Source organism: Lynx canadensis, chromosome B4 (assembly GCF_007474595.2).
Source record: "Lynx canadensis isolate LIC74 chromosome B4, mLynCan4.pri.v2, whole genome shotgun sequence".
Classification (NCBI taxonomy): domain Eukaryota; kingdom Metazoa; phylum Chordata; class Mammalia; order Carnivora; family Felidae; genus Lynx; species Lynx canadensis.
The window spans coordinates 46,952,674-47,241,031 of NC_044309.1; the positions used below are offsets into that span (position 1 = coordinate 46,952,674).

The 288,358-nt window shown below is 43.1% G+C and overlaps 2 protein-coding genes across 2 annotated transcripts; both read right to left on the bottom strand.

Annotated features, from left to right (window-relative positions):
* Positions 1–4,650: 4,650 nt before the first annotated feature.
* Positions 4,651–53,031, bottom strand: GRIN2B (glutamate ionotropic receptor NMDA type subunit 2B). The gene is made up of 8 exons (XM_032593771.1): positions 52,841–53,031; positions 43,628–43,756; positions 32,305–32,456; positions 25,842–25,897; positions 20,869–21,029; positions 18,823–19,010; positions 15,621–15,859; positions 4,651–13,269 (listed from the first exon to the last, which is right to left on the bottom strand). The coding sequence occupies exons 1-8, from the start codon at positions 53,029–53,031 to the stop codon at positions 11,410–11,412; spliced, it is 2,976 nt and encodes a 991-aa protein (XP_032449662.1). The 3' UTR covers positions 4,651–11,409.
* A 1,694-nt stretch (positions 53,032–54,725) lies between these two features.
* LOC115518414 (glutamate receptor ionotropic, NMDA 2B) lies at positions 54,726–193,136 on the bottom strand. The gene is made up of 8 exons (XM_032593772.1): positions 192,544–193,136; positions 120,230–120,344; positions 62,574–62,776; positions 61,617–61,788; positions 61,245–61,398; positions 57,753–57,878; positions 54,991–55,220; positions 54,726–54,785 (listed from the first exon to the last, which is right to left on the bottom strand). Exons 1-8 carry the CDS (start codon positions 193,128–193,130, stop codon positions 54,726–54,728), a joined length of 1,647 nt encoding a protein of 548 aa, XP_032449663.1. The 5' UTR covers positions 193,131–193,136.
* Between the last annotated feature and the right edge of the window lie 95,222 nt (positions 193,137–288,358).

Consider the following 288,358-nt stretch of genomic DNA (forward strand, 5'->3'; position numbering starts at 1 on the left):
TGAGGTTTCAGGTAGGCATGCTTTATTTATTTTTTTAAACGTCCCCTTTGGAAATAGAGAACAACCTTATGTAAGAGAAAAGGCAGCTCAACACATTTCACATTCCTGTGGCCACGTTCCCTGAAGCTCAACTCCTGTCAGATCTCAGAGACTGCGAGTCTCTTAATACGAGGACAGACAGAATCACAGCCTGGTGGCTTAGATTCTGTGGGGAAGGGTGGTGTGACGGGGTCGCTTCCTCTCTACTCAGGTGAGGATCAGGGCCTCTCTGGGTGCTGTAGTCTGAGGGACACACCTAAGCACTGGCTCAGGCCTGACTGCCTGTGGACATTCAGGATCTCATGGATGTGGTTGGATCCAGGTTCCGCACTCACCACTGGTGGGCACAGTTACAGCTGAAGGCAGGTATGATGTGGTTCTTGCTTTCCTGGCAGTGCCCTGGGCAGCTGTTACCTTTCCTGGTATTTTTGACATTGGAGCAAACAACTTCCAGTCCACACATGAGCATGAAGGTGGTCCCCAGAAGGGGCTTTTAAAATTTTTCTTAAAAATTTATTTCCTTTTCTGCTGCATCTCGGGTTACAAGTGAAAATGGGGAACGGCAGGTGTAACTCTGTCCTCAGTCCAATACCCTGGAAATAAGCTCCAAGTTTGCGTCAGCTTTCACTCCCGGGGACTAAAGGAACAGACATCTGGAAGGTCATCAGCTTTCAGTCTTGCCCTTTTCTGAAGCTAGCATCAAAACCAGTAATCAAGGGAGACCCAAGAGACTTGGGTGCAGGCTCCTGGCTTCGTGACATGAAGGGAAACTCCACTGTAGACTTCCTATCCTTTTCCTTCCTCCTACCCTCCCTTAATGTCTCAGATATTTACAGGGAAAAAAATTGACACGAATACCTCTTGGGTAAAATTGCCTCCTGGATATATTATGATGTCCTGGATTTGTTTTCATTCCATTGGTCTAACAACAATTTATGAATGTCCATTATGAGGATGGCGTCTTCCTACCGTTCTACCTATTATCAGACAATTTGTTTCACTGGGGTGTGTGTGTGTGTGTGTGTGTGTGTAAATTTTTTACATGAGAAATGAAATACACACACACACACACACACACACACACACAGAGGGGGATTTTGCTCTAAAATGTTAACTACCCCATTTCCAGGAGCAGGACTATCTAGACCTAACAGGACTTTCAAGAAGAAAAATTCTCCCTCGAGACTTACATTTTAATTTTCATCAGGGTGCCTCCCAAGTTGCCACACTTTGCCCCATCTTGCCAACCACAATGCCTCTACCTCCCTCCTGTCTCAATGAAGAATGGACTTTGTTCACTTTTTTGAAGAAGAGACTTGTCAGAGCCTGTAACTTATTTGAGTCCAGTTCTCTATAGTATGCTTTAAATTAGCACACAATGGCAGAAGATGCCTCCCAAAGGAGATTAATTCCTGACCAATGACATAATGAGATTTACAGACGAAGCTGGCCAGGGGAAGGAAACATTATAAGTGAAAGAAAGGACAGTACCAGCTCCAAGAGGTTCTTTTGGGGAACAAACACAGGCTCGCACAGACTACAAGGAATAAGACAGACTGCTTAGTGGCATACCACAGAGGCAGTGGGGACGTGAATAGGGCTCTGGGAATAAAGGAACAAGAGAGTCATATGGTTAGAGGTGATGTTGTCTTCCTCTAATGCAATGAATCCCTTCACATTTAGAGAGAAAGGATTGCGTTAGAATTCTAAGTCAGCTCATTCAAATTCTAGCCTGCTTTCACTTGCAGTACACAGATCAGAAACAAAGTGCTCAATTATTTCAACACTCAACTTCCCTTTGAGGGAAGTAGTCCTATAGACAAAGCCTCAGATATGGTAAGAAGACAAAGAGTACAGAAAAGAGAGATCACCAAGACAGGTCATGAGCAGCACAGTTTCCCTAAGTCCTACTGGACCTACTTAGGGTCCTACTGGACCACACTTAGGGTCCATAAAACCGTGTGATTACTGAGCCTGAATTGTGACAAGATCCTTCTGGTATGCAAGTTTCAAAAAAAAAAAAATGGCTACAGATTGCATGAAACCCACATCAATGCCAGCATAGGTCAGGTTGTTAGAGACTCAGTCCAGGAGTGAAGTATCTGGAGACAAGCCCCACTCAAAGCATCTGAAAGCCCCTGATACCTAACATGTGATCAATATCCTCCATAATCTCTCCCTCTGCCACTTATTTCGTTGGTATACATGTAGTATTCCAAGTACTACTAACCATAAAACAGCCACAGAGTAACTTCACAGAGCAAGGCAGAGCCTCAAAAAATCCAAATTCACATTTGAAATAATAGTTAACATGAACATGTATACATTCAGCATATTGCTGTAATTGTAGGTAGGCGCAGAAATACAGAAATGTGGAGGGACTGATCCTTAGGTTTTACTGCAGATTCAAGTATCCTGTGGGCAAAATAAAGTGACTTCTTTTCAATTATAATTTATAATACCAAATATTTACAAGTACTTTCCATTTGGAAGATACACTGGTAGGTGCTATAGGAGATAAAAAGATGAATAAATGCATGCCCCCTGACCACCACAGGGGAGTTTATAATCTAGCAGGAGAGATGAGATGTATAATTAAGTAACCATAAAATAAGATGGTCTGCAACAGATATCACTAGAGAGATACAATTAAAGTGCTATGGACATTCACAAAAGGCATATTTGTAACTTTTTTGGATGAAGGAAGGTAGACATGTGGTACATTTGTTCTGTTCTTTAAAGATCTGTATATAGAGAGATGGATATTATGCAAGAAGGGAGTGAGATGGGAGAGAGGGAGGAGAGAATTTGGGGCAAAGGAAGCAGTTCAAGAAAAAACACGTGGGGGAAAAAGTCAGTATCGGAAAGGTAAGACAAAATGTGTGATTCAGCTTATCTGCTGTACAGGCACACACACTGGCAAATTACAAGAAGCTATTCTTCCTGCTGGATCGTGGCAAGTACAGCCCATTGGAATTTTTTTTTTTTCACTTGGAGAATGGCATGATTTAATAGGAAGTGAATACTGAGAAGAGGAGATTCAAATATAAAAACTTAGAAAATGCTGAAAGATATTGAAATCATCCCGACTAGATGGAAGGACCTGAATGAAATGGGGAGATTGGGAAATCCTTGGGGGCAAGAATTTACAGGCTTTCCAGATGATTAGCTGTGTAAGATGAGGGAAACGGAGGAGGCAAAGTGTCTGGAAAGCTTTAGTTTGGTGACAGAAGGAACAGTGGAACCATTAACCAGAAGGGGGAATCTGGTGATTAAGTTCGTTTGCAGGGATTGCCTTGGATATTTGACTCACCAAGAAATCGTCCAGGAGGTGAACGGAAATATCTGCATTAAGAGGAAATGAAAAGGAAAGTATAGGTGAGAAGATTTGGAATTCATCCCCGGAGAGTCGTCAAAGTGGTGAAAGAAAGAAACATCGCTACAGAAGCATGGCGATAAAGAGGGCGAGAGGGTCAAGCTCAGAACACCATGGCAAGTCAACGCTGAGGGCATAGGAGGAAGGGCAGGAACCAGCAAGAGAACATAGAGAGAGGACCAGAGGGCTAGGATTAAAGCCAGCACATGCTGCTTCCCAATGGTAAATTTAGGTTAGCGGTGGGGGGACAGGGTCATTGGATTCTGTAACAAGAAGTTCACTGGAATGTTGCCAGAGCAGTTTCGGTAGAGTGGCAGAGTGTAGCCCACTTTTAAAGCTTAAGCCATGAGCATTATTAGGTGAGGAAGTGAAGAAAGACAGGCTACATTTTTGGGATGTTTGGAAAGTGAAAAGATAAAACAGAGGACAGGAATCCAAGAGTTTAAATAGATGGAGAGATTTGCTTTTAGAGATGGTGGTAGGCACGTGTGGAAGAGATGAAAAGCCCATAAGGGAGGTACTGCTGGCTGGAGCGGACCTCAGGACGGGTCAGAGGGTAGGCATCGGAGCACCGGGGTGAGGAGCACTGGGCTGAGAGGGAGGAGGGAAAAGACAAACGAAAGACAGCAGAAATTTAGAAATGGAGAGGACTGGTCATGTGAGGACTCAAGAAATCAGGTGTCTTTTCTCAGCAATGCAGTAGGAAAGACCGCGTGTTGGGAGACAGGACTTAAGGGTGAAAGGAAAAATGGAAACCAAGTTTCACAACCACTTGGCAGATGGGACATGGAGTCAACACTGGAGAAATAAAAAAAAGATGTTCAAGCGGGGTAGGGTTCAGGGGACACCAAACGGATGGCATCTGTGGCCTCGGCACAGGTGGAAGACCCTCCGTTCTCGCAGGGGGAATGGATGACGGGGGTGGGGGATGCAGAGTTGGAAAAGCAACTGGGTGTGACAAGGCAAGAGGCAGAAGCCAGTGCTGCGGAGAGCATGGGGCGATACCAAAGAGGTGAGGAACTTCAGCCAGGGCGGTTGATGGAGCAGAACAGCACAGGGAGCGTGAAGGGAAGTAGGTAAGATACAGAAACTGCAAGGTTGTGGTCAGAGAGAGAATTCAGAGCTTCAGACCAGGAGGTGGAATGATTCAAGAAAAAAAAGAAAGAAAGAAAGAAAGAAAGAAAGAAAGAAAGAAAGAAAGAAAGAAAGAAAAAAAAAAAGATCCAGGCCTGGCTGTGAGAGGAAAAACTGAATCTCTGCGGTGTTTTTTTTTTTTTTAAATCACATAATGGAGAATATCTTTGACTCACACCCTGACACCAGAAAAAATTAAAACTTGCATGTATAAATATACTGATTTATGCATATCTATTTATACAAACATAATACATACATTTAAATATTTGATACTTTTGCATTCATATATTATATGCGAGTATAATATATTCCATTTGGAAATCTTTTATATTCGTCACAGTACCAGCCCAGGGGCATCGTTTGTACTGCTCAATAGATACTGGTTTAATTGAAATTAACATATTTAATTAGAGCTTTTATTTTTGTCTCCTGCATAGTACTGGAATCTGCGTCACCCCCTACATCATAACGCTATTAAAATAATTAAAAATAAAGAGAGTTCAGGTTTGAAGTGTGGAAACCAAACCAAATCTTGAAAATAACCGTTTTAAATTGGGCTTCGCGTTGCGCTTTTACCCTTAATCCTTGCGCTGAGTTTCCATTTGTTTCCATTGCCAGAACACGGATTCTACACACCAGAGTCCCAAGGCTATGGGGGATTCTACTCATCCACTCTGCTTGCCACCTTCAGTTCTCATCAGGAGTCCTCACCCCTATAATCACACCAGCAATTATGTTTTAAAGCACAGAACAGTGCCAGAAACTCCCTGTGATGAGCTGTGAGATGGATGCAAATGGACATCCTGGCAGAGAAATAGGGATGGTTTCTAACTTTTCCCACTTATTCCCAGTACTGCTGTCCTAACCCATCATTCTTTGGACAAAATTCTTTTTCCTTGCTTCAATATTGCAAATTAGAGTCTTCAGACTTCACTAATGTCTCCAAGGCATGGAAATAGCATTGGCTTCCATTTTTTTTTTCCAGGGGATAATTTTTTGTCATGTGAATAGATAGGTGTAGATACTTTAAGTGATAGAATCCACAGGGCTCTGGTGTGGTTGAGTCAATGCGGTTGGCATGGGATAGAGGTGGGATGCATTCAGATATCCTGTGATGTTATATACTCTATTGGAACCCCAAACTAGCATGGAATCCTAGGTCTAGACTGGCATTAGACATGTTCAGACTGATGAATCTACATCTTAGTGATGTCCCAAATATCTGATACGTCTAGGAAAGAACTGCCCACTGGTTAAGTAGCACTTGGTAGTATGGTGGCTCCTTAACAGTTAGTGTGCGTAGATATCACTGGGCACCCCCTGTGGCAGTGAGGACACACAGAACATAGACCAAGTGCCACATTGGAAGAGTAATTGAACCGGGACAGAGGACAGATAAGTGCAGTACTTTTGTCATCTTAACACTGATTCGATTTGATCGTTCTAGCTGCCTACTCAGTCACCTATACAGGAGGAGAAGCGCCAGCCTTCCATTTTCTATAGGAAGACTCACAGTTCTTCATCTGCCCAACAAGATAATGAATTTAAGATTCACAAACTACACGCTCATGTGACCACTTATTAAAAATAATTCCTAGCTAGGAGTCCTGTTCTTACAACACATGAGACTTAAATAAAAGTAGGTAGAAGATGAGATGGTTTAAATGTCTTTATATTCTGGAACCTGTATTTTGACTCCCTTCTCTGTTACTCTCTGTGTTCTTTGCTCTCTCCCCCTTCTCTTGCATCTTACTATCTTCTCCTGTATTATCGTCCCAGGAAAAGAGATGAGACTCCTAATGTAAACTAGGTGTTTAAATGTATAAATCCCTAATATGGCTTAATATGTCACCCTTCCTGGGACTGTTTTCATTTAAATGACAGACGAGCAGCTCAGTGCTAGAAGAGTACGTCTGTGTAGGAAGCCAGTAGTTGAAAGTGGGGTGGGCAATGAAAAGGAACGGTCCTCTCAGGACCTCTGAAGCCACACCATGGATCATATACCATTTGTAAGGCCAGGCCCATTCCATTAGAACTGTCCACTTTTAGTTGTTCATCATCCACAATCAGTTCCTTAGACAGAACGAAGAGTCCCTGACACTCAGGTGAAGAAAGCAAACGCTCTACCGAAGTGTCTGGCGGTCTACTGAGCACACATTTCTTATATGGCTTTGGGCTCAGAAAGCACAGAAGTTATGGCCACAATGGCTGGAAATGCCCAATGCATTCACCAATGATGCAGCTGCATCATGTATGCACACACGGGAATCACTCCTAACACACCAGACAGACACACACAGGGCGTCAAGCAACGACAGGGCTTTCTTAAAGAGAAGGGGATTAAAAGAATACAGTGAGTTCTGGAATAGCTTTTTCCAAAGGCCGTTGCCCAAACCATCTGGTTATTCTGTCCCTAAATCTGGAACTAACTAAACACCAAACAAACAAACAAACAAACAAAAAAAAACAGAAACAAAGAAACCCTAGCTCTTAAGTGAGATGTGCAGGTGACCAGCACGCTGCAGTTTTGGTAATAGTTTCTTCACCTCCCATGCGGAGAATTCCCCCCTTGGGCAACTCCCGATGGCCACGGAAGACTGGGCGGGTGATATTCACCTAATTGTATAGAAGACTCCTATTTTATCACATTACACATGCGTTTGGGCACTACTGACACCACCAACACTTAATGGAATCACTTGGGATTCTTTTTCCCCCAATCACAACATGGCTGTGGCCAGGACGGGGGAATCCACATCAAGGAGGTCTCCCACGTTCTGGCTGAGGATACACAGTGACATACTTTGAAATTACGAGATCCACTGCACATGCATCACTCTGAAGGGTGTGCGCATTCTTGACTCGGGCAAATTCAAGGGGCACGTTAACTGAGGTTGGTGGCAATGCTAAGATTTAAGCATTGCCACTGAGAGGATACAGGATCAGAGCCACCAACCCGCTTTCCGGTGGAAGGGAATGACAGAGGACACCAAAGATAGAAAGCATGGATTCCGAGGAAAATTGGAACAATTGGTGCTCTCGAGGGTGTCTGTGGAATCTCAGTTTTGGGCAGATTGGGTCTTTGTCCAGGCCCAGTGTGGAATGGATGGGGCTTACTGCTGAATTCATCCTCATGCAATTTTACTGGCTTGTTATTTTGGAATGAAGTAATATCTAGAACTCGACACTGCTTGGCCTTCCTTTCTTTAAGCTTTCTTGAGCAGGCCACGAATACTTTATTTGGTCCCAATTCAAGCATCCAGCTGAAGAGAAGTGACCAAGGGGCCCAACGAAAAGGTTTAGAAAAATGAAACGATCCAGCTGACAGCTTTCAATGATGGGAGGATAGGACCAAATATGATGTAACGTCTTGCGTAAACGGATTTGGACATTTCATCCCGTGGTAGATAGAGAGAGGCTGCCACCCTTCACAAAACAAATAATCCAGTGAAAGAAACTCTGTTTGTCTGGTTAATAACCCAAGGTCAGGTTACAAATCCCTGGCTCAAGGCAAATAGCACCTTCCTGAGGGCAGAAACGAGGACAGGACAAAATAAAATCACTATCGGCACCGTCCCTCACATACCCACCCTTCTACGTCTAAAGCCAACTTCTGCAATCTTTCTATGGGCAGATCTGGTCATCTTTTTTTTTTTTTTTTTTTTTTTTTTGGAGCAGATCTGGTCATCTTTTCTAGAAAAGCATGCATATTTGTAAGACATGTATCCAGTGCTGCCTCCCTGTCACCAGATATCACATGCTTCAAAAAGTAGACTTTGTGGGAATTTTCTGGGTGTGCTTGCAGTGCTGATACCTAAGGAGTGAGGGAGGGCGTAGGGAGGTTGCCAGCACTCAGGTACTAGGAAGAAAAGAATTGGCTTTGATATGGTTGTTAAACATCACAAGGGGGCTTCTGGGAGATTTCTCAGGACTGAGCTTCCTGAAACCTCTCGGCCACATCAGGATTGAGGGTCAATTTGACCTCAATTCTGATTTAAGCCCTTTTTTGGAATCTTTCCTACCCTAGGTGCCGACAGGGCAAATGTGGTGTCACCAGCTTGACTCTGCATGGAATGCTGGTCATCCGCGGTCTACCTAGGAGACAGGAGCAGGACCTGGGTTCTGCTTAGGGCCAGGCCGGACCCAGTGCCAAGCCCAGGCTGATGGGCACGGACACTTCTCACAGACCAAGAAGATTGGTGAGGTGGGGAGGCGTGGGCACAGATTACTTTTCCCTGGCATTTTCACCACAGTGGCCTCCATTCACATACACTTTTCCCCAGATGCCCTGAAGCAAAAGCCATACAAAACAATTCCCCCAATGGAAAATGAAAACCCATAACAAAACACTTTTCCCCTCTTCATTCCCATCCCCACCCCACTCCCTCCAGCCCGACACCCTGAATACTCACAAGAGAACACTTTATCTATACAAAATTAATTAGAAAACAAAATATTTACATATGAAATAAACACCATCTTGATTTCCGTCACCAGTGGAGACCGACAGAGCCCCCTTTGTTCTAGATTGCTGTTCGCTAGGTTAGTTGGTTTGGTTTTTTATTTGAAAGGGGTGAGGTAAGAGGAAGAGTGAGGGGAGGATCCCCTGACCTCAGACAGAGTCAGGGTGAAGCGATGTTTATATGGCCCTTCTCCTTCTTCCTCCTGGAGACGCCTCACGCCCTCTGTCCTCTCTCTCAAAGTCTTTCCTTGAATCTAAGGTAAAGCACTCCGTGCTCCTCTCTCCAAATCTGTGAGAGGTTCAGCCCCTTGCCCCCAGGTTCGTTTTAGAAAGAAAACATAGCTTTACAAGGCCTTCAGTTGGCTTTAAAATGAAAGATACTGAGGTAAAAATCCAGGAGGAGGACAGGGGACAGCAGTCAAGGGCAGGGAAGGAGGAAGGGTGGTGAATCAGGGCAAAACAGGAAGGCAAAGAGCAGCCCTGGAGGGTGTGACTTGAAGAGGCATGGCAGCTTCCTTCCAGAGGAGGATGAGCACCTTTCTGGTTTATGTGTCCTGTGTGCAACATGGAGATCCTGCAGTCAAGCTTCCAAACAGACCCGGGGCTCTTTGGCTGCCAGCCTGGGTAAGGGGAGGAAGGCAGGACAGTGGCACGGACCCACAGGACACTCCCTCCCTAAGTTTCAGGACCGGCAGTGACGAATATTCATTTCCCTTCTCAAGTTTCCAAGTGAAGGGGGGCATTGCATCTGCCAGTACCCTCATCCCTGGAGTTTTAAATATATATGTGTATATATATATATATATATATATATATATACACACACACATATATATATTTACATATATATTTTTATTCTTGAATGGTACACCTGGGAGGGAAAGAAGGTTCTGTAGGAAGGTGGAAGGGCTTCTACTGAGAGTGTTCACATTGGGCTCAATGCCACATTCTCAGGGAGCCAGACCCAGTGGGGCAGTGGGGGAGTCCTTCCCCTCCTACCCTCTCCACTTCCAAATCTCTTCCCTTCCCTCCACGTTTCCTGAGCTGTACTCACAGAGCAAGCTCATGCCATTTGACTGTCTGTTCCAGATCAGTTGTGATCAGTTCTGGTGGAGCAAGCTCTCCTAGCTCCAGGTGAAGTAAGAAGGGATCAAAGCATTGAAAACATCCCCCTCTCTCACTTACCCGACCATAAACAACTCCCCTATACTTCAAAGCTTTACGTAGCTCCTCCCCAAACCTTGGCCAGCGTCTAAAAAGCTCAAGAAAGCTTTATAGAATCTTTTGCTCTCGAGTGTGGGCAAAAGAGCCGTGGCTGCTTCCCGTTCCCTTCAGCCTTCCTGGAAAGTTCTCGTTCAAAACTGGTTGAACCGCAGAGGAGTGACTTTTGCACCTTGCTCTCGTAGGATCGTTCGTCACCTTTTTGTCTAGACCGCATCATCGTCCATGTCAAGAACTTCCATTCTCCTTACTCAGGAAGGGTGGAGGGGAGAGACAGCTAACCTTCAGGTAGCATCGGACCATCTCTGTTTGTATATAAGCCAAAAGAGGCACACTGCTTCGAGATGTTGGAAGAAACAGCTTTAGGAGTCCAGGTTGCCCTCTCTACATTTCTAGGCCCCTGACCGCGTGCCCGTGTAGACTACATGCACGTACAAGTGTACATGGCCATACATGCACATGTCGTCCATCTTCTCTTGCCTCTAGTGCACCACGGAACATGGCTATGACGTGCTTTCCGTCACCTACCAAAAGACCCTTGGTTCCAGTTCACCACCATGGAGTCTCGTGCAATTGAAACATTCTTTTGGCTTATATATAAACACACATGGCCTCCTGCCCTCTGCTTGGCACGTGGTCCCTACACGGATGCCACCTAAGTGACAAGAATTTAGCAAAAGCCTCTTTGCATTCACGGGCAGTATGGCAAATGGTCTCATTTGGGTGCTTTTGCCTTCTCACCTAAACATCTAGATCAGTTTGGGAAGAGCTATCCTGCGCTCACGTGGCCTCCTTGTATCTCTCTCCCTGCTGCACTCCAAGTTGGGTGGCAAACAGTCCTTCCGTGCTCCGAGGAAGCCTGCACGCAGCCACCTCCTTTCTCCACTCTGCCCTCCCGTGCTGAGCGAGCCCACCGGATTCCCTCCCGGGAACGGGAACGACTGACAGATGGAGAGGGAGGAGAGCACTGGAAAGGCGGGGGAGGGCTGGGGCTGGTCACCAGGGTTGCCCTCTTAGAAGGAATCAGAACTCCAGGATTCCGTCAATAAATGAAAACAACAAGAAAGGAGCAAATGGGAACCAAGTTCACCCCCGTCACCCTCCGTGACATGCGCACCACACGCCCACGGCCCCACCCTCCCGTACCCACCTTAAAACCTCTCTCTTCCCTCACTCAGACATCAGACTCAATACTAGAAAGTTTCTCATAAACATGCCCATTGCTGGAGCCATTGAAAGCCCTGGGGTTTTTGTTGTTAGGCACACAGGGGTTGGACTGGTTCCCTATACAGATGTCTTTCTGGAAACGGCCTGGCACAGCCCCGTGAAGGGCCGAGACCACCGGCTTGTTGGTGACAAGGGCCCGGAAGTCTGGCCTGGCTTTCGGCGCCCCCGCCACCGTGGGCTGCCTGAAGAAGTAGGATTTGCTGCCATGGAGCAAGCACTGGTCGTCCCCAAAAGTGGGGATGAAAGGGTTTTGCGTGACCCGGTCAGGGTAGAGCGACTTGCTGAGCATGTAGCCGCCGCCGGGGTTGTTGTGGTGGTGGTGTCCAGCAGTGGGCACTGAGGACTTGTTGTTGGCAAAGGTGCTCTCGCCAGCTGGCATCTCAAACATGTGGGCGTAGGGACTCCCGTCCAGGAAGCGGCCCTTGTCTTTCAGGCTCACGCTGCGCGGGGCCAAGGCGGCTTCTTCCTTCTGCAGGTCCACGAAGGTGTCGTAGGAGTGCTGCCGACGCAGCTTGTTCCGGGTCTTCTTCTGGGCCTTGGAGTTGGTCGGGCTCTGGGGGTACTTGGTGGTGGAGGCATTGGACGTCACCGCCACAGGGGCAGCCGGCTGGTCCAGCTCCTGCAGGGAGTTGTCCTCGCTGATGTCATACAGGTTGCCTGCCTTCTTGCAAGCCTCGCAGCGGATGCACGCCTGCCTGCCCGAGTTCTGCCCGGCCACCGACGCGGAGTAGTTGTGCAGCTTCGACGGGCAGCTGCGGCAGAAGTTGCCGCCGCCCGAGCGGTCCTCCCAGTCCACGTTGGCCAGGTTCTTCTCCCAGGGGGCCGGGACCCCGCTGACCACGCCGTGTTTGTCGCCCGCCCCGTGTTTGAGGTGAGACCTGTTGGTACAGGGCCCTCCTCCGCTGACCGAGTCGCGCTTAAAGTCATCGCCCTGCTCCTTGTAGATATCCGTCAGGTCCACGTGCTCCCAGTGCGGGGAGTTCTCCTTGGTGCGGAACTGGTCCAGGTAGAAGTCCCGTAGCCCTTCCTTGTCCCTGAAGTAGCGCTTGTGGTCCGGGGAGCGGGGTGGCCGGCGGCGGTAGGCCAGCTCGATCTCGTCAAATTCCCGGCGGGACTTGGCCGACGCCGGCCGCTTCTTCAGGCTGTCCTTGTATTGCTGCTTGCGCCGCTTGGCGGCATTGCCCTCGATGTTTCCGTAGGTGACCGTGTGGGTGGAGATGTCAGACACGTCGGAGCGGATCAAGTCATCGTGGCCACTGTAGCGGTCGCTCTTGAAGGAGAATTTGCCGTACAGGTCGCTCAGCTGGCTGTGCTTGGAGGAGGGGAGGCCAATGTCCAGGGGCTTCTTGCTGATGGACCTCGGCTGCGTGGTGAAAGGCGGGTTGTCACAGTCGTAGAGCCCATCGATGGAGCTGGCACTGCCGATGCTGTGGGGGCGGTGGTGGTGGTGATAGTGATCCTGGTACACGTTGCTGTCCTTCAGCTGCAGGTTGCCAAAAGTTCTCTCCACCTCGCTGATGTAGTCGCTGAAGAGGTTCTCCTCGCACGGCGGGTTGTTGTAGGATTTGCAGTCAGAGTGTGTGAAGCTGCGGCGGTGCTCGGAGATGTCGTAGACCGATGACTCACGCCGGATGAAGTCCAGGGCGCTCTGGGGGGAGCCGTTCACACCAGACAGGTTGGCCATGTTCTTGGCCGTGCGGAGCAGGCGCAGGATGTTGGAGTGCGTGTTGTTCATGGTTGCGGTGGGGGAGTTCATCACGGACTGGCGCTCCTCGATAGCCACCCCATGGATGCAGCTGTAGATACCCTGCAGCAAGGAGAGGATGACACGCGTCAGGTCTCCAGTGAGGCTAGAAATGCCCACGTGGAGGACGCTCTCCCCTCCGCCGCTACTAACTGCCTCGCTGCATTGAGAAAAGTCAGGCATGAAACGTGGCACGGTCTTAAAACTCATAGAATGCTGTGGCCAGAAGCTTGCCTGATTTATCACCTTGCATTTGCACAAGATGAGCCAAGCTCAGTGGTCTGGCTCTCTGAGAGGGGACACGGTCACTCCAAGTGACTTGAGTAAATAGATTGGAATCGTAAGACATGACATTCTATGCCTTGACTCCACCATCGCCTTGCATTGACTTTCCTCCCCGTGCCTACGTTTTCCCATCTTAAAAATGAGGTCATGATATCAGCTGATCGCAAAAATGATTGTCAGCTTCCTGGAAATCGATAGCAATACTCCCCAGGTGCTGGGGCTGTTCTGCCCAGGCTGGCCACCCTTGACTGGTGGTATAGCACAGGGGAGCTCAGAGCTCATAACAGCCACTTTTTTTCCAGTGGCTTTTAGGATTTTGGTCACCAAATAACAGCTGAGCAGTTCTCTTCTTGAGCCAAGCATGAACCAAATTCACAGAGAGAGTTAGGGAGCCCTGGGGTCAAAGAAGGATTTTTCTCCTGCTGTGTCCTACACCGTGGGAGGGCAGAATTGGGACAGACAGCAAGTACTAAGTAGGGACAAATAATTCCCTTGTTGAATCCTCTCACTTATTCTCTCTTTAGCTCCTAGTTTCCTTCTTACACTTTGTCACTCACTTAATCTTATCATACATAATTAATACTGTAACAAATTAGTATTGATTGAGAACGCCCTGTGTACAGCTCCTCGTTCCAGGCCTTGAAGAACACCACCCAGCCCAGGTAATGGGTTGGGTTCAAGTCCCAAGTCAGGGAAACCTGCTAATGTCTCGCTCCCTGCCTTGGAAGATGGACACGTTTGAAACCTTTTTCCCTGGCGAGGGAAGTATGTGAAGAGGAGGTGGTCTGAATTGGGTCTTGAAAACAAAGGGGATTAATTTGGGAAGGGCAGTTGCCCCAACAGATGGGGATGAGAGCAAAGAAGATTAGAATAGAGAATCACAGCTAAGTGGGGGAGAAGAAGGGGTTAGAGGAAGTGAGCCTCACCATCCCAGAGGGCCATATCAAGACCTAAGATCTTCGAAGTAAGGTTACTGTCCTTACTTTCCTTCTTTCTAACCCTCCTTGGTTAGGGCCAAGAGAAAGCGCTAAGCAGTTTCTTCTGCGGGGGCCTTGATTATGCTTCCGGGTCGTGAGTGGGATTCCTGTTACAGGCCACCAGCTCCCCCGTTCCTTCTGCCATCACCCTATGTTGGACCTCAGAAAGGGCTGTACGGTGCAATAATGTGATTCAGGGACCACGCATCCCCCCTCTCCTGCGTGCAGGTTCCTGAATGGCCTGAATCAGCTCACAGCCAGAGAGGAAATTGTTCTGTAGCACTAAAACACTACAGGAAAATGATGAGAAGATAGGACGACTTAATGAGAAATCCATTTTCTTACATAACTCCATTAGAGCCCAAGTTAGTTATATCTGAAATCCAGCCCTCTATTGTATAAAGGACATCTGAGGTCACTTCTCACGAATGAGTCCCAAAACTTTACCGACAAGAATTAAAAGAAGCCTGCCTTCCCCCCACCCCCCTTCGCTGTGATCCTCTGTTCGTATTTAAAACTGAGTTCTGAATCCTCACTTTGGACCAGAAACGGAGAAGAGACCTAAATAAAGAATGACTTAAGAGTTGTACTCTTGTTTCAGTGAAGAAAGTTTCTGGAATGTACATTCCTTATGGGTCAGTACTTATTTCTGAAGGTTCCGTTAAGCTCTTTAACTCTGCATAACTCACACGTGGTTAAAACAGAGTGGAACCGTGGAACTACCAATAATTTATCTCTGTATGTCAGAACAAGAGAGCCACATTATATTTCACTATTTGAAGAGACATGTGATTTTTTTTTTAAAGAAAGATTAAATGATTAATACAGCCTATACACAATTAACTAACGGTGACGGAAAGCATTTGGTAGGAGGCCAAAATTTTCATTTTGACAGATCTGCCAGTTCTTCGTGAGAACCAAATGCCCAGACCCCACACACGAAGCTGCTGCTTCTTGAAGCAAAACCAGCACCCCCTGTTTAGAGCCACCTGAAATCCCGTCACCCGACCCGCGGGGGAAAGGTGCAAGATGCGGTTTCTTGCTGCAGCTGCACGGGGCTGGAATTAGTGCCCTCCTGGGTCTCTGTGCTTTGCACGGCCCTAGACTAAGCTGTCCCCCGCAAGCTCCCGACACCTCAGTCGAGCCACTCACTCTGCTGATGGAGAAGACCATGCCAGGCTTGCCGGAACAGACGCCCATAAAGCAATGCCGGAACTGCCAATAGAAAAGGTGTTCGCAGATGAAGGTGATGAGGCTGAGAGCCATGGCTGCCCCCAGCATGTAGAAGACTCCCGCCATGTTGTCGATGTCCAGCTGGCTGCTCATGACTTCGTTCTTTTCATTGTGGCAGATGCCAGTGAGCCAGAGAGCCTCCAGCTCCTCCATCTCCCCTGGAGACGGGCCGGCAAGGGGAGCGGGGAACAGGGGGCCGAGAGCAGGCAGAGGGGACAAGGAGGGTATTGGGGAAGAGAGAGAAGGACACGAGAGAGAAAGAGACAAGGAGACGGAAAGAAAGAAAAATCAATAGAGAAAATCACGGTAATTTGATGAATACCGCCATGTATCAATTCATCAACGTATTCAATAAGTATTCGGCGACAACTTAATGTGCGTACTGCAGTGACACAAAGGTATGGGGCATTGCCTCCGCTCTCTACGATCTGTCAGTCCAAACTGTATACAGATAATCAATACGACCGGCAATGTGCAGGTAACGCGAGAGTTCAAATTCAGGGGAGTAATTTTGTGCATGGCGTGACCGGTCAGTTCTCCTGAGGAAGGTAGGACTTGGAGGTGGGCATAGAAAATGGGTGCGTTTTAATTTATATTGCCTGAAAAGGCACTCGAGGCAGCAGAAATAGCATGATCAAGGGGAGAGAGGTGGGAGTACACAAGCCTTGTTTGGGAAAGACACGCAGAACAGCTCAAACAGAGAAAAGGGGGGCACAGGAAGCTGAACAAAAAAAGGTTCATGCAAGGTGCTCAGGGCCTGAGTATCAGACTAGGTGCTTTGTACCTTCATTTGCAGACAGTAAGAAATCACATAATCAAATAAGAGATTCAGAAAATTGGCTCTTAAAATATGTGCAAATCAGGGGCACCTGGGTGGCTCAGTCAACTGAGTGTCCGCCTTCGGCTCAGGTCACGATCTCAAGATTCCTGAGTTCGAGCTCCGCATCGGGCTCACTGCTGTCAGCGCAGAGCCTGCTTCGGATCCTCAGTCCCCTTTTCTCTCTGCCCCTCCCCCACTCTCAAAAAAATGTTTTTTTAAATGTGCAAATCAGATTGGGCTGGGGAAGGAGGGATGGAGAGAGAGAAGCAGAGATTGACTGATCCCCCACTGACCCTCGCACTATCTGATCTCTTGTTGCAGAGGGAAATATTAAGAGTAAAGGGGAGTGAACTTGAATCAAATGAAACCACCAAATTTAGAACTGCCTCCTTGTAACACCGTTTAGAGAAGCTCTGCTTGATTTAATTCATGCCAGAGACAAATAACCTTTATCCACTCCCCTGGATACTAGAAATTAGGAAGGTACAAACCTTAGACAAAAGGAAAATGAAAAAATTCACGTGCCCTTGAATGCATCTAATTCTAGGCAAACAAAATTCTGAAAATCTCATGAAGAAAGCTACCTGTTATAATAATTTCAGTTTGGTTAAAAATTTGAACTTTGAGTAAACTGACTGGAGCTTTGGTAACTTCTGCAAACAATCTCTACGCTGCCCTTCCTCATAGACAGAGGCTCTGTTATTGCCTTTAAGTGACAGCTACATGAAAATTATAGAAGCCCTTATACCAACATGGCTTATATGCTTCAGCTATAAGCCTTGAGTCTTTCCAGTGTTAATCAAATCACTTTAAAACATTTTTTGAATGTTTATTTATTTTTGAGAGAGAGAGAGAGACAGAGAGCAAACAGGGGAGGGACAGAGAGAGAGAGAGAAAGACAGAATCAGAAGCAGGCTCTAGGCTCTGAGCTGTCCACACAGAGCCCGATGCTGGGGCTCAAACTCAGGAACTGTGAGATCATGGCCTAAGCCGAAGTCGGACACTTAAGCGACTGCGCCACCCAGGCGCCCCAAATCAAATCACATTTTACTCATTTCTTTGATCAAACTATGATTTTCCTAACTAGTGGAACAACGGACTTCACCTGGAGTCTGAAAATCCAGCTGTGTTCCTCTGCCTCGAATCTCATCCCTAACAGCAAAGGTTCTGCAGACATAATTTAGACAACCTCCTGGCTGATGGCCTGTGGGGCCAAGCAGAGTCAGGCTGCCCTCCCATAACTGGATTAGCTTCTGGGAGACTAACAGGAAGAGTAGGCACTTTAAAAAACAAAGTGAAGAGGAATGCCGAAGGCTGGAGTGTAATGAAATTGGAGATCTTCTCAAAGCAAGATGGCTGCCTCAGTCTCCTGTCAGAATGACACTGGGGAGTGCCTTACGAGTTTCTGCCTCAGAGGACCCTGTCCCTGCTTCCTATCTCTTCCAGCTTAAAGAGCAGGATGGGAGAGAGGGAAGAATGAATAGATGGCCACAAGTGTACTGGCCTTTCTCTGGACACACAAAAAGCAGAAGCCTTTCCGAAGCTCTCTCTACTGCTCCGGCCACATGTGAAAAGACTGTCTGGAACATCTAATACTAGCCCCTCTTACTTGACCCCTGAAGGTCTAATCATACCCTGCAATCCTGAAATGTACCTCCTTGATCAACTACATTAATCCTCCCAAATTTCACCCAGTTATGGGTTGAACTGTGCACCCACCCCGTGACCACCGCCAAATTCCTATGTTGATGTCCTAATCCCCAGTACCTTGAAATGTGACTTTATTTGGAAATGAGGTAGTTGCAGATGTAATTAGACAAGAGGATATCATGCTGGAGTAGGGTAGGCCCCTATCCATTACACTTGGCATCTTTAAAAATGGGGGGAAATCAGGCATCTACATAGGGAAAATGGCGTGTGATCATGAGGGCGGAGATGGGGCGATGTGTCTACAAGTGAAGGAACGCTAAAGGCTGCCAGAAAACCACCATGAGCCAGGGGAGGGGCATGGAAGAGATTCTCCCTTGAGGCCTTCCAAAGGAATCAATGCTGACACTTTATCTTGGATTTCTGGCCTCCAGAACTGTGAGACAAATTTCTATTCTTTAAGTCACTCAGCGAGGGTACTTTGTTATGGCAGCTGTAGGAAACTAATACCTACCTCCCCAAAACTTCACAGTATACCGTGAGATAACTGTCTGGAAGTGCAAGGGTTACAGGAATAGAGAAGAAAGAAAGGTTGGTGTTTTGGACTAGCCGTGAGAAGAGCCCAAATAAGCATTTCCCCTTTCTTTGACTCACCATCTCCAAATAGCTGCAGGATAGCAAGGTCCACCTGGCGCTTCCACCCAGAATCTTTTTGGATGGCAATGCCATAACCCGTGGAAGCAAAGACCTTCCCACTGCCAATGGTCACCAGCTTGCAGCCTTCATCTCTGCCTGCCATGTAGTTCAGCACTGCTGCGTCATAGATGAAGGCATCCAGTTTCCTGTGCAAAGAAGAAGCAAACAAACAATCCAATGGAGGAATTTTAGCCCAAAACTACCTATGGGGCCATTAATATGAAGCAATAGGGTTCCAGCCAACTATGGGGAGGACTGGTTCAAAGTAAGGCTTGAGTTGGAACTCGGCCAGAATCTAAAGCCTAAATCGCAGGCTGTTCTTTATGTGATTTCAGGTTGAAAGGAGGAGTTCTTTCCCTCCCACTGGGAATGATGAGAATGTAAGTCGGGCCTGAAGCCAACTCATAAGCTGTGTCTGAAAGGAGAAGGAGTAAAAAGGAATCAATAAAAATAATAACAGAAATAATGAAAAGTAACCATCACAATGATAACAACAAATAGCACGGGTTAGATTTATATAACATTTTTCATTTCTCAGTTCATTACAATCCAGAGTGGGGATAAGTGTAGGTGTATGTGTTTCGATAGATGTGCAGGGCTATTTTTGTGGTCAGAAAGGTTTCAATATTCTGTTTTGCAGCACAAGGAGAGAAAGGAGTAGTCGGGGTTGTAGCGGCACAGGCTTACGTTAAGAGCGAATGTGCGCAACGACGGGAAAACCCAACGTATAGAAGAATTCAGGTCTCTCAAGTTCCCAACATAGAAGAATCTCATATTATATATTGTGCTTCCCAAGGGAGGAATATGTAGGGAAGGGAGTAAGACCACGGGTAAAGGCAGGAAGGCATGGACCGATATTTCAAACCAATCTTTAGACACATCGAAGGTAGAGAAAGAAATTCAAATACAGCCATATAGGTAGGTACTAGAGAGGTCTGCAAGAAAGAAAAGCATGCATCATCTCCTTCAATTGTACAAGGTGAGTTAGCTTTATCCCTCCTTAAGAAAAAATAAGCCCTTTCCGGTATGATAAGATAACAAAAATTTTTAAAAGGCCCACGAGGACCCTATAGAAAAGTGACACACCAAAAAACCAAAACTCTGATATGACGGACAGCTGTGGTTGTACCAGGGGCCAGGCTACCTACCGAAGTGGTCCTACACCCAAGCTCAAATCTCATCTCCTGTAATCTGCTGTGATGTCGTGGTGATAAGACAGAGTCTAACAGTATTTAAGGAAACATGCATCTGAGTAGCTCTTCCAAAACTGGAGCCACCGGGAGGTCCAGGTGCTGCTAGTTATCATACAACACAGGAAATCAGCTACAAGACCCCTTGACCCCAAAGCCCCAACATCTATAATGCTCAATTGTCTATCTATCTTATCCCACAGCCGTGGCTTTCAGAGGCCAAACGAGTAAAGGGACCAATGTGGCTGGGATTATGCAAGCCAAGGTGTTTCCAGTTCATGAGCTCCTCTTAACAAACAAATAACTTTCTAGTGTATAAAGCTGGATCAAAGAACACTAATAAAAGCGGGAACTGGAGATCAGTTAACACATTCTCACTGTTTGTGGTCTAAAAACCTTCACCCTTTTCTTCCTTTATTCCTCCCTTGTCCAAAAGACACCAGAATCATCATGTTCACCTTTTAGTCAACAGGTCTTCATGTCACATGTAATACATGAACCTTAGCCTTGACGCTTCTCTTTTACTTTTACAGCTATTTTATTTATTCCTGGTTCACGGTTACATTAATGCAAGTAGAACATAATTTGTAAAAAAAAAAAAAAAAAAAAGTATACATAGAAGTACGTAATAGCATAGGAGTCTTTGTGCACTGGCCTGAATTATATTGTCAAATTCAACTTGGAAATCCACAGAAAGCAAATGCAGTCTTGTTTGCTTTAAGTTTGGCACCCAAGCATGATATAGCTGATTCAGTGTACATTTAATAAATGTGAGAAACATATCAAAGACTCTGAGCTTGGAAGCAGTTCTTACCCTGTTTTCAGGGAGAGCAATGCATCATCTACACCCCTCTGGTTGAACTTTCCCATGTAGGCATGCATTTCTGCATAGTTATTGCGAATATTCCTCTCTGTGCTGCCGTTGGGCACAGTCCCAAAGCGAAAAGGGGGTGAGAAGTCATTGGGTCTCTGGAACTGGAGAGAGAGAAAGAAAGAGAGAGAAAGAGAGAGAGACAGACAGAGAAAGAAAGAAAATGCTTCAGAAAACGTGAAGAGATATTAAGTTAGCATTTAGTGGATTTATAATGGAAGGGACCCAACTACAGTTCACCAAATACAATAGCCCTCACTTAGGAACAGCAGTTCCTAACTGAAAGAGGAGTTCAATTCAATGCAATTTAATACATATTGTTGAGAGCTTTCTATTTGCCCAATCCTGAATTTAATCTATAACCTTTGCATGTTCCATTTGTGCATACTGTACAATATCAGTGATGATGGGGATGTGCTGTTAGCTTAACTGCACGGGCTTAGTCACCTTTACACCTGAAAATTATGTAAAATATGGTTACAGGTCTCTTAATTTAGGGGTCTGAATACATTGTCATTGCACCATTTAAGGCTATAGAACTTTAGTGGGATGAACTACATTGTACTCCTGAAAACAATTTGTCGGATATCAAATATATTTTGCTAAGAAATTTTCTTGACCTTCCTTGATGCATTAAAAGCCTATATTTATTCTACATGAGTTGTTGAACAAATTGTAAAATCAAGTACAGTTTTCATTATGTTCCTTCCCTTGCTTAAGAACTAAGAGTAGATCTCCAGTGCCTATCATAACAAAGTGAAATTTCTTAGCTTAGATGTGTGGCATCAGCTTATTTCTGGTACTGCCCTGCAATTAATAAGACTGTATGTTGCTTCCTGAACAAATTATTCATTTGTATCTTCATGGCCTCATATAGTCTGTCCCCTCAGCATGAACTCACTTTTCTCTTGAGGCCATTTCATGTCCTTCATCTCAAAATGTAACTCAAAGCAATTTCTTCAGGACACCTTCTGTGAATTCTTTCCTCCATCACGTCTACTCCAAAGTATTTGATGTTCTGGGTTTCTATCATGCTACAAATGCAATTACTCTCTGAATGAACTGGTTAAGTTCTGAGAGCTACTCTTTGATATAGTCATTAGAAGTTTAAAGTCTTAATTGAGACAGATACGGATTGAAGATTAGTTCTGCCACTTAACGACTGTGTGATCTTGGGCAAGTGACATGAACTCTATGCATCATTTCCTCATTTGTAAGAAGGAGACAATGATGTCTCGTTTTCAAGGCTCTCGTGTGGATTAGATGATATAATGTATAAGACGTGACTGGCACAGCACCCTTGCACGCAGTAAGTGCTCAATAAAGATTATATTATTTTAAACTCATGTCTATATTCTGCATTCCCCAGTAAACTTCACACTCTCCAACCTCCCCATTCTAATAGTACAGCAGTGATCAGCTAGAACGTGGCCAGAGTAGCTCCCGTAGCTTGGCACAGGAAAGACGATATAGATATTTCAAGTCCTCTTGGTTTCAATACTATGGGGATATATTTACTTCAGAGATATATTTGGAATACTCAGGAGTACTCTGAACCTCTGGACTTGTGTGGGCTTAAAGACATTCTCCTTTCTCTTTCCCTTGACCTGAAAAGCTCAAGAGCTTCTCTGAATATAGGGATTTCATAAACCGCAAAATGTCACAGCACCAGGAACCACAAATACCGTCTTCAGTGTGCAGAGTTGGCCATAGTTAAGAGCAGAGTCATGCAGTGGGGTTAGGCAATCTGTATGCATCAAAAGACCACTTCTTCTTGACTCAAGAGGCTTCCCGTCTGACTTGTCACAGTGCTTTTCTCCATTAAGAGTTTTTGTTTCATTGGTTTTGAAAGGGTTGTGATTTTTAAGTGAATAAAAGAGTCCTAGAATTTTAGAGTTGTATAAAGCCACTCCAGGTTAACCAGTCCACACCCTTCATTTCACAGATGAAGACCAAGGCAAAGAGGACAAGTAATCTGCTCACTGACACACAGTGGTAGTGAAGGTCAACACTATCAGGAATCAATTGGCTTAATTAATAGTACTCTTCTTTGTCCCCAGCGGAGAGTAAGTTTAAGGGGACAGAGATATGTTTTTTTAAAGTTTATTTTTATTTATTAATTTTTGATAGAGATAGCGAGTGTAAGTGGGGGAGGGGCAGACAGAGAGGGAGACAGAATACCCAGCGGGCTCCGTGCTGTCATCGCAGAGCCTGATGCAGGGCTCAAACTCACGAACTGTGAGATCATGACCTGAGCTGAAATCGGGAGTTGGATACTTAACCGACTGGACCACCCAGATGCCCCAACAGGGATATGTTTTATGGAAGAGACAGAATGCTATGCATATCACAGTCAATGACAATACTTCATTTGTTTGGAAACAGGTAGCCCCCAAATCAAATGCAGAATACATTCTATAGCAGGCAGCAATGTATAAACAAACTCCTTTTGATCAGCGACTCCCCACTTTGCTAGAACGATGACAACTGAGCCTCACAGTGACCAAGATATCCGAGGGCCCAGCATATTTTCTGAAACATCAGTGAAAGTTGAAATCATGTCAGGTACAATTCTGGTGTAGGTCATTATATGTGTGGTCTTTTTTTTTTTTTTTTTTTTTGAAAATTAGCAATCCATGTAAGGTATACGCAATAATTTTGATTCACCAGATAGAATCTGATGTCCAGGGTGCCTCACTTCCTGATGAAGCCAGATTATGGAAAGTTTCTGCACTACTCCTTTGTAACTTTAAATTTTTAAATTATCTTCAGATTTCCAGATGTTGTTTATAACCATGTCCTTGAACAAAAACTAAAGAAAGGATCAAGGACCTAACATAGCCAAGATGACTGCAAAAGAAGAAAAAAGGTTGAAGGACTTATAATACCTGACTTTAAGACTTGTTACAAAGTGATAGAGATTGTGGCAGTGTGATAATAGCACGGAGAAAATAAGGAGATCATCTGAACAGAATAGAGTGCCCACCAACAGACTAACACATATATGGTCACAAAGGCAATTAAGCAGAGATAGGAGTGTCTTCAACAAATGGTACAGGAGCAATTAGATATCCATATGCAAAAAAAAAAAAAAAAAAGAACTTCATCCCACACCTCATGAGATATATAGAAATTAACACAAAGTGAATCACATGCCTAAATATAAATTATAATATTTCCAGGAGAAAATACAGGACACAGTCTTTGTAACCTTGAGTTAGACAAAGATTGATTTCTAGAGATATGACACCAAAGCACAATCCACCAATAAAGGAAAAAAAAAATCAGGCTTCATCAAAATTAAGTACTCTTGGAAAGAAAGTTAAGATCATGAAGAGAGAAGCCACCAAGGGAGAGAAAATATTTGAAAATAGAGTCATTAAAAATCTAAAGGGAATAAATGATAACAGAGCCAGATTCTTAAACAGTGAAAGGTGAAAGCATCTTCCGTAAGAAAACAACCAGAGAAACCAGCCAGCACTGAAAGTATGGAAAGGCACAGTCCTTGGAATGCACTGGTCTTAGAGGCAGATAATTTGTATTGGCTTCTAGTTCCTTCTCTGACCAGCTGTGTGAACATGGGCAAGTTATTTAAATTCACAGAGCCCCATTTTTCTGGAAGTATTATTTTTAGTAATAATATATAGGAAACCACTTAACACAGTATCTGGCACATGGTGGATTCTCAAAATTATTGACTGCTTCTCTGAGGATGAAGTTCTAACATCTAAAATTGTCTTGTGTTAGCCAATGTTCCCTAAGATGGAAAACTCTTGTTCTCCCATTTGTTCCTTAAACTAGGCCAGTTCTGGGGACCAAGAGGGTGAGCGCACTGCCCCAGAATTAGCCAAAGCAGAGGCAGAAGTGAGCCTGCCTTTTCCTTTGAAAATTCTTGTCCCAGCTTGAGAGGTTTAAATAAAACTCGAATTAAAAAAAATATATCCATCATTGGACATTGAACTTGGCTAAAATTCATGGCCATAGAGAACTGCATGTTCAGTGAGGCCTGTGGGGAAGACGGAAAGAATAATCTCCCAAATACTTTGACACTTCCACTAAATGCCCTGTAACAAAATTTACCCCAAGCTGTGAGGCATTATATGGCACTTGTTTAACCTGAATAGCAATCAATGCTCTCTGGGGTTTGGGGAAGGAGTATCATTTTGTACTGCCAGGAACCACGAGTCTTAAAATCCACAGAACAGGGGGGGATCCCAAGAAACAATTAAAAAGGATTTAAAACCCCCCCAATACACCAAGGAGATCAACACTGGATTAAAGAGCTCTGTCTGACTTTTAAGTAGGGAATTGTACACAGTATTCCTTATTGGTCACCTTTGGCCATCACAGGGTTTCCTTGAATTTGGAATCTTTTTCCCGAGTTACCCAGATTGGGATTATAGAAACAGATTTCCCCATATCACAAGTGAGGAAACTGAAGGCCTAAAGAGACCAAGTAAGTTGTTCCAGACCACATGGCGAAGCTGGAGGACAAGCTGAGGCTTGACCTCTGGGAGCTGAGCCTTCCCACTGCCGGCTCGTATGCTGGCTGACTAGTCCCTACTACTGCTTACTGGGAATGAAGCTCCACACGGCAAGTGGGGCCACCTGTGAGGGTGTCCTTCCCTTTCTGGCACATCAAATGCTGACTTGCCTTCACCCTCTGGATTCAACACGTGGCTTCCAGCAATTACTGTAAGCACACATTTGTACAAGGGCAAAACAATGCCGAATGTTAAGAGAACTGTAATCTCACTTGATCCTCCTGGACAGCTGTGGGGAATCAGAAATCAACCCTCTTAGCTGTTTAGACCATCATCTCAGCCCCTGTCTTAAGAACCTCAAAGTGAATTAGTCTTGGCAAGCCGTGCCAGGAGAGAGGTGCTAGAAGGTTGGAGTAAAGGTCCCTGCCTCACCCGAAGATGATTGGACTGGAGGGTCGTGGGGCTGAATGGAGAGCCTCTCATACAGCCTGTTGCAGAGAAGGGTAAGGGAAGTGTGGATCTGATCCATTTCGTCTTATTTATTAAATAAATATATAAACTTATTTTCCTATGTATAAGGCATTACTAATTCATTCGTAGCGGTTACTCATATCCAACACCTGTGTAATAACTCACATTATCTCCTTTAACTATAATAATTAAAATGCATCAATTCATTTGGTAAATATTTGCCAAGCATCTCTTAGTGTAGAGGGCTGTATTAAGAACTAAGGGTACGGAGAAGAAGAAAAAAATCAGGCTCTGTTTTCAAAAGATTTACATATTAGACAGTCAGAGAGGTAAACATTCATTCGATTTTCTATTCATTTTCTTTTTCATTCATTCCTTTATTCTTTCATTCATACAGCTATTCAGCAAGGATCTATGGGCATCTGCCTTGTGTAGATGTTATTCTCGGTGCTGGGGATACAGTATTACAGAAGAATAAGATCCTGCTTTGAAAGAGTTCACATTATAAAGAAGGGAGGCAAATAATAAGTGACCCCTGCCTGTTAAAGGTGGTGGACTGAGAGCCACCAATTCTTCCACTCCTTCCACCAAGGGGTGAGGTCTATGTTCTCTCCCTTTGATTCTGGCCTGTGCTTGGTGACTTGCTTGGCCAATAAAATGTGCGGAAGTAAGTACACATTTACTTCTGTGCCTTTTTCTTTTTTAATGTTTGTTTAGTTTTGAGAGAGAGAGAGAGAGAGAGGCAGAACACAAGTGGGGGAGGGCCAGAAAGAGAGGGAGACACAGAATCTGAAGCAGGCTCTGAGCTGTCTGCACAGAGCCCGCTCTGGGGCTGAGATCCACAAGCTCTGAGATCATGACCTGAACTGAAGTCAGACACTTAACCGACTGGGCCATGTAGGTGCCCCTGCATTCTGGGACTTCTGAGGCTAGGTTATAACAATCTTTCCAGCTTCCACCTGGACCTCTTGGAACCTCGCTTCAGGGGAAGCAGTCCACTCTGTAAAAAGTCCAACAACCCTGGGGCCACCACGCTGGAGCCATCACAGTCCTGTCTACAGTCCCAGCCTAGCCCAGGCTTCCAAATGTTCCAGTAAGAGTACCAGGTATTAGAGTAAAGCCATCTTGGACCCTTCAGCTGAGCCCAGCTACCAGAAGACTACCACATGACCTCAGCTGATGCCACATGAAGCAGAAGAATCGCCCAGTGAAGCCCTGAGCAAATATATGACCCCGAAATTAGTCAAATACCCTGAATGGTTCTTGTTTCAAGCCACTAAGTGTTAGGGTGGTCTACTGCGCAGCAATAGACAGCTGGAACGTGGACGGTTTCAAATAGTGACAATGAAGGGCTACGAAGAAGCCAGAAACAGCTATTAGACAAGAAAAAGAGTGACTAGTAGAAGAACAAGTTCAGATCAGCTGTCCTGCAAAGGCCTCTCCGAGAAGGTGGCATCTGAATGGAAACCCGCGTGACAAGAAGGATCCAGGCCTGCAAAGACCTGGGGAACGCAGACTGGGCCCAGGGAACAGCAGACACAAAGGCCTGACCAGGGGACAAGCCTGGCGTGGTGAAGGGACAGTGAGCAACATGATGGGTGCTAGGAGTAATGTGCCTATGCAGCGGTGGGAGCACAGAGCACGGGGCATCGTCCTCAACAGCCTTACAGAAGCTGCAGCATGGGGGTCAAGACCAGAAGGAAGCGTTTTCCAGTTGGACAAGAGGAGCAAAGGGGCTTCTAGGTAGCGACAATGGGGGGGTGCAGTGACATCTGATGGGGAGAGAGTTTGGGCATGACTAGAGATCATGAGCTGCTTGTCACTGTCTGAGCCTCGCAGATGTGGCCGTGATAACTGGAGGCTGACATGGCTGAAGACGGAGACAGAGCCGGGATCACAAAGGGACTGGAATGCCGCGCAAGGTAGTTCAGAGTGCATGCTCTAAGGGAGAAGAAACAGCAGAGCCTCTGGAGCCAAACTGTCTGAATTCAAATCCCCGCTCTGCTGCTTGATAGCTGTGTGACCTGGAGCACCTCACTTAACTTCTCTGTGCCCCGGTTTCCACTTTTGTGCAGTGGGGCTAATAACAGTACCTACCTCATAAGGCTTCTTAGTATTCAGCCAATTAATCTCGGCAAAATATTAGCACTGTGCCTGGCACATGATAAATATACCATATTAGCTATTATTGCTGTCATTATTATTACTGTCAGCATCATCATTATCAGAGGCAACTGAGGGTCAAGAGTGGGTTGTTGTGTTAAAAAGAGCCCAGAGGTGTCAGTACGAAGGACAGGTTGGAGGACTAACTAAGATAGAGAGGAGCTGAGCAGGACTTGAGCTCCCATGATGATCTGAAACCAGGCGGTGGGGGTGGGGGGGTGGTAAAGAGGAACGGAAACATCATCAGCTACCTCCCTCCCTTCTGAGAATATGAAAGATGGCATGTGCACAGCTAGCTAAAATACAAGACCGCCCAGGCATGTACCAGGCATGTTCTCTTCAAAAGAGAAAGACCGGAATCAGCCTGGAAGGCTTCTTGGAGGAGGCTGGGTGTAAGCTGGCGGGGTGAATGGGCTGGGTTTGGAAGGATAGAGATGGGAAGCTAACGTCGGTTTACACCGGAAGACCCCCTCTGCTTTAAGAGTCCTCCTCCAACACTGCTTAGTTTCCATGGTGAGTGAGGAAATACGTCTGCAGAGAAGTCTTTGCTGCCATGACGCCAGGAGAAAGAGCAGGTTCTGAAAACAAAAGAAAAACCCTCCTAAATACTGACTGGGTCCAGGCTTCTGTGCTGACCACCAGACAAAGCCCAATGAGGTTAATTAGAGTTAGATCCTGTGAATGAGGGCACACAAATGACAGCAGCTCTACTAACATGAAGAGGGTGGGGAGGAAATGCCTTCCTGGGCACTTGGCTGCCTGAAAATGGCTCTTCTCATTCAGTGGGAGTCTGACCAGCATGTGCAGATTGGGACCGGCCAGCACCATGACCTTGCAGAGATGCATACTGTACGTTCTGCTTGCAGGGTCCATCCACACGGACGCGGAATCTGGGGGCTTTTGTCCTCAGAGCTTAACAATCCTCCACATAAATATTCATCCCATTATGCCTGCTTTTACATTTGAATCACAAAAAGAATCAATGCCCAAATGCCACTCAGCCTTCCAAGGCACCCGAGGGAAAAGGTGGGAAGGCTTCAGACACAAGGGTGGCTTTTATGAGGATGTGGCAGAGCATCAGAATCTAAAGGGACCGCTTTTTTTTTTTTTTTTTACCTACCCAGGACCCTCCCGTTATCATTATTATTACCATGCATACCCTGCTTCACCACTAGTTTTGTTATCGACATTTATTTATTTATTTATTTATTTATTTATTTATTTTAATGTTTATTTTTGAGAGACAGAGACAGAGTGCAAGCAGGGGAGGGGCAGAGAGAGAGAAGGAGACAGAATCCGAAGCACGTTCCAGGCTCTGAGCTGTCAGCACAGAGCCTGAGGCAGGGCTCGAACCCCTGAACCATGAGATCATGACCTGAGCCAAAGTCAGATGCTCAACCGACTGAGCCACCCAGGCGCCCCCGACTTGTATTATTTTAATGAAATGTGTTATTCTTTCATGCATGCATTTTAAATTGTGGTAAAGTGTAACTGACGTAAAACGTAGCATTAATTATTTTTTTCATTTTAAATATTTTTAGGTGTACCGTACTGTGGCATGAAGTATATTCACACTGTTGTGCAGCCATCCCCACCATCCCTCTCCAGGACTTTTTATCTTCCCCAGCTGAAACTACGTACCTGTGAAACACTACATCCCCATTAGTTCTATGCATTTTGACCATACACAGAATCTTGTAACCCCAGGCACAATCAGGACATAGAACAATCCCATCACCTGCTGAAACACCCCCCACCTTTAACCTCTGGAGACCACTGATCTGTTCTCTATCCCCGTTAAGTTTTCTTTTCCAGAATGTCATTGAAATGGAATCATACAGCACGTAACCTTCTGAGATGGGTTTTTGCACTTCTAATAATGCCCTTGCGATGCATCCAGGAGGATCTGTAGGTCATTCCTTTTTATTGCTGAGTAGAATTGCATTGTACGGGTGTATCGGCTTGTTTATCCATTTATCCATGTAAGGACATTTAGGTTACTTTCGGTTTGGGGTAGTTACAAATAGAGCAGCTGTAACATTCATGTGCAGGTTTCTGCGTGAGCATAAATTTTCATTTCTCTAAGGTAAACACCCAGGAGTGGGAGTGCTGGTTCACATCTCCACCCCCTGCCCAAAGGGCAACTCCTTTTGCATCTCATTTTTCTTTTGATCTTCCCAATTTCCCCATGAGCTATAAAGGAAGTACCGCAACTGTTCCTGTCTTTTTGTTGTCTGCTACTGAATTCTCCCCTCATAATATCCTACAGCCTGACCAGAAGGAAGCAGGGGTGTGTGTGTGTGTGTGTGTGTGTGTGTGTGTCTGACTTCAGACTCTGAGCAATGTTTGAAGCCAGGAGGAGGTGGTTGGAGAAATCAGCCTCCCCCCCCTCCCCCACTATGGTCCCTGTTTGCCCAAAGGGGTAAGACAGGCAGATGGTAATCTATACATTAGGCTTTCTGAAGGCACAGTCTTCCTCACTGTTCCATGGCCCATAAATGCTTAGGACACGCAGGACAACGAGGCTGTCTCTGCTTACACTGAAGGACAATTTAATGGTAAAACAGTAAGTGTTACCTGTGGGTTATGGGCTCTAGAGACTGAAGCTCAAATCTGAGCTCCATCATTTATTAACTGAGTGACTTAATACACAAGCCAATTGGCTTTGAAACTGAATGGCAACAATGTTCTAAAAGGAGAAGTCAGGCCTAACATTCCATTACAAATCCTCCCCTTCAAAACCTGGGGCCCAGGATCGCCACTCGGGACCCTCCCCATGGAACCACCCGGCTGTGGATATAGTCACAGATTAGAGTATAAGATTCTTCATGAATTATAACCTTCATGAAAGCTATAATCTGGGACGGAGGCGGAAGAAATAAATAATTATTATACGTTTCATTATAAATTATTCATTGGAGAGAATATTGTTCAAATTCACTCAGCAGAGGAGACTGAACTGCAATAACAATAACATCACAGAATGTACTTAGAAGACACAGGTATATAATAAAAGGGCCGAAATTAATTCAGTTCTCTTCCTGGGCCCCTGGAGAGCCGGATACCATTCTGTTACTGCCAGAAAGTGAGTTAGCACATACTAAACACTCAATATCTTAGTCATTTCTATTCTTTTTTCTCTTATTAATATCAGCGCTGTGGTTGTCCATCGTGGCAAACACACAAAGTCTGCATATGAAGGAATGTGCACTTGGATAGGAGAAGCCTGGCAAGTACGGCTTCACAATTCCGCATGCTATGCTGCTGGAGAAGCAGCCCTTTGCCTCTCTGGGCTCAGCATGGAACTGGGACTCCTCCGACGGACTCTGGAGGGGAGGAGGTGGTGGAGGGAACAGCATGCCCTCCGCTGTCACCACCCTCCTGCTGTGCCCCCAGAAAGAGCGTATAGGAAATACAATGTGCCAGTTCTTCAGATTCCTGGAATTCGGTTAATTATTAGTTTTCCTCCTAGCAAAACAGTCATCTCTTTTGCAGTTTACAAAATTTAGATATATGAACCTTAATAAATATTTCCTAAAATAGTTCATAAAATCAGGTAATGGCTTTAGAGTTTATGTAAGCTCTCTGAGGTTTGGCCCTGAGCTAGGAGAGCTGAGCAGATGATACAGAAGCTACTACTCCTGTATTAGCTTTGCCAAGTCATACCTGTGCCCCGAAGTCTTACATGTTTGGCCAAGTCTTATGTCTGGCCATAGAGTATCATCATCGGCACACATTCAATGGCTGTAATCCATGCATTAAGTCACTAAGCTCTGATATGAAATAAAGCAACAGATACAGTCCCTCCATGACTGTTCAGCTGGAAATTAAAATGGGAAGCAGCTAATGCTTCCATGGTAACGTACCACACAACTGACATAGAGTAACTCAATCTTTCCATCGACCCTACAAGCTGGAATGGTCATCCCCACTCAGCGGACAAGAAAACTGATGAACAGTGTGGTAAGTCATTTGAATAAGGCTACACAGCCAGAAACCAGTGGAACAAGGGTTCAAACCCAGGGTCCTCACATGACCATAAAAGATACCACAGAGTTCTATCCACACCAAACAGATGCTTGGCAAACACATGTCGGGTAGAAGAATCCAATGACTAGAGGACTGTGCCAAGTTCCAAACGGGACGTAAGGCAGGCGAGGGCTCTGCAAGTTCAGAGGGAGCAAGGATCATCATGAGGGGGTGGGGTGGGGCGCTAACGAGAGGAGGCAGAGACGGAGCTCTTATAGGTTGGCCAACTTACATCGGTGGAGGTGTGGGGAGGGCCCTCGAGGCAAGAGGAGGGACTCAAGTACTGTGACGTCACTGAAGTGGGAAAGAACGTACATGGGAACGTGGAGCAGTGAGTTGGCGCACAGACGGAGGCCGTGCAGCAGCACCCGCTGCACGGTCAAGCTGCAGAAGGATGCCACAGCACTTATGTAGCACTATTCAGCTACAGCAATGTGGCTAGAAAAGCAGAGAGGCTGGAGCAGAGACATTCACTGCAAAATGACTAAGGGTCTGGACTATTTTCAGGGGGAACATCATGGGAGGAATATATGAGAGAGATCTAGAACATAAGCCCTGACAGGATCCAAGTCAGCCTGGATATTCAGGAGGACAAAGGAAGGAAAAAGCGGTGGAGTCCACATCATCCCACCCCCTCATCTGCCACCACGCTCCTTCGCCCATCCTTCAGCAGCCATGCTGGCCTCTGAGCCATTCCTAGAATATACCAGTCATGCCCTAGCACGCTTGTCTCTCTGCTCAGAAAGCCCCGGCTAGCCATCACTCCCTTACTCGGTGGTCTTCTCACCGAGGCCTTCTCTGACCACTCGACTTAAAATTGCAACTCATCTGCCAACACCATCTCCCTCCTCTGCCTGATGTTAGCAGTTAACGCCTAATATTGTACACAAGTGCTGTTTCAATTCATTTTCCTTTTCCTCCTTTTAGAATGCAAGTGACATGAGGGAGAAGATTCTGTCTATGCTGATCACTGCTGTATCACTAGCGCCTAGAACAGGACCTGGAATTTAAGAGGCTCTTGGTGCGAATGAATGAATGAATGAATCAATCAATAGCACACTCCTTACTGGTGAGTGCGTTATCATGCAACACAAAGAACACAAAGTTGCACGGCAGTGTTTCTTAGATCCAGTGCTACTGTGGCACAGCTAGTGAATAAGGAGTTAATTTGTCCTCATGCTAGCTGAGGACATCTTTTCTGGCACCTTCTCCATCTTCCCTTCAAAAAAATATGTCAGATCTGAGATCCCACAAGAGCTTGTCAAATTTAGGACTTGACAATGCATATGAGTATTTCTTTGGCACCAAAAATGTGACAGAATTGGAGATTATTATGGTAACATGCAGATGAAGTGAAACAGAGGTGTAAGGACAATGGCATTTGATTTTTATCCCGAAGTCATCCCATGTGTGACAGGTGGCCTTGGTCATGCTCCCTCAACCTACCCTTAGGTGAGACTTACAACGAGGTGTTACTGCCATGCACCCCCTTTCTCATACCGACCGGGGAGAGTGCATGGACTGTTGCAGATATATTATAAAAGCTGTGGGTGCTAGCAAAGAGAAGTGGCCTTTAAAGATTTCAAGTAAAGGGTACAGATGGATTCACCATGGAAACTGGGATTCTGGAACTTCAGGAGCAGCCCTAGCAGCTCATACACAGTTTGGGGGAGAAAACCGAAGGTTACTATCGGGACTTTCACATGCCAGATTCCCCAGTGAATTTAGGGGGTGCTCCAGTTGCTAGCATGCTAAGCTGAGGTTCCTAACACGAAGCTGGGGCAGGGGTAGGGCAGGGGTAGGGCTGCCAATGGACTATGCCAGGCAGGGCCGAGGGCAAGTAAGGATCCAGGGAGAGGCACGTCAGGGGGGACAGACACACCTCTGCCTTCCTGGCAATCAATCAGATCCATCAGTTCCAAACCGAGAAATGGAAATGCCAGCATGTGCACACACGGTCACATTGTGACCCATTTACAGCACAGCAGAACTTACGGCTTTGGTCAATAAAGTCAGCCTTATGCGGGGGGCACTCCAGTTTATAGAATGTCAGTGCTGGGAGGGGGCCTTAGTGAGCCCACAGTGCCTACTGCCTCCCTTTCTGGGGTTCACAGTGGACCCTCTCAGGGGAGGGTTCTGATGAGTCCTTTGGTAAAGAAACTTATTAAACCTGACACAGAACTTTCCCAAACATATTCTGCCATGGATTTTTAAAAAGAATACCCATTATGTTTCCCAGAACATTAGTGGGCTGTGAAACACAGTTTGAGAAATGCCCACTGAGAGACTTCTTCCCTGTTCGCAGCCAGAAACAGAGGCCTGGACAGTTTTATTAACTCTCCAAGACCAAATAGCCATTCCCTGCTCCTGTCCCCTCCTTTCCTTCCTTCCTCCTGTTACCACACACGTACTGAGCGCCCAGTCGGCATCTGCAATGCGGCCAGAGCCACACCATGCTTTGACATGTAATAGTTCAATGTGCCTACGACATCCTTAATGGGCCTCCAATTACAATGGTAACACAATTATTCTAAGGTGATGGCTACAAAAGTAAAAGATCAACAGCCATAGGGCAGAGGAATGGAATTTAATTTTGCCAGCTGACTGAGGGCAAGCCAAAAAAGCCCTTTTACTTTCAACCATTGCGTTGAAAATCATTCTGAACTATGTTAATTCGCGTTCCTTTCTCGGGTTACCCTCCATTCAGACATATTCAGTAAGTATCTGCTTTGTGTCCTGGTACTGGGATGTGGATGCTTATGCAGGGATTTAGACACAGAAGATCACAGATGGTTTAAGAGGTGACATTTAACATATATTTACTCCAGGAAAATCTCAGAAACTATTTTTACCTTTTTTAAAAAAAAATTTAATGTTTCTTTTTGAGACAGAGAGACAGAACGTGTGTGGGGAAGGGGCAGAGAGAGAGGGAGACACAGAATCTGAAGCAGGCTCCAGGCTGCGAGCGGTCAGCACAAAGCCCAACGTGGGGCTCAAACTTGCGAACTGCAAGATCATGACCTGAGTTGAAGTTGGACGCTTAACCAACTGAGCCACCCAGGCGCCCCATCAGAAACTATTTTTACTTTTAATAATTCCTTTACATGAGCCTGTTTGGTTATCATTTCTCTCTTTGCCCCTATGAAAGTGGAAAATGGCATGGTGGCCATATTTCAGGGTTGGCCACTTCTTGTTAAAGAAGTCATGGGGAAGCAGAAATGTCCAGTGGAAAGCTGGATGATTGTGAAGGCAAGGTCTCACCACTGAGACAACCGTGTAGACATGGCACATGGACCCACTGAGGGGCCACTGTACTCCTCTCCCACGGGACATGGAGAGCAATCGGGGCTTCAAAGAAGACAAGTCCTGAAATCACTTTATAATTTAAGAGCCGACAAACCACAATAGCAGTGCGGTTGGAGACCCCCATTTATTCACCATTCTTCTTCAATACTGCCTGCTCAATTTGGATGACTTGGGAGTAGAAACCACAAGATGAGCAAACCCTGTCTGCTACTATAAATGTCAAATATTTCTTATCTACATTACCTACCCCCAACCCATTAGTTTACGAAACTACCTTCCACTGTTTCTCAAATCCAAATGGCTAATAAAGAAAGAAACGCACTGGCTAATCCTGTGAACACTATACGAATTATGTAACTATCTGAGGCATACATTCATTCATTGACTAAATGATTATTCAATCTGTTCTTCAACAAATATTTGAGCACCTATATTTGCAAGGCTCTATATAGCTACTGTGGATGTACCAGTGAACAGAGACAAAACATCTTGTCCTTAGAGAGATTACAGTATAGTAGGGAGAGACGAACATTATAAATATGTTAAATACCATTAGTATGTCACATCATGTAACATATAATTTCTATTAAGGAAAAAAAAAAGATAGAAAACCAGAGAGATAAATAAACTTATTTTAGAGCGTCTTCCAGATGTTAGATCAGATGCTTTGGTGGCCTGCCTACAGGATATCCCGGGCTCAGACTGCCTTTAAGGGACACGGTGTCACTGTTTCCTGGGAACTTTTGCCTCCAACAATATACAGTTGATAAGTGCCTTCCTCTTTGAATGTAACCCCACCATCTTGGTCTGATGTGAACTTTCAGAGGGACAATTTCAAGTTTTCATCAGATATACTTTTCTACTTAAAATGAAACCCAAGGTGTATTTCATTCCAGGATGGGAGAGGATACTTTTTGTAGAAGAAACGAATGGGCTAAAGGGACAGGATTACTGGCAGGACAGCTCGCCTATGAATTGCAACACATTATCCAGGAAAATAATACAGATGAGTCCATTTCACACTTATATTAGTAAAATCATGTCCGAGTGGATATCATTAGAGGGAATGTGTGCACTCCCGGGGATACTGTCTCACCCACATGGAAGCTAAAAGTTTCATTACTGAGTTTCACAACGATTCATTTAAGATACCAGGGAACTGGGTCCCTTGAATGGTTCCAAGTACATGTGTCACATTCCCTTGGTCAATGCTTTACAGAGAAGATAGCCTACTTTAAAATTATTCTATAGGGGTGCCTGGGTGGCTCAGTTGGTTAAGCGGCCGACTTCGGCTCAGGTCATGATCTCGCGGTCCGGGAGTTTGAGCCCCGCGTCGGGCTCTGTGCTGACAGCTCAGAGCCTGGAGCCTGTTTCAGATTCTGTGTCTCCCTCTCGCTGACCCTCCCCCATTCATGCTTTGTCTCTCTCTGTCTCAAAAAAAATAAATAAACGTAAAAAAAAATTATTCTATAAATTCCAAATCAGGAGTCAATTAACAGAATGGGAAAAAATCTTAGCCAATGCCGAAGTAAGCTGTCAAGAAAGTTTTTCTTTATCAAACAAGAGGCCCCTGTGACTGGGCAGGTGGGATTCTTGGTAAAAGGGTAGGCATGGTCAGCTTGAGTTGAGAGTGGGAGATAACTTACTGTTCACACAGGGGAGGGTCTCATTTTCCTTAAGAAGTTCAATGATGGGATGGAAAACTTGCTCTTTAAATCTGCTATGACACTAAATTGGACTGGATGGCTGGCCATTTGGGACAGAGAATTAAATAGCAAAACAATAAGTGTGGCATGATGAAAGAGGATATTAAAAGGATGAAGTTCAATTAGGAAGCATACAAAGTAAGTCTCACAGGATGTAAAACCATAGTGCCCTCCAGTGAGAAGGGACAGGAACCGGCTTTGTCAAAAGCATGGTCAAAAAGATTGTGACGCCCTAGCGGACCACAGGCTGCACGGGTTGACAACACAGTGCTGCTATTTAAATAGGGAGCCTATAAAGGGAAGTATGGTAGGTGGGAAGGAGAATATCAGGACCACGGTGTATCACTAGGAGGGCATTATGGTCCCGGTGTGCTCTTTTCTAGAACTCACAATGGAAATTTGAGGAGGTTCAGAAAGTGATGGAAGGCAATGGGAGCAAGTTTTAAGATAAAAAGTTAGGGGTGCCTGGGTGGCTCAGTCGGTTAAGCATCCGACTTCGGCTCACGTCGTGATCTCGCGGTTCGTGAGTTCAAGCCCCGTGTCGGGCTCTGTGCTGATAGCACGGAGCCTGGAGCCTGTTTCAGATTCTGTGTCTCCCTCTCTCGCTCTGACCCTCCCCCGTTGATGCTCTGTCTCTCTCTGTCTCAAAAATAAATAAACGTTAAAAAAATTTTAAAGAAACATAAAAAGTTAAAAGATTGGGTTTATTTAACCTTGAAATGAGCACCCAAGGACATTGCACTGTACTTACTACCTTCTGTTTTAAGCATTGTTTGAGTGTCTGCCTCCCTCACTGGACTATGAGACCAGGGCTATCTCGGCAGGTCCCTAATACTTCATAGGTAGGGTCTCCATGACATTTGGGCCATACTTCTACTAAAATCACATGTGCCATTTATCAGAAATTCTAATTTAACTGGGTGTCCTGAATTTGTATTTGCTAAATCTGGCAATCCTGCTCTTAGGGTAATTGGTAGCCATCCAATAAATACTTGTTAATTTTTATCAGGTACTAGGTATTATGTGAAGTGCAGAGAATAGAATAACTTACATTAAGAAAAAACACACAGATGATACAACACAGGACTCAGTCAACCCAAAGAACAGTGGAAAGGGGCGGGATTTTGGTAAGAGGCAGAATCCAGGTTGAACAAGGAGCTGATCAAGGGTAGGAGGGGTTTCTGGAGAGACCCTTTGAGATGAAGAAGCCCAACTTATTGTAGAACAAGCCTCCAGGCTTTAGCCATGAGCAGCATGGCAGCTGCGAGGACTCCTGAGACAGACTGTGTGGTTAGGCTCTGAGCTCAGGGCTTGGGCAAAAAAGGTTAGCAAGAGCATGCCTGCATAGAGCTGTTTGGATATTTACCCTGTTCCAGTAAGGGGTTTATGGCAGATATATAGGGTCTATCTGTTGAATAAATAAAGATTAGATCGTGAGACTGGAAAGCAATGAAACTGATTAGAGCGCACTTACATTATAGTTGCATTGTACACATATGCAGGATAAGGTGCACTAAGGTAGTATGTGTTAAGTGGGAATTGGCTGGCAGGGACCCTCAATAGTTTGGGGGATGGGAAGAGATGGGAAGAGCTGGGAACTGAGAGGAGGAGCTGTAGGGACTGAAACCGTTGGGTCTCAGGCTCTCCCAAACTCACATCTAACCCGACCTTCTGGGAATTTTCCAAATGGCAAGGGGTCACTGGCGAGCATCAGTATTTCCTTCATTAGTGGACAAATTATGATAGCATAGCAACCATTTATGACAGTAAGAACATAATTTCCACCACTAAATTAGTCAAAATGGATAATAATGATAAATTAGGAATATTATAAAATTCCCCGGTTTCATCAATAATTTGCAGTGAAGCTAACTAAGGTTCTTCTCCAAGTCTCCAAGACAGCTGAACTGGGAACAGTTAGGTTTACTTTTTCTGAGCATCTGAAAGGAAAGACAATTCTTTGGCAATACAGACCATGCAAGTAGGGAAGGTTTTGAGAGAAACCCAGTTTTATAATCTGTCCACTCCCATAAGAAATTGTTTGGGGTAGGGCCCAGTAGTCAAATGAAATCGTATTTGTTTTTTTTTTTTTAATTTTTTTTTAACGTTTATTTATTTTTGAGACAGGGAGAGACAGAGCATGAACGGGGGGGGGGGGTCAGAGAGAGAGGGAGACACAGAATCTGAAACAGGCTCCAGGCTCTGAGCGGTCAGCCCAGAGCCCGACGCGGGGCTCGAACTCACGGACCGCGAGATCGTGACCTGAGCCGAAGTCGGACGCTCAACCAACTGAGCCACCCAAGCGCCCCAAATGAAATCGTATTTGAAGTAACTGTTTTCTATCACAGCGATAGGTGACAGACGTAGATTTGGAAACAGTCACTGAATTCTTACTCTGCACCTTGGAGTGCGCTAAGTGCTTTCTCTCAAAAGACCCAGAAGGATGGCTGAAAAAAGGACGATTGGGCACCTCTTGCCTATGACAGACACCCTTCTTCCAGGCAGCCTTGGCTCCAGAGCTATTTTCTGGGACTCTGAGCAGTGAGGAGTGACCCCTCCATTCTCCCTTGCACACCTTTACAGCCCTGACGTATGACTTGCCCCCCGTCAACACCCCCACCCTGAATCTCACTGAAATATGCAAGTGCAGGGAGCCGGGAGGGTGGCGGCGGGACCACAGAGTGGGTTCTGGAGTGGATTAGCAGCAGTTTGTGTCTTTCAACGCATATGTTAATCATCTACTGGAAACAGCATGGACTTTGTGAGATGGGTTTAGGCACAAAACAGGGGTCTGCCATAGGAATCGAGCCCTACCATTGATTGAGGGATTAGTAGACACCATTCTGAGCACTTTAGAGGTATTTTAAGTCTTTGATAGTACAAAAGCTATAACGTAGGCAACACTCTCATCCTCATTTTATGATTAGGAAACTGAGACACTAGAGGGGTTTGGGAGCCCAGCCATATCGCCTACTTTGCAGTGGCTGAGTCTCAGTTTCCTCTTCTGTAAAACAGAGGTAGCATCCGCCTAAAAGGTTTGGCAGGGTAAGCAAATGAGATAGAATGTAAAGCGCCCAGCCCAGCAAACGCTGCCCATGGTCACTTAAGACTGGCCCATCCTCTGAGGCTGTAGCTACACACGTAGCTTTACGTAGCGATTGATATGGACAAGGGCCACAGTTGCTAACATCGCGAAAGAACACATAATCCAAAGATCAATTTATTTTTGGCTTTGGAAATGCAACTGTTAATAGGTCGGCTCCAACCTATGAACAGGTTGTCCTCAACAGTTCATTTATAAATCAGCCGTTCAGAAACAGAAATACATTTCCCCAGAGAAACAATATTGTAAATGGGTAGCTCATTAAAGGCAATTTAATCCATAAGAGAGTGGAATTTTAGTGTTAATCTTATTAGCTTATGTTCTGGGAACATTCATTCACGTAACACGCTTCCAAGACGCAGCAGGCATTGTCCCAGGAGCTGAACAGTGTGTCTGTTGCCTTAAGGATGTTACAGGGCAGTGCAGGAAACAGCCATCTGATCACTGATTCTAGGGGAGGGTAACAAGGAAGGCTTCCGGCTATTGTAGGAGAAAGGGGTAGGCTATCTGGGGATGTGCAGGGGCAGGAGATGGGTGATGAAGTGTAGAGAAAAGGAGAGGAGACTTCCCTCACTTGAATTCAGGGCTCACCCTTGTACTTCACTTTGAATATTCAGATCCTACTTTCTGGGCCCGGTGCTCTCCTAAGCTCTCCTCCAGGGCATCCACACCTGGCACTCCCTATTTTCCTACATGATCCGTGTCCACAAAATTAAACCTACTGCCTTTTTTTCCAGTCCAAATAGACCATGTCTAGCTGCTAAGAGGGAGACAGTCTAAAAAAAGAAAAAAAAAAAGTGATTAAATCATCACTCAACATCCCGAAGATATTTGCATTTTAAGAAGCTGATTGTGTAAAACTTTTTGTTTTCTATATAAATGTTTAAACTACAAATATAAGCACATGAAACCATTCCATTAGAAGGTAGTGGTCGCTCAGACCGATTGGCCCAGCTCATGCACTGCCTTACGAACTACTTTCTTTCAGGGGTTTTTGACAAGTGAACCACACATCCTTAGCTGTTGTGAGGATGTCATGGTTGTTTTGTTTTGTTTTTGAGAGAGAGAGAGTAGAGGATAGGGGCAGGGGTGGGGGGGGAGAGAGAGAGAGAGAGAGAGAGAGAGAGAGAGAGAGAATCTTAAGCAGGCTCCATGCTCAGTGCTGAGCCTGACCTGACACGGGGCTTGATCCCACAACCCTGGGATCATGACCTGAGCCGAAATCAAGAGTCCGATGCCCCAGCGACCGAGCCACCCAGGTGCCCCCAGATGTCATGTTATTTTCATGTGCACACGGCTGCTCTCATAGAGTCCTGTAGTGCCAAAGAAGGGGGTGGTAGTGGCAGAATGGCTGCGTGTCTGGGTCACCTGTAACCTGGGGGGGACTTGTCCTGGAACATGGGTGTACAGAATGATGTGTGATTTCATGACACCTCAAATCAAAAAACTGAAGTCGCGTTATGAAGACTATTCCAGGGAGCTAGAAAGCCGCCCGGCTTCGCAGCACCAAACTCCTAGCCCCAGCCCAGGTCAGTGAAACCACAGCCGCCGAGCAGAATGCCCCCCTCTGCTGTGTGCTGTGTGTGGCTCTACCATCCCTAGCAGAGGGGACCAGAGTGACGATCACCTACTTGTGTTAAAAGCCTCTTTTCCACGACTTGGGGTGGAGAGGAGGGATTGCAATTCCAACTCAAGAGGAGATTCCGAAGTGTGGAATATTAGAGGCAGCTATTAGAGAAGTTCTCACAACCGTCATTAGTGGGGAATAAAGTATCTCTTTCTCTGCATATGGTGGCTCCTGAATGAACGAATGGCTGAACGGCACAGGCCTTTTCCAAATAAATTAATCTCGCAACGTGAGACCTCAGTGTTCACTGACTTCTTCCTCTGGGTGTGTGGATCGTTTTTTTTTTTTGTTTTTTTTTTTTTTGTGTACTCTGCATGGTGGACTTGCCCCTGACCGCAGGCATTCTGAGTATTGGTACTTTGAGGGCCACACCTGACCCCATGCTTACAGATGCCCACCATGTCCCGTACCATGTATTTATGGCTGTCAGACCGCAGGGGTATTTAAGGAAATCAGGCTGCTTGGTCTACACTGTTTGGGCTCCAAGTCATCCCGAATCTTGTCAGACCTAGTGGTGACCCTCTGCGTGGGGGCCTGAGTTGCACGGGGGTAACAGGTGCTCTGGGAGCCGGTGCTGACTTTGACTCTGCCCCATCTCCACGGGAAGCCTTCTCAGCCTTCTCCTGTCAGCAGCAGAGGATTAGAACAGACTCCTCTGGGCAGCAGCCTCTTGTCATTAGCAACCTGGAATCACTGCTGTGCTGAAGGCTGCATTGTTCTTCCACGTTTGAATATCAATTTGCATAATGAAGCAGGTGAGAGCGCCTCTTGCCCGTTCAGGCAGCCCTGATTGGCAGAGAGAAAGGGATTTGTACATAATTGGCCGCAATTAATTTGACGCCCTTTTATAAGGAGAAAAGGAAAAAGCAGAAAATTGCTCAGTGCTCCAAGTCAAAGCGGCATCTGCACCCTCTGCGGTGTGCGCGTGTGTCTGCAGCGATGGGTGGGTGTGTCATGTACAGGCATGTGAGTGGGAACCTTGTGCGCTCAGCTGCAATTTTTTTTTTTTTTTTTTTTCTGGGAGCAAGAAAAGGCTCATTCCCCGGAGGTTCCTGTGCCCGGGAGGTCCACGGCTGCAGTGTCCTTCATAACGCAATGCTGTTAGCCATCTTGTTCAATTTGTGTTTGAGGCCACTAGGAGACATCATTAGACATCCTAGCATTCTTTCTTTAGTACCACAATGACACCCAGCTCAACATCTCTTTTGTACTCAGTCCAAAAAAGGCTGAGTCCCAGCTGTCTCGGGGTCTGTTGGCAATCAGTTCTTGCAAGAAACTGAACTGGCTTGTACTTAACTCAGAACACGCTGTAGTGCTAGTGATAAGCTAGGAGATGTGTGAGCAAGTGTTAGGGAATTAAGCATTTGGCAGTTTTAATATCAAGGTGGTTTGTAGAACTTAAGCTACTCATGGTCTACCCCAAGGCCACAGATGCCTCAGAAACAGTCAATAAGTGTTCTTGCCTTACTTCCGTCCTAAGATGAAGACAGAGGGATGCAGCAGGGCACATTTCCCTCCTCTCCAATTCTTTCCTCTCTGCCTTCCTTTCCGCTGAAGGGAAGGTTCCTGAGAGTGAGATCTTTTCCTTTCTGGCTGGCTTGGGTAAGTCCATTGGTTTCTTCCTAAAAGAGAGAAACTCCGCATCCAAGAACATTCTATGTCCATTTGATTCGTTCATCTAGTCAACCCTCAATAAGTAAGTGGCTTTTAAATGTGTAAGAAATGAGTTCAGAAACAAAGGCAACAGAGCCTGTGCTGAACAATCTCTTAGATTCGAGTGAACAGAGTCCCTTCTATGTTCCTGTGCACTTACAGCTGGATCGAGAGTGGTCTAGCCACCCTCTGTGGTCCAATCACCCTCTCGAGAATCCGAGAGGTCAGGGCAGAAAGGGCCCCCATGACCGGGGGTTTGACGGTCTTCTGCCGCCTCAGGCCAACACCTCTAGAGGCACACGCAGGCACACGGGGCTCGGTCAGTGCAGTTAAATGGGACCGCTGCAGGTTTATGGGGTCAGTTCTTCCTAGATCAAATCCCGATGCCCTCACTTCCTAGTTGTAGGATGTCAGTGAATTTGCTTAACTGTTACATGATTCTCCTCATCTGTAAAATAATGTTAATAATATCTAGCTTAAAGGGTGGGTATGATGATTAAAAATATAAACAAATGTGAAGAGTCTCACAACAGACACATTCAATAAATGTTCAATAGGTGTTGAGAAACTCATGCAGATTTGGCCCCAGGAATCTCAGTGACTATCAGCTAGCCAAGATAAAGGTCAAAGTGAAGCCCACTGCTATAGATTTTGTATTCTAGCTGTTCTAGAAGAAGGGGATAAAGGCAGGGGAGCTAGGAAAGGTCCTGGGAGGCAGGAAAGCATTCACTTGATGGGCACTGTGCTGATCTAGCACTGATGGTCTCTATGCGTGGCCAGAGTTCAAAGCAGACTCTTCTCCTTGTCAGGCAAGTTCATGGGTTCCTCAGAGAGTCTTTCAGAGTGAGAACATTGGTCAGCAACTCCCTGATTGCAGCTGGCTGCTTACATCAGTCCCTCCGGCTTCTCCATCAGATGACACCCCTCCTGTGTATTTCTGTTTCGATTGCCTCATCCTAAGCAGGAAGCCCTTTGAGCAGGGTATCTTTAAAAACACCCCCCTCCGCTCCTGGCCCAGACTGACTCCCTCCTGCTCATGTGGCCTAATCTAGACTTGAGGAACAAAGGCCTACCTCATCACTGGTGGGGATCTGGACCACCCACCAGGCGAGTGGCTCAAGCCAAGACCCGTCATCCTCGATCTTCTCAGCTACAGGTCAAATGCCACTCTTTCTCCATTTGAAATGCAGGGGGTGAATGCCAAGCTCTCCAAATGATCCCTTCAAAACCCCTTTAGTGGGTATGAGGGGAGTGGGAGGATAGGAGGGGATGCCACGGGCCTCTAATAACTTCCCCCAAAGTAATGTGCTCTCATGACCCGTCTTACAGTTGTGGTTTCCTGGCCGCCTGCTGGCAGGTCCTGTGAGGTGGGAGCTTTTGCACCTGTACGTTACTTCTACCTGGATGGACAGGGTCCTATTCATTTGAAAAGGTTCCCCAAGTGACTTTGATATTCGTGCTCTGCTCCACCCCGCCCCTTCCCAGGCAGCTACTTCTCCTGTGTCCCCACAACAGAAAGAGCTACTCAAACAGACTAGCCATATAATGTTTCAAGTGAGGACCTGAAGCTCTCATCTTCCTCCTCCTGACTGCCTCCTGCGCGCACCGTGACGGAGCTTCTCACCTGCTTGTTTCCTTCTCTCCGTTCGGGCAGCTCTCAGGATCACACTGGCCTGGAGACAATGCCCCTGATAGTCTGAATCAAAGCCCTCCAGACAGGACTGCATAAAATACCAGAGCAAATACAGAGCATGAGTGGTCTCTTAATGGCTCTGTGTGAGCCATGCTGGAGAAGAAAACCCAATATCGAATTATGAATGAAATGGTTGGGCTTCCCCAGCCTCTGGCGGTCTCAGATCCCTACTGGCCCCAGCACATGCCCAGCTCTGCCGAAAGCTTCCAAAAATATAACAGGTGTTACACAGTCCACTGGGACCCTTGTCTACTCTTGCCATCATGATGGCAAGGAAGGGCACTGGAAGGGCAAAAAAGGCTGAAGCATCCACAGAGCCCAGAGCTCGCCCAGGCTACAATGTTCACTGTGGACACAACTGGAACCTGCCTAAAGCCTAATTCATTTTAGGCCTGATGCCTTTGGCCACATATAAATTGTGATGGCTGCACTAATTTGTCTCAAAGGACTTGCACTTAGTTTCCCAGCAAGAAACAGTACTTCTTAATAAATTCTCAACCCACAAGCCGAGATTTAGTGAGCGTATAAAAGTTTAGGCCCCTTATACTAAAACACTTATTTCTACTTTCTGTTTTCGATGAGAGAGAAAAGGATGTTGAGGAACTCTCTTATTTTTCTTTGGAGGAAATAAATTTCAAAATGAAGAAACTGCCTTCAGTAGTCGGCTAACCAGAACAGCTCTTCTCCTAGGACCAGAGACCTGGCTGTAAGTAGATTCCATCACCCCTGGGGGTCCCCAGAGCCACTTGCCCTTCCCAGCCTCGGAGAGATGGCCTGACAGAGAGAGAGAGACCTGAGATGGAAGTCACACAGATAAATTCAGTGATCTGACCAGTTCGAAGAAGTAATCGGCTCCTCCCACTCTTAGAGCACCCAAAGCTTAGGTACGGCCTGCCATGCTATAGGTTTTGATTTTTGTTAACTGAAATCATGTGTTGTTTATTGCAAACTGCAAATTTATTTGGGGCCCAGTTCAATTCAACAGAGGTGGGGAAACTGTGAATTCATGCTCATGTTAGCTTGTATAGTTGCATTTTTAAAAATGTTATGGCTCCAGGAAGGCTCTGTTCCTCTAATATCTTACATAGGGACATATTTCTAAGAAGAGTTATACAGAGTCCAAGATTGGTTCTGATGCTTTTCTTTGGCCCTTCTTCCTTCCTTTCTTTTCTTTCTTTCCTTCCTTCTTCCTTCCTTCCTTCCTTTCTTCCTTCCTTCCTACCTTCCCTCCTTCCTTTGTTTCTTTCCTTCCTCCTTCCTTCTTGCCTTCATTTCATTTTGTTTTATTTTTACTCATTTCACAGAAAGACGGCTCCCCTTATCAACAGAATGAGACAAACTTTCTTCTTTTGCCAGGTAAGAAAGACAACCTTTCTCAGATCTACACTGTAAAACTTATGGTCTATGTACATGGGAAATATATGTTCCTTATGTAGCTTTGTGTTAAGCTAGCTACCCAGTTATCTTGTTAACCATATGTATTCTTTTTTTTTTTAAATATAACTTATCATCAAGTTGGCTAACATATAGTGTATACAGTGTGCTCTTGGTTTTGGGGGTAGATTCCCATGATTCATCGCTTACATACAACACCCAGTGCTCATCTCAACAAGTGTCCATATGTACTTTTGGAAGATAGATATACAGTTGACCCTTGAACAACATGGTTTTGAACTGCCCAGGTCCATTTATATGAGGATTTTCTTCTATAAATACAATCTAGTAGTGTAAGTGTATTTTCTCTTCCTTATGATTTCCTTAATAGCATTTTATTTTCTCTACCTTTTAAAAAATATTTATTTATTTTGAGAGACAGAGAGAGAGCGAGCAAGCAGGGGAGAGGCAGAGAAAGCAGGAGAAAGAGAATCCAAGAAGGCACCACACTGTTAGTGGGAAGCCCGATGTGGGGCTCGAACCCATGAACCGTGAGATCATAACCTGAGTTGAAACCAAGAGTCAGATGCTTAACTGACTGAGCCACCCAGGCACCCCTTCTTTCTTCTTACCTTTATTGTAAGAAGGCAGTATGTAATACATATAAACATACAAAATATATGTTAATTGGCTATTTATGTAAGCATAAGGCTTCCAGTCAGCATTAGGCCACTAGCAGTTAAGTTTTGGGAGAGTCAAAACTTATACTCAGATTTTTGACTGTGCAAGGGATTGGTGTTCCTACCCCCACGTTGTTCAAGTGTCAACTGTATATATATGTGTGTGTGTGTGTGTGTGTGTGTGTGTGTGTGTGTATGTGTGTGTGTATATATGTATACACACATGAACACACACACACACACCCACACACATATATGAGTGTGCATTCCTGTGTAGCAAAGAATCTAACAAGGAAGATCCGCTCATCTACATGAAGAGAGAGGACACCTGTTTACCTTTGTTAAGAAAAATGTCACCTGTGCCTTTTGATCAAATCAAGTCCCTTCTAGTTCTGTGATTTGAACAACGCAACACAATCCAGAACATGAGAGGGGTGCATTAATCATATTTTTCCCTAGAAAGGAGTTATGGAAATGATACATCATACAAAAACAGGTTCTCAATCCCCTTTGATAATGTTACTATAAAGAGGTCTAGTAGAAGGTTGTGTGGGAAGTGTGCACACACAAATGACACACACAATATACTGTGAGGAGCTGACCGAAATCAGGCTGAAGGACAGAGCGAACGGGAGCACACAATGACACTTAGGTTTTTTACTGTCTCCCTAAATAAAATCCACCAGCACGGAGAAGACTTCCGTCACATGTAAAACATGTCTCTGCAAATCTTCAGTGTGATGTTGATCAATTCTTTGAAGCAAAAGAGCTGAAATGGATCCTGCTGTAAGAAATACCCACGCTGGAAGGATGGGGCCGGGTGCTGACAGAGGAGACAGAGACGAGTAAGAGAAACTCCGAAGTTTAACGTCTGCAAGGAGCTCAGAGCGCAGGTGGTAAGAGAGTCACAGAGGCCCTGTAGGAGTTTCCTGTGGCTGCCTTTACGAATTACCATTAAAACAACACACAGTTATTTTCACACAGCTCTGGAGGCCAGAGGTCCAAAATCAAAGTGCCAGCGCTGTGCTTCCTCCAGAGGCTCTAGGGGAGAATCTATTCCTTGCCTCTTCCAGCTTCCAGGTGGTTCTTGTGGTTGTAACACTCCAGTCTCTGCTTCTGCCTTCTCCTGATATTCTCTTCTGTGTCAAATCTCTACCTTTCTCTCTTGCCCAAGAACACTTGTCATTGGATTTAGCACCAACCTGGATAATCCAGGATGATCTTATCTTGAGATCCTTAACTTAATTACATCTGCAAAGATGTTTTTTTCCAAATACAGTTATTACTCACAGACTCCAGGGCTTAGGATGTGGATGTATCTTTTAGGAGGTGGCCCATTCAACCCACTATAAGCCCCAACAGTATAGCAGAGGTCAGAAGTAAGGAATCCTGTGTGGGAAGCCATGGAATGTCAGGAAGCAGGTGGCCAAGGGGACAGGGGGCCAAGGTGAAGCCTGATTCTGTGGAGAGGCACACAGAAAGTAGAGAAAGGAGACTCTGGGTTCCCCTTTGGAGCCCAGCAGTCAACACCAGGCCATGTGCACCCTGGAACTAGGGTGACCACTGCAAAGTCCCACTGGATGCCTTGGTCAAGTCAAAACTGGACTCAGGAATTAGGGTTTGAGTAAAAAATGGACTCAGGAATTAGCAAGAGGCAGAAGTAGTCCCATTCTCAAATAAAATTAGAGAGGTGGTGATAGCTGATGCTGATCAACAGAACTGGGGCTGGGCAAGCCCCAAGCTTTGTTCTGGATCTATCTTGACGAAGGCCACCCTGGAAAGAATGAGGGATATTGGGGTGACAGCCCACATACAATGTCATATTGGTTCTGGTAATGGAGCGACAAAGGGGCAGGTGCCCCTTCCCCTATGCACGCATGCCGTGTGCCCTGTATTCGCCCAGGGTCTGAGGAGTTTTCTTTTCTTATCACATCCTCCAGAATTACTCTTGACCAGCTGTTACAAGAGGACCAGTTGCTTGACAGCTCCACAGGACTCCCACGCAAGAAATCACACCCTATTTTGCTCAGCTACCTGAAGGTCCGGCACAGGCCCTCGTTTCTAGCTCCCTGGCTAGTTAGTCATGCCTGCCACTTCCCCAAGTAAACTATTTTTGGCTCAGTGTTCCGTGATCTGACCAAGAGGGTCAGGCCCAAGGTGTGACAGTTCCAGCTTGAGGTCAGCTGTCTCTCACTGGCTTTCGGTCTAAAATTAATAGGACAAGGAAGACGCCTCTGCACAGTGGACAGCACAGCCCATTTTCCTCATGTGCTCAAATACCATCCAAACATTACATGTCCATGTATTGTGGTGTAAATATGCTTATTGCTAGGCTGGTTTTCTTCCAGAATGCATATCGAACCTGTTTGCATGTGGATTTAAAAATCCTACACTGTCTGTATTCCAAAAGGATATGAGATGACTTCAAGATCCTATGAGGCTTCACAGAAACTCAGAATAATCATTATCTAGAAAAGCCATAGGCCCTCCCCCAGTGGTTAGAAGGCTGTCCTGATTATACCTTCCATGTTGCAAGCAAAGGAGGTTGTCCTTGTTAACTAGACAAGCACCTTTTGGACATTTTACAGTTAATAAAAAATTCCCAGGGTTCCTGGAAGAAAAAAACCGCGAAAAACAACGTGGGTGCACATCACATTGGTGGTGAGAATGCGTGAAGCAGGACGTAGCCAAACACGCTTGGAAACCCCATGGTCGGACGGCGGTTTCCAGCGACCTTCAAAGTCTCTGCCTCCTTGCGGGCTTTCTTCACCCCATGACTCCGTAACTGTCCCTTCTCTCTCCTGCTGCCACCCCTCTCCCCTCCTCCAGCAGGGGCTGAAAGTTCAGGGTCACACTGGGCTCAAGCTAAAGTCAATTTGTGGGCCATTAACCTGCACAAGTACTGGAAATCACCATTATTCTCGATTTAAAGTAATGCCTCGGAAAGCCTCCTTAAATAAAGTGCAAACGTTAAGATACTGTCTAATTACTGTGGATCAGTTCATCAGATAGCTGCTTTTTGGCAGAGGAAAAGGATCTAACATGTTATGCTTTGACAAGGTAGATGGGAGGATAGGAAGGAGGAGGATTAACGGAAACAAAGCACTGGTATCTAAACAGGATGGAACACTGTTTAAGGGCCCTAGGCAGCGAAGAACATCAAAAGGGAAATTACTTAACCTTTCCCACTTCAGTTTCCTCATCCACAAATGAAAACATTAACAGTGTCATTACATGAGATAATCTATGTAACGTAACTGGCATTCTGCCTGGTTTGTGAGAGCTGAAAACAACGTTCGCAGAGATATTATTGTTGAAGTTATGTTAATAATAGCGATGACTGTTATTACCATTATCCGTAACAGAAGTAGTAACAGTAGTCCTGGGGGTGGCGGTGTATGGTGACCTGAGGGTTTAGTGGACCTGATACAGAAAGTCATTAAGTTAGAGAACAGAAAATGAAATGAAAAAGCGGGGGCAGGGTGTCAATACCAATCCTTAGCTACGTCATAACTTGGTCTGGGATGAGCTACGAGGGAGAAATCCTGGCAAAGTGATTTTAGAGCCAAACACCCAGGGACTCAAACCTTGGCTCTGTCACTTGCGAATGTGGGACTTTAGGGAAGTCAGTAAACTTCCCAGAGTCTCGGTGTCATATTTGTAAAGTGAGAATGATCATACCTACGTGAAGAATACACATATAAGATATAGGTAACGTGCATAATGGGCCCGGTAAATATGTCCCTTCCTTCACCTGGTGGTCAGGCTCTTTCCCCTCCTTTCTGTGGCTGGCGGGCTGCAAAATGAGAAATCCATCTGGATAGGTGAGAAACAGTAGAAGAAGTAGCATGGTGGGCTCTTTGTTAAGAGGAGAAAGATGTCACCAGCTTCCTTACATTTTCCTCCCACTGGGGGAGCCGAGGGAATGTACAGTAGGGCTGCTAAATGTTAGAACTTGCACCCATATTTAGTTACAGCATGTAGTGGGATAATTCTGAATTCACTGATGTAATGTGCTAGTGCACAGTGGAAGCCATCCAGTGAAAAGGAGCCCCAAAATAGGTTTTCATGGAAACTTAACTCTGAAGACTCTGATTTTGTGCCTTACCATAAATGAGATCTGGGAACGTTTCTCCGCCAAAAAATTGAAGATAATTTCCTAAAGATATATAAATTTAATGGCTATAAATGTCATCTCCTCATCACCGCAAGATATTCACCATTTGATTTGAGTTGTATGGAAGATATGCCATCCGTGACAGTGAAAACAAGTTTAAGAAATCTCTTCCATTTCAAGTGTTACTTTCCTTGATGAAAATTTAACTGCACTGAAAGAAGAATCTTCAAAATCACCTCATTTCTATTCTCGCTGCTGTCTTGACAACTTCATTCTTTACATTCTCTTTTTCTAAATTCACAGAATACACTTGCTGTCATGCAAAGTCAGGCCCAAGACTTTGTTTTCCAAAGGTGTTGGGAAGGAAAACTAATACCAATTTGGGGATTATAAGCGCACTTTCAGAAAACACTCTTTCTGATTTGTATTAGCATTCCTGACACTGATATGCGTTATATGTCATTAGTTACTTAAATGTTTCCTATAATTATGTAAATTATGTCACAATTTCTGGCAGGATGCTTACACACTACTATTTTGTCATTTGCAAAGTTCTGAAATGTATCTGATAACCATTTTCACGTATTTTCAAATTACACAGTTGTGAAAGGGTTCTTGCTCTCTTGTTGTTTTACCTTTGCTGATAATACTTAGTCCGGTGTTCCGCGCGAGAGCCTCTTACATAAATATATCCCATCTCCCCCTCTCCTCACGGACTTTTTTAAAATAAGGATAACCAAGTTATTGCCGCTGCCCTTATGGAAGTCATGGTCAAATGGGGGAGATACAGTTAGGTAGAGGCCTATAGATTATTACATGATAATGTGGAAGACAGGTGTTATTAATAAAGGTATGGATGACTGCCACGTCAGTGGAGAGTATGACTCACCAGCCAGATGACCCAAGGAAAGCTCTACAAATGAAGTGACCTCTAATCTGGGTCTGGAAATTTCAGTAGGAGGTTAGTGAGTGAAGTCAAGAGAAGAACATCCCAGGAAGACGCACACCCAGAGGCACGGCTGGCAAAGATAAGAAGTCTAGGAGGCCTAGCGGGTAGGCCACAAGACACTAAGCACTGGCTGACGAGACTGAAGAGCTGGAATACACTGGAATCATATGTAAAGGCCCTGAGAATAACAGTCCGTATTCTATAAGCAAGGGAGCCACTGACGTTCTTTAACCAAAGAACTGATGGGATCCCACTTTTCAGAACATAACCAACGTGGTGTGGAGGACAGACAGGTGCACAACCTCTTTGGTTTAAGCAGCCTAGAACGAGATGTTCTTTCAAAACCACGGAAGGGAAAACCGTCTCCTTGCACCTTAATTAGGCTTAATTCACATAGAAAATCGTATGGTTGCTGCCAGGTGGCTCGTGAATGTATGGGAAAGATAAAGACAGTGCCCTAAGCAATTCTCAGAGATACTTGAAGAAAACCAAATGACAAATACATGGTGGATCCCTCACTTAGTAGCCCAGAGCTCCAAGAGGGACTGTGGTCCACGTACCTCTGCCATACTACTGACTGCATGGCAATATGGTCCCACCATATTCCGTGTGGGGACATGATCGACCAAGCCTCCGCGGAGCCTGATGAGAAGACACGGTCGGCCACACCCCTGGCAAATCCACATGTGAGGACACGGTCCACCATGCTGCTGCCACATCCGTGTTTTAGGACGGGCACAGTCCACCTCATCTATGCTACATTCAAGCGAGGAGCCCTGAGGAACTAGCTGTTCTTAGCCCTACTGCTGCCCCTGTCACAGAAACAGGCACGAAAATTAGTGTAACAGGGGGTGAAGGGAGGTATGTAATTCAACTCTTCTGAGTCAGGATCATAATGATGAAAGATGTGGACGAAGGACCAAAGAGAAATGTTTAAAATGAACTAAGTAATAAATTCATGAATATATGAATACATGAATAATAAATCATGCGTTAGAAGAGCGAAGTCAATAAAAACTTAAAAACAAGGAAGAAGAACTACAAAAGAGGTATTATTTTTTAAAATGAAGAAAATAAAGGGGGTGCCTGGGTGGCTCAGTCGGTTAAGCATCCGACTTTGGCTCAGGTCATGATCTTGCGGCTGGTGAGTTCAAGCCCCGTATCGGGCTCTGTGCTGACCAAGCTCAGAGCCCGGAGCCTGCTTCGGAATCTGTGACTCCCTCTCTCTTTGCCCCTCCCCTGCTCATGCTCTGTCTCCTCTGTCTCTCAAAAAATAAATTAATGTTAAATTTTTTTTTAAATGAAGAAAACAAAGGGAGACAAGTCAGAGAAAGAGCTAATATGAAAAGGTAAACACAGGGAATGAGCCTCATATGTACATATATATATATTTTTTTTTTTTCATTCCCTTTCTCACATGCTTTTGAGTGTTCTTGGTGAGCAGAGGTGAGTAGATGGAGAAATCAGAGCCTATGCCCTTCCTTTTAACTCTTCTCAAACCATTTGCCAAGTGTTTAAAATTTTATTTTGGGGAAACCTGCCCTATGTTAGAAATCACTGACTCTCTGACCTATCTGTTCCAAACACAGATCTGTCTATATCTTGTAGTTTCATCCTGGGGAAAGGGGTGGGAAATCACATTCTCTAAATCTTTTTTTTTTTTTTAAGTTTATCCTATTTATTTTGAGAGAGAAAGGGGGGAGGCAGAGAGAGAGGAAGAGAGAGAATCCCAAGCAGGCTCCGCAGGGTCAGTGCAGAGCCTGACACGGGGCCCGATCTCCCGAACTGTGAGGTCACGACCTGAGCTGAGATCAAGAGTCACACGCTCGACCGACTGAGCCACCTGGGTGCCCTTCACATTTTCTAACTCTTGAGGAAACACAGGGTGGGAAATCTGTTGTGGGTGAGTCTCCGGAATGATGCACAGGCATCCCCGAGTCTTACTGGAAGTTCCGTGGAGGTAGCTCCTATCCCTAGTCTTGGACCCTCCCAGCTATCATGGCCTCAGGGGACAGATGGCCCACAGAAACCGTGAAGCTTCAGGCAGACCTGGAGAGTACCGTGTATAGGACAGGTTTGGCACATCCTCCTCCAGGGAAGATGCAAACCAGCAGAGACTCTCGTTCCTTTCTCGACTGCACAGCCTGGCAGGGGGCCTGCCATGGGTATGGGGGCCACCTATTCACCGGCACCACACGGGGCAATCGTCGAGTTCAACAGCAGTTCCTTCTCTTCAGGAACAATGTGTACCACCCTCCTGCTTAGCCCTGGGAACACACGGGTGTGCAGATGAACAAACGGAGAGCCCACTGGGCGGAAAATGAAGGCCACAATGGGCCAGCGCCCTCAGTGTGGGTGCCGGGGGCGACCCTCTAATAACACACCGAACAGGCAGCCCTGTGCTGACGGGCCACCCAAGCACATCCGGCAGGAGGTACCATATACTCAGAAAGCCGCGACCACACCAAGCTGCTTATTTGCAGCCCAGGGTGTGCTTTTGCCAACCTTTCACAAATCAGAAGGCGAATGTGAAGTACTATTATTTCAGTAGGGACCCTGGTTTTTGCTCCCCTATCCCCACGTAAGGAAACACAAGAAAGAACTGCCCCGATTCCAAAGGTGGAGAAAATTAACAGGTACGTGAGAACTTTCGAGTATGGCTCAGAATAGGACTGAGGGCAAGATGGGCAGTTTCAAAGGGTTCTCTTACCTTTTTGTCACTCAGGCCAGAAACCTGGTCCACATACTCCTCTTGGATCATGAAGGCAGCTAAGTTGGCAGTGTAGCTGGCCAGGAAGATGACGGCAAAGAAGGCCCACACCGACACCATGATCTTGGAGGTGGTCCCCTTTGGGTTCTGCACGGGGACGGAGTTGTTAAACACCAGACCCCAGAGTAACCAAATAGCTTTGCCGATGGTAAAAGATGGGCCGCCTGGCTCTGTCATGATGAAAAGACAAGGGCAGAACGTCAAGACAGAATCACTGATTCTATATACACCCACAAATACACAGAGCTGGTCAGTTCCTGCTCAGAGCAGGAAATACCCCAACTAAGATACAGACACTTTTAAGTGACAGCTTGTGCCTCTCTTCTCCCGGGACCCTCAGGAAGGCAGAAGAGGGTTCTTTAGAAGAAAATCCAGGGGTCTGGGGTGTGCGTGAGATCCTCCTCCAACTAATGTTCGTGATTCAGCCCGGGCACCGGCTTCCTGCCCCCATGTATATGAGACCCTCAAGATCACATCAAAACTGAATAATAACAAAGGCAACTACCCCACTACTGTCACACTTGTGCCCTTATTACCGTTGTTCCTCAAATTAATATTTGTACCAGCCAAGAAAGGATTTCCACTTTAAAAAAAAGGTCCACAAGAACTGTGTGGACTCTTCTACCACTGTCATGGACCTTCTAGAATTTTATTCACACTGATGCTAGATGACTTTGAATGTCCTTTATTCTAATTCTTCTTTCACTTCTAGCGCTTCGCAGTAAATGTTTCAAAGATAACCTTGACCCCAGTCCAATGCCAATACATCCCAGTTGTTTCCTATCATGGTAGCTTCTGTGTAAGAGAGTATCAGGAAGCCCAGGGAGGAAGTCACAGACACCTGGCTTTTGCCACACTATCTGAGGGCAGAAAAGTAGACTGTCTTTGACCTCTTCCCCCCCAACCTTTACGCACACCATGCCAGGGCTTCTGCCCATAGATTTATTGTGGCCTCCCTGCTTTCAGGGCTTGGCGATGGCAAAATCTCGCCATGATGTAGCCCCTCCACTGCAGAAATGAACATCTGCCTGCACAGTTTCACAACACATTAGCACACGTCTTATGATGCTATCTGTGATCCTGATAGCATCTGCTCTGACAACTAAATCAGTGACTACACATGTCAAGCCCAGTGTCTAACTGTGCACACACATCTGTGCATGTGGACCTTATTTCATGGAGCAGATGTGTAACTAAAAAGTTGTTCATAAATCAAAGTGTTGTACATTGTAAAATGCCCCAAGGAGACTTGATATTTAAAGTGATCCCGTGTTGAGTTCCTTCGCGAAGACAAGCGTCCTTTGGTAAAATAAGTAATCATAAGCCCTTGCTTTGAATTTTGTGGCTGGATTTTTCGCCTCTTTGATTTCTTCAAGGTGAAGGGACAGCATCCACTAACCTCAGTTCTGGGCACTGTCAACATATGTACGTCCTTGTGTGTTTCTCAGAGGTTTCACTTGTTACTAATGCCCCTCGGGATGGGGAGTAGGTTCTGGTTCTGGAAGACCCTTGGGCACAGGCACAAGGTCCCCTGACTGGACCCTATTGTGGAGACATTCAGACCTCCACTCCAGAATGCATGAGCCAAATAAGAGGGTAGGTCTGCACCCAGAAATACCTCAGGGCAGGAGTGGTTTACCGCCTGGACTGTGAAGTCAACAGACTGCCGCCTAGCACCCCAACCCCAAAGGTTCTTATTAAATAGCTGTGGGGTGGGTGGTTATTCTATTATGCAACCAAGGTAGAAAACCACTATTTTGAAATATAGTAGCGGTCCAAGATCCACACTGGACTTAGGGAATCAGAATATTAGAAAATCAGGTCCAAGCACCTTTGTGTTTTAAGTGCCCCACTGATGATTTTTTGTGTGGTGCAGGTTAAAAAAAAAATCTTTCCTCTTGGAGGGATAATTTCAGAATAAAGCTCACATTCTGGAAGGGAGAAGACTCAGAAAAAAGTGTACTATTTCCTAATTCTGGGGTTTTCAGAAAGTTTTGGAGGATGTATTCACAAGGGTCCCACGGCCCCCTTCAGAAATCTAGTAAATGTTTTGTGAGGTCTCATAAATGCCTCACACACATGGGCAGCCTTCATATCTCTTGACCCACTTAGCCAGAAAATTGGACTGCCCCTGACAGTAGCTATGGGTCAGAATTGCTATCCGTTGGCCATTTTATTTCAAACACCCAATGTCTGTACCCCCTGGAAGAGGGATCTGAGTCAGGGTCACATGCTTTGGAGATCTTGTACCTCGGCGGTGGAGAACTCTTTCAGCCACAGCTACCCTGCATGTACCCTGGGGCAGTCTAAAGTTTTTATTCTTAATATATGGGTATATCTGCCTTGTTAGTCCATCTGTTCAGACAGACTGCTCACCGCCTAAGGTTATCAAAATAGTTTCCTCTGACATGTTTATGCCATGCGGATCTCCTGCTAGCTTTCCTCTCGTTTACCCCCGGGGTGGAACTGGGCTTGCTGGGTGAGGCTTCTGCCAGCAAGGGGACATACCGATTCAGACTAACCTCTTAATTGGGGGATTTCTAATGAGTTGCCAAGCTGTTGACATAGAAGGCTGAGGGTTCGTTTTCGGAAACGGATGAGTTAGGGAAGGGGCAGACACCACATGAGGCGTACAGAGGCCCGGAAGTGACAACGAGAAAAAAACAGAACGCAGAAACGCCAACGGCTGCAGCTGGCCTTACCTCTGCCATCAGCGAGGCACCTGTTATAACCCACAGGGCTGAAGTACTCGAAGACAAAGACAGCCACGGCTGAGACGATGAGCAGCATCACGAACATCATAACCCATACGTCAGCACTGAATGGCTCTGGGGAAGGAAAGAAAAAATCAGTGCAAGGAATTAAAACAGAGCAAAAACAGATTCTGACTTATTTGCATATCCATTTGCTCAGGCAACACGTGTTTTCTGAGGGGACAACAAACCACAGTTGTGTTGTGTCCCTTCAGAGAGCCAGGGCCTGGGCGCGGGAGAGGTGAGAGGCTATGTCTGGGTGTCTCCATTGCCCTGTTTCTTTTCTTCCAGAGAAGGAGAGCTTCTTGCCTCTGAACTTTTTGAGATAGTTTCTGCCATGGCCAGGAAATGCAAACTACAAGAATAACTAGATCTGGAGTAAATGAATCATACGGGTGTGGTTCATGGTTTATGTTCTCACCTATATGGCTGGCCACACCACATGACGGAGACCTGGACAAGCTTTCACCAATGCTTCCCAGGCTTGCGTGCAAATTCATTCTCAACAGGCACGGTCACTACTTCCGGCCTAACTTGGTTCAGTAATAATTACATCCAACGAACAACTCTTTTGCCCCCTTGCCTCACCTCCTCTAAACTTCCCAGCCTATATTTACTTTTCAACCCTCTTTATTGTGGTGGATTTTATTAAACATCGTTAGGGTATGAGAATAGAAGTCAACGTCCGAAAAAAAAAAAAAAAATCCATCCACGTTGACAATCCGTGACTGTCACGGTGGGGATGCAGCAGGTGACAAGGAAACTTGTTTCAGGTGTAATTAACAAAACGACTACAAGCTATTCCCTAACAGTGAGTGAAAGGGGTTGATAGGATAGGACCAGGTAGAACAGCAAGAGAGTGCTTTCTTTAATTTCTTTAATCATTCTTGCTGAATCCCTCCCAGCTGATCCAAACCTCTCTGGCTTAGACGCGTCTAGAAATTGAACACCATATTCCAAGAGCCACCTCACCGAAGGCCTACAAAAAGGGACAATTGCTATTCTTTCCCATGATATGATGTTCCCTCAATTGTGTCTCAAAATAGTTCTGGCCTTTTTAGCTGTCACATCACATTGTAAACTCATAACTAAGTGAATTAACATACTGTTTTTTCCATTTCCCAAATCATTAATAAAGATGAAGTTGAAAAAAGGGAAAAACTGGCTAGAAATTAGAAAATATCTTCTTACTTGAAATCTCTGCTTTACTTTTGGACTTTTGAAGGGAATTATACAAACCCGGTCACTTAACAATTTAAAAAGGACCTCGAGAAGGCACACATCCACTGTGAAATGTAAAACCTTTCAGTGGCAGCCAGAGATGTGAGGGTAACAGGTTTAATTCAAAGCCTCTATATGGTGGAGTACGGAAGGCCCCTCCCCTCGGCTCTCATGGACTGCAGTCCTATCCAGATTAAAGGCATCCTCTCTGAGCTTCCTTCTCCCCCACCGAGGCGAGGGCAAGTTTCTGTGTACAAAATACAACAAGCATTTGTATTGGTCTTTACAATTTAGAAGGTACTTTCACCATATAGTTCATACAATCCTTATAATGGCCCTTTCATTATGGTATCACCATTTCTATTTTACAGAATGGCAGGGCCAGGTTATAAGCTGAGGTACTCTGGGCAAAGTGTATCTCTGCCCACCACACTGGTTCCTGATTTAGGAGTTGCACTCTGAAATGGCTCCACGACTATTGGAACACAGGCTCTGAAGGCAGCCACCTCTGGGCTTTAATCCTGGATTTGCCAGCTATGAACTGACAGATTGTTGGAAAATTGCTTAACAGATCTAAGATTCAGTTTCCCAAGACATAAAATGTGTATAATAATGGTATCAAGGAGATAATATACCAAAAGGATGTACGGTATTGCTTGGAAAACCACATAATAGGTGTTCAATAAATGTTGGCTTCTTTTGCCCTTGTAATTAATTGCTTCTCCTCCGAATACACACACACACACACACACACACACCCTGCTTGGCACTACTATGTCATTTTAGGGCTTTGCTGATATATCACTGGCTCTTCCAGTTCAGAAGCTGAGGTTAATGCTATATTGTGGTTAGAATTAGAATGCACTTTTGTCTGTGTCTCTTAATGTTCCAATTATCCTTGCAAAGTAAAAAAGCAAATAAAATACATAAAGCTGCTATGAGGATTAATGCATATAGTGTGTGCTATCTAATAGTATTTCACGTGAAATTGGCAGGTCCAGAATTTGCTCTACTCTAAGAAGGCTAGCTGAGAAACTCGAGTAATTTATGGAAAAATTCTATGGAACCTATAACTCTATTTTATAGTGCATTAATTAAAAACTTCCCCTTTCCCCCACTGCCTGCCAGATAGAGCTTAAAGAAGTATCAGTCAAGGTCTATTCCAATATCCTCATGAAAAAAAAAAAAAGTTGAAGTCCTTCAGAGAGTCTGTGACTCGTCCAAGGGCTTACAGCTTGTTTATGTCCAAGCCAGGCCTCCTGCCTCTTAGCCCAATGTCCTGTTTTCAAGGTGACATTTTATTTTCCAACCCTTTGCTCTCACGGCCTCTGCAAAAAATATGGGGTATGAGCTCACAAAGGACCTCATCTAATTGAAATCTTGGCCTTATCTCACCAGGTCTTATATCACATCTAAGGCTTTGACACATAAGCGATGCTGGAGAGCAGCGAAGTACAGAACGACATGAGGAAGGGCGGGGTAAAATGGGAGTGAGCATCAGATCAGCTGTATCTCTCAAAGCTCTGAAAAATGTATGTGAAAAAAAAAGCCTCTTTTGGTAGCACCGACTTCAATCTTTGAAGATAATTAAAAAGGCATTTCAATGATATCTAGAATTAGAAATTATTTTTTTAGATTTTTTTAATGTTTTATTTAATTTTGAGAGAGAGAAAGACACACAGAGTGTGAGCCAGGGAGGGGCAGAAAGACAGAATCTAAAAGCAGGCTTCTGGCTCTGAGCTGTCAGCACAGAGCCAGATGTGGGGCTCGAACTCACAAACTGTGAGATCATGACCTGAGCCGAAGTTGGACGTCCCTAGAATTAGAAAGTATTAAAGCAGGAAGAAGTACCCTCTGAGATCAGCTAGTTGAAATGCCTTCTTCTACAGATGAGGAAACTGAGTCCCAGGATGGAGCACATTTGCTCAGGGTCAAGTGTGGAGTAAGTTGCAGGAATGAGACCAGAGTAGGAACCCTGATTACTAGCCTAAGGCTGTTTTCTTCCAGGGTCCTACGCTGTCCTATCAATTGTTTTTGGGTATTCTTCAGTTTTTATATTTGAGAATAATCAATATTTAAGTCCCCCAAATTAAATGGGCTCCTAGCAAACCACCTCCTGACTGAAAGAGCCTGGCCACGTGCTCGCTCCTTCACTTAATCCTCATACCAAGTATCTGTCCTTATGTCCATGTCCTTCACACCAGTGAGCATATCACTTACCTAAGAAGGCAGAAGGTGAGACAGTCCCATTGCTGCGTGACACCATGACACTGATGCCGGTCTCTATGAAGGGCACAGAGAAGTCGACCACCTCGGATCGCTCCTCATTGATGGTGAGTGATCCCACGGCCATATAGGCCCTCTTCATAACCACCTGGGAGAAAGGCACAGTGCTTCAGGTAGGGCACTCAGGAAGGCCAGGGGCCACCGTAAGTAAAATAAAGCCAGGCAGTGGTTTCCTTAGTATAGTGGGAACAGGAGAGCCTGTTCATGGTTTTGTATTTTCTAAAATTTATAAATGAGCCTCTTTTTATATTAACATGAAACAAAACCCATGAAAAATGGAAACGGCCCTTACTTTCTGACACTCACCTCTCCAATCATACCATTCCAGGTTCCATTGATTTTCTTCCCATGCTTGCCATTGGTAACCAGGTAAAGATCATAGGTGAACTTCACAGATTTGGAAATTTTCTTAAGGATGTCAATACAGAACCCCTTGCAGCACTTTTTGATGTAACCTGGCTCCTCATCTGTTTTGTTCCTAACCGGTTGAAGAAACAAACGAACAAACAAACAAACAAACAAACAAACAAACAAAACAAGGCTTTATACAAGAGGCAGCTTTTATCCTTTACCATTCAAACTCCAACCCCAAAGCAGGGCCTCCCTTTCACAGCTCAGCACAATGTGTATCAGACCCGAGTGAGGAAATCGATAGACGACAGAACTGCAATTCTTTCATTAGCTCATCATGGTGAACGTTTCCTCACAGTTTTTAGTGCTCCTTTGAAGTATAATGTACATTAGGAAAGCATGCATATCCTAAGGGTTCAGTTGGAAAAATCTGTATACATTCAACCTGCCCATTTAACCAGCACCAAATCCAGGTACAGAAAAGTTACCCTCTTCTTCTCTCTTCCAGGCACTTCCCACTCTCACCAAAGAGAATCATTATCCTGACTTCTAACAGGATAAATTAGTTTTACCCATTTCCAAAAATGTTCCTAAATCTCAAAACTTCGGGGCATGATGGCACGAACACCAATGCAAATTTACATCTCCTAAATTTCAGGTCCTGGTTGTTGAGATCGGGCAAGGCCAAAGATACGCTAGCAGAGTTAGCAGTAGTTCTCCCAGGTCATGATCTGGACAGACCCAGGCATCACATCACAGGTCTGCTAGTAATTCCACGGCTCAGTAGTAACTGACAATTGAACATGGTGCCCAATTCATTCTATGCCTCAAGTCCCAGCCCAGGCAGGTGCTGACAGCTGTATGAAATCGGACTATCCCATGCCACCCGGAGCACTGGGGAAGGGGCCATACTCAGAGACTATGCGTTTTTGGCAGGGGACTGTGTTCCTCATGCAGGTTCCACTCAGAGGGTCCACACTTTCCACAATGACAAAGGGGGCCTCCTCCAGGGTTACAATGCTCAGATGGTCATCCTCCTGTTCTTCTGTCTCAGGACACATTCGGGGCCACACGTAGTACTTCATCTGCAGGGACTTGTCTTTCCACTTCCCCACCTGCACAGGGGTAAACAAAAGACTCAGAAACCACTGGCAGAGACCTAAGCAACCTCTCCTTAGCATCACCCAGGAGGCTGTTAAACAAATAGAAACAGACACAGGCATTGTCTGTAACAGAGAGGAAATTCTTTTTAACCTATATGCCTAAAACGAGACTACCATGTCCATACCTAAGAAAGGTAATATATTCATTTGCTCACTCACTTACCAAACATTAGAAGAGGATCTACTACGTGCTGGGCATCCTTCTCGATAAACCCTGTGGCTCAAAGAAGCATGATTCTGCCCTTTGTCAAGCTCACATTGAACGAAGGAGTCAGAAATGTAAACAAATGTTTACAGTGATAGATGGTAAGTGCTCAAACTGAAACCTGTATCAAGGGCTGGGAAGATGCCAGAGTTTCCTGACTTGTGCGGCTGGCGCTTTTTTCTACTTAACTGTAACAAGGAGCATGATAGTGAGAGCAGCAAATAGCTCCAGAAAGGTCAACAGAATGACTGGAGCAAATGAGCCAGAAGGATGTGTTTTGGCTTGTAACAGAGGTCCAGTGGGAAGCCATGTGGAGAACTGGGTAGATGTGAACTGGAATAAAATGATAAGTCAGGATTAAAGAACACAGCTCCGCTGGGGAAGGAAGTGTGGTTGGGCTGGTAGCGAACGCCATGGGTCAGTGCAGATATGCACCTGCTGGGTTGGGTGGGGGCACCAGGATCAATCATACAGGTCTTCCTGTGTGCACAGGCTCTGTACCCCTACTTCAGGGCGTACCATTCAAGCATACTCTGGCGTGAGAGGTGGGTGCCCCCTGGAATCATTCACAGGGTGGCCCTGCTACCAATCATCAGGAGAAATGTGTGGGTTCCATTATCTTTTAGAAGAGCCATTCATTCCTGTTTTTATAACAGAATCTGCATGACTTTGTTGGTGGGTGCCTGTTCTCACTCTGCCCTTGAGTGTCCTGAAGAGGGAACACCTTTTCATCTTCTACAACCAGACATCCTCAATTACCACAGGAATTATGGACTGTAAGCTCCTGCATTTTCCCAATCTATAATTTCCTCCATGCAGCAATGCAAATTAGTAGCATAAGTGAGGCACCAGGACTACAAAACTACTTAATCATTAACTACATAAATCAACAAGGAGCAACAAATGGCCAGTACTTCATGAATTTTCAAGCAAACGGGCTTAGATTTCCATATTCCTACAAAACCAAAATTCCTTTGTTTCTGCCTTTGTCTGCCTAGGTGTCTACCTAGTACCTCCCTAGGGGTGGTTTGTATCTCCCTTCAACCTGTGTAGCAGGGGCTGCTTACTTTCATGCCCATATCAGGCCTGCACAGCCACTGCCCCAGTTTTACTGCATCACTACAACAACGGACAGTGGTTTGGTGTCCTGGGCCAACCTGTTGGGCATTAGCCTTGGCGCTAGTTTTCTTCCAAGTGCGTAAACCATATTTCGCTTTTGCATTAGAGTTATGTACTGGACCTAGAGTTGGCTTTCCTGTATGTATGTAGTCTTCTCCGTAGTGAAGGTCCCATTTTGGTGCAAGTCTGTTTTTCTTCATATTGCTAAGAGTACTTATTTCTAAAGCAGAAATATCCAAATAGCTTCTCAGCCACGTGGGGATATGGATGCCTTCAGCTAGTGGTTACAGGGGCAGCAGGACTTGGGGGCAGGGAGAACCCATCGTGGAAGCCCGTGATGTTGGGTCACCTCCAAGTCCAAGTAGCCCTACGTATCGCAGTGGCCAAACTGGGATCATTTTCTGTGTTCAACGATGGGGGAAAGTTGGGAACCTCTAATGTACCTATTTTTATTTATTTTGTCACTCTTACCATCTTCTCCCAATAGTCCCTGTCGAGTTTTTTCTTTTGAATCCACATTTATTCTCTTCTATCTTTACTACTTATTAGCCTAGTCCCATGGTGCAGCAGCCCATTCTGGGATTACTGCAGGCCACTGCAAACTTCACGCAGGGAACCCCCTAGAGCGCACTGTGGACACTGCTCCCAGATGATTCTTCCTAAAACATCACTATTCAAGAATTGGAATATCCATCCCTATTCAAGATTTTCAACAGCCTCTCACTGCCCTTGGGATGTGTCCAAACTTCTCACCTAGATGGTCAAGGTGTGTGTGCTGAGCCTAATGTATCTTGACAGAGTTCACTATTTTGAAACAGGAATCCTTTGTTCATATTGGAAAAGGAAGTTATTGATAGTGACAGCCAAAACAGATTAATCAGGTAGAGGTTTTAACAAGTAAGCTGTGTGTTGTTGACTAAGAGACTTATTCTATTTGTAAAACAAAAATGTTGCAGGCGTAGCATTCTGGCAAAGTTTCAGGACATCCCTGTGGACGGCATGCGATATAATATAGATTATTGTATACTTTGATAGATTTAAAAGGAGTTTAAAATCTATACCCAAAAAGAAAAAGAAAATATTGTTTAATGAATCAAGGTCATCACGGAAAGAGGTCTTTAGTGACACTTCAGGAGATTCTGTACTTGCAAGTGGCCTGAACAGTGTTTCATAAAACCAAACAGAAGTAATGCTTACAAAACTGCAGACAACACAAAGCTAAATGGGATAGAAGATATACCGCATTGCAGAATCAAGGTTGGAAGTGATATGAATTAATTGGAATGGACCAAACCAAATGGGATGAGATTTAATAGTATTTATACATAAAGTCTAGCATTTAGATTTTTTAAAAAGCAACTGCACAGTATTTAAAAGGCCATATTTCAATTAACAGCAGTCTATAAAAGCTATTGCACTAACAAATGGGGCATTTACGGCTTTACAGAATCCAGCACACGTGGTGAGGAAAGGGCACAGACAATCCCACTCGGCACTGTGTTCATCATACCACAGCTGGAAAATTAGATTCTGCTTCTATAATTCTATGACCGAATGATCATATTTACTAGATCATTCTCACCTATCCAATAATAACCTGCACATGGAGTCCCCTCTTGCACACCTTTTCCCAACTTCCTGAAAAAGCTAGCCGGGTCATTCCTTGCTTCACATTAGTTAAATTCAACCAGAAGCAATTGCATGCCAATTTTGTGCCAGGGACGGGGCTGTGTGTTACAGATAACAGCACCAGGTGGCGTTTAGCAAGGCCTTAGTATATGGTAGGCACTGAACATTCCAGTAATCTCATTGACCATCACAGCAAGCTTGTGAGAAACTGAGCCGTCTGGCTCCTGAGTTTGGGCTGTTCCCTCTGCACTGCACTGCTTCTCTGTCAATGAAAGGATAAAACATGACTCCTGTCCTCTGAGGACAGTCTAGTGGGGGAAAGACACTCTCTATTGACAATAATATCAAATTTTTTAGGCTTTGGTAATTACCCTAATAAAAGGTATAAATCAAGTACTCTGGGATTCTGAATAGAAGTAATTAGTTCTGAAAGGGTTGGGGTGATGGGAAAAAAGCTTGATGAAGACACGTCTCTTTGAGCGGGGCACTGAAATGTGACAGTGCATTTGGTGAAGAGTACTTGATCCACTGAGGCAATAGCAAGAACAAAGGATCAAGTCCTACAGTTGCTCAAAAGAAAGATCAAGGATAGTCCTTCACAGCTGAAAGGGTTGATGGGGCGGGGGGGGGGGGATGGTCTAGCTCAGTTCTCCTCCTCTTTTAGAGACCTGTTCATTCCAGCCAGACAGTCTCTATTCTGCAGACAGCCAACTGGATAACACTCGTCTCTCCCTAACTCCTTGTTCAATGGCCTCACACTGGTAGCTTGAAATTGGCTTCAAATGGCATCCACAAAGTTGGCAACACAGTAATTCAAGGCTTCCTCTGCCCACCCCCACCCCCCGTTGTTAAATATTTACCAGCTCACAAATGGCCAGAGTAACCAAATCATTCATTATGTCATGCTATTTACTGCCTTGGGGACTAACTTTTCAGGTGTCTTGTCTCCTACACTAAATTCTGAATGTAACCCTAAGTATTTTTGTGACCACGGACAAATGTTTAAAACTCTGAGTCTCAGTTCCCATATCGGCAGAATAAGGGAATGATTTCTAAGGTGTCTTGCATAAAATCTCATGATCCCAGGATCTTTTTAGGATGAAGTTCTCTACCATACTTCCATCTGATCAGAAGCCAGTGAAAAAGTATTCTACATGGTTATTTTCTGAAGCGAGGGAAGGATCTAATTTATTTATACAAAAAGATTAGCTTGTCTTAAAATCCTGACTCTTTTGTATTGTTTCTTTAAGGATGACTGCAGTGAAGAAGAAAAGTTAACAAATTCCTTGAGGGCTGAAAGAGAAATAATTTTAGGAAAAAAATATCCCTCTGCTATAAATACCAGATTCAAAATGCTGTGCAGTGCCCATGTTAAAGAACACGTTTAGTAACCTCGAATTAGCTACCCCTAGGCAAAAGAGAGCAGGGCAGTTAGAAACAAGTGAACTAAAATTAAGTAAAATAGGAATTGTTTGTGTAGAAAAATAAGGTATGTTTCAATAATTGTTTTAAGGGGGAGGAAGTATGCTGGAGATGTAGATAGGAGAGCTTGTCAAGAGTGAGAAAGAATTGGGGTGCCTGGGTGGCTCAGTCGGGGATATGTGTGACTTCGGCTCAGGTCATGATCTCGCAGTTCACGAGTTCAAGCCCTGCGTCGGGCTCTGTGCTGACAGCTCAGAGCCTGGAGCCTGCTTCGAATTATGTGTGTGTGAATTCTGTGTGTGTGTGTGTGTGTGTGTGTGTGTGTGTCTGCCCCTACCCAACTCGTTCTCTGTCTCTCTCTCTCAAAAATAAATAAAAACATTAAAAAAATTTATAAAAAAAAAAGAGTGAGAAAGAATAGCAGATAGAAGCCTGAGACACCAAAAGGGAAGATTCTAAATGCTTTCCCAGAATATCTGAACTGGCTTGAGTTTGTAATACCGGAAATGCAGAGAGTAGTAGGAAATGAGGTCAACAGGAGGTACTTCAGGGAAGATACAGTGAGAAACACTGAATGAAGAATTTACAGCTGAGATTAAAGCATGATCAGAAAAAGAAAAACGAAAAACCTTGAGGAAATAATGAAGAAAACATCTATAAAGTGCTCTGAATTCCTCAGAGATAAGCACTAAACAAACATCATTACCGTGAGCACGTTTAACAACATCTGTCTATAAAAAATGCCATTCTCCGCCATGCTAACATTTAAAAAGAGCTCTTGAGGACTGAAGTCATCTTTCTCAAGAGAAAAAAAAAAAGTCTCTGATTAGTTTTCTCAGAAAAAATGGAGTCATTTTTAGGGGTTCTGGTTTGGCACTCTTGGCACAAGCTGAACACCTGTTCAGCTGGGAATCTCTCCTCAAAAGGACGTTTACCTCACAAACCTACAGAATATTATTCCTTAAGCCCTTGCTCATGAAAATTCTAGGGAACCGATCTATGCCGATTTTAGACTTCAAAGTCTTCCTTCTGCTAACAGATTTCCTCCATTACCACTAGTGAAACTGGCACTAATTTGCACCCTGACAAGGCCACGCATGAAAAAAAGACCACGGGGACCATGCTCCCACTGAAGCCCCTGCCTTCATCCCTCTGGTGAATGTGTCATCACGGAAAAGGGAGAGGGGCCTGGGCAGGGCATGGCGGCCGTGAGAGCTGCTGCAGTCCTTGCCCACACAGCAAAGGACATCCGTCTCCCTGGGCTGCCTCTCTCAGCTGCACAGAAAGTCATTTCTTAAGATCCTGGAACAAAAGCACTTATTAGAGCCTCTTTAGGTGTCAAAGGTTACTTTTCGAAAATGGAAGTGTTTTTGTTTCTTGTTGGAGATGGCATCTGGCTCGAACACGAAACGCTGCTTATTTTACGCCTTCCACTGCCTTTAAAAATGCAAAATGTAAAACTACGTGATCTCCCCGAGCAAGCGAAAGGAACGGGCACAGCGTCTGCAAGGCAGCCGGAACATGCCTCCTATTCTGTCCCCAAGCGGTGGTCCATCAGGCACTGGCCCCTGGCCGTGTGCTGGTGTTGATGCTGCCCCCCGGGCAGGCCCGAGACTCCTAACAGAGCAAAACTCTGAGGATGGGAAGGCACTCCCAGCTCTCCTCCCCCAAAGCCACCTGTCTTGGCTCTGAGGACTTTTAAAGGTTGAGTGTCTGAGAGTACTTCATTTTGTCTAATCTTAATGTTTCCGTACCTGCCCCTCCTACCCTTACCCCCATCATTTGTAACCAAGTGGATATTCTGGTGTATGGCCACTCATTCTCTATATTCATACAAAGTACATATACCTATGTATGAAAAACGGGATAAGCGAGGGTAGACATGTGTGTGTTTGCCAAAATTGTATCACGATATACACAGGTCTCTGCAACTTGCTTTTCTCGCTTAATTATATATACATCGTGGACTGACTTCCAATTCAGTAGATAGTAGATCTAACTCCTTTTGTTTATTTAAAATGTATTACTTTGAAAGAGGGAGAGAGAGAAAGACAGCACCTGTGTGTGCCTGAGTGGGGAAGGGGCAGAGAGAGGGGCAGAGAGAATCCCAAGCATGGTCCTTGCGGCCAGCCTAGAGCCCTACATGGGGCCTGATCCTATGAACTGTGAGATCATGACGTGAGCTGAAACCAAGAGTCCGATGCTCAACTGACTGAGCCACCCAGGAACCCCAAATCTAACTCCTTTTAACAGCTGCACAGTAGTCCGTAATAATGGACATGGCTCAGTTTATTTAGTCATACCCCTATTGATACATATTCAGGATATTTCCCCCAAAATTTTAACCAAGACATATGATACAGATCTTGATATTTCCAAAGCATTAATTCCCAGGGATGAAAAAAAAAAACAGAATAAAAGGATATTTATGTTTTTAAGTGTTCTGGATGTTGCCAGAATACTGTACCAAAGGTATGTAGCGACTAAACTTCTTGTCAGCAACACACTCCAGGGCTCCTTGCTCACGTTGTCACCAGCGCTAGGTTTTTATCACTATTAACGTCTGCCACTCTAAGGGGTGAAAAACAGTATCTAATTGCTTGCATTTCCATCTCCCTGGTTCGCAGTGAGCGAGAGCACCGTGGCACATCTGTGAGCATTTAGATTTTCCTCTTTTACCCTCTAGTCTTATCCTTCACCCATTTTCCATTGAGCTGTTTGTCTCTCTTATCTATTTGTAGGGTGCTCCTGGTGTAGCAGGATAGTAATCCTTTACCTGTCAGATAGGCTTGAAATGTTGTTCTCCCTCTGAGATCTGTCTTCTGTTTTTGCTATATTTTTTTATGCACAGAATTTTACCGTTACCTTTCTTTCTTTTGTAGTATAATGTGTGTGTGTGTGTGTGTGTGTGTGTGTGTGTGTGTGTGTTTAGAGAGAGAATGTTTGGTTTTACCTAAGGAAAAAAGATCTACCCCACTCTCAAAGTGTTACTTGTTCGTCCTTTTTTTTTTTTTTTTGATTAAAAAAAGATGTTTATTTATTTTTGAGAGAGACAGAGAGTGCACATGGGGGAGGGGCAGAGAGAGAGGGACAGGGGATCCAAAGCAGGCGTTGCTCCCATAGCAGAGAGCCTGATGCGGGGCTTGAACTCATGAACCGTGAGATCACGACCTGCGCGGAAGTCAGATGCTTCACCCACTGAGCCACCCAGGCGCCCCACTTGTTCCTCCTTTTGCACGGAGCTTGTCCTATACTGTGTGTGCAGACACAGTCCTCCCTCTGTCGGTCTTTCCATGTCTCTCCAATGCTTTGCATCCTTCTCAGGCCTCATCGTTTCCACAATGCTGTCTCCGGTCACCCTTGCTCAGAGAAAAAGCTCCATTGGATCTTCTGCAATAATTCTGTGGGTCAACCACTCCCTTCTGCTGTTACGTTAGAACGCTAAGCTATAGTCTGACATACAGATCCCTGTCTGTGAATGTGTCTTGAAGCATTCTAGGGCAGAGACTATATTATTTTACTTCTTTTTGTCCCTTAGACTGGCTTGAACAAGTGTGCTCTTAGTAAATCACTGAGTGATGGCACTAGAGGAAAAAAATACATCGATACCCTCTGAAGGCTCCGCTAGGTAAAATTCCAGTGTTCTTCCACAAAAAGGCCTTAGGAGGTAAAGGCTGCCGCACTTACTGCTTCTCTTCAGCCATCCTGATTACAGAGTTGCCCTGGACGGACTCAGTTCCGGGTGGACTGCTGTAAGGGTAATGGCGAAATCTGCCGCACTGAGCATCTAACGAGGCCACTGGCACAGCCTGATACCCCTTCTCCTAATCATTTGCATCCCCAGTGATGTCTAGGTTTAGAAACCCAGCATTTGAAACGTGCATTACAAAGTAATTTCCATATCCAAATTGGATCCATGGCTGCCTTGGCCTGTTACTGCTTCGGCACTTAGTAAGCTGGGGACCGGCAGCCCGGGACGCACGGGCCAGAGGGAGGGCGGTCCAGCCATTCTTGCCTGGCACCTGTGTGGGTCTCCCAGGGAGACTGAGACATCGGTTGTCATCCCAGCCTCAGCTGCTTTCCCTGTCTGACGCCTGCCTCTCCAAGAGAGCCGGGGGCTCCCTGGGGACTGTGCATACCATCCCCCCTGCTGCTGCCAGCCATCCCCCCGTGAGTGATCCTGGTTCTCCACAACTCCTGCTCTGCAGAGTGAAGGGATGGGAAAGTGGCGAGCTAGAGCAGGAGCTGGGGCCGGAAATGGAAGCTGCAGATTCGGAGAAACAGTTACGGTCATTTCAGATAACTCCACCAACAGATGTGATGAGAAGACTGGCCTAGCAAGAGAGAGAGAGAGAGAGAGAGAGAGAGAGAGAGAGAGAGAGAGAGAATGAAGCCAGTGATAGATACATGAATGAAGCTGGTGATAATATTAGAGTAATTGTAGCTGTTATGGGCTGGATGCATGGAGGCACCACATCCTTTGTCACTGATTCCCCCAGTGGTGGATGTTGTACCTGTAGCGGACAAACAACAGCCTCACTGAGGGTCCAGGGTTTTATCCCCGATCGCTTTGACTCTACAAGTCCATGTTTCTTTCACTCTGCCATGTTGCCAAGAGAATTATTCCCGACCTCTTCTTCATTGCTCGCTTTACTGAGATCTGAGAGAGAGGAGTGTGCTTCAGCCCTGCGGCACCCCCACCCTCACCTCTGCTTCCCAGCAGTGATGGTTGTATGTAAAGGCTTTGTGGCAAGTGGCAGCTGAGGTCTGTGGTGTGGGCCTGACAGGCAGGACGCTGGCAGGTGCCAGGAGGAGGCGTGGTGCTGACAAGCTGTGTGACCTTTGGTGAGTTATTTCATCTCTCTGTGCCTGGCACATCTTAGCTCTATGCGAGTATCTGCTATTTTCCCTCCTCCTTCTCCTCCCTCCTCATTATGACTATTACTCCTACGAGTGAAACATGGGTACAACTCTTCAATGTGCCTAACTTCCTCTCAGAAACAGGTTTTTTTTTTTTTTTTTTTTTTGCTTGCAAGTGGCAAGGGAGAAATACTGAACAAACTCCAACTTCTCAAACTTTAACTCAATTCGATAAAAAAAAAAGTGTCAGGGTAAACTCCACACAATTCTTCTGGCTTTCTGCACTACTTTCATGTGAAGAAAAGTAGAAATCACAAGGATAAAAGATGCTATGATTCTTCCAGATTGACCAAGGGCCTTGAACCCAAAGAGTCCCATTGAGCCAGGTGCTCCCTCTTTATAAACCCTGACCTGGGATGAGAGGAATATTTTATTATTATTTTTTTTTTATTTTTATTTTTTTTTTTATTATTTTAAAAAAAAAATTTTTTTTTTAACGTTTATTTATTTTTGGGACAGAGAGAGACAGAGCATGAACGGGGAGGGGCAGAGAGAGACGGAGACACAGAATCGGAAACAGGCTCCAGGCTCTGAGCCATCAGCCCAGAGCCTGACGCGGGGCTCGAACTCACGGACCGCGAGATCGTGACCTGGCTGAAGTCGGACGCTTAACCGACTGCGCCACCCAGGCGCCCCGAGAGGAATATTTTAGAAAGGGCATTAATTCTTTCAGGTCAGAACATTTTGGTCATAGTTTGCCACACAGACTCAAACAGACTTAAAGGTTCAGGGTGTTGTCCTGAAGTATCAGAAAGGGTTTGAGATCTCCTAAGCGTTAACTCCCCATCCTTGAACACCAACCTCAGAGCCCCATTCTGGAACCCAGGAGGGTTCAGTCACCAATAGCTGAGCTCTACCATCGCCTCTGAATTCCCTTTTGCCAAAAAAGGCCCGTCCTCTGAAACACCAACACTGAGCCCCGAAGCACCCTCTAGGACATGTGGGAGCCAATAAGGGATATGCATTAAACAGCACCAACACTAGTCCCACCTCCCTGAGTCAACTTCCTCCTACATCACAGGGCTCTCGATGGGTGTGCAACACCCCCAAGGCTTTGGCTTGCTCCAGAACACGGCTCAGCAGGGATGCTGGCTGGTAGATGTGGGTGGACTCCAAGGGTGCTGCTGCTTTAATCTGCTTTCGGGGTCTGGGCCACGGGCTTCAGTCATGAACACTGCTTCTCAGCAGCTTAGCTTCTCATTACTCTCCACCTTTATCCTCCACTGACAAGCTGTGAGGGTAGAGCAGACGTGCATGTCGTCTGACCACACTGGATTTGAGCACTGGCTTCACAAGTATTTGTTTATATATGTGTGGATGCATGGATGCATGAATGTATATATGTATTCATTCATCATTCATTCATTCATTTCACTACTTCGGTTCAATTTACCATATTACTTAAGCGCATAGGCTTTGAAGTCAGAAAGGCCTAATTTGAGTCCTGGCTTTGCTTGTATGTGACTTGGGACAAGTTGCCTAACCCCCCTTTTGTTAATATTTATTTTTGACAGAGCGAGAGCGAGAGCGAGAGCGAGAGAGAGAGTGCATGCAAGCAGGGAGGGGCAGAGAGAGAAGGAGACAGGGGATCTGAAGCAGGCTCCATACCGACAGCAGAGAGCCCAATGTGGGTCTCGAACTCACGAACCATGAGATCGATGAGATCACGACCTGAGCTGAAGTCAGGTGCTCAAGTGACTGAGCCACCCGGTGCCCAAGTTACTTAACCTTTTAAACTCTGCGCTGTGGATGCCTGCTGTTACGTCTACCAACCTGCCATCTTCCGCCTGACTCTTCTAGCTCACTCTCTCCCCCGACCCCTTTTCTTAGTTCAGTCTCCCCTTCTTTCATGAAACATCCCTTCCTCAACTCCAACTGCATGGTCCTGTGGAAGCTGCCTTGTTGCACCTCCCAGTCTATCCTCTGACCAGAGAGGTGGAACAGCTGACTGGCTGGATAAAATCCTTGGGGTTTTTAACCTCCGGACCAAAAAGAGTACTAAGTCAGTCTCATAATCTATAATATATAAAATTCAGAAGAGGTAGGCAGCCATGTTTTGTACCCTATGAAGAAAACTGGCCTATGGAGAGAGAAGAATGAAGCCAGTGGCCCGAGAAAAGTAGATACACGTGAGAGAGGGCAAGATACATGACCGCATCAGAGTCCTGGCTTATAGCTACTCTGGATGCCTAGCCACAGTTCTGGTGAGAAAATCTGGTGTATCCTTTATGATAAATTTGCCTTTTGCTTTTAGGCTAGTTCAAACTGGGTGTCTATCCTTTATAATCAAAGCCAAGTTCTCATCACACACTGTTTATCTCACGTAAGCAAGGCAGTAGATAGTAACTATATCCTTCTGGGGTTTCGGTAAAAATTCAATAAAGTAATGTACATCCCTGCTTTGTGGAATGCCTGGAACATGGAGAGCCCTGAGAAAAGGACAGTAGTGGTGGTATTATTCATCAACTTTTTGCGAACACCTCAAGAGCCAAGTAGTAGGTTGGCTCACCAGTGACAGGTCCCACCACCATCCTTTTATTTTATTTATTTATTTTTTATTGTTCAGTTATTTTTGAGAGACAGAGACAGAGCATGAGCAGGGAAGGGGCAGAGAGAGAGAGAGAGAGAGGGAGACACAGAATCCGAAGCAGGCTCCAGGCTCTGAGCTGTCAGCACAGAGCCCGACGCGGGGCTTGAACCCATGAACCATGAGATCATGACCTGAGCTGAAGTCGGACGCTTAACCGACTGAGCCACCCAGGCTCCCCGGGCCCACCACTATTCTTAAGCAAGTGCTTCCCTGCCTGGGGCCAAGGGAGGGAGAAACAGGAGGCCCGCGCTCAAGCTCAGAGTTTTGAATTTAGGTAGGGCCAACCAGCTAGAGTTCCTTGTGTCAAGTCTGACAGTGGCTTATGACCGAATCCCCTCCATGGCCCCCGATCCTCAGGGGGGTTCCTTGGACAGTCACAGGGTCTACAGTTTCAGTCAATCACACTCAACAGGTCATTTGGCGTCTCTTCCCAACTGGCTTACCTGCCAAACCCTGCTGCCAGGTCCAGTCATTTTCCAGGCCTCCCATCCCCCTTTTTACTCTCCATGCGCCCCTTCCACAAATCCTTCTCCAGGAGGAACAGCTCGTAAGCACAGGGGTTCCGTAAGATCCCTACAGAGGGCTTCCCCAGCCCAAGCAAGTGGTAGAATGGGATCTGAACCCGGGCAGTCTGACATCCGAACCTTTGCTTTTCACCACTACTCTGTATTGCCTCAAGTATTAGAGAAGATGCATAAGAATGATATCAAGCACATCGTCATAACAATGCTCAACAAAGGGCCCTCACTGACTCAGGATAGCCCATCAGTCCTGTTCTCCTCAGGCAGCCCCGCATGCCTCTGGCCTGCCATAGCATTAGAGGCTCTCGGAGTCTAGGGCAGCTGGAGGATGAAATGCTCTGAGTGGAAGCAGTGCCACCATCTAGAAGGCACTGAGATCTCATGGGAGACCAGTGGGAGCCAGAGATGATTATAGGCTCTTCAAACACTGCCTACTGGGCTGATCCCAGCGTGTTGTGTCCTTTGCCTCCCAATACGTTTCATCACATCCTCCATCACGATCCCCCTTTGAATTACAAATGTGTTCAAGATGTTCAAAGAAAAGGTTATTTGCAAATACACAGGCATCTAAGATAGATCTTAGACACACTGGGCTAGCTCCCCTCTGGAGTGTATATCTCAGGACGCTAAGAAAGATGAGGAAATTGTTGCACAAACAAGCCAAACCAGGTTCTCATGCAAAATTTCAAGAGCTAGAAAAGGTGGCCAGGACTGGAGCAGGACCTCATCAGGTGAGACCGTGGAGAGCTGTTTTTGGTGCTACAGGGTTCTCATGCACAAGGGCCAAAAAGGAAGGAACAGGAGGAATTCTGTAAAAGAAACATATTGCGGAAGTATAATGAGAATGTTTTCCAGACCACAAATCTGAATGTAAACTCCGATAATTATGAATGTGTTTTCAGGGACAATGAAGCAGCACAGTTGAAAATGTGGTCATCTGGGAAATCCACGGCATAAGGTTGTGAATATATATGAAAAGAAACAAGGCATGAACATTGAAAAGACACATAAAAATCACCGAGGCGATGAGGGAGCACAAATGGAAGAGGTCAAAGTCATACAAAATACATTACATTTTAAAAGACTAGACCACAAAGAAGAAAAAAGTCATGAAAAATATGTTTCTAGGAAGGTGCCTTGTAGAATTCTTTGAGCAGTTTACTCGCACCTCACGCTAAGGTCACGGACAAGACTCGATCCTTAGCAATATCACTCATTCTTTGTTCTAAAATTTTTTTAATGTTTATTTATTTTTAAGAGAGAGATAGAGCACAAACAGTGAAGGGGCAGAGAGAGAGGGAGACACAGAATGCGAAGCAGGCTCCGGGCTCTGTGCTGTCAGCACAAAGCCTGACGCGGGGCTTGAACTCACGAGCCACGAGATCATGACCTGAGCCAAAGTTGGGTGCTAACCGGCTGAGCCACCCAGGCATCCCCAGTATCACTCATTCTAAGATGGTCTGGGCTCTACCAGCCCTCTATAGGCAGGATTGTCCAACTTTGAGGACAAACATACCTGCTAAGTATTTGGAAAATAGTCTTTCTGAAATATTCTGGACTATGCTATCCAAAGTCATTCCTTTTCTCCCCTGAGATGCCTTCCCCCAGCTTCGGAGGATACAAATGGCAGGAAAAGGGTGCGTGGGTGGCTCAGTTGGTTACGTGTCTGACTCTTGACCTCAGCTCAGGTCATGATCTCATGGTTTATGGGTTCAAGCCCCGCATTGGGCTCTGCGCCTTCAGAGAGACAGAGATTTTCTGTCCCTCTCTCTCTGCCCCTTCCCTGCTACTTCTCTCTCTCTCTGTCTCTGTCTCTCTCAAAATAAATAAATAAACTTTAAAAAAATTAGAAGGAAATGGCAGGAAAGGATCTCACACTGGCTTTAATTCTCACTCTGCCTCCTGTCTGGATTCCTAAGTTACTCCTAACTGGTTTCCCCTCCTCCAGTCTTATCTTCTCCAGTTAATCCTCTACCTGGCCCCCAGCATGATCTAAAATTCAGATGTGACCCCATCCTTACCCTTTCCAAAGACTGTCATTATCTTCTCCTTCACCTACAGAATGACATCCACCCTCCTTGGATGAGTACACAGTTATTCCCCAACCTTTCCCTTTATCTCTCTCCTTACCTCTTTCTCTCCCTCCCTCCCTCTCTCTTCCTCTCTCTCTCTCTTCTTTCTGGCCTTTCTGATTTCTTTTTGGCTTATCTCCTCAGGGTTCCTAGCCTTTGCTTTCATCTGACAATAACACGCTATGCTGTTTCATATCAGAATGCCTTTGCTCTTATTGGGATTCCCTAATTTTAAATCTCTTCTCTTCTGGATGATATCACTCAACCTTTAGGATTCAGCTCAGGTAGTATTTACTCTAAGGAGCCTTTCCTCACCACACCCCCAGGCAGGGTTGAGGGGTTAGGTATCCTTTTATTTTCCCCAAATACTTTGTGCTTATCTCAATCATTGAACTTGCCATAGTGTACATATTTCGTTGCTTAGATGCCTGATCTCCTCTCCTAGACTATAATTTCCTCAAAGGCAGGGAATGAATATTACGTACATATGTATGTATGTATGTATCCGCAATGTCTAGCAGAAGGAATAGCACCACAGTGGGCACTTAGTAAATGTTAGTTGAACAAATGAGTAGGACTTTAAAAGGAGAACTTGCTCTTGGCAGCTAATAGTCAGTGATGGTGATTCTGCTAATAATACTAGCTAATATTTGTCGAGCATTCACTGTGTGTCAGGGACCCTGCTAAGAAAGGCACATGCATTACTGAATTGAATTCTCAGAATAGTCTTATAAGCTAGATATTATCTTTGTATCTATTTATGGTAGATCATGATATTAGTGGTGCCCAAGGAATCATGTCCCAATCAATATCTGTACTTGTGTAGTCCCCTCTCTCACTGACTCTAGATTTGGCCTTGTGACTTGCTTTGACCAGCAGGATAGCAAAAAATGTAACACACATAGACACTTGGCGAGTGACAGTGCAATGGGCCTTGCCTTCTTGGAATATTGCTGATGACTCTCAAGAAGCTTGGGCCAGCCTCCTTCAGGATGGGCAGACATGCAGAATGGGGCCCAGCTGACAGCCCGTAGCAACAGCTAGATATGCAAGTGAGACCATTTTGGATTATCCAGATCACCACAACAGACGAGTGACCCCATGTTAGACGAACCCAAGAACCACCCAGTTTATCCCCAACTCAAGTTGCTGCCCCCCGAAACGGTGAGTAATATAATGGTAGTTGTTTCAAGCCACTAAGTTTTGGGGTGTTGCGACACAGCAGAGGTTAACTGAAACATATCCACCTTGGAAAAGGCTACACATATCAGGCAAACATAAGAAGAACATAGAAACAAGAAGACAGAGATAGAATTAAATGACCAAATAGCACAAAGCTCTTTAGAGCTCTTTAATATAAATAAGTACCGTTGCTGCATAAGTCTTTCTTAATTGTAGAACTGTTGGAAGATCATTGAACACAGAGTCGAGTTTCAGGCCCAGCCCTACCACTGACAGGCCTTGTGAATGTGGTAAATCACTGAATCTCTGGGGATCTGAGTTTCTGTACCAGCAGAGTAGGGAGAGATGTATGTATGTATATTCTACTCATTTCACAGGGCCAGTAGAAGAATCAAATGTACATCAAACTGTCCAAATGTGAGTATTAATGTTACTGAAATTAGTTCATAACTTTGGATCACCGTAATTACTAACAACTCATCTGCAAACCAGCAAAAAAAATGCTGGCGGGACAGAGGAGGGCGCTAAGGAATGGGAAATTCAGAAGGTAAAGTGTCAATATCCTTCCACGGACTAAATAATATTTCTACAGTAGATATTTCAGCACCTTTAGTATCAGTGGTTTCTAATCATTTTCTTTACAAGACACTCCTTGAGATACCTTATGTTACTCCTCCCCACCCCCCTCCGCCCCAGTGTTCATAATCTAGTTTCACACAATCTATTAAAGGTCAGGAGAATACCTGATCTCAGAGCAAAAGCATTAGGCCAGGATTGTGGAGATTTATTTGTCAGGCTCTGCCTCCCACCAGCCATGGCAACTTGTCCCTTAACCTTGCTGAGCCTAATTCTCTGTTAAATATGAGGGTAGCAACATTTACCAAAACTCCCCCTAGGGATTCGAGAGCAACACATGTGATGATGCGTGTGGAAGTGTCTTGAAAATGGCCACTCCCTGCACAAAGTCAAGGTGTTAGGAGTGCCCCATTGAGCAGAAAAGTACCCGATGCTTAGAAGTGCTTATTTATTTAGAGGTATTTATACCAATGATGTGCCAGACACTGAGCTAAGCGGTAGGTTTGGTAGGGAAAAAATAGGGCAACTGACATTTGAGGTGAACGGTAATTTGGTCACATAATTAAGAAATGGCTAAGTTGGACAGAAATCCTTATCTGTTTCCCTCCAAAGCCTGGGCTTCTTGTATAGTGCTGGGCAGACTCCAAATGGAACTTCCTCTGTCTGCAGGAGAGCGGAATTATTGGCCAGGTAGTTTACCATTAAGTGGGGTCACCAGCTTGTGGCTAAAGAAACAGATGATGAAAAAAGTGCTGAGGGAGAAAATGCCCATTTACAAACACAGCTTAATTAATTAGTCAACTCAGATGAGGCAGAAGAGGCGGGTTTCCAGATGCCTGACATGGAGAATTAATTAGGAGAAAGGCGCCAGGCTTGGATTCCTGTCCAGAGCACACAGTAGAATTAAATTACTAAATTGCCTCAGTGTCCCTTACCTTAACTAAATTGCTCCTCAGCTTAACTAAAGCTATCTGACTGGGAAAGAAAACAAACACCTCGCTGAGAATGACAAGGGAACTGAAAAGGTACCCTCAACTGAAGCTTCAGGTGCCATCCAGAAAAGAAAGTTGTTTCTAGAGTTTCTAGTTTTTCTTTTTAAGAGAGAGACAGAGATAGAGAGACAGAGACAGAGACTGAATGGCAGAGGCGCAGACAGAGAGGAAGAGAGAGAATCCCAAGCAGGATCTGAGCTGTCAGCACAGAGCCCAACACAGGGCTTGAACTCAGAAAGTGTGAGATCATGACCTGAGCCGAAATCAAGAGTCTGATGCTTAACCGACTGAGCCCCTCTAGTGTTTCTAGTTCGAGTCACAGAAGGTCAAAATAAAATTAAAGTGAAGTAAAGTTACAGCCCACCAGCACTGGGAAATTCCAAAGCTGTACCTAAATAAAATGGAAAACTGGCAAAACACTCGAACTCCTACCAGGTAAAGCCATCACCTTCATTTCTGCCCTCTTCATGGTTGTAGAAGAAGTGAGTCTGGGAAAAGCCAAAGTCCACTGGCCACTGCCTCAATTTTCTGTGTCGTTTTGCTTACAGGATAAAAGATTATTTAGGAAAGAGAAGTCCTGTCACCTGAGTTACTTGTTGTAAATATAAAGTATGTGTGAAATCTGTACAAATCACAACAAAATGGGGTTGGGCTGGCTCAGGAGAATAAATAATACGGAGCTAAGTGTCCTGAACTCTCTGTGACTTTATGAATCAAAGTCACTTTTCAGGAATGGGTCCCTTCCCTTCTCTGCTTCTATAGTTCACATTTCCTGGGGGTTCTAAAAGTGCTCCTAATTTGTTTATATTTTTATCAGTGAATTTCCATGTATTCTGCACTTGTTTGGGACTTGTCCTCTGCCTAATTAAGCAGAGGAAGTTAATGAGGTATGAAGCGACTTTGTGCCACAGAGTAAATAGAATATAATGTGCAGAGAGAGAAGCGAGCAATGGGTCAGGGCAAAGAGTCAAGTGAGGCTGGAGACTTGGGGTCTGGGCAGAGGGGGGAAGGGATGGACAGACATGATGGGATTCCATGAGAGGGAGGCATAGATGTCAACTCTTCAATCTGGAATTGATCTAGAGAGAATCAATAGTTTTCAACCAGGCTCTCTAGTAGAATCACCTGTAAAGCTATTAAAATGCTGATTCCTGGGCCCTCTCCCAGACCAATTCTCTTGGAATCTCTAAGTGGGATCAAATCATAAATTTATATAAAGGAGACAACAATATTATTTAAAAACTTCCCAGGTGATTCTAATGCACAGCAGGATTGAGGACCACTCATCCATGGCGACTTCTTCATTTTACTAATAGGGAAATGAGGGAATGAATTTGGAGACGAGAACGAGACAGTGTGGGTCCATGGTGTTAAGTGACATTTCACTGAGTTGCCCTGAACAACTTCACTCTTCATGCACGGCTTCAATTACAGCTTTAGTCTCACTTTATGGGAAAGGGAGCACTCCTTGCTGGGGATCCTTTCCCTTGTCAGGCTGTCACACTTGGGCACCTTTGTATGAGGTTGAAGGAGGTTGGACTAGCGGTGCTCAGTGTGGTCCGCAGACCAGGAGCATCAGTATTACCTGGGACCTTGTTTGAAATGCAACTTCTCAGGCTTCACTCCAGACCTACTGAATCAGCAGCTGAAGGAATGGAATCCAAAAATCTGGGTTTTAACAAGCCTGATACATGCTGAAGTTTGAGAACCTCTGGTTTAGACTACCATTTTCCTTCCTTCCTTCCTTCCTCTCTTTCTTTCTTTTTAAAGGCGCATTTAATTCTTTTTCACTGTTTGTTTTTGAGAAAGACAGAGTGCTAGCGGGGGAGGGACAGGGAGAGAGGGAGATACAGATTCCGAAACAGCTCTAGGCTCTGAGCTGTCAGCACAGAGCCCGACGCAGGGCTCAAACCCACAAACTGTGAGATCACAACCTGAGCCGAAGTCGGATGCTCAACTGACTGAGCCACCAGGTGCCCCTAGAAAACCAATTTTTTAATGGATCTTTAGTGGCAGGAAGCAGAGTGGGAGGTAATGGTAGCAGGAGGTTCATGAGGACACTGGCCCCTCCAACTGAGGATAAAGGCTGGCAGAGATTTCTCTGGATTAATCAAGGACTGCAGGGTAAAATTTATCACTGTATACAACAAGGATTTTAATATTTACCATGCGTCACCTGCCTGACTACAGCTAGCTGGTGAAAATAAAATGCCTTTTGTTCCCTCAAAGATATCTGATGCCAAACTGATAAATTCCTGCTTTTGAAAAAGTTCCATTTTTGCCCATGATGGGAGTTTATTCAATACTCTACCCTGGTTTTAACTTAAATATTCCTATTTTCAACTCTTGATTATGTCTCACAATAGAGAATAAGAAAGATGAATATAATAGTAAAAAGATAATCAGCATTTTTTTTTTGCCTGAAGAATGCATTCACAACTCATAACCCAGTCACTGACACAAACACCCACACCCCCCAAACCTACCCCAACTCGTTTCTCATTCTTTCTTGGCTCAGGGCCCTTCTCAGCGCCTACCACACAGCTGTTGATTTGAGGAATGTGCCGAAATGATAGAAGAGCTAGGTCACAGCAGATAATCCACTTATGGATAATAAAAAATGTGTGTCACACTTCGCTGACCATGTCAGTTCTGAGCTGCTCTACATACATAAGAGATCCTTCATACCCAAGATGGATTTCAAAGCAAAATGAAAAACCCAGATGAAGTGGCCATGTTCTGACTCATGTTTTTTACATATAATTTTTTGTTTTGTTTTGTTTTCTTCATGAAGTTCATGCTTTTGTTTTATTTTTATTTTTTAATATAATTTATTGTCAAATGGGTTTCCATGCAACACCCAGTGCTCATATATAATTTTTTGAAGTTTATTTATTTATTTTGAGCGAAAAAGAGGGAGCATGAGCAAGGGAGGGGTAGAGAGGGAGGGAGAGAGGGAATCACAAGCAGGCTCTGCACTGTGAGTTCGGAGCCTGATGCAGGGCTCCGTCCCACAACAGGAGATCATGGCTTGAGGTGCAATCAGCAGTTGGGATTCTTAACAGACTGAGCCACCCTGGCGCCCCATTCCTACTCCTGTTTTAAATCACCCTAGGATAATAGGTAAAAATAAACTCTCTGACCAATAACTAGTTACTGATCACATGTCCTATGCCAGGCTCCCTGTGAGACCCTCCAGGGGGTACAGAAGGTAATAACACAGATTTTGCTTTCAAGGAGCTTAAAATCAAATGGGGAAGAAAGAAATATACGTACGTATTAAAAAACAACTTGTAATATCCAGTATATTAGTTGTGGTAGGCTAACTAGTACACCAAATAACTCATGAAATGTAATCCTAATTAGGGGTGTCTGGGTGGCTCAGTCGGTTGAAGCATCCGACTTCGGCTCAGGTCATGATCTCGGGGTTTGTGGGTTCAAGCCCCGCGTTGGGCTCTGTGCTGACAGCTCAGAGACCGGAGCCTCCTTCGGATTCTGTGTCTCCTTCTCTCTCTGTCCCTCCCCTGCTCACCCTGCATCTCACTCTGTCTCTCAAAAATAAATAAGTGTAAAAAATATTTTAAAAAAAGAAATGTAATCGTAATTATAACACAACTGAATTTCATTTCTAGTTCATGTTAGTGTACTGATCTTGGTAGGGCAGCTTCCTTTATGCAATTATTTGGGAACCTAGGCCAATGGAGACTTTGACATCTTCAACATGAGGCTTTCAGGCCCCCATGGAGAGGTCTCCATCCCAGCTAGCCAGAGACAAAAGGAGCATAGCTGAGCTTATGTGGGAGGACTTTATGGGCCAGTCCTGGAATGACACCTGTCATTTCTGCTCACATTGCATTGACCAGACATCAGTCACATGGCCACACCTGATCGCAAGAGAAGCTAGGAAATAGAGTCCAGCTGTATGCTTTGGATGAAGGACAAACATAATTTGGTAAATGGCTACAGTCTCTGCCGTGCTAGGCATGACTGGGGAGGATGTGAGAGGCTGGAGGGAGGTTAGTAACAGTTCTCTCTCTTTTTTTTTTAATTTTTTAATGTTTATTTATTTTTGAGAGAGAGAGAGAGAGACAGAGAGAGAGAGACAGAATCCGAAAGAGGCTCCAGGCTCTGAGCTGTCAGCACAGAGCCCGACATGGGGCTAGAACTCACGAACCACGAGATCACGACCTGAGCCGAAGTCGGACACACTTAACTGACTGAGCCACCCAGGCACCCCAGTGTTTTCTTTATATATGTTTGCCTTGTTTCATTGTTTCCCATTATCACGTGTTACTTCTATAATTTCTGAAGATTCCTTACTCATGAGACTCCCTTGATTTTTCCCAGAGTCAGTGGAATCCTATACACTGTAGTCCATTCCAGGAATGAGTGTTACTGGGAAACTATGGAAGAATTCCGTGAAAGAGGGACGGCAAATTTCAAATGATGCTACTTTGACCTCTTTCTGTCCCTCCTTTTAGCCAACAACTCACTGCTCAAATGCCAGTGCATGGAATCCACTTTAGTGCTGGCACTTATCAGGAAGTGACATCCTTCAGGTGTCTGGGCCAAGAGAAGACCCAGTAAGGCAGGACACCAACTGTTTTACTCAACATGAACGTTGGTTCTGGGGTCTGATGAGATGTCACTGTCAAAAGAAGGTCTTAAAATATACAATGCAAAGGAATATGGGGGAAAATCTCTTCACATTGAGAAGAACCAGATGGTAAATCAGGGCACTAAACCGGGATTGGAAGTGGAGAGAGGGTCATTTGCATTTTTTTTTATGATTTCTATAAAGAAGGGAAATCGATAGAGCTTGCTTAAGAGCTCCTTCTGGGTAAAGAAGATTACCTATCTCATTTCTCCCACTCTCTACCCTGCCAGCACTTTCCCAGACACCTTGAGTTCAGGGTACTGAGAGGTGCAGAGGAGCATGGGTGGAAAAGAAGCACACAACCGGATTTGTACCTCCCCTCCCCCACCCCACTTTTCTGCAGAGATAATTTGCTACATGGAATCTGCTGGCAACAGCAGACCTAAGTAGGAATCAAATGATTGAGGGGGAGCACAGAAGATTTAGCAAATATATGAACCTGGGCCCTATACGTCAGTGCCCTGAATCTAGCCATTTATTTGCTTTAACCAAGGCATTCTGCTTCATTTAGGCAATTAGCAGCAGTGAGGAAATGGGTAAGTGTTTGAGTTCCTGTACATTATGCTGGGAAAGGTATTTTATATCTCTGGCATTAGTTATAAGCTTAGGAATAACTTTCCTGTACTGATACCTATAATTAGAAGACAAGTGTTTGTTCATTCATTCATTCATTCATTCAACAAATATTATACATCTATTACGAGACAAGCACTTAGGAATCCCTGCCCTCCAGAAGTTTACATTCTAAGAATGGAGAAAGACAGTAAGTGGATATATAATAAAATGTCAGCTAGAGAGAACTGCTATTAAGAAAATAAAGCCTAGGAAAGAGGATGGTGTATGATGGGATTTACATAACGTAGTCAGGGAAGTCCTTTCTAAAGAGGTGACGTGTAAGCAGAGACCTGAATGAAGGGAGAGTCACATGACTCTGAAGGAGGAGGATTTGAGGCAGAAAACTCTGCGAGGGCAAAGTACTTGTGATGGGATGTTCCTTGGATTGGGATGTTCCGTCTAAGAAACAGCAGGTCAACCACTTTGGCTAGAGCTGGGAATCCAAGGGAAGGGTGGCAGGAAATGAGTCTGGTGGGGTCTGGAGGAGGTAGATCACATACTGAGGATGTGGATCGTCTATGTTTGGTGGAAAGCCGTTGCAGGGTTTTGAAGAAACAACTGACATGAACTGTTATGTTTTGAAAGGACTCCTCTGGCTGTGACATAGAGAACTGTACAAGAGTAGGAAGTAGAAGGTGAGTAGGGAGATGAGGGTGATCTGACCACGGTGGTGACAACAGAGAATTGGTTAGTTTCAGGATATGTTTAGAAGGCAGAGATGACCAGATGGATAGTGAATTTTACAGTAGGTGGAGAGAAAGAGGACTCTGAGGTTTGGGGCTTTAGCAACGGGTGATGCCATCTACTGAGACCCTGCACAGAGCAGTGACTAGGCTGATATGGACATGGATGTCACATGGCCTCGGACTGATGCCCGATCTGCCCTATGACCACAGGCAAGTTCGCTCTGTATCTGTCTCTATATCTCAGTTTCATCTTCTGTAAAATGGGGATATTAATAATACCTATCTCATAGGGTTGTTATGAAGATGAAATTAGTGAATGCTTGTAAAGCCCTTAGAACAGGGTCTGGGGTAAAGGAAGCTCTCTATAAATATCAGCTAACATGAGGAATATGGAGAGTGGGAAATAGAAATGCAGAGAAAAACAAGAGTTTGATCTGGGACAGGGGCAGTCTGAGTCACCCTCCAGATGTCCCAGGAGAAATGTCAGTAGGGTATGCACAAGAGTCTGAGTCCAGGTGAGAGTTCCAGACTGGAGATAAATTTGGGGGACACATACACTCAGAAGAAGACTTTGCACATGAAGGGATCAGAGAGTATCATCTTGCTGTTATCAAGCGAACACAGGCAATGGAAAAGAAACAAATATGTCCTGGAAGCTAACACAGAAAAGGCAGGGTGACAGAGTTATGTACAAGAGGAGGAGCTAACCTAGGCTTGGGGGACAGGCAAGATTTCCAGAGCAAGTGAGGTTTAAGTTGCCTGGAGGAAGAACTTCCATTCTTAATTATGCTCACTGCTCCTCTCTGTATATTTTTAGTCACAATACTCATGGCCCCTAAAAAATAAAAGTACAGAAAAGGACAATGAGAAAATTAGCTGTGCACCTATGTACATTTCCTTAAGAAAACATCAACTGGTCTTCTTAAATGAGATGTTCTGTCTTCTGTAAAGTTTTGGCATCTACCAGAGAATGGAAATGTCAGAATTTCCATACATTTTGCTTCTGCCGCAAGAAATAGTTCATGGCTTAGTCAGCATTTTCTCAAAATGAGAACAATAATCACGACACAGGGCTTCACCTAAGCTAACAAATCATTATCCTTCCCAACCTATGTGTAAACAGGACCCTGATGAAAAGGTTCACTAGTTTTCTTCCCTGTTAAGGACATTAGACCCTTAATACACACACAGAAGCTATCTAGATGAAGAAGCCTACTCAGATGGTCCACCAAATATTTCAACACTGTTTTCCTTTTCCCTTCTGCCTGTGTACCAAATAGGTAAAATCCATTCTGCATCAGGAAATTGTTTCACTAACTCAAACAGAGCTTTGTTAAGAGTCTAGGCCAAAATGATGTCACTGAGCTGTAAATAAGTGTGCAGGTCTGACTGGCAAAGGGGATTTAAAAGACGTGAGATTAGATTTCCCACTGAAGTGGAAAGAAAGGTTTCTACTCTTCAGAAAGACCTGCTGTCATCTTTCTACTGTCCCAGATGGTGAAAGTTATGCACTCCTTGACCTGAGCCAAAGCCGATGTAAGAGAAAATAGACAAACAGACCTGCTCGAAGATACCGAGCGAGGGCCCATCTGCGATGGCTTTAAGCACACGAGACACAACTTCCCAGACAAGGACACCTTCCCTGACCCTGTTTTCTACACCGTGGTTTACAAGGTAACTAAAAAAAGTCTCATAAAAGACTAGTCCAAGGTATCCCACAATTCCTGGAGATGACAAGAACAGATTTAAAGGACTTTGAACTCAGGTGTTTTTTTTTTTTTTTTTCCCCCTGCAAGGAGTAAACCAAGGCCAAGGTATGCCCACACGCATGCATACGTACGTGCTGAACGAACGTGGATGGACGTGCATTCACAGGCAGAGGAGGGTACTGGCAGAGGCAGTGAGGCGGCACTGACCGCTCATCATAGAAAACGACTTCTGGGAAAACCATGCCTTCTGAACAGAACCAGAGCTGCGGTTTGTGGTTTTCAACCTGCCCCCCTGACCCCATCAAAACACAGGGAAGCGTCTTCCGAACTTGCAAGTTAAACATCTCGCACTTGAACCCTCATTTCAAAATGGTTCTGTCTCAGAAATGCAAGAATTGGATCACAGATGCCAGCTTTTAACACTGAAGAACCCCTTGGCAAATGGGGGTGGAGGGAGCTTCTAGTAAGTAATGTTACTCAGAGAACATGCACTCATGGTGACCTCAGCACAGCAAGCCCCATCCTGCCCCTATCTATGGAAATGGAATGGATCCGAACTTTCTAGACATAGAACATGACCCCTCTTTTTACCCCAATTACGCTATTCCTGTCTCTTCTGCATAGGACAGCCCAGGATGGGATGAGGTCTTCTCTTCACCTTTGTTGTACCCCAGGGGGAGGGGGAAGGAAGAGAAAGATATCGTTTATGGAATACCTATCATCACCTAAGCCCCGAGGAAGGTCTCTAAATGCAGGGAGGTCAGTTACATTTGCACCATTTTATTGAGAAGGGAACTGACAGTCAGGAAAATGGAATAACTCACCCAAAGTCATCAAGCCAATAAGCTTCAGTGCCAAGATTCAAACCCAGCTTTCTCCCACAAAGCCTATTCATTCCAGAGAAGGCTATCTGGTTCTGATCATGCCTATCCCACTAAAGGTCCCAGTAAAATTTTAGGAACAGTGCTTCTTGATTCATACACTGTAGTGACCAGTCAGCAGCAGACCTCAGTGCCAGACAGCACTTTGGAAATATCATAAAAATGAAAAGATTCTGCAGCGGTAAAGGCAGTAAAAGCTGTCAGTGTTCACAGACAGGTCTGCTCTAATACCAGATAAATCCTGCCGTTTTCAGCAGTCACAGTGTTAATAGCTTTTTCATACCTGAAGACCGTTAATAGGTCACTTATCAACATTCAATGTCCCATTTCCTTTAAAGTTCCCACATGTATTCCATTTACTGCCCTTTTAATCATTCTCCCATTTTACAATAGACTGCTCAGGTCCTCTTTAACTCCTATAAATTCTGTGGGTCTCAACAGGATCCAATACTCCAGGAAGACTGGAGAAGTACAGTGCATTTTGGAAGAAAGATGTCTCGATCAACACTCGGAATGCTGTTATCAGGATACTGTCCTCTGCTGGGGTTGCACACTTTCCTGCAGACTTTCATTTCCTGTCGTTTACCTATTTCTTCCTATCACCGCTCCTTCTTTTCTCTCCTCTTTTCCTTTCCCTATTCCTTCTCTCTTCATTTCTCTCGCTCCCTTTCAGTTCTTAAATTTAGCCACGTTCTTTTCCTTTGCATTCTCCACCTCTTCTTCTTCTTCTTCTTCTCTGCCTCTATTTTCAAAGTCAGTTTAGTTAAACTGAAAAAACAACAACAGGTATTAAAGCCACACAAACCTGATTCAAATGCTACTTCTTCCACTTAGTATGCCCTAGGACGAATAACCATCCTGCCCCCTCCCTCAGCGTGTGGATATCAACGGTATGCATGCGTAGGTCTGGATAATAAATGACAGAACTTGTGTAAATTCAGTTCAGGCCTTTGAATGCAAGTCGGACACTAAAAATCATCAGCAAAACCGCTATCTGTGTCCTGTCTCCTGTCTGGCTGGTGTTAATCCTACCTTCTCTCCCACAACTCCACCTTCCCTCTGTTCCTTCCCAGAGGTACTGATAGTTAGGGCTCAGCATTCAGCGCGTCTCCCTTCACTTTGCAACAGTTTCTCTTTGGCTGAATTCTCATGGTCTATGTTCCTCTAGTCTGAGTCCACCGTCAGGTGGAAATAATTAGGAGATAATTAGATATTATGGAATGTTGCATGTAGACAAAATGTTCAAGCATCTCATTGACATGCTTCTTTTAAAGAAGGGCAGTAGCAACAATATTAAACATCCCTGGACCATTCTGACCTAACTATTAAGAATAATGAGCTTAGAGCCAAGGAATGGCTCTAAGGAATGAAATGTACCTCCAGGAATGAAATGTATGACTAAGGAGGAGCCTATCTGTATAGTCAGTAGGTTGAGTAGGTAACGACCATACTCATTTCCTACCCTGAGAGCCAGAAGATAACAAAGTTTTTTTCTAATCCGAAGTTTTTTTAAGTTTATTTATTTTGAGAGAGAGAGAGAAGGAGAACGTGTACACACAAACACACCCACACGAGTGGGGAAGGGGCAGAGAGACAGGGAGGGAGAGAATCCCAAGAAGACTCCATGCTGCCAGAACAGAGCCCAATGTGGGACTCGATCTCACAAACCCTTGAGATCATGACCTGAGCTGAAATCAACAGTCAGACACTTAACTGACTGAGCCACCCAGACACTCCTCTAATTGGAAGTTTAAAAAATTTGTGAGCAATATTAACCACTAGTCCTTATAGCAGGTTACTTCTTGGTGGACATAATCCTATTGCAAGGAGAAGCATTTAGCAGGTAAACCTGCCACAGAAGCTTTAGAATCATAGTTCTTTCCGTAAAATGTAGGACCCTAAACACACCTGACTTGAATCACGGCAAATGGCGGCCCCCTGCTACGTAACCCACATATCTTTTGGTAGCTCTCAGCCTGACCTGCCATTTCCACGTCTCAGACGTTTTTTGTCTTTATTTTCTTTGAGTTCTCGACTCCCTTTTGCCCTTGTCTTTACTGAGCTTCGTCCTGTTAGTTTCTGATTACTTGTCCAATTTGTTGAGGTCATTTCCAATTCTAATCGCATCCCCCAAGGCTTTAGCCTCCACTTTAAATTCAGTCTCATCTGTGAACTTAATGAGTGTGCTACGGCAGCATCCAAGTCACTGATGACAATCTTAACTAGAAGTGGATCCAGGACGGAGCCCTGTGCGACACCACATTTATGTGTTTACCTGTCACAAGAAATGGATGTGCATGGGCTTTAATAAGTTCAGTTTAGAAAACAGAAGCCTCTCTCTTCAGAATCTGGGATCATTCAGGTAGAATTTGTGACACTTTTGGCAATTCAAGGCTGTAGCTCCACACAAGTGAAATTAAATAACCAAAGTCATTGCTCAAAAGGGAAATTTCTTTTCAAAACGTCTCATTGTTTTGAATATAAAAGTCACTGCTTGCTTTCACCATTCTTCCCTGGAATCACTCAGAGGCACACTCTAGCCTACTGACGGGGCCCTGGGCAGGGAGGGCACGGCCTTGGCTTTTCGCTCCATCTCTGGCATTCAGCATATGACCTTGGGTGAACCACCTAGCCTCTCAGCCTAGACCTTATGCTCATCAGTAAATGAGGGGCTCTGATCAGATGACTGCAAACGTGCTTCCCAGATCCGAGAGGCTGGGGTTCTCTCTTGATGAGGGACTAATTATTCTCAGTGGTATATTACTATACACATTCTTTGCTGTAAGCTTTTCCCATGACATTTCTATATAACATTGTAACTTTGAACACATTTAAGAAGGGTTAGACTAGCTCTGCACATAGTCTAGAATTTGTTTGCCAAAATGCATATTTATTTGCTTATGGATTCCTTCTACGTGTATTCTCAAATACTTGAATGCTAGCTATGTGTGAGATGGCATTTCCTGGTGATACCCAATATTCTAACAACTAGTATTCTATTTCAGAATTCTTACTTAAAAAATGATAAAATTGAGGCCCAGACTGGTTTCGTGACTGTGCAGAGTCACAGAGCTTGCCTGTGGGGTCACAGAGTTATGGCTTGAACTTGGTTTCTGGGCACAGAGCTCTGAACTCTTTCTGTAGGTCACCCCCCTCTGGCCACTTAACTTACTGTTCACTCAGTAGAGGTTATGTTATAAAAGAAAGTACTCTCAATTATATCAGCAATCAACTAAAATGCCTCGCCACACTGTGTAAGAGCGTCTGTTTTTCAATGATGAATGACCATCAACTCAGCTCCTGAAGATAAAAGTAAATTTTCTTACACTGTGGATATGTAAATAATTTTCTTTAGGAACAGTGTAAGGCTATTTTCTAAATATATTTGGCTCCAAGTCTGGAAAACAATCATAATTTTTAAAAAGACTGGAGGAGAGATTCTGCCACCAGTCTTAAAGAAGCAAACAGTTGTCAACTGCCTACCGATGGGGTCACATGGTCAGGAGCTCCATGTGGCCGTTAAAAGCTGAATGTAGCCTCTAGCCAATACTCAGTAAGAACCTCAGTTGAATAGCCACAAGCAAGTGAATTCTGCCAAAAAAAAACAGAATAAGCTTGGAAGTGGCATCGTCCTCACTCGAGCCTCCAGATGAGAACACAGCATGGCCAACCCTTTGACTGCAGGGTTGTAAGACACTGAGTAGAAGACTTAAAGACATGCCTGGCCTCCTGACCCCCAGAAACTGAGATCACAAGTGTGTGTTGTTGATAAGCCACCAGTTTTGGGGAATTTGTTATGCAGCAACAGAAAACCAATACAAGAGTTATCTATAATTCATGGAAAAAGAAAACAAGTTTTGAAGAACTTAGGTGTGTGAGTTTTTGAGAACTTCAGTAACTTTGTTCAAGGTTACATAACCGGCAAGCAATAGAACTCATGTTTAAACTTAGGTCTCCTCAAAGCTCAAAGGTCAAATGGTCGATACATCATGTTGCCTTTCCATGCTTTTGTTTCCATTAAGTGGCATTACTACTGGGATATTAACACATAGAGAGCTGTAATATGACTTCTTGCAGTTAGTGACCAATAATGTATGTGGTCTTGAAGTTACAAACTAAAGAACTCAAACAGGTTTTTTCCTTTCCCCATCTGCCCCTCCCTGGTCATCATGTTGAGGAATGTTGCCCACTCCTCACTCCTGAGAGAGAAAGAGAAAGAGAAAGAGAAAGAGAAAGAGAAAGAGAAAGAGAGAAAAGAAAGAGAGAGGGAGAGGGAGAGGGAGGAGACAGAAGAGGTAAAAGTGGGATGGAGGGGGCTGCCTTACTAGCATTGGAGAGAGGTTCTCATCCACTCAGAGGGGGAACCGAAGAAATGTCCTCCAAAAAAGAACTGTTCCAATTAGGAAAAAGCTCTTAGGGTCACAATAATGAGCCTCCCACCAGGAATACTCCAGAGGCAGGAGCCTGCAGCTGATGAATAGGGTTCCATACTTTGGGTTAATACGGTGGTAACAATGAAACCTACAGCTTCGTTTCAATACAATTGGTTTGGGTTGGATGAAAGAAAGCTAGCAGTGGGCTGACTGAGTTTGACAAGTCAAGGAGCATTGGTTCAGATATCTTAGGGGCTGTTTGTTTGATGTAGATTATAAAGGCTGAAATTTCACTGGTTAGGCTTGGCTGGGCCTCTCTACTGTTGGGCAGAGTTGGACTGTACTTTATACATGCCTCAGTTAAATTACTGGAACAGTAATAAACTAGGTGTATCAAAATTTTGACGTGCCAAATTACATGGGAGCATATAGGGAGTAGCATAAACCTTAGCTCTCTCTAGTCCATCACAATGTCAATTTCTAAAGCACGGCTTCAGAGAGAGCTCAGCAAACAGCTGAGAACGTATTCCATGCCCGGCCCAGGGCTGAGTGCTATAAGGAAAGCAGGGGTGAGAGAGACATATAATCCTCACTCTCCCAGAGTCTATAATCTGGTAAGACAGAAAAGCATGTACATCAATAACTAAATAACCATCTAGACATTTGGAATTTGCCATCTTTAGAGCAGGCAACAGCGAAAGACACAGCCAGCCCCTGACTTAATGCAGTCAATTAGATGACATTAAGTCATGGAAGACCAGGTGGCAGGTGTGAAAGGCCTAAGGGAACAGACTGTCATTTGCTGTAAGAATTTCTAGAATTTCAAGTTCCCTCCCACTGTCACAAAGAAACTAACTTCTCCTTTGATGAAAGATGTTATTGCAGTTACCTCCTATGATAACAGGTAAGTTCTAGTTGAAAAGGGGGATGATATCAGTGAATACTTCTGGACTTCATCATCTTCACCTTCCAAGTAAAAGGCATGCAGAAAAGATGTGGAATGACGACCAGAGAGTATGCATAACAAATCTCTGCCCTGGAGGATCTTCTGATCTAGTTAAGGAAAACTAAATTACATGCTAAATTAAGTACCTAAGAGGCATAACAGATAGAGGAACCTTGAGAGTCCAGTATCTTCTTTAACTTGTTAGGAGGTTGGTTTTGACATTTACGCATTGTGTGGTTAACAGCAGAGTGGAGAGAAAAACAGAGAGTGGGATAAGAAGAAATGACCAGGGAAGAACAACACGATAAGTAAAAACACTAGCTTTAATTAAATGCTAGTTTGACTCTGGGCTCTGCCATTAGTTTAAATTGTATGATGATGAGCATGTTACCCACTATCTTGGAACTTGGTTTCCTCATTTGGAGAGGCTATTACTAACAGACAGAGGGTAATTAGGAACAAGCAAGATAATCTATGCATAGTCTGTAGCACGATGGTTTGCAGATAGTGGACTCTCAGAAGTTATTTTTTGAAGAAAGGAGTGAAGGCATAAAGACAGGCAGAGAAGACAGAAAACAGAAGGAGGAGCACCAGCTTTTCTTTAATTGCCTAATTTCCCTTGATGTTTTTAAGGCTTTCTTCTTCTCAGATTTATCTACCTTCCTCTTTTGCTATAAGAGGCTCTTTTAGTAAGAGGCCAGCTGGTACTGAGGACCGAGTGCTCATGATTACTAGGAGAGTTCCACAGGATTATAGGGACTTAGTAACAAAACAAAAAACGAACGAACAAACAAACAAACAAACAAAAAAACCCCACAAAAATTCACGGTAAAAGATGTTTGGAGAAATATTACAGCAAAATTAAACAATTTTCTTCACTATAGGAATTTTAGAGCCTATATTTTTCCCATATGCATTTTAATTTTTTCAAGACTTTGATATATAGTGGACAGCCTCTCCCAAGTTAATTTAAAAGGAACCAATTTTTCAGTGGATCACGTGAGGCCAGGGTTCCATGGAATATCCATCTGAGGAATACTGATTTAGAGTTGATCTAAATCTGTAGATCAACAGTATGTTGCTCTGTTGAGAGTATGCTCTGTTGAGAGCATACTGTCTGTATGGAGGAAAGGTAGACCTGTTTGGGGGCGGTGCAGAGAAAGCCCCCAGAAGAGGTGGTTGAAAAAATAATCTTGAAGAATCCCATCTTCCCCATCAACCACGCTGAACTCATCATTCAGACCTCTAGCTTTCTGTTTTTTCATTTGTAAAATGAAGGGCTGGAGATGTATATTTTACATACCCTTCTAGCTCTAACAGTTTAATATTCCCACGTGGATGTGAGCTACATGATTAAGCATTCAAAAATTACACGTGTTACAATGCCCCTTCTTAGACAATAAGCAATTCGCTTCAACATAGCCTTCACTGAGCACCCACCACATACCATGCTCTGTGAGAGACACTCTACATTCTCTGGTTCTATCAACCAAATGTTAACACAAGGACTCTCCTTACGAACAACATAGAAATGGAAAGAAATCACTTTGGCCTGGCAGTCAAGGCCCTCCAGAGTCTAGCCACTGGTACTCTTCATCTCTCAGTAATCCCAGGCCAACTTCACGCTCTTACTCCTTCCACTATTTCGTGTGGAAGCTCCCCTCCTAACGCCATCATTCTGCGTGTCCTCTCACTACGCCGTCCCTGTGCTCTTTGCCTTCTTTCACAGTGTTATCTTTCCTGCAATCCCCTAACCCTTCCTCTGCCAACATAAATTCTGTTCCTCCTTTAGGACACCAGTCAGATCACAAGAAGTCTCCCTTGATCCCACAGGAGGGACCCTCTCTCTCACTTAAAATTCAACAGATCTGAACGTGGGCACTCTTACTAAGATGATGGAAAAGTCCCTTTACGTGCATGTCGACTTATCTTTCCAATGAAATCTGAAGGGTTGCAGATTCAGACCTTTCCTCTGGAGTTCTGAACAAGGAAACATATCCCATAACCATCAACTGGCAAACGGGAAAAAAAGTGCCTCTTCATTCAGTTCAGTACCTCCCAATCTATCCCCTCCATCCCTCACGGAGGCTTCAGTTTCCTTCTCAATGAGGTCCTCTTTGGCTACTTATCTACCTTCTTTACCTCTTTAGCATTTATCACTATTGGTCATTTTGTATAATTTACTTATTTCCAATGTTTTCTGTCTCTCCATAAAAACAGAGTTTTTTTTGTTTGTTTGTTTTTTTTGAGTCTCCGTGCTAGAGTACTAGATAAGTGCCTGGTGCATAGTAGGTGCTCAGGAAATATTTTTTTTTAGTGAATAAATGCATACAGGAAGTGTCATTTAATGTCATGGGCTTAACACGGCCTCTTACTCTCTGTTTTATCTCCCAGATCTTTCCATTAAGAGCCAAAGCACGTAATGGTAGCTCAGTGAATGTGAGCAAACTGGTGGGACGGTGCTGATTTTATTGGCATTACTAGAAATTCTGGGACTAAACTAGAGGCCAGCATAAAGTCTATCTGTTTCACTGGGCTTCAGGATCTATTGCTGATTTTTCTCACGCAGCCTAACTCTGATACTAGATCATTAGGATGAACTCCCCCCTCCCCATCTCCTAATCAAGCTAGAAACATTCTGGATTGAAAGTTGTGTCAGAATGCCAGTAGACAGAAATCAGCCCACTGGCCCACGCAGAATATCTGCAAAGTCTGGACAGATTCCCATCGCTCCATGACTTGATATCTGTGCGATCCTGAGAAAGTGACCTGTTTCCCACAGATCTTGGTTTCCTCATCGATAAGACTGGGACACTATTAAGCAGGTGGGAGGTTGTGAGATTAAATGAGATAATTTAGGATTTTATTCTTTCCTTTAACATTTATTGAGCTTTTACTATGTTCCAGGCTGCATTATGTACTAAGAATATAGAGATTAAAGGCTCCGTTTCTGCTCTTCAGGAACTTAAAGTCTGGAGAGAGGAGATATGTACAAATGAACAAGGAAATACAGTGTGATAAGTGTATGGGTGAAGGTATACGTCAGTTAGTTCAAGAATGCACATGCACAGTTTTCTAACCAAGCCTGAAGCGACGTCAGGAAAAGCTCGCCAAGGGTGGCAACAATCGAATGGAGCCTTGAAGTGCCATTAAGAGTTAGCCAAGTGGAAAAGGTCTGACGTAGAAGAGGAAAAGTCTACCCTTCCAGATAAAGGGAAAAGCACATGGAAGTGTATGGTAGATTCGAAGAGCCACAATCAGTTTCTTGTGGGTGGCACTTTGGGTTTAAGTTGAGGAATCATAGAAAATGAGAATGAAGAGGCCTGTAGGAGTTTGGAGCCAGACAATAAAAGTTAAACTCCCTAGCGCGGCTTTTGAGTTTTTATCTGGATGCCACTGGAGAGCTATTGCTGAGTTTTAGTCAGGGAACCGACTTGAATAATTTTATGTTCTAGGAGGATCCTTCTGACACTGTGTGAAGGATACATTAGAGTAAGACTAGATCAGAGCCACGGAAAAAGCAACTGCAGTGATTCAATGCAATAAATGACAAAGGCAATTAAGAGAGGAAATAAAGAGTAGCAGATAGACAGGAGGCAGATAGATGAGAAAAGAGGAATCATCTAGAATGATTCCCAGGGTTCTACCTTGGGTAATTGGGCAGACTGTGGCACCAAAGTTAATACAAGAAGAGAAGCACACTGGAAAGAGAGAAAGAAGATGGGGAATTTAGTTTTGAGTCTGGTGGATTTGGAGTCTCTGTGGTTCATAAAAGTAAAGGTTTTAAGAATGTCTCTGAGGGCCCAGGAGAAAAAAATCTGGGTATACAGGTTTGGAAGTCATCACTTTTAGGTATGGATTGTCTGTGAAGTCTATGTAGATAGATCTGTCAGAAAATGAAAGAATCAAAAACGGGAGCCCTGGAGCATCCCAATAAATAAGGTCAGGGGGGAGTAAGAGCTAGGACAGAAGGGGCAGAAGGAGAGCCGGTAAGGGAAGGAGACAAACAAACCAGAGACGAAGTCATGAGAAGGAAAGGGGGGTCACCAGTGTCAACTATCAAAGAGCGGCCAGGAAACTAGTAGGTCGATTTGTTGGGCTGCGTGCTAGGAAGTCCGTGGCATCAGGAAGGAGAATCGTAACAGAGGCACACAGTACGCTGTTAACTCAATAGACAGCTTCGCCTCTGTTCATCAGGTATACACAGTGGGAACTCAAGAACACTGTGACTTTACATGAACCATGGGAAGTAGGTTTGTCTCAATTTTTTAAATTTTATTTTTAAGCGTAAAAATACCATTTTATTGTGCTAAGAACACTTACATGAGATCTACCCTTTTAGCAATTTTTTACATGTGCCATAGGTACTGTTGACGACAGGCAGAAGGAGGTTGTACAGGAGATATCTAGGGCTCATTTGTCCTGCATGATGGAAATTTTACGCCCATGGATTAGCACCTCCCGTTTCTCCCTACCCCATTCCACTCTCTGATTCTATGAATTTGACTCTTATATACCTCATATATGTGGAACTGTCCTTCTGTGACTGGCCCCTTTCACTTAGCATATATCCTCAAGGTTCATCCACGTTGTCAAATATTGCAGAATTTCCTTCTTTTGTAAGGCTGAATAATATTCCACTGTTTCAAATAAGTACGTCAATGTCCACTTTCAGGAGGCGTGTTTTGTCTATAACCAATTAAATGGTCACATCAGTTGTTCATCTTTTGTCTCTTCTGCAGTATAGGCCTTGTGAACTGAGTATATGATTTTCAAAAACCACCCAAAAAAAGAGGGTCGCCCAACTCTGCTACCACCTTCCTGCACTCCCCCTGACTCTGAAAAAGAAAAGGCTATGCCTGTGCTTCCAGCACTTTCACCCAAAGGCAGAGGAATGCCACACCAGACGTGGGCTGCTGAACAGCCCTCACCGCTAGAGTGGCTCAACGGGAATCCTGGGTTAAAAGGCATGACAGAAAAGGCAGAGGTTATTTCTGGAATTATCATGATAAGAGACGTAATGAGAAACTCACTGTGGGGCTGGATAGAAAGAAAAGGGGGGGGAGGAGCTGACAAGGGAGAGAAAAGCTTCCCTGGTTTCCTTGCAAAGAAGCTGGAGGAAAATACCTGAAAATGTGTGAAAGTCGAGAAGCAGGAAAATGAAGAACGAGAGACATCAGCTACGGTTAGCTAATCCCATTTGCTTGTTTGTACATGAAAGACCAGAGCGAGAATCCTGACATACAGCACATCTCAAGAAATCTGCAGGTGATGCACTGTATCCTGCGGTCTCTGCTTAAACTGTCCGGGAACAGCCTTGTGGGGCGGTGTTGCCACATATGTGCGCAAGGCACTCTGGGCACTGGCTCTCCAAACTGCTTGCTACCAATGAGGCGACCGGCTCTGTGGCTGACAGTCGATTATCATTTTCACCAAGATGCTGTGCACAAGTGCTGACTCTGTTCTCTTTCGTAACTGGAACGGCTAAAAGCCCTGGAGTCCAGTTCTGGCCGCTCGGCTGGTGTGTGTTTTGCGCTTCTGGGCTGGTATTGTCCAGATAACTAAGGCCCAGGCATCCCCGTCCACCCATTACAATGGCAATTACAATGCAGTAAAGCTAGACTGGCCGTCTGTTTTACAGAGCACGCAGGCTGAGGCTTACGAATAGCTGTTAGGTTGGGGAGGACGCTCTGCCCCAACTTCTGGCTGCCTCCCTGAAGGTCTGCAAACAAGAGAAAGAGAAGCTCCCAGCTTCGAGAGAGGGTGGGAACAACAAGAAATAATATTTCAACGGAAGAAATGGAACTGAAAATGCCAGGTGTCTACAGCTTTCGGAGCGAAACAAAACAAAACAATTAGTAATTACCTAAGTGGGCCAGTTGTTTTCCTTGCACAGTTGAAACCTGGAGAGGCTAGACATTGGTGGGGTATTAGCTGCATATCATGTTGAGGGAATCGCCATTCAAACAGGAAAAAGCATCAAGCACAAGACATTCATGGTATCCAAAAGCCACAGAAGCTTCATATCTCTGGCTACCAGCAAACCTGTGGGCCAAAATGTCATGTCTTTTCTCAGGCTTATTCCCCTAACCTGGCTCTGCCCAGAATAGAACCACGTCGCCCGACCAGTGGTAATTATACTCAAGCCATGCCTGAGGCAAAAGCAAAAATGCTGGATAACTTTGGCAAACACCGAGCATGAGGCTTGGGTTTCAGGGCAGGAAGAACGGATGGGGAAGGGAATCAGGCATCAGAACACTTAGAAGTTCGTGTGCGTTAATCCATACTGCACCCCCAAGAGCGTGAGAGTGGGGCCATATCTCCCCCTATGCTACATTCAGGGGTACGCGGTATTCAGTGTAGTCTCTGGGGTCCAACTGCAAGGCCCAAATCCTAGTTCCTCTATCCACTAGCTGTGTAACCTTCAGAAAGCCACTAAACCTCTCTGGGCCTCATGATTTTTTGGTGTGTTTTTTTTCACCTTAAATACTGATTCCATAGGGATGTTGTGAGGTTTAGCATGAGTTAGTAAGTAATCTGCTTAGAACAGTGTCTGGTCTATAAATGCCAATTTATTATAGAAGTGTTAGCTATTACTAATAATTTATTGTCTGTCAGCCAGGGTGCCTATCACTTTAGACAATCTTCTTTAGAAGAAGAGTTGGCGCACACTGGAATTTTCGCTTGCTAAATCTTCTGATTTCCTTCCCCTCATTTCCCCTGCTTCCTGCCCTGGGTGGAGTCTACACTGTCCCACCTCCTTTTTTAGCTACTCTTTCAATGTCTTCCCTTTTCCTTACCGTCTCTCTTACTTTCTCCACCTATATGTCAATCTTCTCACCTTCCTCACACTCTTTTCTTCGAGAACAGCGTTCAACACATTGCAGGCAAAGATGAGCACATTGTTGAATAAACAGTAATCCAAAGCATGAACAGGCAGTTTGGTCCCAGAACACAACAATGACTTCAAAATATAAAAAGGAAAAAAAAGAGTATGACCAGGCCCTATAAGTTGTTTCTAATTTTAAAGACAGGGATCACAGAGAAAGAGGGAAGTAGTCACTTGCGAAGCAATATCCAGGAATACAGAATAAAAAATAAAAAAGAGGAAGAGCCTGCTTTACAGTGGGAAGTGAGGTAGGAAACTCTGGTGGTCTGTGTGTTCAACTGTGACACACGGATGTGCAGGTGGCACTGCCTGACCCTAAGCACCAATGTCTCTTTCGTGAAGGAGACAGAGACGGCCCAACTGCGTAAGGCTAAGACAGTCAAAGGCTGTTCCCTGACTTCTTGGTAGCAAGGTTCCAAAGAAGTCTGCTCTACATTGTGATTCCTGCAGATAACTACAAAGGCAAGAGAAGGAGGCCAGTGTAAAACATTCAACCTCCCTTCCCAGAAGGTAGCTGCTAACAAAAGCCCATGAAGCCAAATGACTGGGCTGACCAGTGTAGGAAATGAAGTTTAAAAATAAACAATTCTTATAGCTAACTAATGAACAAATAGTTGCCCCTGAAAATATGCCATAGTCAGAACACCGTGGCAAACCCAAATAGGTGTTTGAAACCACAGCTTGTCTGAACTATAAGGGACCTTAGGGACTTAATGTGACCCTCCTGATTCACAGAGGTGGAAAGAGAAGCCAGAGACATTAAGTGACTTGCTCAAGGTCACCCACTAATTGGTGGCAGAGCCAAGACTTGATAAGCCAAAGGGAGTGGATGCACCTGTTTCTGGGATACTAGGACCCAGTCAAGTAGTAGACATCTTGCTTGAGTCACGGTAGCAGTGGGGAGAGACTGAGCAGGGAAAGAAATTAAGAATGGGGACTGGGAACATCCATGTCAAACAACTGGTTATAAAGATTCGGTGAAAGTTGAGTCCAGGATTGAAAAACTAATTCAAAGAACAAATAGAGCAACAAAACCCACCAGGCAAACCACTTGCTGTCCTGGAGTGAGTGGTTATTAAATGGTGTCCTGGGGAACTGGGGACGTTCCAAGTATCTGCTCTAAAGGGCCAAATAGCTTTTTCATGTTCTAAAAACTGCTTGAGCTCTCCTTTGTGAAGAAAGGCCCAGGTGCTCATCTATTATTGAGCATGTTTAAAAAGGCATTTAGGGAAGAGCACCAAGAGGCAGATTTGCAACGCCAACGTCAGTCCCAGGAGGGCTGTGCTTGCTTAGAGAAGAAGCAGGGTTCACGTTCAGCAATAAGGAAGAAGCCAACACAGCCAGGTGTTCTAGCTTTCTCCAAAACACCTGTTGGTGTTCTCTCCTCCAGCAAGTTCGCCAGGAAGTGAGCGATGCAGAGGGCAAATGCCAACAAGGAAGGGATCTTGCTACTGTCAACACATGCAGACCAACGAGCTATGGCCAAGATTTTACCCCACGTGTGTGGGGAGGCACATAGGGGTGTAGGAATTTTGTGACATAGATACTTAGGTACAGAGTGCTTAAAGAATGTAATATGTGGAGCTAAAAAATTAGGTAATAGGTAATAGCTACATGGATACTTAATGATATAGTTGACATCGTATTTTATCTTTTTAATGTTTATTTATTTTGGGGAAAGACAGAGTGTAAGCGGGAGAGGGGCAAAGAGAGAGAGAAACACACACACACACACACACACACACACACACACACACACAGAATATGAAGCAGGCACCAGACTCCGAGCTGTCAGCACAGAGCCTGATGCGGGGCTTGAACCCAAAAACCATGAGATCATGACTTGAGCCAAAGTCGGATGCTTAACTGACTGAGCCACCAAGGTGCCCTAGTTTATACCATATTTTAATATATCCATAATATATATTTGACATACTATTCACAAAGCATCATTAAAAATGTAGATTACAAAACAGGATATATAATACCATCCCAATTTTATAAAAATATGCCCTTATATTTCTAAAGCACATTTATAATACATAAGAACACAGAGGAAAAAAGACTGGAATGACAGAAACAAAATGTAAACAGAAATTATCTCTGGGAGGTAGAATTTGAGGTGCGCTTTATTTTCTTTTCATGCTTTTCTCTATTCTTTTTAGCTTTCCTCTGATGGACCATTACTGTTACTTTTGGAATCAGACACAAATAAATACTGTTGCAGAAAAGAGAGGTTATCACTCAAGATGGGACGGATTCCTCCAGTTCTGAAAAAGAAATCCTAACTTTGTGTACAATATGTTTATACACACATTTTAGGGTGTTTTCCTCCTTTAGTCTTTAAGTGGCCAGTGATTCAACTGGAGAATATAAATACGGGTGGGGATCCTTGGGGGTTGCCTTAGTGGTTGCCTACCACAGTCATATTCGTCCCTGTATTTTATCTGTATAACATTCTTTTTTTATTTTTAAATTGTTTTTTTTTTTAACGTTTATTTATTTTTGAGACAGAGAGAGGCAGAGCATGAACGGGGGAGGGGCAGAGAGAGAGGGAGACACAGAATCGGAAGCAGGCTCCAGGCTCTGGGCCATCATCAGCCCAGAGCCCGACGCAAGGCTCGAACTCACGGACCGTGAGATCGTGACCTGAGCTGAAGTCGGACGCTTAACCGACTGAGCCACCCAGGCGCCCCATATCTGTATAACATTCTTAAGAGGGTACATTTCTTGAGAACAGGGCATCTTATTTACCTTTCTTTCCTTTCAGCATCTAGCATAGAATCCTTCATAGAGAAGCCCTTCAGTATGTGTATTGAATGGAACTGAATCGGCCTGGAGAAAGAAATGATAACTCTAAACACAGGAGGGAAAAGCAACACTTTCTTCCACTGGACTTTGAGATCCTGCTTTCACGTGGGAAACAGCAATGCCAGTGGAGATCAAAGAAGAAAGGTTTATCTGAGCTTTGCAGAGTAGGAGAAAACGCTATACACTCACTGTAGTTCTTTGGATACTAGAAAGCTCCATCTTGAGATAGAATGTTTCTAACTTTTGAGCTGGGGTGGGGGAATCTAAAGTACCCTGTAGAGAGACCAAGCCCTCCCCCTACATCCTTATTCAGCACTCAACGCACAGTAAAGATACATGTGCCATTATTTTCATTATTAACGCATTTTTCTTTCTATTCTGCATGCTCAAAATCTCTGAGTGTGGATCTTCTCCTGCCAAGACAATTTCAACCTCTTTTCTTGACTCTGCTTTTTTTTTTTCCTTTCTGTTTCTTGGCTTTAGTTTCATCAGAATAGCATGACAGAAGCCTTCTTGCTTTCTCACTACACTCAGACTCTATCACTCTCTAATTGCTATCAGTTTTCTGTTCCTTCGTTAAGATGTGACATTTGCCCACCCCTCCCCACCCCGCCACTTCATTTCTAATTTCAGCTTTTCCTATTCCACATTCTCTCATTTGCCCACCCCCTTCCTTCATTCTCCTGGTCTCCCGGTTGAGTTTTTCCTCTGCCTGAAGACTTCATTTCTCCACTAGGAAATGCCCCTGGATCATTCAAATTCCCCTTGAATGCTCACACCTATGAAGCCTTTCCAGGTTATTCATCCAGTTGGGATTATCTGTTACTTTGCCAAGTAAAAAAGACAAATACACACCCTTTATAAGACTAACACTTTTTAAGGCATCAAAAGTTTGTATTTCTGGGGGCGCCTGGGTGGCTCAGTCGGTTAAGCCTCCGACTTCAGCTCAGGTCACGATCTCACGGTCCGTGAGTTCGAGCCCCGCGTCGGGCTCTGGGCTGATGGCTCAGAGCCTGGAGCCTGCTTCCCATTCTGTGTCTCCCTCTCTCTCTGTCCCTCCCCCGTTCATGCTCTGTCTCTCTCTGTCTCAAAAACAAATAAGCGTTAAAAAAAAAAAATTTAAAAAGTTTGTATTTCTGTATTTCACTGTCTCACAAATAGAAAGCCCATCAGAATAGGTAATTTCTTTTTCCTTCTACAATCGTAAGGCGGATTTGGAAAATCAGTACAATATAGAACTATAATTGCCCAGGACAGGGAGGCATTTTTAGACTGTACTCAGAATTCTCAGCTGCCCCCTAGAGACTCCAAGGTGAACTGCAGCGAGCAATCAAAAGCGCTCCATAAATCCCCAATTTCTTAAACTTGAATGTACCCATTCTCAAGGTATACATTCTAGATCTTAAGCTGGGACTGAATGTTTTCTGAATTCATTTCTGCTCTGTGAGTTGCAAACTCCCATATCCCAATCAGGTAGGTCATTAATAAAAGCGATGGGACATGGTGGGAGGCTGCATTGAACTGGAGAGCTGGAGAACGTGTATGCCATCCAAAGGAGGCTACTACACCCCTCAGCTCCAGCAGAATGTGAGCCCGGTGTTGCCACTCTCCTGATTCTTCAGGAAATCCAGAAATCTGGAGATCTAAGGGGCATCTCTAAATATTTAAGTACCCAAAGCAATTTAACCTTAAATACACCTCTCTTAAGCCACATAGAACATGTCTATGATCCAAAAGCAGTCTCTGGACTGCTAGCTTGTCACCTTTCCTCAAGATCCTCAATAGGTCCTCCTATAGTGTCACATCATGACCTCCAGGGTCAAATGGAGAAAACGGAGGAAGCAATTGCCACAACAGGTGCAAAAGAGTGGAGCACCTGCACCCCTTGGAGCAGGTGAGGGTAGGCAACTTCCTAAATACAGTTCTTACTAAACAAGGAGGCCTAGTAGGTCTTGATTATTTGGAAAAATCAAACATCAATACTGGAATGTTTATAGCCTGATGTGTCAAGTTACAAATTTCACATCCCAATTCTCCGAAACCTAGAAACAAATGGAAGACCAAATACCACCCACATTCCTCTGCGGCTCAGAAGGGGGTCTATAGTCTCGACACAGTATCTACATACAGTTTAAGCGGAGGTCTTATGGGCATAATATGAAATACTTTTACATCTAGTTGCCAGTTAAGTTTCTTACAACTGCCATTGGACATATTCCTTAGGAATTAAACTGGCAACTTATTTAAGATAATAAAGCCATTTCCAAAAGCCCCTTTGGGGGATGACATCATGTGGCTGAGAGCCATTGCACCCTATCTCACCACCTTAACAGCACTTGGTATCATCTGAAATGATCCTGTTTATTTGTTGCTGTGTTTGTTGTGTGACCTTCCTTAACAAGACATAAACACCTCCAGGGCAGGGAACTTGTCGGTCTTATTACTGTTTACCCTATGCCCAGAACAGTGCCTGGCACTTGGTAAGGGTTCTGGAGATATTTGCTGAATGGATAAACCCAGACTTCCAGCCTAATATCAGGGAGTTTCTGTAGCGGTGATCAAAGATGACAAGTAATTCAGAATCTCCCTGAGTGAGCGGCACAGGACTTAACTCTTTCTTGCCATGCTTCTGGATCTGTCCCTCACTTTATGAAGGGATAAAGATTTTTACTTCGCCGTTAATGGCTGGAAAATAAAATGAGAACAGAGGACAGTGACAGAGTGGCAGTCTTAAATACCCATTAAACAAATAACTTCTCTCGTTCTCTTGTCCTTTTGAATAGGAAATGTCGGTGATAAACTATCCCTGCATTTTATAGGTCAAAATTCAGATGGTCGGGCCTCATTTTGGGGGCTTCTGAGGTAGGACCTGAGAATCTGCATTTCAAGTAAGTTACTAGGTATGCGGATGCTATTGGTCCAGGGACCGCACTGAGGACCAGGGGTGCAAAGTGTAAAACACTACTCAGGTGTCAATACTATCACTCCCTTTATAGCCAACCCTGACTAGGACTGTCTTCTGTGGACGGAAACCACTTTCCTTTGTGGCAGGAATTCCTCGAAGGGTTGTGGGCCAATTACTCGCCACACGAGGAGGCCATAAAGGAGGGATTGGCAGTTCTTTATCGTCAACCACAAAGTGGTGGCTGATTACAGTGAAAACAAAACCCAAGGAGATCAAATGGCACAAGGACACATTACAAGCTTTCCTAAACTGTCATCACCGTTTAATGCATTTCGGTTGTTATTCAATAGTTACAGACAACCCACAACAGGATAAGTCTAAGCTGAGGAGGTTTTAAACTCACTGATGTCCCGGTGGCAGGCCCAGTGTGGACTTCTGTGCCATGTTGTGGACTGCGCTGTGTTATTGCCGTTATTTTAAGACTCAATTTTTAGAAAATCCTTGTGCAGGGGTGCCTGGGTGGCTCAGTCAGTTGGGCGTCCGACTTCAGCTCGGGTCACGATCTCGCGGTCCGTGGGTTCGAGCCCCGCATTGGGCTCTGTGCTGACAGCTCAGAGCCTGGAGCCTGCTTCGGATTCTGTGTCTCCCTCTCTCTCTGTCCCTCCCCCGTTCATGCTCTGCCTCTCTCTGTCTCAAAAATAAATAAACGTTAGAAAAATTAAAAAAAAAATCTTAAAAAAGAAAATCCTTGTGCAAAAAGTTGTTTAACAATAAAGGAAGAAAGCTTGCTCATTACCAATTTATCTTTGAGCAAGTCAAGAATTCTATGTATTTCCTAGCTCCTTCCTTTCAGTGACTAAGGCCAAAATCCAACTGTGTCCTGTGGGTATGTGTTGTCATTTTCCTTCGCGTTCTTGTTTTCTAGAAGCCGGTTTCAACTGTGCTACATGGGTTTTACACTACGTTCAAGTAAAGTAATTGAACATTTGCACAGCACTTGCCCCGTGCCAGATATTGTACTAAGAATTTGACATGAATTAAAACTTATTTGATCCTGATGGCAACAGTTTGAGATAGGCACTATACTTCCCATTTTATAGATGAGAAAATCGAGGAACAGAAAGGTGGAGCACCATTGTTGATACTTCTGTGGATAAATTACTGTGCAATGCGGAGGTAAGATATGATGCCTCTTGGGTTTTATACTGTGCCTCAAAGGTCAAGCTTAATAATCCAAGGTCAAGGGGAGAGCATAAGCAAAGACATGTGGGCATAAAAGTACAAGAGGTTTTGAAGAAAGGTCAGTGGCAATTATGCTGGCGTGCAGACTAAATGCAGAGGGGTGGAGGGCGGAGAAGACGGGAAAGTTGAATGACTTGGGGGCTGGTGCAGGGAGCACATTTTGCCCCGAAGACGCACTTCGCAAATTTCACTCACTCAGGTACCACTGTAGCAATTTTCTCCACATCTGTGTATCACGCCGATGGTACTTTTAATTTAATATATGAAATAACCTTCCTTTTAAAATGTATTTTAAAAGTTCATATTACTGTAAATGTGAGGCAACTGTCACTTGCGAAAGACAGACAACTATAAAAATAAACACATGATTAGTTAAATAAAAAAATACTCATGGCTCTTAAATTAACTCATGTATCACAGTGAAACCCACAATCACATTTGGGGCAACATTTAAGTGGCAGAGATGAATCACAGAAGATTGGTGTTCCTGTTCACTGAAGTTTGCTCTTACCTTCTCGTTCACATATATATGGATTATATATACTTCATATAAGATACAATGTAATCTTAATGAACCTTCATCTAGTTTTACATGAGATCCCTAAACTCCACTACTCCTCTCTCTTAGCTAGTCGAGTTCATAAAATATTTGGTTGATTGTGTTTTATGTAAAGCTAAGTTAAAATTTCATGTTACTCTCCTACAAAGGTTTAAGGGCTGTTTTGTAGGTCAGCTATTTTAAATTCCCCTTGGTGTTTCAACATTTCTCTACACCTTCAGCGGATGTCTGATCAATGGGGGCTGCATGGCCACGGTGCCACTGCCATGGTGGCTGCATCTGAGAAGAGCTTTGAATGCAGAAGAGCACGGTTTCCTAGAAAACCCCCTCTACGCGATCAGAATTGGACAGCTGCTTCTGTAGGTAGTTATCCCTTTGTTATTGAAACATGTTCATCGACACAGTTTTGAGGAGACAGGTTCTTGCCGTCGACTGAAAAGAGGATACATGTATGATTGTGTGTGTGTGTGTGTGTGTGTGTGCGTGTGTGCATGCACATGTATGTGTGTGTAATAACAGTGAGGAGGTAGAGGGAGGTAGAGGAAGGTAGGGATGCAGAAAAGCCTTTTTTGTTACTGTTCTTATCTTTCTTTGCTCTCTCCCTCCCTCCCTCTCTTCTTTTTTCATCTTTGCTCATCTCGGGAAAATGTTACACTGAAATAGCCAGTCACAGTCTGGGCTAACTACTAACTATTCCCCCCTCTCAAGGGTTTCCATGATGTGATTTGTCCTCTGGTCTACACAACTGTTTCCAAGGATATTGCTACACTCTGATCCCATTAGTTGTATTGTTATACTCTTCTGTGTGTTAAGGCACAAAGCATGTTGGATTAAAATGGAGCTGGATGTAAATGCCGACACCGAGTTCTGCCACTCATCTGTGTGGCTTTGGGCAAATCATGTCACCTCTCTGAGTCTCAGTTTATTTATCTGTACAACTATTTGCCAAAAGTTTAATAGGAGTCAGAATGAGATCATATGCACTAAAGCTCTTCATAAGCCACACTGTTAATAAAATGCTATATAAGTATCAGATGCGCCTGTGGCCAAACCTTAATTCTAGGCTAGACTGTTCTAGAATTGTACATCTTTCCCAGCTCCTATAGGGAAAATAAAGGTTCTGTTTGTTTTAACGTTTCTATAAAGAGAATGCTGAGGTGGCTTAACTACCCACCAGAAATTCTACTTGAGAGGTACTATTCTGTTCCTTTGCCAGCAAGTGCCTTTCCCTAGGGGTTGAGTGAAGAAAAAATGGTACATATTACAGGAATAGCCAAAGACACTGATTTTAGAAGATATCCCACACCAAACCCTTGGAAGAGACAAATGTGAAAGGATATCTAGAGGGGTTTGGTGTAAACATGGAATGCTGAACCCCTGGAAAATATAGCCAAGGAGAATGGTTTTCTTCCTCTAAATGTCCATTACTCTCCCCGTGACTCATGTACATGTGTGTTCTTCTCCTAACTTGCCTCTCCAAATCACACTCGTCCTCTCACCTTCCCCCCCACCCGCCCCACACACACGCTTAAGTTTAAACCTTCAGAACATTTAGCTGGCAGAGCTAAGACCTGAAAAACCTGTTGAGTCAGCAGTGGGCAGCCCTTACAGAAAGCAGAGAAAACCCGGATTACGTGAGGTGAGAGCCTCCAAGCCATCTGAAGTCCTCTTTCTCTCCTCCCACCTTCCTGTCTGTATATAGATATGTAATAGATAAATGTATATGTATATATACACAGAGAGAGAGATGCATATGTGCATATATAACTGTTCCACATATCATGAACTAGATATACAAATACACTAATACTAATATACTAATTAACTAGAATTAGAATGTTCACCAAATTATGAACAGAGATAATTCTAATAGACAAAATAATAAAACCACCCCAAATAATTGGAGTTCCATGGCTACTGTGAGAGATTAGTATCCATATTTCTTTTATTATTAATAGCTTTCATTCTTCTGTAAAAAATTTTTAATGTTTGTTTATTATTTTTGAGAGAGAGAGACAGAGCATGAGCAGGGGAGGGCAGAGAGAGAGGGAGAAATGGAATCTGAAGCAGGCTCCAGGCTGCTGGCAGCGCAGAGCCTGATGTGGGACTCGAACTCACAAACCGAGAGATCGTGACCGGAGCTGAAGTCGGATGCCTAACCGACTGAGCCACCCAGGTGCCCCAATAGCTTTCATTCTTAAAGATAATTTATTTTCTTAATGGGCCTACACTTCCTTTCAAATCTTTGTACTGCAGGCTGATTAGCAGTGTTAACATGTCAAGGTCAGAGCTTTTCTCCCCGTGTACATGGATTATGTTTACCCTGCTCCGGGCCAGATCTCATAAATAGGTATTACAGTGAGAGAGGTTGTGTACGGACTAGTACAAATCCATCATCATTGCAGGAAAAACTCAAAGCAGATGATCTTGTCATGCTAGGTCAATAGAGCTTGTTTGTATATGAAGGACATTCAGATATTATAGTTTTGATGTCAAACTTCAGATCTCAGCTAAAGTCAACATGCTGTGAATGCATGCAGAAAGTATTTTCTTTGGTAGAAAATACATAAAAGTATAAAGAGAATAGCACCCTGCTATAGAGGCCTGGGCAGTCTTGAGGCATATCCGCCTACAAATAACAAGTGAGTTTAGCCAGGTGCTGCCCCTACTGGTGAAAAAAGGGGATTCTCCTCCCTTCCTCCTAGTCACTTGTGCCACAGAGAACAGAAATAGCACTAGAAAGGCTGACATACCTAAGAGTTCCCTGGGAAAAGGGGTCTGAATTTTACAAGCTTCCAACTCTCAAGAAAATGATCCCCGTATGATGAAAACTGCAGACAGACACAGACCACATGGCCAAACCCATTCTTTGTATGCTGTAACTATCAAAGAAAAATCCTCATCAGCAAAGTTAGAGGGCTACACACTCAATCAGAAGATCAAAAGGAAAAAAAAAAAAAACAACCCTCCATGAGTCCTGACCGACCAGGAATCACAAAGTAGAGCCTTCCATTCCAACTGGATATGTGTCCATTGGTTATTAGCGAATTAATATAAATAACCCAAGCAATTCTCAATTTAAGGGCTTTCCTTTGTAATGTTTAGCACATTAGATAACAAAAAAAAAGTGGTCAAACCTTGTTACCTTGAAAAGCGGTCTTTATGGAATCACAGCTGGATTATCAAAAACTCTGAAATTATTTTCATATGAGCATTGTATGAAATATGATATGAATAGTTTCATTTCAGTCTCTATTTAATACACGTACGTCTAGTTATGAGTGACCAGTTTAAAGAAGTGGGATACATCCTTACAATGGAATATTAAACAGTCATTAAGTTTCGCGCTTTGGATAATATCAGTAAAACAGAAAAAAACATCTACAATATTAAGAGACAGTAAGAGAAGAAAGTAGATTGTAAGCTGTTGTAAGTTGTATTAGCAATTCTGCCATATCTCATTGCATTGTGTGATAACATGCACACGTAGAACACGCACGGAGAAGAAGCATCAGCAAGAGACAGAGAAATATAAATGCTAATTCTTTGAATGTATATTGTATGTATATTGTGTCTTATCTCCCCCACATGTCTTTTTAAAAAGAAAAATTTTTTGGGGCGCCTGGGTGGCGCAGTCGGTTAAGCGTCCGACTTCAGCCAGGTCACGATCTCGCGGTCCGTGAGTTCGAGCCCCGCGTCAGGCTCTGGGCTGATGGCTCGGAGCCTGGAGCCTGTTTCTGATTCTGTGTCTCCCTCTCTCTGCCCATCCCCCATTCATGCTCTGTCTCTCTCTGTCCCAAAAATAAATAAATGTTGAAAAAAAAATTTTTTAAGGAAAAATTTTTTAATGTTTTTATTTATTTTTGAGACAGAGACAGCAGGGGAGGGGCAGAGAGAGAGGGAGACACAGAATCTGAAGCAGGCTCCAGGCTCTGAGCTGTCAGCACAGCGCCCGATGTGGGGCTCGAACCCACAGACCGCGAGTACATGACCCGAGCCGAAGTCGGACACTCAACCGACTGAGCCACCCAGGCGCCCCTCCCCCAAATTTCTTTAATAAGCATCAATTACCTTCATAATAAGAAAACCATAAATGTTTTTAACCTACATAACCTAGATAAGCACAAAAGTCTTCTAACCAGTATACCACTATCTCTTCTCCAATATCACTAATGGAAAAAACGCTATAACCTAGAAATCAGACAGATAGTTCAGGGGACTCAGGAACCAACCATAAGATAATGGTCATGAAATAAAAATAAAACGTAAACAAGATGGACGTAAGCCGTATTTTAGTTTTGGGGACACTTCCTCACTGCCTTTCGTTAAGCCAGCACTTCAGTCTCCAAGTTCAATTCTGCTTTTTCTTCCCCATCAGCATGGATAGGTTTCAGAAGTAAAGTCAACCAAGGTTATCTTGTTCTTTTATCCCATTCATTCAGTGGCCGATGACAAACACACGGAGACAACCAGCCTTTATGAAATGACATTTCTGAAGTCTCTTCCCTCACTACATCCTGCTCTTCTCTTCAAATTATTTTAGAAACGCACACTGGGTTGCAGTTTGGCATTGTGGACTGAGTCTAATAACAAGCGTTGAGACACTGGTGGTTAAGAGTACACTTTCTGCTCCTCGGGGCTGGCCCCCAGGAGTCTCTTTCTGGAACCCCAGAAAAGGGGTTAACGAATAGGGTGGACCATGACTCTGGGAGATCAGTGGATAAGAAGGGAGTACTTGGATGTGAGAGTCCAAAATAATCACAACTCAGAAAGGCAGCCAAAGACATGTAATCCAGCCACCCTGTTTGTAAGCCATGGTCATAAATATATATCAGCAGAGAGTCTTTACCAACCAAGCAACATGAAAGAAACATCCACCCCATTATTCGACCGTATCAAATAGTAAGATTTAAAAACCACCTTAGGTTACAGAATTTTAAGTGTCACAATGAGCAATACCTTCCTCTTTCTCTTTGCAATACCTTTGTGGGTATGTATACCGGTAAATTTTACCTTATCCTCCACCCCCACAAAAATTTAATAAGCAAAATGTCTTGGGGCGCCTGGGTGGCTCAGTAGGTTAAGCTCAGGTCATGATCTCACGGTTCATGGGTTCGTCGGGCTCTGTGCTGACAGTTCGGAGCCTGGAGCCTGCTTCAGATTCTGTGTCTCCCTCTGTCTCTGGCTCTCCCCTGCTTGTGCTCTCTCTCTCTCTCTCTCTCTCTCTCTCTCAAAAATAAATAAACATGAAAAAAATTTAAAAAATAATTAAAATGTCTTTAGTAAGTATCTCAATAGATTCTCTTTATAAGAAAACCATAAATGTTGTTCTCCTTTTTCCCCCAGCCACTAGGAAAACTACAACACTAATTTGGTGGGGTTAATGCTTGGTTCATGGTAGATGCTCAATAATTATGTGTGGGAGAGAAGGGAAGGACAGGGAGGAAGGGGGGTGGGAAGGAGAATGGAAGGAAAACTCACAACCATGTATTTCATGTACTGTGTTTTGGGCTGCACACTGCAGAGTGATGAGGACATATCCCATTTTTAAGACTTCCAAAGTCATCCCCTGGTGTCATTAACAGTCCTGGTACTCAAAACTTCTATCAAGAAGTTCTCCCTACAGCTAATATAAATCCTCTCTGCTTGATCTTAAGCCCACTTACTCCGGTTCTGTCTCGGAGGAGAAAAACGGAACAGCTGATCTCAACACTTGGTACAATAAGTCTTCATACATTTAAAGAGAGTAAGTCATCACTTCATTGCCTTTTCTTCCTCCCCTTCACAACCCCAATTCCCATAGCCTTTCTCCATAGATCCCGTGTTCTAATCCCTTAATCCAATGATGCATATTAGTACTCAGTTCAAAGTCGGTAAAAATAGCATGTTGTCAAACGGCAGTATCGAGAGGTCCAGAACAAACACCCCCAACGTGAGGAGCTTCTGTTTCACCTCCTCAGACAACCTCTGTGAAGTCTGAAGAGAGCAGGGATGCTCCCTGGCCTCTCCTCCAAAGATGGGTGGTAGAACACAGTTTGTACAGGCATGTTCGGGCTGTCACCAGACATTTACTGGCCTGTTCAGGAATGTCTCGCGCTGTGCTGGGCACAGGCATACGGTGAATAACCAAACGGACGTGGCTCCTACGTCATGAGCAATCTGCCAGTTTGGATGTGAATGTGCCTATGTGTTTGTATGCACACACGCAAGGGAGGAAGTGGAGTGGCTGTTTATTTTGTCTGTCAACAGCTTTCAAGTGGCACCTACCACAGCAGCAATCAACCCCTGCTGTATCATCACCAAACTGATCATTCTGGAATATGATCACTGGAGTCGTTAGGTGCTCATAGCACAGGGCATCCACAGCCTGGAGTTGCCGCTGTCTCCTGGATACGAAGCTATCGGAGGCATATAGCATCTCTTAACCTCTTTCATTCATCCCAGGCTTCAGATGCCAGTAGAACATTCTGTCTTATTATGTTGTTGCTGTTGTGGCTCTTGGGGGGGATCTTCCTTCTACCAGTTTCGTACCCTTCCTCCTCTCCCACTGTTCCGTCCATTAATTCATAAATACTATTATAGGCCCAGCAGTGTGGGCTAAGTACTTTCATTCTAGCACTTCGTTCAGTGGTGGATGTGGCTGTAATGTCTCAGTATTGCAAGCCTAAGGTGATAACTGGGATTTGGGGAGCCAAAAAAATGACCCAGACAAATGGAGAATGTTTTAGTCTACATAAGGAAGGGCATTTTCCAGTAGATGGAGGCAGAGAAGAGGGAATGTGGGCTTATAAAATACACCTGTTGTCCCCGGGGAAATGGTTTGCATCTCTGCCTGCCTTACGTCTCCTCCTGTAATTCGGACCCAGACAGTCCCTTTAAGGTCTGTTTACATCTTACAGCCTGAAAATGCACCATCATCATTTCTTGAAGTCATTACTCAGAACACACCCCCACTGCATTTCATTTTTATTATCCCCATTTTAGGAACGATTAAATGGAAGCAGAGAGCGGTAGCAATGAAGCAAATCATGAGAGGCTCTGATAAAGACAGAAGCTTGAATGCTTGCTGGAACTGCTTCTCTGTGCCAGACTATTTTTAATGCAAGTTTATGCAGCTGTCCCCCACTTAGAGAGAAGACTTACAAATGAACCCATTCTGCACGCATTTTTCCACCACCATCCCCTACCCTTTCCAACCTATCATGCTATCCCCGCATGCATGCACGTGTGGGAAATGTTCTCCTCCACATTCCCACATACCAAAGACGTTACCTGGCTTTCTGTGACTGTAATTCTGATCCAGAGATCTCTGTGCTATTCTAGCTGCCCCCATGCCTCCTTAGTGGCTACTTGTACAGGATCCCATTACAAGTTCACAAGAGCAGGTGCTATTTTAAAAAAATAGGAGGTTGAGTAAATATATAGAATTTTTATACGCTTGCAGTATGTTCAGAGAAAATACGTAAGACCCTGGAAATAAGGATTTCTCTGGGGAGGGGCCTGGGGGAACTGAAGATCACAGATAAGAGGATGTTCTTTTCACCGGATACCCTTTTGTACCATTTGACTTATTACCATGAGCAAATGTTACCTTAAAAAAAGGGGGGGGGAGGGCACTGACTGACATTTGTTGAATACTGGCTACGTTTCAGTCACTATTAACTGGTATTTTATTATAAAGTCTCCTTTAATCTTCATAACAGCCTTATGTAAAACCCTATTTTGCAAAAGGGGAACGGACTCAGGTAGTATGGCCGCTTGGTTTATGCAGCGGATAGACGGCAACAAGGGGCATTCATCTCTGCTCTTTCTGAGTCCAAAACCGTGCTCAGTCCCAGGTTATGCTGCCTTGACTTCAAGTCTTTCAGAAGGAGCCAGATTTGTGAGACGGTAGCCTTGAGACTATGTTTTAAAACCTGAGAGGGTATTCACATGGTTCACACCAGCATCTGAATGAGTCAACCTGAGGCTCCTCGTTGAAAAGTGTAAGGCCTGCCTCCTCTGGGAGGTTGGGCCTCACTGAAAATGGCGCCCACCCCGCCCGCCAGACCCTTGCTAGCACTTGGCCTGCTCACAGCAGCGGTGGAGAATGTGCCTGCTCTCCCGCTCTCTTCAGTAAACCACTCCGTCCACCTGGAGGCATTTCAGGCAGAAGTGAAATGCCTGGTCAATATACTGACTCTCCTAAGCATATGAATTCTTCATTTATTTAACAGCTATCTTTTGAGCCGTCACTCTAAGCCAGATACTCTTCTAGAGTGTTAGGCTTATAGAGGTGAACAGCGTCCTTGCTCCCAGGAAGCATCTGTCCTGGTGTGAAGAGACAGGTGATAATCAGGCAAATAGGCAAAACAGCAGATAAAAAAAGTATCCTGAAGAAAATTAAAATGAACTGTTGTGATAGCGTGGCTCAAGCTCTACGTTAGCTTGAGTCACCAAGGAAGGCCTTCTGAGGAGATGATATTTATCTAAATGACAAGAATGACACATATTCCCTGGAAGCTACTGTCCTTAGAAACAAACTCAGGTTCCTTTTGTATGCTTCAGCTCCCACCCCAGTTCCATTCCAAGTGCGTACTTATTTACAACGTGAATTTTGTAATCCAAGAAGCTAGAGCCAGAAAGGGCCCTAGAAGTCATCTTAATCTCATGCCATGACTTCAGACATGAAGAAAGAAAGATCCAGGAAAGTGAAAAGAGCAGGTCACACAGCTAGTTAAGGGCATGACCAGAAGCTGTGGGTCCTGTCTGTTGCCTCATTTTCCCCACAAATCCAGATTCCTTCCCCATTTATCTTCCCAGCTTCCATCTCCTCCCTGTCAAATATTCACCCTGGTGCCTGCCTCTCCGGAGTCCACAGACACGAAATCTTCCCTGGGCCACATGGGACCCTCCGGAGTGGTATTAGAAATCCTGAGAACACAGAGGGTCCTGGGGGTCAGGGTAACAGTGGAAAAAAAGGTTTAACTTCCCATGGTACAACTTCAGCACATCCCAGATATGCACTAGAGCTGTGCCTGGCTCCTGCCACCCGTCTCTGCCCACAAGGGAGCCCTAACAAGGGGTTCCACACTGGGGAGCCTCCTGGATCTGTGAATTCAACAAACAGTAAAGACCACTCTTCAGCAATGTTCCCTGACTGAACCAAACCAGTATGAATATGTGATATTCTATGACCTCCTACCCCCTCCCAAAATGCTTTACAAAAAGATTAACCACAGAATTTCTTTAAATAACAAGCTCCCTTGTTTAAAGTACATTTAAAGTATGATCTATGAAAACTCAATCTACATAACGGTTTTATCTCCCCTCTGCCCCCCAAAAGAGGTATTACATCAAGGGCAATAACGTAAACTTGGATTCTTAATGATGGATTTTCGACTCTTGTATTATGCAATGGTTCTCATTCACCTGACACATACTTATTGAACTGCTCTATGCAACACACTTTTCCAGGTTGCTGGGAGGACAAGACGATATAAAGACACAGCCTCTGCCATCTGGAAGCACGCATCCACACAACTCTAAAACAGGCAGATGGGACGGTGCTACAACAGAGGTAGGGACAACGGTTACGGGGAACAAGGGAGCGTGACAGATTATATTTTGGTCAAAGGCGAGAGAAGAAGACAGTAACAGTTTCATTGGGCTTCAAAGGACGGTTATTATTTGTATAACTGGACAACTCATTTCAGAAAAAGGAAACATGATACATGCTGTACAGGAAGCAAGGCATACAGGGAAATATCTTAGAACAGAGAGAGCCCAATGTAGCTTGATGGTGAGACGGGAAACAGCAAGGGAGAGAAGACAGGCTTGGAAAGGTAGACGGGAGCCTTGAACACCAGAATAAAGTTTGGACCCAGTGCATAAACCATAGAAGCTTTGAACAAGGTTTGGGCAGAGAAAGAACATGATCAGAGTTGTGCCTTAGGAAACTCACTCTAGCAGCCATGTCCAGGACTGATCTGAATGGATAAAGGTAGGCATCAATTTAAAAAATTATCACATGCTTCCCGGATCATATAAGGAGGAATAAATTCAAGAGCTACAGTAAAGGTAGAACTGATGAGAAGGGAAGGGATGCAAATCCCAGGGAGGGTGACTAGTTTGGGAAAGGGTAGTAGTGGGAGTGGTCACAGGCCTCAGATTCCAGCCTAGAGAAGTCAGCACGAGTGATGGTAAGATCTCTTTAAGGAAGGAGAGGTGTGAGATGCCCCATCCTTGAGGCAGGAATCGTGAGTCTACTGCATAAAAGCTACCCAACTGGACATCTCTGATCCATGTACGAAGCCTCAGTTATTAATAACTCCTCTTCTGGAGATATACAGAGGTGCCTATCATACATGAGTTCCCAGAACACTTCTTAAATTATTATGTCTCTATAGCAGCAGTGAAAAGCAGCTTGATTGGAGTGCAGGGCAGGAGCCCAGGGGAAAACCATTTCTGAACAAATGATAACTCAGTAGAGGGAGAGCAACTTTAATCAAGAACACAAGGAATAATCTAAGTCTTATGGCTGTGCCCTGATATAAGGAACTCTATGACAGATTGAAGTCTTTCAAGTTTAAGAATAAGGCCCCAGGTTCCCACTACGTGAGCCACACATGCTGTTTCACAGATGAGCATTCACCTAACTACCCGTCCAGGGCTCAAGGACAGGACTGTGAATTTCAAGAAATTTATCTCTGGTCTCTTTTCCTGGCCCTTATTTCTGGAAATATATAATGTGGGTTTCCTTCCAGTTAGAGCCATGCTGACATCTTGAAGCCTGTTCTCAGCCAACTGACTGAGTCCATAGAAATTGCTTTAAATCGGTGTTTCCCAACATGTTTTACAGACTATGAATTTCATGAACAAAGGGGTCTAATAATAAAATAAATTTTGAAAATATCAGAGTAAGTAAAGTTAGAGATGGCCCTTTGCTATAGACAGTATTCCTCTGAGCTTCCAAATGTTACTATGCTCTGGGAACCTCCCAGAAGGAGAGCCTGGAGGTATGTCTCCCAACCTTATTTATCTACAGAACCATTTTTCAGCAAAGAATCTCGAGGGACAAATGACACCTGAAGAACATATACCAGAGAAGCACCAGTGCTGACATTGCTCTGGGGAGCATTTGTATTTAAGTAGGAATCGGGGATAAAATCAAAAGCGAATACCTGTTAAGTTCTTACTGTGTGCCAGGCACCTTTCTAAGTCCTTTGCATGTATTAATCTATTTAATCCTCATAACAACCCTGTGATCTTGGTACTTTTATTTTTATTCTCATTTTATAGATGAAGACACTTGAGGCACAGAGTACTTAAGAGATTTGTACAAGGTCCTAAGTAGACAAGTTTGTGAGTAGAAGAGCTAGGAAGTGAACCTACGTAATCTGGCAATCACAGAAATTAATTTCTAATGGTAGAGTTTCAGATACTGTGGTCAGCTGTCAGCGGGAGAGATCCTGAGGAGAGCCTTGCAATGGCAAGCCTCTGATCCCAGCAAATTCAAACCTATGTGCTTATAAATTACGTTTCATCGGCCTCCCCAGTACACTGTGTAGGACCCAACTTCTGAATTATATCACTGATTTGATTTCTTCACTGAATTATGTTACATTATACATGTACACTCTTCCATTAGAATAAAGTCATGATTCACACAGCACCATAACCAATAAAAATGATAATGCATAAAGAAAATAATCTCTTGATTAACCAAAGGACAAGAACACGAAGATGCAAGTTGGAGAAACTCTGAGTTTGAGCTTCTCCTGTGCTCTCAAAGTATTGCACTCTAACTTCACAGCTCAGAGACCAAAACTAAGGTTTGGGTTTGGTTTTCTTTTAACGTGTCGCAAAATTTTATGTCCCTACCCCGTGTGCTTTGCTTGAGAATTGACAAAAGATATGTCCTACCCTCTCCCACTTCCTCTCCTTGTTCAGAAGGATTATCACCAGTTTCGGGTGCATCTGGTAACCATCTTCACTGAAGGACAGATTTCTTCCCTCAAAAGTGACATTGATCAGGTATCTGTAAAGATAAAAGAAAACAAAGGTTAAAAGTATGAAGAAGGTATGCCAAGAATAAGACAGGAAGACAGAGGGAAAGGTGAATGGAGACAGACACCTAGATAGACATACAAATATCACCGTGAAACTGTTAAGCCTAGAGACATTCAAGTTTTCATTTAATAGGAATAATATGGAAAGATAAGAAACCTACTTCATTAGGTTTGTAAGGCTTAAATGAGATAACTTCCCACCGAGGCCTGGGACGTAGTAAACCCTCCTTAAGCATTAATGGTTATTATTCACAAAGGGAGGTCAATTAAAGGGTGGAGTTGGTAGAGAGAAGAAAGGGGGAGTGTACCAAGACAGCTTTCTGCTAAGAAAGGTGGCACACTGGAGCACAGGGTCTCTCTGCCTCTCAGAGATATGTACCCACTTTTGAACTCTTGCCAAGATCCAGGCCATGCTTCTAAGAGCTGTGAGAGGAGTCCAGCAGTCAGGGGTCTGGTTCTTCAGGATACATCTGGAAACTGGGGCTATTGCATTGTGTATAGTGAACAGAAAATACCCGGGGGTGAGGGGGGTTGGAGGAAGGAGGGAGAGGTATCTCAGAAAGTATTCCAGGCACAGGCACATAAATTAGCAGTAACTCTGGAAGTAACTGGAGTCAAACCAATGAACTTATCTTCCCCCTCAACACCTGCACCTCCAGCTCACCCTTGTTCCTCTGCTGGCTGCTCCGATCTGATGAAGAGCTCCCTCACTGGGAATTCCCACAGGCGTGCTCATTACAACCACATTAGTGCAACTGTGCTGATGGTAATTAATGTTCCTTTACCATAATGGCCCAAGGAGTCAATAATGATTAGCTCAGTGTTCACATGACATGCTACTCTAGAGCCTTGGGTCTGATGCCGTCGTGAGGTGTCTCTGCTGAGAAGCAAAAAAGTATCTTGTAATTGCCACCAGGGTTCTAGGGGCTTCGAATTTGTGACCAACAACAGTTTCCTAACACACTGAAGGGAAGAAGAATGTATCAGGAGGCAGCTTAAAGGATCCGGTTTTAAGTCTTCTCATTCAATGAAACCGTGAGGCTCTTTGTTCTTCCAGGTAACATTAGGTTAACTAACAAGGTTGCTAAGATGCAGATCCTTCAGGCACTTATAAAAAGAATACTAGACGTCATGAACCAAACCCGCGTGGACCACTTATTATTTCAAGAGCTGCCTGGGCTTTTTCAGCCTGTCATTCTCTGGTCTTATGGTCTTCACAAATGCAATCAAGAACACAGAAGGCCTCAAAAGAATAGAGGCCTCTAGAATCTCAGAATTGAAAGAGACTTTCGTAGTCAACTGGTCCACCACTTCTCACAGTTTATGCTTTCCCTCTACAACAGAAAATTGGCTCTCTCAGCCCTTCTTGTTATCACTGCACCCTCTACCATCAAGAGTGCCATCTCACTGTTGGGCAGGGTGCCTTTTTTTATTTTTTGTTTTGTTTTGTTTTCTACTTAAAGTTGAAATCTGCTCAGGGCACCTTGGTGGCTCAGTGGGTTGAGTGCCTGACTTTGGCTCAGTGAGTTCGTGAGTTCGAGCCCCACATCAGGCTTGCTGCTGTCAGCACAGAGCCCACTTTGGATCCTCTGTCCACCCCCCCCCCCGTCCCTACCCAGCTGCGCTGTCTCAAAAATAAACAAACATTAAAAAAAAAGCAATTTGCTTTCCTGAAACCCCTGGATACTGGCTCCTTCTTAGATATTATTCAGTCTTAGTCTACTCCTTCTTCCACATGAAAGCTCTTCAACTATTCAAGGACAATTATCATGTCTACCTTGTAAAGTAAATTTTAATCTTTGAAGAAAACTTAAGCTCACTTAGTTCTACAATTTTATTTTATGTTTTTAAGCATTAAAACAAATTTTTTATTATTTATTTTTGAGAGACAGAGCGGGAGTGGGGGGAGGGGCAGAGAGAGACAGGGAGACACAGAATCCGAAGCAGCCTCCAGACTCTGAGCTGTCAGCACAGAGCCTGACGCGGGGCTCGATTTCACAAACTGTGAGATCATGACCTGAGCCAAACGAAGTCGGGCGCCCAACCGACTGAGCTACTCAGGCGCCCCTAGTTCTGTAATTTTTACCTGATAGGAAACCGAAGCACTGAGAAGTCAAATTATTTGCCTAATGTCCTACAACTAATTTAGAGCAGAAATTACATTTTAAGCCATATTTCTAGTCCCATGATCTCTTTACCACACCAGCCTGACATATGTCACATCAGGTTTAACATCACCAGTTCTTTCACATAGTTATCATATGCCATGACTTCAAGCCCCATTCTCCTTATGCCCTGGCTGCTCTTTCTGGACACTTCCAACTGGTAAAAGTGTAGTGCCTCCTAATTCAACTCAACACTCCACACAGCATCTCCTCCATCCCTTGTACTGCCCCTCATCTCTTGGGTCCGTGCTGCTTGCTCAAGCCCATCACTAGTTAGAAAATAATCAGGTCTCCTATACTTTACAACTTCAACACTCCAGCCAGAGCCCTATATAATTCATTCCAAGGAACAGAATTACAAAACCACAAAACACTTCAAACTAACAAACCAGAATTTAAGCACCCAATGTAATTAACTTGGAAAATATATTCTTATTATAATAATACTGCATTGCTTAGAATAATTTCTGGAATTCTTCAGAGAAGGTTAATGAGACATGCAAAAAAATTTAGTTTTCTCTCTCTCTCTCTCTTTTTTTTTTTTTAGAGGAAAGGGAGGAGGAGAAAGGGAGAAAGAGGAAGGGAAAGAGAGAGAAATTAGTTACCTAGCTTAAGCACCCTCCTTTTTCACCTGACATGGCTCTGAATAATTCTGACTTTATCTACAAGACCTTTACAATGTTTTTTAAGAAATGTCCATTTCAGAAAGCAATTATGAGAAAAGTTCCAAAAATAAGTAATAAGAAGCATAAATGCGTCTCAAGCTGACTTCTTTGAAGGGGACAGCATTGAATTGGGTGTATAAGTTTTAAAATTCAAACTGTCAGAAAATAAACTACATTCATGGGTAATGTAATTGCTCTGTAGTTAAATTTTTCTAGTTATTCCTGTTGCACATCCTTTTGATTTTTTAAATGAACTCCCTCTGGGATGTTCGCTCTCTTCCAGCTCTACAGGTCCATTTTATTCTACCTAGACACTTCTCATGTATTTTACACTTATCAAAAATATTGATACATTTTATGACAATATGCAAAATATTCTTCTCAAAGTATCCCTTAATTATTCATATCCTTCAGCAGTATGCAGATTAATCATTCACATTGTGTTTTTCTGAGTAATTCCCTCTAACGTGCCAACATTTGGCTATTAGTGAGGAGCTTGCAAATACACACCCACCCTGAACAAGGATGCCCTTTGAATAGCAGAACAAAGCAGTCCATTCACTAGGGACAGCAAGTGTGATAAAATAATCAGGAGTGTGGTCACTTCTAGGCATGGGACTTTGGCATTTCCTCTTCAAAATGGAAACACCATTCTACCTCCTGCTTATCAGAGAAGCCCAATGTGCTAATCAAATGAAATAATGGATTAAAAAAAATCAAATGAAATAATGGATAGGAAAACTATAGAAAACAGGATACAAACATAAGGTTATTTAATGGGAAGAAATCAGAAAAAGAAATATATTAGTGTCATTTGAATATCTAAAGGCAAGAAACTTGCCTCATTTTGGATCTTGTGAGTTAAAGTGTGATAACTACATTATAACAAGACCCAATTATCAATGGAATACACACTGGAGGAATGGAGATTGCACTCCACGTAGGGAGGGATAAACTAGGTCAAATGGTCACATTCGTCAATTTAACTTTCCATAAGGCCTGAAAATATCCAACCACCTTTGGATCTGGCTGCACTTTGCCAATTTTGAACATTAATTAAAACCCCAAAGCTTCCATGTGTAAATCCTTGGTAAAGGATTAAACTATAATTAAGATGGGACAGACATTCTGTTTTCCTCTAAACGTGTCATCCTCAAGCAGACAGTCAGAAAGCCTAGCTCAAGTGGCAGTCAGATTCAGAAGCTCTTCCTGGAAGACTCTAGGCCCCTGGAAATCCCAGCAAGGTTTGGTATATATATATATATATATATATATATATATATATATACACACACACACACATATTGAATGGCAAAACTACTATATATATATATATATATATATATATATATATATATATATATACATATAGCTTGATTTGCCTCCAGGATGCAGATGGACCCTAACGAACCTCCTTGTGTCTCATAAAGTTCTAATACTACACAGAACCTCAAACTGTTAGAACCAGAAGAAAATTTAGAAACTACCCATTGAGGGAAGGGGAAAACAGGTCCCAAGATGCTACCCTTATTTTCCAAGGTGACCTGCCCGTTCAGTACTGGAGTTCAAGCCTTCTGGTTTCCAGTTAAGTGTTCTTTTCGTTATAACACCTAGTGAAGGTGAAAGCAGTTTTGTGAGCCCCAGATGTGCATTTTAGCACTCTCATGTCACGTGTCATGCCTTGGACTATGTAGATCCCTAATACAGACTGCATGAAATAAAATGCATCTCATTTCCTGCTTGATTCCTTGTTGAGAAAGAGCCTCAGAACCCCGATGGGCTCAGAGCCAATACATTTGCTTTATATGGCTAAAGTCATACTCCAGTGGGTTTAATGAGGTCAAGCTGAGGTAAAAAAGCCCTTGTGCCTCTTTGACATTGACCATGCCACTCAGAGCTCATCCACTGCACCACAATGATACCTAAAGCAATGATTTAGCAGGATGCCCTGTGTGGGAGGCATCCAGAAGAGCTCTGCTAGAATTTTCCCAGCAAACCAAGAGCCCTGGCACTGTAATTCTCATTCTGCCCTCCATACTTTTACAAGGCCCTCAATTTTTAAAATTTTTTTTTTTTTTCCAACGTTTATTTATTTTTGGGACAGAGAGAGACAGAGCATGAACGGGGGAGGGGCAGAGAGAGAGGGAGACACAGAATCGGAAACAGGCTCCAGGCTCTGAGCCATCAGCCCAGAGCCTGACGCGGGGCTCGAACCCACGGACCGTGAGATCGTGACCTGGTTGAAGTCGGACGCCTAACCGACTGCGCCACCCAGGCGCCCCATGGCCCTCAATTTTTAAAATTAATGTCTGTTAATAAGAAATATACGTGGTAATGAGAAAGATAAGTCACTCCCTTCATCCAATCCTTTAATTTCTAGATGAAGCAGATGGAAGTCCAGAAGGATTTGTGGCTTTACCAAGATCACATGACGGGGCTGGAAGCAGGATCCAGGTACCCTCACCCAGGGTCCAGCACATCTCAAAAACAGTAGAATTTTTCACAGCTCTCAGTTTCCATTCTCTAGCTATTAAGAGTGAAGCAATAAAGGAACAAAATTCCAGGCACAAAACTTGAATTCTTGATCCCTTGTTTACAGTTTCTAACTCCAAAATTCTGTAACTCTATAACTGAATCTTTGGTGTGTTACTTACTTTCTAAGGCCTTCAGCTCCCTCATCTATAAGACTGACTGGTTCACACTATCTTCCTTGCCTGATGAGGGAAGTACAGGGCGGCTCCCCTGACATGAAATAGATGATCTATTTCATCTGTTACATTACATTATTATACTCTCTATCATCTGAACGGCAAAACCACAAATCTTTCCGTCTTTCTCTTGTCTCTCTTAACCACTTTACTATTTCACTTAGTATTCTTTCATACACACATTTCCTCTTGAAATAGTGGAAACAATTTCTCACAGGATTAGAAATAGCGGACTTTAAAACATTTAAAAGCTACCTGATTAGAGACCGGTATTAGGGGAAGGAGGCAAGGATATTGAAAAGTTAGACAGTCAGTGTTATGGTTTGGTAAACTAAACAGAAAACTTCTGACTTTTCCCCACCTTAGAAATTCACAATTATCAACGTAAATCCAAAATGACCAGTACAGTGCTGTCTACACGGCAAGCCATGGCCAGGGAAATAATTGTCCACTAGACTCACCAATGGGTTCTTCTGAGATTAAGCCCAGGAGAAATATATCATTAGGAAGATATCCTACATGCAAGCGAAGATTTAGACAATGTCCCAAAATGCTAATGGAAAATAAAGAGAAACAGAAAAGAAACTGAAGAGGAAAGGACTGTAGTGCGCATTCTCCATAACCACCCATCACCACTACTAGCCAGTGTAGCATGGAGAGTGTTTTAAGAGCAAGGATCATGCAGTCAGACAACCTCTGTTCAAATCCTAGACCCATCAGTTCCTAAACTGTGTGGCCATCTTTTCAAGACTCACGAATTATTTTATTCTTGCCAGTAATGGTTTTCTTTTTAAGGAAAAGGTATTTGAAGAAGTTTTAAAGGTTTCCTCTGACATATAATGTCATATATAGAAATATTACACCACGCTGTTGAACGGAATAATTAGAAATACCAGTTTCCTAAGCTGTCAAATACAGTTCTTTTCTCTTATTTCCGTATAACGACACTTAATAGAAAACCTCAGGAAAAACTAATTTAAAGAGTGCGTTGTCATATTAACTTAATAATTGCTTGAAAAAGATTAAAAAATAGTTTGTCTTCCAGTAAATTAAACATTTTCTCTGAAATGGCGTTTATATCATTAATCTATTTTGCAAACCATTCTTCAGAAATCACAAAAGGTTCAAGTTTGGGCTAGTCCATATTTTAGTGATTTAAGTTCTAAATTCCCAGTGTTAAATTAATGAGATAGTAAAGTATCTTGAGGACTGACTGATATAAGTTTAATATACTTCCTCTCACCTGCTGGTGGTGAAGATTGTGCTCTGGCCCCTTAGCCGCCTGGGCTGAGCTGAGTTCATTTGAGGAGTAAATGGTGATGTATCAATTCACCATCTATTGCAACCAAGAGGCTTCTCAGGCCCCTTGGCCTAATAGAGGGAAAAAGTGCTGCTTCATGAATGAATGTCATGAATTATTTTCATGTGAAATGAAAGTGGAGAGGCATTGCTGGAAGTTGCTCAACAATCCCTGCTTGAATATAAGAAGACAGAGAACATTAACGTTCCTCCAGAAAGATGTTAAAGCAACGAGCATATTCTGAGTGGCTATGCCACGAGCTGCAATGACCTCATGCCTACCCACCAGTAGTACCCTTTCACCAAGTCGGGTCGATGTGGCAGGCCATAGCCAGAAAACAATTCTCCTCTGGACTTCCTAATGGGTCCATCTGGATCAAACCCAGGAACTTGTCCTCATTAATAAAATAGCCTATCCTCAAATGAATGACAAAGCCTGGGCAATGCCTCAAAATGCTTTAGTGGTGAGGAGTAGAAAGAAAACAAAAGGGAGAAACAGAATAGGTTAAGCAAAGAGGAAAGGAATGTGGTATGCATTAAATACACACATACACAACAACAACAACCAACAACAACGGGCCCTGCAGTGGGGTGTGTAAGAGCAAGGACACTGGGGTCAGACGAGCTCTGCCCAAGTCTTTGATCCGCCAGTTCTGAAGCTGTGTGATCTCACAAATTATTTAACTTCTGTCTCCATTTCTTCCTCATTAAGGATGCGAATAAAAACAGTACCTACCTCATAGGACTGTTGTGAGGATCAAGTAATTCAATACACAGATCGGACTTAGAAATGCACCTGTCCCCCAGTGAACATTATGTGTTAGCTGCATCTCTTACTGTAATTACCCGTTTTTTTTTTTTTTTTTTTTGGTTGCTTGGTTATCAGAGAATGTAAGTTTGCAGGGACTTTGGGAATCAGTCTAACTTTTCATATTTAGAACCAAACGCACCAAGGCCTGGGGAAATGCTGCTACTCTTTGGCATGTTAAATTCAGAATCTGAGTCTCCTAATTCCTAGGTCTCTGCTTTTTCCCAATACCACCAGTCCAGAACATTTCCTCTCATTCCGACAATACCCCAAACTCTGAAGGCTCTGGACCATTTGGTTTCTTACTATGATCAGTAACCCTCGTGAGGGTCTGTGTAGTGGGGAATCACTCAAATATACTTCAATATAAAGTTCACTTCCTGAGAAAGGCAAAAGATGAGCTCATATCCCCATAATTTTGGCCTAGAAAAAGTGACTCCTCAAAATGACCCCCATTCTGATCTCCTAGAGCCCTGCTTTCAACACTCTGTAATTCTCTTTAAAATTCCTTTGGAGGGGGGCACATTCTTGTTTGTGTATTCCTTGGAAACTAGTGAGGCCACCCCCCCTTTTTTTATTGCTACACCATTTCATTTAATGCTTTCTTAGACACACAGTAGGGAAAACAGGTATACCTAATCACAACAGTGAAGTTTTCCCTATTTTTTAAAGTTTTTATTTAAATTCCAGTTAGTTAACATACAGTGTAATATTAGTTTCAGGTGTACAATATAGTTATTCAACCTTCTAATGTCAATTAACAAAGTGTGCTGAACAGCAAAGCTGTTTCCCATTCAGGAAACTGTGCACAGAACTCAGGAATGGAAAAGGAATCCCTCCTTGCTCTCATGCCCATAAACTTTAGTCACGTCCACTATAGCTGAGACCTGCTAAAGTGCTAGGGAAATTCAGAGTTACTAGAGGCAGTCGGAAAGGTGGAACTTCCCAGTGGGAAGGAATCAAGTAACTCTTCTGGATACTGTTATTGCCACCTATCTCTTTTTGAGTTCATATTTCCATTATGTACATAAGTTAAACTTATTTTCCTTTTAAAAAGTCCTGAATAAAACATTTCTTTCCTGTTCCATAGATGAGGTGCTCAATATGTTGGAATATAGACCTATAGGCTATCAAAGCTAAGTGGTTGGACCTTCCCAGAGAAAACACCAAGACAGGTCAAAGGCGAGCTGATCTCTGAGTACACTGATATTTCTTTTTTATGCCCACTAATAATTTTAAGGTGAAGACTTGCCTCTCTGACACCCATTTTAGCCCATCAGCTGGCAATACTGCTCAGGGGCTATGCCAAGACCAGCCAAACAATGACTGGCAAAGATTTCTCCAGGACATTCACCTTTGACCGGAAGCCCTTTTCTTCCTGTGAACTTTCAGACTGAATTATAAGAAACCCTGGGCATATATATACCCAGGAAGCCCTTGGTCAAAAATTCAAAGTGACCTGGGAATGATGTCAGGGGAAAAAAATAAGGAGGCGCTTCTTTTCGTTTTTGAGCTTTCTCCATTTCCTCAATTTGTTCTTCTCTATTCTGGAGCCCCTCTCTATTCTCTATTATACTTCAGGTGGTCAACAAAATTAACACATCAGCAGTACCTCCATACACAATGGCTCCCACCGCCTCTGTAGCTACCATAAGCTTAATTTCACAACTCCCTCCAATAGTTCTAATAAAGGGTAGCAAAAAGGGTGAAAAAATGAATTATTGAGGTGGCTTCAGTTCCAGGGATTAGGAGTGGAGGTTATGAGTTGCTGTCATCCATGGGAAAAGGGGGTTATCATTTAGTCTCCCAGTAATGGTTGTCAGATGTCTTCAAATGGATATTTCTAGAAGCAATTATATTGAATGGCAGGGAAAGAGGGTCAAAAGAGGGAGAGTATTCCAGGGTCAGGTGATGGTTTCCAACAGACAGAGGAGTCAAGATGCCTGGGTGAAGATTAAGTCTTAGGGGAGATAGGTGTTCCATAATTACATCATGCTGCACATGCCATACAAAAACAGCAGTATTCAAAAACATTTCTCTGTCTTCAGAAAACCCAGGGAGCCATACCTACCCCATGGAGAAAGCCCTTTCACATAGAAAATAAAATGATTTTTTGAGTCTAGGGTCCAGGGTAAGACCAGGGGAACAAAAGAGATGCTAAGTTCAATATAAAATGGGAATGGAGAAAGTGAACCATCAGGAAAGTTGGTCAGCAACTTGGTTAATGTGGCTCCCCCAGCACAGTGTGGAGAAATGACTTTCCGGGACTACAGTTGAGTGGGAGGACCCATCCCCAAAAGTATGATTGGATTTGAAGGTACAGGAAATGCATACCAGGCAATAGTGAAAGGGATCTCACAGAGTTGAAAACAGTGAGATGAAATGTATATCTAATCAACGAGAATACACCAAGATGGAAACCACAATGCCAAGGTGCTGGTCAAAGGTTACTAGCCAAACACACATCCTATGTTTCTAGAGTTTTTGCAAGTGCTGCTCTACATCACAGTACTTTATGGCACTGTTTTCAGATCAGGTTAGGATAGAGAGGTCAGGGAAAGATTAAAGTTTTTGTTTATTTAATTTTAGTTAGCTACTTAAGACACCCGTTGATCTTTTCCAAATTTCTAAAATAAGCCTGACCCTTGAGTCAGAATTTAAAGCAAGGTGAGGGCAAGCATTTATTTAAAACAAACTCTATTTCCCTCTTTGCTTGTCCTCAAAAGGACAGCACCATGAACCCCAACTGTATCCTTCACAGGGAAGCTAAAAGAAACGTGTAATCATTTCTCCCTGCTGTACTGTGTGGGGGCTAGAACTCTGCTGTTCCTTCTTTGTCAGGGGATCCTAGCTCTTTCTCTTCCTCTGTAGGTTGATGTTTCCATGGAAACATGCTCTTTAATGCTTCTGAAATTACTGTGCATTTATACCATTAACTCTTTGTTGACCGAGGCAGGTCATAAAGTGATTTGTTTTCTGATCTCTGAAAAGTAATTCCATTTCCTATCTCATTTTACTTCAAACTGTTGAAAAAAGTTAACTGACACCTGATTGTCCCTTTTCCCCTATCAGACCTCACTCCTTAACCCTTGCAATCTTGGCTTTTGCCTCTATCATTCTACCAGAACTCTTCAATTTACAAGGTGATCAATAATTGAAGGTCAACAAAAATAAAAGCAGTAGGCTTTGCTTCATCATCATTCTCCTAGGCATTATACAGCTTCTAACAGTTGATACTCCCAAATTTTCAGCAGCTATCCTTTCCCTTGTTTATTTGTTGTTTAAAATAGAATAACGTTTTGATTCTCCTCATACTTAAGTTAGTTCTCTTTCCTTTTCTGTCCATTTTCACTTGAAACCCCCTAGCTTGGGGGCACCCCAAGACTGTCACCCCTGCTCTCTATTCTCTCCCCGAGACTCATTCATAGCCATCATATCAGCAATCACTTCTACACCAAGGCCTCCAAAATCTCCATCAGAGGTCCCATCTCCTTCCTGACCTTCAGTTTGATATCTCTGATTGGACCACTCTACCTGAGTGTTCTGATATCAGGTCAAACATAACAAAGTCAAGTCCAAGTCAAGTTCCTGCCTTTTGGCAACAAGACCACTACTCATACAGTGTTAAAATTGTGGCACAGCTTTGACTTCTCTCTTTCTGTTATAATTTCATCTTTGCAACATGAATGAAGAGAAAAATAAGCTGACCGCTCTTATTAGCTGCATTCTCAGAAGCAATAAAATCAGTTAAAATGTCAGCTGTAGTTTAGCATTATGTATAAAATAAGTTGATTGATATTTTTCCCCTTCTCAGAATTTTGTCTCCCCAAGGTAAATGAATCTCATGGATGTCTAGCCTATGAGTGAAATTGCTTGGAAGTTGTATTTCTGTTCTGGTCATTCGATTAAAAAAAAAACCCTCTAATAATGCTACTATTTATTGAGTACATGCCAAGCTCTGTTCTAGATGCCTTGCATTATTTTAAATTCTCACAGACATGCTATAAAATAATAGATCACATTATAATGGAGGTCCAAGGTTGGTGGCACTGGCAGTTGATCTCACTTAATTCTGTGCGATTCTAAAACCCATACTCCTTCCACTGCCTCATACTAAGAATAATGTTGTCAAGAGAAGCAACGGGCAGGAGAAAATTTCTAACATGGCAGGACTAAAATCCAAACCCAGATCTGAATGGCTTCACAGCCGGGGCTCTTAATCATTATTTAAACCACCACCAAGCATCAGTTGCCTTTAATTGTCCCTCGTGCCAGCCTCATAAGGGAGGTCGACAGGGAAGAGGGTGAAACACACTGCCTCTGTTCAGCTCTAAGAAAGACTGGAGGCACATTGCTGGTCAGGACACACATACAGAATAACAAGAGAACTCCAGACTCTAGGACTGTCAATCTGTCATATTTTATAAGCACTAAGCTAAAAAAGTGAAGAAATGGAATTAATTTTCCTTATAGGAAAACAGGAAACAAACCACAAAGTAGTAAGCTTGACTAGACTTACAGAGGAATTAATTCTCAGATCACACTCTGGGAAGAAGTAACTTATGAAAGTCTAGAGCTATATTCTTGGTGTTCTTGTTAGAGACACACAACAAGAGCTAGAATATTTATTTACTTGGCGTGGTTAAGAATCGAAAAAGTTTATCTTGCTTTGGCACAGAATATCTAACCTCTCTCTGGACTTAAAGTACAATATTAAAATACTTATTTGGAGCTACAATCAACTCTCAGTTACCTTCAGTAATGGAGGCAGAACCATACTCATGATCTGAATAATCAAATACGTAGCGTATTCTCGGTACTTAGCTTGCTTCTTCCTTCTTTGCCTTCTTTCCTGTATGCTTTTCTTTATCTTTTCCTTTATTTGAGGTTTTTGGCGGGGGGGGGGGGGGAATTCAGTAAGGGTCTCCGTTCATTTTAGACATTTTCAGGACACGAATTCTTCCTCTAAGTGCATGAATCCCAGTTCTATCCCTGTGGTCCTGACCTCTTTCTCATCCCCCATTTCTATGTCTTATTGGCCATTTCCGCCTGATTCCCCATTACAAACTCCAAGTGTAACAGATGGGTTTGTTTTATCTTCCCCCTCAAAATAGCTAACTTCCTAATTCCCCTCTCTCATTAGCATTTACCAAGCACTTGGAATAGTGCATGACACACAGTAGGCTCTCAGCAAATATTAGCTATTAATATACAAATATTTGTTTATCTTGAAACCTCCCAGGTGTTTCTGACTGCTTCCTTTTCTTAGTTTTCCATGCCCAGTGAGTACCCTAAAACATTCCTGTTTTAATTATTTATTTACAAAATAATTATTGCATTTGTCTCTTCCTTCTTATCCCCACAATTTTCATCCTAGACCAGGCCTTTAAATTATCACACCCAGTCCCCTCCTGGGCCCTCTGCCCAAACGCAACTTGAACTTAATCTTTCTAGACTTCTTAGTGCTATGTCACTCCTGCTCAAAACTCTCCAATGGCTCCCCATTCCCCAGAGCAAAAAGCTACCCTCAGTCAAGGTTCTCTACCTCCTGGCCCTATCTATCTATTTAGAGTTCTCTCATCCTCTATATGAACTCTTGCTGAAGCTAAGTGGCAGCTTTATTGTCCCCTGAATGTTTTGTCAACTTTCTTACCTCTCTTCTATTTTCACTCAATTGAGTAGTCCAAATCTTGCTCATGCTTATGGACTCAGGTCAAGTCTTACCCTCTCTCTACACCTCCCTGACATTCAAGGTGTCTCTCTCTCTCTCTCTCTCTCTCTCTCTCTCTTCTCTCCTCCTGCCCTTTCTAGCTGCCAGTCTACATTTCAGTACTTCATCATTACCAACATGACCTGTTTTGTTCCTTTTTATTACTTAACTTTTCATGTGTCTGTATCTTGTTTTCCATGATAGACAATACACTATTGGAAGGTAAGAATCAAATCTTGTCCTTTTACTATCCTTTTCAGAATTCAAATTAGTGCCTTGCTTGTGTTAAGTATTCGATAAATATTTACTGATTTGTTTTGAACTTCCAGAAGACTGCTCTTGAAAGTCTCCCTTGCTACTTTTCACTTCCCAGCCCCTCAACATGTACCGCTTCTCTCTCTCTCTCTCTCTCTCTCTCTCTCTCTCTCTCACACACACACACACACACACACACACACACTTAACACTGAGTAAAAATTCATGTGGAAGAAAGTGACTGTCCAATTATCGATTAAAAAAAAAGGTATAACTACAACCTATCTAACTTTTCTGAAAACATGGAGACAAAAAGTGGAGTTGATTTCATTCTTGCATGGGTCTTTTAAAAATTTTCCCCCTTCGGGAACACCTGGGTGGCTCAGTTGGTTAAGCGTCCCACTAAATTTTAGCTAAGGTCATGATCTCATGGTGGGATTGCAGGATTGAGCCCTGTACAGGGCTCTGTGCTGACAGGAGGGGGCCTGCTTGAGATTCTCTCTGTTGGACCCTCCCCCTCCCTCACACTATCTTTCTCTCTCTAAAATAAACTTTAAGGGCACCTGGTGGCCAGTCAGTCAAGCATCCAACTCTTGATCTCGGCTCAGGTTGTGATATCACAGTTAGTGAGTTTGAGTCCCACATGGGGCTCTGTGCTGGTAGCACAGAGCCTGCTCGGAATTCTCTCTCTCCCTCTCTCTGCCCCTCTCCTGCTCATGCCCTCTCTCTCAAAATAAATAAACTTAAAACATTTTAAAATAAACTTTAAAAGAAATTTTCCCCTTTGAATGTTCTCCCCTTTATACTGTCCATGAAAACATCTGTCTGCCCATGAGAATCACAAATCTTATTTCATAAGAAAGAAAAAGAAATAAAACTTTTAGATATTACTGTGCTGGCAATGATTTTTCATTTCAGTTTAGAAAAGAAAAACATTGGGGAAACCTGAAACATATGTAAAAAATAATATTTGCATGTTCTTCATCAATGTAAATTCATTTTGTTAGTTTAGGGACAGAGAAAAATAAAACTCATTTTGCTTAAAACATTGAGATGAGAAGGTCTTTATGCTAAGTGAAATAAGTCAGGCAGAGAAAGACAGATACCATGTTTTCACTCATATGTGGATCCTGAGAAACTTAACAGAAGACCATGGGGGAGGGCGAGGAAAAAAAAGTTAGAGAGGGAGGGAGCCAAACCATAAAAGACTCTTAAAAACTGAGAATAAACTGAAGGTTGATGGGGGGTGGGAGGGAGGGAAAAGTGGGTGATGGGCATTGAGGAGGGCACCTGTTGGGATGAGCACTGGGTGTCGTATGGAAACCAATTTGACAATAAATTATATTTAATTAAAAAAACAGATAAGAAGATGTGGTGTGTGTGTGTATATATATATAATGGAATATTACTCAACAATCAAAAAGAATGAAATCTTGCCATTTGCAACAATGTGGATAGAACTAGAGTGTATTATGCTAAGAGAAATAAGTTAATCAGAGAAAGACATATGATTTCACTCATATATGGAATTTAAGAAACAACACATGAACACAGGGGAAGGGAAGGAAAACTAAGATAAAAACAGAGAGGGAGACAAACCATATGAAACTCTTATTAAACACAGAGAACAAACTGAGGGTTGCTGGAGGGGGGCTGGGTTGGGGATGGGCTAAATGGGTGATGGGCATTAAGGGGGGCAACTGTTGGGATGAGCACTGGGTGTTATATGTAAGTGATGAATCACTAAGTTCTACTCCTGAAACCAACACTACACTGTATGTTAACTAACTTGAATTGAAATTAAAAAAAAAAAAAAAACAGAAAAACAAAAGGGGAATTTGTTTTTTGTTTTGTAGTATTTTTCAATTTTTGAGAAAAATTAAATATTCTCACTGGGGAAAGGAGATTAAGTTTTTTTCAATGTTCACAATAACTACAAAATTCCTCCATTACCTCTCCTCCCTGCCTGCCCTTCCCCAACTAATCCATCCCATAAGATCAGAAGAGAAACTGAGGGTGAATATTCCTAGTAAGATCTTCTCTACATTTGGCTCAACTCTTGATAACCCAGGATATATCTGCAGAGATGCCTATGGGTCAATGCAGAAAATGCACAAAGTGAATATTTCACAGGTGGGAAATTAAAAGCTGAGGATAGTTCAGACTTTCTCTTTTGTAGATAACACCAGGATGCGAAGTAGTAGTCCAGGTGGAAATCATAAAGTTATTATTAATAAGTCTCTCTGAACCTTAGCAAAGCTTTAATCCCTGTGAAAGCAGAGGGAAGTTAATTTGATTAACACTTGCCTGAATTCCCTCCTATTTGGGCATCCTACCATAACCTAGAGGAATTTAGCATTTGAGTCAATTTCCTTCTCTCTCTTCCAGTCACTACCGGGTCGCTTTGATTATATAAAGTTAAAACACATTCGATGTGATTGGGGGAGAGGAGAAAAACAGCCTGAAGAAATGCAGCGTTTGATGTGTTTAATTACAAAGGGGGTTAGGGTGGGTGTCAAGAGAAAGAGAATGTGAGGCCGCAGGCACACACTGGAGAGGAAAGAAGAGATGGAGAGAAGATGAAGCAGCACGCAGCATGCTGGATAACATTTCCATGGCAACCACATCACATGCACAGAGAACTGCCAAAATAAGTCAAGCTCCAAGTAAGTAGGTGTTGGTGGAAGAGGAGATTAGAGCTCGGCAGTGGACAAAAACCACTAGAGGAGATGAATGATCTTTGTGAGTTCAACTCTCCTTCCCATTTCTTCTTCTAACCATACTCAAAGCTCCAGTTTGAGCGAGAAGGCAAGTGAAGTGTGACTGCTGCCCAATCAAAATTTCATCCAGGAAGGTATCAGGATGATAAGAAAGAAGCTTAAGAGTCCACAGTAAAGCCCAAAGTGAGGTAAATAATTTCCTTTTAGCTGTTAGCTTGATTTGACAACTTTTTTTCAGCCATTTGAACAGGAGGAATAAATTTGTTTTCATTTTTCAGGTGGCTTAAGGAAGGGAAACAACATTAATGAAAATACTATTGGGCATGAAAAGACAGGCAAAGTTCCTGCATGAGTGGTCTAGGCTGCCTGCCCACTGGTGAAATCTACCCCGTAATATAGGGAGAAGGCTGTTCAAAAATATAGTCAAGATGACCCTGGAAAAATTAGGTACTTGCAAAGATGTTTTTCCTTTTTCCTGAGACATTTAAAATTACCCAGAAAATAATAGCTTTTCCTTTCTAACTTTAGGGCATCACACAGAAGAACCATCAAGAGTGTCAGAGTTTTTGTGCTTTCCCACAGCATTCATGGAGAGCCCAAAGAGAGCATGTTACATGATGCTCCTTCACACAGCGTTATACTGAGAGGCTGAGCTATGTCTCCGATGCTCACCTGGGGAGCCTGTCAAAAATATGGATTCCTGGGCCGACCCCAAAGACAGGGATTCAATACACCTGGGATAGAGCCTGAAAATATGTATTTCAAAGCTCCCTGGCAGTTCTGCTGTATAGACAGGTTTGGAAACCATCCACTGAAGCATACTTCCTTCCTCTCACTTCCCTACTCTCTGCAAAGAGTAAGTAGGCAAGTCTTACCTCACCCCCAGGAGTGGTAGAATCATCAAACCTAGCGGGAGTTGCCCTTCATACACTCACCAGGCCAGAAAAACATCATTCTGCATTAAAAAATTAATCTTAGAATAGCACAGGTCGCCAACTACTCCTGTCTGGGAGAGTCTGCTTTTGGAACCACTCTCCTATAAATGTTGGTGGGTAAGGGGTGAACTAGGGAGAAAAGAGAACAGTTTACACTGAAGAGCTTAGACAGTAAGCAAGAATAATTAGGTCTTAAAGTAAAATAAATAGCTAAATTTTGAATGAGAAGTGAAAGCACTCTTTATTCTCCTATCAATCCACAGAGGTACTTCCCTGCATCATATAACCTTGCCATAAAAATCACAGGCAATTCAAAGGATCCCTTGATATCACTTATCTCAAAACTCAATTCTTCTACCTTTTAATAGCACCATCCTTCTGATTCAGATTTACACAACCCAACATTTGAGGAACCTCTTCCCAAACTAACTAATGTCTACCCAAAGTGATATTTACTAGGTGAGGCATCTGACAAGAGCAATATCAAGTTATTCAACAAATGATCACTGAGCCATACCATATGTCAGTCACTGTGAATACAGTGAGGAGTAAAAGACGTTACCTGCGTCTCCCAAGCACTTACTTTATTAGGTATTTTGCATATGTTATTGCATGTAATCCCATATCACAGATGAGGAAACTAAGTCTCAGAAAGGTGACTCATTTTGCCAAAGTCATACACCTAGTAAATTACAGGATGGAATTAAAATTGACATTTGTCTGATCCCCAAATTATACTTTTGTAACCTATCACACTAGCTCTTTCCTACAGTTGGGGATACAAACAAACATATATATAAAAATTAATATTGCTGACCATATGTCCACTCTTCCCCTCTACTTCAATCCCCAAACTGGTACCAAGAACACATGGATTTATCAAGGGAAAAAAAAGAGTGCCCTTTTTTTGAGAAGAGATGAGAAACTTCTGTTCCTTTGTCCAGGGCTGGGGAAAGTGAAGATAGCCTTTCCATGAGTGGAGTAAATACATATATCTATATATAAATATCTATATCTTTGTCTTTCCTTTCATTTCTCCCCTTTGATGAGGCTTGAGGCTTTGCCTTTCTTCTACTTGAGAGGCGATAGACTCTGATGAATAATGAGGATTTGATAGATCAAAGACAAAGAAAAAGGAGCTTGTTGTTTTATGGAAAGCTGCAAAGGGATCCCTAAGGATGCCCCACTCAATTATCCAAAGACAGAAAACACACAAGAAGCAGCATTTATCAAGGAAATAAAAGAATTTGTATTTTGGGGTGTGTCCCAACAGTCATATATAGGTGTACGGTAACACCAGGAAGTGAGAGCACAGGGGAGGACACACAGAAGCTGTGTGAGAAGGAGCTTATGGCTTCACAAGGAGAAGCTAGTTTAGCTGGGTCTTAAAGAATGAGTTCACCTGGAAGACAAGAGAGGGATGGAGAGCCTAGAGGATACATCATGTGCAAAGGCAAATGTCTGCAGGAATGGTGATACTGTGATTGCAGGAATAGGATGGAGGAAAGGGAATATCGTCACTATAATCAGGAAAAGCAGTGGCAAGATTTAAGCCTAGAAAGAGAGAGACTGAGGTCATTTATGAAGGTCTTGAACATGATGCTGCATCTGTATAAATAAATATACATGAAAAGTTTCAAACAAGGCAGATAAGTGGATCCAATTAGTTTTTCTAATTAATATTTCTGTTCACAAAAATAATGCTTGGCATGAAGACAAGTTAAGGGGCTTGGAGTCTAGATAAGAGAAACAATGCGATTTTGAAACACAGTAGTGGAAACGGTGATTGAATACTGGAAGACAATCTAAGAGACTATTGTGAACCAAGCAGATGGATGTGGAATGTAAAATGTAATGATTTAACTGCATCAATTGTTCCTTCTCATTACAGGGAGAAAAGGCACAGCTCTGAGCTCTGCAGGCCACTCTCAAGGTAAGACACCTTGCATTTATGACCTTTATTCTTCAAACTATTACCTTCTTAGGACTTCAAGGTCAGTGATGAACTGACTGGTTCTTATTCAAATTAGAAGAGGAAGGAGAAGGAAGGCTGGGAGAGTCAAGAAGGAAAGGGAGCTTGGGGTATTTAATAAAGACCTAAGAGAGGGGGCAGCATATGCATTTTCAGGTTGGAAGGTCATGCTGGGAGTAGTGTGGAGACTGACCCGAAGGTGCCAGCACTCCCCAAGTATCCTTTGGAAGGTCCGACAAAAGGAGTCCTTCTTTCTCCAGGTTTGAGAATTCTGCTTTCTTGCCCCTTTTTGGAGACCCTTTACCCATGTTCATTATTCTTGCTCGGGCCCTCTCAAAATCACCGGCAACTCTTTTACATGGAGAGAGAAGATTATATGATTAACTCAGTAATTTTTCCAAAGTCCACACCCTCAAATGTTAGCATGCAGAGATACCAGCGCACACAATTTGAAAAAGTTGCCCCAGGTGATTCTAGAATCTGCTTCCACCACATAGTCTCACCCCCACTGGAAACTTCTGCTTTAATGTGTGCCTGACCTATGCTGAGTGAGAAGAAAGACTGCACACCAATTTGATACTTCAATGAACTCATATGGACTCAGGCTTCCTCTCATTACAGCATCATATTACAGGACCATGTTTAAGTCATGGCTCACCGCAATTCTGGCTTTATTTTGCAGTCCCCTTCCATTCTATTTTTCTGCAAGTCAACTCTTCATTACCAGCACTAAATGGAGGACAGGGAGGGCATACGTAACCAAAATCAACAGATAACTACAAACCCATATTGAAGGCAAAGGGTTCAAAATTCTCTCCCACTGAGTCTTTTGCAGAGCTCCTATCATGAAACAAAACTTAATAATGCTTTACCTGTTCTCTTTGCTTCTCCACACCTGCTAGTGGATGTCCTAACAAGCAGCAAAATGACCAAATCCCAGCAGGAGGGGTAAGGGTGAAAAGCAAAAGACCTAAAAAATTCACAGAGTGGATCATAAGTGCCTGAATGATGGGCTCTTGGAAAATCAGGTCCTGGTTGATGAGGCTTCTTTTTTCCCCTACATGCAATGAAGACAAATCATCAAGCAAGTTTGCTCCAAGATGTAAATTCTGAGTTGCCATGAATTACTCCCACAACTCAGGAGAGAAGCAAAGAATGGGAAAAGCCTCAATTTTCACTTTTTAAATGTGTAACCATAACCTTAAAATTCATCCAATTCAGGAAGCAGCTTGTCTCTGAATGTGATGAAAAAAAAAGTCTATTGAGTCTATCAGGGCTTCTGACACACTCACAGATGGTGCAATTAACATCTAGCTCTGCCTATATTCCAATCCTACCCTTTTCCCCCTTGTCACTGAGCACCACCTGATTTCATCTTTCCTTTTGTTCTATCCCTTGTTTTCTCTTCTATGGGTGCTACCTCATTGGGGGTGGGGGACTTCATTTCTTTTGCCAGTGACATTCCGAGAGCAGGGACCACAATGGAAAGGCTAGAATGATGGCCCAGCCCCCCATGCTCCTTATCCCTGAAGCTCTTTTCATTCCCCAAGATTGTGGGGGGAAGCACTGTCTTTCAAAGAGATCTGAAGCAAATATGGCCCATGGTAACATTAAGTCTGGGTGGTGAATGCATGGTATCTGAGACAGTAATTTTGGCACTTCCCTGTGCATTTAAAGAATTTCGTATTTTAAAAACGTTTCACTGTACGGAACAAAGACAGCAAATCTGTAACAATGCTACTGTTCCACGGTTAATTAAAAGCAGGGAATGTTGATCCTAAGAAAAGTATTTTGCTGTTACGTGGTATTTACTCTTGTTGGAAACTGGGCTTCCATACCCAACTCAACATGCGCCTCTGAAACATGCACCAAAGTAAGAGATAAGGTTCACTTTTCCATCTCACCTATATCGGGTGATAAATCGAGCACTCTCCTCTATTATAGGTCTGGAGCATTCCTAAGTGAGAGGCTGGGACCTTATTCAGATGTAACCATGGTTGCACAGAATAGGATGGTTTCTTCCAGCTTCAACATTTAGCTGGAGGTCACCTCTCCACATCATTATCGGCCTTCTTCCATGGTTTATGAGGCAATGAACGCATAACACACGCTGCTAATGGAGCCACGTGCATGCTGGTCTGTACTGATGCAGCCTGATGTGGGAAGACATAATTTTACATTTAAGAATGTCTCGGGGGCGCCTGGGTGGCGCAGTCGGTTAAGCGTCCGACTTCAGCCAGGTCACGATCTCGCAGTCTGTGAGTTCGAGCCCCGCGTCAGGCTCTGGGCTGATGGCTCAGAGCCTGGAGCCTGTTTCCGATTCTGTGTCTCCCTCTCTCTCTGCCCCTCCCCCGTTCATGCTCTGTCTCTCTCTGTCCCAAAAATAAATAAATGTTGAAAAAAAAAAATTAAAAAAAAAAAATGTCTCAAGTTCCCAGCAAATTCTTGCCTTGTGAGAACAGTGAAACCCCCCAAATGGAGAGTCCCTAGGAAAAACAAAGCATTAGGAAAAAAAATTCCTTTTGTGGAGGCATGCAAATATTAACTGAAGTTGCTCTGATAGCATAAATTTTTTTTTGTACACACCAAATGATATAGGTGTGTCTGTATACACAAAATATGTTTATATCATTTTTTTTCAATGTTTATTTATTTTTGGGACAGAGAGAGACAGAGCATGAATGGGGGAGGGGCAGAGAGAGAGGGAGACACAGAATCAGAAACAGGCTCCAGGCTCTGAGCCATCAGCCCAAAGCCTGACGCGGGGCTCGAACTCACGGACCGCGAGATCGTGACCTGGCTGAAGTCGGACGCTTAACCGACTGCGCCACCCAGGCGCCCCTATATCATTTTTTAAAGTCTGGAGGAAAATACCCAAAATATAACAGTATTAGCTCTGTGTGTGATAAAATTCTTTGTATTCTTCTCATACTTATGTAAACTTTCAAATGTTTATATATATCTCTATATATTATATATACATTCACATTTTAAAAACCAAAAAGGATTCACTTTGGTCATGTGCCTAGCCTATTACATAGTAACTAAACGCTATTATTGTAATATGTAGAAACTTGGGGGAAGGTCCATCCATCAAAAGATCACCTGAAACACACAGTGAAAAATTGGGTGCGCACTGTGGCTTTTTGTACAGAAATAGGTACTCATGAGGTCAAAGGCTATAATAAAAGTACTTGTGTTACAGTGGTAGGAATATTAGTGAGTTTTCTTTTGCTTCCAATTTCCCTATTGCTCCTATCAATCTATCGATCTAGACATCATCTTAAAAATACGCAATCCTGAGGCACCTGGGTGGCTCAGTTGGCTAAGTGTCTGACTCTTGATTTTGGCATAGGTCACGATCTCACAGTTCATGGGACCGAACCCTGCACTGGGCTCTGCGCTGACAGTGCGGAGCTTACTTTGGATTCTTCCTCTCTCTCTCTCTCTCTCTCTCTCTCTCTCTCTCTTCCCCATCCCTGCTTGCGCTCTGTCTCTCAAAATAAACAAATAAATAAACTTTAGAAAATGGAATCATTACCACAGCTTGCTATGTCAGTTGATTACAGGTTAGGACCAAGTACCTCAACAAATGGAGAGAAGCTGGCTCCGAGAGTAAACTGGTAAAGCTCAACTTATCATGGCGGATACAGGCTTGCATACAATATCACAAAGGCTGTGCAGTTAGGGAAACCTGAGCTGATGTCCCATCTGCGGTGGCACTTACTATGCAGACTGTGGGCAAGTTGGCCTCTTGGAGGTCCCCTTTCCCCAAATACCCATGGTGTGATGATGTTTATGGGGGGCGGGGACACAGAGTAACACATCTATACTGCCTAGTACTAACAGGTAATTAATAACTGGTTGCTACTTGAGCCTCCTAAGTCAAATACACTAAGCAGAGCCTGGAACTTTTACCAAACTCATCCTGATGGTATAAGAAATCCGTAAAAGAATCAAACAAATTAACATATGCAAATGGTTTAATAGGAATTTCTGAAGAAAGACTGAATTGACAAAAGAAGCTTGCCTGTGTGAAACATAAAAGAACCAATGCATATGAATTTGCCAGTGACTCTTCCAGCGCAGTAGAGAAATGCACCTGGCAAGACACAAAATGTTTTTTTCTTATCCAAATAACATTTGGCAGGTAACACTGGGATTGAGACAGGTACATCCTAACTTTAGTGACACCAGCCCCTCAGACCATGTAATTTGCTTCTTTTCCTATGGTCAACCCCGGGGAAATCTGGTCTACCAGGGAATCTTGTTATAACTCAGCAGTGGTAACTCCAGCATTTCAGTAGAACAGAAGTTCTTTGAAGAGCAGTAACATGCAGTCTGTGTGTGGGGAGATGGGGTGGGAGATGTGAGCACGCTGGACTTTTAAAACATCATCTGCATAATAAACATACAATCTGAGTAAAGCCAGTGTATTTATTTGCCAGAGTTTGGAAAGGGGAATTAACAGGAACTTTAAGGAAGCCAAGTACTATCCCTCTCCCACTGGCCTATGTAATTTAGCTAACTGTAGAACTTTTCTTTAAGAAGAGAATACAGTGAGCAATCAACTTCAACAGAAAATCTCTAATGTATTTTTAGTGAATATTGGAAGTTCATTAAAAATGGCTACAGGGCACCTGGTGACTCAGTGGGTTAAGCGACCAACTCTTGATTTCTGCTTAGGTCATAATCTCATGGTTGGGAGATCAAGCCCCATGTCGGGCTCTGTGCTGAGCATCGAGCCTGCTTAAGATTCTCTCTCTCCCTCTCTCTCTGCCCCTCCCCTGTTTGTGCATGTGCACATACTCTCCTCTCTCTCTCTCTCTCAAAATAAATAAATAGGGCACCTGGGTGGCTCAGTCAGTTAAGTGTCCAACTTTGGCTCAGGTCATGATCTCGCGGTTCATGAATTCGAGCCCCATGTCAGGCTCTGTGCTGACAGCTCAGAGCCTGGAGCCTGCTTTGGATTCTGTGTCTCCCTCTCTCTCTGCCCTTTTCCTGCTCACTCTCAAAAATAAAGAAACATTAAAAATTTTTTTTCTAATATTAAATAAATAAATAAATAAATAAATACAAATTCTTTGTCACTTGCTCTTTCAAGAGGTAGTCTATTTCTTCCCTCCTCCCCTTTTCTCCAAATTGAGTTAGGCTTGTGCCTGCTTTGACCAAGACAATACAAAAGTTTGTAGAACTAGCCACCATGTCTTGAGGAAGCCCAAGTAGCCAAATGGAGAGGCCCTCATGGAGGAGATTGAGTCCCATCTGACAGCCATCACTGATGGGCTAACTATGAGTATGCCATCTTGAAATTAGATACTCCAGCTCCAGTCATTCTAACTGATGCCACTTGGAACTAAAATCAGCTGTCCCTATTGAGTCCTTCCCAAACTGCAAAACTATCGGCCAAATGACTGTTATTTTAAACTAGTAAGGTGAACTATCTCAGTCTATCATGAGTTTGGTTAGGATGGATTATTGCCCTGACCAACTCAGAGAATAAAATTGAGATTGGGAGACCAGAAATTCAGTCATATAATCCTATCAAAGTAGAAACTTCTCTTCAGCTTCTGCTCAAGTACTCCACTGGCCTCCCTCTGCAATACTTTGTTATTCATTTATTATTCACTTACCTAATATTCACCTAACTAATATCAAACAAATATTATGTGTTAGGCTCTGGGGACCCAGTCCCTGGTTTCACAGTGTTCTTGTTCTCGTAGACCTCAAAGTTCACCTCACCAACTGCAACAGCAGTATCTGCTCTAAGTGAATTTACTACCACTGCATGATCCAGGCCAGATCACAGTGGAGGTTCTGTTCTGGTGGTGAAAGCTGGCCATAGAATGGCACAGCTGAAATATGCATATTGAACTGCTGTGGCCAGTTCCTGTGGCTTTTCCTCCAGGCTGGTGCTCAAAGATCCAGGTGAGAACTGTACCCATCCTTCCTGAACACCACCTCAGCCCAGGGTTCTTTGGATAAACAACCAATGCAAAGTAAAGCAGAGGTTTAGAGTATGGTGAGAAGAATCCTTGAAGGCCTCTTGAAAAATCCACATGCAACTCCTCTGCCAAAGAAGTGTAGCGTCTTTGCTATACAAATCAATACTAGTCAATTTGAACTCCAAAAAGTTTTTTTTTAATTTGGATAATCTCAGCAATAACAGAACATTAGCAATTTGTCAACTAATAGTCACTTTAATCAAGATTTGTATAATGAATGTTTTATGATTCATGGATCTCTTCCACATACCCCACAGTTCTTCCAGTATCATTCTCAGGAACTGTTTTCCATGGGGCATTAGATGAGCCATCATTCCCACAGTAACAGAACTGTAATTGTTAAACATGTCTAATACAGGGGCGCCTGAGTGGCTCAGTCAGTTGAGTATCCAACTCTTGATTTCAGCTTAGGTCATGATCTTGGAGTCATGGGATTGAGCTTTGCATCAGGTTCCACACTTCATAGAGCCTGCTTAAGATTCTCTTAAGACTCTCTCTCTCTCCCTCTGCTCCACCATACTCACTCTCCCTCTAAAACAATAAATAAATAAAAAATATTAAAAACAAAGTTTAAAGACCTCTACTATACATATAATTTCTAAAAAAAATGTCTAATTTGATTAGTTCAAAAATATGCTTGCCAGGATCTTTCCCTTGAACAGGGAATCCCAAGTATTCACTTTTTAGCTGATAACTTCTTGGATGCACGCTCTATCAATCAAAACCACTGGGATCCAAGGAGCACTTCATCACTTGACAAAATAGCTACAGCACGCACATGGCATCTGTTTGCTCAGAGATCTACTGGTTTCCTTGTGTGCTCTCAGGCTCCTGACTTTGGTGGATCAGTGATAGATGACAAAAATTTAGAATGAAAATTGTCCTAAGAGGCTATGAAATAAACCAAGCAGCACAGCTGTTAAATGAGCATTAGGATTTGAAAACAGGAATAGATCCCATTAATCTACCCTCCATAGAGGTCCGCACACCAATAGGACAAGTCTATCCATCCCCGGGAGACGATTTTCATTATAAACCAGGAAGGCAGCTCCTTTCCGAGGCCCCATGAGGAGGGGCTCCATGAGAATGAACAGACTGCTTCCCATGCACCCATGAACACAGGAGCACACAGACCAAGATTAAGAATCTGAAGTATAGTTTTAGATTCCCATCTCCTTCCTTTCTGTTCTCTCAGGCCCTGGCCTCCCAGGTTCCTTTTTTCCCTTAGTTTGATGCCCCATGTTGTTTCAGGCTGTCTAAAGTTTCCAGATTCAGAGCTCTCTCAGGTGTCTTTTGCAAGGTGCAAAATATTCAGTTTGTTCCTCCCTTCCGTTCATACCATGTGCTCATCAGATCTCCCTGCTTAGAGCCAAGGTCTCAGCGAGACTAGGAGGAAAGCAACCTCCACATTACTGATTCACACCGTGGTGGGGGAATGTTGCTTCCAAGTGTGCAGCAATGTCCCCGTACAAATGCAGGAAGGTCATCAGGACAGGAATGTGGCCAATTAGTGCTTTCATTAGGACGGTTTACCAGCACTAGGCAGTAAGGGGTTTTGAGGAATGAATACCTTTTTCTAGTTTGCACTAATGTGACCTGTGGGCAAATCGCTGATAAATGCTTGAACTCCCAGGGGTACTGACTTATTCAAATGAACCTCTAATTGGGCAGAACTTTTAGGAGATTTTATGCAGTGGGTGGGCTTTTCTTTAAGGGTTCCACTCATATAATGGGAGCTGGAGGAGGAGGGAAAGACAGGCTACTGGGCCTCAGTTGGCTGTAACAGTGGACCTCTTCCTGGGTGCCCACTCTTCGTTTTAGTGTTGGTCCAAAAATACTGCTGCCCTCTCACAACTTTATGTGTGTATTTTATTGTTCATGTATTACATGTTCACTGCAACAAATCAGAAGATGCAGTTAACATATGTGGAATTTAGGAAACAAAACAGATGAACACAGGGGAAGGGAAGCAAAAATAAGATAAACACAGAGAGGGGGGCAAACCGTAAGAGACTTAAATACAGAGACAAACTGAGGGTTGCTGGAGGGGTGTTGCATGGGAGATGAGCTAGATGGGGGATAGGCATTACAGAGGGCACTTGTGATGAGCACTGGGTGTTACATGGAAGTGATGAATCACCAAATTCTACTCCTGAAACCATTATTACGCTATATGGTAACTAGCTTGGATTTAAAAGAAAAAAAAAAAAAGAAAATGCAGTTAAGAGAAAAATGTCACCCTCCAGAGGTAACCACATTATTATTTTAGCAATTTACTCATTTTCATTTTTACATATTTTCCCAGAATATGTAAATGCAATAGAAATATATATCACATTACACACAAGTGCTCTAACCTTCTATTTTTTACATTAATGCTCTCATCTCTCTGTTTTTTTTAATTTTTTTAATGTTTATTTTATTTTTGAGAGAGAGAGAGACAGAGTGTGAGCAGGAGAGGAGCAGAGAGAGAGGGAAACATGGAATCCGAAGCAGGTTCCAGGCTCTGAGCTGTCAGCACAAATCCTGATGCAGGGCTCGAACCCATGAACTGTGAGATCATGACCTGAGCCGAAGTCAGATGCTTAACTGACTGATCCACCCAGATGCCCTTCTCATCTCTCTTTCTAGTCACACACACACACACACACACACACACACACACACACACACATGCACAAATGTGTAATATTTTTAAAAACCCATAATAGCTCATTAACTAAAATTTGATCAATCCCTTCATAATGGAAATCTAGCATGTTTTCAATTTGTAACTGCTAGATGATCACCCTCCTCTGTATATCTTTGTGCAGTTAACTTTTTCTCTATTTTAAGTAAGGCTGACCACAGCCTCAATCAATTTACTCCCAGCTACCTCTTCCCACCCAGGGAACATATATACATATATACAAAGGGGCACAAACACACCCTTTACTGTGTATACACCTCTATATAGTTACTTTCGTTCATAATCATACTCAGATTCAAACTTAAACTTATGAAGAAACCCAGCCAGTATACAGATTCAGGTATTTAGCTTGCCTCTGTGATCCAAAGTGAGGGAGAGGCTGTGGTGGGGGGCAAGGGGTGAGCAAGGATGGAGACAGGGTGGGAGGGGAGTTCTGAAGGTGTGGGATAAACGAAGCCAGGCAGGGATTGTCAGAGACATAAGAACAGTGAAGAGAAGGCATTGCGGGCCCCAGTTAGGAAAAGGTCTGATGCTGAGACTGGGAGCCCAACAGTGAGGTCTATGCTTAAAGGGCACAATGGAGTGAGAAAGACCTCACCAGATAGCCAGCCACTCACTCCCTAGCCGCGTAGGGCCAAGGCTAGGGCCAGGTGAAAATGGCCTCAGAGAACAGAACCACAGGTGAGAAAAGAGAGGGAATGGAGAAGGGCTGACAAGGAGAGGAAGGATGTCATCCCTGTGAAACACTGCTCAACTGGCCAATCTCTGTCCATGCAGTCTCCCAGCATCTCTGAATGACTCAAACCAAATCCTGACACAACCTACAGATAACCTCTTATCCTGTATTCATCTACATTCAGAAATATGCTGAAGTAGTGCTTGTAGCATTACATATGTCCTTCTTGGTCACCACACCATCCCCTCGGTGATACTCCAGCCTGAAAGTACCCATATACCCACCTAATCTGGAGCACTCCCCCTCCCTAAATCCTATTGGTACCATCTCTAAGTAAACTCCTTGTCTGATACTCAGACCCCCCTCCCCCACCAACTGCATCTATTCCCGTGCGATTTCTTCTTAGTCATTTCCATATCTGTCTCTGTCAAATGGAGAAAGAACAGTTTGTGCCTCATAACACTGCTAGGAGGGTTAAATGCAGTCATATGTGTAGAAAGACTGAGAACTTTGCCTGGGATGTTGGAAAAGCTCAAAAATGTAACTATTGTTACAATTATTTCCTTGTTTATAAATAAAATTCATGTCACTGGTACTCGCCATTCCTCATCTTTCACCTAGCACCAAATTTCGAGAAGCCAGTTTGTTCTTGTCTGACAAATCAGTGCCAAATGACTAACATCAGCGGAATATTCCCAGAACTGATACTTCCTCAGATCCTCCTTCTTCAATGCCCAGGTGTCATCCATCACACCAACGTATCTCAACTGGACCATCCTATCCGTCCTTTTCCCTTTCCTCTGATGGTACTATGCCATCTAGACACATCTCTGAATACCCACAGTACAGTGTTTTACACATAGGAGGTATTTAATGAACGCTGAATTTTATTCCCCTGCTCTCCCACCTTAGATAATCCCCATAACCTACGATCTCCTTAACCTCTCCATAAACCACAAAGCCATTTCATGAGAAAAATAAATGTCATACACTCTCTAGTTGTTTGTAATAACCATTATGTCTATTATCTCAGATTTTTTGGACAAGGTACTCTTAAATACATGAGAGAACACTTCCAAATTGATCAGACAAAAAGGGAATGGACAATATAGAGCATAGTGCCTTATCTTCTCTAGATTTATAATTCAGAAGTAATTTCATGACAGGAAGGCACATGACCATGTCCGCAAGGATTTCAAAGAAACATAGGTATAGTATATCACAATGAGATTAGGTCTGTCAAAACAATAAAACATTTTTAAAAAATGCATTGTGCTACCAACATCCCTACCTAAAACCTGGTCCTAGAACCAATTTTACTTCCGTTGAAAATGGCCCATGAACTTCTTCACATTGAAAGCCACCTATGAGATCTCCCAAACAGTTATTTTGCACTCAGTCAAAAATTCTGTTTACTATAGTAATTATTTTCAAATAATGTAGAGAAACTCAATAGTTCAGAAAACTTCAATAAAGATAGATAAAGGGGGAGCCTGGGTGGCTCAGTTGGTTAAACGTCCGACTTCTGCTCAGGTCATGATCTCACAGTTTGTGGGTTCGAGTCCCACGTCAGGCTCTGTGCTGACAGCTTGGAGCCTGGAGCCCGCTTCAGATTCTGTTTCTCCCTCTCTCACTCTGTCCCTCCCCCACTCACACTCTGTCTCTCTGTCTCTCAAAAATAAACAAACATTTAAAAAAAATTTTAGGGATACCTGGGTTGCTGAGTTCGTTGTGCATCTGACTTTGGCTCAGGTCATGATCTCACAGTCCATGGGCTTGGGCCCTGCACAGGGCTCTGCACTGACAGCTCAGAGCCTGTAGCGTACTTCGGATTCTGTGTCTTCCTCTCTCTCTGTCCCTCCCCCTGCTAGCACTTGGTCTCTCTCTCTCTCTCTCTCAAAAATAAACATTAAAAAATAATAAATAAATAAATAAATAATTCAAAGGGGTGCCTGGGTGGCTCAGTCGGCTAAGCATCCGACTTTGGCTCAGGTCATGATCTCGCAGTTTGTGAGTTTGAGCCCCGCGTCGGGCTCTGTGCTGACAACTCAGAGCCTGAAGCCTGTTTTTGATTCTGTGTCTCCCTCTCTCTCTGTCCCTGCCCCCACTCACACTCAGTCTCTCTCTCTCTCTCTCAAAAATAAACATTAAATTTTTTAATTAAAAAAAAGATAGCTAAAGACGTAGAAATAAACCCTTTGATGAACAGTGTAAGAAACTGGAGTTGTATAATGTAGAGAGAAGGGGTAGAAGGTGATGAGATTTTGTCTTCAAGTTCATGAAGTGCTGTTTCTAGTGCTCTAGTAATAATTTTCTATCTATGCCCACAATGGGCAAAACAGGAGAAAATAAATTAACTTGCATCAGGAAAGACTTCAATTAGACATAAGGAAGAACCTTCCAGCTGATTAATTACTAGAATGAACTACCTGGGGGAGGCTGTCAGTCTCCATCTCCAGTGTTCTCCAAAGAGAAAATTTAAAAAACTCCATCTTGGCAGGCTTTGGAAATCATCTACCTATAGGCACAATGACCTCTAGAGGTCCTCTCCAATTATTTGATTTGAGGACTCTCACGGTGTTTACTGATTGTATAAATATATTGGAACTGGCAAGGGGCTGAGGATCAATAAAGCTGAAGAAAAGCGAGGAGTAGTGGTAGAACTAAGTACTGAATAGATATCAGAAGTGCCATCCTCCAATATAATCATATTCTAGGGCTGTCAAGATCAAAAGAAAAATGCATCAACCCATACTTTCCCCGTGGGAGACTAAATGGTTAGAAACAAAATAAAGTTTCCTCCAGTGACCTAAGCAGAACTCAATCAGTAGAGAAAATTAAAAAAAAGCCAAAGTAGACTCGTTACGTACCACATTTTCTAGTACACCAACATACCTCCGATAGACCTAAAACCCCAGCTTTGTGCTGTACCACCTCATGGACAGCAGTATTCGCCAAAAGAGTCTTCCATGTTTCCTCCTCTAACTTGAGCTTATAATCCACCTCCCCTTCCTCCAGTCGTGTCTGACCATCAAAGTCTTCACTGCTTTTACAATCTCAGCTCAGATGCCACTTTCTCTATAAAGATATTTCTCAAATCCCCCAAGCTAGAGTCACATCTCCTTCGCCACATCACTGCATTTGTACCTCTGTCACTGCACCCATCAGTGCTCTGTGAACCCTACTTGCTTTGGTTCTCTATAGCTACAGAAACAGATGACTGGCAGTCAAGTACAGGAGAAATGCTGGTCTGCCTCATCCCAGGCCCAGATAGCTCCCATGGCTGTCTTCCCTCCCTTTGCTGCAGGCTCCCAGGACACGGTCTCCTTTCTCCTCCACTTAGGAACTTGTAGCACATTCAGTTATCCCTTGTCAAACCTCTTGTTGAGCCTGGCTACGGAAAGGAAATCAGTCTCTCCAACCCTTCACTTCTTGCTGCCCATAAAGGCAGCATATAAGCCCCTTTTTGTTCAAAAGTCTTTTCCTTAATCACAATGGGCTTATAATAAGTGGGAATGAATTTTTTAAAACATCGATTATAATAAAAATGAAAATGTTCTTATGGTTTTGGTTTGGCACCTTAGCTGTAATTCCCTCCTGAGATGGTAAATGGAAGTCTCATTTGGCTTTCATTCCTAGAGAACCTACCAAACAGCAATCCTGTCACCTCTCAGCCTGTTGATGAAGGCCTTGAGGTCCTTTTCACCCTGAAGAGATTTATTCAAAGGAGAAGAGCAGATCTACCCTAGCATCATGTGGCATCTTGGAAGACCTCCACACTGGACAGCACCCAGTTAAGTAGGTCTCCTTACACTCTGTAAAGAACATATTTTAAATGATGGTCTATGACTCTGGAGAAGCTTCTGTCCCCCTTTCCATATTCAATCCCTACATCTTCTCCTTGAATTCAACAGCTATGATACCAAAGAGTAATGAGAACTGACGACACTCAGAGAGGTCCATTTGCTGTGTATTTATCCAGTTTCAAAGACATTAACAGCATCTTCCCAAAGTCTTTAGAATGTTGCAGGCATCTAAAGAAAAATTAAATTGTGTTGTATCAATGAACAATTAAATCAAGGCAGTCAAGGCATATTTTTCAACACTTACCAGATCTCTTGCATGAATATGTGGCAGTCTTAAAGTCTGAAATTTTCATCAAGCATCTATTTGGTGCAGGGCATGGGTGAGTTGGAGAATGTGAGAATATATAAAATATAGATGCTTGGTGGGCATTAGGGTGAAAAATTTGACTAGTTCAGTTTTTTGTAAATGTGTTTGGGGATACTTCAATGCCTGAAAAGAAAGAATGAAAAAGGTAAAACTCTTTGGTTGAGAAATGATGCACTGAGAATCAGTAACAAGTGAAATATTAAGCAAGGTTATTGGGTAAGGGGAACAGGCTTCTAGGTCCCCCACAGAGCTCTGGTAGAGAGTTGCTCCGGTGTGGATCCAAGCTGAGTCTGCAAGCAAAGCTGGATGACGGATGAATGTGCTGTTTTGGTCTGCAGGCACCAAGGAAGTCCCAGGCTTTATACAGTAGGAGTAAGTCACAGTAGGCTGAGATTCATCAGGCAGAGAGCTGTGTCAAACTAAGCCTGGCTATACCAGACCAAAAGGTCAATAGCAGCAAAACTAGTAAGGTTGTCAATTTACCACTGCCCATCAGAATTGGTTTTGGAATTGAGCTGGCAATTATAAGATTCTCCTTGACAGGCTGGGGAATGAGAAGAATGTGTCCTCTCATTACCCCCAATCCCCCACGATTTTTATCCTGCCACACTTAAAACAGCTCTGTGGGAGTAGTATTACTCCCACTTTACAGAGAGAACTGGGCTCAACCTGAGGGAGGTTAAGAAGAGTCACCTATGAAGCCCATATAACTTCAAAGTCTGTGATATTATCCGTTTCCATTTGAAGAGCATTTTCGTTAATAGAGAAGATGGAAGGAAAATAGGAATGGAGTAGTTCTGCTTTCACTTGTCAACCATTCACACAAAACCAACAGCCCTGGGACATGATCTCTTCTTTTGGTTATTCTTTTTTCTCCAAATCTTTTTTTAAAAATTTTTTTCAATGTTTATTTATTTTTGAGAGACAGAGACAGAGCAGGAGTGGGGGGAGGGGCAGAGAGAGAGGGAGACACAGAATCGGAAGCAGGCTCCAGGCTCTGAGCTGTCGGCACAGAGCCCGACGCGGGGCTCGAACCCACGACCCGTGAGATCATGACCTGAGCTGAAGTTGGACGCTTAACCGACTGAGCCACCCAGGTGCCCCTCTCCAAATCTTAAGTTGCCTTCATTGTCGCTGCATCTGAAGAGGAGTGGAGAGAAAATATGTTTTTGAGCACCTACAATGTGCTCAACACTTTCTACATTTCCCCCTATTAAATATTTTCCCATTATATAAAAGAAGACCCTGATACAAACAGAGAGGTTAATCAACTTACATAAGGTCACAAGTATTGGTCATTCTAATTATCTTCTTGCAATACTGCTATTAGTCCTTGTTTACTGGCTTATTTTTCATTCATTCTAAAATATTTATTGAATGCTTTTGAAAAGTATTTACTTCCAGACACTGTTCTGAGTACTTGGCATACGTGATAATAGAACAAATAATCCTTGCTCTTGTGAAGCTTGAATTCTAACGGTGGTAACCAGACAATAAGTAACAAACCCAGGTACATAAATGAAAGGTGGGTTTTCTTTTATCTTGTGAACGCATGCTTTTGAAATTCAAGTTTAGTGGTTCTGGTTCCAGGTAAAATGGAGCAAATGCCAACTTTTCTCTGCTGTCGAACACAGCTATAAAACCTGGACAGAAGGCATGAAACAGATACTTGAGGTTTCTGAAAATCAAATATCAACAGGCATATTGGGAAGGACACCAAAATTCAAAGTAACACCAAACTTAATGGATTTAAATGAGGCTCAGAATCTCATAACAACAAAACTCAAAATATTTAAAATGCAATCTAAAGTTACTCATAATACTCAAAACCATGAAGATCTCAACTTGTATGGGGAAAGATAACCAGCGGGACACCAACAATGTGATGACACAGATGTGGAAAGCTTTTAGAACAGCTGTTCTAAAAGATACTCAAACAAGCAATCATGAACACTCTTGAAACAAAAGTTAAAATAGAAATCAAATGGAAATTTTAGAACTGAAAGATATAATAGCCAAAACAAAAAATGCCCACCAAATGGAAGCAGTGACCCGAATGTCAGTGGCAGAAGAAAGAGTCAGTGACTTAAAGGTAACAAGAATATCTAGGGAGTACTTCCTCCTTGGAACTCTAAGTCCCATACCAGAATCATGTAGCACCATGAATATGTCCTTCTCTAAGCTTCTGAATTCTGAAAACCACAACCCTAGCTCCAGGAGTAATAGCTCTTCCTAAAAGTATCACTTCCCAGTAGTCCCTTTTTGTTCCTTCAGCCCTCCAATTTCCTGTATTACATTCCCTCTGTTGACTGCAACACTCGTACATTTATGGTGGGAATGTAAAATTATAGAACCATCTTGAAAAATGGTTTGGCCAGATCTTACTAAGTTAAACATATACCTATCCTATGACCTAACAGTTCTCTCCCTGGGTATTTACTCAAGAGAAATGAAAACACATGTCCATGAAAGGATATGAACAAAAATATTTAGAACATTTTTACTCATGATATCCAAAAATTGGAAACAACTCAGATGTTCGTTAACAGAAAACAACATACTCTAATATACTTACACAATGCACAATTCACTTAAAAACAGAACTACAGATAAATGTAGTAACATGGCTGAATCTCAAAACATTATGTTGAAAGGAACTCAGACACAAAACAATACATATCATATGACCGCATTTATGTTAAGTTCTGAAACAGGCAAAATTAATTGATAGTGAAAGAAATCAGATAATGGTTACCTTTGTGTGTTGGGGTGAGGGTAGTAGTGGTAGGTAGGAAATAGACTAGAAAGGGGCATGAGGCAAATCTGGCAATGAAAATACTCTGTATCTTGATAGACATGTGGGTTATACCCATGAAGGCATTTGTCGAAACTCAATACACATCTAAAATACATGTTGAGATACCTAGTTGCTTTGTTTTCATTAGAATCTTATCTTTAGGGGCGCCTGGGTGGCGCAGTCGGTTAAGTGTCCGACTTCAGCCAGGTCACGATCTTGCGGTCCGTGAGTTCGAGCCCCGCGTCGGGCTCTGGGCTGATGGCTCAGAGCCTGGAGCCTGTTTCCGATTCTGTGTCTCCCTCTCTCTCTGCCCCTCCCCCGTTCATGCTCTGTCTCTCTGTCCCAAAAATAAATAAACGTTGAAAAAAAAAATTAAAAAAAAAAAAAAACTACTTTAAAAAGAATCTTATCTTTAGATGGTATTTTCATCTCTGGACATCAAGTCAAGCCAGTGTTTTCTATCATCGTCTGAAATATCTTTCCATAAAGTATAGGGCATATGTTTTCTAACTTCACAATTTTAAACCCTAAGTTAACAGGATCATTATCTCCCAAGATTCTAGCCACCTTCACATCTTCAAACAGCTCTTGGACACAGCTTCTCTTGGTGCTTAATTTATATTCAGGGTATGTTGTACTATAGATATTTCTTCATTTCAATTTACTTCACTTCAGTAAGTATTTATTGGCCATAGTTGTGTGCAAGGCAAGGTGCTAAGCAATGTAAGAAATCCAAAATAGCATACAGTCCTCTCTTCAATATGCTTATCATCTAGAGTAAGGTAGAATGTAGTTTTTAAAAGCATAATGGGGGATCAACAAGATATAAAACTTTCACAATAAATTTGACAAATGTTAGGTACTTCTTTTAACATCCTTGGTTGAAAGGCATTCTACATTAATAACATGATTTTTTCACTCCCACTCTCAGTCCATTTGATGTGCTACTTTTATGCTCGTAGCAAACATAATTAGCAGACATTGATGATTTCATTCCACCAAATCTCCATTCCTATTAGTCCTAATAATTTTAGCAAGTGATCTTCAAAGAACATTGACCTTAATGGCTTAGACCTCACATATTCAGGAGGTCCCCAGCTTACACAAGACAACCAGTATGATCTCCCCGCCCCAAAGGGGCACCAACTTCTTTCCAACAAAATCACAGAATCTAATTATCCTGAGAATTATCTAAGCAGTATTCATAGCTTTCCAATAAAAAGTCGGCCAAGAACTACTTCTTTCCTAGGAATGAGCCATCAGTGTTTGTAACATACTCTTAATAGAACAAGAAGTCACACGCATCAATATTTCATTCCACACGTAAAATGAAAATTCTGTAAGTGAGCAACTCAGAATCTGGCTGTATTTTTTGCTACTTTTTTTTTTTAAATCAATGTCACCAATGTTTAAGAAAGAAAAGTACGAAGAGGATGGGACAAAAGTTGGTGCTATACAGCTTACACATTTGGAAATCTGGGTTTGCAAGATCTTTCCTTTTTCTAAACAAAACTTGACATCATTACCAATCACACAGAGCTGTTAGGCTGCCTGGCTGGAGAACAATGCAGTGTTTAAGATGCTCTGTCACTAGAGTCTTGTAAGGATTTTTTCCTTCCTCCAAAGGACTCATTCTTATTGCTCCTTTATGACCTAAAGGGTATGTAATTTTCAGCTTCTGTTTAGAATTGACAAGATGGGTAGTGTTTCTAGCCCTATGTTCCATAAACAAAATCTCCAAAACTCCAACTCAGAAATTAAATAGATTTCTAAAAATGGACCCTCTATCATGCAACCAAAGTCTGCCTCTCAGAAAGTAGGTGGGAGTAAGATTCTCTCCTTCCTGTTGTCCCTCCCCCACCCATCCTTGTTGATGGATAAGAGATGTCAGCTTGTCAAATCTTATTGGGTGCTACCTGATGTCAGTCCACACTCAGGCAGGAAAAATCTGTTTGCAGTCAGCTCTTTTAATAACTCCCAGCAAATAGGAGGAAAGCAGATCTATTCATAAGATACTTCCTCTGATATGGTGGGGGAAAAATAGTCCATGACAGAGGCTTGATATGGAGAAGATTTTTAAACAAAGAACAATTCTTTCTTTAGAGAAACTGGAGAGAAATAGTTTCCCCAGGGATTTGGGGATTCTAAGAAATATTATGTTTCTATGCTTATGATTTAAGGTCACCTAGACTTGAAGCTCTTCGAAAAGGAGGTCATATCTTCTCCATAAAATATCCCCACTCCACAGAGTCCTGCTGAGTTCCAAGCATTCTACGGATTCTGAACTTTGATGAATAGTATTGATGCTGCCCCTTAATCTCAAGCCCAAGGGAAAACTCTGGGAGGGTGCCCAGCGTTCCATCTGGGATGGAGCGTTCCATCCATCAGAATGGATAAGAAAGACTAGAAGATCTGATGGTATATTTTATGACATAAAGCACCTAATTCTTTAGAGAACCAAATTAAACAGGTTTCTCTGAGAGATTTTAGAATTCTAAGAAATACATTTCTATGCACCGTGACCGTATTATTAAGGTTAAATTAGGTGCCAAGCTCCTGAAGACGGTGGTCCAATCTTTCTGGCAAATATTCTCATGTGTAGTGTCTAGAGCACTGCTGGTGGACCATGGGTCTTACGGTGCTAAATACTGAGTGGTAGCGGTGGGTATGATGGTGATAGTAATGAAGACAATCGTGTGCACTAAAAAGACTGAGCCAAAATTAAAAAAAAAAAAAAAAGACCAGAGTGCACTGAGAATTATACTGAGTACAATTACTAATGTATGTATTCATTCATTCACTTTTCTGAAGCCTCTCAGCTATCATCCTCCAGGTAATATTAACTTCTCCTAGAATAATATAGATGTGGCAGAAAGTGAATTCCAAGAGTCTAGTTAACAGCATTCCGGTTAAACAGAGAAATATTTTTCTTTCTGGTTAGAATTAATAAAACAACTACCAAAGTTCTCAATATCAAGCTATTCAGAAATAGTTTTGCATAGAAGGTTAAAGAACTGTCCTTGTTCCTCATCCTCCAAGGCAAAAAACATGCACTCAGCACTTAGTAAATGTTTTGAATGAATGCATGCATGACTGTAAATTGAATTAATACATGAATAAGTGAGAAAATGAATGAATGGCTCCTTGCACTGTATTTCTCTGCCTATTAGAATACTTATGGTGTGGGTAAAGTTGCGTTCTAAGCATCTAGCACTTAGGCTCTAAAAGAATGGTCCCAGGGAAAACCGAATGCTGATCTTTGAAGTGAGCAACACAAGATTATATGAGCTCCAGAAGCATATTGCAGAAATGACCCCTTGGTGACAAAGGAAAACAAACTGATCATAAGGATGTCATAAGAGCAAGGTTTTTTAAGCCGACATAATTTTTCATGTCTATTTTAGTCAGAAGATTTGTGGAAGCAGAAGGATTTGATCCCTAGACAAAGTGGTGATGGAGGTCTGTTTCTTCCAGTGTTTACTTACTTCCCCTATAGTATCTACTCCCAAATCATTAACCCGTCCATAATGATTTGAGTCCAAACTGAGGTAGCTAACAGCCACAAAATCCTCTCTATAGGGTTCAAAGAACTCTGAAACTGCAACCAAAGTATCAGTGGACAGCTGGTGACCTAAACCACTGCCAGGTTGAAAACCCCCAGGAATAAGAATATCTAATTGACTCCAGCATCTACAGCAAACTGAATATAAAGTTGTGAATGGAACAACCGCCTAATAAACATCCATTGATTAAACGAAGAAATGAGCCTAGGGTGATGCAACAGGCAATAAATACTGTAAGTTTAGAGACAAAAGAGCACAGTGTGGGGAGGTGAAGTCAGAATAGACTTCACAGAGGACATGGGACTTAAATAACATGATTTCATTCATAGGTGGAGTTTAAGAAATAAAACGAATGAATGAAGAGGAAAAGGGGAGACAAACCAAAAAGCAGACTCTTAACTACAGAGAACTGATGGTTACCAGAGGGGAGGTGGGGGCAGGGGGGAAGGGTGAAATAGCTGATGGGGATGAAGTGTGTACTCATCTGGAGGCACCTGGGTGGCTCAGTCGGTTAAGCATCCAACTTCGGCTCAGGTCACGATCTCATGGTTCATGGGTTCGAGCCCCATGTCGGGCTCTGTGCTGACAGCTCAGAGCCTGGAGCCTGCTGCGGATTCTGTGTCTCCCTCTTTCTCTCTGGCCCTCTCCCATTCGTGTTCTGTCTGTCTCTGTCTCTTTCTCTCTCTCTCAAAAATAGATAAATATTATTTTTTAAAAAGTGTACACTTATCTGGATACACACTGAGTAACAGATGGAATTGCTGAATTGCTATATTGTACACCTGAAACTAATATAACACTGTAGGAATTAAATATTACACTGGGGCTAAAAGAAAAAAAAAATTAAATAGTATATTGAAAGAATGGTCACATTATGAGCCGATACTGAGCTAAGCGCCCAATACGAAAAAGTCCTAAGCTCCTAGGGTCCCTAGTAATCATAGCAGCACCTTAGCCCAGGTTTTTCTGACATTCAGTATCTTACTCTTTCAGAGGGACCATGGCTGAACAGGCCACACACTTTGTCACAGTGGATGAAGGCAGACGAAATAGCACAGGCTTTGGAAGACAACGCAGTCAGAAGCAACACTGGGTAAGAACTCAACACTGAAATTTCAAGGATCAAAGATAAGGGGAGGGAATGAAAGTGAAAAAGAGAGGTAGAAAGGAAGAAGCGGTTTCAATGAAGGAAATCCTCCATTCTCACAGTTTCAGGTGAAGGATTCGTCTGTCCTGTGGGAATGAACGCCACGGAATAGTCTTCAAGAAAACAGGAAACAGAGGGGGATTTAGAGCGATCCAGTATCCCTATCATTCTATTCCTGTTCTGTCCACACACGGTGGTGTTGGTTTTTTCATCTTTGGTCTTCAGGACTGAGACAGTCCTTCCTATTCATCACCTCAGAACACTGTGAGTGCCCCAGTCGGACTAAACACACAAGGGCTTGGTTCTTTGATCACGAGAATAAGAACCACAGAAAACTATTAAATTTTATGCAACCACAGAAGAGTCAATTCTTATCAGAAGGGGTGATGAGGGAAAGGGGACTGGCATTTCTTATCAAAAAAGTGTATTATACATTCTATTAGGCTATATACATGTACACCCATAAATACCTATATCCGTATATATTTGTATGTGTGCATAATAACTCAAACACCACAGAAATCCTTAAAAAATTAATATCCCTTTTTTTAAAATGGTAAAGCTGAGGTGCAGATAGTTTTATACAAGCTGAATAGACAGTAGGGAGATCTGGGATTCCTAATGAGGTCTGACTGACTCTAAAACATACCGCAGCTCAGAAAACAGGCAGAGAGCATGGCAATTCCTGGTAATAAAACAAAATTCTGATTTAAAATAAACACAAAGCAGGAAAGATCGTTAGAATTATACTCAGAAGGCCTTGCTAGGAATGCTCTTGCCACCGCCAGCCCTTGGACAAGTTTCTCTGAGTTAGCCTCGGTTTTCTCCTCTGTACAATGGTATCACAACAACCGTCCGACAATGCAGCATCACAAACTAGATATGGTCTCTTTCTCAACGTGCCCAACACCGTAGCTACTACGGTAATGCTCCTGGCACATAATCTGAACCTGGTAGGCATTCCGTAAATACATGCTGGACGATAATGAAGTAGAAGTGAGAAAACCCACAAGAACCACTCCTGTTTTCGAAGCTATGACAGATGGTCCACTTATTCTTCAGGATTTCCGATCTCTCAGAAACCACTCGACCTATGCCTTCGCTGTTATAAATCAAAAGTGAAAAATACAAAAGTGAAAATACAAAAGGTGGAGGTGAAAGCATAGCCTGGCAGTGGTTGGGGGTCCAAAGTGGAAAACAAACTCGTCCTTTTTCAACAAATCACAAAGCATCTCTTTGTCCCTGGAGGTAGCTTCCCCTATGACCACAGTTTCCCTTTGAGTGAAAAAACAGGCGAATCCCAGAGAGAGCACAGGGGCAGACCCCGAGGCACAGTCCTTAACCAGGAGGGATACTCTCTGGGGCCCTTCCCTCTCATTTTTTTTTTCTGTTCCATCTTTCCTCTTCTCTCTCTTCCATGGCCAGCCTTGTTTCTTGAATCTATAATTATGGTTTCCTGCTTCTCCTTATGGAAGGAAAGTCTGGTGGCTCTCATGGGAAATCACCGTCTCTCCTCCCCGCCCCCCTCCCCCACAATACTCCTCTGTCTCCCTCTGGGTGGGGTTTTAGCTGTGGCAGCTCCTGTGGTCTTCTCTGTGGAAAAGTTGGGGGGGGGGGGACTTCAGTTCCCAGAACAACACCTCTGTCACCTGCAGGCCACATAGACTGTTCTCCCTCCTCGTCGTCACTCTTAAGGAGAGGGGACAAAGCCTCTCAGGCTCATCATTCAAGAAACTCAACGGACAGTATTTGAAGGAGAGAACCACAGCTGTGAAAGCCCACGGAAGCCTTCAAGTGCTAAGCAAGAAGTACCAGGGAAAAAGGGCAGACACCTGGACCAGGGCAATTTCACAGATGAGTGGGTGAGGTGAGGGGGGAGAAGCAGGAGCTGTTGCTGGCTTATACCCAAGTGTAAATTGCTTGTTTTGCCCTACAGCATTTTATGGTGCTGGGAAGCTTCTCTAGGAATCTCCTGTGGGACTAGACATGATAAAAATGTAAATAAGAGAAGCTATAATGCCACCTTGCACTCCAACTTCTGAAGAGGATCCGGAAGCCCCTTTCTTCAACTGCGTGACACCCCTGGGAGTCTAACTCGGTCACATGAGGTTCAGTGTAGTAGAGAGGAGAAAGTTAAGGCAACACAGGGCTATCACTGAAGAGGTGGCTTCGGTGTATTTAATTTTAAAAGGGGGTACACTCACTGGTTCCCTTTGTGCCATAAGTGGAAACAGAGAAGAAAACAGGCTTCAATAAGTACCCACCTCTCTCCAATGCAGCCACATGCATAATGACCAAAGATGCCCTTATCTACCAAGACTCCCGCTCCAGAATACAAAAGAGCAGTGCCCCGCCTACTTGGCTCAGACACATGCTCAGTCGCAACTACTCATGGGGTTAGAGGCCACCATCCACCCATACACCTGCTCTCACATGCACGAATCCTCCCCAACAGTCCCTCGACACACTGAAATCACTTACACATGCACTTTCTCCCATCACCACTCACCTTCTTCCCCTTCCAGAACCAAAAGCTGCCCTACACCCGCCATTCAACAGAGGAGACTGGCACTCCTGTGCACAACCCGCCCCACCTCTCTCTCTTGCGTACTGATCCACTCGCTTCTTCAATCAATCCCCGGCATAAATACATGCACAGTGCATCCTGTCACTCATTCATGTTATTCGTGTGTGCTTTTTCCCATTCGAATGAACACTCAGGTGTAGATCTACTCCTTAATTCACTCATCCATGCTAATCAGACAAGTATCAATAAATCACCCCAGTACTCTGCTATAAATTCCAAAGCTTGGACATAGCTCCTTTTCAGGAAAAAGTGTCTACATCCCCCAATAAATTTTAACAACTATTTGTTTTCATATGGCACTTCGGCCAAGAGAAACCCTTCTTAACAACGCAATGACAGTAACACTCTGCTTTACCACCATATCACTGTAAGAAGCGGCATAGAATTAGACAAATATCATATGATCTCACCCATATGTGGAATTTAAGAAACAAGACAAATGAACACAGGGGCAAAAAGAGGCAAACCAAGAGGCGGACTCTTAACTATAGAGAAAAAAAAACTGATGGTAAATCAGGGGGGAAGCTGTTGGGGGGAAACAGGGGACGGGGATGAAAGAGGATACTTATCATGATGAAAAAAAGAAAATTAAAAGACAAAGCTTTTTTTTTATGTTTACTTTTGAGACAGAGAGAGACAGAGCATGAATGGGGGGAGGGTCAGAGAGAGAAGAAGACACAGAATCAGAAGCAGGCTCCAGGTTCTGAGCCGTCAGCCCAGAGCCCGACGCGGGGCTCGAACTCACGGACCGCGAGATCACGACCTGGGCTGACGTCGGACGCTTAACCGACTGAGCCACCCAGGCGCCCCAAGACAAAGCTTTTTACAAAAGGTGACACGGTGGCACCTGATCAAGAGACCATCACACCGCAAAGCTGAGGTTTCTAGCAAAGCCACGCCAACATTTCTGTTCATTATCTGCAGGCTACTGATGCGGATAGGCTAGGAGATTCAGCAGCATAAAAAATGAGGACGTTCCTGGAAAAATAATTGCATTTTCTCAATGAATTACAAGGCAGATTTTACCAGCAGAGAGTGCTAGTTAGAGGAAAAGAGACTTAGGTTTGAGGTGAGAAAAGAGAGTGTGAAGTTATTTTGGAGTGGGAGAAAGTGAACGTAGTAGGAAATGCAGCAGGAGCTGGGCGGGACCAAGTCACAACTCGAGATCCGGGGCTGTGTCCTCACGGCTTGGTGCCTGCAGCCTGGAGAAGAACCGGAGTTGCCGGACTGCCTCGAGGAAGGCGGGACGTAGGCGGCTGCTTTCACTAAGGCTGGGCCCGGGCACCGCCGGGGGTCCCCTTCGCGTCCCTTCACCTCCCCCCCCCCCACTCTGCCAAACGTGGACGAGGCGACCTTTTGTGCCCGGGCTTCAGCCAGCTTCGGGTGGCGCCTCCTTGCAAGCACATCCTGTCCCTACTGCGCCGACGCGGTGGTCCACGAGCCAAGAACGACTTGCAACCCTGCAGTGCGGGAGACTAAACGGGGGCAGGAAAATAAAGGTTCCCCCCTGTTGTCTTTCAGCCCACAGTTCTAAGATACTTTTCAAGGCTCCTTAGAGGATTCTGGCATGTTGAAGGATCACTCGCCCTCAGCAGCGCTCAACCCAATAACGTATCCTTGTATCCACTTTCCCTCCCTCCCTGTCCCATTCTCCTGGTCCCCAACTCCTGCTTCCCTTGGAGTCGCTTTCAAAACCGGAAACCAACAACAAACCAACCAACCGACCTCCACAGAAGTCTTTCCCTAAGGCTCTGCCTTCATGAGAGCTCGGTGTAAGATGACTGGTGACAGCAGCGGCTACAGCCGGGATTACGGATTTCAGCAAGGACCCCACTGCTGGGTGTGAGTGGGGTGGTCACACCTCCTGGCGTGTACCGGCACCACAAAGACTAAGGCTCTCTCGCCTGTCGTGGACTTGGGGGGGGGGCAGGGGTGGAGGCAGCGAGTGAATGTATCAGGTTGAGTGGTGGCTCTGTCAAATATCTGTAAGTCTTGGAAAAAGAAACCGGAAGGGTCAAGTCGGCCAACTATCAACTTGAGATATCCTGTGAAATCCAGAAGGCCTGCTAGGACATGTTTAAGGAGATGTGCGTCTCCTGCAGCCATAGGGCAGACTGCTGGAAACCAGACCCAGGAACTAACTGTAACAGTAGCAATGCTACAGAAGAGACTTAAGGCGCAATGTTGGAATGTCCTCTATGGGAAAACCCTAGAAAAAAAAAAAAAAAAAAAAAAAGAGTGGGGGTGGGGAGGCACCTGGGTGGCTCAGTCGGTTAAGCGGCTGACTTCGGCTCAGGTCACGATCTCACGGTTTGTGAGTTTGAGCCCCATGTCAGGTTCTGTGCTGACAGCCTGGAGCCTGGAGCCTGCTTCGAGTTCTGTATCACCTTCTCTCTCTGCCCCTCCCCAACTTGTGCTCTGTCTCTCTATATCTCTCAAAAAGAAGTAAATGTAAAAAAAAAAGCATGGGACCCTGAGACCCACAGGGGAACGTCTGGGTACGCAGCAAGGGAAGAGTTTTCCTACCATCTCCAAGGTGGCAAGACAAGCTTCTCTCCCATTGCCAGAGGAAACAAACTTGACCTTAGAGACCTTATCTGAAGCAGGTGCCTTTCAACAGGACTCCTGTCCTCCCAGATATACGCCCCTACCTCCCTCCACTCCCTCCAGGCCAATAACAAAAGTCAGGTCATGCACAAGTAGAGCTGGAAAACACAGCTCCTAGCAGGAGGCAAATAGCTAAGAGGAAACAGCTTACATACTGAAGGAAATGCAATGGAAAGACCTGGCCTATATAGATCTTCAGAAAGCAGAGAGCACATGTGGAAGTGGATTTTGAGGGAGCAAGAGGGGGATACAGAATTTATTGGCTCGGGAGCACTTACTTGTGAATTACAAGTCAAAGGTCTGGCAAAGACTCCTGGAGGCACTCCTGACATGCTCCTGCATGGGTGGCTTAGTGAATGAGGCAGTAGATGATGGGATGACCTTGGCAAAATATTGCAAAAGGGGCCAAAAGATGAGGGAGGTGGGAAAGTTAGGCTGGAAGGATTCTGTGAGACTGAGGATTGGTTACCCGATGTTCTGAGATGCATTTCGTAAGTAAGACTCTCCTAGAAAGGCCCAGTGGGATTAAGCACCAGCCCCACCCAGGTCTATCAGCTCAATAATGCTCCTTTCATTGGCCTTCCTCTTCCCCTGCCTCAGCCTCCTTGTCCCTAATTTCTGCTCCCAAAGGTTGTTTCCCACAGAAAGTCCTTGTGCAAAAGACTAAGACAAGCTATTTCTGAGGAAACGAAATTATAAGCAAGCTAAAGAATCCTGAGACTGCTCCTGGACCTACCACGGACTCCAAAAATTACTGTCTAAATTAGTGCATTCTAGTAGAGTGTCTAAGTGGGTCCTCCAGAGATAATAAGTTCTTCCTCTCCTCTTCTCCCTTCACCTGAATCTGTAAATTAAGATGGCAGTTAAGGGCAAACGACTCCTTGAGACAGAACAATAACGCAAATATAACCACTGCAATCTCTTTGGCTCTGTGCAGACCAGAAGCCCCTGTGAACACGCTTTTCCTTGGGCGTGACTCGGCTTCTCATTTCTCAGTACACTGTTTCCTCCATTGTCACTATCTAGCCTCAGGACAGCAGTGTCCCCTGGAGGGTTCAGATCCCCTTCTGGGGAAATCAAAGAGCCGATCAGGAATTAGTCACCAAACTGTGTCACTTTAGATACAAGGAAGAGAGGAAGAAGGAGGGGAAAGGAGCTGGGAGGGGAGGGGAGAGAGGGGGAGAGAGGGGAGAGGAGGGTGGGCAGGTGACTGGGAAGGGGAGGAGTAAGGCAGGAGGGGGAAGTGCTATAGTTGAGGGGAGTTCACACTTTTATTTAATTATCACAAGACATGTGCAAGTGTTCTGTCACGGAGATGAGGAAGCCAAGGCTTAGGGTCCCTGTTTTAAATAATGGATTCTTAAACTACACGGACAGCTAGGGGCTGCAGGTTGGGCCCCAGCATAAGCAAGAGACAAGACTTGACAGAGAAGGAGGGAAACCGATCAGATACACAGACGCCTGCAGGCTTCTGCCTTCTTATAGCTGGGATTTATTTTGATACACCAATTTATGGGGAAAAAAAAAAAAGAAAACTTCACAGAACTGGAATGCAGGCAACCAGAATATTTTCATTTTCCCTCTATTTAACAAGCAATGGCTGCCAAGCAAGCGCATGTGAAGCAATTTCCTGGGAGGAGGACCCGAAGGCTTGACGAGAAGCACCGACCTCACTGGACCCTGAGTTCTGACAGTCCCCAGGATGAGGGAGCCGAGAACCAGAGTGGCCCTCTGGAATGGGAAGAGGCAGATCAGCAAGCCAGCTGCTGTTAACTACAAAATGAACTTAACAATGACACCCGCAGGCAGCTGGACCAGACCTGAGCTTCTTGTAAATCTTCCAATCGCTCTGCTTTGTGTCTGGAAGGTCCAAAGCGTGACAGCACCTCCCTCCGCTTCCCTAAGATCTTTGCCCATGCATATCCACCTATGCCAATGCAATAGCTAATGTTTTATTACACTATATCCCTTTCTTGAGTTTCCTGCTGAAGTCATCATAACGCTGTGCCATTTCAGCGTTCTCCTTTTCAACCAGCCCTTTGTAAATTGTACATTCTTTCTCCATTTCCAGTAATAACTAAGCTTCAAAGGCTTATAATACCACGGAGCTGAAGGGACCTTTTTTTTTTTTTTTTAAATTCAAGAAACAATTATATAGCATTTACCCTAGGCCACACACTGCTTCTTCACTTAAAATTATTAACTTATTGAATACTCATTAACAATCCTAGAAGTTAGGTACAGTTATCCCCATTTTCTGGGAAGAGACCACTGAGGCTCAAAAAGACTAGATAACTCGATTCGGGTCAACAATTAAGTAGAAAGTGGAAGAGCCAGGATTTGAACCAGGCAACCTAGCTCCAAAGTCTGTGCTCTGAACCTCGGGGATCATTTAACTCATTCCCTTCATTCTATTTTACTCTGTTTTCATTCCTTTCATTTCATAGAAGAGGAAACTAAGACACAAAGCAGCTAAGTGGCTTGTGCAAGGAGAAGGTAGCGTGTGGGCTGGCTGCAGGGCTTCTGATGTCCAGTGCGACGTTGCTGGCCGCGGTTCCAGCCGTATTCACCTGTAGGCTGCCTTCCAGTGGTGGTTCCCCATGAGTTCTTCAACTGATCTGTAGATTTACAATATCGCAGTGGAGCTTTATTTTACCAAGACTGCGTAGGAGAACATTTGGAATTGTGAGGATTTGCACCTAGTCTTTAGGGGCTTTAGAATTGGGTAACACAGGTTCCAGAGCTTCCATAATTAGCCGTGAGACCACAGTATGCTCCTTTCCCTTTCTGTGAGGTCTAGCTGGTATATGGGATGGTGCCCTACAACCTGTCAGAAGCATATAAATCCGGTTCTTGCAATAAGAATGGTGATCAGTCCTGTTAATAGCATAATGCTTTACCTATTATTTCTGCAGTTTGTGAAATGGTGACAAGGATATACACTCGGATGGTCATTGTTTCTCAACGAGGGAGGGTCTGGTGCAGAGATGACTGCTGGGGATGGGGAGGCTGTGGCTCAAAGCTGGGAAAGGCAAACCATGTTCCTGTTAACAGCTCTGAGTAATAGTGTTGTGAGGCAAAACGCAAAGCTGTTAATAAGGGAGAAACTGGGGCTCTATAGAAACATACCTCTGCATGTTCTCCTTCCCCTGGGCATGGGGTAGCATGCCTTCACCTACTCTTCCTATTAGCCCTTACTGTCACTTCACAGAAAAACCTCATGTAAAGCTGATTGCATCTGGTATATTGGCTGTTTCCTCAACCACGTCTGTCACTGGAGATTGTGTGTCCTTCAAGGACAGAAAACCCTGTCTTTTATTTCTATCTACAAAGCTAGTAGCATGGTTGGCACTCAGTAAACACGAGTTGAATGGTTAATGAGTGAATGATTTTTCAACTTGATTGAAATGCAACCATTCTGCTTTCATTCAGCAGCCGGGGACTCAGGTTGTCTTCTAAGAACAATGCACTAAGTAGCGCGCGCCCCCCCCCCCCCCCCCGCCCTTGACTATGTGTTGGGTAGGAGTAATCCTGAAGCATGCGAATCAATGCACTTTTCCTGAATGGGAAGACATGTTGAGGTCTGGAACATTTTTAGATCCAGGTTTTGAGAACGGCTGTCCGATACTTTTCCAAGATGTTGTCAACCAATCACCAAAGGGTGCCCATAACTCCCTATGCATCAGAATGTGTCCTATACTCATTACAAAGCAAAACCAAAATCAAGTGTTTAAAAAATCTCAAGCTAGCATTTTGTCTTGTTAACACTTTAATCTCTAAGGAGACACTTAGAGCTGTTTTTTGGTTTCAGAGACAATTTTAAGAAAGGAAATGTGGAGCAAAGGCCCAGAGAGGGAGGATGCCAATTCATATATTTTTTGTGCGTGCTTTAATATTGAGAATATTGAGGATTCTTTAATGGCAGAACGCAAGCATAAACTTGGTAGGTCTCCCACAGCACCTCGCACTGCCTATGCACACAGCCTATGCTCAATTAAAATGGGATGGATGGGTGGATAGATGGACAGAATATAATTTTCTATTGCCACCATTACCAACAATCCCCTGTAAACTAGCATAACTCTGGTCAGTATATCCAAATACCCTACCTCTTTCTTACCCATCATTTCTCTTTCTTGACTTTCTTCGCACATAACTGATATCTGATATTGGCATTCAGGAAAAAACAAAAACAAAAAACCAAAAAAACCCTGTCTCCCTCATCAGCCAACAGTAAAACCTCTACATACATAAGGGTCTTCTCACACAAGTCAAAGAACAAAACGCAGTGCTATTTTCATTGGGGTGCCGGTCTCCATCTGAGGAAGAGGTGAAGTCAGCAATGTGGTTAAAGCCTAAGACTGATGTTTTGTTTTTCCCGTCATTTACTTGGCACTAGCTATCCTGTGCTTCAAAACAAGAAACCAAAACACGCTAACAATAACCTAACATTCACTCCCTGCATGGCAGTGAGGGCTCATGTAAACCATTCCCAGGGAGTCATGTCATAACTCTTTGTCCCAAATAACTCACTGCCACCCCTACAGCTGCCTCTGGCTGCTCGGGTCACCTTTACCCATGTCCAAACTCAATCTCCGAGACCTTCTTTCCTTCTGTCCCTCCCATTTTTGGGTGGTTCTCTGTCTGCCCTCAATTATCAATCACGAAGATTTCCAAGGCCAGATTAATTCTTGGGCCGGAACTAGCCAATTCGTGGAGAGACCATCTTGGAGGAAGAGGAGAGGAAGAGCTTTAAGGGGAGACACTTGAGGAGGCCAGGGAAAGAGAACAGTGCCACATGAATTATCAGAGGAAAAAGAAACATGGGAGAAGTACAACAGAACATGTTAGAAGGGACTATTTCCCAGATCTCTTGCTCATTCCAGAACTTTTCAGAAAATAAATAGCTGAAGACAGGGAGAATGTGTTTGGGGAAAGTAATCCTATCTTCTGTGACAGGATTCATTTTGTTACTGAAGGGAAATAACCTATGAGGAGGGAGAGACAGAAAGAAACCAGGAGTAGGGTGGGCGAGACAAAGAGGAAGACATATGGGGAGGGGGGTGGGAGGAGAGAACATGGTATGCAGTGGGAACACTGTTGGAAACATGAGAACCGCCCCCAGAAAGAAAATGCCAGCATCTCTGGGCAAAAATCTAAATTGTCAGCACATGCATCTTTGCTCTCAGAAATATACACTTTTTTTTTCTCTCTCTCTCTCTCAGGATGACTCCCCATTCCAACATCAGTAGAACAGTTCACATCAAGAGACTAAGATCATTTCATTCCTCTCATCGTATAGCATTTCTAGGCCCATCCCTCAGCTTTCCTCACAAATGTGCAATCGCCATGCTTTAGGCTAACCAATGCTGGGAGCCTGTGGCGAGGAAGATTCGAGAGCAAGTAGTTGTCCAGATTTCATCGAGATTTAGGTCTTACAGAGCTTTAGTGGAAGAAATATGTCCCTCTTGGAAGGAAAATACAATCTTCAATGCATACACCTTATAAATACAGTTTTCCATTTAATTCTCAGTTGTTAATGTCAATATGAGCAGGGAGAGTAAAAAACAAGAACAAAAACAAAAGGTAATAAACAATGAGCACTTTCTTTGTATCCGGCCTCTGCTAAGAACTTTGCATACATTCTCATTTGACCAGCACAGAAATAACACGTAGCCGTTAGTGTTAACTCTGTTTTTACAGCTGAAGATGCTCAGAGGGATTAGGTAACTTGGCCAAAGCCACTAGGCTGACAGGTATAGCGGCCAAGATACCAAGAGACCCCTCTGGCTTCTGATATTGTACAAAGGGCCCTAATTTCACTTTGCTGACAGTGAGCATTAATAAGCACCTTCCCCACCAACCTTTTCCCATACCTGGTAATAGAAGAGAATGCTTACATCCTTCCCTTCCCTTTAATTCTTTCCCTAGGCTGTTTAAAAAACAATAAAATGATTAAAAAAAAAATTAGGCAATGGACCTGAATAGTCCAAAAACAAATCAATCCTCGATTGATGGTAGTTAATGGTATAAAAGAGGAAATAAAAGATATGGATAGTCCACAAATGTCTGCCCTCTCCACCCCATTTGACACTATTGACCCCTTTTCCTTTCTTAAAAGTCATTTCTTTGGACTTCAGTAACCTGCCCCTTACAGAGCTGACCACGATCCTCCCTCCACCTCCACCAGGCCGGTGACCTTTGCTGAATATTCTGCCCCCTCCTCCCTTCCAACTGTTGTGGGTGGCTCAGGAGGAATCTCACTTTGCTTTTCTCTGTATACTCCTCTCCTGAGAGAACTGATCTTTTCTCAGCTGGCCACTGGCAGTCACATCAACACTATGCTGATGAATTTCAAACCCATAACTTCACATTCCAGACCATACAGCTGTAGGCACTTCGAGATCTCCTCACATGTCCAGCCCTCCGCTCAGAATTTAACACATCTTCTGTGAAAAACGAGTTCCCACTTCAACTTATCAAATTTCATTGATCCATCACCATCCTTTCTATCTCAAAACTGAAAAGCCAGCTTTGACTAGTTTATCTCCTCTATTATCCCTATATAGGATACTACCAGATCCTAAAGAAGCAGACTTCAAAATTCCTTTGCAGTCCCTGAGACCACCAACACCCTGGCCCTTGTCACCTTGCATTTGGTGACCCACCTTTGGGTAACCCTTCCCATTCCTTCATATAGTGGTACACGATTAATCTTCTTAAAAATAACCATTTCATCATGGCTTTCCTATGGCTACTTCCCAGGATAAGGTTAAATGACATTACCCTACCTTTCATGGTTTTCCATGACTTACCAGTTAGTAGTGACACTCATTTAGTCCAAGCCACGGATTCAAGAACTAAGTATGCTGTTTCATAGAAGAATCTAAAGGGGACAGAGATGCCAGTGGTGGCTATTTCAAATCCTTTACAAAAACATAACATAGAATAATAGCTAAAAGCTGATGTAATCCTACCTTTTACTGATGCTTGCTCTTTACCACACTTTTGGGGGGATGGGGTGAGGATGACATTTCGAGATTACAAATGACTAGATTAAGGTCACATGATGAGATGCCAACTCCCGATATGGTGCTTTTCCAACTATAGGATGTTGCCTTTCAAAAAATCAACTCTGTCCCACTGTAACCCCCACACTTATTTTTCATTACCTGTCTGTAATTCCATTCAGGTTAAGCTGATCCCCACATAACCCTCATATGATCATTCAGTCTCAAGTGTCAAATCCAAATCTTCGTTCACGCGATCATTCTCACTTAGAAAAATGTCACCTTGCTTGGATCTCTACATTCCACATTCCTCAAAGCCTAGGTCAAGTTCCACTGTCTCCAATTCCTCCACAGTGTTTCAGGGCTGCAACTTCAGCCCACATAGGCAACATTCCTTGACTATGGCATATGAACTGTACTGTCCATTTGAGGCATTTCGTCATATTCTGTCCTGCACTTTTAGTCAACATTTTTGTGTGTGCAGGCTTTGCTTCAACTAAAATCAAATTCTGAAGAGAATCAGAACATGTCTCTTCTGCTGTGTTGTCCTTCACACTGAGTACAGCTCTGTGCACAGAGTAGGTGCTGCACTATTTGTTGAAAATATAAGGAATCTAAGAATAGAACCTGAAACAAAGTCTTAAATAGATAATCCAAAGGCCCAGAGGAAATCAAGTCTTATATAATCCAAAGCTTAATTTTACAATTAGCTTAAGTTAATTTACTCATTCAACGAATATTTAATGAGTGCCTGCTCTGAGCCAATTAAAGTGCTAAGCATTAAAATGCAACGGTGTGTGAGACCGACGCATTGCTGCCAACATGGAGCTAATAGTCTAGTCAGAGGAAGACGCAAACATCAAACAAATAATTGTGTGTGTGTGCGTGTATGTGTGTCTGTATAATTTATCTGGAGCACTGAGTAGGGAAAATGGGGGAAACAGAAATATATTTTACTATAGAATCAGTAAAATCAGAAAATTGATTAGATTCAGGGGTGAGGGAGAGGAAAGAATCAAAGAGTACTTGTTAATTTCTAATACATGTAACTGGAAAGATACACATACCATTCCCCTGAGATGGAGAAAAGTACTGGAGGGCAGGGTTTATGTGGTTATATCACAAAATTCAACTCTGGCATGGGGAATAGTTCCATTAGGAGAACCCGATCAAATAAGAACAGCTGACAAGAAGTAGTCTGAGGCCCATATCCTGACCTTGACCCCACTCATCTTCAGGTGGATTTCTTAAAAACGTAAACACTCTACCAAAAATTAGTCCTGAGAAGAGGAAGGCAGATCCCAGAAATTGGGTAACTAGACTGTGAATACCTGCAGATTAGTGTTTGCTGAGGCAGGGAGAATAGAAAATAAATCTTTTCAATCAAAGAAAATCAAATCTGGCCCATTTATTTTCCTTATCAAGTGAATCAAAAGCTTGGCTGAACGAAAAACTACAAGTAATCTGTAAAAGGACTGCTCCCAGTATTTTGTGTATCCGTGCAAAAGGCAGGCTAACACAGGGGCCCCCACTCTCCATTCCCTTTCTGGTGCTGTCGGCTGGTGTAGAACAGTGTGCTGGGAAAGACGCCAAAGTTCTGGATTCAAAACCTATTCAAACTACTTCATTGATCAGAGGGTTGGAAGGAAACCTATAAGTTCAATACCTCATAAAATCAAAGAATCAAAGGACTCTGGAATCAGAAGGAACATAGGGCTCATCTCTTCCAAATTCTTTCCAAGCAAGCACCCATCCTAAGACCTTATTTTACAAATGAGAACACAGAAGTCTGGAAAGGTAAAATGACTTGTTACACAGCTAATGAGTAGCAAAGCTGGGAACAGAGAACCATGTTTTCCTGCCTCCCAGCAGATTACCTCTTCCAGTTCATGGACCACAGTGGCTGGATGGGAAAGAGAAGGGTTTGGTCTAGAAAAGTCATCCCTTTTGGAAAGCAACAGGAGAACAGGTTTGGAGGTCAGGAATTTGATATCTGGGGAGGTGAACTGCCATGCCAAATTTCAATTTGGCTAAAAGAAGTCCCCACAGGACACTAATTACATGAGTAAAATGATCCTAATGAAATCTGAAAATTATAAATGTGATAGGGAGTAAAATACTTTTTGCGACATTAGAGAGACACGGAGCAGCTTGTTCTAGGAATCCGGGCACAAGCTAACGAGGCCAGTGGATATGGAAGCAGAGAGGACAGATGGACGTAACTTAGAGGCCATGCAGGAGTTACCGGGGTTTGACTGATGGTATAAAGAAAAGGAGTAAAGGGCAGTGAGGAATCATCTCCAAGTATGTCACCGATTATAGGGCAAAAGACCACGTGAGTGCTCTCTGCACATAAAGCAGATGTTGAAAACTGGTTCAAAGCCTACTTTTTACTGCCAATGAATCAGAAAGATCACCTTCACGTGAAGGATAGCATACTTAATTTTTAAAAACGAATATTCACTTTTTCACTCCCTGTGCGCAAGCCCCACCTTTCATCTTTATTGATTCATTCACGTTTTCATTCAATAAAACATGTAGAAGCCTTCTGCGCAATGAGTCCTGGGGTAGCTACAAAAGACATTCCCAACCTTAGACGCTCCCCGATATACTTTTAAAGTTGAGCCGCTTGCACATCTAAGTGTTATAACAGAGGTATGAACACGGGGCTACGGGAGCACAAGAAAAGAATGACTAATTCTGCCTAGAATTGTTAAGAGAAGGCTCCATAGGAGAGAGGACACTTGAGTCTGAACTTTAAGGACATTCATGTATTCACTGAAAGAGAGAGCATTGGTGAGAATAGCCCATGCAGATACATAAAGTAGTAGAAAATGGTCACATTTAGAGAATGGCCAGTTATGTTTTCTGAAACTGTTGCTGGATCACAGCAGAGTATGTTGGGGCACGGTGGAGAGTTGGAAGAGGGACACAGATAAGCCCGATCATGAAAGCTGGGCCCAGATATTCAAAGGACTTTTATGGCTTGCTAAGGAATACACAGCTCATCCAGTGGATAAAAAGGAGCCATCGGAGATTTGTGGGAAAATGAGCTTTCTGCTCTAGATATCCAATTCTTCATTCTTCACGGCATACTAAAATCTATTTAATTCAGTAAGTCATGGGCTACAACTCCTTCCTCATTCCCATTTTGATTTGAGAAAGACTGCATTAGCCACTTTCGGGTCTTCAAGGACAATGTCTCCATCCAAAAAAATACAGATGCCCAGGTGATGGGTTTTTCATCATCCAAGGCAACCACCAGACATCCTCTTCCTGGAAGATGCTGGCTGGGGCTGTTGTCATGCTTTTGGAACCGATGTCTGATCAGGCCCCGGTTCTTTCTCCTTTGTAAAGGAAAGCACGATTTGTTTGAGGGATCTTGAGCACGCACCCCTCCTTCACCCTGAATTAAATTCACAAAAGCAGAGTTTTCATTTTCTTATCAAGGCACGACACTGCCACGTTAGGGCAGATTGTCCTCCTGTTGTAACACTGTCCTTCCATCCACAGTATCTCTACTCTGTTAGGATGGACCACCTGCATGTTCTGGGGCTCTGACCGGGGGCTCAGCACCTAGGCATTTCAGGATCGTGCCCTGCTCTTTATTCATTTCTGCAGGGTCTCCTTCCCCTCAGATAGGCCCCATTCCTTCTTTAGGTCTCCTGTCAATTTCTTTTTTTCATTTTTTTTTATAGACACATTTCCCTGCTGCTTACTAATAACCAGAGTGACTGATTGGACAGCTGGTACAATCAAGTGTGGAGAAGCAGGATCTTTTCCCAGTGCTCAGAAGGAATGGAAGAGATAGGCATTTTTTTTTTTTTTTTTTTTTTAGAAAAAAAATATAAGCTCAAAATCTGAAGCACGTGTCACGGCTAGGGCTGACAGACTTAGCATGTGTGTCCTTTAAACGGGACCCAAAGGATTTCAAAGGCTGAATCAAATGCTGTACTTGCTTTCTTTTCCCACTTTCCAATTTTACCTTTGTGACAGAAAAAGAAATATGCCTCAGTCTTCCTGATGACACTGAGATACATGAACTATCATCTCCCACAGTAAAGGGGGGAAAAAGCCACCAGGTGACCACTCAACTCTCGGATGTACCCTCGGCTCCTCCAGGAAAGCACATGGATTTTCGGGGTCACCCCTTTGACTTAGCGCAAGAAGCATGGTGGGAAACACAGTGAGATGCTCTGGAGAGATTAACTATTGTGTCCCTTCCCTTCACTGCCGGGTTCTTAACACGACACCAAACAGCCAGGAGGAAATGAAGTTGATATCACTTGAGGTGAGATGAAAACAATGCCAGGAAGGGAAAGAAAATCCGTGTAAAGAAAAGGGACACTAAGAACGGCCATGCCTCTCAGGCACTAAGATTCACAGGTCCATAATTGTTTGAGGTCTGTAGTATAGTAGTGATGCCTTTCATCCACCCTTCACCTCCAATGCAAGACCGAATATGGCCTTGTGTGCCCCCGATATGAAATCTAGAAAAATCTCTAGATGCTTTGAAACAAACAGCTAAACATGTGATCTGACTTACAGCGCCAGTCATTGGGCATATGCAAAACAAGGATTTGACTGCCTGCATAAGACATTTTCAATTCAACCTTGAGGAGCCAGCTCAATATTAGAACATGCCTTGTTGAGCCCAAAAGAGGAAAATGCATTGTGCAGCAATTAATAAATGTTTCTTAATAGTGATTAGTTCCTCCCTCATGTTATGCTATTGTGAAGAGATGCCAGAAAGCTCCATATAATAGTTCAGATCTGGAATCTGGAGTCTGGGGAAGAACAAATGTTTGGGACTCATTCTCTCCTGCTCACTCAAGGAAGCTCAAGTCTGATGGCCGTAAGGACAGGAGGCAAAAGGCCACCTGTTCAGCCAGGAAGGCTAAACTGTGGGATAACTGTTCCCACAGTTATAACTGTGGGAGAGATGGCTGGGTAGGTGGAAGACAGGGGTTAAAAACAATGATAAGAATCACCGAATAATCACCTACTTGGAAAATGTGTCTGCAGATTCTGCCACGGTTCTTACAAATCACAAAGAGCTTTAATAACGATAACGCGGTACTTCTCTTCTCTCTTATTTCTTTGGACAAACAGGAAGTTTCCTATGCCGTGCAAAGTCTTTAATCAGATAGATGGCATTGCTCTCTTATACAAAATTATGCCCTTCCTTAATACAATTCCAAAGCTATGCTTTGGCCTACCCTCTCTTGCTTGTTCACAGCAGCCAGAACCCCAATAATGCCACACTTTATCAAACCACCTGCAACCCCCTGCCAGAACATTATCAAGCCCAATTCAATTGGTTCCCCTGAAGGAGGGCTCTCCCGGACTCCAGGTAAGGGTTGTGAGACGGAGGCGGCCCACCGTTTCTTTTCTCACCTTGGCCCTCATCCTGCGTCTTCCTCATTCTAAACTGTTTTCCCTTTTATTTCGTTCTGTGGCACATTAGGGAGCAATTCCATTAACTGTAATAACAGTGTAGTAATACAAAGAACATCATTTTCTAGTGTTAATAACTTTCATTTTCAAACCACTTGTACGCTCCAAAATTTAGCAAAGCATAAATTTCTCAAGGCTAGCAGGCACCAAATTTGGAGCTTTAAAGTTCTGTTTCCTTGGGGTTTGTAATCAATCTATGTACAGAAGAATTGGAATGCCATTTAAAGTCAGATTTGATGCTCACGCTGCTAGCTTTACTAATGGAAACTCATCTCTGTGCATAAAATAGAAACACGGAGCGTTGGCAAAAGGACCAAAAACCATATGAGGAAATCATGACCACCTGGAAGAGGATCACCGCTGGTGAGATGTCTATATCCTATCCCTTTCCACAATTTGAATTTCATAGCACTAACAGGGATCCCAACTTTAGATTGGTCATCAGGAAAGAACCAAAGGAAAGAATTCTTTCATTAGCATCACGTTCAAATTTATGCAGAACTATCACTGCGTTCCATCTTATTCTGGTCACTGGGACCACAAAAGTGACAGCGGGGTCGAGAACGGCGATCTGCAACCCTGGCTACCCCTTTACTATCAACTTGGGAGCTTTTTTTTTTTTAATTTTTTTTTTCAACGTTTATTTATTTTTTTTTGGGACAGAGAGAGACAGAGCACGAACGGGGGAGGGGCGGAGAGAGAGGGAGACACAGAATCGGAAACAGGCTCCAGGCTCTGAGCCATCAGCCCAGAGCCTGACGCGGGGCTCGAACTCACGGACCGCGAGATCGTGACCTGAGCCGAAGTCGGACGCCTAACCGACTGCGCCACCCAGGCGCCCCAACTTGGGAGCTTTTAATAGATGTCACTTCCCAGGCCCCTACCCACCTCCCATCCCACCAAATCAGAATTTTGCAGGGTGGGGCCATGAGATCTGCATAGTTTCTTAAAGTTCCCCAGGAAATTCTAACCACATGGTCAGGACTGAGATGCACTGACACTGGGAACTGAAGACAGCACGGGAGTAGTCAGCACATTCACACTTCCCTGAGGTTGTTGAATCAGTGATACATTTTAGAAGGCTTCTTTATCTGAAAAAGGAAAATGTTAACTTCTGACGATCAGAGCAAACATACTTTGTTTGAATTACCTCATTTGTCATCACTACCTCTCCCACCCAGCTTCCCTGCAGCAGCTAAGTGTTCGTGGGATGCGGATCTTATTTCCCCGGCGAGACCGTGAACTATTAGACGGTTCTCCACAGTCTTGGGCACATAGTAGGTGCCACCTGGTTTGTTACTGGTAGCCAACGAGAAAGATTCTGCAGAAAGCTGACCATGTGGAGAGCGTTTCAGAACACACAAGTGTTCAACTCTTCTAGCAGGGTTAATTTTGGACTTGGGCTGAATGATCGGAGAAGGAAGCACTTCCCTGAGGATTGTGCCGCTAGAGGCCGCTCTGAACCAGATCCTTGCTAAGTGGCTTTCCGAAGTACAAGCACATCCAAGGGAAAGAAGGCTGCTGAGTAGCACAGGGAGTCATGGCAACATCAGGGTTCCTATTTTTAAACTTGTAGGTGAGCAAGCACACAAAGTGCGTGTGTATACCTGTGGGGGAGGGGATTCTGGTATATTTCCAAAGAATATTCTTCTGAGGTTTTGAGTTTGCAGGTGGCTAACAACCTATGACCATCAGATCAAAGAACTAAACTAGAATCTGTTCTATTAAAATGGTTTTTTTCTCTTCCTTAACTCCGTTATCTTGTTCTCCACCAGAAGGGACCGTTTATGGCCTCGTGTCCAGAAGTACCGGGGAATTTTTGATACTTTTAACCATCATATTCTGAAATTCTGATCTTTGTTTCTTAGACTTGTTCTGCTAGCCTCTTCGACGACTCATATGGTATTACAAGAAAAAGAGGTCCAAATCAGCAAGTTAAAAGAAGTTTCTCTGGATGTCCACACTCCTCATGAGGCCAAATGGATGATGTATATTGTCTGTATTCCCACCATCTAGCACAGGATCCAGAACATGGAGTCAACATATCTAGTGAATGTGTCACTAATTCAACTACCAGTGGATGGAATATTGTGAGGCACAGAAGGGCAGCCCCCCCGCCCCCAGTATATTTTTTTCACTCCCACGGGCATCATTTTTACTTTTCTCCAATCACTGGCTACGTTTCAGCCTTACACAAAATCCAAACTTCTCCCGCTTGTCAAAAATGAATAGTGGCCCTGGAGGACATTTGTAAATCATGACAGAGGCCAAGGTCTTGTTTTGTTTTATTACATGTCCTTGACAGTATTTTCAATGGGTCTGTAACCTCCAGGCACTTCAGCAGATTTTAGAACAGAAAGTCAGCTCTCCCTTCAGTTCCAAGGGACTTTCAGGTCTACAAAGACTACAAGTTGCTGTTGTCCCAGATGTGGGCTAGAGGACTTCGGAATATATGGGAATAATGAAAAATTAATCATCCTTTCCAATCCGAAAAGGAAGGCAGAAGCAAGATACAGCAAGGCCGGTAAACAGAGATGCGACACACTTCAGGACAGATGGAGAAATAAGCAGGCTCAGACTGGGACATCCCTACGACGCGTGCACTGGACGCTGTTCCCAGAGTGATTCTGGATTTATCATGGCTTCAGGACAGGAATTCAGCAGAGGCCAAGAAGGGAAACTTTATTACAAAACCACCCTGTCCCTCTGGCTAATGGTGTGTTCACATAGGTCCCAGTCCTGCCTAACGGACTCCACCTCCCATCTCTCTCCTTCTGAGAGATGGCTCTCAGAAGGGTGGACAACATGGGGCAAAGTACACCTGGAATCCATAAACACTTGAGTTTGAAACCCAAGTAAAGTGGGCGAGTGACTTAAACTTCCTGGATCTCAGTTTCTTCCTCTGAAAAATGGAAGTAATAATGCCTCTGTACAGTACATTTTAAGATTCAATAAGGCCTTATAAAGCACTTGGCACATAGTATTCACTCAATAACCTTTTTTAAAGTAAATTTTCTAAATTGCTGAAGCTTAGTATTTTTAAGTACCAAGCTTTTTCTTGATTATAGGAAGCCGTTTAAATGGAAAATTTTAGAAAGGTATTATAGAGCTCTCTGACTTCTTAAACCAAAGATAATCAATATAATTTAAAGCTCTTAATAATGACCTAACAATGACTATGCTATTCTTTATACAGGGCTGCCTTAAAGGGGGTATATGCTTCCTGGGGAGTACGCGGCAGTTTGCCCCAGTGGTCTTAGACAAGTGTTCCTTTCACGGTCTTCTGCTGGGGTTTTCTAGTACTTTATACACCTCATCGTTCTGCTTGTTATTTCTTAATGCTGCTAGCTGGCCTGAATGATTCCCATCATGTTCATCATTTCTAAGCTGTTGTCATCTGGGAGATCAGATAAGCAAATATCTCAGATAGCACTGGTTGCCTACCGAAGTTATATCCTTGACCACCTCTCTGGTTAACAGAACTTTGATTTTTAACTGGGCATCTTACCGCCCAGGTCAAAAACTAAACTTGTCAGCTTCCCTTGCAGCTAGCTGTGGCCATTGACTGATTTCTGACCAGTGGACTATAAGCAAAGTATGGGACTTCTAGGTAACTTCCTTCAAAAGAGCTTAGCCTCCTTCCTAGCTGTAATCTGTTGCTTGAAACTGGAGTTCGGCAGCCATATTGGGCATGGGGGTGAAGGCCACACCCCACAAACAAAAACGTTGAAAGGTAGCAGGGATCCAGGTCCCAGCAATCATGCAGCTACCATACCAGCTCTGGACAGACTGCCTAATTATGTTTAGTAACCTGTTTAAACTTGGGTAGTGACACTGCATGCCATGTCTAATGTAACTGACTCCACAAGCTGCTTCTTAGGAGTACGTACAAAGGTAGAGTAAATGAACTTTAAGCTAACATAAACCACGTTTACTTTAGGACAAGAATTTCGTGCCAGTGATTTTAGTTCAAAGCCCTTTTCTGCTTTCTTCATGGTTCTTGGTTATGCTCTGGATACATAAGGCTGCTGCCTGGGTCACCTCTCCTCTCCCAGGTAGCAGAGGGAAGACTACGCATGGACGCATGTGCAGTGGGTAACAGAACAGTGAGAATAAAGACCCTGGGTAGCCTATGGGGTCACGATTTTACGTCCCAGGCTACAACACACACACACGTACACAGATACCTAACTTTTTCTCTAGTCAATAACGAGAGCAATTTGACATATTAAAATTTATGTAGTAAACCACATTATCACATTCTATTGTGCTATTTTTTTTTTTTTTTTTTTTGCCTAAACAAAAACCCTTGGTAGAGGTTTGTTCAAGGAGGGGGGGGGGAAGTGGGGGAGAGTGTCTGGAAATACCCCTGGAGAAAATGGAAAGGAAGTTAAGTATCTGAGTCTTCTCTATGCAGTGAATATAAGAAGCCCTCACATGTTTGTAGTGATGATTCAGTGAGATTATATAGACGAAGATTCTCTGTAGGAAAATGGTCACTTTTATGATCCTCCCGATTAGCCAGTGTAATGAACTTGAAGTTTGTGATCATCAGCCCTTAAGTCAAACACGAAGTGTATTTTGACACACATCCTCATCTGGACTCCTTCTGGGAGCTCTTTCAGGGGATTGTGAAAAGAACTGCTTAGCAGGAATATAACATCGTCACAGCGCGGCTGCCATGGCTTTTTCCTGTTGCTTCGTCAGGAAGAATCTTTCCTTTAGAAAAAGACGACATTTACGGATTTCTTAAAAGTATGTAGAACCACTTGACGATGGAGCGTACCTCCTTTGCCCAAACAATGAACGTGCTGGGATTCTTAGCACCCATCCTTACGCTCATGGGGACTTCAAAAATGGAATTTAAACTGGAAGGAAATACCTTGTTGGTATTCACAGAGCCAACTCCAGGCAAGCCATTCCAAAAGGTTCCTCCCAACTTCTATCCCATACACAACCCTTCTCAGGTGATCAACTAAACAGTCCCGGTGGTAAGAAGAACTGGGGAATCTGGTATGTAAAAGCGTTTTTATCTAGTTCTTCTGATACGCTCCTCCATCCGACAGATGTAAACGTACACGCGTGAATAGGTGCTCTGTGGATGGAGAACACACGCACGTGAATGTACATGCATGTGCATGCGAGCACTCCACATATGGTCCTTGGTGAACATTGGCAGTCAAAGGCAGGAAAGGCTTTAAAGCTTTTAAAGGAAAGCTGGTGAGAAGAGAGGGACAGCAAAAGATCAATGAACAGAACAACCCCATCGAGAAAGAGATGGGAAAGAAAGAAAGAAGGAAGGAAAGATGGGGGGTGGAGTGAAGCAGTGATGAATGAGGAGAAGAGAAAGCCCGAGCAGCGATGGAGGCAGCAGGCAGCCCCCGGCCGGCTGCTGCTGCTGGAAACCGGACAAGGGGGAACAGATTTCAGCAGCGGGGAGCTCTAATCTGTCAGCAGCGGCTCCTTCATGTGTGACCAGCCAGCCCAGCTCGGGGACTGGTGCCAGTCTGGGCACGCTAACGCTAACCCCACCAGGCCCTCCCGGAAGAGAAGGAGCCACTGGGAAAAACCGTGAAAGTCGAGGGAAGGTTCCTCTGCCTCGGCTGCTGCCGCCACCACCCTCCTGGCTTCTCCACAGGCCCCTGTCTGTGGGGCTGGTTCAGACCCCTCAGCAGCCCCTTGTGAAGGTCAGTCATGCTGAGCAGCCCACTCCTTCCAAATCCTCATCGGCCACATCAGGTCCTGGAGAACTCTCTCCCCAGGAGATGACCACCTACGTACGCCCGACAGCTCCACTGGAGAGGAGACAAGAGATGGGCTCCAACCCGGGTCTGTTTGAAATGCGTGAGGTCTTCTCTAGAGGCAAAAGCCACAGAACTATCTCTGCTCTCAAGAAGCTCATGTTAGGCTGACCTTGGCCGGCTACGGTCCAGCCTCCACGCAGGCTTCCAGCCCATATCTGTAACCATAAATGACAGCACTCTAGCTTTCTGGCAACTCGCCTCCATCCTTTACCTCCACCCAGCCAGCCTTTATTCTCTGGTGGGAAGAGAGAGCAGATGGAGAAATGACTCCCACTCAATTCCTAAATAACGCCAGCTTCAATTCCCATTAACTGTGAATTTGCACCCTTGTCTGGGTGAGAACCAGGGGAGCAGGAATCGTGGGGCTATTGCCAGCCCAGGGCAAAGGCTAACGGGACAGGCCTGGCTGCCTGCCAGCCCTTCTGAGGACCCAGTCAAACAGGCAGCGCGCTCTGTGAAGAGTGTGGCTCCTCCCTTCAGGACACCTGGGTCCTGTCCTCACCCCACCTCCAACAGACAAGCAACCGCCCTAAGCCTCTGATCCCACATTTGTAAAATCATTCATCATTCTACCACCTATTCTGTGAGAATACATGTATTAAAAGGGTTGGATTAGAGGAGCACCGAGGACCTTTCCAATTTTGATTTTTAAGGGAAGCAAAGGGCTCTTTGAGCTTGGTTAATGTGCAGCAGAAGGAGAGGCTGAAGCCCGATCCCTGAGGTAGGGCCAAGCCAGATCCTGACATCACATAGCCTAAGCTGGGGGGGTCCCTGGGCGTCATGTCTCTTAAGAACATAAAATGAGGACAGTGCTTCTTATCTTCATTCGTGCTTTTATCTGCCAAATATTTATCAAGCGCCTATAATGTATCAGGCATCGTGCTGGGAACACGGAGGTTAAAAAACAAAATCCTGCTCTCATGAAGACTGAATTCAACTAGGAGGACGAAGACAACAAAAATACTTAAGAATAAAACGTGTATGTCAGATAAGGGCTACCAAGAAAAATGAAGCAGGGGACAGTGAAATCTTGGGAGGGTGGGCATACAGCTGTCCTTTTAACGGAGGGATAAGGAACATCTCCCGGAGACATGTGCATGGGTCAGGATTTTTGCAAGGATCGTACCAGGTAATCGCACAAGGTCTGGTGCGCAGGACGTACTCAGAAAGACACCAATGCCGGACTTACTAACCCCCACAGGCTGGCTGCCAGGGGGGCTACTTTTGAGCACAGACTTATGACTCCTTAACCCTTACCATTGCCACCAACCCACGTCCTTTCTGAGGCAGAATCTGCTATTCAGAATGGGGTCCATTTTCTCCACTGAGAGCCTCTGCCCTCTGCTCTTTCTTCTTTCCTCTCTGAGACCATCCTATTCCTTCCCATAGACCATGTACTGCCCGTGTCTTCTCTCCCAGCACAGACGTGATCTTCTCCCACCTCACACTTGTCCTCCAGGAAATGGGATTCTTCTCCCATTCACTCTCGCTTTACCCCCTGCCCTCTCCTCCTCCAACTGTAAACAGTTTTTTTTTTAAATTTTTTTTTCAACGTTTATATATTTTTGGGACAGAGAGAGACAGAGCATGAATGGGGGAGGGGCAAAGAGAGAGGGAGACACAGAATCGGAAGCAGGCTCCAGGCTCTGGGCCATCATCAGCCCAGAGCCCGACGCGGGGCTCGAACTCACGGACCGCGAGATCGTGACCTGGCTGAAGTCGGACGCTTAACCGACTGCGCCACCCAGGCGCCCCCAGTTTTGTTTTGTTTTTTAAAGGAGGAAGAAGAAGAAGAGCTGGGCGGAAGGGGATGAGGAAGGAAACAGAAGAAAGAGGAAAGAAATACCAACTAGGTCACGGGTATGTTTTAAATTTTACAAGCCAGCCTCAGAATTAAACAGTGATTGTGGGAAGAATCACGTAGCGGTCCGCAGGTTAAGTATTTGCGAATGCTCTTCACAGGTTTGAATTTCAGGGAAGGAAGCAAAGATCACTTACTGAACTGACTATACATCTGATAGGAGAATATGGAGGATGAGAAGAAAGCGGAAGAGTCTGAATAATCCTCAATTTAGTCATTCTTCCATGGGCAGTTATAGCACTGAACAGATCTTTTGGGAGGGTTATTACATTCCTCAGTTATTCCTCCTGCCCCCCAATTTCTATCTCCGTCTATACCACTGAGCAGATATAATCTCTCTCTTGCTTTGCTACATATTTCATATGAAAATGTAGCTTTCCTTAGATGCCAGTCAATTTCTTTAATTGGGGGAAGGTCCACTATGCCTGACAGCCCACTTCTAACTATGCTTTTGCAGAACCTTTTGACTGTTCACACATAAATTATATTAAATAATTACATTTAATACATATTTGCCTTACCAGAAATCTGCCTACGCTTGGCACTCCATGAACATTTACTAACTAAAAGATGGGTAATAACCAAGCACCTCTTGCCCGTAATTGTCTAAAAACTAACAGACTCAATTTCCTCTTTATTTCTTAACTTCTCAGTGCTTTTCAGGCCAAGAGAGTCAAGTGGGCATCCCAGCTACTACAGTGGGTCCAAGGATAGGGAGTCTGCCCCAAAGTTAGAGGAGGATAGTGTTTACCACGGTTCTTTTAGGAAGAACTTAACAGAGCCCCTTTCTTCATATCAGCTATCCTTGCTTCTTAAAGGCTGGGCCAGGAGGAGGAATCTGGCCTTTTGAGACAGCAACTTTCATGGGGAAAGAGGCTGCAAAAACAGGTGTTGGGTAGGAAAACTGAGGACACCAGGGGGAAATAATTAGGCAAGATTCGTAAGAGGTTTGCTTTGTTGAGATCCAGCCATCTCCAAGAACATCTACTTTTTTCCAAAAGTGGGGAACATGAGTCCTCAGGACAGACAGCAAGCCCGGAGGTCAGTGGCCAGTATGCCATCACCTGAGTGACAGAAACAGACTTAGCAGAGTATTGGAGCGCACATTCCGAAGGAAAATAACCATTAACTGCTCCCCTGGGGAAGTGATAAAAGAAAAATCTAGACATGTGCCCACTAATAGCTAGCAATTCTTCTCTAGCTCAGGGGAATAAAGACAGGTTTCGACAACTAGCCTAATCACTTTCTAAACACTTTCAGATCATCTGGTACCAAAACGTTAAGACTTTTCTCAGGAACTAAGAAGATCCTTCACTTAGACAATACATGACAGAAGAAATTATTCAATTCTTTCAATCAAATAAAGTTCCCAGTTGGAATAAAATTCTCTCTCAGCATGTCTTGGGCAACAGTATGAGGCACTGTACTACATTTACTAATAAGGTATATATGAATGCTACAAAGTCCCAAAAGAAAATTAATTCTTATTAGTGTACAAAGAAAGAAAGAAAGAAAGAAAGAAAGAAAGAAAGAAAGAAAGAAAGATACAGGAGCCCTGTTAAATTTGAATTTCAGATAAACAAGTTATCTTTTAGAATCAGTATGTCCCATGCAATATTTGGGAACAGATTTTTGCTAAGAGAATTAGCTGCTGTTTATCTAAAATTCCAATTTAACTGTGTTTCTGTACTTCTCTCGCAACCTGTTAAAAAGCCTTGTCCAGCAGCCTAGAATCCATCTGGAGATAGTCACCCAAACCCTATCTGGCCAAGTTCCAAGGAGCTAAGAAGTTATCAGTAAGGAATTTGGATTGACACCTGATAAATAATGTTCATTTCAAGGATCCTCTCTGAGAATGCTTACAACACTTCCTTCGGTAACTAACAAGTGAATCACTTCCAACGTGTGTCTCTCTTTGGGTTTCGGCACTTAACACAGAACCTCCGCTCCCTGTCCCCTAAATCTAGATTTATCAACCTCCCTCACATGGAAAGAAAGCCAGTTTGGTCAGGTATAAAGGAGAGCTTCACCACCCCTTAGGAGGACAGGGCCTATTCATGTTTCTGGGTTTTCAGGAAAGTGACAGGAGAAGCCATTTCCTGACTCTGTATGCCTGGTGTCATCCTGGGGCTGGGTCATTCCCAGATACCTCCCGAGGAGGCTTCTTCCCACTGCTGCTGCTGCAGAGACATGAGCAGCAGGCCAAGGAAAAAGTCATCCTCATAAAACAACCAACCATTTGCAACAATTTTATTTGCAAAGATTTCCTGCTGTGGCTAAATGATGTGGCTGCTTGGTTTGTTATTTAAAAGAGTGACCCTAGTGAGCCCAGAGCTCTGAAGGGGGGAAAGAGGCTGATTTCAGACCAGGATAAGTAAGAGGAGCTGGGACTGAGCGTGCCTAATTGAATTCCACTGATGATTCTGAGCGCTGTGCCACATGATAATAGCTTAGACTTTGAGGACAGCTCCTTATAGTCCCTGTTGGGCAACACCAATCCTTTCGGGGTCCTGATAGAGAAGGTTATTAAAATATTCCCAAGAGAGGTTAGAGATTGGATTCAAGAGCCCTGAGGAGCTGCAGTTGAGAGGATGGAGGGAAAAGATGGGGTGCAGAAGGGATGGAGGTGTACGGGCAGGGGAGACAGCCAAGAGAAGAGGTCTCGCAGGCAGTAGATACAGAACCCCAGGAAAAAAAAATCTGGGAATTGGGGCAGAAGAGAAAGTTCAGAGAGGAAAGATCTTAGTGGAGAAGCACTCTGATGAGTCCGAAGACACTGTGTACAGTATGGGAAAGTGGGAAATCACGGTGGACTTTTTGCCGGACTCTGGTCCTCAAGGAATTTATGAATAATCTAGACTGTGTCCCCCCCTGTTCTTTTTAGAAGGGCTACACTTTCAAAGATGGAGGCGGGTATTGGTGGCCATCTTGACAAGAATATCTGAGGAAGGAGAAGAGAGGACTGAGGAGGGCTCCCTTTCTGAGCGGCCACAAGACACGGTAACAAAAGTTAGAACCAAGCGTGACTCTTAAAGGTGCAGTGGTCAGAGACCAAACTTCAGAGAGACCGCTTGCATTCTAATGTAAAGTAAGCCAAAGGGGAAATGATAATATCCGCAGATGACTGTGTACCCAGAGGAGTTTTAAGATCAAAGCAGGCATTCCTGAACCAAAATTTATGGACTTTAACATCCATTTGATTTCCTTGTGTGGTTTGGCAGACATTTTGGCCTAAATATTTTTCATTGTTAGCATTGGTTTTAATGAACAAATATTTGGTGATCTGCATCAGATTTTAACTTAACACTAAAGACAGCGGGAGAAAACATGAATGTAGAGAACTGAATAAATAGTAAGTTTTTTTTTTAATCTTTAGGAATTTATTTATTTAATTTATTGAGAGAGAATGAAAGAGAGAGAGAGAAGAGAGTGAGAGAGTGAGAGAGAGAGAGTGAGAGAGAGAGCGAGAGACAAAGAGAACATGAACAGAGTAGGGGCAGAAAGAGAAGGGAGAGAGAATCCCAAGCAGGCTCCACACTATCAGCACAAGGCCTGATGCAGGGCTTGAACTCATGAACCATGAGATCATGACCTGAGCGGAAATCAAGAGTCGGACGCTTAACCACCTAAGATACCCAGGTGTCCCATGAATAAACAGTAAGGTTTTTTTTTTTTTGTTTTGTTTTGTTTTTTAATTTTTTTTTCAACGTTTATTTATTTTTGGGACAGAGAGAGACAGAGCATGAACGGGGGAGGGGCAGAGAGAGAGGGAGACACAGAATCGGAAACAGGCTCCAGGCTCTGAGCCATCAGCCCAGAGCCCGACGCGGGGCTCGAACTCCCGGACCGCGAGATCGTGACCTGGCTGAAGTCGGACGCTTAACCGACTGCGCCACCCAGGCGCCCCAAACAGTAAGGTTTTAAAGGAAATCTCCATGATCTCGCAGAGAGGAGCAGAACAAGAAGGGTCCTGTGGAATAGGTATGCACTAGGCAGCTCAGCATCTTGGAGGAGGTCATTCATGAACTCCAGGTGTCCTTCTTCCCTCTGCTACACAGGACACTAAGAGTGGGGGGACGTGGAACTAAGGACAGAAAGGTCACTGCTTTCACAGAACTTACAGGGACAACGGATAACAAAGCATAGAACTAGAACTGTTTGAAGAAATGGAACTGGCTGTATTGGGGGAAACAAAAGTTGCACTGAAGGCAGGTAACAGGGCCCCATTAGTCCAGGGTCCAGGAAAGCTGCCTCCATGAAAGTAATGTCAGGACCGAAGCCTAGGGAATGAAAATGAGGCAGGTGAAGAAGCTTCTGCATTTATGTTCTGGTGGGAAGGGGCTCCTGGGGAATATATTCCAAGCAGAGAAGAGAGCTAGAAGCAAGAGAAAGAACACGGCATTTTCAAAGAACTAAAGCAGGTTCTGTATTGCAGGAATGAAGTGTTTGAGGGACAGCATGGCACGAGACAATTTTGGAAAGACAGGCAGGCCTGTTCAGTGGAAGACTTTATAAACCGTATCAAGGAGATGGGACTTTATTACAGGAGCAATGAAAAGCCGTTGAAAGGCATTATGCAGGAGACTGATGAAATCACATTTTCATTTTAGATCACTCTGGGTGCGGTGTAGATTGGAAGGAAGCAGTACTGGTAGCCAGAAGATATTTACGAGGCCCTGCAGCAATGCAGGTAAGAAGAGCCGAACTGGGACGTGGCGCAGGGATGCAGACAGCGAGAGCACTCCAGAGGAGATCTGTGGGGAAGGGCATGGTCAGCAAGGAGATGGCGGGAATGTGAAAGCCAGGACACCTCTGGAATTTTTATGTTAGCTAACTGGCTACTAGGACGTACCCTTTGTAGGTATACAGATTTGTCTGCAAGAGGATGGAAGAGTAACAGGAGAGAAAGCAGTTCAGCTTTGCATATGGTATGTTCTAAGGCTCCGTGGCATCCAAAGAACATATCCACTCACAGTTGGCAATACAGACTGGGGGCTCAAGGGAGAGGTTTCAGCCAGAGAGGTCCTTTGGGAGAACTTACATTAGTTGTATACTTGGCAATGGAGGACAGAAAAGGAGGGTCTAGGACAAACCCTGAGAAGCACCAACATTGAAGACGAGCCTGCCAAGGACCTGGAACGGAAAGACTAAGACTAGAGAGGTCGGAAGAAAATCAAGACAGTCTACCAAATAAGCAGTGACAACCAGGGATGGCAGAAAGCATAGATGAAGGTGGGATAATATTAGGACTGGATCACACATTGCATTAAAAGTAGCTTTAATTTCAACTCTGAGTTAACAGCTTAGCTCAGAGGCTTTAGTCCAGCTCCCTTCCAGAAATTAAACTAATAGGTACACCTTCAACCTCCCCTAAATGTATTTCAACCTTCCCAGAGTATACTTTGGTATTTTATGTAAGCTGAATGGTATCCGAATAGGTGTTTTCTGCGTACGTTTCTATTTGTTGGATGGAATGCATAACGAATTTAAAACGGATGCCCAAAACATACTGTTGAGTAAAAGAAAGCCGGGTCATCAAACAGCAGGGGTAGTTATATTTCCATTTATGTAAAATTATAGATTTATATGGATGTAGGCATACACGCACAGGGAAATACCTAGAAAGATGTTCACTAATTATTTCTACAATGATTCTCTCTGGTTGGTTGTAGCGAAGGTCATTTTTTCTTTCTCTTCTGGGCTCTTCTGCATTGTTTGAGTTTTGACAATGTTCTTGTGCAGCAGTTTTATACAAATCACAGAACTACAGAAGCCTAGTATAGAATCTTCTGCCCTTCATGGTCACACAATACCCGCAGGAGGATGTGCTGGAGGTGTGGCTGGATTAGGAGGTGAGGTCAGGGGAGCCGAACTCCCCCTAGATCTTCTTCCTACTGAAGAAACCGGACTAAGAGCAACTATGGAAGCTGCCTCTACAGCACCACCTTCATGCTTAAGGGCAGAGAGGAGAAGCGCAGGAGACAAAATCCAAGGAAAGAACCCTCTTCATGTGCCTACAGACCCACGTCACCTGTTCTCCATTCCTTCCCGGTACAGCATCATTTCTAAGGTAAGGGGACTGGTAGGTCCTCATGCCTACGTGCATGGTGTCTTTTATAGTGATCAAGTACGCAGGGCCCACAGAGGTCCGTGTACAGCTCCAAACTGAACCCCTTACTTGCAGAGTGACCATGGACAGTATACTCCTACGAACCTTATTCTCTTGTATCATAAAATGGAAACGGCTCTTAACACCTGCCTAATAGAGTATTGCTTTGAGGTTAAGGAGGTCAAACACCCATAAACACTTAGAGGAACACCTAGCACACAGTAAGTGAACAATAAGTGGGAACCATTTTGTATTTCTTAGAACAGGAACCCAGCACAGCGAGCTTTGGATCTGAAACACTCCCACCATCACAAGCCACGGCCATCCCAGTGGCCAGCCTTCAACCTCTGACATCTTGAACTGCCCTTCCCATAGTTTCAGAACCTCCTCCAACCCCAGTCCTAAAAGCCCTCCTCGGACCTCTACCATCAGTGTTCCACACTCACCTATTCAGCATGTTGGACTGGTAGATTCTCTTCTCATGGGTGTTGTAACAACTGCTCTTGGGCTCAGGGATGAAGCTGTGTTCAGAGAGCATATCGGAAGCAGCGGTGGTGATTATGGCAATTCCATCCCTCACTCTGGCAGGGAGGCCATAGTCCCATTCATCATAGGACACAGAGATGAGCCCAGTGGGGAACTCCGAGGGCACTGTGTCTGTATCCCCTGCCACCAGACTAGGCACAATCCACGTGTAGCCGTAGCCAGTCAGCCCTACTGAGTTAGCTACTTCAAAGATATAAGTGGCTTCTTCCTTCGTACAATAAAGAAGAATGATGGGGCTTTGAAGTTTCTTGAGCTGGTTCTGGATCTTAGAATCTCCATCATCCAGGGACATGTCCAGCAGGAGGACTTCCTCTAACTCCCAGCCCACGAAGCTGTTCTCGATGGTGCTGCGAATCTTGTTTACAAAGTCCTGGTAGCCAGGGAAGTAGGTGGTGACGATAGAAAAGATGTACCAGTCATACTCTTCCATGATGTTGAGCATTACGGAAGCTTGCTGCTCAATTGATGGGCCAAACTGGAAGAACATGGAGGATTCATCCTAGAATAGTAAAATGTAAAAAAAAAAGAAAAAAACCAACGATGGTAAGGGAGAGTTGGAATCAACTGGGTACAGAGGTTTGTGTTCATTGTTTACTTTTTCACATGATGCCTTTTAAAATAGGATGTTTGCATTGCAAACATTTGTGATACCTCTCTTCCTAAAACTACCTCCCAGATTCTCTGGAAAATCAACATAGGTGTATATATTCTCATTGTCTGAAATCCTTGGAGCATAGGGCAGCTTCCTATCATCAGACACGTTAGTATTTCTATTGCAAAACACATACAGAGTTGTATTAGATGGGACAGAGACTCTAAATGGCCTCACATCAGCTCAGGTCAGGTGTCACTGTCAAATTGAGTTCTAGGAACACACACACTTTTCATTTTGTGAGCCTTCTGAACTTATCACAACGGTGGATGTACATCACTCAATCAGAGTGAATAAATGGAAATGCCATCAATCTATCCTTAAACCTATTGGTGGAGGCGGTAGAAACGCACTGGCCTAACAGGTGGGTGGTACTCAGGTATGGATGGCCAGAGAAAAGCACATGGTAGCAGAAGATTTAATCAGTGTATTTTCTAGAAAAATATAATGGATGAATTAATAGCACATTTAGTATTCCATCTTGCACTGTGACCGTGAGATCTGCAAGTTAGAGTAAGGCACACGTAGTGTATCTGAGCTACAAGTTAGAAGGAAGGACTTGTACTCAAGCTCATGTATGATTAAGGTTTATTTCAGAGCAGCACACAGAAGACTGTTCTTTCTCTTACTTGTTTAATACCATGGGTCTCGGTCTGACCAGTGCATTATACACATAACCTTCTGTCAATTCTGAGAATCTTCTGTTTTCTCCCTCCTTTTGAGGGAGAAGCCATTTTAAATTTCTCCCATTTTATTTCACCTGGTGCTCTGAGATGTCAAGCCCTGCATTTTGTCTCTGCCTTACAGCTAAAAAAAAAATCTAAGACCACAAAATGAAGACCCTCTCGGCCTTGTCCTTCTCCCTCAATCCACCTTCCCCTGACTTCCTCCTGGGTAATGGCATCTCTTTTCTTGGTCAGTGCCCCCTATCTTTTATCTGATGGCTCATCTCCATTTTAGAACAATCCAGGCTAACAAGATTGTGTCTTTCTAAAAGGGGCAGTTCTTTCTCATCCCCAAACGAGAGCTTCAAAGTACAGTCACAAGAGACCAGGCTTTTAAACAAAATTACATGGTGATTTCTTAGCTCACGAACATAGTTGCGTATAGCTGAGAAATTGCTGCGTGTTTTTTGGGTGCCCACTATTGAAAAAAAAATACAGGTTGGGAAATATCCAGCTGGTATCCAAAGACCCTGATTCGGCAATGAAAGCTGCCAGCCCCTTGGCTCTGCCAGAGCTATGATTGCTTCATGTGGCTTGAACTTTTCACATTTCCCACAGGCAATCCAGAATGAAACAGTAGAGGCTTTGTCATTGGAGGGCAATTCTTTCTGCTAAGGGTGAAATGGTGCTTATCAGAGCTTCCTCCTCTGGCTTAACCATACAGTCAAAGAGGAGCTTCGCAGGACCAGAGAATTCGGGGAAGCAGAGAAGGTAAGGCAACAAGAATGGGCAGGAAGGAGTGGGAACTGATTCAGAACACAGTAAGGGCTTCATGTGTGTTTCCTCCAAACTGTAACTGGCCCCTGCCCGTGGTCTCCTACTACAAAACAAGTACTATTCTTCAGGTAACATTGATTTTGCCCTCAGGTTATAGGATTACAGTGGGAATCCTGGTTAAAAGTTTATTCCAAGATTTGTCAGGGAACCACAACAGGGAAGGAAGGCCAGTGACAGAACCTCCCACCCAGAATGGCTTTAGAGAAATGGCTATTTGTTTTCCTTGTTACTGCCAGATAATGTTTCATTTGAAGATTCCCAATATTCCCCTTTTCACTGGGGTTTTCACAAAGCCTAGTGGATATAACAAAATGACAAAATCTTCCAGATATACCGTAAAATGTATAGACTAAGAAGGCACCTGGGTAGATCAGTCAGTTAAGCATCCGACTGTTGATCTTGGCCCAGGTCATGGTCTCACAGTTCATGGGGTCGAGCACCACAGTGGGCTCTTTGCTGTCAGTGTGGAGCCTGCTTGGGATTCTCTCTCTCCTTCTTTCCATGCCCCCCCCCCCTCAAAATAAATAAACTTAAAAAATATTAAAATAAAATAAAATGTATAGGCTAAGGATAAAAGGGATCCCAATTGTAAATAAAGTAACTCAACCCATTCTATGATAAGGGAACCTCTCATCACAAGGGAGTTCTTAACACCCACAACTCTCCATCTATCATGAGACCACTGGCTGGTTCAAATAGACAGAGAGCATGCCCTGAGAGATAACCAATGAGGGTCCATAGTAAATGAGTCCATGCTAATGAAAATAAATTAAAAAAAAAAATCTAAAATACCAACTCTACCCTCTCCTCTCTTAGTCTTTTCTCCCCCACCCCTTTTTTAAGCTTATTTATTTTGAGGGAGCGGGGAAACAGAGGGAGAGAATCCCAAGCAGGCTCCTTGTTGTCATCAGGGTTCGATCTTACAAACCATGAGATCAGATGAAATCAAGAGTTAGATGCTTAACTGACTGAGTCACCCAGGCGCCCCGTCTCTTAATCTTCTCTTAAAACTTGCTCACGATTATATATGAGCTCCTAAAGAAACCATCAGCTACTATGTGAAGAAATCCAAGAATATAAGGTGAAAGTAAGGAGAGAGAAAAACTAATATGGCTCTATCTCACCCCCACTATATCCTCCTCTTACCTAATTCTATCATCCTCCACAATCATCCTTTCTGACTCCTCTCTCCCATCAATGCCCAGTTCAACTGTTTTATCTTGCCAATCCTTCATTAAATAAAGGATGCCTTACATGACCATTTTATTGTGGCACCAAGAAGAGGTTAATGAAGCCAAACAGAAATCAAGAGACAGAGTTATAGCTTGGGCAAATGTTTTCTGGGATAGTGAGCGGTCCAGTGTTATTAATTTAGTTGACACAGCAATCTGGTATACAGCAGTTGGGAATGGGACAGCTCTTTTTCAACAAAGCTTTGGGCTAACTATAAGTTGCAAGCAGTGACAGGCTTTGCAAATTATGGCTGAAGCCACAAATCAAAGAGCAATCTTCATGTGTGCATGGAGTGGAAAGGACTGGTGGCCACACATCCATCTTTACAGGCACCCAGCATGCATTGTGATCACCACAAGAAGTATCATCTTCTAGGATGAAGGACAGGGATATAATTCAGTTTGCAGCTCACTATGCTTCCCCACTTACATTTTTATCTCCTAATGAAGATTCCCAGCCACATTTATTGCATGAATGTACTTCTTCACCTTGCCTTTCGAGCAGTTTTGAAGCATTCACATATAAAGGGCCACCATGACTGAGATAATTAACACAGGGAAGGTACAATTGTACATTAGATTCCATCAGTCTAGAACCATTATGTTGAACCTCCATCACTGTGATGTTCATGGTGTTTATTTGCTAATAAAAAACAAAAACAAGTACTTTTTCATTCTATTATTGGTCTCCAAAATAACTGCTGAAACACTTAGCAGTGTGTGAGATTCCTCTTCTGTATCACCCTGATGCCCTACAGATACACTTCAGAAATAAAAAATCAGGAGTACCTGGGTGGCCCAGTTGGTTGGGCATCCAACTCTTGATTTCGGCTCAGGTCATGATCTCATAGTCCCTGAGTTTGAGGCCCACATCAGGCTCCGTGCTGACAGTGCAGAGCCTGCTTGGGATTCTCTCTCTCTCTGCCTCTTCCCTGCTCGTGTGTGTGTGTGTGTGTGTGTGTGTGTGTGTGCGCGCGCGCACACACATGCGTGCACTCTCTCTCTCATAATAAATAAATAAACTGGAAAAAATGATGAGAAATAAAGGATTAACTACTGCAGCTGCTGCTGCTAATGCCCCTGCCAATAGGTTTCAGCTATCAGCCCACTTTGGGAATTGCATCAGCTGAAGAGAACCATCTTGCCCAAAGTCATGCCCCTTCCCAGGATAAACTGCCCTGAATGACTGGTCATCCTGGAGTGTAAAGACCTGGCCCTCTTGCCCTGACTCTAGACAACTCTGAAGGATCAACTGATTTTCAAAACTTCCCAAAGGGTCAGCTGGAGCTTCCTTTAAAAGTGCCTGGGTGACTCAGTTGGTTAAGCGTCAGACTTTGGCGCAGGTAATGATCTCACAGTTCATGGGTTTGAGTCCCGCACTAGGCTCTCTGCTGTCAGCACAGAGCCCACTTTGGATCCTCTGTCCCACTTCTCTCTCTGCAGCCCCTACTGCATGCATGGGTGCACTCATTCTCTCTTGCTCTCCCTCACTCTCAAAAATAAATATTAAAAAAAAAACTGCATCACACCTCGGGGCACATGGGTGGCTCAGTAGGTTGAGTGTCCTACTCTTGATTTCAGCTCAGGTCACGATCCCAGGGTCTTGGGATCAAGCCTGTTGTCAGGCTCCAAACTGAGTGTGGAGAGAGATTCTCTTCCCCTACCACCATTGACTCTAAAATAAAATTTTTAAAAAAATGCATCACATCTCTACTTCTCCCTCTGCCCAATCTTCTCTTTTCATGGCAATGATCTCAAGAACACTCTCTGAAGAACCTCCTGTATGTTAACCTTGGTTTCAGTGTCTGCTTCCCAGGGAACCCAACCTGAAACTATTCAGTCCCCTTTTTCAACATGGAAAATAGATGGCCTAAAAGAGAACATAATATCTATTTTCAAATACAGAAATGACCTATATGTGAGAAAGACAAGTCTTTGCCCATTAGCTCCAGAAGAGAAAACTGGGACTAATGAGTAGAAATATTAAACGTCATTATTCAGTTCAATGTAAGAAATAGATGTGCAAAAATTACAACTATTTAGAAGAGAATGAAACTCACAAGGTTTCTTCGAACTCACGTGAGTTCTCTGTTGCTATACGCATTTGAACAGGAGCCGATTTTTATTTTAAGTTTATTTATTTATTTTGAGAACAGAGAGAGAACATGTGAGCAAGGGAGGGCCAGAGAGAGAATCCTAAGCAGGCTCTGCACTATCAGTAAAAACTCACAGACGTGTGAGATCATGACCTGAGTCAAAATCAAGAGTTGGACACTTAACCAACTGAGCCACCCAGGCGCCCCAGAGGCTGATTATTTGATAAAGGGATTCTCCCCAGCACTCGGCCTGGAAAACACATGCTGACCTTTAAGGCCTAGTTCAAGTGTTAGTTTTTCATGCATATCATCTTTCCTAAGTTCCCCAGGTAAGTTCTCTTTGCCCTCTGCTTTTACAATATTTTGTACGTGCCTCTATCTTAATATTTATCACACAGGAAGAATATATCCCTCTTCCCATAAAAAACATCTTTCTCAAGAGCAGGAACTGTGCCTTATTCATCTCGGTATATCTAGGTAGCATATGAAAAAAATGTTTTTGTATGAATAATAAAATGAAGGTTCCTTTATTGGGTATGAGATTAACTGAACTCTGACAGTCTAATTTGGTTCCAAAGTTCTATGTTGTTATCACATATCGACCTCATAGTCAGCAGCTATGCTTAAATAGTTATATAAACTGCACTTTCATAAAATGTGATGGGATTCCCTCTTGGAACCAGGCAGAGACGCAGAAAATACTAGTGGTCACTTCCTTACCCCTCTGTGACAAATTCCTTGAAAACATCATCTATACTCCCTTCCTCCAAATCCTCTTCTCACATTCTCTATCACACTGACTCCAACCAGACTTTTGACTTAATTGAAACTCCTCTTGTGAGGTACAGAGGTGACCCTGATATTGCCAACTCTAACATGCACTCACACTTACCGTTAGAGTCACTAATGTACCCTCCAGACTGAGAAGACCCTTTGATACCAAAAAATGAAACAAACCACTCTCTACTGTTTACAGAGTTTTGTTCATAGTAACTCACTGAGAGGAGTGGACAGTCCACAGCAGTACACAGCTATTCTCCAGCCCTATCCAGACCTTAATCCCTAGCTTTTGTGGAGTGAGAAGCATGGTGGTGAGGTCACAGGGTAGTTATCTAAAGTGGCGACGTCTGTGCGCAAGAGGATCGCTACTAGTTATCCAAAATGGTGCCACCTGTGCGCCAGAGGGGACCATAAATGTAGGCCCAAGATGGAGTTGGTGTAGGAGTCAGCATTCCTACAATCCATCCTTACCTATGAGCAGCATTTGACATGGTTGATAATTTGGCTCCTACCTATGCCTTCCTTGGTTTCCAGGGCTTCACATTCTCTTGACCTTCCTTCTACCTTACTGGCTGTTATTCCTCTTCCTCCTGACCTTTTAAAGCTTTGTGTCCCAGGGTTAATCTTTGGTCCTCATGCCTCTTCTATCAACATTCACCGCTGCTGAGATCTCACCCAATATCCTGATTTAAATCCTATTTATATGCCAATCACTCTCACACTTCTTTCTCCAACACTTCAAACTTCTGTATCAAACTACCTGTTCTATATGTCCACTTGGATATCTTAGTAACGTGGCCAACATTTCCAAAACTGAACTCACCCTTTCCCATTTCAGCTAAAGGCAGGTCAGTCCCTCCAGTTCCAACTCCTCTCTTTCTCTGGAGCTCTACATCCAATCAATCAACCTTACTGCCAACCTTCATAATGTATCTAGAACACAGCCTATTTTCACCAGCTCTGTCTGAGCCACTATCATCCTTCACCCAGTCACTGCAAGAGCCTGCTAACTGGTCTCCCTGCTCTGCCCCCCCCACCCCAAACCCTCTATAGTCTGAGCTCAACAAAGAAGCAGGATTATCCTTTTAAAGCTTAAATCATAAGATGTTATTCTCTGCCCCAAACCCTCAATGGCTTCCCAATCCACTAAAAAGAAAAAGCCAACACCCTTGCTTTGGACCCCAGTTGCCCCATGGACCCCACACCCTCCCACCCTCCCTCTCACTCTATCCATGCACTCTAAGCCTTCTTGAGCACACACACTCCTGCTCCAGTTATTGTAGCTATTTTCTCTGCCTGGAACACTCTTCTTCCAGCTATCCACAGGGCTAACACGCGCCTGTTTCAAGTCTTTGCTAAACCTCAACTTCTCAACAAAGCCCAATCCTGATCCTGTAGTAAAATACTAACACCTGCCCAATCCTCTCATCCTGCTCCATTTTTTTCTTGTTGCCATAGCATTTATCACCATCCAACAGACTTCATGAGTACTTATTTGATATATTTATTATAACTCACTGCCTCTTCCCAATTAGAGTGTAAACACCAGGAGGGCAGGGACCACTGTTCATTGCTGCCTTTTGGTACCTGAAATGGGGTCTCAGTAGATGTTTGTTGAATTTAAAAATGTAGAAACTGATGTTACAACCAGATAATCCTCAAATCCTCAGTTTATCTTTGTTGGCTTTCCAATCGAAATTTTGTTTTCCTAGTATCACAAAGCCTTTCACATTATTCAAACCTGAGTGCTTCATAACATCATAGGGATTATGATCCTGCTAGAAAATTAACATAGAATCAGAGTAAATAAATCTGATTTTCCTCCTAGTCCCTCCTCCTATTATAGGAGTAAAGAAAATCTTTCTGTTCTCCTTCTCACTTCAGTTCTTAAGGAGGATCTGTGTCTGATAAAAGGCTAGGACCGCTAGAGTGTCACTGAAAACTCCACTACACTACCATCAGATTTAGAAAACAAGTGTGCAGATGATGGGGTCAGGGTTACCCAGCTGCCTAACAGAAGTGCTGGCCGTTTCCTCTTTACTTCTTCCACAGTAAGCAAAGTAGAAGCAGAACATGAAGGACAAAAATCTCTTTTCTCTCCCAAAATAAGGGAAGGATTTTCTCTCCCCACCTAACTCCCACCCCCACCCCGACCCCACCTTTGAGGGCTAGAAATTCTGATTCCACACTATCAGTTTTTCAGGTGACTAAGGCTGCTGGTGTTAGCTACTGCGGGTGAATTTCAACAGTGTCAGAGTTTTGTGAGCAATGCCTTGCAAGATAGGGAAAATGCCTGATGTTCTCCAGCCTTGCTATTAGTCAGAAATATCATGACTGAACCACATGCTGGAAGCTCACTAGCGGAGAATCGTGATCTCTCCTGCCCATTAAACGCCAGATTCATTCTTTGTTAAACCTTTGCACACAAAGAACACTCTGGGTTTTCAAAAGCCCATGAACAAAAATCCAAGCAGAAAGGTTAGTGTAAGAGCCATTCTAGATAACTAAACAACTCCCGAAGAAGCCAGCATTCTTTTTCTTATTTGTTCGTTTTTTTTTTTTTTTTCAGAAGATAATTTGGCTTTCTCCTTGAATTCTGTCCCATTTTCCTCCCTGACTGAGTCTTCTTGGATGCACTTCAATTACAAAATCTAAGTCACAGCTGAGAAGCAAACGGAAGGTATTCACTTTGAGAATGCCTACAAGGTTCTTTCTAGTCCAGGTCTCAGAGACAACATAATAGCAAGAAGAAAGCTTACGAGATAGAGGGGGCAATAAGAGGGGAAGAATAAAAAGGCAGATTTCCTCTCACTAGAATACTCAAATGAATTACAGAATTAAGGAAAGGAGCAGAGGGCTTGGCGAGGACTAAGAGAACTTCTAGAATGTGTTTGTGCTCCCCTGTAAGGTATCAGGACTGCCAAAACCTTAGCAAGGCTATTTCATTTCATCTTAAATTAAAATTCCTCTCTATGGCCTACTCCATTATGCACATCAAAACAACTCTCAGATGGATGGGCTTGTATTTTTATTAAGATGTTCTTTTCTATAAAAGAGCAAGCTGACAAGTTCAGCAACAATGAAGTTTGGCGACTGAATAAAAGTACTTTTAAATAAATGCAAGGGAAGAAGGTGGAGGAGAGGAGAAGTTGGAAAAGAAAATGAAATGGATAGAGAAAAAATAGTGTAAATATTAAACTAAGAGTATTAGGCAATAGGATTATCAGTGTCAGACACAATTTATTTAGGTGAATTTATAAAATCAGGTGTGGAGGCAACTAGCTGGCTCAGTTGGTGGGGCATGCAACTCTTGATCTCAGAGTTGTGAGTTGAGACCTCACATGGGGTGGGGAGCCTACTTAAAAAAAAGCATGTGTTCAACACTAATATTGACCTGGGAATTTTATAGGATAAAAAGAAAGGCAGCGTAAGACTAAACAATATAACCAAGGGAAAAACAGAAAAGTATTAGGTATGAAATACTACATCCCAAACTGTCTATGCCTCCAAAGTGCTCCCACCTCACTTAAGCCAAGGGGGTAGAGTTTAAAGAAGAATTGTGATTAATTTTTTAAATTTGTTTTATTATTATGTTTATTTAATTTGGGGGGGAGGGGCAGAAAGAGAGGGAGACACAGAATCGGAAGAAGCGGGGCTCAAACCCACAAGCCGTGAGAACATAACCTGAGCCAAAGTTGGATGCTCAACTGACCGAGCCACTCAGGCGCCCCAGAAGAACTGTGGATTATTAATGAAAGGACAGGGTTAAATACAAGTGGGTCATAGTACCTGACATACTAGCAGTTTTCAAAATAAAGATGTTGACATTTGTCTCAAATAAATTAACATTCCCATCTCTTCATACATATTTGATCATAACGTCACATTCACATACCAATGGGAGCAGAGAAGTGGGAAGGTTCTCACAGGAAGAGAAGGATAGAAAAGGCATTTTATATTTGATCAAGCGACGAGTGTTAGCACTTCATTTATTGCTGAAAATAACAAAAGCACCAGTTCTAGATACAGTGGTTATGTCCATACACATGAGTTTTTTCAAGAGATCTCTGGAAAACAGAGAGTTATTTGTGCTTCTGTCCCTGCTCCATATAGAAAGACAAAGCATCGGTGAATTTAGAATTGGGACCAGTCATTTGGAATAAATTAACAAGCCACTGTCTCCAATGGTGGAAACAAGTTTTCTGAGAAAGTTTTTCACACCAAACATCCAGTGATCGGTATTCCTAAGTCCCTGGATTGGAAAACTGATCACTGCTTCCTCACATCAGCAAAGTACGGCTGTTCACAATCAACGCGGCTTTGAATTTATTCACATCTCCCAAACCAATTTGGTCCTCCATCTAAAAGAGGCAACGCATCTTGAAGGGCTCCAGAAATGAAAATAAAATTGCATACAGGCATTTTAAATATATATATATACATATCCTCAACAGCTTGTCAGCACCTGCCTGTCTCAGGCTCTCTCAATTGTAGGACTTAGAACGTTAGCCACCCAGGCATGCCTTCCAATATTTTGACTGGGACTGGCCAAGGATTATCCTCACCTACAATATCTTCTAGAGCTGACTGGGCTCCTCCAGACCCAGAATTTGGTGAACCTGATGGGAGCCTGGCTGAGTACAGACATATCCACCCAGAAGAAGCCTTCCTTCCTAATAGCCTCACCATGGGTCCAATCCAAAGGACTAAGTGTCTTCCTCATGTACTGAAATTTATTCCATCTCTTTTAGATGAGGCTCCCTACTCAGAACTTCCAACTGTTCTGCACAATCCCTGACAAACTGCCAACACCCCCAAAGTTGGCCCTTGCTCCCTGTACCTCCAGATGCCAGCTGAGGTCTGATGTCCCTTTCCTGACTTTAACAGAGAGATGATTAGCACATTAGTTGTGCCAAAGGTTGCTACTTTGTCCACCAGTATATCAAATCCCTGCATACCCACACCAGTCTGAATCACACCAAGTGGGTTATTTGGTCTAAAAGAGGTTTCTTGGAGCTTGCTGGCCCCCTATGCTGTGATAGGCAGCCCCCTGAAAAGGATTAGTCCAGTATTCCCAGATCTCTGACCTTCCCTAGACTTACTATTCAGGGCCAGTATGCATGGCCTCAGTAGAGTGAAATTGATGTCCAGTATGTGAGTGGGTGCATCCAAGTTTACTTGAGATTTTCTTCATTTTATACTGAAAATTGCTTGCCTTTTCCAGAATTATTCAACTCCTACATTTGCTATGCCTCATTTATGCCTGCTGTTTATTAGCACCAAAAATGGAACCTTAAGAGTCTAGAGTTCCTAATTGCTTACTTTTCATTTTCTTTTCCTCATGCTCTGGATGGCATGGGTATATAAAGCCTCACTGAGAGTACAACACAATCTATTAGAATCAAATCCAGCTCCTAAACTGCTACAGGGAGAACCATCCTAAAACTATTTTTCTAACCATACAATCTTGTCCATATTCCTTGAAAACAACCTATTCATTTTTTTTATCTATATAAGAAAAGGAATATTTGATTTAGAAGGCACAGAATACTTCAGATCCAGCTTCTAATCCAGTCAAGGGTCACTCTGTCCCAGCCTGTGCCCTCTGACTCAGTGGTACCAACTCAGCCAACCTTTCCAAAAACGATTTTATCACTGCTATAGTCAGCACTGAAGTCAAGTCTGAGGCTTTTTCCTTCTTTGCCGCCTTTTCCCCATAGTCCTAGTTCAACAGATAAAGACCCCATTAGAACGTCCTACGTGGCTTACACCCTTAGTCCAATCAGTGTTTCTATTCTCTCTGGAGCCTTGGGGAAGTGAAATGCTGTCAATATCTCAACCCTATTCTGGAAGATTCGCCAAGCAAGGACAAGCAGCAGCCTTACCTCAAAAGAGATATCAAATTGGCAAGATCTTTCCTGCAAACAAGAATTCTGCAAGCAAACAGATGGCCCATTTATGCATTTTTATTTTGAAGTTTGTTGATTTGTTTTTAAACCACGTTTCCTGGTCTCCAACGTTTCTATAGCTCATAGCTTTCCACCTGAATACTTTTCCTGCGATGGGAGCGTGCAAGCAGAAAAAAAAAAAAAGAGAACTCTTTAAAAGAAGATGCCAGTTGGCATATCAAACTGCAAGAAGCTCAGAGCTCTCTGGAGAAGAGTCATTGTCACAATCAGATGCAGCATTTATTAATCTCTAATCTGGATCCTTCACAGAGGGGTCTCTGCCCATGGATGAATCATCCCAGACAAGTATGAGTCTTACATACAGTCTCATTATCTTTAGAACTGGCAGTAAAGCAACTCACCTGAAGCTATCAGGTTCACATTAGCTGGCTGTGAATCCTGACCCATGCTAACAAAACAAAATGGGGGCAGCCTTATGGCTCAGCAATGACATTTTAATGTTAATTCAGCATTGCTAAAAGGTGTCAATATGCTTATCTTTTGTAAGTACAGCTTAAACTCTCTGTTAAATAACGCCAGCCCAAGATCTCAAAGAACAGACATCAAGCAGAGTGGCTTGAGAAGACACAGGCCATCTTAGGAAAGAACTTCAATTAAACCAGTTTAGGTGAATGTGAGGTGGAACTAGAGTATTTTCCAAGTCTTCAAAGAAAATTCCACAATTTTCCTCAGTTACTTAGGCCAATGGCAACCTTGACTTTCAGAAATTCTTCTGTACGTCTATCTTGATTCCATCATGCTGCAGATTAAGCCTTTAGGCTCTCATGCTTTCCTTGATGAAAGATAATATGATAGGCCTTCAAAATTTTTATGGAACTAAATCAAACTGATGTCAAGACAGATGATGGTTTGGTTCAAGAAGGATAGGGTTCCTATTACAACATGTGAGTGGTTTATAGTGTTCTAGATGCTGCTATACATGTACTGTATCAATTAATACTCACATTCTTATGAACTAAGCCCTATTACTCTCCATTTCACCAACAGAGAAAGTGAGCTTTAGAGAAGTGAAGTAACTCACCCAAGGTTACTGTTGGTTTGGGAATCCAGCTAGCTCTGACTTCAGAATGCAAACCACAACATGATGCATCTTCAAGCTTCCTTTAGTCATCTCTATGGCTCCATCTGAACCATCTACATCTCCTATATTAATTGTGAACCACAGAATGATCACAGTTACCTAGTTAAATTCTACCCCTGCCTAGTAGTACGGATTATTCTCATGAGCTCTTTAAGCTTTATTCCTGTGCATCCATTCACTAGCACATGGGTACTGCTAACTAGTGATGGATTTGGTGTATGTTATTACCCTACAGTATTCTTCTAGTGGACATCATACAACCTGTTATTTATGATCTTATTGTTTTTTAGTCAATCAAACATTTAGTAATACCTATCAGGTGCTATGGGAGGTAGACATGAAGTGTAAGTCATTATCCTCATCCTTAGGGTGAGCTAACTAGAAGATAAGATGAAAATGTACAAAATAATTGATGATTTTCCTAAGTTAAATGATAACATGAGGTTTAGAATAGGTCATAGGAATGATGAGAACAGAGGGCAGTATGGCTGGACAGCTATATTTTGTAAGCTTCTTTTTACTTATCTCCATCCTTGACAGTTCTCCCACTATCAGCAAATTAAACACCCATACATATCAATCCAAATATGACTGTAGGTAGAAATATAAGTAACACTGGCTTTGAACCTTAGATTTGTCTTCAGGTGGATGATGAGCCTCTGATGCCCACCATCTCAGGCAACAATGTAGGGGTTGATGGACATACCATACTGTATCATATCCATAGCGCTCTACAGTCTAAACGAATTATATATAAATCTTTCTCCTTGATCTCTCCAGCCTTTCATTTTCATCTCAGAAGATTAGATTAGTATGACAGGACTTGTCCTTTATGAAGCCAGCCTATCCAGTTAAAAAACTTTCTTCCCTCCAAATAATTGCAAATTGATTTTGTTAAGATTTCTTTTCAGTGTTCCTTCAGAAAAGCTAAGGGAATGATAATTCCTAGTCTTTCCTCTCTCTCAATGTATTTGTTTTCTTTACACTGATTTTTTTCCCTCTGGCTCTCCAACAGTTTTCAATAATTGTACACATTGGGCAAGAGATCAATCATTTCAGTGTTTCTTACATAGAGTTGACCTAGGAATGCAAATTTATATCCAAGCAACTCACCAAAGTAGCCGATACCAAATTTCCCCCAGTTCAGTTTGTTAGTCCCTGTGCCCATTCACTTAAAAATAGATGACCACCTAAAGGCTATCAGTTCTCAAAACTGCCCCAAAACTTATTAAGAAAACATGATATTTTTTATTACCTTCTTACTGATAAAGCAAATGTATATTCTAAGATATTTTATTCTTGGCCTCATGAAATTAAATGAATATAAGTAGCAATGACATCCCTGAGAAATGACATAGTGACACAGTTTGCCACCTTTTTTTTCCAAAAAAAAAAAAAAAAGAGGACACAATCTGAACCAGAGGTTCTTCCAGGTATAAATGAGGTGGCATACAATGTCCCTGGGAGCTCAATAAGGGCTGAAGTTCAGTAAGGGACTTTGATGATAAAGGGTAAATCTCTGGTGATGAAGGATAAATTCATCTCTCCTTAATTCTCTCAACTTCTTAATCCTTTCCTACTGTAAGGTAGAGTAACTTCCAGATTCCCCTCTCATTTCCTTCTCATAAAGGCAGAGATCTGCTTTGGTCACAGTAAAACTTTTCAAATACTTACTTGGCTTTATTTATTAAATATATTCTAGAAGAGGGTTTTCATGTTGCTCAGTGAGTAACTTCTAGAGGCAGAATCAGTTAGGACTCTTTCTTTGATATGTCAAGTAATATATCAATCATGCCTAATTTTTCTTTTAGATCAACCTCCCTTGCCCACAGGCTCAGTCAGCTTCTTTTTGCACAGCACAAGTACTATTAACCAGAAGTGGGTGCCTGGCCAAAGCAGCCTGTCCTTAAGCAGCGTGGGTCTGATCTGAAACAAAGAGCCCAGCTCATCAGACTCTCTGTCATGAATCTGAACCAAAAACCATGAAAGAATGGTCAGGTCTTTTATCTATAACATGAACTAGATGAGGATCCATGATAAACCATGGTCAGGAGCACCATGAAATGGTGAGAAAACAGAAACTATGGGATGGCAGAGGAAGTCTGAAGTAGAAGTCTTAAGATGCATGTGAGAATCAGAAAGACTTTAAAATACAGACCACAACAGTTCTTGAGAGATCCAGCAGGTAGCCGGTCGTGGATGGTCTTAGTTCCTTACAGCTTTCCAGCTCTCTCCACATATATCTCATGATAAATTTCCCAGTATTTTGTTTTTGTTTGGTTTAATTTTTTTTAATGGGATAACTTAGTTGGTCTTTGCTCCTACTAATCAAAAGAGCTACCACGAATTACTATTTTCTTGCTTTTTAGCAACATCCTTCGAATATTCTATAGTTTCCCATTTTCATGAGGAAAATATCCTCCTAGATGACCTTCACCTTGCTGAGAATCAGGCTTAGTCTCTAGCCTGATACTGCTGGAGCAGAAAGGGTGGCTGGACAGAGTCCCCTTTAGTAATGCAAGGTCATTCACATAAAACCCTGGCCCCAAGGTTCTATGTTATGGCTAACATAGAACTAGGCATAGCAAGTAGGTACAACTCACTTGGAGATAAAGTAAAATAATTTACTTGATGATTTAGAGTTTTCTTGGAAATAAAGACTCTCTGATTTAGCAAGCTATGTTAGATGCTAACAAAACCACGTCCCTTTTACAGACATTGAGAGTTAAGAAGTTCATTGCAAACATGCCCCCAAAATACACACATACATACATACATACATACAGCTGGCAGGTGACATCAAGTACCACAGATTATATGCAGATTATATATATAATAAAAAATAAGCAGCAGAACCACATAACACACAGTGATGAGATCACGACTTCTGTGTACTCCTGCAACATCAGGCCAACTTCTAATAGTTCAGAAATTGAGCTATTTATTTTGCCTGAATTTCTGTTTTGCTTGAATTTCTTTTTTTTCCCAATATAATTTATTGTCAAATTGGCTAACATACAAAATGTATAGTGTGCTTTTGGTTTTGGGGGTAGATTCCCATGGTTCATTGCTTACATACAACACCCAGTGCTCATCCCAACAAGCACCCTCCTCAATGCCCATCACCCATTTTCCCCCTCCCCACCTCCCCCAACAACCCTCAGTTTGTTCTCTGTATTTAAGAGTCTCTTACGGTTTGCCTCCCTCTCTGTCTGTAACTATTCCCCATCCCTTCCCCTATGGTCTTCTGTTAAGTTTCTCAAGTTCCACACATGAGTCAAAACATATGGTATCCGTCTTTCTCTGACTGACTTATTTCACTTAGCATAATACCTTCCAGTTCCATCCATGTTGCTGCAGATGGCAAGATTTTATTCTTTCTCATTGTCAAGTAGTATTCCATTGTATATATAAACCACATCTTCTTTATCTATTCATCAGCTGATGGACATTTAGGCTGTTTCCATAATTTGGCTATTGTTGAAAGCGCTGCTATAAACATTGGGGTACATGTGTCCCTATGAATCAGCTATTTTGTTTGAATTTCTGCATATGGCTCCTGGCTTCTAAAATATTAACTACATCTCATCCTCCACAGTTTTAAGAAATGAAACTTCTCCCACCTTGTCCTTCAGTACCATATCGATATACCCTGAACAAAATTAAATTGATCCCCTTCTTCAACTTTTTCCTCATTGTACCTACAGCTGTTCTGCACTCTGTTCAAATCAACTCATTTCCCACTTCCTTTGAGATGGTTTGACTAACCATCAAACTTGGAGTTCTGTTTCTTCTGAACTCCTGGGCATTCCATACTGACCTGTCTGTCCATGATCACTTCAAAAGAACTCAATGTTCTTTGACTTTGACCACTTTGGGCTCATTGTAAGGGCACCAGAAATAAGGTAAAATATTAAGTTTATCCTCTGTAAAATGGCGGCTGAGTAACTGTCAAAAAGGCTAGTTTCTGAAATATTTAATAGATTTCACTGAAATTTCTTGTGTAGGAGGAGGTTACAGTGCTGTTAGCATTGAGACCAAAGGTCAAATAACTGTACCTTAGCCCTTAGGATTACCACTTCAACACAAAGCTGGCAACTGGAGCTTTATGCACAGCCCCCAGTTTCTCAGGCGCACCTCTTGACAGCATTCTTCCATCTTTCTTTCATCTATCCAGCCACTGGTGTTTATTCAGTACGTAAGACTTGGCTAACAGAGAACTGGGCACAGCAAGTAGGTACAATGTAGTTGGACATAAAGCCAAATAATTTACTTGATGGTTTAGAGTCTACTTGGAGATTAAAAACTATTTGCTTTAGCAACCTATGTAATAGATGCTAACAAAACTACATCCCTTTGTTTAGGCATGAACTTACATGGTTTTAAAAGGAAGGTTTACTAAATAGCCAAGAGGAAAAAGCAGCAAGTAAGGGAAGATGCATACTAGGGCTATGGAAAAGAATCGGCTTTGGAAAAACAAAACAAACAAACAAAAAACCTCACAGTCAAATCTTGATACTTCTTAGGTGTGTGACCTTAGATGGTTATTTCACTCATACGACCATTATTTATTTTCCTCTAAAAAATAAAAGTACTAATTCTTAATTTATAGATTTGAAACAAGGATCAAATGAGGCAATACACACGAAGCTGCCTAGCACAGTGCCTGGCACACAGTCAATTTTCAGACACATTAAGTGTGACTGTATTCACAACATGCAATGGCCAAAAACATAAGCAAGGAAAACTTTTGTTTTATACATATTTACAAACTGGTTGACAAATTCATCATTATTTTTATGGTCTTCATTGTCTAAACATCCATTCTATGTGATCAAAGATAGCTTTCGAGTTTGACTGGACCTTTAATATAACCCAGAACAACACGGGCTCCTGGTTGTCCCTTTCCAAATATATGAGAACACTCTACACACAGAATACCTCAACTAAGAGTAGAAAAGACATGAAGAAGTAATCAATCAAAATTCTAAATATCCAGATCATTTAAGACAGTACACTTTCATCATAGGTAATGGAGCAGCCTTGTAACAGGTTTTGTTTTTTTTTTCTTTTACAAATCAACTAACTTCTAAATATCTTCACAGGTCTACAAAAATAATCACATTCTCCAACAGTATTCCTCGTCATCCAAAGCACCCCCAGCTCTCTACCTAATGTATTCTCATTTAGCAACACCCTCAATGGTAAAATAAACTATCTGAATAATTATCTGAAGTCCATTCCCTGGAAGGGCCCAGTGATGTCACTGACTCTAGTTGTGAGTAAATTTCATACTCAAAGACTAGCACAGTAGGAACTCTTGAACAGCTGGAGTACAGTGGAGGTATTGGGTTGGAATTGGATGGTTAGAACTGCAGAAGTGACCAGTGTTTCCATACATGCATCCTCAGGCACAGACTCACAGGCATAGACTTCATAAATTCCTTCCCATCCAGCCATACTGAAACTGAAAGTCTCTATGAAAGACAGAAAATTTTATCGATTCAAAGGCCTACATTTTCCTTGTTTTTCCCTAATTCAATTTTTACATTGCCTGAAATAGCTAATGCTCTCAGTTGTGAGTTTATACATTCATACACCTGCATAATACTGTGTGTGCATGTGGGAAAAAGGCAGAAATGAGTCAACACAGAAAGATCTGTATATAAGGAAGACACATCTGTTAAATACACATGAAGCAGGTCATGGTGAGATAGAACATGACATGGTTTAGTAAAAGCTGTTGGCTGCTTCTTCAGCAAGGTGGACACGGAGAATCACTTTGGAAAAGAAGTCTGCATCTTCCCAAAAGCACCCAAAGACTAACAAACACATCCTTTCCTTGGGAAGGAGTAAAAGACTTTTTTCGAGCATAACAAAAGTATCATTCTTGGTATGGACAACAGTGATCTCTGGAGAAGAGGTGGGTCAAAGATCCTATTGGATCCTATTGGGAGGGGTCAAAGGTCCTATTGGGAGAAAAGAGATTGTTGACACCTTCAAACTTCTTCAAAGTTCTAGAAACTCTTCTCTAGATTAATATAGTTCAGACTGAAACCACTGACAGAAAAGGAAAGTTGTGGAACCTTCTATAAGATAATGGGGCTTCTGCAATATGAACCCAGATCCACATAAAGAATTAGCGGTTCATGGAGGAGGACCAGTTTCAACACAGCCTAAGGCTGATTTTGGAAATCCTTCCAGACACAAACATCCCAGAAGAGTGAACCTAACTTGGAATCAGTGAAGGAGAAAACAATTACACCATGAAATGCTGCAAGCCAAAGACAAACTAGGAGAGAAAAAAAAAAAAAAAAAAAAAAAAAAAAAGGTCAGGGTCTACTAGTAGATTATTCAGAATGTCCAGTTCTCTTTCCATCTGAGGTCTAGAATCAGGCTGAACCACGGCCTGAGTAAACTCTCAGGATTCTTGAGAAATCTGGCATGCATATTAGGGAGACCTTCAAAGGTGAAATTGTTTTCCTGTTAACGTAAAAAGGAATTTTAACAGTAAATCCAAAAACAAAAGATGTGACCCTTCTTTTTACCCAAGCTGACGACTGATACAAATGACTACAAAACCAGTTACAGATAAAGACAGAACAACTTGGGGTGCAAAATTTAGTTAATTTTGCAGATGAGTTTTTATCAAAAAGTGAAAAACCAGAAGTATAATGAGTTGAAAGGTAAACATCCAGGAGGGTTAACTACAGCTCATTAGCCCACTGTGGTTCCAAGCCAACTTGATCAGAAAACACTCATCCCTTGGGTGGAAACTGGGAGTAATGTGGATGGGAATAATGGAATTGTTGAGTCTAGAACAGGCATTTAGTCTCATCTTTTAGGCCTTAATTGGGGCACAGGGGCACAGCAGAAGGGATTAGCACCCATTTGGCTATGAATCTTACAAGGTCAAATGTACAAAGTAAGAGTACAGAGAATTTAGAAATTTTAAACTTATACAATGGTGCCAATAATGCAGTGCTTTGCTGACGTCTTTTTACCAAGAGCTCTAGTTGGGGAATGGGTTTTATGAATTGTCTAACCTTATATATTTACTTCTAAAGACATAACATGCATTTAATTATTCCTGAACATGCACTACTTGGAAGACCCTCTCCTAAGCACTAAGGAGGATACAGATGGACGGGAAACTCTCCCTGATGGAAAGGATTTTGTAGGTCTGACACCTGGAATATGCAAGCAACAATAATGCAAAGTGTAACATCATTATCACAAAGTGAATGAAAACAAATGTCACGGGGCTTACAAAATGAAAGGATCACACATGATCAAGAACCAGGAACATCTTCCCAGAGGGCAGGGAAGATGGTGGTGGTGGCGGTGGTGATTACCAGTTATTAGTAGGGTGAGAGGCCAGGGTGGGAACAGTTTACGTGTCAGTGAGGAGTTAGCTCTGAGGACAATAAAGGTTCTGTTATAGTCTGTTCCTCTAGCAGATATTTATCAAGGACCTCATAAACATGAGACACTAGAATTGAGGCTGGGGACAGAGATAGGAGCTTCTTGTTGAAGCTTTCATGGTCTCACAGAGGAACAAAGAGTAAACAGAAAAATAACGTATAGGTAAGCACTATCCTGCATTACAGCCTAGCGGTTAAGAGCAGGAACTCTGCGGTAAGACTGCCTAGGTTGGAACAGAACTCTACCACCTTATGCAAATTTGTTACCTATTTGTTATATTATGCAAATTACTCAGCCTCTCTTGCCATGGCTTCCTTACCTATGAATGGGTCAGCCATGGCACCTGCCTCACAGGGTAAACGAGATGATACCTGTAAAGCACTTAGCGTAGTGGTGGACACAGTAAGTACTTAGTAAACAGTACTGGGAGGTATATACTTGTTTCTGCTTCTCTGCATATCTGATGTTACAATGACAGTCTCTTAGAAGTAGAATTAGGGAAGAATCAGTCAGGGATATTAAGTTTTTAAAAATCATTAATCCATTTTTACGCATTGTTTTCCAAAATTGTCCTATTGTTTCACACTCTCGTAAGCACTGTATGAAAGTACTGATCTCACTATACTCCACAGTTAATACAGTCTTTAAAATTCTTGCCAATTTGGTCGGTGAAAAATGAGATGTCATTGTTGTTTTACTTTCCATATTTTTCATTAGACTGAGGCTAAACATTTTTCATGTTTATTAGCCACATATATTTTTCCTTTACATAAATGGTATTCCCATTTTACAAGTGGGAAAACTGGGAATTCTGGCTGCAGAATTTGGACTTAAAGAGGTAGGAAATGAAGAGTCCTTGAAAATTAAACAGGAGAAGGTGCCACATCATTTGGTGCCTTTCCATCACTGGCACCTGGGGAAATTTCTCCTCCAAAGTCTGGTTAGCTTTTCTCCTTTGTTGCCCTTCCTCAAAGAACACGGATATTCAGAATATATGCAACAGATATTTAAGGAGCGAAGTATGCGCTTGTAGCCCACATGTCAGGTGGTGCCTCCTACTCTTGGGCAGTCTTATTGACTTTGGTCCAGATATCAATTCTCGGGCCAGAACAGTCAAAAAATCTTTCCTAACTTCTTACAACTCCTGTGGGCTTACGTTCTTTCAGTCTCCCCTCAAGTTGCTACATCTGCCCTGATTCCAGACATAGAATACCCTTCCATCCAGCCAACTGAAATATGAATTCCAGACTTAACTGGTTTCTACATAAAGGGGAAAAAAAGTCTACCTCTTTCATCCATCACGTGAGCTTAGTGCTTTCATGTAAGGTTTGGGGGAACCTAGGGAAGGGCCACATTAATTGTTAGGGTGGACTTGTATCATCTCCGTGACTGTTCCACACCCTTGCACTCCCATCTCTTCCTTTCTCACCCTCCTCTTCTTGGAGATTTTGTATATATGTTTTTATTTATACTTGACTCCTGACATTCTTATCAAATCAAGCAGAAGTTTCTTCAATTTTGAAGTCCCCGAAACTCAGCTTCTAGCCCAGGTGGATTTTTCAAGTTGTTTGTTGTGAAGAATAGAATCTATTATTCTCTCTGAAAAATATTCTGGAGGATACATCTTTCTCCGATCATGAGAATACAACTTTCTCTGATACGTGATGGTGCAAACTATATGAAAGTAGAGACGTCACAGGTTATAGTTTCTCTTAAGCATGGATGATGTTCAAAATATGTAACAACCAATCAGCATTAAAGGTGGCCTTAGGGACAGAGTAGGGTCTTGGACCCCTGGTCTGCCAGGCATTAGCCCTTTATGCTGAATGTGGGAAAGCCTGGAGGAAGGACTGGTACACTAGCAGGCTTCAGAGCAGCGATACCACGACCGTATATCACCTGTTACCAACTAGAACAGAAGTAGTTCCATAGTTTAATGACTATACAGCCACCCTGGTACTCCCCAGCTGAACCTTGGTCTGGGAAGCTCATCAAGAACCATCTACTTGATCCTGATCCCACTTTATTCAACTGAAAATACTGCTCCATCTCTCCTCAGGCCTCCCTGTTATAAAATCACCCCCAAACCCACTCTTTTGGGCCATCCTGCCCTTAACTTGATTGTTTACTTTGGTTGAATGTATTTTGGTCCAAGACCAGTGCCCTGAGATTTTCTGGTTTCTAGGAAACCAGTTCATTCTTGACCAAATATTTTCTTTTAATTTCAGGGAGAAATAAACCCCTTCACTGTTACCCCAAATTGTCTCTGTGTCCTTTTCAGTTTCCAAGATAATATATCCTCCCTTCTTTACAGGACCCGATACAACTGCTCAGCTCTGTAGCTTTCTTCATTCCTCGTTAACTTTGTGGATATTACAAAACTCAAGTTTGTTTATCGGGTTGTTGCTAAACAGCAGTCCTTGAGAGTTAAGTTCCAGCAGGGCACCATCCAACAGAAATATAACCTGAGCCACATATATAATTTTAAGCTGTCAAGTAAACACATTAAAAAGTAACAAGAAGCAGGTAAACATAGTTTTTATATTGTATTTAACTCAATATATCCAAAACAATATTTTAATATATAATCAGTATAAAAATTATTAATGGGATGGGGTGCCTGGGGGGCTCAATCAGTTAAGCGTCCAATTTCTGCTCAGGTCATGATCTTGCGGTCCATGGGTTCGAGCCCCACTTCAGGCTCTGTGCCGACTGCTCAGAGCCTGGAGCCTGATTCACATTCTGTGTCTCCTTCCCTCTCTGCTCCTCCCCTGCTCTTGCTCTCTCTCTCTCTCTCTCTCAAAAATAAATAAACATTAAAAAAATTATTAATGGAGTAACTCACATTCTTTTGTTTATATGAAGTCTTCAGTTCCAGAGTACCTTTTGTACTTACAACACATCTCCATTCAGACAAGCCACATTTAAAATGGTCACCTGAGACATGTAGTTAGTGGCTACTGTTTGGGACAGTGAGGCTCTATAGCCAGACTGCCTAACGCAGCTACTTAGAGCCCCACCACGTCTTGGCTGTTTCATCTTGGGTAAAAAAAAATGTCGCCGTGTCTCAATTTTTCACCTGTCAAAAGGCGATAATAATAGTACACATCTCTTAAGATCGCTATGAGAATTCAGTGGGAAGGCACAACTCCTGAAACATAATAAGACTTCAATAAATGTTAGCTATTGTTACCACCAGCATGCCTTTTGCTATTTCATCTCCCCATACTACCATCCATTTTCCAACTTTGTATTCAATATCCAAGAGAACTGGTGTCACCACATCAAGAAACTTCTCTCTCCCAAAGCATAAGAGACTCTTAAAAACAGAACAAACTGAGGGTTGATGGGGGGTGGGAGGGAGGAGAGGGTGGGTGATGGGTATTGAGGACGGCACCTTTGGGGATGAGCACTGGGTGTTGTATGGAAACCAATTTGACAATAAACTTCATATATTGAAAAAAAATTAAAAAAAAAAAAAAAAGAAACTTCTCTCTCAAAGAACTTGCTGCCCAGCCATCGCCTTTTTCCAGTTGGAGAAATGACTTAGAACAGTCCCATATCTTTAACTATTTAGATGATGTCTATTCTGGCCTCGACAGGCCAAAGGTAACCCAAAAGTGAATTTAGCACAGTACGGCCCAAGCACAGAAACAGCGAGAAGAACAATTTTTATTTATCTGGTGTCTGAATACTTACTCACCATAGAGCTACTTTTTAAACCAGTCTCCTCATTTATGTAAGCAGCTTCTATCTCTATGCCTGAATTCGAGCCAGTATTTCATGACAGTTCATCCAAAGAAAAGCATTTACCATGGTTTACCCTCCCAAATATTACAGAATGTTATTTATGTGGCCTTTAAGCAGGTGCCATATCCATCCTCAGTCATGGCTTCATTTCAACAATAAATGGCAGATGCGCCATGTTTCCCAAAACTCTTTTAAAAACAACTCTGTGGATGCCAAGAGATACAGGAATATTAATGACTGGAAAGTTGGGATTTAAGGGATGTATGTAGAATGGAGGGAAGGGAAGCTAAAGGACCCACTTTTATTAAGAGTGAAACTGTTAACAGAGAGGAAGAGTTCATAAAACTATAGGACAGGAAAGTTCATTGAGGGGAAAGTCAAAAACCAAGAGTCAGAAATAATCTAACAGCAAGAATATTTTGTATGATATTATTTGCAGAGAAAAATTGATTGTTTTCAAGGCTCAGAAAAGGTGTTGTAAGAGCAACTTTGCCAAGAAATATGAAAGATGTTTGCATAGGTGAGTGGTACGGTTTATGAAACTTGCAAAAGGAAGAAAAAACATGGAAGCACTTTTGTACACATGGTAAACACCTTATTTTCTTTGTCTCGAAAAGAAATATTTCCTGATCACAGATGTGGCCAAATATTTCAGCAGGACATGCAACAGACACCCTTATGAAATCCCGGTGAAAAGAAGGAGAAATAGCTTAAAGGACTATCTCTGGTGGATATCCAAAGGATCCTTACTGAGTCCTGTTTTAGTTAGCATTTTTGGGGAAGAACACTTCAACAAATTTATAAAATCTGCACATGACAAGAAGACGGAGGTGTCAGAGGGAAGAATCAAACTTCAAAAATACATGGGTAGGCTATAAAGATGAGATCAACTTAAGCAAATGGTACTGAACTGAGTTAAATTTAAAACCAACTGCACAAAGAGAGCACAGGGAAGGCCTGGCTTACTTTGGATCTCAGATAATTGTGAACTTGGGAAACCAGGCTGTCAAAGCAACGAATGCAATCTTAAACTGCTTTAATAGAAAAGCAGCATACCAAACAAGGGAGATGATCATTCTATTGTATTCAACATTAAACAGAACACAGTGATAAATTGATCATTGGTACTTTGATCCAATGGACAGCATGAAACATATGACAATCATCGAATTTGAGGACCAGGTGAAGAAACATAGGCTTCTTAGTATGAAGGAGAAAAAAAAACTCAGGGACTTCCTGCGAGTGATCATAACATACCCGGAGGCAGCCACATGGACAAAATGGTGAAAAGTAACTCTACAGGGGAGAATAGGACCCTCAAAGTGGCAGTTATAGCACAAGAGATTTTGCCTCAATATAAAGAAAATCTTTCACAATCTGAATGAAATGGATTCTCTCGGTCATCCAGCTAAGTACCCTGCACCAAAATGTTCCAGCATTTTCCAAACAAAAACAGCTCAGGGCCACCTGTCAAGGATTCCTGAATTGAGTGAGATGTTGAACTAAATGACCTTTAAGTTTCCTTCAGAGACTCTATTAATATGGTATCTATGTAGTAAAATGTGAAAAAATTGAGTCAGTTCTGTCTGACACTATAACATAAATGTGAGGTAATTACACATGCATACCCCCATCACAGAGTATGTGTTATTACTAGAGTTACACCTTAGCTCTTCAGTGTCTGTGGATCAATTATGTCAACAGAGTTATGTGCTGGACTTTGAGCTAGTGAGGCTGAAGGTAAAACAGGGTCAGAATTTATTTGAGTTGATGAAACAGGCTTCATTTTTCCATAACTGGAAAGCACAGGCCAGTCAGCAGGTCTGTTGAGGGAAAGAAACGGGCTATAGAGAAAAATGAATAGCTTTTAGTTCTTCTACTTCTGTTGGCAACACAGGGGAAAGGAAGGGAGGGGGTGCTTAAGGTACACACACACACACACACACACACACACACACACACTCACTCTCCTGGTAGTAACCAGGGACTAGGCTCTGTGACTGTCAACATTTCCAGGTAGCTTGCGAGAAAATGTTCCTCTTCTATATTCATATGATCTTTGCTATTGAGGTTATGAACAGAATTATACTTTTCCTCCTCTCAAGGGATAAATATGTCAGATTGTAAGATACCATTTTTGTCTTTGAGTTGAGGCTACAATAAAATACAAAAAGAAATCTAGATTATCTCTCAGCTCTTCCAGTTTTAAAACAGATGATTCAGTGTGGCTCCCCTTCTGACAATAATGTAATGAGACTCATTTCTTGCAGATCTGAGAAAAGAACCCGCACTACTTTATAGTTTCACTTTGTACATCATTCTTGAGCTATCTTTCTCTTTGGTGGAACCAGCCTCCCAGGCTCTTTTCTCTAGACCTGAGTCACCCTGTATTTTTACTTCCCCATCACACTCCTACCCTCATCCTATCTCTCCACTAAAAGTCAAAGCTGCAGCTCAACAGCAAGCCAGAAACTCTGAAGGTACAGATATGAAAGGTGTCCATCGTCTAGTCTGTGGAGATGGAGAAAATGGATCTGTTCAGTCCTCACAGGAAGGGGTACGTACTGTGTAGGCACTCAAGCTCTCCCACATTTAGAGAGTACCCATGGCTTGACCCAAGGATATGGTGGTTCCCAGAAGAAACCAAACTTTTCCAAAGACCAAGAGGGAAATTTAAAAACTACTATTAATATAAAAAACTATAATTTGTATAATCGGTGTCTCATTTAAATAATATAGAGATGAAACAAGTTTATAATATGCTACCAAAAAATAAGAAGAGTTTCCCTTTACTCAGTGCCTTTACTGAAAATTCATTCAGATCTCTCCCAGGTCACAGCATCCTTCTCCCACTCTGGTAATCAAAGGGGCAGGATACTAATAAAAACGGAAGGACTCATGCACCAGGGATACAGAAGAGAATACGTTAGTGGTTCCATGTGCAATACCTACTTTCCGCTGATAGGTAGGCAACAGGACTCCCTATGTAATGAGTTGCAGACATTCTATTGATCTCCAAAATATAGGATAAGAGGAACACCATCATGAATGGATTTTTTGAGGACCGTAAGTAGGCAGTAGGGTGAAACGCGGCTCTTTGTTCCAAGCAACAGGCAGAGTTAAGTAGGCGTTAACAGAGAAATATTTTAAAAGCCAAAACACCACGGTAATAAAGACACCATGATCTAGGCACACGAATCTGGGCCACATGGACAAAGGTAGCTGACTGAGGTCTGTAAATACCTGGAGTGACTAATGAAGGCCTTTGGGCCCTTCCAAGAGACAAAGTATGCTGCACTGTAATAAAGCAAATGATCAGAGGGGAAAAAAATGAAATAGAATTATTTTAAATGAACAAAGAAGCCCACTCCAAGCAGCAATACTTTAGAACCTGCTGGTTATACTTAATATAGCTAATGCTCAAAAACTAGGAGAGGCCGAGCCTGAGCCCGAACCCAAGGGTTCAATGTCTTCAGAATTTGCACCTTAGCAGGAAAGGGGAAGGTAGGACTGAATGTAGAACTAACGAAGAACATATCCCTTTGTGTCCTAACTAGGAGCGTATATGTCTGTTTTCCTGATCAATAGGAAGCTTCCTGAAGGCAGGAAAGGCCTGGAGTAGTGACTAGAATATAGTAAGTGCTCAGCAAACATTTGTTATGTGAACACAATAGTGCAATCTGGGCTGTCCTCACGTGATAGACTGAATGTACTAATGGCTTTGATTGATGGCCTCCCTGGACCCACTTCTTTCCAGAACCTTACAGTTCCTCCCATCAAGAGGTAGAATCTGTTTCCTTACCCCGTGAAATGAACTTGCTTAATGACTCATTTTGGTCAGTATGATGTGGAAGAGTGTCACTGTGCTAGTTCTAAGCTTTGACCTCAAGAGGCTTGACACGTTTTTTGCTTTCTTCCTTGGAAGCCTGCTGTGATTTGAGAATCAGCCTGGGCGAGCCTGATGGAGGATGAGAAACTCCATGGTGAAGAGCCCAGCTGTCCCAGCTGAGGTCATTGTAGACAGCCTCTATCCAGCTGACACTCAGGCATGAGAGAACTCAGCCCAACCCGAAACCTACATGAGTGAGTGGAGCTGAGACCAGAAGAACTATCCAGTTGACTTGTAGGCTCTTGAGAAATAATAAAGAGGTGCTGTTTTAAACCACTAAGCTTTGGACAGCGCATTACACAACCACAGCAAACTGACACACCTCACTAAATGTTGCTTTTATGTTCCTTATTACCGATGCTGTTTTTAAGTGTTTGTGATCTATTTTAGTTTCTCGTAATTTACTTCAAAGGATAAAGCGGAAAGATTCCTTATCCTTAATTCAATCATAAACTTCTGTCTAAATGTGTCCTCTCTCTTTTCCCACTAGTTACCACTACCTTCTTTAAGTCCTCATTTATTTCTCAACTTTTCTATGAAAATCGGTCCCTGGCTGGCCCCCTGGTATCCCATCCTTATTCGAACCCCATCTGTATAATATATGTAAGCGTTATCACCATGAAACATATGTGTGATCGTGTCACTCCCCTTCTCAAAAAGTTTAAACCTTTCACATCATGCACAGAACAGAATAAAGTGTGAACTATCCAGATGGCCAATCACATCCCTCACATTTTCACCCCAACACCCCTTTCCAGTTTGGTCTCACAACACAACCCCCACATACCTTCTGTCCAGCCACACCAGTCTGCCTCACCCGCCGTTCACCGACCTGTCTTCTACGTTCCTACTTGCACATTTCTGCCCAACTTGCTTCCCACCAATTTCCCACCAATCAAAATCCCACTCAGAGCCACCCACTCTGAAAAGCAATCCTCATCCTCCACTACATCTTTATGTAATAAAAATGAGATAATAATAGCAATACCACCAATAATAATATAATAATATTTATTTTTTTTTTTTTTTAAATTTTTTTTCAACGTTTTTATTTATTTTTGGGACAGACAGAGACAGAGCATGAACGGGGGAGGGGCAGAGAGAGAGGGAGACACAGAATCGGAAACAGGCTCCAGGCTCCGAGCCATCAGCCCAGAGCCTGACGCGGGGCTCGAACTCACGGACCGTGAGATCGTGACCTGGTTGAAGTCGGACGCTTAACCGACTGCGCCACCCAGGCGCCCCAATAATATTTATTAAGTATATAGTTTGAGCTAACACTGTGCATTCTCTTAATCATCACATCAATCCTACGGCACGGCTACTGTGACTAATTCACGCGTTCTAGGTGAACAAACTGAGGTTCGAAAGGTTGAGCTAAATCAGTCCAGTGTCAAATATCTACTGAGACAGAGCTAAAACGTGAATCTGGGACTCCAGGAGTAGATACACTATGCCACATCATGTTTTCATTTGAACTTCCCATATTTATTGTAATCGATGAAGCTAAAGTACAAAGTAATTAAATGACTTGCCCGAAGCTACAGAGGCGTCAGCAGTACAAGATCATGCATCAGATATTTTGAATCCCCCAATTTTACGCTAATTTTTTGCCACCCAGGAAAATGTAATTGCTTGCCCTCCCCGGCAGAGCTTGAGAATTTTGCCTTTGCCCATTTTTTTTTTTTTTCAGTTCAAGTGCCTGAACCAGACTCAGCAGGTAAATTTCACTTTCTCCTGCTACTGTAATCATCCAGAGCTCTTCAGCCAGGATCCCAAAGCAGAGGAAGAAATTAAGTCTAAAACCAAATTAAAAGAAGTTTTGGCTTACTTTCATTCAAATGTCAGGAGAAGTCCACCCAGGAACCCTGTTAATATACAACTGAACAAAATCTCCCATGTTCCCAACTGTGTGCAATTCTGTCGGGACCAGCACTGATGCCTGGACCATGCTAATCTCCTTCCTTACTACTTTACATACTGTTCTCCCAAAGAGTACCACACGGCTGAACTTACTTGCTTTTCAAAACTGCCACTCCCTTTTAATTACAAAAAATGTCACCCAGGGAACTCCCTAGCCCTGGTGGCCACACTTACACAATTAGGAAAGCAGTCTTGCAACTGGCCTGCGGTTATTAGTCTCCAGAGGCTAGGGGCAAAGAAAGGCCTAGGGAACCAGGAATGGGCCTGGTTTTGCCCAAAAGTACCAGGGCTGAGGGAAAAAAAAAAAAAAAAGCCCGGCTGAATACAAATCCAGGTGAACCATGTAAGCTTAGAAATGGTCCTTTTACTAACGCAAAGGGGAAGAAAGGGAAAGTGGTGTGGCTTGTTTTGCCGCTGTGCCTGTTGTCCATTCCCTTTCTTCATCAATGCAGCCGCACAGCAGGTTGGGGCAGCCACAGAGAGCGGCAGGGGCTGCAGAGGGAGCAGAGAAAGGGCCTATTCAAGAGCGCTTAGTCCTCCCAGTTTGAGACTCTCCACAAAAGAGAGGCAACAAATGCAGACTTCAAAGGGAAAAAAAATGTTACAGTCATCCGCCTTCTCCAAGGACCCTTTGATGGACAGCTCTTCCCTGCTGCTTTTATGTTCATCCTCTACCTCCCCAAATTCCGATTCATCTAAGAAGTGTGTGTGTGTGTGTGTGTGTGTGTGTGTGTGTGTGTGTTTCTTGAGACCTATATAAACAGGCATAGCAAGTGACTGGATGAAGAACATGGTCAGGCCTAACTTAGGCCTGGAAAAGTAGCCACTGATGATTATTTGAAAGACTTTCTTAAGTTTCTGAGAAGCCCCGCATAAAAGAAGATGAACTTCAGTTGCATTCCTGATCTCTTCAGCCATTCGCTGCTTACCTCACACGTGTCATCAGAAAAGGTGAAGATTTTATTTTACACAATCTAGGACTCGAGGGAGATAATGGCAGGTAAGATGGGTCTTTGCTTCCAGGAATGCCCTTACATAGAAAAGAAGTCTTCATGTCTGAGTGCCGTGTATCCACCTGTCAGAAACATCTGCTCTATTTCAAACGTTCTTTCCTCAAAGGCCAACTTGACAGAGCCTCTGATTCTCCCCCAGCCCCCTCCCATTGTGCAATGTTACAGCTTATTATAAGCACCTCTGCCCAAGGGCGGCGGTACAAGTGAAATGAAACACAAATAATAGCCAATTCAGCTAGAAAAAGATCTCAGGGGGCATAGAGGAAAAAATACGAGCTTTCATAAGGTTTGCAAATTATCTAAAGATTTCATAGATCCTCTTATTCTCCTACGGCCTGTAAAGTAAGAATACTAACTCATGTAACAGACTCAACATGTTTGAAGACACAATTCAGGCTGGTGGGAGCAACTTCTGTAAATAAGCAGCCATACTCCTTCTAATCCCTCAATACAGAAGAGAAAGGAGGATGGTAGACAACTGGCATAAACATGGAACCCACAGAGCTAAGAATAAAGATCTCACCTTTATCTCCCTCACTAGCTCGATCAGCACCTCATCTACAAATATATCACATTCCATATTGTGAATACCCATGAAGCCCCCTTGAATCTTAACACCCTTCGGGACAAATATCCTGACATCTAATTGCTAAGGGAGATGGAAGGAAGGAAAAAATATCAGGTGCCATCCGGGCCATGACTATGGCAGTGTGACAGCTGCAGAGAGGCTCAGGTAAGAGAGGTGGGAAGAGGTAAGACTTCTCCCAAAGTCAGGAGACATCAGAGGGAGGGAGATGGTGTGTGATAAAGTTTTCCACTCTGTTGTTAAGAAAAGATACTCAGTTTAGGGGACAGAACTGGGCTCTTGAAACATTAGAGAGGCCACTACAGCATTCAACAGAATGTTAAGTGAAAATTTACTATTTTCAGCAAATATAAGTATTAAAATAATACTATTCCTGTTATTTCTACTGATTATAACCATTTTACACGAATTATAGAAAGATACAATATGAAAGTCTTGTAAAGACCTTATCATTACACTCAACTCTTGCCAAGAACTTGCTAGAACCATAGAATTTTGGCACTTAAGGGAAGCTTGGAGGTCATCTATTCCAACACCTTCATTTTAAAAATGAGTTCATCAAGGTATGGAAAAATTGAGTGATTTCTAGAAGATACTCCAGTTACTTAGACACAGAAATTACCTGGTGCTCACTGGGAACACTATTTCCTGTGCCTCTTATATAAACTTTGGTTCCCCTTCTTTGAGGAGCCTCTAATTTCTCTCTATTGATGCTTCCCATGGGAGTTAAACCCTCTCCCAGCCCAGAAGGCTGTGAAGGTATTAATAGTTGCAGCCCAAACTTCTGCTTTTGAACCTGGAAGGCCCTGCTGGAACTACCTTTGCTGCTAGGAGAAACCGTTTCTTTTTTCTCCAAGGGAGGCCATCCTTGGCCCTGACCATCAGCCTTCTGCATAAACTGCCTCTAAGCAATTGGAAGACAAAACTGGTGATAAAGCAATAAACCTCTGCAAATGTTGAGCTCACTTATTTGCTGACCATCTGATTAATAGCTCGTCTCCACATTCAAGTCAACCCCAGCTAAACCTCTGGAGCTTCTTGCCAAAGGCTTTCTTCAGAGTCTTGATTTTTTTTTTCTCTATGTACACTTAAAAACCTCATTAAACAAGAGAGAATGTTTTTAAAATAGTCAAATAGTGTTTTATCCATAGCCTTGCATGCCGGAGGTTATAAACTCTTATATTCAACAACAGCTTCTATAGGACCCACGCCAGGGGTAGGAGAATGATAAACCACTAACAACAGTGCAGTAATGATATCCTGTCACCAATTGAGATCTTAAGTGGCAATAACTGCAAAGGGATGTTACTATTAAACTAAATGTGCATGCCTTCTCTACTGCAGCAGAAAGATTTTGGAAGATAGCTTAGGCTTACACTAGTGAATGGGAAACAAAGGGCGCTATAGCTCAGGATGGCCCACTTTGCGTCCCCTGGGCCAGTCCTTCTCACACTTCAAGAGACCCTAAAATGAAGAATATTTTGGTGGTAAATGCCTTCCTGTTACACCTGAGCATCAGCCCAAGATCAGCTTCCTGGTGGCTCCAAATATTCAGAGAATTTTCTGACCTCAAACTGTACATAGGTGCTAATAATGGTGCCTGTGTACAAGGACTGTTGGAAAGATGAAATGAATCTGGGCTAGGCCTTAGAATTTGGCAAGGCAATGAGAACAACAAACAAATGTTCCCTCAGTGTTAGCTATTATTTTATCTAATTAAATAGGATGTCTTTCAGCATTCCTGTTACCACTGGTACCAGTTGAAACTGACCTGCTATTGCCATCACCCAGGAGAGAAACTGGGGCAAGAGATCATGGTGGTGCTTGGGGAAGCCGGGGGTGCAAGAGGCAACTCTCCCTCTTCCAGCAGGACTCCTTCCCTCTTCAGGCCACAGGCCTTCTGATGCAATCACTTATGTGCACGACTGGTTTTTACTAAAAGGCAGAAGGGCTCCAGGACATACGTGATCATAGAGGTGAAGCAAATCAGAAACAGAGTTTCATGTTAGTTTGCAAAGCTTGGCATGAGTTTAAGGCAGGAACACATCACCAGCACCATCTGCACACAGCACCTGCTATACCCGATACCTGAGGTATTAGCTGGGGATGGCACTTCTTCTGGGATGTCCGCCCGGCATTCAAACTTCTGAACTCCTATGGAACTCGGGGAAAATCTATCCTCAGCTTTCCTGGGCTCTACCTGCCTGTCCATCACAGACACGGTCCCTCTGAGCAAATCTGTCTCATCTTCAGCCTGCAGGACCTTTGGTCCTTCATACAATGTCCCTGCAGGGAGACCTGGCTCCCCATCTTAGCAGCACCCCATCTTTCTGTACCAACCTTTGCCCCTCCTGTGCCCTCCTGCCTCTTCTTGTCCTCTTGCCCCTCAGGCTTCCCTGCCCCACTCATCCTCAAGCCCTTCTGATCTGAATCGTCTGAGTTCATTATCTCCGGTTTTCCTTAAATACACAAATTCATTTTTAAAAAGAAAAAAAAAGACCCTAATTTTTTTCACTGCTCCCTAATCATAAGTCCCACCTGACCCAGATGAAAATGTTTTTATTCCTCCTTTTGAGAGATCCAAATAGCTAAAGACAGCACCAACAGGCCCACAGAGGCCTCTCATTATGTTTTCCATAACTTGTAGGGTAATTACGTTTTATAGTAGTCATCTCCCATGAACGCTCTGTGGAGAATCATTTCTGTTTTCTGGGGTGCAGGGGCATTGACGGAGTGGCGGCAGTGAATTGGGCGGCGGGCAGCACCACGGGCGGCGATCTTACAAAATATGTAGTAGGAACCTCAAGTGTAGAGAAGATTCCCACTCCTGTTGCTGAAGCTGTTGATGTGAAATTAGGACCATTATCAGGGCCCAATCCAGTGCTGGAAGCAGGACCTAAGGTAGGTAGTTTAGTCTGTGCAACACTAGGGCCGAAATAGGGACCCAGAGAGTAGGGCCAAGAGTGTAAGGCAGAGCAAGGCCAGAGGCTGGGATCGGAGCAATAGGGACAAGGCTGGAGCTCTGCCCCAGAAACAAAGCAGGAGGGACAAAGGGACACAGGGGTTAGAGCCCAGGCCCCACATCAGGGAAAGAAGAAGTCTGCACGAGACTTACTTATTTTAGCACAGGTCAGTATGTAATAGCTATAGCAAACAACGACCGTGCAGAGACCACGGAAGGGACTTAAATGGCATCTGTTCATGACAACAGACTTACGTTCTACCTCTTGTGAAAGATTCACAAAATTTTAGATGACAAAAAGAACCACAAGATTGTACCGTGGACAGTATACTATGCTCCAATTCTTATTAGGGCGCCTATAGTTTGTTTTTTTTGTTTTCTTTTGTTTTGTTTTTAATTTTTACAATTTCTGAGTTACCCACAAGAATACCACTCTATTAGATCTGCCCTTTTCTCAACAGCCTTGTGAGGTAGGAATTTTTAACTCAAATGTATAGGTGAGGAAACTGAAGCTCAGAGGTACTAAGGGACTTTCCCAAGGCTGGAGAGCCGGTAGTTGTCAGAGCTATGATTAGAACACGCATTCTGACTCCACGCCCAGTGCTCTTCTCAATAAGCCTCAGGTGCTACCACGACAGAAGGGAGGGTCTCTCACCTCCTAAATGGCAGTCGTTGGCCTAGGACCAATGAAGAGGGTCATGTCCCAGCTGAGCCAGGGCTGTCATTTTAAGTGTTTGGGCATGCCTTGGAAACGGGGGGGGGTGGGCTCGGCAGAGGTCTACATTCATGGGAAACGAAGAAGCCGAAGGAAAGAAGGAATCAAATATGTTCACTCTATTAACAAAGCAGTAGTCAGAGGACGGGAAGAGTGGCTTAGAAGCCACCTTGAGAGCTATCACTTGACCCTCTCTCCCACCCTGACCTGTGTGTGTCCTCGGGGATAAGGAAGGAGGACATGTAAGTAAAAAGTGAAAAACTGTTTTCTGTTAAAGCCTTTGGAAGAAATACACCACGAGCATCCAGCTTGGTAATGGTATGGAACATAACGGGCGAAAGAATCTTTCTCCCAGATACTTCACCACAGACAGTGTGAAAGCCCTTATGAAAGGCATTATGAAGACTCCAGTGCACATGAGGCAGGAGCTTAGTGGGAAACTGCTATCCGCAGGGAGACTGTCGTCTCAATGGGAGAAGACAGCATGGTCTGAGAGAGGCTATGGTGCAAGCCTGAGGTTATGGAACTCAACTCAAACATCAGCCAAGCAAATAAAACAAGAGGAAATGGCAATGGTACCAAGACAGAAACGGGAAACCCACAGAAAATGGTAGCCATTGCCAGCAAATAGAGCACCAGAACTGTTTGGGAGCCCTGTCACATACCTTCCTGGGAAGTCGCCAAAGCACGCCTGCAGATGATGGCTTTGTGGGGGACTGTGGTCTCGAATGAGTAGGAAGAAATCCGAACCAATGCAATTTGGACTGTTACTGATATATGCATGCACAAAGGGGTGAAGCCTGGGGAAATTAGTGTTACTTGTAATATTCCTAACTGCATTTGTGATGTCTGTAATTCAAAACTAATCCCAAAGTAGACCTGAATATTTTGGATAAAGTTATGCAACTCACAAATCTTTGGTCCTCAAGAAAATGTCAGGCCACACTTACCCGCTAGCCAAACATGTGTTCAGGACCTTCCCTCCTTTCTGAGGGAATGAACTGAGCACTAAGGGCCTCATGAAATGTGGTCTTCTGTTTTTCTCCCACCCTTCTTTGGCATACGCTTCCTTGTTTGAACCTGCTCCCTGCCAACTCGCAAAGGGCTCCAGGAACAAAGCCTCAGCACTGCTCCTCACTGAAAGACATGGGTTGGAAAAGCCCCCTCTGGCCCACCTTTCTCCATGGTTTGGCCCCTTATTTGAACGGTATGTCCCAACGGGGCTCTCCAAATCCTGACTCAGCACCTGGCACAATCAGCAAGTTCCTCTGTTACCATCAGACTTTATAGGAGATAAGAATGGAGGGGGGACACGTTTTTAATTCCTTTGAAAATCTATGCCTTCAACTCCTTAATGAAAGTGGGGAAAAAAGATAAGGCAAAGAAAAAGGGAGTAGCTTCCATACTTCTGTGTTCCTGAGTAAGGACCCCCCCACCTTGTTTCTATGACAACAGGCCAGTAAATGTTTCTACACAAGCAGGTCCATTTCACTGCATCTGCAAAGACACCTCTCTACTAAATTAAATACCGAACTAGGATGAGTAACCACCAGTACAAACTTTACACTTCAGCTAGTTCCATCATTAAGACATCACCCCCCTCCCAAACCCAAGAGGTCACAAAGATTCAGAGACACCCGAGAAAATAAAATATTTTTGCACCGGTACATCTCCAGCAAGAAATCCCTCTACAATTGTCTGGCAGACATATCACAAAGCTGTTCAAGACAATTCAGTAATCAGAAGAAATGAGGCTAAAAATAAATAATGTAGCCACAGAGTGGAAAGATAAATCTCCACAAATATTGGCAAGTGCTCTCTGCTCGCCAAGGCTCAGAATACACAAATGCCTTTTTTGTTCGGCCATGACAATCTAATTCAGGTTTTGGCCCTCCAGAAGGTGATCACTGAGTCCAGATGGACACCACACACATCTCGTCTTCCTGGCACAGAAGCCAGACTGCACTGCAGGTATGTGCTGAAATCCAGTCCCATTTCTCCACTGCCAGCTAGCCTGGCCAAGAGAGGAGCTGCCCCATCCCTGGAGCCAGCTAGCTCCTGGGTTGGCTGTGTAAGGCCACAGAGCGGTAGGATTCCTTGGGCCACTCTGATGTTTCAGGACTTAAAGGGGCAATCAGGACACTGCTCTGCTCACCCCGCAGAATACCGAATGACTGGAGGACAGAATCATGACATGAGCAGAACCAAGCAAGTAAAATTAACAGAAACAAGTGCTGTTTAATACAAAGAAGCTGAGCCAATCTGTATTGGGCAGAGGAGAAAAGGATCCAGGAATATTTAGCAGACAATAAGCTAACTGAGTTAGTAATGTAACGAGACTAAGAAAAAGTTACATCAGGATGTCTAAAGTTAAGTGTGCAAAGTAGACATAAGAGGGTGGCTGCCACCATTAAAGTATGACCGCTAAAAGTTCGACCTTTTCTAGACAAAAACATCAGGTTTGTGCAGTGGCCAAAAAAAGGAAAAAAAAAAAGGAAAAAAAAAAAAAGTGGGCCTTACACTGGAAGAACTGGATCTGACCTTGCCATGTACTTCACTATGCTACCTAGCAATAACTCTCTGAGCCTCCGTTTTTTCACCTGTAAAATGGATATAACAACAACGTATAACTCACTATGTTGAACCAATTCAATGAGATAATATATATAAAGTGCTTTATAGTATGTGACAAGGAATAAGGGTCCAACAGATGTTAGCTACTAATGGAACATCTATTTCTGATATTGCCAAAAAAAATGAGTGGAAATGTGGAAGGTTCTTGGGGAACGATACATATTTTAAATGTTGTAACACGTGTCCTCACCTGAAAACTTGACCAGCTACAGACCCATAAAACTAAGGACTAGACCCTCAGAGTTCAAGCCTCTAACCCATTCTATAAGGCTGAACCTGGGGATCAGCCAGACTCCTTGGCTATCGTCTTTCTCTTCAACCTCACTTGATCAGTGTAGGAAAGAGGACTAAAGGGGAGCCTGATTGCGAGGACAAGGCACATGCAGGGACCAACAGCGGCCAGACAAGCCTTCCCCAGTTCAGAAAAGCTTTTTAGAACCATTTGAAACTGACTGTCCATTAACCTTGAAAGCAGGCAGTTAGTAATGCAAATAGCAAGTCACCTTATAAAGAAAAAAAGAAAAAGATCAACTCATCAGGAAAAAAAAAAAGTTAGAGAGTGAGGGAGGCAAACCATAAGGACTCTTAAACACTGAGAATAAACTGAGGGTTGATGGGAGGTGGGAGGGAGGGGAAAGTGGCGTGATGGGCAGGGAGGAGGGCACCTGTTGGGATGAGCACTGGGTGTTGTATGGAATCAATATGACAATAAATTTCATATTTAAGAAATTAAAAAAAAAAAACTTTGTGAGACAAACAGGCTTCCTGCCCCACATCTAGTCTCCTCCACCTGGTCAGGCAAACGTTCTCGGCCATCACTCCACCACTTGCTCTGCCATTTCGTTGAAGGCTTGGGAGCGTGAACAGGAAAAGACCTTCAAGTCCACCCAGTTCCCACCTGGCATTTGCACAACGGAATTGAAACCTGAAGGCATTAAGGCAGTTTCCAAGAACACAGATTTAGTGGCAAAACTGGTTTTCCTATTATCTGTCATACCTGCCTTGTTCATTCTCACCTCAAAGATTTCATCGTGACAAGAACACGAGCCCTCCGCTTCTCTGTATTCACCTAGCAAGCTCCTTAAAGGAAGATAAAGCACCCAGCTTTGGCATTTCTCACTCACAGCCAGAAGCAGATGATTCAAAAGACGTATCAACTGTACCTTTACTAAAATGACAGTGGAAAATAGAGGAACCAGTTCCCATTTGGGACAGGGACTGGTTCATTCTGCTTGAGTCACTGTAGACACGATTGTGCCATTAATTTTGAAAAATCCCTAATGTGGTTCTCAGAATATGAGTAGGACCTGTCTAGCCATTTTCAAATAAGTCTAGCTTCATTCAAATGGATAGAAACTACGTACTTGGAATAAAGTAACAACCGGTCTCCACTTCCGTAGAGGTTCAAAAGCTATTTAATAAAACTGCAACAGAGTTTCGTGATACATGAGACACAGGTAATGTCCTTATTTCTGGATATGAAACTAAAAAAAAAAATATGACTTGGCATTATCTTTATTCTTAGAAATCTTATAAAACAATACTGGTCAACTTGAATGGTTCAGCTGTTCTCCCAAATGAAGACACAAGCTGGAGAGCTACCCTACTGTGATCCTTTCTGTCATCTCTGCTGTATTATTACAGTGATATTCTAGGAGTGCTTAATTCCTTATCATCCTTTCATCTCCTACCTCCAATAACTTTCAGACTCCAGTTTGTGAAAAGCCTCCCTCTCTACCCAGTCACATCCAGCCCATCTTTTAAGTCACAGCTGTGATTCAGAAGGTCTGGGGTGAAGCCCAAGACTCCGCATTTCTAACAAGGTCCCTGAAAATATTGATGCTGCTGGTCCTCAGACTGTGTGTGAAATGCCAAACTCTAGAGTGTATCCTGCAATCAACTGCACCCAACCTGGACCTGGGATAGCTCCCTCTTTCCTCAGGTGTGACTACCCTGACCTGAGTGTTGCCCTAAAACTCCAAGAGTGTCTACCCTGACCAGGGATGTCTCCCCAATTCCCCAGGTGTGACTTCTGTGACCCGCGATTTGCCTCTAAATGACCAAGGTATGTCTACTATGACCTGGGATGTCTCTTAATCGCACGTAAGTATGATCATAACCTACCTGCTATGGCCTGCCTGATAACGCAGGTTATTCCTGACCCATCACCCTTCCTCAGGAACCTCTTTACTAAAATGTCTAAAATGGTTTTTGTGGGCTTACTGTGAAACAAATATATGATCGCAGTGTTAGAGAAAAGAGCAAATGAAGTTGTCATTCATTCACTCAGTTAAAAAAAAGTGTCAATGTTGCAATATGGTATGCATCATTCTAGCCCCTATAGGGATAAAAAGATGAATAGCATACAATCTAATCTGAAGACAGATGTCTTGGTCCCACAGCATACTAGCTGGTTGACCTTGGAAAAATTAATGTTTGTATTAGTTTTTTCCTCTGTAAAACGAAGATAACAATGTTCATCTCACAGTATAAAACAGAATTATATACATAAACTCTTAACATTCTTGAAAATATACCATAAAAATGTATGATGGGCTTATTATTATACGTTCAGGCTCCCCTCTTACACTGTCAGCTGCCTTAAGATGAGAAATGCCACCTTATCCCTTCCACCAAAACTAAGAGTTTAGCATAGTTCTTTACACTTTATGGAATACAAACTCTCTTGTCATGAAATTTCTTATCTCTTTTATTCCTATCCTTGGATAAGTAGTACATCTAGAACATTTCCACATGAAACAACAGAACCGGATGGATTTTAGGACATACCCTTCAGAAAATCTCTGTTTTGCACAGTTTATTATTCCAACATTAAGATCTTCCTTGAATTTAACAAGGTACTTCATTTCCTTGTGGCCCCTTTCTTCCACTGATCTCAGAACATTCCCCATAATCACCGGCACTCAATAAATATTCATTGAATGACTGAATTAATATTAAGGTTTGACATCTGTTAAATCTAAGGATATATTGACAGGTTTGGGAACTGGGGCCCGAATCTGTAGACTTTCTTCCCTTCCTGAACAATTTCATTGCCCTGGGTCAGGGCAGTCTGGAAGCCACCTGAGGCCTTTATACTGTGCTTTGAAAGCACTTATGATTGATAAACCTGTTCCTTAAGAATCCTGGCCACTCGTGTAATTGACACTAATCCACCCTTCCCGCTCCGGGCCCCCACACAGGGCTAAAGGCTAAATAAGACCAAACACATTCCTGCTCTGGGGGTGGTAGAGGTGAGTGACACTTCAGCGGAGAGGGTGGAGAGGAATTTCGAGTTCTCGCGGTCATTCCAGGTGTGTCCTTTGCATTGTGCCTGCATTTCCAGGGACTGCCAATGAAGCACCATATCCACTCAGGCTGAGGCACAGCCACCATGAGGCTGGGTCCAAATGCTTTCAGATCATAGGACACCTGAGAGATTGCTAAACCATGATCTCAGGGTAGAACCCCAGGGCATCTCTTGCCCATTGCCTTCTTCTCCAGGTGCTGTTCCTGCTGCCGCCACACAGACAAGATTAACAAGAAGGTTATATTTAAACTTCCAAGAGGCGCTGCTGTGCCATTATGGGTCTATTTAAAATCCTCCGGGCAGCTGCAGTACATAATAACAAATCAGCAGGAGGGAGGGAGGAAAGGGAGGAAAAGGGAAGGAGGAGGGGAGGTGGTCAGGAGCATCACAGATTGTTTCTGTGAAAAACTGACTGTCAAGATGGCAGGGGGGGCAGGCAAGTTAAAGATGTCCCCCATGGTGAGAGAGGGAGATAGAATGCATCAGGAGAACGTGCTAAGCAGGGATGGGGGGGGCGGGGACTTAGGATCCTAATATGAAAATCTACCAGACCTGAAAACTTGCCGCCTTCCTGGATGTCAGAGCTCCAGAATACTCTATTTCTCCCAGGGGACCCTACTGAACAACACAAGCCATCCGTTTTGGTGTTGATGAAAGATCAGCCCCAGAATGTAAAGAGCTCTCGTAAGGGGAATACAGAGCTGCTTCCTCAAATCCAACCAAAGCATGCCATTCTGCTTCTTGATTCAGCATCCAATACTTCACCCGGTGGGAGGTCCAGCTCATGTTCCCTTAAAGAACATTTCCTACTGCACCAGCCTTAAAAGCAAAGGACTTACCTACAGCTGGGCTCAATTTTGACCTTGAAGTCCCACCCCACTTCTTGCTGTCTTTGCTGGGTGTGGGCATAAGTCTTTTTTAGTCTCTACTTGCCTTCTCCCATCAAAGTCTTGTGGGTACAGTGGAATATTCGCAAGGTTTCCTGAACTGTGGAGCAAAATCATATTCACTTTCCTCTCCTGTCCTCCCTTCATCGGTGGTATTTGTCATTCTTAGTTTGACTCACATTATCCAAACTCCCGACCATTTTTATCACTCTTTGCTAAACCTGCTTCAAAGGTACTGATATTTTCTTGGTTTTTATTTCATGTACAAATTTACTAAAATCTCCACTAGTTGTTTAAACTATCACTCTTTGCCCACCCTTGGGGCTTCCATATGGCATTAACATCTCTGGTTACAAGATGGTTACATCTCTGGTTACAAGAAATTACAAGATGAACCCAACATGCAATCATGGGCAGCATATTCTTAATTTTGTTTTTAAAGTTACTAATTGATTCACTTTACTTCTATGAATGGCCAAATTGGATGTCACGTGTTCAAAAACCATTTACCATGAACTTAAGTTATAAGACTTGGAAATCCACAAGGATCTAATGAACCAAGTAAATGTCAAAAATTCACTTCCTACTGCATAGACATATTTTAAATGTTATGTAATATTTTGATATAAATATATAAGTAAGCTATGTAAGATCCAAGGCCTATATATGTTATCTCAAAAAGAATATTCTAGTAGATCAACAAATCTCAACAGTTCATACAAATTAAAAATGCATTCCTCAAGGAGCTTTATCTTCCTTTTGTTTATGGTTGAATGCCCAATAAGTGGGAGACTTATTATTTTTTTTTCAACGTTTATTTATTTTTGGGACAGAGAGAGACAGAGCATGAAGGGGGGAGGGGCAGAGAGAGAGGGAGACACAGAATCGGAAACAGGCTCCAGGCTCTGAGCCATCAGCCCAGAGCCTGACGCGGGGCTCGAACTCACGGACTGCGAGATCATGCCCTGAGCCGAAGTCGGACACTTAACCGACTGCGCCACCCAGGCGCCCCAAGTGGGAGACTTATTAAACAACAGTCCCTACTAAAGTAGTAATTGACAAACAACATGTATTTTATAATTATGTTACCAATCCATAATTTGTTACAAAACAAAATCTGCCATACCAATATATACTTCTTGATAGTGGACACAGATTTAGAATTAAGTCTACATAAGTAGTAAATGTTCATTAATATATTCGTAGTGTTCATGAAATATATTGTGCAAATATTACCAACATGCACAGACTGTATAAAAAACACTCTGTACTCTGTCCTGACATGTTTAGATCACAATATGTGACCCATATAGCAAAACTCTATAAGAGTCTACAATGGACTTGTTATCTAGGATCAATGTCTTTCCTTTTTTTTTTTTTTCATTTCTTTTTTCTTTTTAATATTTATTTATTTGGGGGGAAGTGCAAGTGGTGGAGGAGCAGAGAGAGGGGGACAAAGGATCTGAAGCAGGCTCTGCACTGACAGGCTGACAGCAGTGAGCCCGAGATGGGGCTCAAACCCATGAAGCACAAGATCATGACCTGAGCCGAAGTCAGACGCTCAACTGACTGAACCACCCAGGGGCCCTTCTTTTTTTTTGAATTTCTGTATCTTATCCTATAAATACAGGGAGCTCAAAAGATAAGACTTCCAGAAAGAAAGAGTAAGAAGGCAAGAGAGCACCACCAGGACACGTCACAGCACCAGGTCCAATCTCCAAATGACTGAGGGGACAGAGGACCCGAGACAGCACCCCAGTCAGCCTGTAGAAATGGCTCCCCCGTCCAATATGAAAACAAATGGTCTTGGCTGAGTGAAAATGACCTTCTCAAAAATAAATACAGCAAGAATCCTTTATACTCCAAAGAGTTCCTTCTGGGTGAGATGATCGATGAGGAAATCAGAACAATTCCAAGGTGTCAGACAGGAAAAAAAAAAACAACCAAAAAAAAAAAAACTTGAGAAAAGAAAAGAAATGCAGCCCTGTCACAGAGCCATCCCTCGTGCGGCCTCCACATGAACCTGTGCTCACCACTCAGTATCAGAGCTCCTGGCCTCTTTACTCACTATATTACAGTCCTCCCCCTTTCGCTGAACTAAGCCTTCTTCTGGTCTGGCCCCTGGGAACAGCTCTGAACTTGGTACAGAGGGTGTCTTAGATAAGACTGGCTATCCACACTGGCCGACTGTGTGGAGCCTGGGTGAGCAGACAGGGGGCGCCACCCCGGCTCAGCTTCCTGCGTTGACACCCATCCTTCTGTTTGCTTGGGGCCCATCCATTCACACACCCACCAGGTGTTTCCTGAGTCCTTACTTGTACTGGGTGCTCAGGACACACACACACACAAAAAAAAAAAAAAAAAAAAAAAAAGAATAAGATGATGCTTCCCTGAAGAAGCTGGAAGTCAAGGCAAAGTAACAAACATGTAAAGAAAAATGAACAACTTTTTAAGTAAAATCACGAGGACAGACACAGAGGGAGAAAACAGCTGCCATTTTAAAGGACCTACCAGAATCACAGAAGATTCACAAAAGCAAAATAAAAATCAAGAGGCTAGTAAGTATGTTTTAAAAGCTCAACCTCACTAGTTAACTAAATAGAAATTTAAACAATAACATTTTACCTTCTTACATATGCAAAAAGCATTTTTTTCATTATTGCAAAGAAATAGTGCTATTGATAAGCATGCATACTAGTTTAAAATTTCTGGAGATCAATTTGATAATGTATATCAAACTGTCTTTCCTCAATGTTGATACTATTTGACCAGGCCAATCCAGTTCTGCAAATTTATATTAAAGAGATAATTTAGAATAGAAAAACAGATTTCTCTGCGAGGATGTCCCACAATTGTATGATTTGTAAAACCCCTCAATTTGAAAATCTGGGTAAATTACATAGTTCTACACGGTCATTAAAAATGATGCAGAAGGAGGTTTCTGACAGGAAGAATGACCATCGTACATTGATAAATAGAAAAGGCTGGACGTGAAACAATATGCATAGTATGACCTCATTTTTATTTTACATAACACACAATGAGAGATGTTTAGAGTACTAACTACTATCTGGTGAGATGATGTCTGCTTTAATTTCTCCCTTGTCTTCCAATTTTTCCCCAGTGCGCATGTATTGCTTTTGCAGTAAGAATAATTAAGTTTGTAGAAGAAAATAAAGCACAGGTCTTGTGTGAGGCACTGGGCTGGGGTGTATATACCATTGCAAATTTTCACAGCTTTGCAGAGGATGACCGATAGTGAGTGACTTGTCTAGTTCAGACAGCTAGTAACTTAGCAGTCGAGATTAGACATCACGTTCCAAAAACCCGTTTCCCTCCCAATTGGCTAGTCTGCAATACTTACTTGTTCCCTAGAATTAGATTTTTTTCATTGATCTTACTGTGATGTTTTAAAGTTTTTCCATAGGGGCGCCTGGGTGGCGGTTAAACGTCTGACTTTGGCTCAGGTCATGATCTCGCGGTTTCTGAGTTTGAGCCCCGCGTCGGGCTCTGGGCTGACAGCTCAGAGCCTGGAGTCTGCTTCAAGTTCTGTTTCTCCATCTCTCTGCCCCCCCCCCCTCACTCACTCTGCCTGTATCTCTCTCTCAAAAATAAATAAACATTAAAAAAAAAAAAACTAAAAAAAATGTCCATATATACTAAACTGAAACTTCTTTTTAAATGCAAAAACAAAAATAAAATGTAGGGGACTGTGAAAAGCACAAAACCACTTTTAGAAGACTTCTTTCACTTTGTATCAGAGCATGCAGCAAAGCACCCTAAAGCCCATGGTGAGAGGGGAAGGGGCAGGGCTAGTGGGGAGCCAGAAAGAAACACACTCATGCAGGAACAGCAATTCACCCACATCCAAGTCTCGACTGATGGAGAATCAACCCAGATGGGCATTTGCCTTTCTGCCTGTGAACCTGCAGTTATGTTTGTTCCAACCAGTCATTTTATGCCCCTCTGGTCTATGTAAAGTACACTACATGGGATTATATTGTGCTCAATATGAGCTGTCACTTCACTAAGTGCTTTATTCATTGTTTGCCCATTTTCATCTTTCTCTGAATCTGCCAAATTCTATCTCCTCCCTGGAATGTGGATTGCTAGGTGGTCCAGTATGAACCTGTCAAACTTTCGCCTCTTCTTTGATATCACCGTGTCTTGTGGCTTCTACAGATTGTTTTTGTTAGGGAGACATTATATTTAGATAAGAAACCTTTTAAATGCCACTTTAATCCTCCATGGCTTGTTTTGTCCCCCCTACCCTGTGCATTACTTAGGTTTTATTAAACTGATTTTCACTCTGCTCTTCTCACATCCCAGAAAGATCAGTGCTTTGTTAGTGTTTTAGGTTGCTATTCCTAAAATTTGCACTTTCATACGTTTTTATGCCTTTTAGGCTCTCCACAGTCATTTGTGGCTCCCCATAATCTCTCTCCACCTATGTTTTAGTCCTAACTATTCAGCAGAAATACAAAAGAAGATCTCTAAACGCCTCTTTCTTAAAAATTCATGCATTTTCATATTTGGCCATGCCGGTCCTAGACTCCACCTAGACTGCCCTCCCTTTGCCCTTGTCCTTACCCATGGCAATCCATGAAATTCAAATACCACCTCCTTAAGAATGCTTTCTCTGATCACACTAATTAAAACACCCCTCTGCATTCATATATAACACTTCGTTTTACAGCTCCTGCAGTGTTTCTCATAGAGATTTACATTATATACTCTTGGTTATGTTTTATCTCCTCCAATAAATTCTAAACTCCATGAGGTCTGGAAGAGTGTCTTGAAGCAATAATGCCTTGCCCATAATGGGTACTCACTAAATATCTGTTAAATGAATGAACAGGGGCGCCTGGGTGGCTCAGTCAGTTAAGCGTCCGACTTCAGCTCAGGTCATGATCTCACAGTTCGTGAGTTCAAGTCCTGCATCGAGCTCTGTGCTGACAACGTGGAGCCTGCTTGGGATTCTCTCTCTCTCCCCCCCCTTTCCCTTTCTCTGCTCCTCCCCCACTCTCTCTCGCTCTCTCTCAAAATAAATAAATAAACTTAAAAAATAAATAAATAAATGGGGTGCTTGGGTGGCTCAACTGGTTAAGTGTCTGACTTTGGCTCAGGTCATGATCTCATGGTCTGTGGGTTCGAGCCTCGTGTCGGGCTCTGTGCTGACAGCTCAGAGCCTGATGCCTGCTAAACATTCTGTGTCTCCCTCTCTCTCTGCCCCTCCCATGCTCGCGCTCTGTTTCTGTCTCTCAGTAATGAATAAACATTAAAAAAAATTTTTTTAAATAAATAATGAATGAACGGTGGGGCCAATCATATTTTTCTAAGATCCTGGTCATGAAGGCCAGGGCTAATATGCACAGTGGTGTCCCGTTCCCATGCAGCTCACTGTGCCAACCTAAAGTTCACATGGGTTTCCTGAGCATTACGTTGTCCCCTCTCTTATACCCAATACAATACGTGGCCTTGCTGCTTGGGTGTTAATTTCAGTCCGGTTTGGTCTTAATTAAAATTTCCTTATATACATTTTATTTAGGAGTCCATTTATTTCATCTTCTAGTATTTATTTAGTACTTTACATGTGGGAGGAGCTTTGAAATAACTTATCAGTTATTCTTCGGTGAGGTAGGTCAGTATTAGCATCCCTATTTTACAATTAAGAACCTGAAGCCAGAAAGGCTCAATGACTCGCGGAGAATCAAAGATAATGTCAGCGTCAAACCCTACAGCTTTTCAGCTTCTTGCCCACAGAATCATACACCTCACCGCATTTCCTACCAGGGCTCACAGATCAGCATAAATAACCTCATAATCTAAACAAGGCTGGATCAAGAAAACCTGAAGCTCAAAGTTCCAGATAGTCACGCTAAACTACAAGACCGGTTGAGATTTTTTTTTTTTTTTTCCCTTGAAGGTAATACGTTCGATGCTAAGTACAGCACAAGAGGACAGAAGATGCCTGAGTCCCCATTGTGAGGTGTTTGCTTTCAAACATACAATAAGCATGCACGGCGTTATCATTATGTTATTAAAGATCTAAAAATATTCAGTTCGAACTCTAATTTGAGCAACTTGGCCCGCCCACTTAAATATACTGAAAGTGCCTTGTAAATTATAATACTTTATACAAACATAAGGCCTCTCACCATGTGTGTTTTCCCGCAAATCCATGAGATTGCTTAAGCTTCTTGACTTTCTGGCCTGAACTTTTGCTTGGTATTAATGAACAGGACACAAGTTCCTTACATTTCTGGGATGCTTTATGAAAAGAGGCAGGTGGATTAGAGGACCACTCTGGTAGTCTTGTGCCCAACCTGCTACAGCTATATGAATCTCTATGACGATTCCTGATGGAAACATTTTAGGCCAGTGAGTGGTCACTGCACCGACGATGGCACGAACTACGTCACAACTACGTCACACCACTTCTAATAAGAGGCCCTAGAAATTCCTGTCACTTTTCTGCATTTGTTCACATTTCACTTCATGTGAAGCCCTTCCCCCCCACTCTCCTCTCGCCTCCCCTCATCTCATTGACCACGTCCCTTGCCCCCCCTCCCCCCCCCCACCTTCTAGTCCCAGTAAGAAAGCTTTACTAGGCCAGGACGGAATCTCGCCACTGCGAAATTTGCTTCCATTTCAATCAGCTACAGAGAGGGGGAAAGTGTCCAAATTAAGCTGCTTGATTACGGAAATTAATCTTGTCATTTAGCGTCCCTGTTCTGCAGAACAGGGCCTTTGATTAGCCTCCTTGTTTCAGAATATTACAAGCAGACGTTTATAAGCAGAAGGCATTTTTTGCCGTCAGGCAAGTGGAGGGAAAGTAAAGGTGCCAAGAGGCTTCTAAAGCCAGGGCACCACATCGAGGACCCTCAACCTGCTTCTGCATCCCTGTTCTCTCAGAGAAGACTATCCCAGAATCAGGGCCTCACCCAGGGCCACCCAGCTGTGGACTACTCCTCTGATGGGATGATGTTTAAGAAGCAGAAAGACAACACGTGATCTTTTATCCTTTAAGAAATGGAATGAGCCTCTTGACCTAGAGAAACAAAAGATGACCATGGAAAATGCTATAAAGTTAAACGTGTGGAGAACCTGCTACCTTTATAGGGCCATACACTGTAGCAGCTCTGAATTATGGTAATGTGTAGATTAAGAAAGCCATAAAGATTGTATTATGTAATTTTCCTTTTTTTTGGGGGGGGGCAGGGAGATGGGGTCATTCTGTCCTCTCCCGCCATGTGTATCAGCATTTTAACCTTTGAAGGGGTACTATCTGGTAGAGAGCAATTTGCTTACTAGACCATGTTCTAATCTCAGAGTTTCTGGGGTCACTTTGAGTTTGGTAGTGGGAAGGAGTTAGGGTCAACTGCTCCAAATTCACACAACTTCCTGGCAGAAGGAGTATCTCCAATGCTGACAGCTTGACCTAAACCCACCCCAGAGGCAGCTCAGCATGAAGCAATGGGGAAGTTCAGTTCAGACAGCCCAGGAATTCACTAGAATGGCTCAGAATGCCTGAGGGCCTCCTGAGCCCTAAAACCAGAGCCTAGGCTACCATCAAAGATAGATAAAATGGTGCTAGAGACAACCACTTATTGACAAAACAGAACAAAACAAATACTGCTCGGTAACAAGAGTCTTCCTTCTCTAATTGGACCTTAACTTCTCCTTAGAACAAGAGCAAAGAAATTCATTCAGGGTGATAACTGATGATATATACTAATTAAGTCATGAACGATCAAGAATGCAGAAAAATAACTCTGAAACAGGATTTCTGAACTTTGGCACTATTGACATTTTGGGCAAGATAAATCTCTGAGAGAGGCACCATCTTGAACCCTGTAGGATGTTTAGCACTATCCTTGGTTTCTACCCACAAGATGCCAGTAGCACTCTCTACCCCAACTTGTGACAACCAAAAATATCACCAGATACTGCCAAATGTCTCCTGGGGACAAAGTCACCTTCCATTGAGAACCACTGCTCTAGAATACCAATCTCAGAAAAACCAACTTTCTAACTTCTCAAATAAGCTCGCTATGCTCTTCAACGCTGAGCAGAGATGTGTGGTAGAAAAACCATGTGGTTTGGAAGCTAAGAGGCCTACGATCAAGTCTTAGCTACTGCATTATGAGCATGTGGCCATGACTGCATCTCTTTAAGCTTTCAGGTGCCACCTCGTCACAGAGACCTTCCTTACCCATCTCTCTCTATAAGCTCACTCCCCTTCCTTCATTTTTCCTTTAACCCCTTACCTTGCTTTACTTTCTTCATACTACTAAATTCTGTCTCAAATTATATTTTTGTGTTCTCTATTCCTCTGTCCGTCTCCCTCATGAAAATGTGAGTTTTTATCAAAGCAGGGACTCTCTTGTCCACTCAGTATTCTCAAGGTCTAGAATACAATGGGCACTCAGTACATAGGAGTTGAATAAATGTAGTTGAATAAACACATGATCATTCTGAAAGATTTTATTACTGGTGAGTGAGCCTGTATACTTTGTCAGCAGCCTGCCTCCCATACCTAGGCCCCAGAGAAGAATAATCCCTGATACTACTGAATGAATAGTTTGGTATGTCTGTATCTCATTCTGGACTATAAAAATCTTAAAGGCAATTCGTGTCCTTCCTAATAGTTTTTTTTGCATTCCTAATGCTTAGTACAGAGTCTGGAACACAGTAGGTATTCAAAAATGTTGGATGCTTCTAACCACCAAAAGAATAGAGGAAAAAGAAATAATACTCCTTCTCTGCTTCTGTCAACAGATCCAAACCCTGGGCCAGCTGCTCACACTGGATGACCAGAAGATCACAGGAAAGCCTGTCTTCTCCTTTCTACTACCTCTAAAATATATCCACAAATAATGGCTTACCATTGTGTAGGAAAGTCTGGGTGTATGAATTGGATTTAGGTACCAGTGGGCAACAAAACATTAGCTACATGTCACATCGAGTAGGAAGAATGTATTGAATCCAGTAGCAAGATTCATCTCTCTAATCATTAACCATTGACACCTATGGTAATGGCCAAGACCAGGAGCCTAACTTCCGTAAATGGGCACTGGACATGTACAGCTGTGGAAAGAGATAATGAGGGAGATGTCAAAATAAAACACAGCTGTCAGTATAAAAACCAAACTCTCCCTGTGCCCCTTCCCACTCTCTAAGGTAAAGGCCCTATTTACAGATGATACAGTGTTGTAAAAAGATGGTCATTACTGTCAGAAAGAGGCATCCTCCCTATGCCTGCACAACGGCATTCAGGGCAATGTGACTTATTTGAGTACATCACAAGGGATTTTCCTTCATTAAATGGAATGATCTGGGCTTAATATATAAAGCTGCAAGACTTGGCCACTAACACAGTACCTGACTGGAGGGCAGAGAAAGTAGACGATGACATCAGGACTTCTGGTTTGGAATTGGGCACAGGGTCCATCTTTTAATGGAGATAAGGAATGAGGAAGACGTCAAGAGAAATAAATATATGAATATGGAGCAGGGATGCTAAGCCTAGGGTTCATGATCAGCCTCAAGGGATTCACGAATCTCCTGAAACCATATGCAGAACTTGCACGTGGATACTTTTCTGAAACAGGGGTCTCTAGCTTTCTCTACATTCTTAAAAGGCTCTGTGACCCATGGACACTGTTTTATAGAAGTCTCAGAAGAAAAAAAAAAAAAGGAAGTATGCCCCATGCTCTTAAGATACAGTGGTGTCCATAGGCAGGGTTAAATTTTCCAGTTAATCAGTCTATCCAACCATCAAAAAATCCATAATCCATTCAACAAATATTTGCTAAGCCCCAATCTGTGCTCAAGACACTGTGTACCACCATTTCTAGGGGTATGCCCAACAGAAGAAACTGCAAGGATATGTGAGCATTCTTTTCTTCTACATGGGAACAAAATTCTCAGCAAAATGTTGACTGAAACGACTTTGGGATCAGGCATTTGAACAGAATTTTATTCCCCTATTATATTTGCATTTCCCCCCTACTTAACTCTCCTCAACCTCTATTTTCATCTACACATACCTTTTTTTTTCTTTTTCATTTTTCCTCTTCTCATCTGCTACTAAATCTATTTCGACTTTTAACACTGTTAGCAGGATCCTGCTACAGTGTTTGGCATTCCGATGAAAGGAGAACAGTATAAAATCCAACAAATAAAAAACGCGAATACGTAAGAATTCAGCGCTTTACTCTATTAAATCTGAAGTATCTGCAAAAGATTAAATCACAATGGAAAGAAATGGAAGTGACTAAGAGAAAGTTAATAGTAAGATAGACATGTTGATCAGGGAGTCCATCACAGAGACATGATATTTAAAACCATGAAACCATTTGCAATGGGAATGGAAAGATAACAGACTTGCCCTTAAAGTGACCACAGTAGAGAGATCAGTAAAGGCATTTTGTGAAGCATGGTAAACTGAGACCCAGACTACAATGAAGTAAGCCACTGAGAAGTTTAGGGAAATTTTATGTAAAACTGTAAATAAACCAAGAAAAGTAAAGACCAAGCAACAAAGCTATTTAATTTTTCTAATGTTTATTTATTTTTGAGAGACAGAGCACAAGTGGGGGAGGGGCAGAGAGAGAAGGAGACACAGAATCTGAAGGAGGCTCCAGGCTCTGAGCCATCAGTGCAGAGCCCGATGCGGAGCTCGAACTCACGAACCGCGAGATCATGACCTGAGCCGAAGTTGGATGATTAACCGTCTGAGTCATCCAGGTGCCCCAATAAAGCTATTTAAAGAGTCACCCTTTTCAACACTGAATATGAGAATTATAATATAAGGAAAGAATGAGAGTGGGCAAAAATGAGAACCAGATGGCCACACAAGCATGTGAGAATACCATAGATTCCAAACATTACTACACTCTGGGACTCTGGGTACCGGGAGTTGGAAACAGGGTGATGATTAAAAATTTTGCTGGCAGCCGTAACAACAACAACAGAAGCAGCAAAATAAGAGTATTCACAATAGCTAAATTATGAGCTAAATAATGCTAAATAATGAGAAGTTCTTAGGCACCTGTGTTTACACACGTTCTCATTTCATCCCAATGACCACTCTACACTGTTTTGTGGCAAATGAAGAAACTGAAGGTAAGATTAAAGGCACTTGCAGAGATCATTTATGCAGGGCATAGACGCCAGCCTGCCTAAATGCTAATTTATTCGACAAGGTGTAGAGTAAAAGTCACGACAAATTTAGAATGCATTTCTTTTTTAAGTGAGTATACACAAGTCAGTAAACTTAGGTCCTATCTAACAACACAGGTAACAAAATTACCCTTCTCAGATGTTTTCAGGTTTCTCTCAACCTTGCTTTAATTAAGCCGTACAGCTTCACCTTTGGGGACATGTGAAAATCACAAGGCTGACAGTGTTTATGTCTCTGTGTACATGTGTTGTCACGTGCCACCAGTTGAGTCTTGGGATCAACGTGGGCAAATGACTCAGAGGCAAAAATGATGAATGTGTCACCACTTCAGGATTCCCCCAAACGGTTCCTTTTGGACGATGACAAGAAAGCTGCCATAGATTAAAAAAAAAAAAAAATGTCATCAGGAAGGAGACAGCAGAGGTTTAGAGCTGGGATCAAACATTTCAGTTTCCGGGTAACCTGGAAAGTGTTTGCATTTAGGAACATAATGCCTAAAATACAAAACTCTTTCAAGGGATGTGAAGGCAGGCAAACGGTAGCCTTGCCCTTCTGTGTCTTCCTCCATGTGCACTAAAAAACTCTGTGCTCAAGGAACCATAAAGAGAAAGACAGACTTCAAATGTTACATTTAGCCATTAGGGTTGGCTGAGACAGCCAGCAAAGGCGAGAATCACCCCGCGGCAAGTGTTTTCTTAATGTGATGCTTATTTTATGTGTTCTGGGGTTTGTGACCGATTTCACTGGGGCCACTAACAGGAAACAGCTACAGGGCTTAAGAAGAGAGCTAATGAATTTCAGTGAATAACCAGAACCTCCTCCAAGTCACCAAACCTTTTCTCTACCTTGACAGAAGTTTCGGGAAGTTTCGGTTCTCTTGACGTGTTCTTCAGTGAGCAAGTTCCTCTATGGCAGCAATGTTCAATACAACTTGCTGCAGTGACAGAAAAGTCTGTGTCTGTGCTGTGCTATCCGACAACCACCTGCCACATGTGACTACTGGGCAATGAAATGGGGCTCATACTACTAAGGAAGAGGGTTTTCATTTTACTTAATTTTAACTAATTTAAGTTGAAATAAAATGGCCACATGTAGCCAGTTGACTGCTGGGCAGCCACTGCAGAAACTTGAGTGCACTGAGAGGGTCCGGATTCTCATTTTCTAGTTCCTCCTGTCTGTCGCTGAACACTTTTTCAACTCCTCCCTGAACTTTCATCTCTTTGGTTAAAAAAAATGTTTTTTAAATATTTATTTATTTATTTTCTGAGAGAGAGAGGGAGAGAGAGTGCGAATGGGGGAGCAGCAGAGAGAGAGACACACAGAATCTGAAGCAGGTTCCAGGCTCTGAACTGTCAGCACAGAGCCCGACGCAGGACTCGAGCTCATGAACCATGAGATCATGACCTGGGCCAAAGTCAGATGCTTAACCGACTGAGCCACCCGGGCGCCCCTCATCTCTTTGATTTTTTTAAAATCTATCTTTAAATGTCAATCTTGTTTTCCTAGGTCTTTTTATTCTGTATCTTTATCTGGAAGCATATAAAATTACCCCTTAATAGGTGAAAAGCAGTGGAGTATCAGCAACCCATATGATTCAACTTTGTATCTTAGGCTTCTTTGGTGTGACAAATACATGGCATGACACTGCGCATATAGGATCCATCTATGGTTGCATGAATGGAAGGGTGGGTGAAGTGACAACCAAATGAATACTGGGTGAATACGTGAATGACAAAGTTAGGTGGGCAGTAGATATATAAGCATCACTTAAGGTACCTTTTCTCAGATCAGTGGGCAAATATACCGGTAATGAGGTTAAACCACAAGGCAAAAACCCCCTCAAATAAAAAACACATGACAGGAATACATTTCAGGACTGAATCTAGTATCAGGCCCCACTGGCAATGGACAAAAATATATATACACAGGAACTTCTGACATCATAAGAACTAAGCAATCACTAAGTATCCAGGGATTCACAAATTCTTTGCGTAGAAAATGATTAGAAACAATTAAGGGTGGGTTGTTTATTGAGGAGGGAAATGGAGTCACTAGAGAAGGGAAATCATGTGCTAGAGACATTTGAAGGGACTGTAGGAAAGATGTATTCACAGTCTAATAATGGGCCTTTGGGAATGTTTCTGTGTAATATGAGAACCAGAGGAGTAAAAAGAAGAGAAAAAGAAAATATCACCAGTTTTTAAAGTCTAACAAAATAAGCTCTCACTGCAAACTGTACTGCCTGGTGGTGTTCATTAAAGCCCACGATGCCTATCTTTGAAGTGGAAAGGTGGGCCAAAATACTCATGTATTTTCTATCTCCCTTCCAAAAATGTGCCTAAAGACTTCAGCATTTTTTCTTCTGAACTGTATTCATGGGCTTCATTTGACGTCATTCCTGACACCAACAATCTTCCCATTAAAAGAACACAAGTAGGTGATAATTGCAAGTATAAATCAACACCCTATGTCAGGAGACCCAACACACACACACACACACACACACACACACACACACACGCACACACACACACACAAATGCAGTTCTCAACGTATGAAATGATGCTGTAAACACTCTGCCAGCAGTGCATGCACTTGAGAGACATTTGCAAAGCGAAGAATCACTTACGGTCCTTCATCTGGTCCCCATTTATGAAAATCAGCACACATATACAGGTCACATCAAGGATAAGATCACCACATGTGGCTAGATAGGAGATGACAGATCCTTAAAGAGACAGATCCCATACACTTAGCCCAATAAATTTTATATATATTATATTATATATATAATAGGTATATATATATAATAGGTATAAGGAGCTGATCATATGATATATCATATATATATATATATATATATATATATATATATATAATAGGTATAAGGAGCTGATACCTATAATACTATGGGATTTGACAATATCATAAAATGGAACCCAGAAAAGTGGATGCATATGGAAATGACAACTGATGTACAGTAAAACTCATTTTTTCTCTCCATCATCCTGGAAAATGCCCAGAAGATTTAAGGTTTAGAATTTCAATCCGTGATTTGGACTAGGTTCCTATTTTTTTCCCCATTTTCCCCCATTTAAAGAAGCCAGAACGTAGGTTACAATGAGGTTATGATGATAAAGTCACAGTTGGGATAAGGTACCAGCAGGGATTTTTTTGGAGCCCATGCTATGTGAAACATGGAAATTCTACTCTGAGAAGGAGTGAGCGGCAGAACCTGGTTTCCATAGCACTGCCATGGAAACAGCTCTCTGTGACTCTGCCTCCAGGCCCTCTGAAACTGCAGCATCTCTCCCTTTTTTGCTCCAACACCCACCCACCTCTGTATCACATGCCCCCAACCCCTCACAAATGATTAAAGGGTATGGTGAGAAAGTGGAGCCCTAACCAGGCTTTTGCCTAGTTATATTAACACATGTTAATGTTCGTGAAAGAAGAGAAAAAAAATCTGATGATTCGTTCTCTTTTATTGAGGGTGGAAGGGAGGTGACGGGTGAAGAGAGAGAAATAAAAACCTAAAGGCCAAAACCCCAAAACCTAAAGGTCCAAAAATAAAAATCTGGCCGAGAAGTATATTAAAGAGATAGGCCTACTAAACTATACTCTCTTTTGTCTATACTCTCTTTTGTCTGCCTGGGTTGCCAGCATAGAAATATGAAAGATTTACTTAACTATTATAATGTGCTAGAAGCTCTCTCCTAATCTTTATCATTGGTGGTCCACTGGAGGTTTGGTAGGATTTTTTTTCTGTTTCCATCCCTTGGTCATGAAAGTAGAATAAAAGTTTAAAAATGGCCTTCCAGACGCAGGTAGGAAATCCCAACAGAAGGAAGCATGGATTATTTAGCAAGCTTTGTAACCCTCATGCCTCTTTCTCCAGTCCCTGCGAGGGGGTGACAGCCAGCCAGTGGTGCACTGGTCCAGAATCTGGCTCTGAGATGCATACTCTGGTTGAGCTGGAGCGATGCCCACTGACAGGGAGCGAGGGAAAGGTCAGGAAGCCTGTTAGCCAACAGATGCTCGGAAACCTGACAGGGCATAGCACAAAAGCTCCTGGTCCAGCCAGGAGGCTGCAGCTAGGACCCTCGGAATCCCATTCCTGTTTTCAGTTCCTTCTCTACCTGATACAATGGACTTGGGACACTGACCTTACCACAGGTGGAATGCACAAAGGCACAAAAGCATCACGCCTTTGAGAAGAATCTGAAGCTACAGTTGCTGGTAAAACTGTTGAGAGGGAACATAATAAAACAAAAGGGCCCCAACAAATTGCTGCCTGGAAAAAGGAGGTGATGTTCTAACCTCTTCAGAATAACCCAACGATGGGTAGGCAGTAGGGAGAGCCCACACATATGAGCCAAGAAGATGAACAGTTGGGCCATGACCTTCCAGCAGCTCAGGAATGGTTCTTCTGGGGCCAACAATTAAAATGCTCTATGTATTTCTAAACCTGAAAAATTCTCCTCCACCTGACTCGCCGAGGACTGCGAAACGGAAAGCAAAGCCGGCATCAGTCAGAGGTAGACAAGGGGGAGTGAAATAAGACAGGAGTTATGAATTATTCATTTTTATTTATGTGTTGTGGTGGCAATTGTTACAGTTTTTTGTTTCTCCTAGATGTTGAAATTGTAAAAAGAGGACTGAATAATTCAGCATGACTCAAGAAAACATAAATGGAGTATGGTCTGGGCAGTGAATGCCTATGAAATGGATTCACTTTGTTTTTACTCTTAACATTTGTATGAGCACTGGCTTATAATTTAATTAACGACCTATGATAGCTCTAATGAATGTGAGAATATTTGTAAAGCACTTCAGCGTTCTAAGTGTGAAAGGGACCAGAGAAGCCTGCTCATTTGTACCAAAGGGCAGGAAGGAGCAAGGGACCCAGTGGGAAAGAAAGGGACACTCTGCAGCCGAAGGCCATTCCAGGAAGACGTCAGAGCCCCACATGCCAGAGGCACATTTCTGGTACTAATTCGTGCCCTGGCTGTTGGAGCACTTGTGCTAAGCGCTGCATGCAATTTCATTTCCTACCACTGTAAGCCTGGAGGCAAGGTAGGATTTATTTTTAAAAAGGACTGGGGGCGCCTGGTGGCTCAGTCACTTAAGCATCTGACTCTTGATTTTGGCTCAGGTCATGATCCCCGCGTGGGTTCAAGCCCTTGCATCGGGCTCTGCGCTGACAGCACAGAGCCTGCTTGGGATTATTTCTCTCTCACCCTCTCTCTTTCTCTGCCCCTCCCCTGCTTTCTCTGGCATGCACACTCTCTCTCTCTCTCCCTCAAAAATAAATATTTAAAAAAAGGGGGGGGCTGCTAGTTCAGTCTAAGAATCACAAGTAGAGTTGAAGAAACATAAAAAGCGTAAATTCCTCATCATTCCTAGAGACTGACGGGCCAAACTCCAATCTAAACTTCATATAGTTAAATCCATTTTTTCTTTCTATCTGCTTCGCAAAGTCCAGGAATAATGTTTAACGGAACCAACTAAAATGTAAGTAAAGAGGGGACAGCGCAAATTCGTTTTAAGATGAGAATGTTCATTACTTTAAGATTGCCGGGCCTCAACTTTCCATCAAAGACAAAACCATCATGGCAGACTGCAGCCCAGGGATGAACCCACACCTTTCTTTGGGTCCTCCCCGAGTGCATCACACCAGAAAAGTTGCTGGCCTTTTGGGCAGATGATTTTTCATCATGCAGGGCTCTCTTTTATACCACAGGCAGTTTAGCAGCCCTGGCTGCTCTCCATTAAGTGAGAATAACACTCTACAGTCATTGTAACCTCCAAAAAATATATTCACACATTTTCAAACACCCCGTAGGAGTAGGATAGGCTGAACTGTTGTCCTTATAAAATTCATAGGCTAAAGCCCCAGTCCTGGGCACTTCAGAATGAGAGACTGTATTTGGAAAGGGAGTCTTTAAGGAGGTGATAAAGTTAAAGTGAGGCCATGAGAGGGGCGCCTGGGTGGCTCAGTTGGTTGAGAGTCCGACTTTGACTCAGGTCATGATCTCACAGCTCGTGAGTTCGAGCCTGGCGTCAGGCTCTGTGCTGACAGCTCAGAGCCTGAAGCCTGCTTCAGATTCTGTGTCTCCCTCTCTCTCTGCCCCTAACCCACTCGCATTCTGTCTCTGTCTCTCTCAAAAATAAATAAACGTTAAAAATTTTTTTTTTTTTTTTACAAAGTGAGGCCATGAGAGTGGCCCCTAATCCAGTCGGACCACTGTCTGTATAAGAAGAGAAGACTGGATACCCCGAGACATCAGGGACATGCACAAATAGAGGAAAGACCAGGTGAGGACACAGGATGAAGGTGGCCATCCGCAAGGCAAGGAGAGAGGCGTTAGAGGAAACCAAACCCACGGACACCTTGATCTCGAGGTTTCCAGCCTCCAGAACTTTGGTAAAATAAATTTCTATTATTTAAACCACACAGTCTGTGGCATTTGTTATAGCCTCCCTATCAAACTAATATAGGAGATAATACTACCTTCAGTTGAGAAGCAAAACAAAGTTTCTACACATCTTCAAAATTCAACTCAGGTGAGGGGATGAAGAAGTACAATTTTCTAGTTATAAAATAAATAGAGACATGGGAATGTATAGCATAGAAAATATAGTGAATAAGCCTGTAACAAATTTATACGGTGACAATGGTATCTGGGCTTATCGGGGTGAGCATTTCGCAATGTACATAAATACCGAATCACTGGGCTGTACATCTGGTACTAACACAACATCGTATGTCAGTTATTCTTTAATTAAAAAAAAACAAAAAACAAAAGTCAACTCACACTCATCGTGTCCAGAAGCCTTTACTAATCTCTAAAAGGAAATATAAATCCACAATCCTTAATCTAAAACACTAGAAGCAGAGGGGTACCTGGGCGGCGCAGTGGGTTAAGGGACCCACTGCCGATCTCAGCTCAGGTCACGATCTCACGGTTCGTGAATTCAAGCCCCACATCAGCTCTGTGCTGATGGTGTGGAGTCTGCTTGGGATTCTGTCTCTCCTTCTCTCTGACTCTCTCCTGCTTGTGCGTACTCTCTCTCAAAATAAATAAGCTTTAAAAAGAGTTTAAAACACTAGGAGCAGGATGGAGCTTGATAATTTTTAAATTTTCAGGTTTTCAAAAGTAATACAGTAGCACAGTTACTGAATGTTATCTAACATCACCCTACAGGTGTCTAGGGCAAGACCCTATAATTAAACACATAAACGTTTCTTCCATAAAACATAAACACTTTTAAGGTTAAATTAAGCTATAAATAGCTTCACATCACTTTAGGTCATATTTTGCTGCCAAATAAATTCATATTAGGTCAGTTTTTAACAATAAATGAACTACAGAAATGCTTTGTTTTTCAGAATTTGTTGAATTTCTTAGTTGCAATTAAGAGATCAGGGACTTAGTCCCCCTTCCTTAATAAAAGGAAATACTGAACTTTCAGAGTTGAGAATTATATGGAGATTCTTCTGGTGAATAGGAGCAACCAATACTCAATATAAACTCCCTGCCCTGGGGCTTTATCTTCCTCACAGGATTCTCCTACTTTGGCTCCTAGCCCTGGGTGGACACTTGTCTCCTTAAATCTCTGGCCCAAGTTTAGACAGAAGCTCTCCCTTAGTTTCCCTTATCTCTGATGGAATAAGCTAGGACTTTCCAAAAGACTTTACTAAATCCCAAAGGATAACAAAGGGTAGACAAACAGAGCTGTTCTGACCCTACTCTGGCTAGCTAGCTCTCAGAGGCTTACATCCCCCAGTATAATCTACATGAGCCCTACGAGAAAAGAGGAGACAAGGTCTAGAACCAACTAGTGCCATCCTAAGCCCCACCACCCAGGGGCACAATCTTAAACACTTTCCATTTTCAAAACCAAGAGAAAGACCTCTTCTCTAGCCTACAATAAAGAGGGGAAGGAGTTGTAATTCTTCCGCCCATATACCTCTTCATCCAAGCTCAAATATTTATTCAATAAATACTTATTAAGCACATAGTAGGTCCCCAACTCAAAGGAAGCGCTAGGGGCACCACAGTGAGTAAAACACCGAATTTACCCTCATGACCTTCTTAGAAACCTTTTTTCTCTGTATTTCTACAGCACATACTGTGCTTACCTCTGCTATAGTACTCACTGCGTTGCATTTTAATTGTTAAATGTCAACCTTACTTACTGAACTTTGAGCTTGTTAGAGGAAGGAGCCATGTCCTATTTACTTCTCAAGCATTTTGCACAGTGTTTCGCCTACATTAGGGGGCCAGATAAATGTTCATTGAATTAATGAATAAATGAACTAGCGTGAGGGAGAACTTGGTCACTAAATGCTATCCATTCTATCTTTTAATTACCTAAAAGGCAATCCTTCTTTCTCTTCTTCCCCACTGCTGTGCCTTTACTATGTCTTGACTGATTACTGCAACAGCCTGATAACTGGTCTCCCTGACTACCAAAACTCACCCTCCGCATTGCTGCCAGAACTTTCTAAAACAGAAATTTGATCATTCCCCTTTTTCAATTTTTCTGGACTAGAAATTTAATCATTCCACTCGCCCACAGGTCAGACTCCTTTGAATCACATACATGGTCCTTCACAGTCCAACCCAGCCCAGCCCAGCCCATTTTTTTGTCTTACTTTCTTTGCTTCTCTGTTTTTTCCAATCTCCTTCCACTTCCTACGATGCAACAGTTGCCCCATTTACCCAAGACTACTCCATGTTCCTAAAATATACCTTGCTCTTTCATCTCTGTACCTCTGCCCAGGCAGTTGTTCCACTTTTCTGTAATGTTTTATCACTGCTCCTCTTTCCCACCTCCGTCCCTTACCCCAAATCACCTCCCCACTGGAAGAAACTCACTGTTCATTGTTCAGGGTCCAGCTCAAATATCATTTCTTACATGGAGCTTCTCCAGCTTCTCAGGCAAAGTCATTCTTTTCCTCTGATACCAAGCGATACAGTAAGAAGTGCCCCTGGATGAAGGGCTCTGTTTATCCCTTACACACACCATATACTTGGCAGAGGTTCTTCCTGACCCCAAACTTAGACTATGAAATGCATAGCCTCTTAACAAGGCTAATCTAATGATCGGTTTATTGTTATCAGGGATTAGTTAATAGCCAATTGAATAATAGACATGGACTGGTGCTAGGGAAGAAGGCAGAGAAAGAAAAAAGAAAGAAAGAAAGAAAGAAAGAAAGAAGAAAAAGAGAAAAAGAATAAAAAAGAACTCCCCTCCCTCCCCCCTCCCCCCTCCCTCCCCCCTCCTCCCCCTCCCTCCCTCCCCCCCTCTCCCTCCCCCCCCCCTCCCCCCCCCCCCCCCCCTCTTCCTCCCCTTCCCCTCTCCCCTCCCCTCCTCTTCCCTTCCCTCCCTCCCTTCCCCCCTTCCCTTCCCTTCCCTCCCTCCCCCCTCTCCCCTCCCCTCCGTTCCCTTCCCTTCCTTCCCCCCTTCCCTCCCCCCCTCCCCTCCCCTCCCCTCCCCTCCCCCTCCCCTCCCCCCCCCCCCCCCTCCCCCCCCTCCCCCCCCTCCCTTTCCTCCCTCCCCCTCCCTCAGGACATAAAACCAACTATCCCTATTTTACCATTTGCCTAGGATCAATCCTGGCCCATGTAGTAACCAGAAACCCTTGATCATTTGGTTATTTAGAAAAAAAATTAGTACCAGCCACTGTGAAATGTTCCTTTGGAATCCTATATGATCGAGTAACAATCAAGTGAACTGCTGAATTCACAAGAATTGCAAGCCCACTATCCTGTTGGGTCCAGATTTTTTTTTTTTTTTTTACCAACCAAAGTTAAAATGAAGGAAATCTATTCCTTGGAGTTTTTAAGGCTTTTAAACATTACTACCTTTCTCCATTATAAGAACAAATATGGAAGGTAATGAAGCAATAAGAAACTGCCTATAAATATTCTAAATCCTAGCCATGAAATATGTCCTAACTCTAACATATATAACAAGTCAAATGAAATCAGGGAATGAGATTCCAAGAGATTTACTGTGCTCTGTCCTTCTATTCTTCTTCCTGTACTGCATTTCCTAAAGCGTTGGGCCTGGGGCCTTATGAGTTAGTAACAAAGGAGCTTCAGAAAGGAATCTGGATGTGCAGGGAAGAGTTCTATGAAGAAGTTACAGAACCACACATAAAATATTCAGTTAAAAATAATGGTACCACCCTTCTAATGATTTGGTCAAAAGGAGCCAACCAATTGAACAGATTCTGCAAGGCATCTTTAGGGCAGTTCCACCGGATCAGTCAGTTAACGTAGTATTCAAGGATCTAAATGTATCAGGCACTGGAGGATGGTCAGAGGAGCTATCAATAAGTACACAGTTCATGCACTTACAACCTATTGGGTATAACAAAGTGCTCATGAGAAAAGTAACTAAAATACAACAGAATCAGATAAAAGTTAATGAGATAAACAGTTAAGAAATGAAAGTATGGGGTAAATATTAAAACTTTATTTATTGAGAAGATTCTTTGTGCCAAGGACTTTACAACATGCCGATTAAATCTTACGATAACTATAAAAGGTCACTATGGTAGAAGTCCTTTTGTCTGACAAGATCAGGATAGGCAGAAATCTGGTGAGAGCAAGGAGTATTTATTCCTTATACATCTTATTTTAATCTAAAATGATGTCTATCCATTTGCTAATATTTTGATATAGAGAAAGAGCCTTTTCTTTGATTGTTGATTTGATTACAGTTCTAATCTTTCTTCCATAAATGACACCCAAAGTACATAATCCATGATTTCAATTTTCAGTTCCTTAAAGATACCTGGAAAGGATAAGGATAATGAATATACAATTTTTTTTCCATAAACTCATATGAATATACAATTGGTCCAACCTTTTGTGAAAAGCTTTTTTCTTCACTGAATTTCCCTAGCATCTTTAATGAAAATCAACTTATATGAAGTACTGGGTCATTTATAAGCCCCATTCTGTTCCACCGATCTATATATCTATCCTTATGCTAACAGCACACTATCTTTATTACTGTAGTAAGTTTTGAAATCAAGTAGTCTAAGTCCTCCTCCAACTTCATTCTTTTTCTAAATTTTATTGGCTAATCTAGGTCCTTTGTATTTCCATAAACTTATCAATTTCTACAAAAAAATTTCCCAAATTTTGATTGAGATTGAGATGATTCTAAAGATTATAGTAAAAAGAAATGAATCCTAAAATATTGAATCTTTTGCACCATGGGCACAATATATTCTTCCATTTACTTATGTCTTCAATTGTTGTGAGCAATGCTTCTTAGTTTTCAGTGTAGAGATCTTATACACATTTTGTTACATTTTCTGTAAGTATTTCATGTTTTTAAGGCCATTGTAAATAGCATTTTACTTATGTTTCTTAAATTTCCAATTGTCTTCTGACAGTATATAAAAATACAATTGATTCTCATATATCAATTTTTTTAACGTTTTATTTATTTTTGAGACAGGGGGAGACAGAGCATGAACAGGGGAGGGTCAGAGAGAGGGAGACAAAGAATCTGAAACAGGCTCCAGGCTCTGAGCTGTCAGCACAGAGCCTGACGCGGGGCTCGAACTCACGGACCGCGAGATCATGACCTGAGCCGAAGGCGGCCACTTAATTGACTGAGCCACCCAGGCGTCCCTCATATATCAATTTTAAATCCTGTGATCTTGTTAAATTTGTTTGTTCTGGTAATTTTATGTATATTCCCTAGAATTTTCTACAAAAAAGATCATGTCATGTGAACAATGATACTTTTAATTCTTCCTTTCCTTTTTCATGACTTACTGATTATGTGACAACCCTCAGTATAATGCTAAGTAGAAACAGTAAGAGCAAACATCCTTGCCTTATTTCCACCATTTAACATGATGTTAACTGTAGGTTTTTCATAGATAAGTTTATCAGGTTTAGGAAGTTTCCTTCTATTCTCAGTTTGTTGGGATGTTTTATCACGAATGAGTATTGAATTTTGTCAAAATGATTTTCTGCATCTATGGAGATGATCATATGGTTTTTTCTTTTCTGTCAATATGGTGAATTACATTGATTAATTTTCAAATGTTGAATCAACATAGCATTCCTGGAACAAATACTTTTTGGACATGATGTATTATCCTTTTTATACCTTGCTAGATTTTCTATTTACTACTATTTTGTTGAAAATGTTTGCTTCTATGTTCATGAAGAATATTAGTTTATAGTATCCTTAAAATATCTTGTCTCCTTTTGGTACTAAGATAATACCAGTTATGAGTTTTAAAAATGTTCCTTCTTCTATTTCCTAAAAGAATTTGTGTAGAATTTATATTATTCTTTCCTTAAATATTTGGTGGAATTCAATAGTGAAGTCACTTGGGGCTAAGGTTATCTTTGTAAGAAAGATTTTACGTAGGTATTCTATTTCTTTAAAGATATAGGTTTATTTGGGTTATCTTTTCTTCTTAAATGAGCTTTGATAGTTTTGTGCCTTTCAAAGAATTTGTCCATTTATCTAGGTTGTCAAATTTAACACCCTATAAAACTTCGTTTAATTCTACTTTTTTATCTTTTAATTTCTGTAGGATCTGTAATAATGGCCCTCTTTCATGCCTGATATTGGCAATTTATGTTTAATCTCTTTAATATGTAGTCAGTCTTGCACAGGTTTATCAACTTTATTGATCTTTTCAAAGATCCAGTTTTGGGTTTCATTGTTTTTTTTTTTCTTTCATTTGTCTATTTTCCATTTCCTGATCCCTCTCTTTATAATTTCCTTTCTTCTGTTTATTATGGATTAATATTGCTTTTCTTTTCCTAGATTTTTAATATAGAAGCTTATTAGATCATTGATTGCAGATCTTCCTTATTTTCTAACATAAGCATTTAATTCTATAAATCTCCCTCTAAGCACTGTATTAGTTATTACTTCATAAATTTTATTATGTTGTTTTTTATTTTAATTCAGTTTAAACTATGCCCTAATTACCTCTGTGATTTCTTTTTTGACTCACGTATTATTTAGAAGTTTACTGTTTAATTTCCAAATTTTAGTATTTTCCAGATACCATTCTGGTAATTCTGATGTGGTCACAGAACACATTTTGTTAAGATTTCAATCAGTTTAAGGTTATTGAGACTTGTGTCACAGCCCAGAATATTGCCTATCTTGGTAAATATTACATATGTACCAGAAAAGAACATACATTCTATTGTTGAATGAAGTATTCTACAAAGTCAACTAAGTCAAGGTAGTGGATAATGTTCTTCACATCACCTATACCCTTACTATGTTGTGGCTTACTTGTTTTGTAAATGACTGAAATAAGTGTTGAAATATCAAACTACAAATGTAGTTTTGTTTCTTTTTTTCTTCCATCAGTGGTCCATCAGTATTTGCTCCATGTATTCTGAGTGGGTGGCTGCACATACATTTAGTATTGTTACCTCATCTTGAAAATAATGGGCTCTTTTTCATTATGGAATATTCCTTCTCACACCTGTCAGTATTTCCCATCCAAAAGTCTATTTTTATCTGATATCAATATAGCCTCTTAAGATTTCTTTTGATTAGCACTTGCATAATATCTTGGTTTATCTCTTAACTTTTATCTATGTCTACATTTAATGTCATTTTCTTGGTTTTCATCAAATCTGACAATCTATGCCTTTCATTGGAGTATTGAGGACATTTACATTAGTATAATTATTGATATGCTTGGCTCTAAATCTACCATTTGGTTATTTGTTTTCCATTTTTACATTCATCCTTTGTTTCTTTTCTTCTGTTTTTTGTCTTTTCTTATACCAACTGGTTTTTACAATAGTTTGTTATCTCCACCACTGGATTATTAGCTATATACTTCTTAGCATTGTTTTGATAATTTCTTTAGGATTTGCAACATACATCTTTAAATTATTACACACTTTCAGGGCACAAGGGTGGCTCAGTCTGTTAAGCATCTGACTTCTGCTCAGGTCATGATCTCACGGTTTGTGGGTTTGAGCCCAGTGTCAGGTTCCGCACTGACAGCATGCAGTCTGCTTGGGATTCTCTCTCTCTCTCCTTCTCTCTCTCTGCCTCTTCTCTACTCACACTTTCTCCCTCTTTCAAAAATAAATAAATAAATCTTAAAAAAAATCAAACAACCATAAAAGGGTGCCTGGGTGGCTCAGTTGGTTAAGCATCTGGCTCTTGGGGTTCCACTCAGGTCATGATCTCACGGTTTGTGGGTCTGACACCCGCATCAGGCTCTGCACTGTCAGGGATTCTCTCTCTGTCCCTCTCTCTGCCCCTCTCCTGCTCTATCTCTGTCTCTAAAAAAATATATAAATGAAACTTAAAAATAAGTAAATAAAATAAAATAAAAAATAAGAAATAAGTTATTACACTCTTTCTTCAAATAATGCTTTGCCCCTACACAGGTAGTATAAGAAACTTACAACAACAAATTTTTATCCTTCCCCTTATTATTAGGACTATATTATTATCTTATATTTTACTTTAACATGTATTTTAAAATCCATAATACATTTTTTTTGCTTTAAACAATTATCTTTCAAAGATATTTTAAAATGTTTATAAATTCCCACGTATTTACTATTTAAACATAGTAAACATAGTCACCAGGTTTCCCCCACATGAGCCTTTTTTTCTCCTTTCTCCTGTTCTTGTCTCTTCCCAGTTTGTTGCCTTTCTCCTACTCAATTTCAATCCCTTTCAACCCATCACATTTATGGAGTGTCGCTGTACAGCGGCAGGCATTATGTTAGTCTCACTCTCTATGACCTTGGCTTTACTCACCGGTCCTATGCCTTCATGCCTGTTAGGGCCTCAGCTGGCATTTCCAGTAGCCAGAAAGGGTGTTAGCGCCCCATCTGAAAGAGCGGATCACCGGGGATTAGTGAGCAGAGAGATTTCTGCCACCACTGACATTGTCATTTGAGGCAACTTAGAATTTACCTGCACTGGTGTGATAGGGAACCAGAAAATCAACTTACCTGAGACATTCCTTTGTCTAGATCCAAATTTCCATCTGATGCCATTTTTCTTTGGCTGAAAAACTTTCCTTAACATCTCTTAAGTACAAGTGTATCACTGATTGATTCAATTTGTTCCCATGAAAGTCATTATTTTACTTTCATATTTAAAAGATATTTTTGCTGAGTAGAGAATGCTTAAAGGTTTTTCTTTCAGTATTTTAAAGGCATTGGTCTATTTCTCCTGACTTGCATAGTTTCTGATGAGAAGTCTGCTACTATTCTTATCTTTGTTCCTCTAAATGTAATATGTCTTTTTTCTCTGGCTGTTTTCAAGATTTTTCTCTTCATCAGTAGTCTTCATCTATTTCATTATCATATGCCTTAATTGTAATTTTCTTCATTTTTTTGGTTTGGGATTTACTGAAATTCTTGCATCTACAGATTTATAATTTCCATAAATTTTATTTATGAAATAATTTCATATAGTTTTCAACTGTGAAATTCTATTTTAGGCATTAATTCTTTCAATATGTTTTTCCTTGCCTCTCCCTGTAGGTCTCCAATTATACACAAATTGGACTGAATGATATCATCCTACTAGGCACTGCAACTATTCATATTTTACTGTCTTTTTTTCTCTTTGTGCTTCCTTTTGAATAGTTTCTATTGCTATGTCTTCCAGTTCCTTTATATTTTATTACAATGTCTGTTCTATTAATATCATCTGGTTTACTTTTTAAATTCAAATATTCAGCATTTTATTTCCTCTCTGTTTAAATTAAGTTGGGTCTTTTAAAAACATATTCCATTTTTCTTCCTCATCATGTTCATGTTTTTCTTTACATCCTTAAACATATTTATAATAGCTCTTTTAGTGTCTTTCCCTTGTATTTTAACATCTTATTTCTGCATCTGTTTCTACTGTTTTGTTGTTGTTGTTGCGTTCCTGTTTACAGGTCATACTTCCTGCTTTGTATACGTATGTAAGTGTGTTTGTAGTAATTTTGTAAATTACTACTAGTTTTCTGGCAAAGAGTTACTTCCAGGTTAGTTTGTTCCTTTTTATAGCATTCTTGAATAGCCTTTATTTTAGCACTAATTTATCTTCATTTCTAGGACAAGGCTTTTCTGAGATTGCAACTGAATGTCCGTGTATTCAATGAAGTCTTTCTTCTCCAGCTTTAGGGAACTACAACAGTCCCTGGCCCCATGGGAGCTCTTGGAATTGTTCTTCTTGTGGCTCCTTGATAATTATTTCCTCGGAAATTGTCCTTGCCCAATTTGATACAATTTCACCTAAAATATGCACAGATTGATATTTGGACAAAGACTCAAGAGGAATTCTCTGCGTATTTCCAGACCTCTTTCTCATTTTGTGTATTCTGTCTCACAAAAATATTGCCCAGCCTCCCAAAAGTCTAATCTCTGTTTCTTTAACTCAGTGAGACTGCTGAACTCTGCTTCGGTTACCACTCCCTGTACCTCGTCCTGGAATTATCGCCAGGTAAACAGCTTCCGATAACCTTATTTCCTTTTTCTCAGGAATATTATTCCTATTGTACTTTTTTTCCCAATGTCAAAAAATAGCTGATTCTTTGTTTTCCCTTCTAATTTTCTAGTTATTTATGGTGGGAAGGTAATACCAGATTGCCTTACTCCCTCATGGCTGGAGGTGAAAGTCTCATACTTTTTTAAAAATATTATCAGATCATATTGTCTGTGCTTATAAACCTCCAAAGGGCTTCATGTTACATGTGGAATTGAGTCCAAAGTCCTTATCATGGGGCTATAAGGATATAGATGATCTGGGGCTTATTTTTTTTTTTAACTCAACTCCTACCACTCATCCTCTGTTCACTATATTCCAGCCACATTTGCTTTCTTTCTTCTCCACATTTCCACATCAGAGTCCTTATCTTTGCTGTTAATACTTCCTACGCCATATCTACCATAGATATTCACATAGGTTCCTCTTATAATATAATCTCCGTTAAAATTTTATCTCCTCAGTAGTATCTTCACTGAATACATAATCTAAACTTGCTACTCCCCTAGCCACCCTGCATTAAGATTTCATTTTATTTTCTTTATAGAACTTAACCACCATCTTGAATTATTGTGTTTATTTACTGACCATCCCTAAGAGCAGGGGATGTAAATTCCATTAGATGGAGACATGTCTATTCATCCCTGAATATCTACCACCTAGAAGAGTACCTGCATATACAGGGTACTCAATTAACTACTTGTTGAATTAAATAAAACTGTTCATTTTTAATAAGATTCTGAAAACATGGAGAAAAAACTGTGGTCTAGAATGATGAGAAAAGACAATGAAGTAACTAAGCTCAAAAGGATGCTGACACCCTTTCTTTCCAATTGTTCTTTCAACACTCCCACTCCTGATTCATTACTGTAGGCCTGATCTAACAGATAAATTTGAGAAGACCTAATGATTATGTGGATGTTACTAAGACATGGTTGAATATTTGAGATTTACTGTTATTGAAATTAAAATTGGAATCCTTGGTGATCCCAGCCTTCAAGAAGGAGATGTGGGAGGTAAGGAAACACCAGCCCTGGTGGGTCATCCTGTCCAGATTTCAGGAAAGCTCCCTGTTTATTTCTCAGATGAGGTTATCCCTGAATTCAGAGGAACAAATGGGAGGATTCCCTTCACAGAAGCAGGTGTTCCATGCTTGTACTATGGAACCTCTGTGACATAGCTCTCCCTTTTTTTTTTTTTAACATTTTTTAATGTTTTATTTATTCTTGAGAGACAGAGAGACAGAGCATGAGTGGGGGAGGAGCAGAGAGAGAGAGAGGGAGAATCTGAAGCAGGCTCCAGGCTCTGAGCTGTCAGCACAGAGCCCGACATGGGGCTTGAACTCACGAACCACGAGATCATTCCCTGAGTCGAAGTAGGACACTTAACAGACTGAGCCACCCAGACACCCCGACATAGCTCTCTGTCTTAAAGAAGGAAGCCACCTTGAAGAAAGTGTCCTTTCTATGAGACAAGAATACATGTGGTAGTTTTAATCCACTCTGCAAAGCACCTGAGACCCACTATCTGGCAGTCAGATGGTGAATCTGTCACTGTGTCATCAGAAAATGTTTGAGGTCTATCAACAAGCCAGAGTCCCTTTAAACTCCCACATAAAAGATATTTGACAAAAGCAAGGGATCTTATAGAGGGAAGTATCTAAAGTAAGGGATTATGACTCAGGCAGAGGCCCAAAACCAAAGCAAGACAAAGTCAGTAAACTCATTTTTATAGCTTGTGTTATGACTGAATTGTATTGTTTTTTCTGACTTATTAACACACAGACTTATTTAACTAAGACATAGACTCTTCCAGATAAGAAAACCATCGGTATTGAAAGAAATGACACAAATAAGGTTAACTTATTCATGCTTCTACCTTAAGGAATACATTTGTTGTTTGTTTTGTTTTGTCGACATCTGACTAGCTTTATGATGCTGTAACAAACATGCAGAGATAACATTTCTTTCATTTCTTAATGAAATGAGAGTTGTAGAGAAACTACAGAGAATATAATTGGAGAAAAAACAAATGTCTTAATCTTCTCTGGAGCCAATACAGGCATTAGCTTATCTTTAGAATACCCTGTAACAGTTGTATAGTGAAAAACTCAGGTAAGTTGATTTTCTGGTTCCCTATCACACCAGTGCAGGTAAATTCTAAGTTGCCTCAAATGACAATGTCAGTGGTGGCAGAAATCTCTCTGCTCACTAATCCCTGGTGATCCGCTCTTTCAGATGGGGCGCTAACACCCTTTCTGGCTACTGGAAATGCCAGCTGAGGCCCTAACAGGCATGAAGGCATAGGACCAGTGAGTAAAGCCAAGGTCATAGAGAGTGAGACTAACATAATGCCTGCCGCTGTACAGCGACACTCCATAAATGTGATGGGTTGAAAGGGATTGAAATTGAGTAGGAGAAAGGCAACAAACTGGGAAGAGACAAGAACAGGAGAAAGGAGAAAAAAAGGCTCATGTGGGGGAAACCTGGTGACTGCCCCATAATTTCATCCTCCAGATCCAGTCAGCAAACCAATGGTACAGGCCCCATCTCTGAGCCAGGTCAGGCCAGGCCAGGCTGCCTCATTGGTTAAATATTTTTAGCCTCTTTTCTTCCTCAACCTTTTAAAGACTGTGCTGACTTACCCAGAAACAAAAAGTAATCTGACTGGCTTAAGAGAAACAAGTCGGCAGGCCCAAAATAAATTCAATAAGCAGCACTCTACTTTTCATTAGTTTTCTATAAGGTTTTCAGGGCAATTTGCCTTTGCAAGAGAAGCCCATGCCTCTGCTGCAAAATATGTACATGCTTTCCATATGTAGAGGTGGGTTTTTCCCCTGGTGAGGGGACATGTTTTGTTAGTTTCCTTATTGGTACTAGCCAGTGGAAGCAGGGGGACAGACTTGAAGAAAGGCAGTGCTAGCAAATGAAAATGGAATCCATACAAATTTAGTAAGTTTCCTAAGACCTCTTTTTATAAATATCTATCCTTATTGTAAGGGTATTCAAATGTCTAGTATTTGTGGAAAATTGGGGAATTACAAAGAACACACAGACCATTTACATCATCCATACTCCACTCAGAGAGAAGAACTTATTCCTTTGTTGTCTGTAGATCAACCTGCTGTAAATGCCCACATCTTCACAGTATGTGCATTTGTACATACATATGCTGCTCCTCCTGAGCTCACTCTGCATCCCCAGAAAAACACACACCACACCTGCTAGCGTCTTCCAGAGGACATCAGTGTCTACTTCCGGTGAGTGTACCGGAGAAAATCTTCAGAATGTACACTTCCTCCATCCCACTGGCTACAACCTTCTAGAGTTTAGGGTCTGTCTCATTTACACTCTATCCCCAGTATCTAAAACAGTGTCCTGAACATAGAAGGGACTCAATAAATATTTGTTGACTATGAAGACTTGAATTTTTCATTTACTTATAGAATATGATGTTCTCCCATTTCCTTGTTCTTTTCTTCTATAAGGCAACTTCTGGTGGCTGTATATCTTTTATACCATGACTTAATTTAAGCAGTCCATCACTGAACCTGTAAAATGGTTCAAATTACTCACAATGATAAATAATGCTAATGACCATATTTCAGATAAATACTTTTACATAGGATTTTTGTCCTAGGATCAGTTTCTAGGAGTCGAACAGCCATAACGGGTATACATATTTTTGAGGCATTTATTGCCAAACTGTCTTCCACAAAGGTCATTTCGATTTATATTTTTACCATGAATGTATGAGAGTGTCTATTTCTTCACACTGTCACCAACATGAAGCTTGTTAATTAAAAAAAAAAAAATTGTCCCCTGATGGATAAAATATAGTTTCTCATTATTGCCTGAATTTGAATTTGTCAATGTCAGTGAAATTGAGCTTTCTGTACTCTTCTGCAAGGATTCCAAAATGTACTGCTTCCTGAAGAACAGAGTCAGTTCTGGGGCACCTGGTTGGCATCGTAGACCCCACTCCTCCTTCTGCCTCATTTCCCTCCACTCCAGCTCCACCCACAGAGAGCCCGCCCATCCTTCAGGGCCCCTCTTCAAAGACAATTCTCACATTCCCCGAAGTGGCATTCACGAAGAGGTTTCTTGTTCTTTCCTATCACATGCGGTCTCTCCATCACACAACTTTGAAAACAAACTGTCTGTCGTGATGGTCTCCTGTCTTGCGTTTTTCTTACTTGTATCCCTGACTTCTTGGCTCCAGCCACACAAGCCTTGTTCAGATCCTCATATTCGGTCATATTTGCTCTCCTGACATGGCTCCTGCACCTGCTATTTCTCTGCCTGGCATTCTCTTTCCCAGTTTGGCACTACTCATCCCAACTGCATTCGGGAACTCTGTGACTAGGTAAAGTCTTCCTCACCCCCTTACTTCACATTCCTAGTACTTATTACAGTTGGAGTTTTAGGTTTACTTGTGATTATTTAATAACCCGCTCAGCGGCAACCTGCATGAAGAATGTGACTTTCTGTGTTCACCGTAGCCCCAGTGCCTAAAATGTCCGTAACAGGTGTTCGGTAGATAATTACGAAATAAACTAGTGCATGAGTAAATGGTTTGAGGAACAAAATGAGATAATGTGAAAATGACTCTGTATACCATATGGTGTAGCAATGGTCATTGTTAAAGTTGTAGTTACTGCTGTGGTTGTAAAGCTTCTTGAAAACAGTGCCTAGAGCAATTTTTGGCATATGGTACGGTATAAAAAACGACTATCCCTTGAATTGAAAGTAGATAGGGGAGGTGGATCTGTATTGAACCTGGAAGATGGCTGACCAGTAAGACACTGCACAGTTTCAATTAATCCATCCAGAGAGTTGCAATATAAGAACTGCTCAGACGATTATCCAGGCTGGGTCCTCACGAGGGGATAAACACATCAGAACCTGCCTTAGGACAGTCATGATGGGCCTCACAACCTTCCTCCTCTCTGTCTCCCCAGAACTTTGGCCCTTTTCTTATTCCAGTTTTACTCTATAGCTTTTCCCTGATTGCTAAGTCCAGTTCATTAAGTAACTAAACAATGTGTTCTGTTATACATTCAGTTGTTTCCTCGCTGATTTTCTTGAGTGAACCCTGAGATCAAGATACACAAAATGGGGAACTCCTCTCATCTGGCTTATTTGTCATCCTGGTCTAAGATGCGGCTGTTGGGGCACCTGGGTGTCTCAGTCAGTTGAGCGTCTGTCTGACTCTTGATTTTGGTTCATGTCATGCTCCCAGGGTCATGGGATCTAGCCTCTTGTCGGGCTCTGCATGGAGCCTGCTTAGGATTCCCTCTATCCCTCTCCTGCTGCCCATCTCCCCCACTCACTCTTTCTAATAAAATAAAAAAAAAAATAAGATGGGGTGCCACCATGTTGCTACCCAATAGGTAACTTTTAGCAAATGACAGATTCCAACGTGAGACTGAGGGAATAACATCCTTACAACTGAAGAGGCCCTAACAGCCCCCCTCACTCTCATCCCACTCCATGTTGTAGATGAGGAAATGAGGTCCCCAGAGGATACGGGACTTCTCCACAGGATCACACCTTGCTACTGGCAAAGCGGGTACCAGGCCCTTCCTACAACCCCATGATCCTTCTCTAATGGAAATTATTGAGGAAAAACCAAAACAAAACAAAACTGATGGTCATTCTACTGATGTTTCCGGACTATGATCAAAACTCTGTACTTTGAAGCTTCACTACCTTTTGCTATCCTTATGCCCACTGCCCGCAGGCAAAGGCAAGAAAAAGGTGAAAACACAGCTTTTCTATTGGATACCATCTAGAACTAGAATACACTCTCCATAGGAAGTTCCCTCAGCAGCTTTCCATCAAGCTCTAGAAGTAAATCAAAATGCCTAGTCATGTTTCTCTCAAGCTTATCACTAAGGGCATCATCTTTGACCTATTTGTGACCACGACAGCACATTCATTTCCTTCTCCTTGCCCTCACATTAGCAACCCCTGACACCACCTGGCTTCCCTTCTTGTCATCCCCATCTGCTAGGAAACCTTGGCCCTGTGACAGCTCCCGCCTGTTTACCTAGCTAATTGTGTTGGTGTTCTCCCTGAACCCCTTTAACAGGTCAAAGAATGGTCATGTTCCATGAGGACCTTGCATTTTCTAAAAGTGATACGTAGGACAGGAGGGTGGGGTGGAACTAACTAAACCTGACAATTATGTGCTTCTTCTCCCCAAGGGTTTCAAAGATGGTTACTAGACTGCCAAATGTGTGGAAACCATCATTCCTACCTTCAAAAGACAATCGCCATCTAAGCCAGTAAATCTCAACGTCTATTATACATTAGAATCACCTGGAGAGTTTTTCTTTAAAAATTACATTTGGGTGCATCCCAAAACAATTACATCAGACTCCCTGTAGGAGGGACCCAGACATCTGTATTTTTTTAACCTCCCCAGATGATTCTGACGTGCAGCTGACTTTGTGTGCCTCGGCTCTAGGGGCCAAAGAAACCTTTACTAACTGTTATTTATGTGCCAAGGACAGCACCAAGGATGAAAGTGAGAGAAAAGAGAATTAAATCTGTCTCCTTTTTTTTTTTTTTACTCATTTTCTTCCCCCATTTTCATCACAGACAGTAATTCCAGTGGCTCAAAGAACCATCTATAATCTATGATGCAGAAATAATCCTAAGGAATGGAACACCTCCATCTATCGCTTCCCCGCTTTTTTAAGCATTGACCAATTTCTGTCCTTACTCTCAGATTATAGAGCATTCTTGTCTTGAAGCTCCTGTTTTTCCTGGGATCCCAAAACGAGTTACAAGGGAAAAGGCAAGGTGCGTGTACCCTCATTTATCCAGAGCCCCGTTTTCTCATGTGGACATTCCCTAAAATGATCATGTGCCTAGGAAGACATTTCCATGAAATGATATTTAACATTCAAGCTACAGCTGTCTTTTCCTTACCTCTTTCTATTCACAACTGGTTTTTATGTAAAATGGAAACGTATTTGCTATCAGACCAGCCCAGAAGGAACAGCAGTCGGGAGCAAAGCTAGCAGGCAGGACTTCCTGAAGGCCGCTGAAATGGCATGACCGCAAACACAACCCCACATGGAGTGGGACCAGGGAAGGTGGGAGCGACTCAGGGAAGCGCCTCCTTGGGCTGAGGGCCTATCCAGTCCTGGGGACAGGTGCTTAAATTAGCATTCTGGGGGAGAAGGAGAAGGAAGGATTTAATGTAGCAAAGGAGTTGTGTGAGAGAGCAAACATACCACATTAAAAAAAAAAAAAAAAGGCAGCAGGAATATGTCCTAATTTGGAAAAACAGGCCACATTGCCATGGCAACTCTGAATCTCCACAAGGCAGCTAGGCATGCCTTTAAACATCGTGTTAAATAGTTCAACTACGAAGAAGAAGAAAGGGAAGAGTGTAGGGGGCTTGGAAGAGAAAGAAGAGGCCCGAAGCCTGCCGGGGGCCACGGGGGGATGCTGCCCAAAGCACAACCGTTCTTCAAGGGAGATTTCAGACAGTGAAGCTGCACATTCAGAACTGAATCCTTCGTCTCTGATTATCTGGGCAGGCTGGGGACTGTATTTGCATTTAGTTAACCTGTATCTTAAGAAAGATTTTCCCAAAGGCATACAGATGCTAATCTAGTACTTTCCAACCTTCTTCCAGAAAACTATTGCCCCAGCATCAAACCTGCAGTGCTCAGGCCGCCTCCCGGGCCCCCCCAAGGGGAGTGTGGTCTTGTGCCACAGGAAAGAGGATTATTCGGCAGCCCGGAGGGGCTGAGCAGAGGAACGATTTGGCCACACCTGTAACCCACTCATGGCACAGTGGTTGTGGCCATGGTGAATTCCGAGCAGGGAGAAAAAAAAAAAAAAAAGGATTTCATTTATTAAAAAAAAAATTAAACAGCCTCCTGGAAACCATGCCTAAATGTAGTTATGCCATGTGTGGTACTTTGGGATCAAGCCAGTGATGACGGGAATTCAGGAAACAGTTTACTGAGTGGCTCTGAACCTTTAGAAAATATGAATAAGAATATAAAACTGTTCTCCCATCTGGAACATTAATTACGCAAATTATGCACTTAACGTTCGGCATTTATCTTACCTTGCAAGGAATTCTCAACCACGCTGCCTTCCACATTACTTTGTATCCTTTTCTTTTAATTTTTTTTTTAACATTTATTTTTGAGACAGAGAGATAGAGAGCATGAACAGGGGAGGGTCAGAGAAAGAGGGAGACACAGAATCTGAAACAGGCTCCAGGCTCTGAGCTGTCAGCACAGGGCCCGACGCGGGGCTCGAACCCACGGACCGCGAGATCATGACCTGAGCCGAAGTCAGACGCTCAACCTACTGAGCCACCCAGGCGCCCCTGTATACTTTTCTTTTAAAAAGCCTCTCTGCTGATCCTTTTTGGCCTTCTGGCCTGGCGTGCCTTTCTTGATTCCTCCTCTGCTGGGGCCACAGGCTCCTCCAAGGCAGAGCAGAGTGAGGGGAGCAGCTCCAGCAGGTGAGGGTCAACCCAGAAAACAAACAAGAAAAGGTCCACACGCCCGCGTCCCACCCAGATGCCCAAGGGTAGAGCGGTGCACCTCACAGGTAACCCGGGGAGGAGGATGCCTTCTCCTCTTAGTCTGACAACGGCAATAATAAAAGCAGATAGATATTGTTGTCGCACGCCTCCTCTCTCCCTTTTTCTGTTCGTCGGCTTATAGCAAATCGTTCTCCGTATAGATTTGTTCTTGGCATCGGAAGCTAAAATTTCAACTTGCTGTGCTCCGCTCTCTCCGGAAGCTTCCTGCTCCATGTGCATTCCAGCCCAGGACGGGCCCTCTCTTGTCTGGGAGGGCCGTGACTCACGGCAGGGGCCTCACTAGATCCGGGACTATGGGAAGCCACGCCTCTGCCTCCCAACCCTCCCACCCCACGCCACGAGGAGAAGGCACAGTGCCTGGCCCACGAGCAGGCTGTAAGTAAAGAAGGCTCCCAGCCCGGCCAAGCGCTATAAGGAAGGCATTTCTTTCTCTGTCAACCCCACAAGTTTGGTATCATTATCCTGATGTAACATGAGGAGCCCAGGGTTCCTGGGTGGCCCAGTGGACTAAAGCATCAGACCTCGGCTCAGGTCATGATCTCACAGTTCACGAGTCTGAGCCCCGTGGGTTCTGCACTGTCAGTATGGAGCCCACTTCTGATCCTCTATCCCCCCTCTTCTCTGCCCTTCTCTCTCTCTCTCTCTCTCTCTCTCTCTCTCTCTCTTTCTCTCTCAAAAACAAACAAAAAACAAAGTTTTAAATGAGGAGCCTAAGGTTCTAAGTGGTTAACTGCCTAAATTCAAACAGCTGGGAGTGGGCAGAACCTGGCCTTGACCACTCAAAGTCACGGCTCTTAACCACAGCCCTAACTCTCAGTGGTGGCGCAGGATTTCCACATAGAAGGGCTTGGCCTTGGCAGTCTGATTCAGGAGTTGTGCTGAGGAGGCACTTCGTGGCAACAGAGTCTGCATTCAGTGTGTATGTTTACTTAGGTAGTAACTCCTGTGTTGGGGGAGGGGGGTGGTTGAAAATTGGTGAAGGGGCAAAAGACTACCCACCCCCCCAACCTTCCTTGGTGTTTCCATGAACACACTGCCTTTCTAACAAATGAGAATAAATATTTAAATAGAAAATATACTGTGTATTCCTTTTTAATTTTTCTAATGTGTACTTATTTTCGAGAGAGAGACAGAATGTGAGTGGGGGAGGGGCAGACAGAGAGGGAGACACAGAATCTGAAGCAGGTTCCAGGCTCTGAGCTGTCAGCACAGAGCTCAACATGGAGCTTGAACCCATGAAACGTGAGATCATGACCTGAGCTGAAGTCGGACGCTTAACTGACTGAGTCACCCAGGTGCCCCTGTCTTCCTTTTTTTTTGAAGTTCATTTTGAAAGAGAGAGCATGCACGTGTGGGAGGTAGGGGCAGAGAGACAGAGAGAGAGAGAGAGAGAGAAAGAGAGAGAGAGAGAGAGAGAGAACTCCAAGAAGGCTCTGCACTGTCAGCACAGAGCCTGAAGTGGGGCTGGAACTCACGAATAGTGAGAACATGACCTGAGCCGAAACCCAGAGCTGGCTGCTTAACCAACTGAGCCACCCAGGTGCCCATATACTGTGTATTCCTTGATTGCAATTTAGCTTTTCCTCTATCTTGATCTCCATAAGTTACCAAAGAACTTAAAAATTTAGGAGGGAGATACAAGAGGAAAAGTGAAACCAATCATTGTTACAAACAGTAAAGGAGCAAAAGGCTGCATGTGAGAGGGCTGAGAATGGGAAAGAATGAGCTAAATGGCAAATGGGGAAAAGGACTGGAAGACCAAGTGTTTAACAAACGCACTTCATAAAATCCCTCTTACTGCCAAGCCTGGAACACAGCCAGCCATGGTCCAAAGCACCTGGGTGGTCCATTTTCCACCCATGAAGCCCTTGAAATTCCCCCAGATGCCTCATTCTTAGGAGGAAAAAACTCCTGCTCTAAATTCATCTGGTCCAGAGAAACTTCCATATCCGGAGCACCCCATCCCCTAGAACTCAGACCTTGGCCCTATTTGTCTTGACAAACTATTTCATCTGTCATATCTTACCTTCTTAGTTCTCTCTCCATCCGTCAGTTGAATTAACCTGCATTTTAAAAATGTCTGAATGGTACATGCCTGTTCCATCACATTACTGAAACAGCCTCTTGTGACAGCAGTGCCGACCTTTGGGTTCCCGTCTCCTGCAAGGTCCAGGGCTGTCTCTTCTCCCCCCGCTACCTACTCCCTCACCTGTCACCTCTTCAAGGATTAATAGGGTCAAAACACGCATTCAACCAGCAGTCACATGATGAGGTGACACAGGAAGATTTCTAACATGGCCTCAAAGCTACTTACTAGGCAAGGCATAGCGAGGGAAATGGTTGGAGAAGCCCACAGATGTTTCGCTCAGGAGGCCAGCGTACTGCAGGGGAGCCGAACAGAGGGAATTGCCAGCTTATTCCTGGTGTCCTGCTGACGCAAGGTGGCATGGAAGCCATCTCCTTCCCCCACTTTGGTGTTATTCCAGGCACCCCAGCACTCACACACTCACCTTCGCTGACAGCCAGACTCGCTCAGAAACGTTCCTCTGGGAGGTCATGGGATCTGCATTCATTTAATGGGGCCCCCCCAATGCCTGTGCCACTTTTTATCAGCCCTTTCACCCATTCACTCTGCCAACATGTGGCAGAAAAGGTGCCATCAAGGACTCTGCGTATAACATTTACTGTTCACACTCTCAGGCGAGGGACACATGTGCAAAAAGGTGAATGAATCTACAAGAGAAGCAGCAAAGAATCCAGTGGTTTTGACAGCAGCCTGGCAGGCTGATTTTCCATCATTTAAAATTAATTACATGGCATGATGTACACAGACGTCCACAAAACAAGGGAGACAGGTTGGATAAGGGCTAAGAAGTAACTGGATGAGGGCGATGGGGCCCAGGAGCAGCTTTACCATGATTTATTTACACAGCAGGAAGGTTTGGGCCAGAACCTTTCCCAGATGATGGCAACTTGAAAGTGGTTCAACCAGATGAATTGTAAACAATTCATGGTGGTTGAATTGGCTCACCAATCGTCGTGGTGAAAATCCCCGAGCTCTTTTCAATTCTTTCTAACCGGAGGAATAACACCACCTTATGCTTGCATAGTGCTTACAGCTTAACCAAGCACACACACGTATATTACCTCATTGTAATCATTACATCATCCATTACCATCTATGGACAAAGAAACTCTGGCTCAGAGAGGTTCAGTGATCTGCCCAAGGTCATGCAGCCTGCAAGGAGCAAAGCCAAGTGGAAGACCCACGTGTCAGACAAAGGTCTTGTGACCGCACGCCTCAGATTTATGCCACTGCTGTCCACAGCCCTCAGAGAAACAAGGACAGGCACAAGAAAATCCCAGAGCCAAGAATAACGTGCACACTAAAAGCCACCCAACAGCAACAACTGGCTATTGAAAATTCACCTTTAGTGAGTCAAGAACCAGGTCAAAAGCTCTGGCCTGATGGGATGGGCCAACACGGCTCATTCAAAAAACACAAAACATCTCCATAACAGAAAATCTGCATATGTGTGTGTTTATATTACTTGGAGATCATGGAATATTTTTATACTTGAATCCTTCAGAATACAATGTTTCTCCCCACCTAGCCAGGGGAAGAAGGAGTATTTCCTGCACTGAAGGACCAAATCACATGTAATTCAAACGGTGAGGCATGTTTTACTTCCTCTCTAAGAGGACGCGATGCACACGACCACAGCACATGATGCACTGCCCCATTTCATTCTGCGCCTCTCAGTTCTGCCCCACTGCACCCCTCCATATCAACGGGACCAGCTTTGCTCCCTCTGGAACCTCTTCATTTGGTAAGAATCCCAGAGATTCTGGAAACATACAGCTGGAAAGGAATTCAAGGTCATCTCCTTGGAAAGGAAAAGCAGCAGAATACGACAGGAAAAGAGATTCCAGGGCTGAGAAAAGCACCTCGGACCCTTACTCTGCATTCGGAAGTGACAATGAATGAATGTATCAGTGCAGGGGAATCTCATGATTTGGAGCCAAAGATGCTGTACCTCTTACCGGATGTGCAACCTTGACAACCACTTAGTCTCTCTTGGCCTCAGTTTTCTTCTATATAAAATGGGGGTAATAACATCTACCTCATATGATTATAGTAAAAATCAAAATAATGTCATTAAGGTCATATGTTACATAATTCAGTTAAATGCTATAAACAGATATAATTAAATAAAACATAAAGCACTCCGTGAAGTACCTATCTGATTCAAGTTACATCACTTCCCACCTTTTGTAGGTCCAACAATCACTGGGAATTTCTTGGTTGATTTAATTTAAAAATAATACTATAGGGGCGCCTGGGTGGCTCAGTCAGTTAAGTGTCTGACTTTTGATTTAGGCTCAGGTCATGATCTCACGGTTTGTGAGTTCAAGCCCCACATCAGGCTCTGCACTGACAGCACAGAGCCTGCTTGGGATTCTCTCTCTTCCCTCACTCTCTGCCCCTACACTGCCTGCGCTGGCTCTCTTGCTGTCTCTCTCTCTCTCTCTCTCTCTCTCTCTCTCTCTCAAAAGTAAATAAATAAATTTTAAAAAATTAAAAGAATAATACTACATGGCTGATTTTTACACTTCATATACTCAATCTTCTTTCTCCCTTCCTCTCTGAGCCTTGAATTATTTGTCGCATCTTTTTTTATATATCTTTCTAGAAAGTAGATGTAGGAACAACTCCTTTATCTTGATTATCCTGGAGGCGGAAGAAGAAGTTCAAGAAAATCAGTCCTCACCATGGGCACGACATATTGTCCCAGGCATGCATTAAATATTTGTCCATGGTATTGTAGCAGCATGAGATACCCATACATCAATGAGGTGATATAATGTTAACTCAAAGCAAAGAAACATATAATCCTCCTGGCCTAAGCAGCCTAGTTGTAGGTAAATACGAAGGTACTGGTGGGGTTTTGGAAGACTGAAGATAACTTGGTGAGCCCCCGGGGATACAATTCTCCATTTACAGATGAGGAAACTGAGACCCAGTGAATTCAGCGTATCACACGGCATCACACAACTAGCCGTGACAGAGCCCAAACTCTTACCCCGGATAAGCCCTTTCTCCTCTATTACACAATTTTGAAATAACCTTCCAACCAGAAAGCTGCGTCTGTATTTTACTTTCTTGGATTATTGATGAATATGTCATACAGGACAGAAATAAAGGCTCGCTAACGTGAAGACAGAGTACCTCGCTCACTCCCCCTCAAGCCCTGAGCCTCATCAGTCAGCCGCCGAAGATGATGATATACCGGAGAACCTCGGCACTACACTCTGTTGGGAGGCAGTCTCTGTCAGAGAGACAGGATATGAGCAGAGCCCCCAACCTGTCAGGCTCCAGACCAACAGTTCAGGGGACGCCTCTGGATCCACAGCTCTTAGAAGTAATTTCCTCGCTAATGCTGCCTCTAGCAAGAGTATCTACATCAGTGCTTCCCAAAGACCAGTCCATGGATCAATGACAATTCATGATAAAGTTGTCACTGGCCCACGGAGAAATGAGAGAAATAAGAACGATGCAGGGGGTGTTGATACAACTAAATGTATTCAGTTTTAAAGGACTGTCCTTTATACTGAGATTATGTACTTCCTAGTTTCGTTTTGTTTTGAATACCCGCTTAAATGTCCCTGAGTTTAAAAAAAACAAAAACCTTTAATTGGGAAAATAAAGACATCACGCTTTATCACGCCACCCTGGCCATCTTCATTACAAAATAACTAGAATCAAGAAACCAGGACATCTCTCCTGTAAGCAATGGGCAGCAGAGGCTGTGTGCCTGAAGCACTAAGGTCCCCCCTGAGCCTGGAGCACTCCCAGCAGAAGGGGAAGCCTGGGGCAGGGACTTGTCCGGCAATGGTCCAGGAGATGCAGGAGGCTTTGGGAAACCATACTCTAACACAACACTCAACCCCGTTTCTTCAGCCTTCAGTCACATGGGGTTTGCACCGTGTTGTATTTAGGCTTTTGGTTTTAATCTGTTGGCTCTCATTTTCCACATTCAAGTAACACCAATGAATGCTCTTACCAAGTACCTACTAAGCGCCAATATCTACATCTCGTTTTTACATGCGTTGGTTTTCCAAGCCCTAGAACAAGCCTTTAAAGGATTAAAGGGGACCTCACCTGGGTTTTGGAGTTGAGTGCTGCAAAGTTTTTATGATGGCTTCCTGATCTTTCTTTCTCAAATTTGGTCTTCCTCATCTCGCGTCTGTGCCATTTACCCCTTTACTGAAGCATTCTGCGTGTCACTAGAGATTAAAATCCTACTTATGTCTATTTCTCCAACTTCACTATTTACTCTGATTTGCTCCATGTCAACCCATACTAGATGCTCACTTGCATTTACTGAATGAACAAATTCATCTGAGACCACTTTTCAAGGAGCTAATCATACAATACCTCAATGAAATTATTTAAATGGTGACATTTTTTGGTGTGGAAATGTCCATGTAAGGAAAGCTAACTTCTATAGTTCATTATGGAAATCAAATCGAAGTTAGGTCTCGGGAAGTGATGGTTTCTCATCATCAAAAATAATTAAAAGAATTATAATGAGATAATATACATAAAGTTCTTACACATAACAAGTATTCCATAAATGCTAACCTTCTTCCCTTCCCAATTCATTTCTGATGAGTTGCTCATTGAAATGCTGCTTCCTTTATCTAAGGAAGTCTGTTTTATTGTGGTCACAACACAGCTTAAAAAAAATAAAAATAAAAAACTATGGTATCAACACCGGGCCAAGGAAAAACACCTTGGAAATACCATTACACCATCTGTTATGTTCTCCAGAATATACAGACACGTGCACACGCGTGTACACACACACCCAAAATTTTGGTTGACATCAGGTTGCTGATTACTCTGAGTATAATCTTCCAGCCACCTGTGTCCACATCAAATATTTCCAGAAGCCATTCACATTTGATCCAGTTTTTAAATTTTTCCAATTTTTCATGGATGATCAAAATCAAAACCTCCTTCAAAATAAAGATTAAACATACTTTCTTTTCTCTCTTAAAATGTCTGCGCCTTCAGACTTTCACAGTATATTAAATCCGTGTGGCAGGACTTCTAGAAACACCAGAAAAGCTCCTGGAAAGTGAACACTATCTAATTCTAAAACATCTGGTAATTGATAAATATTAAATAGCCAGACATCGATTAGGGCTAGAACATTTCAACATCTCAAAAGTCACACAAGGGTCTGTTTTTGAAAGAGGCATTTTTAAAAACATAACAGGTACAAGTTGTAAATCTATCCAGATCTCATTTCCGGGGCGCCAGGGTGGCTCAGTCGGTTGGGCGTCCGACTTCGGCTCAGGTCATGATCTCACAGCTCATCCCGTAGGATCAAGTCCCATGTCGGGCTCTGTGCTGACGGCTCAGAGCCTAGAGCCTGTTTCGGATTCTGTCTCCCTCTCTCTGCCCCTCCCCTCCTTAGGCTCTGCCTCTGTCTCTGGCTCTCTCTCAAAAATAAACACTTAAAAATTTTTTTTAAATAATAATAATAAAAGATCTTATCATTTGCCACGTCTAACACGACTCAGATTTGTGTAAGTTGCTTGCAGCAAATCACCAAATCACTGAAATGTGTCATGTTATGCTGGCATGCATCTCTCTTCCTGTTTGTGTCTATGTGTTCTATTTACACTGCCCAGTGTAAAATGGTGTTTAATATACATCTTAGAGCCAATGTTATCAAAATATATTTCAGCCTACATTCAACAACTCTGGAGTAGGCCAACAACCTAGTACATTTTCTCCTCATTATCACCTCGGTAAGAGTCCCTTGCCAGGATCTGGCTAGGAGGCTTATATCTGACAAAGCTTAATGAAGTGTTAATGAAGGGAAAATGTACCAGCCCATTCTGGGCTTTGTTCAGAACAGGTTTAAGAGTATTCTGGTAAAAAGCTTTAATAGTGGATCTTTTCCCCCACCCCAAGAGAGGACAGAGAAAGGTGTATACTTGGGTTCCCATCTTTTGCTTGAATGATGTTGCCTGTTGTTCATGAATGCTGAAGTTTAATCCTTGTCCGCATCTTCAAACTCCTCTGCGTGGGCCTTCACCTGTGAATTCTCCATCCTGGATACCTGCCCGACCTTTCCAATGGTCTGGGTTCTTCAGCATATAGATCTACTATAGCCAGAGCTTCTTTTTCTCCCCTGTAAGTAACCGTGTGATCTCTTCCAGTCCCATTTGAGCTCTTTATTCAACTTAGATCTCATCAGCCAAAGTCCACAAAGAATTCCCGGCCAAATCCTCTGTATCCCGTTTGACTCCCCTGTCCTGATCAGGCACCACAGGTTGCTCATTGCCACTAAACACACTTCAGCGTGCTTTACATGGTTCTCTTCTCCTACAGGCATTCATTACACTGGGGGCCCAGAGACTTAGATTCTAGTCCCAGATCTGCCACTTACAATTTCTCAGTCTTTGATATATCAGTTAACTTCTTGGAGTCTTAGTTTTCTTCTCTGGAGAATGGGGATGATGATAGAAGTCATCTTCACTTCTCAGAGAGACAATCTAAGGCTGTATTTCCATCTTACACAATTATTGTATCAAATCAAGACAAGGTTGGGGCACCTGGGTGGCTCAGTCGGTTAGCGACCGACTTCAGCTCAGGTCTTGATCTCATGGTTTGTGAGTTCAAGCCTCACATCAGGCTCTGTGCTGATGATTCAGAGCCTGGAGCTGCTTCAGATTCTGTGTGTCTCCCTCTCTCTGCCCATCCCCTGCTCGTGCTCTGTCTTTCTCTCTCTCAAAAATAAATAAACATTAAGTTATTTTTACAAAAATAAGACAAAGTACATAAATTCACTTTGAAAAACATTATAAGATTTGGGTATATTTAAAAAATCTCCAAGCACATATACTGTGGAGGTTGTTTTGTTTTGTTTTGTTTCTGATCTCTCTCTTGTTTTCACTCTTCTTTCCTTCTAGAAGCCTCCTTGCTCTTCCAGTATGACTCTCCAGTTGCACAGAAATTTCCATGCATACTTGAGTCTCTCTTTCCTAAGTATCTTAGTTGGAGGAATACTATACGATGGGAAGTGAAAGGGTGACCTCAGGGCTCCATTTCTGGAAGAAAGGGAAGACCTGTCTACAGCCTGTAGGTAGTTATTTTAATCACAGAAGCGTCTCAACCAGACAGAATTGACTTTATCCAAATTTGCTTTCCATCTGCTTGCTCATGGTTATCATAAATCCATACAATACCGAACATATAGGTCTTCCATCATATATAGTCCAAAAATTAGTTCAATGATACTCACTTTTATCATTATCTGACAGATTCATTAATATACTTTCAATCAATCGTCTCAGGCCACATTGAGTGCAGATACAAGAGAACCAGGAAAAAAAGATGTCATTCTCTCCCTCTCTACCCTAATTTCAGTTTGCTTTTGTCCCTCACCTCCAATCAGGAGCAATTCATTATGTCATATTTTCTGCTATGCTGTGCACTACTATTAGACAGGACTGGTACTTTGCTGAGGTAAAAGTCCTACTAGAGACTGACCTGGTAATCTGGGAAACTAGGCCAACTCCAGGAGAGAATTGAGGTGGGGCCTCAGGCAAGTCACTTAATCTTTCTTGGCCTCAGCATCCTTTACCATGACCTAAGGGCACCACACTAGACCCTAAGATCCATTCCAGGCTGAATGGTGCATCACAAAGACACATTCATCCAGACTTCTGTGAAGGGATTAGGACCAGGGTGGGGGGAGGATGAGGACACAGCTCTCCTTCTCAGGACACCCCTGTCCCTTCTTCACTGCATATAAGAGCTGTAGCCTTCTCTTGCTGCCCTCCGCATACCAAACCTTCAGCAACTGTCAGAAAGGACACAGTTTAGAAACTCATAATGTGATAATACAGGTTCATAGTTTGCCACTGTCCCTCATTTCCCTCTACTTTTACTTTACCGATGCCAACTCCTTTTTTAGATGTCCTCCCCCTATTCAACTGCTCCCCTTTGCTTCAGTCGATATCTTCTTCTCTTAGACATCATGTCAGAAACTTCTAGAATGGATTTTCTGCCTCGCTTTTCGAGCTGACTACTGCAAACTCCTCATGATGGTCTCCCTGATCTTAGTTTGTAAAAAAAAAAAAAAAAAAAAAAAATCAGTCCTTCTCATCTAGTTTCTGTGCCATTTTCTCCTTGAGTGAAGCATTCTACGTGTTCTAAATCTCAATCCCTTCACTTTGCAGATGAAAAAAGTAAGACTAACAGAGATTAAGGGACCTGACCGGTCAAACAGCTATTGCTGGTTATGAGCAAGGAAGAGAACCAGGCTTCCTGACTGCAGTTTGGGCTGGGCTCTTTCCACTATAGCCCCAATGCCACTAAATGAATATTCCCGTTCAACCCCATAGAGGAGCCAGAAGGAGGATTCTGCTACCCCACCCCAGCCCCCCAGAAATAAGCGGTAGTATTCAATCCACTACACTACCTATCTGATCCAAAGTGAACTTTTAAAACAATATCCCCAGGCCCTCTTCCCTCAGTTAAGATACTGGTGACACGTACCTCCCATTTTATATAATACTTGCTGTGTATAATTGCCAATTGTGGGATTCTTTTTCAGTTCTTTGACATATGAGATTAAATCTTCTATAGACTCCTTATAGCTGCACCCTCCCCCAAACCCACTTAAACCAACGCTTTTCCTCTTATTGAGCGAGTGTGCCTGCTGATATGCTCCAACGCCACCATCACCTAGCCTAGCAGCTGCTATTAGTATCTATGTGAAAAGTAATTAAATCATTTCTGCAATTATTCTCTCGTGCTTATAAATAATTAAGGGTTGCACATTCTCCCGGAAGCCACAAAAGTCCCAGGAACAGTGACTGACAGGAGAGATGGATCGGGAAACATGTCTTTGAAAGGAAGTGAAATTCAGTGAGGGGTGATGATGGAGGAAGCAAGAAATGGAGAATGAGGAATGGGCTAAGAGTTGGGAAAATGGAAACAGAAGCACAAAACAGGGATAAGAGAAGAATGGAGGAGGGAGTGTTCCAGAGACATTGGTAAAATGAAAGAAAAAGAAAGAAGAAAAATAGTGTACTAGAATAGACTTAGTAACAAAAGAGGAAAAGGAAGATGTGCAGGCAGAGGCAGACTGAAAGAGGCCAGTTCTTTTTTGTCACTATTTCACACCTAAGGAAAGTGAGGCAGAGAAAAGTTAAGTAACCAGGCTACAGTCACAGAATTAATGTGGAAGAGAACCAGAATCTGAGTCCAGGTCTGTCTTGGTCTGAATCCTATAGATAATCTGTGTACAATATCCTTAGGCCTTTAGAAATATTAAATGTGAATCCATAATGACCTCAAAATAAAAATTTTAATAAAAAAACATGTTATTACTGATGTCTCTTATCAACAGATTAGCATTGGTCCATCCACAGCACCTCAGTCACACACCCTCTGTGACCAAGGGCATGAAAATGAAAGCTAGCGGCTGGAGGGCATCTCTGCCATGAGGGAGAAAGCTAGCAGGGTTCCACAAAGATAGGACACAAATATCCGTGGTTGGCCTCATTAAATGCCAAGTCCTAACCAACTAAACCAACTTGCCACAGACTGTAAAACTAACATTTGTCAGCTCCAAAAGTCGAGGACAGACCGCCTGGGAACTCTTAACTATGCCAGGTCCTAAGGTAGGCCATTGAGGGACCTCGACACTGACAGGATGAAGCATGAAGATGGCTGTGTGCACCACATAAAGTCTAAGTCATGTGCAAGAATGGGTCACGGCAGATGGGGACAGGACGAGGGGAGAGAAGGACAGAGAAACATGAACCAGAAATGAGATGATGGGGGAACAGGAAGAAGAGAGAGGAGGGTAAGGAGAGCAGACAGAAGGAGAAATCAAAGGATCTAAGAGAGGGAGAAACAAAGAAGGGCCCAGACACAGACAGGTTAGAAGGGGAGTTTGAGAGGGCAGTAAAAGGCAGCTAAGAAGTCTTCGTACAAAATAAGGTTTGAGCCCTCTCCATATGGTGTGCAAAATTAAAACGGTCTAAAAATCCTCAGAGTTCACTGATTAATCTGGGCTTCCTAATTCTACTTGATTCTATTCTCCTTCCCAGAATGACTTAACAGCATAACGCTCTCCAAGGCTCCTGAGCAGGTTCTCTGCTGTCCCCTGCTCAGCCAGGGGTGACCTACACCCTTCTCAAGGGGCTGCCCTTCAGCCTTTCTGTTTGCAGCAAGGTCTCCCAGCAGAGTCTCACCTCAGGATTGATGAGGCCGCCCATGAACAACACAATTTGCAGGAGTCAGGAAAGTACCTTCTGTTTTAAACATGTATGTCCCTTATGGCTCAACATGACATCTGAAATTCCGCTCGCACACATTTCTTCCTCTGAGTTAAAATATAAATGCCCATGGAGCAAGTCACACATTGGTTGCTCTTATCTATTCAGACTGTGGCAATGACTTAATTATTTAGACTGTCTTCTAGTTTGAAATGGAACAGGGGCCCATCAGGAGGAAATAGTGGGGGGCTACACGGAGGACAGACCCAAGACTGAATGACATAGTGCTCCTTGGGAAAGCTCCACCAGTGGACAATGCAAGGAGCTGGGGGCAAGCAAAAGGGAGTACTCTAAGCAGCCAAGAGGCAGAAAAAGGACACTGGAAAACTAAACAAGGTAGCAGTTATCAAGGGGAGAAAGGGGCATGGGGAAGGGGAATTTCAAAATGATTAAAAATACATTCTTTCCCAATTGTGTAACTTTTCACAGGGCTGACCATTAAGATGAGGATGACAAATGTAGCCACGGTTGCCACTTGGAAGTCCCCCAAACACAGAAATGACCCCTGTTCGAGCTCTGCCACTACCTTCCATCAGACAAGAAACCAGCTCCAGATATGTACAACTCACAGAAGCATCAGAGGCCCCTGCTGTTATGACTGGGGAGCCTCAAGATTGGAGCAAAAGCAGGACAAGGAACACATCAGAAGGGGAGGAAGTACCCTTCTGCCAGAGCATGTAGAGCATTCAACCTCTGTCCAAATCCCCCTTCGCTGGCTAACAGACTAGTTTTCATAATATCAGCTGAATTAGTCTCCAAGAAGAACTGAAATGACGCCAGTAACTACTCAAGGTTAGTTCCCTTTCATTAACCAGTGACACCCCCTTGGGCCCAGAAACAGAAGGGCCCAAAGAAAGAACTTCCAGAATCTGACGGCCGCACAACTTTCCTCAGTAAAATTTGCCATCATCAGTCTCAGAGAACAACAATGATCAGAGAGCAGACCATTCACAACACAAGTGTTCCTGTCTCTTAGCTCTCTCTCGTATAGATGTGCTAGCTATCTGTGGGGGAAATCGTATGGCAGGAGGGCAGGAGGAGAGCTGGGACTCTGGGTGCCATGCTTGCTCTCCACCCTACAGAGCCCCGTCTTGCTCAGTCTGAGAAAAGCTTCCATGGGCAACGTGTGTGTAACCAGAGCTACCGCTGTTGCCGCTGTTGACACGTTCAGCAGAAGTTCCCCACTCCTCTCCTGCCTGCTTCTAGGAATCGGGCACTCACACTTCCTGTCCAAATTCCTCTATCCCTGGGCTCTGACCCTGGGACACAAGCCTTTTTTCCTACTTCCAGTATCAACTTCGGTTTCCAGAACCATCTACCTAGAGTGGGAGACCCTCTCTCTGTGATGTCTATTCAGAGGGGCTGTCGGGGAGGGCTCTGGCAGAGATCCCAGGCAAGCAGCCAGCAGGGGCCAAGGGGAAGAGAATTATTCACAGGATCACAGATGTTAGAGATGAAAAGAACTTGCAAAAACACATCTCACTCATCCATCCCACCTTGCAATGTAGGCCCTTTTCCAAGAGCATATGGCCTGTTCCCATCTGATTTCAAAGGATCTATCATTACCAACAAATACGCACCGAGCACGCTCTGTGTGCTCTGTGTTGTCCCAATCATGAGAGGAGGAGACAAATGGGCTCTCCCCCTCTGGAACGGGCTGCCATACTGACAGATAAATCTGCCTCTCACATGTGTTGCCTCAGCCCACCGCCGTGACACCAGATACCTTTCACACACCTATCATTCTTGCACGTAAACAGGCCTTTGATCGTCATGGAAACTACCAGGGAGAGTACATGCTGATGGCCCAGCAAAAAGAGAGGTCCTTTGGGTACCACCTCTAGGAACTGGATTTCAGTCCAAGGTAACAGCAGTTACAGCTGATACGCTAAGACTATTCAGGAAGTAGAAGGAGATAGTTTGCTCCAAGACCTATAGCCATGCAGGACAGTGAGACAAAGATACTATTACTTCTTTGTCAATTTCTCATCTGCTGAGATGGGAGTCTTAGACCGACGTACATCTGATTTCACTTTCTCCTGACAAACAGCAAGCTAGGAAAAACACCCCCGGCCAATCCCAGAAATATCAGTGAAGAGTTTGATCTGACCTAGAAGTCAAATCCCGGGGCATCCACTTGGCAGTGTCCTGGGCTTCAGGGTCTCAGGCCCACTCTTGAGAGTTCAGAGTTTGGAAAGAACTCAGTCCATCAGACTGGGATTGACCTGGCAGTTTTGCTCACCCCCATGTCCTTCTCTCTTTGAATGTTCTTTCCCCTTCTTCTTGTCTCTCCTCCCATTCTCCCCTCTCTTTAAGAGCCGTGCTCTTGTTCTGAATGTTTGGGTCTTAATCGAGATGGGCTGGGCGAGGGAGGAATCACTTTTGCCTAAGCTCCAGTTGACTACATTCTGGACGGCTGGGATATTCCCCTCCCAGGTTAAGCTAGATGTCCAAAGAAGACCAAGTAAATGAAGTGTTCAAGAGGAAATGTAACACACTGCTGGTGTCCGTGGGCTTTACTGTCAGTCAGGCAAGTGGTTCCATTTCCATTCGGTCATGGCCAGTGTGTCACCATGAGCCAGTTACCTTCCTTTCCCATCCTCAGTCTCTCCATCTTTAAAAGGAGAATAATCCTACTGCCTAAGCTCTAGGGCTCCTTCAAGGGTTAAACCTGCTAAACGCAAGTAAAGCACTATCTCATATAAACTGCAGCACTAACATGTAGTGGGCATTTGGTTTTTTTAAAGGAGAAAATAGGAGGAAGCTGGCTTCTTATGAAAGCCCAGATCTAGCCACCACCCAGGTCTCTTACCACCCAGCGAAAATCCAGGATTCCAAACACACCCCAAAGAGCATGTCAACTGAGCCTACACCAAGACACTTAACAGGCTGCATTCTAACTGAAAGTCAGAGACAAGGGGGTGGTTGATTTTCCCCATGCCCAATTCCACGGCCCCTCCTTATCATTTCCACGTCGCTCCCTTTCTTCTGCTTCCCTTTGCTCTTCTCCTCTTCTCCATTAGTGTCTTCCCATCTTCTCCCAACTCCCCTTCCTGCGTTTTCACCGTTATTAAGCAGCCACATGAATGCATTGCACTGAGGACCATGAACAATAAAGCTCAACAGGTAGATAGCTGATTATCACAAAACTTTATAATCGAAACAATATGCCGTGTTCTACTGACTGGGGTCCCCAAACCTGGTGGTATTTCAGAATCCCTTAAGAGAAATTTGTAAAAATAGCAATTAGTGGGGCTTGACTCCAAAAGGGTATTTGGGTACGGAACCAGAAAATCCATATTTCAACAAAATAATAATAAAATAAACTCCTCTGTTGATTCTCAGGGCCAGTCCCTTTAAGAACTACTACCACACAGGGGCACTGGGGTAGCTCAGTTGGTTAGGCATCTGACTTTAGTTCAGCTCATGATCTCGTGGCTCGTGGTTTGTGTATTCAAGCCCTGCATCAGGCTCTGTGCTGGTAATGTGGAGAGGCTGCCTGAGATTCTTCCTCTCTCTCTCTGCCCCTTCCCCACTTGCTATCAATAAATAAGAAAATTAATTAATTAATTAATTAAAAGAACCACTACCTCATATTGTGCAACTAGACTACAGAAACTCTATCAAGCTCCTCCCTCCCTTTTCTGGATGTTTCTTAACTCCCTCTTTCCAACCATTGCTTTAGCTTCCTAAATCATGCAGCTTTATATTTGAGAATTTACAATCTTTGCTTTCATATAAGCAGTGGGAACGCTGCAGTGGTAAGAGAATGAAGGCCAAGGGGTTGGAGGGAGAGCTGGAAGGGCCGTGCAGACAGTGGATCTGTAAAGGCAGAAGGAGCGAGAGGACAGATGGAAGGCCGTGGAAGTATGGGCAGGCAGAAGAAGGAAGAGGGAGGGGTGGGTGGCAGCAGTAAGCAGGAACTACAGTGGAGCCCAGCTTCCCATGGAGTCTGTTGTCCTAGCAACACGACGATGCTCAAAGGTTGAAGGCTGCCGCTCCTTACAACTCTGGACAACATGTTGTCAAGGTAACAGAACGCATCCGAGACACATGGTGGCAGGCCAGGAGGACTTGGGCCGGTGCCAGAAGTCCTCAGCTCAAGGCAGGCGGCCCTGATTGGCTGTGCCGTTACACTATCTCCCATTCTCAACACCCACACCTCTCACCTCAATATCTCACCCTGGTTGCTCCATCTTCTCAGTGCCTTTACCCCCATTTGGGAAAAGGGACAATTAAATCAAACTGCCACTACATAGACAGTCTAGGAACTGGCCTCAGGACACGGTGCATGGGAACTCTAAGAACTCAAAATGAGAGATAGCTCTTTAGTCAGGGTAGAGCCAATCACGATGCTTCTAACTTCCTACAATACTTTGCTCATTTGTTTACAGGTCTGTAAGCAACTTGTGTGAAAACAATGAAACAGAACAGAAAGCTACCTAATCCATAGATCTATCAAAAAAAAAATGATGCCTGATTCAAGAGGAATTTGTATTTCAATACTACTAGAAAGGGCAATAGCAGCCATTTATTCAAAACCAGGTGTAATGAGTCCTTTATAGGTTATTTTGTCTCCTAGTAACTCTTAGAAGTTGATGAATATTAACTCCTTCATATCGATGAAACAAACAAA

Excerpts from the sequence above, each read along its gene's own strand:
- GRIN2B (XM_032593771.1), bottom strand. The coding sequence starts at position 53,031 with ATGAGGTGGACTGTGCCCGTCCTAAAACACGGATGTGGCAGCAGCATG. Across the intron at positions 25,898-32,304 it reads CTCCCCACACCTCCACCGAT|GCTGTATGAGAGGCTCTCCA; the intron begins GTAAGTTGGCCA and ends TCTCTGCAACAG. Across the intron at positions 13,270-15,620 it reads TGGTCTTCTCCATCAGCAGA|GGTATCTACAGCTGCATCCA; the intron begins GTGAGTGGCTCG and ends TCCTTGCTGCAG.
- LOC115518414 (XM_032593772.1), bottom strand. The coding sequence starts at position 193,130 with ATGTTCTTCCAGTTTGGCCCATCAATTGAGCAGCAAGCTTCCGTAATG. Across the intron at positions 61,789-62,573 it reads CAAAAACGCATAGTCTCTGA|GAACAAAACAGATGAGGAGC; the intron begins GTATGGCCCCTT and ends TCAACCGGTTAG. Across the intron at positions 61,399-61,616 it reads GGAATGGTATGATTGGAGAG|GTGGTTATGAAGAGGGCCTA; the intron begins GTGAGTGTCAGA and ends CCTTTCTCCCAG.